The 288,358-nt window shown below is 39.8% G+C and overlaps 1 long non-coding RNA gene and 1 pseudogene across 1 annotated transcript; one reads left to right on the top strand and one right to left on the bottom strand.

Annotated features, from left to right (window-relative positions):
* Positions 1-48,460: 48,460 nt before the first annotated feature.
* Positions 48,461-50,849, top strand: LOC109272645 (uncharacterized). Its single transcript, XR_002082543.2, has 2 exons — positions 48,461-48,635; positions 50,340-50,849. It is a non-coding gene; the product is annotated as an uncharacterized LOC109272645 (long non-coding RNA).
* A 78,363-nt stretch (positions 50,850-129,212) lies between these two features.
* Positions 129,213-272,078, bottom strand: LOC128773530 (ragulator complex protein LAMTOR5-like; annotated as a pseudogene).
* Between the last annotated feature and the right edge of the window lie 16,280 nt (positions 272,079-288,358).

Raw genomic sequence — 288,358 nt, 5'->3', positions numbered from 1 at the left:
TGCAGTAGAACAGATAAATCGAATGGATAGATACATTTTTAATATTTAGACAATGGAACACTATGGAAGAATGTCAATGAATGAATGTGGGATGAGACTCAAAAACTTTATGTTTATCTGGGTTGGGGGAGGGGATGGAATTCACAGAATTCTTGGAATATAACTCCATTTCTATCAAGGTTACGCGTGGCAAAGCCATGGAGTACAATATATTGTTAGAGATGTGTGTGAATATGTTAATACTATTTTTAAAAAGGCAAAGGAAGGATTTTCAAGGGAAATGATATGCAAAAATCACAACAGATATTTCCTCTGAGAACTAGCATTGATGAAAGAGTGTACTGAGGCTTTCAAATCATTTTTCTATTTCTTAAGCTTATTCATGGATAAGTGGGTGTTAATTTTAGTTTTCTTTAAAACTTTCATACATATGAACTGTTCTCTAGAATATATATATCACAGCAATTAAAATATGCAAATGTGCTATCTTTTTTCAGCTTAGGTATACGTAACTTTAGTTTCTTCCATGTTTTTTGATTTACTTATTTCCTTCACTTTTTTGAGTCAAATAACATGTTTGTATTCTTTCTAGAAAATTTCCATTTTTAGGAGATTTTAAAATGTATACTCTATATAGCTTATTTTTAGCAGTTACTTGACATTAAATTATACTTTCTTTGAATACAGCTTTGCATATTATCTTCAGACATTAGTATGTACTAATAGAATCCTCATGATTATTTTCATAATAATCATTTATGGTAGCTTCTGTTTTCTTTCAGAACTTGGAATTGTTTTCAGCCTTCCAAGGTTTTTATTTGGTTTGAGTCATTGACCTTTTGCTTCTCGTTCACAGATTTATTGCAAGATGTTCAGAGAATTTACAAATAGTCCTTTGTTGCTACATACAATGTGCCTTTTCTCAAAAATATTTTCCATTGTAAAATATAAAACAAATGCAGAAAAGCACACAAAACCAATGTGATTATGATGTGACTTCCCTTTTACCTGTCACCTACATCAGGAGCTAAACTTTCCCCATGACCCTTTCATCGGATACATCCCATTCTTCAACACATATAACCGTTGTCTATAAAAAAAGAATCTCATTTCTCCTGTAGAGTTTCTCATGGTGTGGATTTTGTGGATTGTTATCTCTCTAACATCTCTCTATCATCTCTATCTCTCTCTGTCATGTATATCTATCTATCTATCTATCGATCGATCGATCTATCATATATCTATCTATATCTATGTATCATCTATATTTATCAATCTATCTCTATCATCTATATCTATCTTTCTTTATCATCTATATCTATCTATCTATCATCTATCATCTATATCATCTATCAATCTATCATCTATCTATATCTATCATATCTATCTATCTATTGTCTATCTACCTATTTACCAATCTATCTATCTATCTATCTATCTACCTACCTATCTATATGTGTTTCTGACAAAAAAATTATTTATGGCTATGTGCATTCTTTGTTAAGAGACAGATAACTTTCACACCCACTGAACTATTTTTGAAAAAATATCGACAACAAAAGTTGGTGAGGATTTGGGCACCCTGAAGTCTAACACATCATTGGCAGAGATGTAAAAGAGCACAATTCCTTTGAGAAAAGTTCTGGCAGCTTCTAATAAAATTAAACATACATTTCCCTGGGGTCCAGCCATGCCACTCTTAAGGTGTTTACCCAAGACTGAAAAGAAAACATATGTTCACAAAAGGACTTGTGCAGGAATATTTACAGAAGCTTTATTTAATAGCCCAAACCTGGAAATATCCCGGATGACCATTAATGGGAGAAAGAATAAACAAACTTTGCAACATTTATACAAATGAATGCTCTTCAGCAATTACTGAATTGATCTGACCATACACACAAGACTAGGGTAGAGTCTGAAAACACTGTGCTCAGAGCAAGGAATCTCATAAAGCAGTCATTCTGTGTGATTCTGTTTACATGAACTTCTTTTATGTTTTCCTATTTCTGTTTCCAAATGCTTTTTGTGTCTGTTTTGGGTTTCTTTTTCTATTTTATTTAGGGATTTGAAACTTGACTCATTCTATTTTCTGATAGTCTTTGCTTTCAATATAAAACAACATAAAATCATCATGATTAAACCATGATCAATTAGCTGTCTTCAAAAATGAAAAGTTTAAGGTATTTTTGTTATCTATTATCACCACAATATTATCAGAGTTTTCTTATCTTTTTTTTAAGTTTATTTATTTATTTTGAGAGAGAGAGAAAGCACAAGTCAGGGAGGGGCAGAGAGAGAGAAAGAGAGAGAGAGAGAGAGAGAGAGAGACATAAGCAGGCTCTGCACTGATACATGGAGCCTGATGTGGGGGCTGGGGATCCATGAACTGTGATATCATGACCTGGGCCAAAATCAAGAGTCAGATGCTTAACCTACTGAGCCACCCAGATGCCCCATCATAGTTTTCTTTTATTTTTTTAAGGCAATCTTTTTTTTAAGTGTATTTATTTGTTTTGAGAGAGAGAGAGAGAGAGAGGGAGAATGAGAGAGAGGGAAACAGAGCACTATCGGGGGGGAGAGGCGGGGGGGGGGGGGAGAGAGAATCACAAGCAGGCCCCACACTGTCAAAACAGAGCCTGATGAGGGGCTCAAACCCACAAACCATGAGATCATGACCTGAGCTGAAGTTAAGAGTCCAACGCTTAGCCGACTGAGCCACCCAGGTGCCCCATAGTTTGCTTTAAATATCTTTCTTTTGGGGCACCTGCATGCCTCAGTCAGTTAAGCGTCAGACTTCGGCTCAGATCATGATCTCCCACTTCATGGGTTTGAGCCCCGCTTCAGGCTCTGTGCTGACAGCTGGGAGACTGGAGCCTGAAGCCTGTTTCAGATTCTGTCTCCCTCTCTCTCTGCCCCTCCCCCACTTGCACTGTGTCTCTCTCTCAAAAATAAACATTAAGGGGCACCTGGGTGGCTCAGTCGGTTAAGCGGCCGGCTTCAGCTCAGGTCATGATCTCGCGGTCCGTGAGTTCGAGCCCTGCATCGGGCTCTGTGCTGACAGCTCAGAGCCTGGAGCCTGTTTCAGATTCTGTGTCTCCCTCTCTCTGACCCTCCCCCATTCATGCTCTGTCTCTCTCTGTCTCAAAAATAAATAAATGTTAAAAAAATAAAATAAAAATAAACATTAAAAAATTTTTAAATCTTTTCTTTTAATAAATATTTTAATATTTCAGTGCATTTTAAACCTTGGGAACAATAACTGAGGCAATCTGTCTTTCATGATTTATTTTGTTACATGTCTTATAATTCCATTTTTTAAATTTGTATTTCTTTATCTCTGACTAAAATAATTATTTGGAAGGTCTTTTTTTCAGGAAGGATATTAATATAATGCTTTCTGAGAACTTACACATTAGAAATACATTTCAATTGCATTTGCAAATAGTATCCAAATACTCAAAGACCCCCTGGGTATTGCTTTTAACATGTGAAAATATAAGATATGTCAGTCTCTCTCTCTCTCTCTCTCTCTCTCTCTCTCTCTCTCCCTCCCTCTCTTCCTCCCTAACTCTGTCTCCCTCTCCCTCTTTTCTTTTATTGCTGGCTTTTTTTTTCTTTGATCAGATCACTGGTAGTTTTTTTTTTTTTTAACTTATCCTAAAATTTCAGAAATGTCTTCAGGACATGTCTAGGTATTGTTGGCTTCTGAAAAACATTGCTTCCTTCTTGAAGGAAATTAGAATATGTCAGAAAATCAGAGACAAGTTCAGAAATAAAAACAGAGAATTCAGAGCCATTAAATTAAGGATGATGTTCAATTCGTGGAATTTAATGGGATCCAAGAGAGGAAAGAAGAGGTTTAGGAGGAAGACCAAAAAACCTACAATTCTGCAAGTAGGGTAGAAATGGGGCAGAAAGCAATGAGGACCCAGATGATGAGGAAGGAGAACGACAGAAGTGGTTGTCACAGAAGCCGTGAGTCACAAAAGAAAGAAAAAAATCCACTCCTTAGAGGGTGGCTCTAGTGTGAAGTTGTATTTAGGGAAAGAGCATCACATCGCTAAGAGAGTAACTGTTTAAAAAACAAAACAAAACAAGGAAACACTGACCCTGTATGCATTTTAGGGGTATTTGCCATTTTATATTTTGTTTTATTGTTACATATGTCCAATTTGTTAATAGTATGTTCAATACATACAAGTACATACAGAATAACGAAATAAGCAGCACTTTCTCCATCCCCTGTTTACATTTATGAAATTCTCTTGCAGTCACTTGTATATTTTTCCGGTATCTAACTCACCTAACGCTATGGATATTTCCAAAGAGATACTGCTGAGCTTCTTTATTGTAGCTATAATATCTGTTTAATTAACTCAGTCTCCCTTCTCTATTAATTTACATTCTTTTTTCTTATTTCAGCAATGTAAGACTGTATGTTTTCTTCTAATTTTTTTCTTTATGGCATCCCCTGAGTTTTAATTATTTGCTGTTGCTTCTGTAAATATTCTCTATAGACCTGAAAAAATAATGTGTACTGTTTAATAGTTGGGTCCAGGATTCAATATATGTCCATACATCAGGTTTGGTCAGGCAGGTGTAGTTTTTGTAGCTTTTTCATACTTTTTGAAGCTATGTGTTTAGAGACATACAGTTTTCAACTTCTTTTGTGTCCTTGAAAAGTTGAAAATTTTTATTGTAGTGTGCTGGTACAGTTTGTCTTAATGGTTTTTGCCCGAAGGTCAACTTCATTTGGTATATTGCCACCAAATTGTTTGGTTGATAGTATATTAACCAATATATATATACATGTATATAATATGTGTATAATCCTTACTTATATATAATATGTGTATAATATTTATTATTATACCTTTTCTCACTATTACTCTTATGTTTTTGTCTATCTTGTGTTAACTGTATATACTTGGATTTTTTTAAATTACAGTTAAACAATCATTGTCTTTTAAGCAGATAAATTGACATATATTGTGATTACTGATATACATGGATTTGTTTCTCAGTCACCTTCTATTATTTTAATTTCCCTTGTTTTACATTTTAAAACATTTATATTTACATTTTGGTTGTTCCTTCCTTTCATCACACTGGATTATCTTATTTTTGTTGCGATTATAACACTTTTGCTTCTAATGCTTTAGAAGTTAACATCTTTCTATTCACTTTGGTTTTATCCTTGAAAAAAATTTTTAAAGTTTATTTGTTTATTTTGAGAGAGACGGAGAGAGCGCAAGTTGGGGAGGAGCAGACAGAGAGAGAGAGAGAGAGAGAGAGAGAGAATCCCAAGCAGGCTCCACACTCAGCACAGAGCCTGACCTGAGGCTCAATGTCACAACCATGAGATCATGACCTGAGCTGAAGTCAAGAGTCAGATGCTTAACCAACTGAGCCACCCAGGCACCGTATCCTTGAAATTTTAACAGGCATGTAGAATCAACTCTAAAATCAATCCTCCTTCTGTGCTCGTAAAGTCACTGGAGTTCCATAATTCTGACGACTCCCTTCTCAGAGCATAAGTTGCTATTCAGTGTTTTAGTCCATAATGTTTTTCATACAAATTATACATTATTACTGTTGTTGTATGCAGACAGTTTTACTCAGAGGTGGATTTGCCTGTAGGTTTAGCAGTATCTTTTTCCCCTCCTCCCTTCTGCCCCTCAGAGCTTTCTTCTTAGGTGGAATTCTTTGTTTGTAAAGGATATCCTTTGGAAGTGATAGTCTATGTTAGTAAATCCTTTCAGTTTTTATTTTAGAATTTTTTTTTTAATTTTACCCTCATTCTTCAAAGATTATTTCACAGAGTATAAATTCTGAATTGATGCTATTTTTTGTTATCTGAAGATATTATTTATGTGTCATCTGGCTCCCATTGTAGCTGTGGAAAAATCAGCTGTTGATTTACAATCTTGCTTTGTCGGTAGTTTTCTATGCATTCTGACTGTTCTTGTGGTTTTCTTTTAGTGCTTGGTGTTCTGCACTTTAACTATAATGGTCTAATGATTTATATCTGTCATGACATCTGGAAGATTCTCAGTCATTCTCTCTTCTTATATCCCTTCTCTAAATCTCTCCATTTTTTTCCCTTCTGGGACTCTGGTTAAACATATAAAACTTTTCTTGCCTTGCATGCTCTTAACTTTTGCCATAGTTTTCCATTGCTTTGACGTTCTGGGCATTGGTAAGACGTTTATATCTCTCAGTTCTCCCAACTCTTTCTTCATCTTTCAGATTTGCTGTTAACCCATACATTTGTTGTTTTTTTTTTTTTAATTTCAACTAAAATGAAATCTATTATTCATTAGAGAAGTATTCTTTTATTTTTTTAAATATATGAACAATTTTCTTATTCCTCCTTAATGTTTTCAAGTTGCCCTTTTATTTCTTCAAGCATATGCAATACATTTATTTCATAGTCTACATTTGATACTTTCAATATCTAAAATATTGTGGACTTCATACTGCTGTTTGCTGCTTCTGCTGTTTTTCCCTCATTTTCCCTCGTTTTCCCATGTTTTGTGATGTTCAGTATGATTCCATGCTTGCTAAAACTTGATCTCTGGGAATTCTGCGAAAACTACTTTAGGATTTACATTTCTTAGTTTGAACATCTGGACACTCTACTATACCAAAACCACTTTAAAAGATTTTCTGGGACTGAATTTCTTTATATTACACAGATAGTGAATTTGAACCCTAGATCCATGTAAAGGCTAGTTGTAGATCATACATTTCAAGATGAACAAATTTTCTTTTGCAGATAGAGTAAAAACATACAGCGAATGTCTTTGACTACTGCTTTATGTAAAATGGGATGCATTATTCTTCAGGTTAGCTTATCACTGAAGATACTACCATTGCAGATTCTAGATAACGCAGGCATCTCTCCTCCAATATGTTGCCTTCCAGGGGACTAAGGCCAGTCTCCCATCTTCCTCAGGACTCTCAACTGAATGCCCTTTAGATAGCTTCCTGCCTCCATGCCCTCTGGGATGAATATTCTCCTTTGTATCACAGCTATGTGTTTAAAGCGTTATTTTAAATGTATCTTTCAGAGTTTTAGACATTTTGTAGCAGGAGGGATTTAAATATATATGGTCTACTATGTTTTTGGAAATGAGGGTCAATCCATTCATACTAGAACCAAAGTAGGGCATTAGGTTTTGAAACGAATCTACTGTTTACTATACTTAGAAGTGACCAAGTGACTACATGCTGTCAATTAAAAACTAAAGACAGAGGCAAACTACCTGACATCTTCTCAAGAGCTAGATTTTTGCCTCTTGGTTGTTTGCTCTTTTGGTGAGCTCCTAGGATGAGAGCACATTCTTGTGAGAATTCGATTTGCTACAGTTACATTTTGATGTAATGTTGGAGAAAAACAAAGCTCAATTAGAGAGGCTCTTCAACTTGAGAAAGGAAACACAGTAGGGGAAGGACACTGGGGTTTTGGAAAACTAACAAAGTCATACAGAACTCCAGGTACTTTTTAAGGAAGAGAAATTACAAGAGACTAAGGGACACATGAAAAGGACATGGTGCGAAAAGATGGCAATTGCATATTTCCAAATTTAATGGATGCTGACTGCTCAAATACCTGTATTAAGAATTTTTTAAATGCTCTCTCTCATTAATACCTAAATTTACTTGTGTGTATCAGATAATTATTTAAAACTGTCAAATTCTGCGTCTTTATTGTTTGAATCACAAAATTGATTGGACACATTTTTGTTTTCATGAGCTGTGTAATTTTGATTTGTTGGTTTTTAGAAGAAAATATCCAGGCCGCTGCTTTGGGATTATGTTGACCCTACTTTCAATTCGTATACTGGATTGAATTTCAAAAAGGGAAATTGGTAATTTTACAAAGATAATACAGTTCTCATCTGTGATAGGCTATGTCTACATATTCAATTAAAAAACTAAGAACAATTATCTAATAATTTTAGGTAAACATGAGGCCCCCAAACTCTGAAAATCTAATTTTTTACCATTCATATTCCATTATAAATATATGCACCAAAGGCAGACGTGGTTGTTTCCACCCCCCCCCCCCCCACACACACACTTCTGTTATTCAGTCAGACCTGAACTTTCAGTCAGATTCAATTGCTTCCCACTCAACTCCTGCAGATTGTAAATCCTCCCTGTTGAGTTGCATAGCAACTGACACTCAACCTCACCTGCAAAAGGTTAGTCCAACATCTTTCATTTTTCCTATTTTTTTTTTGACTCTAGAAATAAGCAAGCCAGCTGGTAGCATTCTAAACAGAGCTGCTCAGATCTGCGTTTTAAGTACAACACTATTGTTTTCCCAATTGTTGCAAGTGAAGGGCAATGATAGAAAAAAAAGAAACCTGGACGTATACCTGCCTGTAGCTGGCCATTTGAGAATAACATCTCTCTTCCCCTTTCTTGACCTTCGTTTTCTCTTTTGTATAACGAAGTAGTTAAATGAAGTGGTCATTGGATTGTTTCTAGGTCTGACGTTCTGGCAATCACACAAAGAAAAATATTTGTAAGTGCACTGATCTAGGTGACCTTAAATACATCTTTACGGCTGCCCCATTATGCAGTTCTTGGTTTCAGTAGTCAGTCTATTCAAAATAAATGGTGTCTCTTGGAGGACTTCCTAGGAGCTGTTTACATGGATTAAAATGGGCAACTCAGCTTCTCTCTATGTTCGAGTTAAATACTCATAGAAATGCAAGGCAAGATTCTGGTGTCTGTGCTTTCTTCATGGGGGATCTAATGTTCAGAGTGATTGAATCCATTACTCAGGGTTTTATGCTAAGTGGTAGCCTTAGAATTTGAATGTTAGGCAGCCAGACTCCATAAGCAGTGCCTCTGTAATCAGGCTTTAAGGTTATCTTTCATTAGACTGTGTCTGATGATAGATACATAGATAGATAGATAGATAGATAGATAGATAGATAGATAGATAGATGAAAGAAAGAAAGAAAGAAAGGAAGAAAGAAAGAAAGAAAGAAAAAAAGGAAGGAAACAGAGAGGAGGCCATAAGAGACTCTTGAATATGGAGAAGAAACTGAGGGTTGATGGGAGGTGGGGGAAAGAGGAGGGAGTAAATGGGTGATGGGCATTAAGGAGGGCACTTGTTGGGATGAGCACTGGGTATTATATGTAAGCGATGAATCACAGGAATCTATCCCCAAATCCAAGAGCATACTGTATACACTGTATGTTAGCTAACTTGACAATAAATTATATATATAATTTAAAAATTTTTTAAAAGACAGTATTTTTCAGGACTCAATTGCTAATGGCAGAAAGATAGAAACTCATTTCAATCAAGCTTAAAAAGTACAAAAGAATTAATTAATTAGCAAATTTAGTCGAACTGAATAAAAAGCCCAGACATACGTTATATCAAGCTTGGGGTCAAAATTTTCTCTCTCCACCTCTGAACTGTGCCCTCTGTTGTATTAGCTTTGTTTTGAGACAAACACACCCCATCTGGTAATGCAATGACAGCTAAATTCCAATCCCCACTGTCTTAGAAACCCCAGTGGAAAGGCAAATGCTCTTTCCCAAGAGCTCCTGTTGAAGTCATAATTTGGAAGCTCTTTGGTGCCAGCCTGGGTCATCTGCCTAGGGTCCCCGTGCCCAGTGGATTGAATACTCTGTCCCCAGGTCTGAGAGACCCACTCAGTGCTGAGCTATATGAAGGAAATGTCAGTCTCACTGAATCACAAGGATGGAAACAATGTCAGACATGGGCTCTGAGAAGAAAATCATGGTGCCAGAAGTGAGGATGGGTAGATAATGGGTGAACAAAATACAATGTTTACCCTGTACCCATGTTTTCACTTACTGAAATTGAACTGTCATTGCCAGACCCAGGAATGAATGCAGTAAGAGAGGAAATTCTGTGTTTTGGAGTATTGTATTCTCTATGTAATATTTTTCAGTTAAGCCAACTTTCATTATATTGAGACACCTGTCTGTTGCGAGGTTGTAGCTCTGGTTGACAGAAGAAAAATATTATTTTATATGTATCTTCTCTTCTTTTGCCCTTTATGCTGTAGCTTTGACATTGTCTAGAAACGGAGCTGGACAAAAGGAGACAATATTATTGGTAGGTAGTAATTTGGAAGGAAACCCACCAATTCTTCCAATAGTATTTCCTTTAAAATATCCTCAATCTGACTTTTAATGTCTCACACAACAATCTCAGGAACTTGGTATTCTCCTGTGACAGAGAGTGTTATTTTACCTCATAGACATGAGCAGAATGGTGACTTTGAGCATTCTATTATTTCCAGAGATTATTAATATGTCATATTTCCCATGATATGAAGTTTTTAGAAATATCCAGTGTTCTCTCAGATGAGTTTTCAAGACAATCTCTTGAATGCTTCCACAAGAGAAAAAAAAAAGATCAAATGATCGGTTGATAATTTGAAAAGACAGTTCTATTCAATGAACCAAGCTTACTGGAAAACATGCTGACTCTACAGATTTGTTTTTAAATGGGAATGGTACATTCTCAAGAGCAGAATCTGTGCCTTTTATTTCTCTTGCGGCTCCCTTAGCAAACAACAGGTGCATGCTTTGTGTTCGTTGCAAGAAGAACCTCAACAAATTAGGCTTCAACATGAGCCAGTGACACTGCAAACATTTCCGATTTGCTAATGTATTTGTCGCATGCATGAAATGATATAAAACTGATGTTGAAAGAAGGAAGTACACACTGCATTACCAGTATGGAAGATACAACTATCCCATTAGACCCTTCCTGTTCTATGAATTGGGTATAAATTCCTTAGTATTTCCTTTCCTTATAGTTCTTCTTGAGGAAAGCTCCTGGGGCCCTTTCACCATGATCTCCATTGGAACAGCATTTGCTTTGTTTCTAACTCTCCTTCTTAGCCTGCAACATGATGCCTCCTCACACACATTACTTAATAAAAATTGGTCGAATGAATTAATGAGTGTGAATGTATCTTTATTTTGAATTTCATAACTTGATTAGTCTTGTAGACTTGAGAAACAACTTATGGGATAGAGAAAGTCTCTACATTTTCTGTGAGTCGAAATTCTTTTGACAGGAGCTTGAATGCATAGGCACCTCTTGAAAGAAAAACACATAATTTTCTGTTTGAAGCCTGTTGACTTGGTTTTTTAAATAAAAGGAATCGAGTAAAAGAAGCCTCAACTCCTTCCTAGTAGTGAAACATATTTTCCATTGAGTAATAGCAGGTAACATTTAATTTATGAATCATAATGAGTATCCCTGTCTCAGAAACTAATTGAATTTGACCCCGGTACAGATTTGTAATATGAAATGAACAAGAGGCCATAAGAAAATGCAAAATAGAGCTTAACACGATGACCGTATCACATTAATATTTTCAGGCCATGGAGACTCCAGCTCTCCTAAATGATCTATGCAACAGCATAATTATAGCACTATCGCGGCAAATGGAAGTTTGATGTGTACAAAATAATGCCTGATTAAGTGTCATCAGAAGGGCACCAGTGGATCAGCAGCCTAAATAATGTCATGTTGAAGATTAAAACAATGACGGATTAGTTGTTCATTGTGTCATTAAAGAAAAAAAACCCCACCGCAACAATGATACCTAGCATGGTCAATTGCCATTTCAATTACAAATGTCCATTCTTCCCTTGTTATACACGGAGAATAAACAGGTAGGGTTTTTTTTAAATTGATTTTCCTTGGCATCTGGATAGGGATTGTCAGTCAGAGCGTAATTTAAGATCTAAATCATCCTGACCAGATCTTAGTGGGTTTAGAGTAAATTATGGTGGCTGGCACATCAACTCCTCTCAGTATACACACACACTCCCCGGAAAGTGCCTTCATATGAGCAGGATTTGTTTAAACGCTATGGGATTTGCTTTGTGCTGGGCAATCACCCAGCTGTTCTAAAGACGGGAAAGACTTGGCTTCCTTTGAAGGCTGTAGCTCCTTCATACATAATCCTTCAAAGATAATCATAGAGCAAACGGAGACTATGGCCTCCTCTTTATCAAGTAAGAGAGACGTGTCACGACGTCCCGATTCTATGTCCATGGTGTTTACATGAGCAGACACTGACCAGTTCCAGTTGGTCCTTCTTGTGCCTCAGACTAGCCATCTGCCCTGTTGCACACTTCCAAGTTCTCATGCCATTGATGTTTGAGAAGTTGAGTGTGATCTTCAACCCAATCAGGTCACTAGCTCCCTTGGCCTAGTAACTGTTTCGGGGTTTTGCTCATTTTTCTCTCTGTCTGGATCTCTGCTCCAATAATTCCTTGTATCATTCAGAACTCTTCATTATCAATGATAGGTTATTCTAACTAATATCCTCGAATATATCATTTAAATACCTACTGCACCTTTTAAAATATCCCAGCTCAACCTCGGTGTTAAACAGTTTCCTAATCAGAGCAAAGAACTGTAACCAACTGAAGGCTTTATCCTTGTACCTCCTTACGACAGACACGATGGAAGCCCCATTTACCATTATTTTATTTGGACACATTTTGTGTTCTCTAAACTTTTGCCTACCTCAAGTTTGCAAAGACTGTCTCCTATATTTTCATGTAGAACCTTTCCAGTGTTAGGCTTTACATTTTGAATTAATTTTTGTGGATGATGTGAGGAAAAGGTCAATGTTCAGTGTTTTCCTTATGGAATATCTAGGTGATCCAGCTCGTTTGTTTAAAAAGAATTTTTCTCCCTCAATTACATTGGTTTGGCATCTTTGTCAAAATCAAGTAATCATATATATGTGAATCCGTGTCTGACCTCTCTTTTCCATTCCGCCGATATATAATTCTATCTTTTCATGGTGCCAGATGATTTTAATTACTGTAGCTTTTATAATAAGTCATTAAATTAGGTGGCCAAATCTTCCTACTTCCTCTTTTTAAAAATCACTTCGGTTATTCTAAGTCCTTTCATAGAAATTGTGGAACCTTCCCAGCACTATACAATGCTCCAGATTCATCTTGTATATTTTCCCCATTCCTAGAATCAACTATTTCTGTGAGGATCCCTGGTTTCTTTTACTAGCTAATGGTATTAGAAACCAAGATCTGTATGCTGATATGCTCAATGCTACTGGGATGTCAATTCGCTTAACCAGTAGAGCAAGGACATACTTGTGTGTGTATTAACAATGTATACACACAGATCTATTAAAAATTTTATAGATAACCTTCTCTATCTATATTAAACTAAACATGAGTTCATACTGCTATCCCCTATTCTGATCTATTAAGCCCCATGGATCATTCTAGTCTTTTACTCTTGTTTATTGGTAACCTCTTATTCCAACAGTGGGAAATCTGGTTCCCACCACCCACTATCTATTTCTTTATTGTTCAATTACAATAACCATGTATAGTAAAATCACAATTGTTAATCCAAACACCACAGTAAACCACAGTGCTTACATATAGTTTCTTTGCCTTAAAGACTTTGCTTATTTGCGTTGGGTCAGCACTTTTTTCTCCCGTCCTCTTCAGTGAATTCTTTCATACATTTGTAATACAATTAAATTATTTTGTCACTTTCAGCATTCCATCTGGGGATCCTCTGACCTCCTAAATGATGTTTAAATTTGCATACATTAAGATTTACTCTTCATGCTGTAAAACTCTGTGGGTTTTAACAAGTGCATAGTATCTTATATTCACAGCTACAACGTCGTATCATACAGAATAGTTTCATTGCCACAAATAATTCCTTGTGCTTAGCTTATTCAACCCCTCCCTACCTCCAGCTGGACCTCTGGCAACCCAATAATCTTATATTCACTATAGTTTTGCCTTTTCCAGAATGTTGTAAAGTGGGATCAGACAGTACATACCTTTTCAGACTAACTTCTTTCACTTAACAATGTGCATTTCTGATTCATCCATGTATTTTTGTGGTAATTTTCTCTTGCTGCTTATGGATTTTCTACTTATCTCTATTGATTTCAAATGATCTTTTTTGAGTATGATACATCTAGATGACTTTTTTTTCCTGCTTATGCTACTGAGATTTTCTTTACCTTCCTGAACCTATAGAGTAATATTTTTCACTAAATTTCACCAAATTCACTAAATAATGGGACTTTCCCACCATTATTTCTTCAAATAATTTTTCTGCCCTTTTTTGGTCTCTTTTTGGACTCCAATCATATGAATGTTGGGATGTGTAATATTGTCCTACATGTCTCTGAGGCTCTGTTTATTTTTCTTCAATATGTTTTATCTGACATTTTGTTGTAAAATTTCTATTGTTTTATATTCCAGTCCCTGATTTTTTTTTCTGCTTTGTCAAATGTGCTCTGGCACTCATCTAGTAAGCTTTCCATTTTTATTATTTGCAAGTCTTACTTTTTTTGTTTTTTTCTTTTTGATAGTTTCCTCCTCTCTGGCACAATTCCCCATTTATTCACTTATTATTGGCATATCTCCCATTGATTATTTAAACATACTTTCCTTTAATCACTTGAGTACATTTATAATATATGTATTGAAGTATTCATCTACTCAATCCCAAATGTGTTCCAACTCAGTGTCTGTTTCTATTGTCTTCTTGTTTCCAGAGCACAGGTAAGACTTTCTGTTTTCTTTTAAAATGTCTTTCTATTAAAATGTCTTAATAATTTTCGGTTTAAAACTGCACATCATTGCTGATGCCTTGTAGCAACTCTGGATTCAATTTCTTCCTCCAAATGTTGTTCATGTTTTTATTTTGCACGCACATAATTTGCCTGGGCTCCAGCTGTAAAATCTGTCTCCCTCACTCAGAGCAGCCACAGATACCTATGCTGAAGTTTTATTTGTTTGTTCGGTCTCCATCTCCCCAATTACCATCCTTTTGATAGTGTAATTAGCAGTCAGCCAATGATTTATCTGCTGCCCAGATTTTATGTGGAACTCATTTCGATGTGCCATTGATTTAAAGTTACTCAGGCTTATAAAAAAACGAAATCTTGCCATTTGCAATGATGTGGTTGGAGCTAGAGAGTAGTATTATGCTAAGTGAAATGCATGATTTCAGGCATATGTGGAATTTAAGAAACAAAACAGATGAACGTAGGGGGAGAAAGAAAAAAAGAGGGGCAAACCAGAAAACAGACTCTTAACTATAGAGAACAAACTGAGGGCTTCTGGAGGGAGGTGGGCAGGGGGAAGGGTTAAGCGGGTGATAGATACGAAGGAGGGTGCCTCTTGTGGTGAGCACTGGGTGTTGTAGATAGGGGATGAATCACTAAATTCTACACCTAAAACTAGTATTGCACTGTATGTTAACTCACTGGAAGTTAAATGAAAACTTGAAAAAATAGATAAATAAAGTTTCTCTGGGCTTTCTATTTTTTCTAGATTCATCCTCTCCCCTGCACACAGTTGAAAAGTCAGCTAGAAATGTGCCAAGAATATATCCTCTCAGCTCTTCCAAAGGCCTTCTATTCTCATTATCTTCCATTTAAATTCCTAACTGTTTTGCCACCTGCCCAAACTGAGGCTACCACCTCTGGCTAATCAGACTTTGGGTTTTTTATCGCTTGAGCTGGGAGAGATGGACATGCCTCCAAGCAAGAAGTTTTAGAAATTCGCCATCCTTATTTGAAACAGTAGAGTTGCCCATGAGTAAACACTTCTCAAGTTGGTGCCTGTGTTTGGTCATTTTCAGTTGTTTTAAAAATAATTTTGTACGGTTTTATGCTTGTTTACTATGGAGGGGAATTGTCTGAACGTCTCATGCTGCTATACCAATAACAGAAATGAATGCTTGAAAACAAAAAAGTAATACCTTCACATGATTGAAAATGCAGTGAACGTATGTTGCGATGAAAACTCCCCTCTTCAAATCTGTCTCTTCCAGCTACCCTGGAAGGGAATCAATAAATGTCAGTAAATTATTATGCATCCTTTGAGAGATATCTTATGTATATATTAGCAGGTGTAGACATATATTAATTTTCTTTTTTTCATAAATTTTTTTGCATACTTATTTTGTTAGAATATTTTACATCCACATATAAAGATACTTCTTAATTTTATGCCTGTCCACTGTTTCACTGAATATCTGTATATTAAATTTTGTAGATTCAATACTTACAAACACTGAGATTTTTTTAAACCTTTTGCTATTCTAAACATACTACAATTAATAAAATAATAGGGAGCTATGTTGGACATACAGTCCTGTGTAATAACTTACCCCGGATTTCCCAAGTGAAAACAGCTTCTGTAAGTCAGCAATTCAGGAGCATTTGGCTTGCATGGTTCTGGTTCAGAATCTGTAGAGCTAGCAGTCAGGGGGCTGAAGTCAACTGAAGGTTTGACCAAGGTTGGAGAATCTGCTTCCAAGATGGCTCATTGACATAGCCATAACCGTAGTCAGTTTCACACTAGATGTTGGGAGGGAGGGGGTCTCATTTCCATACTAAATCAATCTTTTCTTAGGGTTGCTTTAGTGTCTTTGTGACATGGCAGCTGTCTTCCTCCAAAGTGTGAGATCCAGGAGAGAGAGTAAAGTGGGAACCACAATGTCTTTTATGATCTAAGCTGGGAAGTTACGCTTCATCATTTCTAATCAGGTGCTATAGGTTAAGTGGGTCAACCTCATTCAGTGTGGGAGGGGACTACACCGGGTCATAAATACCACAAGGTGATAATCATCATTAGAAACCATGTTGGAAGCTAGCTAAAATAATATTTATATATATTTTTCTATATCTCCATCTCTTCATCTATTGCTATGTGTATTTCATATCTATCCATCTCTGTAAAATATTTCATTCATATATAAGGATAAATTCCTTGATATAGAATGGCTACATCAAATGGTATATGCATTCGTAATTTTGTTGGACATTGTCAAAAAGCTCTCCATGGGATCTGATTCATAATGAGTAGTCTTGCTTAAATTTCTAGTCACTTAACTTTATTGGATTGTTTCACACTAATGCAGTTTGTCAAGCATATACTTCCTATTGAAGTATTGAGGTTTCTAAATTTGTGACTGTTAGATTTAAAGGCAAAAACTTACATTATGAAGCAAAGTGTAAATATCAGCAGCTTTGTGAGCAATATAAAGCCTCTAAATAAATAATGGTTTGCATTTTGATCAAAGGAAAATTTAATCCATTTTCATCGGTACATTCCCCTAGACTGGTCTTCTAAGGCTGCAGTTCCCAAAGTTTGCAGAACACGTGTCCTCAGAGAGTTTCCATAAGTAGAAGACAGAAAACATGTGTAGGAAGTGCAGACATTCACAAAGCACATCAGTAAACTCTGTGATGTCTTTCAGAAATGAAATCTACTTCATTCAGTATTCCTCAAACTGAGTTGACCGTGAGACCTTTTATTTTATAACATAACACTGCAACAATCTGACATAATATTGGGCATGGGTTCCAGCGGCACATGCAGTGTGGAGTTTTTTTGCCAAGGCATTCATTTCTTTTTCTTTTCCTTTTTTTATTGCAATGTAATTCACATACTCTAGAATTCATGGGTCTTTGTATAATCACAAAGCTGTGCAATCGTAACTGATCCAGAATATTTTCATCACCCCCCAAAGAAACTCCATACCTATTAGCAACCACAGTCTACCCCTGACTACCCCTTACCCCCACCAGCCTCTGGAAACCACTAATCTACTTTGTATCTCTATGATTTTGCCTTTTCTGGATAAGTCATATACATGGAATTATATACTATGTGGCCTGTAGAGTCTGGCTTCTTTTGTTTTTCATGTTTTTAAGGTTCATTCATGTATAAGTACTTAATTCCTTTATGGGGCTGAATAATATTCTGTTTTATGAATATTATCACTTTTGTTGATTCCCTCATCAGTTAACAGACATAGTATTATTTCTACTTTTTGTCTAATATGAATAATGTTACTATGATATAATTGTGTGACAGTTTATTTGTGTGAGTATGGACATATATTTTCAATTCACTTGGATATATACCTAGGAGTGGGATCGCCCGGTCATGTGGTAATTCAATATTTAAACCTTTTGAGAAGTGATACTAATTTCTATACCTTGCTGTATTAACACCACCAACTGTTTTCAAGTCCATGGGAGTATGGAAACCATTGCAACACTAGGGAAGTTTATATAGAGCAAGCAAGTTGCCATTCTTTTTGCCCACAGTTTACTTCTTTTAGTTTACCCAATAACCGTTCAAGAAATGGAACTGAAGAGAGAAAAACTAAAAACTGAGCATCATGTGTTTTACATATCGCATACACTGATAAATACAGGGGAATTAATAATTGCCCTCCAGTTTTCAGATAAATTTCTGTGAATGAGGAATTCAGTGACTTATTTTCTCTCAGTTATAGATAGTGAGTGCCTTCTCTTTGTGACATTCTTTGGATGTAGCAACTCAATTGTATTCTATTATTTTTGAGAATGGTGGCAATCTGCTCTTGTTGGAAAGAAAACCGATTGTTCTTGCAATAAGAAAAAGCAAAGAACATTGAATTTGGTATTGTTCTTTTGACTTTCTGTGTTTTTCTTGTTGGGTATGTGTTAAAGAAAACTGTTACTCTATTTGGAAAGCTTTGCTATTTTGCATCAAGCCTACTGATACTTCATCACACAAATCAGAATTGTGTATAAAACAGTGATTTTCTACGACTTTTGGCACCAGGTTTGTGTTGAAAAACTTCATCTTCATTTTGACTCAGAGCTTTTGTGCTTTTTGGTGGTTGTTCCTTCACATATGTGGTTTAGGTACAAAATGTTTGCAGATGTTCCAAGCTTGATTTATTAAAATGGTTTCAGCACAAATCCCTTATGCAATTAAATGCCTATTCATGTGTTCTTTTCACAATGAAATGTTGTTAACAAATAGCTTTAATATAATAGCATAACAGTTAAGGGAAAACTTGGGAGCAAGTGCTTAATAGATACGAGCTTGTGTAATTTTACCAAAAAAAATAGCACTTATGTTTTCAGTTTGACTTAAAAGTAGTGTATGCACTTGATGGGGAATTTGAAAAGGACACAAAGGTACAAGGAATACATAGGACTTTTGATTCCAACACCCCAAAATAAGCACTCTTAATGGTTTATTATTTGTTTTTCCAAAGTTGTTTATATTGCTATTAATCTTGAAGTTCAGGAATTTCACCCTGAGTTGTGTCTTTCTCTATGAACTTTTCTCAGGTATCTTTTTTTTTTTTTTCTTGAAGGAGAGAGAGAGACAGAGCATGAGCAGGGGAGGAGCAGAGAGAGAGGGAGATACAGAATCATAGCAGGTTCCACGCTCTAAGCTGTCAGCACAGAGCCCGAAGTGGGGCTCAAACTCACGAACCACGAGATCATGATCTGTGCTGAAGTCAGATGCTTAACTGACTGAGCCACCCAGGCACCCCCCCTCAGATACCTTTTTCTTAGTACCTTCCTACCACACTCAGAAAAAAAATCTGTAGGACCAGTAGGAGTGTGTTTCCCTACTTGTTTTGCTTTACATAAATAATTTGAGTTAAAATGTTGACATTCATTTATTTAAATTTGTATTTCATCTTTGAATTTTAAGAGACAATTTTAATATTTTAAAACAAATAACTTTTAAAACATGGAAAAATTAATTGCATTTTATTTTTATCATTTACTTCATGTACTTTGCATAACCATTTTTTTAATGTTTTAGCTCATTGTTATCAATAGGGCACAAATGTGAAAATCTTGATGATAATATAATTTGTGATTTTGCTGAAATGAAAACTGGAAAATTATATTACATGTTATAAATTTAAAGCATTTTATGAATGATCTGTTTCATTTCTTATCAACAGAGACATCTGTAATAGTTACATTTAGTACCTTTTGATAGTTGGCCAACCTTCAGTCATATAAAAGTCTTACATTTACATATTTTTTTATTTTTTTAATTTTTTTATTTTTTTAAATTTAATTTAATTTTATTTTTTTTTCAGTATATGAAATTTATTGTCAAAATGGTTTCCATACAACACCCAGTGCTCATCCCAAAAGGTGCCCTCCTCAATATCCATCACCCACCTTCCCCTCCCTCCCACCCCCCATCAACCCTCAGTTTGTTCTCAGTTTTTAAGAGTCTCTCATGCTTTGGCTCTCTCCCACTCTAACCTCTTTTTTTTTTTCCTTCCCCTCCCCCATGGGTTTCTTTTTTTTTTTTTTTTTTTTTCTTTTTTAATATATGAAATTTACTGTCAAATTGGTTTCCATACAACACCCAGTGCTCATCCCAAAAGGTGCCCTCCTCAATACCCATCACCCACCCTGCCCTCCCTCCCACCCCCCATCAACCCTCAGTTTGTTCTCAGTTTTTAACAGTCTCTTATGCTTTGGCTCTCTCCCACTCTAACCTCTTTTTTTTTTTTTTTTTTTTTTTTCCTTCCCCTCCCCCATGGGTTTCTGTCAAGTTTCTCAGGATCCACATAAGAGTGAAAACATATGGTATCTGTCTTTCTCTGTATGGCTTATTTCACTTAGCATCACACTCTCCAGTTCCATCCACGTTGCTACAAATGGCCATATTTCGTTCTTTCTCATTGCCCTGTAGTACTCCATTGTGTATATAAACCACAATTTCTTTATCCATTCATCAGTTGATGGACATTAGGCTCTTTCCATAATTTGGCTATTACTGAGAGTGCTGCTACAAACATTGGGGTCCAAGTGCCCCTATGCATCAGTACTCCTGTATCCCTTGCGTAAATTCCTAGCAGTGCTATTGCTGGGTCATAGGGTAGGTCTATTTTTAATTTTCTGAGGAACCTCCACACTGTTTTCCAGAGTGCCCCACCAATTTGCATTCCACCAACAGTGCAAGAGGGTTCCCGTTTCTCCACATCCTCTCCAGCATCTATAGTCTCCTGATTTGTTCATTTTGGCAACTCTGACTGGCGTGAGGTGATATCTGAGTGTGGTTTTGATTTGTATTTCCCTGATAAGGAGCGACGTTGAGCATCTTTTCATGTGCCTGTTGGCCATCCGGATGTCTTCTTTAGAGAAGTGTCTATTCATGTTTTCTGCCCCATTTCTTCACTGGGTTATTTGTTTTTCGGGTGTGGAGTTTGGTGAGCTCTTTATAGATTTTGGATACTAGCCCTTTGTCCGATGTGTCATTTGCAAATATCTTTTCCCATTCCGTTGGTTGCCTTTTAGTTTTGTTGGTTGTTTCCTTTGCTGTGCAGAAGCTTTTTATCTTCATAAGGTCCCAGTAATTCACTTTTGCTTTTAATTCCCTTGCCTTTGGGGATGTGCCGAGTAAGAGATTGCTACGGCTGAGGTCAGAGAGGTCTTTTCCTGCTTTCTCCTCTAAGGTTTTGATGGTTTCCTGTCTCACATTCAGGTCCTTTATCCATTTTGAGTTTATTTTTGTGAATGGTGTGAGAAAGTGGTCTAGTTTCAACCTTCTGCATGTTGCTGTCCAGTTCTCCCAGCACCATTTGTTAAAGAGACTGTCTTTTTTCCATTGGATGTTCTTTCCTGCTTTGTCAAAGATGAGTTGGCCATACGTTTGTGGGTCTAGTTCTGGGGTTTCTATTCTATTGCATTGGTCTATGTGTCTGTTTTTGTGCCAACATTTACATATTTTTAAGAATTGTCATCATGACCATATACTTGCCAAAACATGAAGATAGGATATATGTTATGGAGTAAGTGATGTCTTTGTGTGTGTGTATGTGTGTGTGTGTGCGTGTGTGTGTGTGTGTGTGTGTGTGTATGGTGGTGGAGGGGGGGTGAACCCGTGATTCTGTTTGGTGTTCTTTTACTCCTTTTCCAAAATAGAAATGGTGCGTGGTGCCCAAAGTACTTGCGTATCAGTAATTCTCATTCACTGTTCCAAACATGGCTACAGCTTTGCATCTCTTTGTGTATTTTACTAAACGTGTGGGGAGACACATGAGGACTGTGACAAAATCCTCCACTTGGACACTGCCATCTTCAGCTGGAGAAGTCTTTCCTAATTCAGTTTTCATTATCCCCACACTCATGACATTATATTTCGTTGGTTCAGCTGTTTCTTTATTCTGTGTTACCCGCGCCTTCTCTGGTCTGAGCTGGAAAGATTGCACCATAAGTGACTAGTTATAGATTCGGCTTTAAATGAACACAAACAATTAGCTATCGTAATGACAATTATGCTGAAAGTGCACTTCCATTATGTTCTCATCTGTCTAATGGCAGTTTTCAAAATCTAAATATGTTTAAGGGGCATTTACATAGCATGTTCGATTAATTTTATTTTAATAGCAATTATCATAATTTAAACAAATCTATGAATCTGTGCTAGATGACTTTCTGAGAGGTTATCGAAGGTTCTTTACACGCAAATTTAAAGCGTGTTTCATGCTATTGGGGTCAATGTTTTATCTTTTTGACGTAGTGTCTGCATATGACAGTCCTAGGACACTTGTCGTTTCTGTGTATCCAATCCAGACTCCTCCATTTTTAACTGATGTGCCTTTCAAATTTGCAACTGTAGTCTCTGTTCATTAATCGACCAATGAACTGATACCTTCAATCATAGTTTTGCACATTAATAATTTTATTTTATAAAATCATTTATTTGTTCAGTGAATACTTGTGGCAAACTGCTGTGCCGGGTGTCAGGGATGCTATATGGCTTCTGCCTTCATTGTACTTCAAATCTGATGATGGAAATTAGCAATACACAACAAGATACCGTCATCCAATGAAAACACGTCTTTTTTTCTTAATGTTTATTTATTTTTGAGAGAGAGAGAGAGAGTGCACGCAGGGGAGGTGCAGAGACAGAGGGAGACACAGAATCCGAAGCAGGCTCCGGGCTCCGAGCTGCCAGCACAGAGCCCGACGCGGGGCTCGAACTAACAGACTGCGAGATTGTGACCTGAGCTGAACTCAGCCACTTAACCAACTGAGCCACCCAGGCACTTGTTTTTTGTGTGTATGTGTGTATTTATTTATTTGAGGTGGGTGAGGAGCAGGTGTGGGGGGAGGGGCAGAGAGGGAGAGAGAGAATCCCAAGGAGGTTCCAGGCTGACAGCGTAGAGTCCAATGTGGGGCTCAGTCTCAACAAGCATGAGATCATGACCTGAGTGGAAACTAAGGGTCAGAGGCTTAACTGACACAGCCACCCAGATACCCCAAAACAGGTCTTAAGTGAATACAGTGAAACCTTGGATTGTGAGTAACTTGTTCTGTGACTGTTCTGCGGGATGAGCAAACATTTCTGATAAATTTTAACTTGATAAATAAGCAGTGTTTTGCAATACGCGTCGTGTGTGATGCTGAAGGTCACATGATCACAACTGAGCCAATGGTTCTCCCTCTCTCTCTCTGTCTCATGCGCGCACGCTCTCTCTCACTGTGGGATTGTAGGTAATTATCTCTCATGCTCAGATGCTCAGACTCAGGCCACGGTGTTTGGCAGAAATCAGTGATTTTTCAGAACATTGGAAGGTGCCCACAACTGGCACTATTGTATTTTTTGTCACTTCCAAGCACCTGTGGACAGTCCTTTGCTTTTCCAGACAAGAGTGAACCTAGGAATGCTTTGCTTCATTCTAGGTGAGGCTGCCTGTGGATCTAGACCCTTTCCTCTGCTGCCTTATTGCCAGAAATGCTCAAAAGAAAGCAAAATCAAGTGTCATTGGGGAGGTTCCTTGTTAAAGTTGCATGAAAAGGAAAAGACTTCATTGAGCCAGTAGGTAGAAGCGATACCGTTAGTGATCGTGAAAGTCGTCCTACACAACAACCCTCCTTTTTCTTGTCTCCCTTACACCAGCCACAAAGATTACAAGGGTAAATTCAGGTTAATTTGTTCATTTTTCCTCATAATTCGAATTCTCTTTATCATTTTATATTATATGACAGTATTGTAATCATTGTTACATGAATATTTTTGGGTTGTGAAACAAATCATCTGAGTTTCTGTTATTTATTATGGGGAAATTCACTTTGATATACAAGTGATTTGGATTAGAAGCATGTTTCCGGAACGAATTATGCTCGCACACCAAGGTTTTACTGTACTCAGAAAGCTCTTATTCTAGAACTTGGAAGTCAATATACGTTTTTTAGAAAAATAAATATCCAAGTGGATGTCTGACTGATGGGTGAAAGTTAGTCAAGTAAGGAGCACGGAGGAGGTGGCAAGGGAGGAAGGACGGGAGCTATGAGCAGAGGGCAGGGGCTGACTGCAAGATATGCGAGTTAGGTGGGAGTTGTGATGGAACTGACCTGGGACAGGGTCTTCATTCCAGCTTTCTACACGAGGATGGAAGTTGAATGGATTCCAGAACTATTCACGAATCAGAATATGTAGGATTTTAAAAATTGATTTAATTGAGGAGAGAGAAAAGTACAGTGTTTTCCAAGCCTGTCTGATTAGAAGAATCAATCGAAATGACTATTCAACCCAGATTCTCAGCCAACTCCGGGTTTCCTGCATCCGCATTTCAGGGTAGGGATCTGGGAATCCGTGTGTAACACCCAGCACAGGTGATGCTGAGGATCAGAAAAGCTTGGCAAAGCGGGAATAGAGGATGATGGCCCCAGTTTTCACTTGAGCAACTGAGTAATGCTATTCACTAGTTCAGTGATGCCACGTGGAGTCGCTATTATAAAGGAGGTAGCACAGATAAAATGATTTAATAGATTTTTGTATGCACGGGGTTTCAGAGGCCCACGGGACTTCAGAAGAGAGCTGACTCACAGGCAGCTGGATAGGACGTGCCGAACTCAGGGGAGTGGTCAGATTCGAAGGTGCAGCCTTGGGAAGCCAGCAGGTCATAAAGGGTGGCTATAGCTGTGAATGTAGCTGAGGCTGTCCATGGAGAGCACGCAGAGTGAGAATGGAAGACGCCTACAGCCATGTAAGTAAAGTGTAGGAAAAAGGAAACTCCTGCAAACAGACTGGGGGAAAAATAAGATTGGTGAACCAAGTAAGCTAGTTACAGAGAACCTAATGGAGGCTCAGGTTACCATCGATGGTGACAAGTATCCAGAACAGACAGGAAGGAGAGTAACGTATTCAGCAGTTAAGAAGATGTTGATGCCAGGAATTGAGTTCTGGGTAGTATAGCTACTTTGACATGGGTTAAGGAGCTTTCTGAAGAGTATTATAAACTAACCAGCTGTCTGCTCAAGACAATCAGAAGCTAACTTGGATTATTTATATTTTCCATGGGATCCAATTCTCATCATTACCTAATATTAAAGCTTTATGATTCGGGTCAGGAACAAAAGGAATTTCTTGGGGTTTTTTTTGTTTGTTTGTTTGTGTCATTTATCTAATCTAATCTAAAATATCTTCAAGTAATAAAAGCTTTGTCTGGCATGTTGATTACATTTCCATTTGGTGTTACAGTGACAGAGGGTCCTTTGCTGTGTTGCCCACCATGTTGCTCCCCAGCCACTGACTGTTAGTATTTAAGGAAAGGGGTTTACAATCTGTTCCTTGGCAAAAATCTCAAGAAGTTAAAATCTTCTAACAGAAGGTTAAAATCTACTAACAGAAATTGAATAACGCTAGTGAGTCACTAAATAAACTACCTCACCCTTCAGTCTCTCTGATGACTCAAAATGGTTGGGCAAACATCAGTCGGGTGCCTTTCAGTGTCTAAACAACCAGTTTTAAATAATCAATTTTTGCCATTTCTCACATCCTAGGAATGGTCTAGGAAGATCCCTTTGCTCATAAGTCAGATTCCAGGTAGACTTTTTTTTTTAAGTTTATGTATTTATTTTTGCGGGGGGTGGAGAGAGAGAGAGAGAGAGAGAGAGAGAGAGAATCCCAAGCAGGCTCCAAACTAATAGTGTGGAGCCTGACATGGGGCTCAAACCCACGACCCGTGAGATCATGCCCTGAGTTGAAATCTAGAGCAGATGCTCAACCGACTGAGCCACCCAGGAGCCCCTCCAGGTAGACTTTTAATTGTGTCTTTATATCTCCATTTCTAGTGTCCAAGTTTAGTTGTAGAGCCAAGACTTAAAACAAGTTCTGTCTAAATTCAGAGCCTGGACTCTTCTACATGACATTTCCTCTTCCTCCCTACTTTCTTCCTCCTTTTCTCCCTCCCTCCTCCTTTCCTCCTTAATCACTCTCTGTCTTCATTCTTTCTTTCCACAGACCTGGGTCTGAAGACACACAGTACATTTTATGAGTAGAACCTCTATAGAAATTGTCACACCTCTGATCGTTGTGTAACACAATTAAATGGATTCTAGACATGGGAGCTTTTGTTCCAACATTCACAAAGGAAGAAGGGCAAATGGAGAAAGAGAAGGGAAACAGCCATTGCCTAAATTAGACTCTCACCCAAGAGAAATGCACACATCTTTGAAATTTCAAGGGAAAGCCACTACCAATGAAAAACCCTCCTACACAATAAACTGGTAGAAGAGATTGATGAAATTAGGCACCCACGATTCATCGCCCTTAGCGATTTAGGTCCCAGCTTTGCATTCACTGAGAAACACTTCTCTAGTTGAGGATGTGCTGAGTCAGCTGGCACTTGCCCACACAGCATGCTGAGAACGATCCATGAAAAATGAACTGTCTGGACGTCCCATTAGTAATGTGGAGAACAAGCCTGGTAGAAGAAAGAAGAAGCAAACCATCTCCTAAAGTCATTTTGTTGCCAGTTGAAATACACACTTCCACAGCGCTGAATGGAGAAAAGCTTTGGCTTAAAGAGGACAATGGGTGGGGACGCAGACAGCAGCATCCGAGGATCTGAGGACGGGGTTACTCCAGGGGCCCAGGAAGGCTACACACGATCTCACCGATGCCCTATTCAAGAGAAGTGGGAGTTTCACAGACAGCAGAGCGAAGACTGGAAGCTGTTCAGGACGACATTTGTCAGCCTGTAAGACACACATGTGTACGATGGAAAGGGCTCTCTTTGGAAAAAGTAATATTAAAATCCTTTTTATCATATAGGTTGTAGAATTATTTAAAACTACTTTATATGTGCTGGAATGTGATAAGAAATCATAAGCCAAAGATTGGTAATGACATGCTGCCACCCTTGGAAAAATCTGTAGTGACAGAGCAAAAAAGAAAGAGTTGGTACGACTGATACCGATGAAAGTAGGAATACATTTGTGTTCTAAACTGTTAAAATTGTGGTGTGAGATACAGTTCTCCGTTTTATCAGCTGTATTGCCTGTAGCTTCTCATCTTTGTCAGGAGACCGCCGTGAGGATATTACAGTCTTATACATATTGTTTAGTCTCGTGTTCTACCAAGAGGACTGGATCAGAAATCCTTATTGGATGTTATGGGCTTTAGGCTTCCATTGGTAATTTAAACACCGGGTATTTGTGTGTGTGCATGTGTGTGCATTTTATTGTACATATACAGTACACACACATGCACACACAGTCCCACACTTGAGTTTTTAAGTGTGATGGATTCATACAACTCTCATTTTCCCATTGGGTCTCTTAATTGATGTCAGATATTATCTAATCTTTAATGATTCTACGTGGGACATCTATCTCCAAGCTACGTAATCTTCATCATTACTTTAGTAATAATAATAACAGCAGAAATCGCTCTAAAGCTTATTAAGAGTCAAGAACTGTGCAGTGCATTTTATATTCATTCTATCACTTAAATACTCAATGCATTTCTTATGTGTTACACTGTGCATATTCTCACCATATTCACAGAGGAGAAAAACAGTAAAGGCTGTCAATAGATAAGCTATAAATAGATAATCAATATTTATAGCTTATAAAACCTTTAAAGTTCCACCTGCAATACACATAGTCATCCGTTTTGCTGATAAATATCAACTTTTAAACAAAGCATAAAACAGGAACTTAATTTTCACACAGGTTTGAATATTAATTTATGAGCACCTTCAAATAACGGCAACAGCCTATCCGAGCCTCTCCTATCTCTGCAAAGAAGCTGTGCTTAAATTGCAAATCATTTTTATCAACCCATTAAAACAGACCCTCCATTAAGCAACGCTTGGCCTGCTTTCATTCAGTTGGTCCATGTACTTGAACATTAAAGAATTATAGAAATAAACCTATCTGTATGACTTCATAAAGTTTCTCAATATAATGGGAGGAAAGGGACTATTTTTAAAGTTAAGGTTGAAGGTTAGGCTAAAAGTAGAACGGGAGTCTTCTTATTACAAAGAGAATTTGTTGGGGGAAAATACTTTGATGGACATGTTGGTTATGAAAATGAGCCCTACTCTGAGGAAAAAGTTATATTAAAATTTAGGAAAAGATGGGGTGCCTGGGTGGTTCAGTGGGTTAAGAGTCTGGCTCTTGATTTCAGCTCAGGTCATAATGTCAGGGTTGCTCAGCAGGGAGCGTGCTTACGATTCTTTCTGTCCCTCTTCCTCTCTCTCCCTCCCTTCCTCTATAAATTAACTAACTAAATATATATATATATATATATATATATATATATATATATATATGGCATTTAAAAATTAAAAAATAAAATTTAGGAGAAGACATTTAGACAAAAAGAATGTAGTTATCTATTGCCGTTTGCCTCAGTAGAACCATCCCTCATTTTTCTGACAGTATCCCCAAATTTTGTGGTCCTCCTTAATTATTCATTTCTGTGATCTTGTTGGTACCTCCCTGGGGTTGAAGTGGTGACCCTGGCCTAAGCCATGGCCAGCATGGTTGTTTGAGTTGGCCACGACCAGTCCAATAAGAATAAACTTTAGGACTCTTAGAGGGCTACAGGAGAAGGCATTCTCCCTTTCCCACTGCACTTGAACATAACACTGTAGGGCTTGATGCCGCTGTCCTCACATGGAACCTAAAAGTGGAGTGAGCACAGAGGAACCGGGACCAAGCCATGGAGAAGGAGGCCTAGTCCTGGTCGCTGCTTGAAACTTCGTGCTCAGTTCTGTTTGAAACCAGCTGTGCTCTGGGACTTGGTGATGCGATACAGTCTGTTCCCGTTTTGTTTTTTGCTTTTGGGGGTTTTTTTGCTTGTTTTGGGCATTTTGTCACTTGCAAATGATAACTCTGTGCATTAAAGTAGATGGGATTTTGCATCTTTGTCTTAGTGGATGGGGGGGGGCGCAGAATTTGGAGGCTTAAAAATGTTGGGAAGAGAAAAATGAAAAAGGAGAACAGTCTCAGTAGGAAGAGAAGGGTCAAGTGACATAGCTCGGGGTGGTAACTAGAAAAATGGAAGATGTCTGATGGCCTAAGAAGAGTATGGACAAACACATCCTTGTAATATATCATGTGCTCTGGGCTCTCTCCCCTCACTACTCCAAATCTTCAATGAAATCTGATGACACCTAACAGCTTTAGATTTACCCAAAATGGCATATATATATATATATATATATATATATATATATGACTTATAAATGCACAGTCCAGGAAGTAAACTGGCACTGAAGCAATTGAGAATTCAGTGGAGTCAGGCATTCATCCTGAAAAGCATATAGAAGACACACAAAGCACGCAGGACATGTTGGGTCTTGTGTGAACCTCCAGTCCTATTTAAGAGGAGGAAAGCTGAAGCCATGTTGTTCGAAAACAGACTATATCGATATTGCAGAAAAAGCTTGTAATTTCACTTTTTCAATATAAAAGTGAGCTTAAACAGTTATTTGATTTCATCAAGGAAGAAAAAAGAAGTTAAATATATTTTTTAAACATTTAAGTAACTTTTTTAGACTCTGTCAACTATTGCTATGATATTGAGTAACAAACAGCATTTTTTAAAGGGAAAAGACTATGTTAACTGTATGTTAACTAATTTGACTTAAAATAAAAGTAAAATAAAATAAAATAAAATAAAATAAAATAAAATAAAATAAAATGGATCAGTTCATTCTGAGTTCAGAATTGGGTGGGTTTAAAGGCATCTGAAGTGTCATCAATTTTTTACATAGTTAGGAATCTAAAGAATGGACCCAGGCAAGCATATGCCCTAGAAGCCACTGGAGACTCTCATCTCAGGGCAATAGAGAATACTGTGGAGTCCTGGCAATCAATTGAACCCATCTAAACTCCATTTTCTCAAACTATCAGATTGGGATTATAATAGTACCTTCAGAATATTAGAAGAAATGAGACACATCACGCTTAACATGCTGTACCATGCAGGGCACATAGAGAACACATTTTCGTGATTGTACTTACAGCTTTCTGTTACTATTATTCCTCCCTTTCTGCACTTAATTTAGGTATAAGTTTAGAAGTTGGGGATTTTGAAAATCTGGATTCCATCTCAAGTTGTATTATTAGCTTAGCCATGTGACTTTTGGTCTTTCGGCCCGCAATCTCCTTGCCTCTACAATGAGGCCTACTAGACAGTCTCTCCTATGTGCCTTTTGGGTCTGAAATATCCAGGGTGTTTCACAATGTCTGTATGTGTCTGGGCTCATGCTTCGTTATGTCTCTGTTAATGTATAGTCCCTACTCTATAAATATATAGAATAAAGACAATCAAATTGATAACTACCTAGTGTATTTTCCTCCCGAGCGTGTTCTGTGTAGGCAGTGAACTTCGTTCCACATATTTTACACAGATATGGGAGAAGCTAACATCTTCCAACCAATACTGTGGAAGAAGCACAGCCTTGATTCCGAGGCCCCAGTTGCCACGAAACTGAAATGCCTGTTTCTGTGTTTAGTAGCTATTTATCTGTGTTCTGCATATACGCTCCCACTTTCCCTCTTGCCTCCTCTAATAATTAAAAAAATGCTTTAGGCATGTGAAGGGGACAGAAAGAAAGAGGAAGGTAGCAGGAAAGACTGGAAATGCCAGGTTTGTGTTAAATTAACGTTTGAAGAAAGCCTTCTCCTTCGGAACCCCATCAATTGTGCATCTTCCTCCCCCAGCCCCACCTCCACCAATCCCCAGGCTTTAAGTGGGATGAAGGGTTAAACCTTTTACTGGTGAAGAAGTATTTATGAGTATTTACGTGCGTTTAGTGAAGAGAGAAAATATTTTATTAGCAGACTGCTGCGAGGGAAAATTGATCTGTCTGCTTTATGTGAGAAAGTAAATGTGTCCCTTTAACCTAAAATTGGTGCATCAAACTCTACAAACTCCAATTATCTTGACAAAAATGATTTAACCAACCACAGAACAACAGGGAGACCAAGAAAGAGGACTCTAGAGGAAGAAAAAGATACTGCCAGACCTAAGCCTTAGGCACCTCTCCATGAGAAACTTCCGAAGTGGAACTGGCTATCACCCCAGAGGGTGGAATACTCTGGGAGATTTGTGTGCAAGAGAATGCTGTGTTTCACATTTAATAATAATATGTGGTCTTGCAGTTTCTGCTGAGCAAAGTCCTAGTTTTGTTTTCAGTTAGGTCATTTCAGTTTGCTTGCAAAGATGAAATGAGATCCCACATTTAACAACAAACAAACATAAACTCTTCTACCGTCCCCATATTTCCTCAACGGTGTCTGGGAACCCCATCAATCGTTACTGAATGAGACAAAAACCAATACTATAAATCTGTGAAAAAGTTTACTAGAATGTGGCTTAAAAGCCAATTTATACTCTTCCTTCTTTTGATATGGTCCCCCACCTATTTGAGAAGTAGCACTGGTCTCAACAGTATTTACTTAACCATAGACCAGGCATGACTTTGTCCTTCCTTCTTTGAGGAGATGGGAACCCGATCTGCTGGGGTTGCAGACCAACCTGAAATCTGGCCTGAGGATATGGCAACGGTTTGAAAGTTTGAATTCGTTTTCAGCAGGAAAACTCAGAAAATTCCATGCATATGGCCTGATTTTTTGACTTATCATAAAGAAACAGGTCCCCCAATACTGGGAGGTGCATTATGGCAAGGCAAGAGAGTATTGCACTGAGTAGAGATTGCCTTCTATATACAGGCCATGGAGTTACAGGTCTCCATACCAGATTCATAGTACTAATTTGTTTTATCTACCTGGGCTCTATAGACGCTGAATTTGCCCTCGTTGATCTACTGGATTACGCCAAGTGGAGGCATCATTTGTTTGAATCCATTTTGATAAACTCCTTAGCTAATTCCATGAAACAGACAAGCCTGATGGTGGAGGCTGCATGTGGACTTTTAGAGTCTGGATGAAATTTCAACAGGAATACAATTTTAGTATTAAATCTGTCTCTATCGGAAAAGACTGGACTTGGGCATACACCATTCCTCCCCACCCCACCCCCCCACGCACAAACACACACACACCTGTCTGCTAACAAACGACAGAATGCTAAATCAACAGAACAGCAAAGTCTTGGTGACTCTGCTATAAACAGTTTCCATGCATTGTCTCCATGGTGATGCCTGCTTTTATGGAGTGTGCTTTGTAAATTAATATACCTAAGAGGAAGAAGAAAAGCATACCCACTAACAGAAAGATTAAAAGGATTTTGTTGGGTTTTATTTTCCAACAGATCCCGCTCTTTGGTAACATTGCTCTAAACCTTGGTGTCTCCTTTAAAAGAAAGCAACCAAGTTCATCTCTCCGCCTTGGGACTTTACAATTACATCTGCTTATCGCAGCTACCAGTGCCACTGAGACTTTCATCATATTTTTACCTGTGTTAAAATTACCTATGATTTCAACAGAGCCGTATTGGGAGCTTTTGATTGTTAATGTTCGTTAGTTCAGAAAATTACCTTTCTTTTCTCATTTTTGAGTGGAAAGTCCAATAAATGAATTGCATGATAACATCAGGAAGTGTACTTTGACTCCTTACTTGTAGCAGGTGATAGTTTTGAAGTTCCGAGATGATAAGATTGTTTCATGTGACTCCTAAATACACTTCATATTGAGCTTATGTATGTATGTTGATCTGTCGCTTTGTTTGATTTCATGACAATGGGACCGTTTTTCAAAAATTGCTCTCCAGTTACCCGTACATCAGGAGCTTCTCTCTTTCCTTTCTCCAAGCAATCAACATTTAGTCCTTCTCGTCATTTTCCTCAGGTTCCATGGTTTTTAGAGCTCACTGTTTATAAGATGTTTGGAGCTGGGTTTCTCAAAAAGACAATATATGTTACTCAATACATTCCCCCAACATGAACAAGACCTAAAATACGGATAGTTTCATTATGGTTATATCTCCAGAGTTCGTGTTTTAAAAATATTCGTCAAAGAGTTTTACATAAGCACGTGCCAAAGGAAAAAAAGGAAGATAAGTACAACAATTATTGTTTTGCATGAGAATAAATTCATGTTAAAATGTCTGTGCCCTTCATAGAATAGTTCCAGTTGGAAAGCTACTCTTTTTTAGCGTTTTAAAACTCCATAGACTACCCCTTGCTCTCAGACGCCTGTGGGTATATTTATAATAACGGGAGAAGGGAAAGTATTCTTTGAAAAGCGGACTTTCTTCTCCTGGAGCTTGAGTTTTGTTAAGCAATGCCAGCAGCCTCTCCTACAATGATGATTTGCACTTAAGCCATTAGCTTTATAGACTCCCCCAAACACCTCTGAGACAGAAGCCCCAGTTTCCCATGCAGTGTTGTGCTGACATTCTTATGCAAAATGCTTATTAAAAGCATTGTCATGCATTTCCAAGGGACCTTAAAAAATAATAAATCTGAACCATCTTGCTACTATTTTCATGAATAAATGCCAGTGTCTGACCTTATCTTTTGGCTCTGCCTGGCAGTAACTTCCCTGTACCTCTGCACTATGGGTATTGTCAGAGAAAAAGGCTGCAAGGTTTTATTATTTAGAGAATTATTCCATCTTCCTCAGACCTTTTCTAGGATGAATAATTCTACATGGGGATAAATAGAGACTGATAGAAAATGGGTCACTTCATCATGCAGGGTTTTTTTTTTCCCAAGAAAGGCCAGAAAACAAATTGGGGACACTGTAAACCCTGAACTCGACATAAGTCAGTAAGAGGATGTTATAAAAGGGAGGTCAACCTCGGGTATAAATGATTGCCTGAAATAGAAGTGAGAATATCATTATGGTAAGAGCATTGCCCATAGCCTTTAGAAGTTCTGCCGTTTCTTTATAGTGTGGATCTGTAAAGTTTGCCTGGTTTTTGTGGCCACTCTAAATATGAACCTATTGTTCATGATAGTTAAAGTTTTCAAGTCTGTGAATGATTTGTGTACTAGAAGTAATAAATCAAGTCCCGCCACAGTTGCTAATGCCGTCTGCCTCATGTGCATTCAGTGAAGAAATGAATGCATTCATAAATGACTGTGGACCGTCTCTTCCAGGTAGGTTTGATTGTTAAATAGCCTCCATCTTTATGAAAACAGAGACCCCCCGCTCATTCCTGCTACTGATTGATTCTAACTCTTCTTCAAAACACTGTCACTATTGTCTACAAGTCTTCACTTTACACACATCAACCATTTGATCTTGTGTATACCGAGGATTTAAAATGTATAAATTTGAATCAGGTCTGCATTAACTCTCAGGTGCTATTCATCTTTACCACAAACTAAGCATTCTTTTTTTTTCAACGTTTTTTATTTATTTTTGGGACAGAGAGAGACAGAGCATGAACGGGGGAGGGACAGAGAGAGAGGGAGACACAGAATCGGAAACAGGCTCCAGGCTCCGAGCCATCAGCCCAGAGCCTGACGCGGGGCTCGAACTCACAGACCGCGAGATCGTGACCTGGTGAAGTCGGACGCTTAACCGACTGCGCCACCCAGGTGCCCCCACAAACTAAGCATTCTTAACCAGGACGATGGAGAATTGTTTCCGTCTCTTGTTTTTGCCTGCTCTGTATCCTTCCTTTATGCACACTCCTCACTTACTCCATATGGTCCTGGTGAAACCCATGGGAGTTACTCAGTGACCACAGGCTAGGCAATCATACGACCACGTCTTTTGGGGCAAGTAACACAACCAGACCAATCTGTCTTTATCCAGAATATTAAAAACCAGAATTTCAGAGATAAATCTCTGTGTTCTTGTATCATGTGTCAGAAGCATGTGTGCTTGGGGTTACTGTGGCCATCTTTCCAGACTAATGGAGAAAGCTTCCTATAAGGAGAGAGTAGAACCAAAATATCCAAAGAAGCAAAGAATCACAGCTAAAAGAGAATGAGAGGGGAGAAATATATATAATTTTGAGGTATTGGAGGTGGTCGTGCTTGAGGTGGACACCCCAGTTATGTGATTTACTAAGTTCGAATTTTTGCTGAAACAAGTTTGAGGTTAGTTTCTGTCACCTGTAGCCAAGAGAGGGTGGACGCTGAATACATTGTACGTGACTTAGAGTCTGAGGGTTATATTTAGCTCAATTTCAAGCCCATCTGTTGCACTTAGAGTGAAAATTTTTGTCGGCTTTTCTCCTCCCCTAATGATCCTGTTGTGGTTACCTTATGAGCTGATGGTCACAGTGACAGTTGTATCTTTGGGTCTGTTTTCTAATCCAAATTACCATCAACTAGAGAACAACCTTCCTTCCACCTGGCCTTTCATACCACTGGTCCCTCCCTGGTAGAGGCTAAGGACTGTCTGTTCTTTGGTCTGATGAAATTCACCCCCACTCCTTTACATCCAAAGCAGAAAGATGTTATGTAGGGCTTCTGTCGTTCACCTTTCAAAATTCACTCAGGGTGTAAGTTATTTTGCATCAACTATGTGAAGTTTCTACAATTGTCTTTGTCTCACTAAAGTAAGTCTCAATATATATAACTAACATATATGCATTTTACACACATACACACACACACACACACACATACACATACATAGGTATATTTTATATATTATGTCTATTTTTAAAATACAATTATTTCAACCACAAATGTACAACTTCAACAGAGTAGGGTCCTTAGATTGAGGTGCCTAGAATTTGGGATAAATGATGAGCTTATGGATACAATGGTTCAAGTGTTGTTTCCCAAAGGCTAATCTTTAAAATGGTTGCATTTGCATGGTTTTGAAAAACTAGCTGAAATACACATCCCAGGAACTGTCTGCTAAGTGTGGTCCTTAGGTAGATTTGGATTGGATTCTGAATCCATAGATTTTTTTTTAAACTTTCTTCGTTCTTTGAAGTGCTTCCTTCCAAGATTTGGAAACATTACTTTTGAGGTAAGGAAAGCCGATAGTACTTAGGTCAGATCATTGAGTCCTTTGGGGGGGGGGGGGGAGTATAATAAATATAATAAATAAGAATTTAAAATGGAGAAGAAACAAGTTAGGGTTGATTAGTAATTGGTAGGTGAATTCACTATGCTAAGATCACATCTTTCATCTGCGAGAGCTCCCAGTATGGGCAGTGGTTTGGCTTAGTCACAGAGGCAACCTGAGGTGACGTGACATGGTGCAATGCTGGGTCTCGAGTTAGGGACTGGTTTAGCTCCAGTCAAGCATGTGATTCTGAGTAAGCCACTTAACTTCTCTGAACCTCAATTTCTCATCTGTAAAGCCGCGTGATGATAATAACTTTTTCATAGTATTTTTATGGGAACGCGAATAAATCATGCAAGGAAATGTGCTTTGAAAACTGCCAGTAAGTTATAGAAGTTCAAGTTCTGACTACTAAGAAGTAGCTGGTTATAAGGACCACTTGATGTTAAAGAAGATTGAAGTGAAGTCAGGGAACAGGCACCTTACTTTCTCTTTAGAACAATGTTGCTGTTGTTCCTATTTATTTGGGGTCATGGATCTCTTGGAGAATACGATTGCAGACACAGATCCTCTTTCTGAACATTGCCCAAGTATATTAAAAAAAATGGAAAAGTTTCAGAGTTTTCAAAGACTGTTGGTGCTTATGATGGCTTAGTTTAGGAACACTGTCTTCTCTTTTAATGTGCTGCTTTCTTGATTTGTTTCCCTGAATCACTTGACTGTGAGCTTCCTGAGTTCATGGACACAGACAGCTGTGCTCTCTGCTTCAGGAGTAGCACTGATAACAGTGTCTTGTCCATTGAAATAGGAGCTCCATAAGCCAAGTTAACACATCCCCTGGTGACTAGACCACCTCCTGGAGGGCGGCTACAGGCAGATACACACACAACTGCTAAGAAGCATCGGTAAGATGTGTGCCCAAAGTGAAGCATGCTGCCCCCTGGAAACATTAAGGGGAAATGGTTGGGGGGGGGGGGTGACCTTCGAGCAGGGTCTTGAGAATGCATTTCAAATGTAGGAGTCAGAGAGTAAATTTGAGAGTTACGGAATGGCTCGAGAGAAGTATAGAAAAGATTCATAATATGTCAGAAGTTAAAAAACAGCTACTTTTAACTAGGGTTGGCTCACGCCCATGCTTTGTTGAACTTCCGCGCCATGTTTTTAAAATGAAAAATTTTACTTAAAAATAGGAAGCTCTGCCTTTTCTTGAGGAGCGAGATGTGGTGACCAAGGCTGACCCCATTGATGAGGGAGAACAGTAGCTGAGCCCTTGGATGAGGTCTGTGATATGCCAGCCCCCTGCCACGTTGTCACTCATTTGTGGGATAGCTTGGTCTACCCAGTCACTGAGTTCTGTACCCGGGTTCAGGGTCCTACAGCCCACCGGACCTTGGATGCCTGCACCTTTATGACAGGGACATCTACGAAAAGACTCCTGTGGTAGAAAAATCAGCAGGTAGAGTCTTTGTGTGTTGGAAGCTTGCCATTGAAGACCAATAGTGCTGAAGTAGGTGAATTTAGAACGGATATATTTTTAAAAAGATCACATGATGGAAAAACACTTCTGTGTAATTAGTACGAATGATTAGGAATTCAATGGTGGTGGGGGAGGCGGACATGATCGTTGTAGGTGAACACTAGAAAGGGGGTGCTGCAAATTATGTTCAGGTGGTTGCATTGAGAACATTGTTGTTTTCTTGTTTTAGGAATTTTATTTGGTTCTTTTAAAGTTTATTTATTTTGAAAGAGAGAGAGAGAGAGAGACCAGAGTAGGGGCAAAGAAAGAGAGAGAAATAGATTCCTAGACAGGCTCCACGTTGTCAGCATGGGGCTCAACGCGGGGCTCAAACTCAAGAACCATGAGATCATGACCTGAGCCGAAACCAAGAGATGATGCTTAACTGACTGAGCCACCCAGGCGCCCCATGTTTTAGGAATTTTAATCCTTCAATTCAATAATTGTGTTCATCTCTCATGGACTCACAATTTCTGATACATCAATCACATTAATTGTCTTCATCATCATCAAAAAAAAAAAAAAAAAAAAGTTCTGGTGAGGCTCATCGCCCAGCCCCAAGCAAGAGAGAAGACAAGACACAGGAGAAAGATTGAAAACCTGAGCAGCCAGGGCTAGCGGAAGAGAAAGTAATTTGCTTTGACCCAGGCGATAAATCCCCCGGGCAGTAATGACCATCTCTTGACACAGGTAGTGACGTTGATAAAGTGCCCTGTCCCAGGCTGTTTCCCCCTTTCCCCCGAACCACAAAGCTCTCCTGATTGTTCGTGTCACTATTTATGAACAAGTGTCAGAGAGCAGAGATAAAGGGATGATAAAGGGACAATGGCCTCTTTAAGTTAATGTGAGCCCGATTGAAATCATCACAGATGCCACTCTGCAGACCAAGCGAGGGCACTCTTTTCTGTTTATGTTATTTTTTTTTTTTTTTTTACCTGTGGAAGTGTTCCCAGAACTTGATATTCAGACAATTGCCAAGTTCTCATTGGAACAAAGGAAAATAAGAGAAGATCAAAAGGTTTATGCAGCTCCCACGGGTGATTCAGCTGCGTGGGAGTGGTCACAGGGCCATGATTCATTTTCCTCATTTGGAAACTTTAGGGCAAAGTTTTAAAACATGAAGTGAAGCAGGGTTTTTGGGTTTTTTTTTCCCCTCCCATCCTGATTTATTATAAGTCTTCTTTACGGAAGTTGTTGGATGCCCTATCTCTGATTTTTGACCCTGTTGCATTTTGCTTTTGTCACTTAAAATTAACATGACATTTCATAAAATACTTTTTAACCTACATTTTAAGTTGCTGTGAATTATTTAATATGTACAAGAGTTTATTTTGCTTTATTTGATTTTACTTTTTTACAGCTGGCTAGTTAAAAATGTTTTTTTCCTCTCACATTTTTAAATTGTTATATTTTATTTTATTTTATTTTTTGCCAGTTCTTTTTTTTTTAAATCCAAGTTAGTTAACATATAGTGTAATAATGATTGTGGGGATAGAATTTAGTGATTCATCACTTACATACAACATCCAGGACTCATTCCAACAAGTGTCCTCCTTAATGCCCAACAACCATTTAGCCCATTCCCCACCTGCCTCCCCTCCAGCAACCCTCAGTTTGTTCTCTGTATTTAAGAGTCTCTTATGGTTTGCCTCCCTCTCTGTTTTTATCTTGTTTTTGCTTCTTTTCCTCTATGTTCATCTGTTTTTTTCTTAAATTCCACATATGAGTGAAATCATATGATATTTGCCTTAAATTGTTATACTTTAAATAATTATGTAAATATAATAGCTATACAAGTACCTACAGAATATCCTCAAATGTGCGTCTTGGCCTGCAAAGCTTAAAACATTTCCTTCCTAGCTCTTTAAGAAAGTTTGCTGACCCATGCTCCAGGCCGTTAATCACATTGTAAGAATTTTCTTTTTTTGTAAAATATCTAGTCTCAATTGATTGTTTCTATTTGTTTTCTGTTATAAACACCACAGTATAAACACTTTGGAACAGTCCTTTGGTGCGCAAGTTTCCTCGTAAGTATAGGTCAGAATGTAAGTTGTGTGCATCCTCAGTTTTGTCACACAGTCACCATATTGTTTTCCAAAATGCTCGTCCCGATTTATGGCCCCACTGGCACTACCATGATCCCAGGTAAAAGGAGGCATTGGTCTGTTTTCTCCACTTCCCTTTTCAAATGTTGCCTTACATAGCTCCCTGTTTGGGTGTAGAGCAGAAACATCAAGATAAATAAAATCTCCAATAACTGTCCTAAGATATTTGCACAAAACTTTTAAAAGTAAGTCTCAGGGTGCCTGGGTGGCTCAGTCGGTTAAGCATCTGACTCTTGGTTTTGGCTCAGATCATGATCTCATGGTTTGTGACTTCAAGCCCTCATTTGGGCTCCGTGCTGACAGTGCAGACAGAGCCTGCTTGGGATTCTGTCTCTCTCCACCCCTCCCTCAGTCATGGTCTCTCTTGTCTCTCGAAGTAAATAAATAAACTTTAAAAATTTATTTTAAAAAAAGTAAGTCTGCTAATAAGCTATCATAACACTTGATAGATGCTGCTTTATTAAGCTATAATAATAATCTATTAATTTATCTTGATAATTTTATTCAAAATTGTACAAATATTTTGAATTTTATGTTCGTGATATATATATATATATATATATATTCATAATATCCAAATGTTAATATCTTTGTTGGTGTATGTATTTAAAAAAATCAAAGAGATATTTTCTAATTGTTGCCAATGTATATGAAATTTCAAGCTACAAAATGAGGTTTCAACAGAAATAGGAATAATAACAGCAGTCTGTGCCGAATGAAATGTGATTTTTGTGTGTCTCAGAATGTTCAAGGAGACAAGAAAGTCTGACAATCGGGTTGCAACCTCTAAAGGTTGTTTGTTCTGTGAGTTGATTTCCAGGACCATATTCTCACTCTCAGAGAAATTGTACTTCATCATGGAAATGTGAGCCCATCCATCTTGGGGAACAGTGCTTATGTAGATAGCTCTATTTAGAAATACTATTATAAAGCTAACCCAGGAAGTTCAATTTCCCTCCCCAACCAGCGTATCTCTGGAATTATTTTCCTTGCAGATCAATGGAACAGAGAATTGAATTGGCTTCTCTTTGTCGGCATTCATACCTCAGGTACCCCCAAGTGCTTTGTGTAATGAAAAACAGCAATGTTGATGCCTTTAATAAAACATTGACAATAATGCTTTCTTTTTCCCTGGCATTACTGCAGAAATGGAACTGATTTGGAGTCAAACAGCATGAGAAAAGACACATTCTCTTAAGTTAATATATCTGAAAATCATACGTAATTTTAGATGTGTCAAAGTTCTGAATCAGTGAACTTCCTGTTATCCAGAGTGATTCAGAAAGTGAAACATCCTTGTTTCTTTTCAGTTATGTATCTATCTCCACCGCATATACTATGAATAATTGAGGATAGGGACTATTGCCCTTGTCTCTATATTAATTGGCACATAGATGCCTAATAAATTTTTACTGAAAAAATACATGGATAACTGCAATAAAGTGGTCTCCTAAATTCCGTGAAATAACGATGATATCAACAATTATTTACAACACGTTACCAACTTCCTAAAATGTGCTAGATACCATATCAATACAGAAAGGAGTAGTCTCCAATATTTATATCAAAACAAGAGCAAACATGATCCTATTAGTCATTAACAATGTGGATTTCAAAGTATGTCAGTGTCTTCTAGCCATTGCTCTGAACATTATTTTATTTACACACACACACACAGACATACACACACACACACACACACACACACACACACACACACACACACACACACATTTGGTGCCAGTACTGGCTTTGTAATTTTATAATTTAACTCACTGAAAATATAACTGCCTACCTACTACATCCCCTCACTCTGTAACCATTGTTGAAAATAGCAAATAAGGAATGTTCAGTCCCTAAATCTAAAAAATGTACAAAAATGTTGACAAGGAAGGTGAGTCTTGACTGCTTGAAACAATCCCCCCCCAAATATTACTAAATTAAATCTGTTGCTGCACTAGATGATATAGGCTCAAGTGGTAAGGGATGAACCAAGGAAAAGACAGAGCAGTGAGCATCTGGGTCATCAGGGGAGGACAAGAGGACACCTGACAAGACACTGAAGAATTGAGAGACCACAAAGTACGGAGGTTTCATGGCATCCATCCTGACCTGTGCAGTCTTACACCTAGCTAGAATCATTAATGACAGTGGAACCAGGAAGTTGCTGTAGGAAGAGGTGAACCAGTCGTTTATTCCTTCTGGTTGGTTGGATGGTGGAAGATGATTATGTGTCTTGCTCTCTCCTGATTGCTGCTCTTGTACGAGCCAGGGTGCTGACGGTAAAAGCAGGACTGAAGGAAGCAACCTGGCCTCTGAATGTACCATGTACGTCAAACTCCTTTCCAAACCCCAATACTGGTGTGTCACTTCTAAAACCGTAGTAGGCAGAACTGCATTAGCACTATACCCCATCACCACAGGGTACACTTCCTTCACGTTATGTCCCTCCCCTCCCCTTCCTGCCCATTTGCTCCCATTCTCTTCCCTTCTTGCAAGCCAAAAACCCCGATATCAAATATTTGAATATTTGAATGCAAAGATAGACAGAACCTGACTAGAGAGACTCTAGAACTCTAGATAGACCTGTATGTTGTTAGTTGAGCTCTGATGCATACACTTTGTGGCATCACAGGTAATTTATTTAATTTCCCTGAACCTCACCTTCATCAACTGTAAAATGAAATTGGGAATACCTATATTGCAGAAGTACTTTGAATTTGAAATGACCTAGCACATATGATACCCAATTTATTGCCTGGCCCTATATTAATTGCTCAGAATATTTGACTCTTATTAGTACAACTTTCTTTTTTTTAGGACAGAAACAGGGCAAAATACTTTTCTTAGGAGCTCCCATGTGTCAGACGGTCCATACACAATAATATCTTCATTTTCTGAACCAATAGTTAAGCCTGTGGTCAGGCAACTATTTCCCTTATGAATGAAATACCTACAGCTCAGGGAGGTTAAGTGACTTACCTAAAGTCACAGAGCCAGTGACATTGCTGGGATTTAAACTTGGATATGTCTGGGGCACCTGAGTGGCTCAGTCGGTTAAGTGTCTGACTTCCGCTCAGGTCACGATCTCACGGTCCGTGAGTTCGAGCCCCGCGTCGGGCTCTGGGCTGATGGCCCAGAGCCTGGAGCCTGCTTCCGATTCTGTGTCTCCCTCTCTCTCTGCTCCTCCCCCGTTCATGCTCTGTCTCTCTCTGTCTCAAAAATAAATAAACGTTAAAAAAATTTTTTTAAAAATAAACCTGGATGTGTCTGGCTCTGAAAACATGCTGTCGTAAAGTATACCGTGCTGCCTTCATGATATGGAAAGTTGGATACAGGTTCCAACTGGTCAAATGTTTTGCCTGCAGTCACTCAGTTAGTTAGCAGCAGGGTCTAAATTGGAACACCAATGATCATCAAGTAACAGTTGACGAACACTATCATCAGCCAACAGGATTATAGATTAGTCAGTTCAACAGCTAGTTGGATTGTAGTTAGCTTGTTCTTTGGCTCAGAGGATTGACAGATGAGGGGCCATCCAAATACTCATCCACAACATGAGTCTGTTGGTTGTGTTTTGGATTATCCTGTGGAATTTCATTTTGAAGGCACCAGAGTTAATATTTGGCAGGGACTAGAGCTATTAAGATGAATAATTGCTTGAATGGCTCTACTTGGGTGAGAAATGTCTAACTGTCCACTATAGTAACATGTTCAGCTTGGGACGTGTTCAGCTATGGGAGAAACGAGGAGTTCTCTTTTCTAAACTTGAGGGATACTCCATGTCCCTTACTGGATGATGGTGTCTCTGCTGAGTGGCAAGATTCCCCCTTTGAGAGCTACAGTCAGCCAAGATGCTCAAGTCTAGTTCCTCTTCCTGTTCTTCCCGTCGCCTCCTGGCCACCTCCTTCCTCCTTTCTCCCTCTCGCCACCTCTGCACCCTTCTCTCTCTCCTCTTCTCTTCTATCCCCTTTCCTTCTCCTCCTTCCTTTTTCCTTCCCTTTCTTCTTTCACCAGCTCTTCTGTATGCTCTTCCTCTACTGTCTCCTCCCCTCCTTCTTCTTCCTTCTTTCCTTCTCTATTTTCCCTCCCCACTTCTTTCCTTCCTCGCTGCCTTCCCTCCTCCCTAACCCATATATTTCACTTCTCATTCATTTTTGATTGGAAGGCCTATTCAGATAATTGCAGATGTGCATGCGACCGTAAGAAATAAGGTAAGGAGACCTCAGGACACTTTGTTTAGTTTCCTCAATAGTAATGTTTTGCAAAAATATACTATTATATCACAACCAGGATACTGACATCGATACAATCCATCAGCCTTATTTAGATATCCTTGGTTTTACTTACCCATCAGTGTTTGTGTGTGAATGTATCTGCTTGTATTTAGTTCCATATAGTTTTATCCCCTATGTAGTTTTGTGTATTCACTGTAGTCAAGATACCGAGCAGATCCAACCCCATGAAGATCCTTCATGTTTTCCTTTTATAAACAAAACCATCTTGCTGTGGCCCCAATCCCCGACTTCTGGCAACCACTAATGTGCTCTCCAATACTAAAATTGGGTCATTTCCAAAAATACTCTGTAACATAAATGATTCAGCCGCCATGAAATTACAAATAGTAAGGACCATGATAAGAGGGACATCAGATATTTGAGCTTCCAGACAAGATCCAGGAAATCTGGAGTAGCCAAAGGTGAGGGCAGCATGGACAGGATGAGACTTAGGAAAGCATTCAAGGCAGCGCATTTGATGGGCCAGAGAAGCTGGTGTGCTGTCAGGTGGGAAATGGTTAAACAGGGTGGACTTCTCCTGTCCAGGGGACCATTGATGGTGGTCTGTAGGACCTGGCATGGAGCTGGACAATGGGAGAGTCTATTTTTAACAAGGATGCCTATAGGAGATTGAATATACTAGTAAAAAAATGAGTTGAATTGTCCTCCATTCTCTGAGTGAAAAGAAAGCAACTCTTGAAGGCAATTAGGTAAGAGCAGTAGCTATAGAGCCTAACAAATGCACTAAGGTCACCTTACTGGGTTCACAGTTACTCTGGCATTTTGCAGTGTGTGTTGGAAGAAAGCGAACCTTTCATAGACTTCAACTGAAAAAATTGAAGCTAAAGTGAACTCTGAGGAATGGAAGTAATAGGGGTCTAAGAAGCAGCAGCATATAATCATATATTCTCCCAAAAAAGAAATCAACCAGTCCCGGGGCAGGTGGCATGGAGGGACATGTCAGGCGAGGTCCACAGAGTCGGCTTTCAGAAGAGACTAGACCAGATCTGACCCCGTGACGGCAGAGAACATTTTCTTAGCCCAGATTCTCAGGAGAACACAGAAATCGACACCAGACACTCCCAAACATTATGTACAATTGTGCATGCTCAGCCTTCAAGCCATTTACAGATAAACAGTGTAGCTGAACATATTGAAGCCTCATTGCCGAGTGGAGGCCCATTCATTCTAAACATTTTTCCTTCCCCCGCCCCTGCTCCCATGAAGTCAGGAGTTAATGAGCCACTCCAAGTATTGTTCATCGATTTAACTGCTTCCCCACGGCCAAGGACCGTTTCTTATGTGTTTCCCATTTACCCTCAAGGTCCAGGATAATTTATTTATTCCACAAATATTTATTAAACACCTAACTCCATGCCAGGCAGTGAGGATACCATCAAGGCACAGAGCAAAAGAGACCTCATCCTCTCTTTTGTCAGAACTTAGAGTCTGGTGGGAATAATTCATTTAATCAACCAACAAGTATTTGGTGGCCATCTACCATGAACCAAACTCTGGTCTAGATGCTAGAGGTAGAGCCAACCATAACAAAAGGAAGGGAAAGTAACCAAGCTGATCATTAAGGATGTGGGCAGATGGGTGATACCTGGACTAGAAATGCACAGGGAGATAACTAGCAAGCATGGTGTCATAGAGCATGGCTGAATGTCCATGGAGACCGGAAGTCAAGCCTCCCAGAAGCAATGACGTGTGAGCTGACATCTGCCTGGCAGCAGTGAATCAGCCATGAAAATCCTGGGCATGGAGAATTCCAGGCTGATTAAGACTTCAACAAATAATTGGGGCACCTGGGTGGCTCAGTTGGTTAAGTGTCCAACTTCGGCTCAGGTCATGATCTCACAGTTCGTGGGTTCGAGCCCCGAGTCGGGCTCTGCGCTGACAGCTCAGAGCCTGGAGCCTGCTTCTGATTCTGCGTCTCCATCTCTCTCTGCCCCTCCCCCACTCATGCCCCCTCTCTCTCTGTCTCTGTCTCTGTCTCTTTCTCTCAAAAATAAATGAAAATTTATTTTAAAAAACTTCCACAAATAATTAAATATAATTATTTAATCACCATTATTCTAAGCACCGTAACGATTTTTATAACCTGCATTTCTCCCTCTTTGAATTCATATTACTGTCATCTTATCTCCCTCTAGTTCTAAGGTTCTGAAACCGCACAAATGAAAAAACTCTACCAGATTTCCCTCTCCACAGAAACTGTTTCTTATGTGGCTGGCAACTTTTGATAGCTCTCCCTCCTAATTCAGGGTAGTTATTGACAGCATTTTGGGGCTACGGCTTGACTTTTACCTCTGGCTTGGGGCAAGAGATACTGCTTTTTGCAAAGCTGGTTTTAAATTTCTCTAGATTCAAGATACCAAGAAGCAGTGGAATAACAAACAACAGAAAAAATATTCAGCAATTGACATTCAATCATTGTTTCAAAAAAAAATTAAAAGCTATGCTAAATGGATCATAACATGCTCAAATACATGAAAAAATTGCTTCAAAACACAGCTGGGGAAAGATGTTTGTTTTTATTAAAAGTTGCTCAGAGGCATCATCATAACGACAGATTCTTTAAACATCCACAAACACAAAGGCCTGAAAAATAACTCTTCATTGATTTTTTTTAACCTGCTGTATTTCATATATTCTGAAGCTATTGGTAGTCTTTTAACAAGGCTTCCTCATATCTGTGGGATTTTATGAATGATCATTTTCTGCTGACTCAATGTGGGAAAATCCCTTCTGCTGAGACAATCCCTAATGGCCACTTTTTAAGTCTCCTTACTGGTTTTATTACCCAAGGGGACTTCCGACTTCTCCAGTCTAAGCACAGCGGATCTGAACAACAAAAATACCTATTCTTGGGGCGCCTGGGTGGCTCAGTCGGTTGAGCATCCTTCGGTTCAGGTCATGATCTCACAGTTCATGAGTTTGAGCCCCGCGTCGGGCTCTGTGCTAACAGCTCGGAGCCTGGAGCCTTCTTCGGATTCTGTGTCTCGCTCCCTCTCTGCCCTCTCCTGCTGGTTCTCTCTCTCTCTCTCTCTCTCTCTCTCTCTCTCTCTCTCTCTCAGAAGTAAACATTAAAAACAGTTTAAAAAATGCCTATTGTTGGATTTTCCTGCTATAGTCAATATGGATTTTTAGATCTTAGAGTTCAAAGAGATTTTCTGGTTCATGTCATGAGAACTGGATCACGTAGACACAATATCAGTAGATTGTTGCTTCATGAGGAACAGAACTCTACCATCTGGTGTTTTGCTTGTGTTCATCATGGGTCCATCCAAAAACCCCCGTGTAGAATTCAGAGCTTCTAGTCTCTATGCTTAGGCGTGGATTGAAATGATCACAATGGGACTTAGATCAGGGTTTCTGGATACAGTATCTGAGACAGATTCTGATTCATTGAGGGGGTGCGCTCAGGAGAAAACTACAAGGATATGAAGGAAGCAGAATAGGGCAGAAGGAAAAGGGGAAATAAGATGTGGTTTTGGATGCTGTCTTTCCCCAGTCTGACCCCACAGGGAACTCCGGAAGCATACACAGTTCCACAAAGCATCCCAGCTTGAGGCAAGAGGACTGGGCTTTTATGCCACTTAACACCAGCCATTGGCAGTGGGCCGTCCCAGAGGGAAGGAGGTGACCTGTCAGGTTATTTCCAGGTGAATTGGTTCCTATCAGGCCCAGGGAAGATCTCTTGAGAAGGGTGGAGCGACGGGCTGTGAGCACTCAACCGTCCTAGTAACTAGGAGATGGGAGCACCAGTCTCGTAAAGGGGATCCAAGCAGGGAATCAACAATGTCTTTTATACAACCGTAACACCTTGCCTTTGTTGTTCTTGTTTTGTTTTTCCTGGCATCAGCCATCCTGGGCCGTGAGGCCAGCCATGTTTCCAAAGCCGTTTTCCCTTCAGAGTGAACAGTTACCAATTTGTAACTGATTCGTTTTAATTCGCTGCTAAACTAGCTCAGTCTGAACTTGCAACATCAAGAATCTCCCAACAAAAGGCATAATTACTGAGGTTGGCAATGTCATTGATGACTTACTGTCTGTGGGGTTACCGGTCATGATTCCCTGAAGTGGCACATTGTGTTTGTCAGCTAAGAGAACATTTAAAACAGCAAGGCAGAGTTTCCCGTTAGGGAACCAAACATTGTTTTAAAGTCTCATGCTTCAATTGAGTTCCTCCCTGCCAGCCCTTGGGGGAAATGCACGTGCTCCGAAAAGTACTTAGAAAGCAAACCAATGGCAAGAACTCTGAATGGTGTACAATTAGGTGTAATGCTTAGACCCAAACTTTCAATTCAACTGTGAAAGGCCAATTTAAGGATGCCTCACTTGGCATCGAAATTAGAAAGTCACTCAATCTTCCAATCTTCTTGAGATAAGTAGGGCAGCCACTGTTGATAAACTGCGGAACTCAAAGAATACGGATTATAAAACAACAGACTCAACTGTTGCCATGGCTACCATTTAATGCCTGTTTCTGTACAATTTAGACACTGTCCTAAGAAGATGATATATCTCACTTAATAAGAAAGAACCCCTGTGAAGCATATATCATTATTCTTGTTTTATAGATGAGTCGGCTGAGCGCAAAGCATTCCTATTACGCGCACGTTGCTGTATGTATAGTGGACAGTTCTGCTCCCCTGCAGCTAACTCTGAAATGAAGGTAAGATCCCAGCTGTGAAAAATGAGGCAATGAAGACTTAACAGCATTTTAAACCAACAAGGAATAAAAAGAATTTTGATCTAATAAAACCACGGACAAAAATTTATTTTTAAAAAAATTATGAGCTCCCGCAATACAGGTATGTGATTAAGTCGTGTAGGTTTAAGAAGACTTCCCTGAGATAAAGAGCAGGAGAAAATATTCTAGGCAGGGGGAGTAGGTGCAAATACTCTGTGGCCAAAGAGAGCATGCTCCACATGGCTGGCTGGAGTGAGGGCTGACCTGGAGGGAGTCACAGCAGAAAGGTAGGCAGGCTCCAGACCAGGCAGGACGTGTTGCCCTATTAAGGGGATTTTCCTTATCATTATGAGCCACTGAAGCGGTGGGAGAAGCATGAATTTCCTGTAACGTGAAACTAAGGGCAGGGGTGCATACTTGCCTGACATTCGTTTGGTTTTTAAAAGAGCCTTCCGGTTGTAGAACGAATAGTGCATTCGAAGGAGGAAAACGTGAAAATACCAATCAACACTTATCGCAGGGGGAACCTGGGTGGCTTAGTCAGCTGAGCGTCTGACTTTAGCTTAGGTCATGATTTCATTGCTTGTGAGTTGGAGCCCTGCCCCAGGCTGTCTGCTTTCAGCACAGAGCCCACTTCAGTCCCTGTTTTCCTCTCCCTCTCTGCCTCTCCCCAGCGTGTGCTTTCTCTCTGTCTCAAAAATAAATAAAAACATCAAACAAATTTCTTAAAAAATGTTCCAGAAATATCTTGCCAACAAATTGACAGGAATTGGTATGGATTGAATGGGGGGAGGTACCACAAAGGAGATGCTAAAATGTATTCCTGGCTGCTGACATACAGCTATGAGAAGAGTTGTGTCATTTACTGAGGATAGAAACATTGCATGCTTCTCAAACCCCAGTCAAGTTTGTTGAGAAGACCATGGGTTTAACCCTGGATGTGTTGAATTTGAGGTGCTTTTGGGAAAAACAAACAAACAAACAGGAGAGGACAAGCAGATAAATAACAAATCCAGAGTAGAACTGTAGGGGTGCCTGGGTGGCTCAGCCAGGTAAGCGTCTGACTCTCGATTTGGGCTCAGGTCATGATCTCACGGTTCATGAGATTGAGCCCCGGTGGGCTCCGTGATGATGGTGTGGAGCCTGCTTGGAATTCTCTCTCTCTCCCTCTCCCTCTGCCTCTCCCTTGCTAATGTCCTCTCTCAGTGTCTGTCTCTTTCTCTCTCTTTCAGAATAAATAAATAAAGTTAAAAAAATAGAACTCTAGACTAGAGATGGTTATTTTATCATGAGGATGGATGACATTTCCCTACAAGTATTATAAAGTGAAAGAAAAAGACACAGAAACTGGCCTGACTGCTCCGATATGTAATGCGTGGGTAGATAAGCCTTAGCAGATCATAAAATTTGTGGAATGGAAAATTCATTAATGAGTGGAATACATGATAAACTGAGTTTGTAGTTGGGGCAGGATCAGCATCTGGCAAAATTATCACACACAGGCTGTTTCTCTTTAACTTCTCTCTTGGAAAAGATCACCAAAGTGAGAGAGCACAAGAATTTGTTTTATTCCAAAAGCAAAGGAATTATGTTTAAGAGCAAACAAAATTGTTTGCCTTCTTTTTGTTCTCTTTTAAAACTTCTTTTTTCCCCCATGCTCGTGCTGAAACACAAATTCTCATCAAGCCTCAGTACCAGCCCGTCAACCTCACATCGGAGGACACTCTGTGTCTTATGATGACCAACCTCTGACCAATCGCTGCCCAAGAAGCCCAGGACACAGCTGAAGAGCGTAATTGAAAACTCTAACTACAGGATGGCTCTGGGGTTAACTATTAAAACGGAAGAACTAAGGAGTGAGCTTACTAAATTCTCTTTGAGAGCAGGCAAGCAAGCATCTGGACAAACATGTCACCTGAAATACACAGCAGCCTGAGGCTGCCTGAAAAAGAGAAGAAATCCAAGAACAAAACTACCAAGAGCATCTCTGGCTTAACTTAGTGATTGTGATTAATCCATCACCAGAAACCTTTTCCAGGTATGAGCTGTCTTTCTGCGGCTGTCCTTGAGTAACCTTGCCTCTGTCTCACCCTATCAGCTGAGACACATCAGCTTCTGGAGATTCCTTTCCTGCTCGTTTACTTTTTTCATTGCAAATAAATAAAGTGGCAAAGTTGCAATTCACTGAAAATAATACTTGGCAGATTAAATCTATTGCACATTTGCTTTCTTCCAGATAAGCTTGAGAATATGGTGCTTTTTTATTATTTTATTTTTTTGAATAAACATGACTAAAAGCTGGAATTTTCTCAGCAGAGGCTAAAGCGTATGGATGGAAATCCTAGGTCAGGGGAGGAAAACCAGTCTTGTCTGGTTGGCCAGCCAGTTCAGCCATATTCCACCTTATGGGATGGCTTCCACGATGTGTACTCATGTCCATTTGTCCCTCTGGATGACTCTTTAGTCTTTATTATTAACCCTGCTGTGTCCCTCAGGAGGCTAATTGGTATGGAAATTATCACCAAGCTCCCTTGCCTCCTGACTTGGGAGTTGAGTCCACTAACGGAAAGTGACTAGCAGATCAGAAAGAGAGAAGGGAGTAAGTTTGAATTATTTATTCCATTTCTCTGGTCATCGGGTTCCTGTGGGCTGATGTATTGTTCTGTCACAGGTAAGCATCCCTCCCCCCATGGCCATCTTTGTCTCCAGGGATGGGAATTGGCTTCCTCCTATCACCCCTTCAAGCCTCTATAATGATAATGGAGCCCTGTTACCAATCCCATAGTGCTCCACCGTCCCCTGTGGTTTCCCTACACTCAGCCTACATCTTTGTATGAAGTCCCTTTATAAAATTGCATTCTCCGTGAGTCCCTATCCCACATGGGGTAACATATACTGCAGACGCATCACTCTGTACCCCAAACCAGGGACTGAAAATAAGAAGCTATAGAGACAAAGAAAAACGCATTGGAAGGATGCTTATGGACAGCAGCTAACTCAAGTTATAGTCACTGGTAAAGGTATCTTCCCAATTCACAATGTTCTTCCTTCCAGAGCACTGGCCCCCCGTTGACTGGGATGTATTTTAGGCAGATATGTCTAATTTTTCTCTCTTTAAAAATATGTTTGTTTACTTATTTGAGAGAGAGAGACAGAGACAGTGCAAGCAGGGAAGGGGCAGAGAGAGAGGAGGATAAAGAATCCATTGAGCCTGATGTGGGACTTGATCCCATGATCGTGGCATCATGACCTGAGCCAAAATCAAGAGCCAGACACTAAACCAAGTGAGCCACCAAGGTGCCTGCAGCAGGTATACCTATATAGTACCCCCCCATATGTAGACTACCTCCCCAGTCTACCTCTCGTATCCAAACTTATAAGAGGACCAAGGGCAGTCAAATGACCCAGTAAGGGTGAGTTGCATCCTTTTCATGAAAACTTGGAATGTGGCCAGCCAATGAACTGTGAGATTAATCACAAGAACAATGGGAGAATGAAGTAAAGGAACAGAAGGCAGAGATCTGGATCCCTGGAGAGTGGTTCCAGATTGCAATACCTTCCCAAAACTTGGCCCCATCTCTCCCTTGAACAGTTATCACTGTATCTTTAAAATAAAACCCTCCATTTTTATTTGTGAGCTAGAGTGATTTCTGTTATCTGCAACTAAAAGAGTCCTAAATGATCCATTAAACAACAAATGATGCTTTTTATCCAGCAATAATGTGGCGGGTACCTATGGCTCTATTCCAGCACAGTCCAGTAGAACTTTCTGTAATGGTAGGATGTTCTATAAACTCTGCACTGCTCAATGCACTAGCCACTGACCACATGTGGATATTGAGCATTTGAAGTGTAGGCAGTGTGATTAAGGAAATGATTTCTTAATTTTAATTTTAATTGAATTGAATTGAAATAGCCATATGTGGCTAAAAGTCATCATAGTAGATAGCCCAGCTCTAGACTTCTGGCTTTTTCCTGTTTGATGCTTTTGTTTCTTCTCTATTAGTTGGTTTGGGGCCTTCTGGGTATCTGCTAAAGGTACTCAGTTAAGCTGGCACATCATTGTAAATAATCATCTATAATTAGATGGTTACTCCTATTCTTTCAGTTTTTAGCATTTTCTCCAGATAGCTATACGTGAGAAACTAAGAAACTTGACACTTGGTCCTTTATGATCAGATTACTGCTTAATTGTCCAGCCCAACTCTTGTCATTCTTCAGTCCTAACCATTGAGTCCTGTCATACTAAACTTAGCGCTAAGTTTCCATAGTTTTTGTGCTCTGTCACACTTTCATGTGTTTGTGTAAGTGGTACCCTCACTATATGTGTTTTATTTATTTATTCTTTCTTTTATTCACCCACCCATTTATCCATTCATCCATTCACCCGGACCATCCAAAAAATATTTGTTAAACAAGACAGATTCGGTATCAGAAAGACAGCTACAAATGGCATATTTGTATGTGGAATGGATTTTTTTTTTAATCGGTGTTGTGAACTTGTGTAACCAGATGACCCACAAAAAGAGGAGATTTTAGCAAAAGACGGTTTGTGTGCAACACACATCAAATTGCCCGGGATGCATTACAGCAGAGTGGTTGGGAGTATAAATAATATTTTGCTTCATTCAATGTTTTTTAATTAACTCTGTAAAATACTAGAAAGAGTATCTGTTGAGTAAGTGTGCAGTAAATTTTAGACAGCGATGGCATTTGCTCTAAGTTTTTCCACTATTGCACTCCCGATTCTGTCACCAAAACTTGCTCGTCCTGTACTGTCTTCCCCATTCGGTAAATGGTGGCTCTATCTTTTGCAGACTGAGTATTTTCTGGGGCGCAAACCCTGAGATGGAAATTACTGTGTGGGAAGTTTAATCAGAGAGTGCTCTCAAAAATCAATGAGTGTGGGGAAAGGGAAGGAAGTGAGATGGGCAAAGGGAGAAGCTGGGGTAAGACACAGCCTCAGCTGAGCTCTCCAGAATGCTGAAGTTGGAATAGATTTCCTGAGTCATCTTTAGAAGGATCCGGTGAGTCAGGCTCTTATCTCCCAACCCCCATATCAGCCAGCTGTTGGATGCACACTGCCGGCAATGGGGAGTGACCTTCAGCAAGGGAATTCTGGTCAGCTGAAATCGATTTCCAGCGACGCCTGGGAGTTGAGGGCTCCCTGCTTGGTGACATATCCTGCAACTGGGGAGATCAGTCAGCCAACCCAACGGAGGGATCTCTGTGGTCTATCAGAGCATCTAAGATGACATCGTTTCAGTTCAGACTAAAAAAAGTTATCTTTCATTTCTCTCTTTACGTTTTATCCCAGTTCTACCTCAAAATACGACCTCTACTGCTGCGATGATTCACACCACTGTCGCCTCTAATTTGCATTATTTAAGTAACATTCTTACTGGTCATCCTGTTTTTGCCTTTACTCCTAGTTTATACTCAATACAATAGACAGTGTGATCATTTTCAAACATGTGTCGGGGGCGCCTGGCTGGCTCAGTCAGTTAAGCGTCAGATTCTTGATTTCAGCTCAGGGCATGACCTCACAGTTTGCAAGTTTGAGTCCTGCATCTGGCTCCACTCTGACGGTGCAGAGCTTGCTTGGGATTCTCCCTCTCTTCCTCTCTCCCTGTCCCTCCCTTGCTCATGCTCTCTTTCTCTCTCAAAAATAAATACGCTTAAAAAAAACCCCATAAAACGTATGTCAAGTCACTGCTCTAAACTCCAAGGGTTCCCCATCTCAGAGTTTTCTATAGGGTCATCTGTCTGTCCACTGCATTTCTAACATGATTTCTTTTTTTTTTTTAATTTTTTAATGATTTATTTATTTTTGAGAGAGAGAGAGAGAGTGAGAGAGAGAGAGAGAGAGAGAGAGAGTGGGAGTGGGGGGAGGGGCAGAGAGAGAGGGAGACACAGAATCCAAATCAGACTCCAGGCTCTGAGCTGTCAGCACAGAGCCTGATATGGGGCACGAATTTATGCACCAAGAAATCATGACCTGAGCCGAAGTTGGATGCTTTACCAACTGGGCCACCCAGGTGCACCCTGACATGATTTCTTACCACTTACTCCTATGACCACTCAGCTTCAGCTTTGTTCTACGTCAAACACCCCAGGCATCCTCCTGAGATTTTGAATGTTACTCTTTGCTCAGCCTAGAAAACATAGTCCCCATTTCCCCTTGTGGCCTCCTCCCATTCTTCCCGGTCTCTACCCTTATGTCACCTTATCAGCAAGGCCTTCTCAAACTACCTCCGATAAAACAGGGGTCCCCAATCCCTTGACATTTCTTATCATTTCACCTATTTTATTTTGCTCCAAGTCCTTTTCATCCTCTCACATATTATCTATTTGTTTTCTTGTCTGTCTCACTGTCAAAATGGAAGCTCCACGAAGCAGGGCCCTTCTTTCATTGTTCTATGTCGGCCTGGTGTCGGAACAGTGTGGCAGGCAGCAGGTTCCTGGCTACTTGTCGACTAAAGCTTTCACATTTTGGCCAAATTTAGTCGGATAAAAAGACGTCTTCTGTACCTTGCAACGCTGAGGAATAAAAAAAGACAAGTTTGGAATGGGGCGTACTTATTGGTTACAGTACAGGCAGAGTTCTAGAGCCTGCTTCCATCACCAAGATTACCATCCCCCGTTGGTCAATCAAAACTAACCTAGTTACTGCGGTGAAGGGGCTTGGCAGATGGAATTAATGCTCCGGACCTTCATGGAAATGCCCTGGGTCCTCCAGGTGGGCCCTGTATAATCACTTGAGTCTTTAAAGGCAGAGAATGTTCTCTGGCTGGAATCAGACCGGGTGAGTGAGGGGACTACAAGAGGTTCAAAGTGTAAAAAGGGTTCAACCCGTCGCTGCTCGGTCTGAAGTTGCAGCAAGGAATTCACAAGCCAAGAAGTGCAGGCAGTCTCTAGAAGCTGAGAATAACCCAACAAGGACTCGAGGACCTCAGTCCTACGATGGCATGCAAATGAATTCTGCCAACAGCCTCAAAGCAGAGTAGCCAGTCGGCTTTGCTGGTGGACTCGGGAACGGTGAGCGAATGAGTATTGTTTTAAACTACAAACTTTGTGGTAATTTGTTACAGCAGCATAGAAAATGAATACTTAAAAAAAAATACATGCTTTGTTCTCAGATAAACACTATCTTAGTAAGCAATCTGCATATAAAGAAAAGGAATAACAAACTAAGCTTCCGGCTTCTAGTTATTCTACTTTTTACTCAATAACTAAAGACCAGTAATGGGAATCATCATCGAAGTGAACTGTGGTTTTACTAATAGAATCATGATTCTGTACTGCTAATCCAATTAGTATATATTTTGCTTGTCAGAGCCTAAGAGGGGGGCTATCGTTTTATTCAACAAGGATCCTGGGAAGGTTCCTTGTGTGTGTTAGTGAGCTTCTCTGTGTTAGTTTGTGCCCCAGGCAGTTAATTCAAGAGAATAATCCCATAAGGCAAACAGTACCCACAGTTTCAATTACAAATACCAGCACTTTTGACTTGGAAACAATAAAGACTCTCACCAACTAGTCTGTTGAATCATGATTATTCTGGCAGTTAAGAGCCTTTACAGTTATTTACATGGATTTTAGCGAATCCATTAACTAGTTCTCTTTTCTCATTCTCCTGCAACCTCCAGGAATTGCTCTAAAGATGTGACTGTAGGTGCAAAAGGCTTTTTGCAAAAGTTACAGGGTTTAAACTAGTGTTAAGTAACGAATATTATTGATGACCTTGTTCAGTTGAGTTTCTGCTCCTTGTGGTTGAGTTATTTCTGAAGTTTAATGATCTCCAGAGCAATTCCTTCTCTAGTCTTAAGGTCTCCTTTGGGATGCCTGCATGGCTCAGTTGGTAAAGTGTTTGACTCTTGATTACCTCCCAGGTCATGATCTCACGGTTCATGAGTTAGAGCCCCACATCCGGCTCTGCACTGGCAGCGCAAAGCCTGCTTGGGATTCTCTCTTCCTCTGTCTCTGCCCCTCCAACTCTCTCTCTCTCTCTCTCTCTCTCTCTCTCTCTCTCTCTCCTAATAAATAAATATTTAAAGATTTTCCTTTGGCAAATTTTGTGACCTTCCTTGAACTTTCTAGTTTTCAGTGGTACAAAGTGGTTAGCATAAGGCCATTCACTGTAGCATAAGTTCTAACAACATGAGTGGAAATAGTCCAAATGCCCATTAATAGGGACTTGTTCAGTAACTTAAGGTATATCTACAAAATTGAGTACTACATAGCTGTAAAAAAACAAAAGATATCCTGCTATTTCTAGGTACCCAAATGATTGAGAGAAGATTCTCTTAATAGAGTGTTTTGACTAATGAATGAATACAGAATTATGCCACTAGAATATCATTTTATAACACCTAATGAATTAAAGGATCTAGACAAGAATTATCAAGCAGTAGCCAGGTATTTTGTGCTCCCAACTGTGAATTAATTTTGCATTCACCACTCTCCAATTGTATTTGAATCTAATAAATCTTTCAGATCTAAATACCAAATTTCCAGGAAATCCTGGGGATATGTGGACTTTAGAAACACCATCAGTGACATAATCATTTAAATTCAGACTCTGAGGAGCTCTACAAAAAATCATTATATTAAATATTTTAAGTGGAAAGAGGGGAGAGAGTGAGACTATATGGACCAACAGACCTCTGGTTCTGCCAGGAGTGAATAGCCCTATTTCCTCCCAAGATCCCCTCCTTACAGATAATAAGGCACAGTTCAAACCTAACAAGCATCAGAGAGGTGAAGGCAAGAAGATGGATGGCCTAGAGGTGAGTTCTCAGGATTTCCTTCTCTCATTTGTACAGACAGGATGCTGCAGAAATCTCCAACCTGGAACTTCCAACAGGAATAGACAAGGGGGTGGGGGAAGCGTTCAAGGAAAGCCTATCTCCACCTAGCCAGAAGTCTGAGGGGAAAAATTGGCCTAATGAAAGAAAAATGTTCTGGCAATAACAGCCCTACTCAAGCTGAACACCAGTGATAAAACCCTTCTCCCCTACCCCACCTCCTCAGTTTTAGCCTGGTCTTCTGGTTTATTGGCTGCCCCACAGAAACAGAGTTTAAGACCTAATTCCACCTCGCATAGTGTTGACTGGTCAACAGGGAAGTCTAACTTCCATCTTTGTTCTAAGGGAAAAATACGGGCTCCAATTTTACAGGTGGTATCGGAAGGCTGAACTGAGGTGGTCTTCCATTTTCCATGTTGAGGAAGCAGGCAACTGTGATCAGATCAGATTCTCCTGCTGGGGTAGAGTCCATGAGATCCACTTGAACTTCCGTCCCCTTCCTTGGGTGATGCCTCGATAACCATGACAGGGCAGTATTGTTTGGGCCGAGTGGTGAGGTGATCTTCCTGGAGGAGCAAATTCAGCAGCGAGCGGAGCCTCTACCCTCACCTGTAGCAACTAAACTTAAAGAAGCAGTGTGAGGTCAGGCTAGGGACCATTCAGCTTTACCCCTCCCTCGGGTCAGCTGGACACCAGTAGGGAGGAGCTGAGTCTGCACCCTGACCTGGCATCAGTGAAGCAGAATTAGGTGGTACGAGATGGGGCAGGGTAGTGGGTAACCTGCTTTCTCTTTCTCCATGTCAGTTGGTCCCAGGGGAAGCTAAGCCTCTACCTGACTCTGCATCAGTGAGGCGGAATGAGGTGGAGGGAGGCTGGGCTGCCTGGCTTTCACCTCTCTCCCTCCCCTACACTGGTATCAGCAGGATCTAATGAGAAGCTCCTCATACAGTCCCACATGAAGACAATTAAACACGTGGGAGGTATCCACTAAGCTGAAGGGCTGGGGGTGCTAAACTTTTGCCTCCCCATCTTCAGTGAGTCTGGGATCCAGTGTTCCACTTCTGTTAGAGTGTTACTGGCAAGGTCCAGCGGGAAGCTGAACACACACATTAGTGTATCCCTTGTGCCATACCTCAGTGGAGGGACTGTCTGCTGACAGTAGAATAGCAAATAGGATTCAGAATCTCCTCAAAAAATTTGTGGATGCAATTAAAAATCACTCATACCAAGAAAATAGTATAAAATTAAGTCACCTGGTGCCAATACTGGTATGAGTCAGATATTGACTATTTTTAACAAATGAATAGAAATAGGCCAAATATCCAGTACAAGAAACCTCTGGGTGATGATCATTTTATTAGAACATGCTACCGACCATTTAAAGAAGTATCCATATGACTTCTGTACGATCTCTTTCAAATAGAAGAGGAGGGAACATTTTCAACTCATTTTATGAGGCTAGCCTTGCCCTGATAGCAAAAACAAAACAAATCCTCAAAATATTGGCGACAAGAATTAAGCAATATGTAAAAAGAATTCTATACTGTACAAAATTGGATTTATTCCATATGTGGAATCTGGCTCAACATCTGAAAAGCAGTCAAGCTGGCATTTTAAAATTAGGAGTTAAATTTCATTAATAGTCCTATAGCAATTTAAATGATCTATATCCTATTAGGAGGGATATCCTAGTTTGTGCTTTATGATGAATTGGTCCATTTCACCTAAATCCTAAAATCTTACTACACTAATTCCCTTATCTTTACCATAGTTACAGAAGCTGTTGTGATAGCACTTGTTTCATGTTTGCTATTGGTAATTTGTGTCCCTTGACTTTGTATCTTTGTCAGGTTTGTCAAAGACCCCCCTTTTATTTTTCCTGAAGAACCAACTTTTTGCTCTCTTGACTTTGTTTTTCTGTTTTTAAGTTCACTTCTCTTTCTTGCAATTGTTCTGGATTTTGGTCTTGTTTTTCTAGTTTCTTGAATTAGAAACTTAGATTATTAACTTGAGGCTCCTCTTTACTAAGGGAAACATGTAGTACTATGATTTTCCCTCTCAGCACTGTGTTAGCTGCATCCCACATATCTTGATACATTTAATTTTCTTTTCTATATTGTTTTCGAGAGTTCCTGTCAGATCCATAGGTTGTTGATCTAATGGTTAGGTAAGGGGTGTCATATTTGGGATCATTAACACAAATGCACATTAAACAAATATTCTTTCCGTGCTGGTGAATTCACTTCAAGTATAGCTTGAAACTATTGGTAAACAATGAAATGACAGAAGTCAACTACTGCTCAGTGGAAATAAACTCCACACCAACAAGAAAGTGAAATATTCAGTATGTTGTGTAAATGTAGTTTTTAATTATTCATAATACATTATAGCCATTGCCTAAGTCCATCAAATACCCTATGAGGAGACTGACATATTGCAATAATGACATTGTATTACAAAAAAATTTTGAAAAAATATAAAGCAGCAAGTAAAATAAAGAAACATCATTTGATCTACCAAAGTTATAGCTAAACCCTAAGCCTATAATTCTTATTTATGACCTCCTCTAGCTAACCAACAAATTTAACACTAGTTATTTTTTTACTTATCTCTAACTAGAACTGGGTGGGTTTCATGAGGGGGAAAAACAGTTAAACCAATTAAATGATGTTAACATTTCTTAAATTCTGGTTTGATCTTAATTTTTTTCATCTGATTTGTACTCAGGTAAATAGTTTCTAAATATTGCATGTAGTAAAACAAACAAACAAACTTTTAAAAAGTAGGAAGTTAAAATGTTAATAAAAATAGAATCACATTTTAAAAGTTATTTTCCTTTCAGGTAATACCTTGATCATCATGGTATCTGGGATTTTCTGTTTTGATAGAAACACAATTTTCATAGATAGTGTTAATATAAAGAATGAGATGTAACACCTAAAAGTTGTATTTTTACCTGTTTATACTTTTGGCTTTTAATTTGTTATACTGAAGACAGTAAAGAAAAAAAAAAGTTCTTTAAAAACAACAATCAGGGGCTCCCGGGTGGCTCAGTCGGTTCAGCGTCCGACTTCGGCTCAGGTCATGATCTTGCGGTTCATGAGTTTGAGCCCTGCGTCGGGCTCTGTGTTGACAGCTCGGAGCCGGGAGCCTGCTTCGGATTCTGTGTCTCCCTCTCTCTCTGGCCCTGTCTCCCTCCCTCCCTGTCTCTCTCTCTCTGTGTCTCTCACTCTCTCAAAAAAAAAAAAAAAAACAAATAAACATTAAAAAATTAAAAAAAAACCAACAAATTTCTTTACCTAATATAGTGTTAAGATGCAACTGGCAGTGAGTTTAATACAAAGCTGTCTGCTCGTAAGATACTCTAATACATGAGAAATGAGACTCTACAATAATTCTAGTAAATTAAAGCACTTGCAGACTCTAGGACATTGTGTTATAGCTTAGTTTAATTTTACTTCAAAGGACCATTAGGGGTAGTGTAGAAAGCTCATCTTTATGAGTTGTTTTATGAATAAGACATAAATAGATGAGCAAAAGTCTAAGCTTTAAGTGGTGTGTGAACGTATTTAAATAAAAGCAAGAGAAATCTTAGTTTACTTTGGTTTGGTTTGTTGATCTCCTGTGTCATCTGAATGTACAAGATTTCTTAGAGTTATAACAAGCCTAAAATCTAAATGTGTGAGGTATTTTTATCCCACACTGATGCCACAAGCTTCTAAAATAAAACAAATTTATGCATTAGTCTTTGAAAATGAAAACCTACATTCCAATGTCCCATACAATTTTAACATGAGTATATTTTAAAGGAAATCACATTAGTAGAATCCATTTCCTGGCTGGGAAAGAGGATGCTGAAGTAATTACAATACAGCTCAAGTGCCCAAAGATATGGAATACTAGAGAAAGAAGGTGATAGAAATGGAAAAATGGGATAGAAGAGACTGGCTTGTCAGAATCCTCCTAGGACAAGGTAAATTCAAACTATGGTTATTTCCTGATTATTGGAGACAAGCATCCAATTTATATACTACACGGGCCAGGCCGAGGGTGTGGAGGGCCGCTGGTACATTGCTTTGGGTGAAACTCCACTCACGAGCCTTTTTATATAGCAAAATCACATTAATATGAAAGCAAAAAAGCTCAGAAGAAGAAAAGACAAAGGTCCATAGTCTTGGAGAGAAGAATGAATGAGGTGGAAAATTAGAGGCACATGCTAAGTTAAAGGCAGATGTGGTTGGCAGGGAAAAGAGCTGGCCACCTCCTGTTTAAATGTAATCCCTCGGGGCGCCTGGGTGGCTCGGTCGGTTAAGGGTCCGACTTCGGCTCAGGTCACGATCTCGCGGTCCGTGGGTTCGAGCCCCGCGTCAGGCTCTGTGCTGACAGCTCAGAGCCTGGAGCCTGTTTCGGATTCTGTGTCTCCCTCTCTCTGTGACCCTCCCCCGTTCATGCTCTGTCTCTCTCTGTCTCAAAAATAAATAAATGTTAAAAAAAAAAAATTAAAAAAAAAAAATGTAATCCCTGTAAGCCACTGGTCCATTCTATAACCATCACAAAGATTCACGTGCATTCTTTCCAGTCTTCCCCTATATCAGCTGAACACTTACGTAATTTTTCAGGCTAGATGTTGGTTTTCTTCTACAAGATCTATGTATTCATCTGATGCATTAAACACATACTGTGCCATCTATCCTATGCAGTATGGATATAGCAATGAAGACAAATATTGGTGGCTTTTATCTGCTGGGGGAGAAAGCTAATAAAACCGAAGCAAATTGTATAGCGTATTCTGTATAGCAGAGTAAATAGTGAGGAGAAAAATCAGGAAAGGTGGGTTGGAAATTTGGGGAGTGAGGAGAGGACTAGGGCTGATATCAATGACCAGTAAGCTTTGAAGAGCTGGAGGATGAGTGGGAGGGGCTATGCAGATATCCATGCATGGACTTGCTGCAGAGCATATATGGAATGTTCCAGAACAACAAGGGAGCCATCCTGTGGCTGGCACACAGCTCCAGGGAAGGGATGACAAGTAGTGTGATACGCAGTTATGAAAATGCCAGGGGCCTTCCTTGGGCTTTTTGTTTCTTTTTTTTTTGTTTTTGTTTTTCTCTTTGCACGATCCATGAAGCCTTTGGATGGTTTCAAGCACAGGGCTGACATGATGGGATCTAGGTGTTGGCTCTGGCCGCCATGCTGAGAGGCCCCGGATGGCGGAAGCACAGATACCAGTTCTGCCATTTTCGACAAACTTCCATCACCTCCTTGCGCCTCTGTTTCCTCATCCACAAACTAAGGATAGTAGGACCTACTTCAGACGGTTGGTGTGTGAAATAAATGAAATATTATATGTAAAGTACATAGAACCATGCCTGGCCTATATTATATGGTCACCTATTTGTCACTATTATCATCATGGTGATGGTATGGACAAAATGTGATACAAGCTTGGAGATAAGTGGTAAGATTCTGGATACACACTTGAAGGTTGAGCAAGCAGGACCATTTACCATTTTTCTGTAGCTTGCAATTATGAGTAAGTGTCATCAGTCTTACTAGCCTGATACTTGAAGTCACTTTGCATTACCCAAAGTATGTCTATTTCTGGAGTCATTAGCCTGGGCTTTAATGGCGTCTTCTGTGGGCCAGAACTGGGGAACTGTTCATGTTCACTTAGTGGCAAATGAGGAAAGCATCTTGTTTTGGTCTGGCTCTGTCCCTTCTCCACCCATAGGTGTAGAAATATAATATGTAATATATAACAGTTAAAATCTTTTGGGTGTCTCTTATGTCTCATAGGCTGTGCTCTGCATTCTCCATATTCATATAAGGAAGGTGAGTCCAGAAGAGTCTAGAATCTTGCCCATATACACAGGTAGGGAATAGTAGAGTTGGGTTTGAAACCAAGCTTGCTGACTGCCTAGCCCACGCAGCAGACCCCACTCCGCCTGGACCACCTGCCCCGATTCTGGGGTTTCTGTCTCTCATTCTTCCTTCCCAACTGTCCTTTCCAGAAGAGATGAGAGCGTACAGAAACACTGGTAACACTTAAACCAGTTTTCTCAACTTCAGGGATGCTTTTAGTGCTTCAGCAAGGAGCAGTGGCCACCTAGATAAAGTGGGCAGGGATAAAACTAATAGTGGACTGAGGTCTCCGAATTATCTGTGGATTTTAGCTTCCTGGGACCTCCACTCAACAGAGTGTTCTTTCCAGGGGCCAGTAGTAAAGGGATTGCATAAAGCTTTATAATTCCCTCTTTAAAAACAACTGATTTGTTTCTTGGACTTCACAGCCTGTCACCTCTCCCAGGAATCAAACCCCTTAAGATGAGGATTGGAAATGAGAACTGGAAACATGTGAAAGCCCAGACACAACCCTAATCCACTTGAAAAAAAAAAAAAAAGTGACAACTTTCTTTCTTTTGGATTAAATTTCTGGTGTATATTTTTTTATGGAGATAAGTCTTATTACTGATGTTTGGAGGCAGGGTTGCAGGAGGTTTTAAATATCTTCAGGAGAGGGGAACACTTTTTTTCTATCAGGGTCACTTGAAATGATTTACTAAATGATTTAGCTCAGCTCCTTTTAGAAAGAAACAAAAGATTTGCAATCCTTTGGCTGTTCTCACTGATAATACTCACCGCACCAGACAACAACATGTATTTCGTTCATCTAAGTGAAGAGCAATTCTCTTGCCTTGAATGTCAGGGTGACCACTGAGATTTGAATTAATGTTAAAAACAAAGTCTGATATTCTGAGTTAACCATTTCTGAGAAATACACATGAGAGTGACTGATACTGTTTAACTGTATGAGTTATTTTGTATGCGTGGATGGGTGGACAGGTGGCCGGGTAGATAGATGCTACTTTTAATTATAGAACGGAAGAATCATTTTGGTTACTTTTTTCTTTTTCTGGAATGTTTTGTTATTGCATAAACTTTAGCAAATACAGACATGTACAAAGATGAAAATATCACCTTTAAAAAGACCTCTGCCTTTTTTCCCCGTTGGTTACCAGTGTCCAAACCCACATTTCAAAGGAAGAATGAAGACTTTGGTGGAGAGGAAGGCCCTCCCCGCTTCAGAAGTCTAAAGGGAACAAATACATATATGTTTTTTCTCCTCCCCAGATGCTAAGCTGTGGGCATGTGAGTTAGGCCCGTGCACATGGAGGCTCCCTGTTGGGATTCTGAATTTTGAGCCCGTGATGCAAAAGTGGCAGGACCTTTGGATTTCATTCAGGGCCGTGCTGTTTCAGGAGGTGACAGCCAATGTGAGGCCAGTGGCTGTGGTGTCCTTCTGCGGTGGTGACAGTGGGGCCCAGGAGCAGCATGCTGACAGGGCTCTTTGTGCAACTTGGCCTTGGCTGCTTACTGACTCCAGCACCTTTCAAGCCCTGTTCCCTGGCTTCCTGTCTCTCTTGTGAGCCGGCCAGTAGCCCACATGCACCTGCCTTCTACTTAAGTAGCCGGGAGATGGTTCCTGTAGCCTACAACTCAGAACCTAATGGATAAAGCATCTGTAGATATTTACTTTAAAACTATTTTTTGGTGGTCAAAACAACCCATGCTAAATTGTAGAGAAGAAGAAAATATCTAAGCAAAAAAGTACCCCCCCCAAAAAAGTCCAGCTATAATCTCACCACCCAGAAACAACAGATTTTAGTATGTTGGTGTAGATCCTTCCCATACTATTTTTCACATACAAAAATAAGATTACATTAGGTCTGCTAGCCTACTGCCTGCTCTTTGCTCAATGGTTTATAATCAAAAACCTTATCCAGCAGCACTGCTCTTACAAAAGGAGCAGAAGGGAAGTGGGATTTATTGGGAAACCCTGATTTTAACTCCAGTTCAATATCTCTTTTTCTTTTTTCTTTATTGAAATATCATCAGCAGACAAAAATTGTGTATCACCATGTATTCATGTACGTGGACGTGTACATACAATTATATCTCGGTGGTTCTCCACTGGGAGGGATTTCATACTCAGGGGAGTATTGACCATGTCTGGAGCCATTTGGGGCTGTTACAACTGGTGGGGATGCTACTGACATCAGCGGGGAGAGATTGGGGATGCTGCCAAAGTCTAGAATGCACAGGCCAGCCTCCACAAGACAGCGCAAGAATTGGTAAGTGTGTACACCTAAATTTGCTACCTGATTCTTTATTGTAGGATACTTAGTTGGTTTCCAGATTGCAGTGTTATGATTAGTGCTGTTTGTGAATACCCTTGTGTATGCACATGCACGTCTTGGCACACATTCCTAATTATTCCCTTTAGGTAAACATCGAAACTAGAACTGCCAAGACAATAGATATAATGATTTTTAGAGCTCTTTATAAACACACCAAGATTACCTTTTTGAAGAGTCATCCCACTTAATCCTCTGAGAATCCGCTGGGTATCCTTCACCACAACTAGTGTGAATACGGGCACCTGGGTGGCGCCATCGGTTGAGCATCTGACTCTTGGTTTTGGCTCAGGTCATGATCTCCTGGACTGTGAGTTCGAGCTCCACGTTGGGCTCAGTGCTGCTGGTGCGTTGCCTGCTTGGGATTCTCTCCCTCTTTCTCTCTGCCCGTCCCCTGCTATCGCTCTCAAAATAAATAAAAAATAAGCTTAAAAACACTAGCGTGGCTAATTTTTAAAAATATTTGCTGGGCAAAAATAGAATGTAATTTTATACGTGTTTCTTTCGTTACTGGCGCAAAACTAAAATAATAGTTAAAATTGGCTTCCTCCACTTTAATTATAGTGCTCTCTCATTATAATGATGTTGACTGTTGATTTCAGATAGTTTTCTTTTTTCTTAATGTTTAAGAAAATGTTTAACTCCATTTAAGAAAATGGAAGTTGGTGTTGACCATTTGTCAAATGATCTTGTTGTGAATGAATTAATCTCTCATTATTTGAATCAATGTCAAAGCTATGTGACCTTGAGCAAGCTACTAAATCTCTCAAGGACTGTGTGAGGTTCTGCACAGATGAAAAGATCAGGGAAAAGTGGAGATTGAATTTAGAGTTAATTTTCTCAGTTCGGATACCTGGGAGGATTTGGAAGGAGCCAAGCAGCGGGCAGTCAGACTGAATTTGCTTCCGCAGTAAAGCATTTTTCTTCTTATCTGTTTCGGCAGCCTGGGGTCTGTCTTAGAAGCAGCCCCAATCTAACCATACCTGCTGAAGGTAAGAAGAGAAAAAGCGATATTGGCACAGCCATCATGGTGGCCGCTGCTACCTGGTGCACACGGCAGAGGAGTGGGTGCAATCCAGATGTTCCCTCCCAATGCCAGGTGACCACCCACCCTCTTTTCCTCTTTAAAATCCCAGATGCTTTTTTCTTTACTCCCCCAAATGGAATGCATGTGTTCATATCCAGGACAAATGGAGACTCTTTTCAGTCCCAGTTTTGTATGTACTTCTTCAAAGCCAGTATTCCCAGTTTCTGTTAAGTGAGTAGCCCTTTGCCTTGTATATAGCGCTGTTACCAATTTTTCGGTTTTCCATTGGGCATTTCAATGGGATCTGAGAGAAGAGGTGGATGTTCGTGTTCAGATACTACTCCCGAGTCTCATTACTTGGCTGAGTTCATGCCTTTGCTGGCTTCTGTTTTCTTGTTTTAGGATTACTGTGGATTTATCTTCATGTTTATTTCAAACATCTTACTGAACTCTAAGATATTTAAAAGGATTATTTTGGTTATTTCATTCTTGACTTTCTAGAAACCACCTCTCAAAGTACTAAGGTTCATGTTTTCTCTTCCTGATTGGCTTTATTGTTTGATTAAGTTTTATTTATTGAGAGAAAGAGAGAGAGAGCATGCACGCACGCACGTACAAGCCTGGGAGGGGCAGTGAGAACGAGAGACAGAATTCCCAGCAGTCTCCACGCCATCGGCACAGAACATGATGTGAGGCTGGAACTCACAAACCCTGATGTGGGGCTCAAACTGAGATCTTGACCTGAGCCGAGATCAAGAGCCAACGCTTAACTGACTATGCCACCCAGGCACCCCCTGATTGGCTTTAATTGGCTATATATAGTTAAGTTTCTTTTTCTAATTATTTATCTTTAAGAAGGAGAGATCTGTAACAAAATTGTATCTAACACCTAAGTATTTCAATGGCTATTGGGTCTACCCACTAACATTTGAACAATGTCACTTTTTTTTTTTTTTTTTTTTTTTTTTTTTTTTTTTTTTACCAATGCATTCTTGGAAATAAGACTCTGGTAATTCTATCCAAACAGCAAATTGTCCAAGTAGCACATAATATTTTTTTATGAAAAGGGAGCAGAACACGTGGGTCACTACAAAGGATGGTTTTGTCCTCCGTGTGCATTTCTTGACAACACACCCGGGCTCTCAAAACATGGGAAAATGGTTTCTGTGCCTAGTAGTTTGGCCAAGTCTAGAATCCTGTTCACTTAATATTTTAATTGTGGGCTAATCTTTTCCTATGCCCACTATAAACCAGTAGAGTGTGTTAACAAACAATCTCTATCACATGTTTTATATCCCAAGTGTTTTCATTTCTTGAGATATATTTTATGGCATACAAACTTTTCGATTTTTGTAGCAGAATGATGACAAGAATGAAAGATAACAGGTATTGAACACACAATGGTTCAGTTAACTATTACCATGTAACTAAACACGTCAACATTTATTGGATTAGATACCAAATTGGATTAAAGATAGAAGTCTGTGGGTTGGTTAAGAATTTCTACAAATTAGGGTTACCCATGGCTGATTTGGGGCTGGCTGGCTCATACATGTGCTTGTATAGCCTTTTCAAGGTAAGCTAACTGCAGGCAAATGGAAGTCTTGGCTGGGACCCATCTCCTCATCTCTCTTCTGTGTGGTCTCTCATTATCTACCAGGATAGATTGGGCTTATTTTCATGGTGGAGGCATGGTTCCAAGAGAAAATAAAAGTATCCCGGACCTCTTGAGACCTTGGCTTGGAACTAGTAAACCATTACTCCTGCCACATTCTGTTGGACAAAGCAAGTCAAAAGGCCAGGCCAGGCCAGGCCAGATTCACAGAAGGGAGAAATCACCTCCACCCCTTGATGGAAGGAGCTACAAAGCCATATGGGGAAAGATGATGAACTGAGGCCATTTATGCAATCATTTTATCATAGCTTACCTATGTGTCAGTCTCTGTTTTAAATACTGCATATATGTTTCATTTAATTACCACAATATATAAGGTCAACATAATATTAGTGTTTCTATCTGAAGGCAAATAGCATGTAGGTGTGGTTGGGAAAGCAAGGGAATAGTACTCAGGCATTTGAAGAAACAGTCTTTGTAGAGAATAGAAAGGGAGCTTTCTCTTTTATTTCCATCCTGTGTATTTCTAAACCAGAGAGAAGAGAAAGGGAGAGTGAAAGCAGCTTTTATGATGGTAAGTTTTCTCTTTATCAGATGGTTAAGTATGTGTTAGAAAACTAATGATGCAATAGATTGGTTGGAATTATGAGTTTTTATTTCCAAATTTGTATCAATATTTCAGTATAATTTTGGAACAGGCTTACGTGAGGACTGTTTATCAGATTCTGTTTAGAATCCTAGAAATTTCTTTGAAATAGACCTTAGTCTTGGCTAACCCTCTATTCCAGAATGCTTCACTGAGTCCAGCTCACTTTCTGGTGAGTCTAAGTAACTTGTGGCCAGACAGCTCTTGCTGGGATTGTTAAGGAGTGCCTTTTTTTTTTTTTTAGGTTTATTTTTTGAGAGAAAGCTTGTGTACGGGGTGGGGGAGGGGCAAAGAGAGAGGGAGAGCGAGAATCCCAAGCAGGCTCCCCACTGTCAGCACAGAGCCTGACACAGGGCTAGATCCCATGAACCAGGAGATCATGACCTGAGCTGAAATCAAGAGTTGGGACGCTTAACCAACTGAGCCACCCAGGTGCCCCTAATGAATGCTTTCCTAAGTTGAGGCAAAAATCTGCTTTAATTTTATTCATTGGTCACCTCTGTGAATATCCTATGTGGTTAAACATTGCCCCATCATTTTCTATTCCCTTGTTTTAGTTTTTTTTCCCCCACAGTACTTTATATTTCCTTATTTGATTGTACTCATTTTGGTTTATTTGTATATTCTTCCTACCAGAATGTGGACTCCATGAAATCAGGAACTTGATTTTGTTCATTGTGTATAAAGTTTCTAGAATAAGGCCTAACACATAGTAGGCATTCAAGAAACCTTGCTGACCAAATGAATGCCCTTTTTGAGTACTTCTTATTCTATCTCACCGTTCAATGTGTGTGAGTTCCACAAATGTGAGAATTCTGACTTCTGTGCATTTACCAACATTTCTGAAAGAATGTTGAATAAGTTAGTTATATAAGAAACAATATGGAAGGCATAGAAGCTTCTACCACTGAGATATTAGGCAAAATCAACATTATATGGGTCATCACTCAAAGTTATGAATCTCTTCCTTTAAGCTATATTCTCCTGTAACCAAAATAGCATCTAGATCAGATAAAACATGGTTAAAGATAGTAATACTATATGTAGAAAGAAGGAATGTATCCATGAAAAGGAGTAGTAGGCAACCATGAGATTAACAGAATGAGAACATGCACAGAAGGAAATCCAGAGATACCCATCCCTGGGAGAGGATGGGAGCATCTTTGTGTCTAAAAAGCTGTGTCTCTATTAGGGAGGTATATGAACCATCGGACTCTGTGAGCCATTAAACATGCAAATGGATATTTATCAACTCCACTTAATCCGGTACTACAAAACTAAATAACCCTCTGATAATTTTGCTTTTGTCACAGCTGGCCTACAGGGAAGGAATGTGCAGTCAAGCTGATGCTAGTATCCTGTTTACTTGATAATTTTATTTCTCATTTGAATTCAGTGGTTGCCATTTTGGCAAAGCCCATCAGTCTCTTTGAGTTTTATTAGTATGATTCAGTCTTCCCGAGTCCAATCAGATCCAGGACAATGACGTGACCGTGTATTTGAGCTTGGAGGGCTGAGAGACAGGTCCTGGACTGGGTTGAATTCATCAGTCTGGACAGCCAAGTAGCCTATCCTAGTCAGAGATACTAATACTTATGTTGGGTGTGCAATATTTTGAATGTCTAGATTATTCAAATCAGGAATCACTTTATACACATTCCCAAAGTAAACCTTTGGGGTAGTTCCATCGAGGAGTCTGACTTTTTTCCCCCCAAACAAACACATGTAAAAAAAAAAAAAAACAGTGATTGAAAAACTCAGCACAGAGTATGTGCCTTAGTCCCAGGATATCTCCCAAATTTACTTCCAAAAAATATCTGATGTATTCATAAGAGGAGTCATAAATATTTCTCTCTAATTTTTCTGTGTTTCTATTTATGGAATATTTCTTGGGATTTCAAAGTGCTATTACCCAATTAGTGAACTAATTAGTGAACTTAATGCATACTTATTACCTGTTGTGAAATCTGACTCCCAAACCCTTCATGTGCGGTACAAACATCCTTTTGTTTCTTCCTTTTTTTTTCTTACTTTTCTTTCCCTTGTATCAAGTGACACAAAAGAGTTGTGATCTGCTGCTCTGGGGAAATGAACACGTTACTTGATGCAATGCACAAGCTTAAACTTTAATGGATTCTTCAAGAAAGACCAGTCTGCAGCCAGAATTCTTTTATCCTGTAATGGTGACAGGGAAAGAGGAACCAGGAATTTTCAACAGTGAAGAATAAGAAATATGGGAACTTTTTCAAAGGGTAAGATGATGTACAAGTTCCAAAAATACTCCATTTGCATTTAAGATATGCCCTTCTAGTCTACAAAGAATACAATTTTTTGTTAGATTTTAGATAATTACACTGACATACTGGTGCTTTTAAAAGTCACCAGCCATCTATTATTTAGAAGAAAATAGAGTAGATTTAGGTGTAAAAACATGCTAGAGTGTATTCAACACAGTGAGAAATATTAGTCATTTTTTTCCTTAGGCTTTGGGTTGAATAATAACAGCACACTGGGCTATTTTTATAGCTTATTTAAAAATTAGTATTTCTAGTGCTGAAGTAAAGAGTTTTTTCACCACTAATTCTAGTCTGCCCTTATTCCACAACTAATTCCAGTACAGTTAACTTATATTTTCTTTCATCTGTACACATGTCTGTGTAAGCTAAGCCAATAAATAAATAAGCAAATAATGCATAATCAGATATTTATGTGCTTAGTATGGCTAGAAGATGTGGATGAAAAAGCAAAAAAAAAAAATGAAGTTTATAGTCTGAGCATTGCATTTGAGAAATTTGTAATTCACTTGTTCCTAGCAAAGCTTGGGCTTTGGGTTCCATAGGAAGGATTTGAGGAAGATGAGACTGGGCTCTGCCATTTATTGGTAGGTGGCTTGATCTTGCACTGGTGATAGTGCCAGTCTGAAGACTGGTTTTTCCTCTGTGAAGTGGGGTTTCCATATTTGTTGAGGCTAAATTAATATTTAGGAATCTGGCTCCGTTTCTGGCGTATATAACCACTCAGAAATATGAGTAATGACCTGTTATCTACCCATCTTTCCATCCATTAATAGACATATACCAGGACAATGTTTTTAGGTACTGGGGATGCAGAGATGAATTGCCCCCTGCCCTCAGTGGATCTACAACAAAATGAGGGAATCCAATAACATTGTCCGTAGGGTAAATTTTCACTCAAGTGCACAGTCATACTCAACTTTTACTCTGTTTCATATGTCATACGTCTGTCATAGAGTGATTAGAAAAATAGGAGAATGATTAAAATAGAAGCTAACAATGGCTGATTGCATATTGTGTGGCAAAGGTTTGCAATACCTGATCTCAAATATTATCTTAAATAACAACGCACGACAAATCACTGTGAAGTGCGTGTAAAACCCCTGTTTTACAAACTGGGAAATGGAGGCTTATCGATCAGAAAAATAAATGGCTGCGTCTGGAGCATTAACACAGTTGTCTTTGACAGGAATGCTGTGAAACTTATAATTGTGTGGCAATCATTAAATTTTAGAGAATTCTGATGGAAGCATGGATACATGTGCAACGGACATGGTTCCATCATCTTTTGGTGATGGATCTTGATAAGGCACTATGCCAACCCACTCTCCATGGTACCACTAGGTAGCTATGACATTATGTTCCTCGCCCAGTCCCCTCCTTCTGCTAAGTACCCTTTTTCAGGCCCCAACCACATGGTTCCCATGTGTAGTAGTAGAGCATCTTCTACTAATTCCCAGATACTATTTGGTGTTCATTCACTATGCCCACGCAGTAACTTGTATGTGGATGGTCATAGCAGAATTATTCAGAACAACATCGCAAGTACCTATCCACTGATGCATGCATAAATAAATGTAGTATCGTCGTGCAATTGATCACTATCAATAAAAAGGAATGGTACGTGCTGCAACATACATGAACATAAGAATACTAGGTTAAGTGAAAAAAGACCATATAAGGTATGATTCCATTTATGTGATGGCCACACTATAGGCAAAGCTATAGAGACCGATAGTAGAATAGTAGTTCCCTAGGGCTAATGGCAATTGGAAGATGGAAGACGGGGCGTTAACTGCTAGCAGGGGCAAAGTTTCTTTTTTGGGTAATGCAAATGTTATAAAATTAGAGTATGGTGGTCGTTCTACAACCCTGAAAATATACTAAAAACCTTTAAATTGTACACTTGAAATAAGGTGAGATTTGTAGTATGTAAATTATATCTCAGTAAAGCTGGGGTTTTTTGTTTTTTTTTTAAAGAGTGAGAAATACTTTTAACCCTAGTTTAGAAATTAAGAAATGAGAGGGGCACCTGGGTGGCTCAGTTGGCTGAGCGACCAACTTCAGCTCAGGGCATGATCTCACAGCTTGTGAGTTCAAGCCCCGCATCGGGCTCTGTGCTGACAGCTCGGAGCCTGGAGCCTGCTTCGGATTCTGTGTCTCCCTCTTTCTCTCTCCTCCCCCACTTATGCTCTGTCTCTCTCTTCTCAAAAATAAATAAAAAATTAAAAAAAATTTTTTTTTAAAGAAATGAGAGCCCCAAGTGATACCTCTAGGAAGCAATAGATTCAGACTTGATCCAGATTGCCTGCTTCACTTCAGTGCCTGTGTTTCATTTGGGGTTTTTTGTTAGCCACAGAATCCAGCTGACTAATTTAACCTTACCTTCCTACAAAAGGAGACACATAAAAGTGTTTGTTAGAAAGCTACTCGATAGTTTACAGGATTGAAATGCTGAAAAAGACCTCATGAGAGAGAAGAATCAGTAAAATCAGGAGACCTTAGTCACGAGATCACAGGGCTGATTTCTTTTCAGTGCTGTCACAAACTGCCTCTCGTCCCAGAAATATAGGAATGTCCTGTGGGCCTTGTTGGTCTACCCTTATGATAAGGGAATATAGACCCAAATACTGGCAACTCCTTGGATCCACATGGAATAATGGATGGGGTCTTTACCAAGGGAAAGAATATTAAAGGACTCCTCCATTGTGCTCAGCCTTTAATAAATCCCCACTTGCTTTGTGCTGCTTTCGTTCTTTGAGCCCTAGGATAGCCATGTGTGTAAAAATAATAATAATTTTTCAAATCAACTGATGGACTGAAATTGTTGAGATTTGCTAGTGTTTGTGTAACTCAGACCTATCAGAACTATTATGTTGAAGGTAATAGTATTTGTGTATTGATGTTTACCTTGGGTGGGGACCATGTTAATCCATGTTGAAAGCTTCCTAATTTGCATACTCTTAGGATAAGATTCCTGAATTCAGGAAGTAAAGAGTGTCTACAATCCCCAGTTTTCCACTATCACGTGCAACTGAACGTGTAAACACCAGTGATGGCATTCTGTAAAAATCACCTTGGCAGATTGAAGCAAGTGAAGCTAGTCCAGAACAGAAAGAGCCGGAAAGATTCTGTAGCAGTCACATCCTGAAACTGCAGGGCTCAGAAAAGCAGAGGCACATCAAAATTAAATAAATCCTTTAAGAAGTCTGGTCTCACCACTCTGTTTTTTCAGTGCTAAGGCCTGACAGTCTTTAAATAAAATGAAATAGTGGGTGAGATCTTGCTGCTTTCAGAATTCAGAGATTTAAACCTGGAAATAGGGGCACCTGGGTGGCTTAGTTGGTTAAGCATCTGTCTTCAGCTCAGGTCATGATCTCAGGGCTTGAGAGTTCGAGTTCGAGCCCCATGTTGAGTCAGGAGCCTGCTTCAGGTTCTCTCTCTCTCTCTCTCTCTCTCTCTCTCTCTCTCTCTGCCCCTCCCCTGCTCATGCTCTGTCTCTGTATTTCTCTCAAAAATAAACATTAAAAATATTTTTAAAAATTAATCCTGGAAATAATTGCTATATTTTGGTGACCTTAAGTCACATTTGAAATCATCTCCTATGTCACATTGGCATCTCAAAAGGTCTATACAAGTCAGAGTGTATGCTACGGGCACTGCTGATAAAAACAAATTTGATTTAAATATATTTATCCTCTAATTGAATTAGTTCATAAATACTTACTTGACTTTGTTCCTTTTTTTAAATTTTTATTTATTTTTGATAGAGAGCGCAAGTCAGGGAGGAGCAGGGGTTTGCAGAGGATGTGAAGCAGGCTCTGTAATGACAGCAGAGAGCCCAAAGCAGGGCTTGAACTCCTAAACCATGAGATCATGACCTGGACCGAAGTTGGACGCTTAACCAACTGAGCCACCCAGGCGTCCCGCTCCATTTTTCAAATGTACTTAACATGTTCCCCTTTCTTCTCTCTCCAGCGTCTTTTTCCATTCTTTTATTTACTCATTTAACAAATATTTATGTATGAGACCCTATTCTGGGCCTCAGAATAGGGAGGAGCCTTTCAATAATCTCTGTACGGATGAATTTTTAGTTGGAAGGAGAAAGACCATCAGATGAGCAAATGCACACATTTATAGATACATAATTATAACAAAAAAGTATAGTTTGTTGTGAAAGTGTAATCCGGGCTACCTGATCGAGGCTGCATATCCAGGAAGGCTGTTGGAGGAAGAGGCTCTTTTGCTGAGATCTGAAGTATGAAGAGTAGTTAAGTAGGCAAGTGTGATGCTTGCCCCCATGGGCAGAGATGGAAGGGCATTGCAAACAGAGGGAACAGCATGTACTAAGAGGCTGATGCCAAAGAGAGCAAGCTTTGGGGAAAAAAAAGAATAGACGAAGATGAATTTGGGAAGGGAGGCCAGGAGAGAGGTCATGAGAGCACTAACATGCCCTGGAATATTTTAAACAGGGAAGGGGAAAGATCAAAGTGGTACTTTTAAAAGCGCTAACTACTTGATGAAGAATACTTTGAAAGAACTCAGGAGCAAATGCAAAGCAGTTTGGTGGCAATGGTAGTAGGCTCGGTGACAGATGACAGGGATTTGGGTTCCAATTTGACTCCACTCTAAAACCCTTCCTTCAATTTGCTTGATTGTGTAGAACTTCATTTTTCTTATCTGTAAAATGGGAATAAAAATAATACTTCTCCAATAAAGTGTCTCTGAAGGTGGACGTGTAAGTTATGGAAAGTGTTTACCATGATGAATAGTGTAAGTGTTTTATCACTCTGAAGTATTACTTTTTTTTTATCTCTAGTAATATTCTTTGTTCTGAAGTCTGCTTTGATATCAATACAGTGATTTCTTTCCTTTTGATCAGTGTATATGTAGTGTATCTTTTTCCTTTTTTTTCTTTCTTTCTTTCTCTCTCTCTCTCTCTCTCTCTCTCTCCCTTTCTTTCTTGTTTTTCTTCTCTCTTTCCGTTTGTGTATGTCTTGGTGTTTAGAATGAGTTTCCTGTCAATTTCTGTTTGGCTTTCTCCCGCTCAGTACCTGTGGGCAGAAAATTGCCTCCAGGTAAAAAGTCAAGACAATCACAGAGTGTACCTCCTCTGTTTTTTTCTCCCCTGAATCACAGTCCTCCACTGCCTGTTATCCAGTAGCATGAAACAGTAGTTTCCTGAATTTTTTCCAGTTTTCTAGCAGAAGGTTAAGTCCTGTCCTTGTTACCCCATTGAATCTGGGAATGGAAGTAATGTGGCAGAGATTTGAATGATGATTTATCTTCTCTTTTAACTCATTATAACCAGTATTTTTTTTACTTCAAATTTCTACAATGTCTTGAGTACCTATTAATAGCTAACAATGTAACTCAAGTTATCTTCTAAGTAAGCTTCTGATCCCATCTAGTACCGTCCATTTGATATTGACATGACATTCTCTAAATGGCTTCAGATTTCTGAAACTTCTAAACGTCATAAAACAAAATGGTTATTCTGGTGGAAAAAAATATCCCATAAAAACCTTAAAGTAGAATATTAACTGAGGATTTAAAAAGTCAATGTGTGGGCCCCAAATACATAAAATTGATATCGGAGGAAGCATCAAAATCTGCTTGGAAGACATTAAGTTATTTACAAAGCACTTTATTAACCTCACTTGCTACTTGATGCTTAATAACCCAGTCCCTCAAATATTCTATATCACTAAAATTAATGTCAGTGGAAAATAGTTACTGAGTAGTATGCAGTCTTTCCCTGTTTCTATTTTATTCTATTTCTGTAACTCCTTGAGAGAAGCTCAAAATCCTTGGTTGGAGCAAGGCTAGAGAGAGCAGTTTAAGCAGCAGTCTTGTGAAATAGCCAGCACCCCCGACTTGTTCACGTTGGCAATCCAGAGATGGAGACCTACCGTCTGCCAGTTGAGGTTCCCCAGACAGAACGGGCACACCACTGTGAGTTGTAAAACCCACATTTACCTATGTTCTGACTAGAGGAGCCACGGCTGGCTCTCAGGAATCCGTTGAGCAGACACCCTCAGTAGAATTTCTTTTCCATCTAAATCCATCCTCTTGTAATTGCATCTTTATTCAATGGGACGAACTCTTCGCCAAACTCGTTCTGGTCCTCTCCTCCACATGGAACCGACTATCTCACGTGTCGTTTTGTCCTTGATGAGTGTGTATTTCATAGTGATGTAGTTTTTCCCATTTTGGCATCTTGAACCTAAAGAGACTCTGTGACCAGAGCAGATAGAAACCGCAAATGGTGGAGGCTTTGGTTTCTCCTGGCCAAGCTCTGCCTGTGCTCTTGACAGGGTCGCTCTGGTCTTCACAAACATGGAGACGTCATCAGACATCCTTCCTTCCTAACTCACTGCTTTGAAATAAATGTGAAAAGTCTTCAGGTTTGGCTTGATGGCCAGAGAAATTCAACAAAGCATCGTGTGTTTGTTTTCTGTAGTTGCCGTAACAAAGTCCCACAAATGGGAAGGTTTAAAACAACGAAATCTGTTTTGTCGTAGTTCTGGAGGACAGAGGTCGGAACTCAAGGTGCTGGCAGGATCATGCTCTCTGAAGGCTCTAGGTGGGGATGCTTCCTTGCCCCTTCCAGCTGTTGGTGGTCGTGGCAATATGTTATGTGTCTCTGTTTGCAGCTGGACAACTGCACTTTCTGCTTGTTACCGGGCGTTGTTTTCTATGTATCTGTCTTGATGTTGCTCTCCTGCTTCCTATAGGGACACAAGTCTGATTGGATTAAGGATTCACTCTACTCCTGTGTTGGCCTCATCTTAACTGAGTCTGTACTGACCCTGTTTCCAAATAAGGTAACAGTCTGAGGTCCCGGGGGTTAGGAGCTCAAGATACCTTTTTTTTTTTGGCAATGCTGTTCAACGTGTATCACATGTAAAATCTTCCAAACTCTGATATGTGTGCTCCTGTCATCATCTTTCTGTAACGTTTCTTTTCCCCCCAAATGCAAATGTTAATTATCATCCTATATACATAAGCATGCATCTACCTGTAAGCCACTATTTTTCTCATGCTAACCTATTCAGTTTCACTTATTCCAAACAGGTTCAGTGTGGGTTATGAGATGGACAACCTCAAGGAATTCTGTCTTTTCAAAGAGCTGTTTTCATTCATAACTGGCTAAAGCTCTGTAGTTCTTTTTCTTCTTTTCTCCTCTTCTGTTCTCTCAAATCTCTCATTAGGAGCTCAATTCTGATTTTCTGCCATTGTCCATGTTCAGGCACTTCCCTTATTTCCCTCTAACAATTTTCCAGTGAGACTGTACCTTTTAAATGTGTGCCTGTCCAACACTTTTGAGGCAGATAAAGCTAGAATTTGTGTGATCGTGATAAGACAAGGTCTTTCCCAAGTCTCTTTTGCAACATCTTATCTAGGCAAGAAATTATCCTGCCTGGGGTTATTATTCACCTTGTACTTTAACACAGATCCTTTCTTTATCCTATACTGAATATCTTATTTCTACTCCCTTAAAGCCAAGACTTATGTCCACAATGGCCATCTGGATGTTAGTCTGTAGTAGAAGTAAAACAGGACAATGTGAGCATATAAACATTTCTTTTTGTGAAGCGTCTTAGCTTCGGCCTTTTGCTTTGTGTTTTTGTGGGCATTTTGTTTTGTTCTGTCAGTGAATAATTTGTGGCCATAGGAAATCGAGTCCCGAATTCGAACAGGATAAGCCAGAACTGAAGCTTTTACAACAAGGCAATTTCTCTTGGAGGGGATATCTCAAGCTGGACTTCAAACTTCACCTCTAACACTGCATGGGGAACATTAGCAAAGTGTGACAGGGGAGAGGAAATAACTGATGGTGTTCCCTTCTTCTTTGGTTGTTGCTTTTTGACCGCCCCACTGACTAGTGTCTGTCTCCTCCTTGGAGTTCTCCGCTTCTCTCCTTCTATTCGGGAGCCCAAACCCCTCTTTCTTGAGAGTTTTATGACCTAGGTCAAATATCCCACGCAGCCCCCGCTGTCAACCATGTTGCTCTCCAACCATGTTCCCCTTGCATGTTTCATTGGTTTCCTTCGCTTCTCCCTCAGAATACAAGCCAACAGAGAGCGGGGACTTTGTGCGGCCCATGGACCGCTGTACTGTCTCAGCGCTGAGCTCAATGTGTGTACTTAATGGGTTCTCAAACGTATGTTCCTTGAAAGGTCAAATGTGCTGCCCCCTCCCCACTCCCCATCTCAATGAGGAATGAGGCAGTTCGCACCCATGTGTGAGCAGCAGAGTACAATGAAAACTTTCCCAGTAAGACCTGGAATACAGTTCTTCCTCACTTTGCTTTACGTCCATCTTAGAATATGAAAAAGGCAGTGGAAAAGGAGCGACAGACCTCTGCCCAGTGAGGCCAGTGGGCCTAGGATGCAGAACTTAAAGAGGTTCTTACTCCTGGGGCTGCCTGAGTGGTGATTCTGCCACTGAGTGACCCTGATAGTGAGGACCTCCTTAGATTGTGTGCCCTGACACCCCACGTACTTACACCTGTGTCTTTACCAAGTGTTCTTTGGGAGCTGAAAATATCTTCCTACATAGTGTCGGGGTGCTTTTTCTTGCTTTAGAAGTAGGATTGCCTGATAAAAAAAAAAAAACAAACAGCCCAGTTGCATTTGACTTTCAAATAAACAACAAATATTGTTTTTAGTATGAATAGGTCCTGAATATTGCATGGGACATGGTTCTGCTAAAATAATTTTTGTGTGTTTTTCTGAAACTCAAATTGAACTATGCATCCTGTATTTTTATTTGCTAAATCTGACCACACCTACCTGGAGGTAATAATCTTTCTGGGGGTAATAATCTTATGACAGTCATGTTATGGCGGATTTCACCTCAACAATAATTTCATGGAGGGGAGGTCTCATCTGTCCTATGAAGTAACGTCCAAATAATGAAATTATGCCAGATTGGTAGTCTCAGAACTCACAGCTACCTGTTATCATCTTTCCAGCCCTCTCATGTTTCTGTGCAATGAGAACAGATCAGGTAAACATTACCACTCAAGTGTTCATAAAATATTGAGCATTTAATTTGAGTTTCTCAAAGCAGCTAAGCCTGCTTTAACTGTTTGAAAATGTTGTATATTTACTGGTAACACATTGGCAAGGGGTCTGTGCTGTATAGCCCGGGAGAGCAATGAGCAGCCCCTTCCTCCACTACATTCTTTCCAAGGAGGTTAAATCTACACCACATATGCAGCTTGTTAATAAAGCCCCCTTTAACACAGATTGCATTTCAGTCCCTGGAAAGAGAACAAGTGCCTTTTTGGCTTGAAAGAGAGGATTTCAGTTGGAAAAAGATACTTTGTTCATTTTCTTCTTAGACTCTCACCTTACTGAACCTTCCTCAGAGCAAAAAATGAGCATGTAAAGGGGGAGGAATCCAATTCAGCAACATCAGATAGGAGGATACATCCAGGGTAATTGAATATCCACAAGAAGAATTATCTATGATAGGAGAGGAGAAGGAATGTATCAAAAGACAATGTGTTAACCAAATCTAAATAACAGAACCAGTAATCTAGTATCTTGTAGTTAAGAATGAAACCACTGGTTCTCCTCCTAGGATGAACAAAGTAACACATTTATAAGGAAGATAGAAATGTCCTAGATATATAATCATCTGTAGGATCACCTATCTGAATATTACAGAGATGGCTGTACTATCAAGTAGGGGCTTACACTAGTTTAGTGGTTTCAAACCTTGCCGAAATATCAGACCCAACTGATATATTGAAGTCAACTCTCCTGGGCTTTAGCTCTGGAAGTCTGTATTTCAAGTCTTCCTAAGGAATTCAGATAGGACACACTTGGGGATACAGCCACACTTATGTATTCACTGATTCAACAAATAACAGAATGCTTATTAGGTACCAAAGGTATTCTAGGTTTTCTTTTTCCCGCCAGGTTCCAGCTCTCATAAACTTACCTTCTATCGGGGAGAGAAAAAACAAACAGGCAAAATAAAAACTAAATAAGCAATATGTCAAATAGTGATAGATACTATAAAGGAAAATAAAAGGAAACAGTAAGAAAGGAGAGCGTGTGCCTGGTGGAGACAGGTGGATGCTATCTTAAATGTAGTGATAGTGAAAAGCTCAGAAATGAGACCATAACAAGCGCAATTCACACACAGAACATTCTGTACCCTCTAAAGCAGGAAAGAATTGGAGGAAGTTTCATGGAGGAGCAGGCAGGCCAGTGTGGCTGGAAAGGCAGTGAGCAAGGAAGGGGAGGGTCGAAAAGGATGTCTAAGAGGCAACAATGGATCAGATACCCAGGACCATTCAGACTGTCATAGCAAGACTGGACCTTACTCTTCGGATGACAGAAAGCCGTTGAAGCATTCAGGGCAGGGAAGTTAGATGATCAGATTTTATTCTAAAGCCTTCCTATGGTTGTGGAAAGTAGGGTACCAGTTACATGCGGACTCAAGACCTATTTTTCAAGGTCAGGAGTCAGTAGAATTTACTGATTAATTGGGTGTGGATTGTAAGAGAAAGGCAAGATCCCCAAATGACTTTAAATCTTTGGCATGATAATTTGATCGATGGAAATACCAGTTATTAGGATGGAGAACACTCTGGAAGAAGAGAGTGTGGGTGTTGAGATCTAGAGTTACTTTTGGAAATAATCAGTTTGAAGTGCCTCTTAGACACCCAAGGGAAGCTCTGAACTAGGCAGTTGAATCACTGAGAGTCTGTTTTGAGGGAAGACTTCAAGACTGGAGATCCAAATTTGGGGAACATCAACATACAGATAGTATTTCATCCATGAGATTAGTTGAGTCACTAAGATCAAGTCTTGCAGTGGCAAAAAGAGCCAAAATTACTGTAACAGCTTCTCAAGAGATACTATTTGCATTTGGGGTTGAATAATACCTTGCCATGTAAAACAGATGTAAGGATTCTAGGATGTTTCCCATCCCTGGATCCACCCACTAAATTCCAATGCCACCTTCCAATCATTATGACAGTAAATAGAGCCCCCACATATTTACAAACTACTCCACAGGTGAATCCTTGTAGAAAACCCTTGACTATGTGGTTATTGAAATCACTAACTGCCTTCAGATATCTACTCCATCATAAGATTTTACTTTAGGGGTTCTGAGTTTCAATTACACTTGGATTAGAAACGTAAAGGGTTATGGTATTAGAGGACATGACAAATTGTTTGCCAACAGTCTCTTAGAGCCAAGAAAATAGAGCAAGCTCAACAAATCGGTAAATCTACTCTTAGCATTTTGCCACTTAACCAGAATTAACTGATTAACTGATTCTCATAATGTCCTTTGTAAAGCATTCCAAGCCTAATGGATGCTGGGTTAATACACTAATTCTGGTAATCTAGCACACTTCTCAGCACCTCGTTCCCACCCTGGAATTATATGCTCTGGTGTTTTTGCTCCCAAATTTGTTTATGTAAATTGTCCACAATGTTGTAAATGCACTTTTTAATTTGAGATTACACACAAACAAAATAGATGATATATCGTGCACTGTTTCAAAATCACAATATTGTGGAGTACTAGTTACATGAAATTATATCCATTCATTCTTTCCGGGGGTGGTGATAAAATATATCTTCACATGAATTGCATCATCCAGTATGTGTTCTTTTGTGGAAGACTAATTTCACTCAAGGTGATGTTTTTGAGATTTATGGGTGAAGTGTTAAGATCCATTCAGTGTGTCAGTAGTTTATTACTTCTTATTGCTGAGTAGTACTTCATTGCGTGTATCAACCACAATTTCTTTATCCATTCTATTGTTGGACATCTAAGTGGTTTCCAGTTTGGGGCTATTATAAATAAACCTGCTGGTGCTGAAGGAAGATGGCGGCTTAGGAGGACGCTGGGCTCACCGTGTCCTGCTGATCACTTAGATTCCACCCTCATCGGCCTAAATAACCCAGAAAACCACCGGAAGACTAGCAGAAGGGACTCTCTGGAGCCAAGTGTAGACAAGAGGCCCACAGAAGAGGGTAGGAAGGGCGGAGAGGCAGTATGCACTACACGGACTGGCAGGAGGGAGCCAGGGCCATGGAGGGGCAGCCAGCCCACCCGGCAAGGCAGAGCCCCCAAGTCTGGCTTGCGAAAGCGGAGGGGCCAGACTCCATGAGTTCTGACAGCCAGCAGGACTTAACATCTGGAATGTTAAAAGTCAACAGCTCTGCTCTCGGAGAGTGGGGAGGACAAAAGGACACTGAGTCCTCCCTCTAAAAAGACTGCGGGGATACTTGCTGGAGCCACAGTTTGAAAAATGCCTGGGGCCTATGAGAGGGGGAGTTGTTGAATCCCAGAAGGACAGAGCTCGACAGAGAAACAAAGGCGCTGGCAAGCACCATTTCCCTCTCCCATCCCTCAGCCGAAATTCCAAAGGGAACCAGTTCCCGCCACCGAACTTGCTTGCACCAGGCAAATGCCCAACGCTGTGCTTCTGTGGATCCAGCCCTCCGACGGGCCGGCCTCCCTCCCAGTGCTGCAGGGCCCCTCCCGCAGGGGACCACCGACAGCAAAGCTAGCTAAGCCTACCCCTTCTACCCCTGTGTACCTTGCGGATCCGCCCCATCTATTATGCCCTTGGCCAGATCCCATCTAAGCAGCACCACAAGCCTGGCGGTGTGCGAGCAGCCCAGACAGGGGCCAACCACTCCACAGTGAGTCCTGCCCCTGGGAGAGGGGAAGATAAGGGACACACCAGTCTGACTGTGTCCCCAGAGGTGGGCTGCGGGCAGATATCTGGTCTGACTGCAACCCCGCCCACCAACACAAGTTTCTCCGGACAGAACAGGGGAAGTGCTGTGCAGTTTGGAGCTACCGCAGGGCTAGAAAACTAACCAAAATGACAAAACTGAAGAATTCTCCTCAAAAGAAACTCCAGGAAGTAGCGACAGCTAACAAATTGATCAAAACCAATTTAAGCAATATAATGGAACAAGAATTTAGAATAATAGTCATAAAATTAATTGCTGGGTTTGCAAAAAGCATAGAGGACAGCAGAGAATCTATTGCTACAGAGATCAAGGAACTAAAAAATAGTCATGATGAATTTAAAAATGCTATAAATGAGGTACAAAATAAAATGGAGGCGGCCATAGCATGGGTTGAAGAGTCAGAGGAGAGAATAGGTGAATTAGAAGATAAAATTATGGAAAAAGATGAAGCTGAGAAAAAGAGAGATTAAAAAGTCCAGGAGTATGAGGGGAGAATTAGAGAACTAAGTGATGCAATCAAATGGAACAATATCTGTGTCATAGGAATTCCAGAAGAAGAGAGAAAGGGGCTGAAGGTGTACTTGAACAAATCATAGCTCAGAACTTCCCTGATCTGGGGAAGGAAACAGGCATTGAAACCTAAGAGGCACAGAGAACTCCCTTCAGACGGAACTTGAATCGATCTTCGTACGACACATCATAATGAAACTGGCAAAATGCAAGGATAAAGAGAGAATCCTGAAAGCAACTAGGGATAAATGGGCCCTAACATACAAAGGTAGACACATAAGGGTAGTAGAAGACCTATCTACTGAAAGTTGGCAGGCCAAAAAGGAATGGCAGGAAATCTTCAATGTGATGAACAGAAAAAAGATGCAGCCAAGAATCCTTTATCCAGCCAGTCTGTCATTCAGAATAGAAGGAGAGATAAAGGTTTTCCCAAACAAACAAAAACTGCAGGAATTCATCACCACTAAACCAGCCCTACAAGAGATCGTAAGGGGGACTCTGTGAGTGAAATGTTGCAAGGACCACAAAGTACCAGAGACATCACTACAAGCATGAAACCTACAGATATCACAATGACTCTAAACCCATATCTTTCAATAATAACACTGAATGTAAATGGACTAAATGCTCCAACCAAAAGACATAGGGTATCAGAATGGATTAAAAAAACAAGACCCATCTATTTGCTGTCTACAAGAGACTCATTTTAGACCTGAGGACACCTTCAGACTGAAAGTGAGGGGATGGAGAATTATCTATCATGCTACTGGAACTCAAAAGAAAGCTGGACTACCATACTTATATCAGACAAACTAGACTTTAAATTAAAGGCTGTAACAAGAGATGAAGAAGGGCATTGTATAATAATTACAGGGTCTATCCATCAGGAAGAGCTAACAATTATAAATGTCTATGCACTGAATACAGAAGCTCCCAAATATATAAAACAATTAATCACAAACATAAGCAACCTTATTGATAAGAATGTGATAATTGCAGGAGACTTTAATACTCCACTTACAACAATGGATAGAACATCTAGACAGAGCATAAATAAAGAAACAAGGGCCTTGAATGATATGTTGGATCAGATGGACTTGACAGATATATTTAGACTCTGCATCCCAAAGCAATAGAATATAGTTTCTTCTCGAGTGCACATGGAACATTCTCCAAGATAGATCACATACTGGGTCACAAAACAGCCCTTCATAAGTATAAAAGAATTGAGATCATACCATGCACACTTTCAGATCACAATGCTATGAAACTTGAAATCAACCACCGGAAAAAGTCTGGAAAACCTCCAAAAGCATGGAGGTTAAAGAACACCCTACTAAAGAATGAATGGGTCAACCAGGCAGTTAGAGAAGAAGTTAAAAAATATATGGAAACAAATGAAAATGAAAATACAGCAATCCAAGTGCTTTGGGATGCAGCGAAGGCAGTCATGAGAGGAAAATACATTGCAATCCAGGCCTATCTCAAGAAACAAGAAAAATCCCAAATACAAAATCTAACAGCATACCTAAAGGAAATAGAAGCAGAACAACAAGGACACCCCAAACCCAGGAGAAGAAGAGAAATAATAAAGATCAGAGAAGAAATAAACAATATAGAATCTAAAAAAACTGTAGAGCAGATCAACAAAACCAAGAGTTGGTTTTTTGAAAAAATAAACAAAATTGATAAACCTCTAGCCAGGCTTCTCAAAAAGAAAAGGGAGATTACCCAAGTAGATAAAATCATGAATTAAAATGGAATTATTACAACCAATCCCTCAGAAATATAAGCAAATATCAGGGGATACTATGAAAAATTATATTCCAACAAACTGGACAATCTGGAAGAAATGGACAAATTCCTAAGCACCCACACCCTTCCAAAACTCAAACATGAAGAAATAGAAAACTTGAACAGACCCATAACCAGTGAAGAAATTGAATCAGTTATCAAAAATCTCCCAACAAGTAAGAGTCCAGGACCAGATGTCTTCCCTGGGGAATTCTACCAGACATTTAAAGCAGAGATAATACCTATCCTTCTCAAGCTGCTCCAAAAAATAGGAAGGGAAGGAACACTTCCAGACTTATTCTATGAAGCCGGCATTACTTTGATTCCCAAACCAGACAGAGACCCAGCAAAAAAAGAGAACTATAGGCCAGTATCCCTGATGAATATGGATGCAAAAATCCTCAACAAGATACTAGCAAATTGAATTAAATAGCATATAAAAAGAATAATTCACCATGACCAATTGGGATTCATTCCTGGGCTTCAGGGCTGGTTCAATATTCACAAATCAATCAATGTGATACATCACATTAATAAAAGGAAAGATAAGAACCACATGATCCTGCCAATCGGTGTAGAAAAAGCATTTGACAAAATTCAGCATCCATTCTTAATAAAGACCCTTGAGAAAGTTGGGATAGAAGGAACATACTTAAACATCATAAAAGCCATTTATGAAAAGCTGACAGCTAATATCATCCTCAATGGATAAAAACTGAGAGCTTTCCCCCTGAGATCAGGAACACGACAGGGATGTCCACTCTCACCGCTGTTGTTTAACATCGTGTTGGAAGTACTAGCATCAGCAATCAGACAACAAAAGGAAATCAAAGGCATCAAAATTGGCAAAGATGAAGTCAAGCTTTCACTTTTTGCAGGTGACATGATATTATACATGGAAAACTTGAAAGACTCCACCAAAAGTCTGCTAGAACTGATACATGAATTCAGCAAAGTCGCAGGATACAAAATTAATGTACAGAAATCAGTTGCATTCTTATACACAAATAATGAAGCAACAGAAAGACAAAGAAACTGATCCCATTCACAATTGCACCAAGAATCATAAAATACCTAGGAATAAACCTAACCAAAGATGTAAAAGATCTGTATGCTGAAAACTATAGAAAGCTTATGAAGGAAATTGAAGAAGATACAAAGAAATGGAAAAACATTCTATGCTCATGGATTGGAAGAATAAATATTGTTAAAATGTCAATACTACCCAAGACAATCTACACATTCAGTGCAATCCCAATCAAAATTGCACCAGCATTCTTCTCGAAGCTAGAATAAGCAATCCTAAAATTTGTGTGGAACCACAAAAGACCCCAGATAGCCAAAGTAATATTGAAGAAGAAGACCAAAGCAGGAGGCATCACAATCTCAGACCTTAGCCTCTACTACAAAGCTGTCATCATCAAGACAGCATGGTATTGGCACAAAAACAGACACATAGACCAATGGAATAGAATAGAGATTCCAGAATTGGACCCACAAAAGTACAGCCAACTAATCTTTGACAAAGCAGGAAAGAATATCCAATGGAAAAAAGACAGTCTCTTTAACAAATGGTGCTGGGAGAACTGGACAGCAACATGCAGAAGAATGAAACTAGACCACTTTCTTACACCATTCACAAAAATAAACTCAAAATGGATGAAGGACCTGAGTGTGAGACAGGAAACCATCAAAACCCTAGAGGAGAAAGCAGGAAAAAACCTCTCTGAACTCAGCCACAGCAATTTCTTACTTGACACATCCCCAAAGGCAAGGGAATTAAAAACAAAAATGAACTATTGGGACCTCATGAAGACAAAAAGCTTCTGCATTGCAAAGGAAACATTCAACAAAACTAAAAGGCAATGGACGGAATGGGAAAAGCTATTTGCAAATGACATATCAGACAAAGGGCTAGTATCCAAAATCTATAAAGAACTCGCCAAACTCCACACCCGAAAAACAAATAATCTGGTGAAGAAATGGGCAGAAGACATAAATAGGCACTTCCCTTAAGAAGACATTCCAGATGGCCAACAGGCACATGAAAAGATGCTCAACATCACTCCCCATCAGGGAAATACAAATCAAAACCACACTGAGATATCACCTCATGCCGGTCAGGGTGACTAAAATGAACAAATCAGGAGGCTATAGATGTTGGAGAGGATGTGGAGAAATGGGAACCCTCTGGCACTGTTGGTGGAATGCAAACTGGTGCAGCCACTCTGGAAAACAGTGTGGAGCTTCCTCAAAAAATTAAAACTAGATCTACCCTATGACCCAGCAATAGCACTGCTAGGAATTGACCCAAGGGATACAGGAGTGCTGATGCATAGGGACACTTGGACCCCAGTGTTTATAGCAGGACTTCCACAATAGCCAAAGTATGGAAAGAGCCTAAATGTCCATCAGTTGATGAATGGATAAAGAAGTTGTGGTTTATATATACAATGGAATACTACTTGGCAATGAGAAAGAATGAAATATGGCCTTTTGTAGCAACATGGATAGAACTGGACAGTATTATGCTGAGTGAAATAAGTCATACAGAGAAAGACAGATAGCATATGTTTTCACTCTTATGTGCATCCTGAGAAACTTAACAGAAGACCATGGGGGAGAGGAAGGGGAAAAAAAAAAGTTACAGAGAGGGAAGAAGGCAAACCATAAAGAGACTCTTAAAAACTGAGAATAAGCTGAGGTTTGATGAGGAATGGGAGGGAGGGGAAAGTGGGTGATGGGCAGTGAGGAGGGCACCTGTTGGGATGAGCACTGGGTGTTGTATGGAAACCAATTTGACAATAAATTTCACATTATAAATAAACAAACCTGCTGTAGGCCCTTCTTCACATTTCTCTGTGAACATATATTTTCATTTCTCTTTGGAAAATGCCCAGTTGACTTTTTGACCCATAGGGTAGGTATATATTTACTTTATAAGAAACTACCAGAGTCTCTCCCAAAATGATTGTATTATGTTGCATATCCATCTAAAATGTGGGAAAGTTCTGACTGTTCCACGGCCTTACCCATACTTGATGTTATCAGTATTTTCAATTTTAGCCATTTCATTGGATGTGCAGTGGTCTTTCATTGTGGGTTTTATTTGCATTTTCCCAGTAAGTGCTGATGTTGAATACGTTTTCAAATGCTCATTGGTCATTCATATACCTTTTTTTATGAAACGTCTATTAAAAAAGTTTTCCCACAGAAATCTCTTCAGCTATTTAAATACTGAGCTGCTATAATAAACTCACCTTGCAATAGTTCCTCATCAGCCAATATTGAAGGAAGTTTGTATCTGCAATACCCAGTAGTCTAGGTGAAAGTTCTATGGTATGTGTTTAATAATAATTCTATATAATTTCATATATACTTTTTTCTCTATTGACTAAATTAAGCGGGTTTTAAGTAAACATTAATTAGTTTCCTTCTAGAGAATAATATTGATATTAGTCAATACTTGTAATTTGTATCGTGAAAAATATAGAAACCCAAAATCACTAATAATAACATGCTATGTAAGTACACTAGGCTGTTAAAATGTTTCCTTTTTCTGCTATTACTGATTTTAAAAATTTGAATTTTGTTTGAGACAACATCTAGCATAGTTTGTTCTGATAAAATACTTTAAGTCTGATTTGGTTTGTTTCATTCACCAAATTAAAAATATAAATGACCAGTGATGGTGAAAATTTCATGTGAAGGTCATTTTATACTAAACACATAGCTGGGTATGTTCCTGAGTGAGTTATATATTGTTTTAAGTTCATTGTGTGTGTGTGTGTGTGTGTGTGTGTGTGTGTGTGAGAGAGAGAGAGAGAGAGAGAGAGAGAGAGAGAGAGAGGCAGGGGGTGTGGGGAGGTTGAGGGGAGGGGCAGAGAGAAGGAGAAAGAGAATCCCAAGCAGGCTCCACACCATCAGTGCAGAGCCAAATGGGGGGCTCAAACCCACAAACTATGTGATCATGACCTGAGCCCCAGTTGGACGCTTAACTGACTGAGCCACGCAGGTGCCCCAACATTGTACTTTTAATTACAGGGAAAAGAGACTGAAAAAGAATGTCAAGAATCGATCTGTCTCTACTGTATAGTCAGATCACTAAATGGCCTTCTGCTTCAAAGGACCTAAGGTAATACATAAAATACATACTCAGATAAGAAACCAGAACCCAGTTTGCTTACACTCATAGAACAAATAAACATAGTCTCTGAATTTCGATTTTCAGTGGTCATCAGAGAGTTTTACTTCTGTAAATAAATTTTTTAACCTGAAGGTAACCTTAACATAATTCAAAGGAATAAAGGACAAAACAAGGTATTCAACTTAAACTTTGGTCAGCAACCATTTATCCACAAGCCTTTCCAGACAATGAAATAGTAACTTGTAAAATGCTGTGGTTTCAGCATTGGATTCATATATTTTTAAAAAAGCATTTTCATAATCCTCCTGGACGGTCTGTTCTCACAGTGAACCTCCCGTCAGCTGCCTCAGGCACACAGTTTGAACAAAATGACTCACTACAACTCCAAACAGTTCTCCACTCTACATAATAACACCATTTTGCAACTGGCATTTACTATAGTAAATATAACTTAGAACAGTTAACTTGTCAGTGTTGAGAGAAGGCCTTGCCTGGCAGTCAAAGAGAGTAGGCTCCTTACAGTGTGAGATTGGAAATCTTTTATGAGACTTTTTAATCAATATTCTAACATGTACTAAAAGGGGCTTATGCTGAAGCAAAATAGGTTATTGGTGGTGGTGGTTTGGTGTGTTTCCATGTGTTTTGTTGCAGTTTTTGGTAGAGGGTAGAGTGGACCTTGATTTTTCCAAAAATGTAATGAGATAGTTATAGAACAGAGGAGTTTTATAGTCTAGAGATAATAAACTATTACAATGAACTTAGGACACTTTAATGTCATTTTTTTCTATGTGTATTTAAGTGACGATATTTGGCCATCTGTTCATCTATGGGTTTATGAGAAATTCCATTGTTTAGGTTTCTTTCTCATTATTCTGTGCATACTCTGCTCTTCTGACATTGCTAACTGGTTGGTCAGCCTGTAGGTCACACAGGGACAAATGCCATTATTATGTAGGGTGGGGTCAACTAACTATGATCCTCAGGCCAATCTGGCCTCTGAGCCACTTGTTTTTGTAAATAAATTTTCATTGGAATGTAGCCCTACCCATCTGTTCTCTCATTGTGGCTTCTTTTGTGCTATAAGAGCAGAGTTGAACAGTTGAAAGAGAGCCCCTCTGACCCACAAACTCTAAAAGATTTACTTTCAAGCCCTTTGCAGAAAAACGTTTATTGACTTTTGCTATAGGGTGATAACATTTCTCCCTTTAGGTGGATTATATTCCAGTAGTGCCTTCCAATGAAGATGTCCATGAAACCAACGTCAGGAAGGGGAGATCTATGTGAAAATGAATACATTTTATCTATTGGGAGAGGGGCCAATTACTTTAGACACTTCTAGGCTTCCCCACCGCCCTACCTCCCAATTTGCATTAATAAAAACTGCGAGTTCCCTACATGCACAGTCTTAGTTGGGAATATGACTGTTGAGAAATAAATACCCAACCTGTCTTATAGTTCAATTTGACCAAAGGATATAAGCACACATCATGGATGCAACTTCTGCTAAGTTGGGTGTATGCCTTTCTCTTTTCCTTGTATTTTTTTCTACTGGTTGGAACATGGACATTTTGGTGAATCTAGTAACCACTTGGATCTTGATGACAAGGAACACACCATCATGAAGATGAGGTCAAAATCTGTGAGCTTCTTGGATATTTAGCAAGCAGAGATTGCCATAGCAGCTCTGCATGATTGATTCCAGACTTTTTTTTAATATAACAGGCTAAAGCCATGTGGATTTAAGCCATTTCTCATTTGGATTTTTAATTCCATGCTGCCATTCCCAATACTTGCATCAATTAAAAAAAAAAAAACAAAACAAAACTAGTGCCTAGAAGAGAGTTCTTACTACGTGTAGTGGACACGTATCCAATGTATACTTGGGCCTTCCCTTTATGATACTTGTTGTCTCTTTCGTCTTTATCTACATACAGACAGCAGTAGCTTTTACAATTATAAACAAGAGATTTCCCCTTGCTTGCCAGAGTTGATTGGACCAAAAGGCCCTAATGGGGCCAAACCATCACTTGTCTGCGAATTGTTTCTACTGGGGATCTGGGAAGCCTCTGATGACCATATTTTATGGTACGTGGGTTTGGGGGTTTCATAAAAAGTCTTTATGAAAACACAGAATGAAAAAAGATGTAACTGGCAGAGTGTGAGTGAAAAATTCACGAGAACTTGGAATCCCTGATTGCCATCCATTCATCCCCTTTCTTTGTTATGGTAACATGAGACAAGCCCATCTCCAATGGGTGAAATTGTTCATTTGCCAAGTCAGAATTGAGATGTAACTCTCTGTATTGTTTTCTTAGGCCTAAAATTCTGTTTTCAGGCCCCTTCCTGCCAGGTTGTAGAAACTTAATTTCAAACGATGCAAGGTTTCTCAATTCTTTTTCTCACTTCTTGGAGTTTTCTGTAGCGCAAGGAGTTGGAGACTGCTTCATCAGCCAACATCTTCTCCCCACATTGAAATAGGACTAAGCAGCACCATTCTTTTTTTTTAATTTATTTTGAGAGAGATAGAGACAGCACAAGTGGGGAAGGGGCAGAGAGAGAGAGAGGGAGAGAGAGAGAATCCCAAGCAGGCTCTGCACTGCCTGCACAGAGCCCAACGTGCAGCCCCAACCCACGAAACTGTGAGATGATGATCTGAGCTGAAACCAAGAGTCGGTCGCTTAACCAACTGAGACACCCAGGTGCCCCTAAGCAGCACCATTCTTAAATTTAAGGGTTGGTGATATCAGTTGCCCCAGAGCCCCTTTGTAGCAAATTGTATATCCATCATCACTGAGTTGACCAAACCTATCATTTTTTAATCCTAGGATAATCAGCACTATATATGTTCTAAAACATTACTTCGTAAATTCTGATGGGCATGTGAATCATCTTGGAATCTTGTGAAAGTATAGAATCTCATTCAGTAATTATAGGGTGGGGCTGAATTCCTGTATTTCTAACAAGCTCCCAGGTCACCCTCATTTTGTTTGTGGCCCCATTGGAACAGCAATGTTATAACCCAGGTATAAACATAAAATTTCCTTTTGTTCTCTGCCTTGTTATATACCTCTTTCTTTGGGCTTCTTAATTAACACTTCTCAGTTCATCTATATAAACCATGCAATTTTTTCAAATTCTAACTTTTGGACTTATTTTTGCTTACAAGTTGAAAGCATCTATAAGTAGTGCATTTTTAAATCTTATTTGCCATGCTTTATGATGTCTTTTGGCAGACAGAACATTGCCCTTAGTCCAGATGAATATCTTCAAGTATACACCCTCCCATACTTGAAATATGTCCTTGAGTCAAATTTTCTTCGAGTCCTTTTTCTGCTTATCAGAAGTAACCTCTGCCCCGTTTACTCCCACAGCCTTGTGAGGTTAGAAAGGGGAATCATAGGTGCACGAATGTGCATTCCAAAAAAACAAAAAACAAAAAACACGCCACTGAATAATTCTTGGTGATGCTTTTCGGCACTTGGCGGATACCATTCCCAGTCATTTTCATCGTTCCTTTGACCCCAGAGTGTTGGAAATCTCAGGAAAATGCCTGAGCTACATCTTCCTTTGTGACTTCAGTCACCGCTGATATCTTATTTAAATAAGCCCCGGTTTGTGTAGACAGCCCAATAAATAGTTTATTTATTCTGAATCCTTCCTCTGGGAATTTTCTTTTGAACTGCAGCATCACATCATTTCAAAGGGAGCAAGGAAAACATCAGCTGCTGAAAGGCACTGCGTTTTTTATGTACAGCTTAAAAACATTGCATCTGGTGTGTATAGAAACACATCTGTCCGTGCAACTGTCAAAGTTGGGTCATGCCCTTTCCATGCAGAAATAGCTTCACTTACGTAGCATCCATGTGGCACCTCCTGGTATTCCCAGGGCTTGGGAAACACAGCCGCGGATGCTCTTTCTTTTACAGGATCTGCCTTTTGATGATAAAGATTCTGTATTAAAGTAAAGCAAATGTAGGTTTGTATAGCCTTGTTTCCAAGTCAGCTAATGCTACTCGTGTCTGATAAGCCACACTTGCAAAGCCAGGCCAAGCAGATAAATAAAGCAACAGCAAACCTGCAGATACACTCTCTTCTGCCTGCCACATTAGAAAGTAGCGCGGCTAAAGCCCTTCTGAGAGGTGTGGTTCCATTTTAAAGGTGTCGCTTTCTCAGCGCTGTTAGAAGACAGAGATGAGAAAATGTCATCTGATCCAGAAACTAGAGTAATAGCTACATTTTTTGATCAAGAATGAAGAGAGAGAAGGGCCTCTGGGGTGGGGTTCAGTAACACAGAGAATAGTCTTTTTCAGCACTAAATGCCCTACAGCTGCAGCCGGCAATGCCTTGGGCAAGGCGAGCCATCTGGCATTCTGCTGCTGCTGCCTCTTTGCAGGAAGCCACTGCATCCATCCTTCCTAATCCAGGAAGTCACAAACTCGCCAGGACTCACAAAAGATCCTTTAGAGGTGTTCATCAGTGTCTTTAATTATGTGCTAACACCCCTGCCATTGATCTTTTCTTGTTCTCAAAATATGATCTATGCAGGTAGATTTAGATTTCACACTAGCCATTGTTATAGGAGTTCCATGCATTCTTAATTTGCTCATTCACTTATTCAAAGAATATCCATTGAGAGCCAATATTCCTGTATTTGTTGATAGTGATACTACAGATGCCAAATATATGGAGATAAAACAGGTTACCTGCCTAAAGCAGAGGGTGTGTGTGTGTGTGTGTGTGTGTGTGTGTGGTGGGAGGGTTGCATTCCCCGGGATATATACGAATACATATATATCCCGGGCAATGCAACCCTCCCTCCAGGGTGGTCTTTTCAGGCAGAGCTGACCACTTCTTTTCTCTGGACCAGACATAAGGTTGTGAGTGTTCCATTTGAAGCCCAGCCTGCAACTGGTATCTCAAATTCTGTAGGCGTGTGGGCTCTTTGAAGCCTCTGCCCATATATCTTAAAGATATTTTCAATCCTTTCTCTACCTGATGATCCAATATGTACCGTGGGACCCCTGCAGTGCAGAACCATTTGTGCAAGAAACCCCAGGGATCTTTAAAAAAATTTTTTAATGTTTATTTTAATTTTGAGAGACAGCATGAGTGAGGGAGGGGTAGAGAGAGAGAGAGAGAGAGGGAGACACAGAATCCAAAGCAGGCTGCAGGCTCTGAGCTGTCAGCATAGAGCCCAACGTGGAGCTTGAACCCACAGACTGCGAGATCATGACCTGAGCTGAAGTCAGACGCCCAACTGATTGAGCCACCCAGGCGCCCCGAAACCCCAGGGATCTTTAAAAGACCAATGCCAGGTGTGCATCCAGACTATTCCCATCCCTACTCCTTTGTCCATGGCAGACATTGGTAATAGTTTAGTGTTTACCTTCTCACTGACCTTTAGCCCTGCCTTTGACCCAGTATACTGGTGCAGATGGCCAAATAAATTAGTACTGACCCAAGAGATCAAATCGATTTGTTATCCTTGTTTGGAAGGTGCTAGGTCTACTCCTACTCCTTGGATGGGCCCATTGACTTGCATCTGTAGCTAAGTATTCATGATGCCCATAGATGCAAAGCCCCATAAGATCACTCAGGCCTTAGCAGCAGCAGCACCTATTGACATCGTTTTTGGATCAATCCAGTCTCTGTAAACTCCATCCATAGCCTCAACCTTCAGAATCCCCTAGTCTTTTTAAACAATGGTCTTACACGAACACCTGGGAATCTCCAGCCTTCATCACTTAAAATGTGCTAGCTGATCAAACAAATATCACCAAATTAGTTCCATTATTATTCATATGTTAACTGTGATAATACAGGTTAATAAGATGTGTTGGGGGGGTGGTATCTACTCCATAGGATCATTGAGACCCAGGCCCTTCAACCAAAAAGCATTATTTTCCAGGGTCTCTAGGTCATCTACCAGACCCCCCCCCCCCATTAAGCCAGTGATGAAAGATAATGAATTTGGGGAATCACACATATTATTGCTTAAGCTTGAGGCCCGGAAGTGGCTGTATCATGTCTGTCATGTTCCATGCACTTAACTGCAAGAGACACTAAGAAGTAGTATCTAATAATTAGACTAGACTGGTTACACTAGGTGATGAATAGATACATATGTTCTTTTTTAAACAAAATATATTTATTTGAGAGAGAGAGTGCAAGTGGAGGAGGGACAGAGAATCCCAAGCAGGTTCTGAACTGGCAACACAGAGCCTGACGTGGGGCTTGAACTCATGAACCATGAGATTGTGACCTGAGCCGAAACCAAGAGTTGGACACTTCACCGACTGAGCCACCCAGGGGCCCCAGATCCACAGGTTCTTGACATAAGTTTCCCATTTGCAGAAATTCTAATGCATTTGGGTCAATGCAAAAACGGCTTGAGTAATTCTCTAGGGTATATTGCTTCCATGGAGAGGCCTAGAATCCAGGATGCTTTCATCCTGTCTGCTTTATGGATTCCATGATTACTCCCAAAGGGAAAGAGAACGTCAAGATACACACCAGGTTTGAATGCCTCAAACTGAGAAGCAAAACACATCAAGAATTTTGGCTATAGTCCTGTGACTCCGCCTAACTGCACAAGGGCTTGGGAGGAAGTCTTCCCAGGTACTCAGAAGGATATGAGACCAGGCATGGTGGTCCCTACCCATCTCTGCCACCTGTGGTCCAAATGTGTCTGTTGGAGGAGATAGAAGTAGAATGTGGTAAATGCACAGCATTGCCCCAGGTATTCCTCTTCCCCTCTTAGAATGTCCTAGATGACCTTGGGTGCTCTGTCATTCAATAAATTGAATAAGGATGAAGTGCTGGTTGAAAATGAATTAGAATGTAATTTCTTTCAGAAACTGATATCGTGTGATTTTTCAAAAAGTAGCTTTATTTTTAAGCACCTCCTGGTTTCAGACGTTGCAGTTTGAAGGTATGAATCAGAGAGGAATTTCTTGGTCAAAAATGAGAGGTCTATCTTAACAGTCATAAGCCAACAAAGGGATTTTATTGGCTCACATAGCTGAACAATGTTGGCATGACTGGATCCAGGTGCGTAAATGATATCATCAAGACTTACCGTCTTCCAGCCTGTTTTCCGTTTGCAGGCTTCATTCTCAAATAGGCTGGTCTCAAGTTGTGGCAAGACAGCTGCCAGCGGCTCCAGGCAGCACCCAGGGGAAAGAGAATATGCCAGTCCCATTGATTGTAGTGAAAGCGGGGAGAGGTATTCACCGGATTGCAGTGGGGTAGTTGCTCATTCATTTAACCAGTTCAAAGGCATGATGGGGTTGGCTAGGTTTGACATCAGGGTTTATGCCATCCCAATTTAAACTGCAAAATAAGGATGGGAGATGAGTAGTTTCCCAAAGGAAAACCTGATTGTTGTTACCAGAAAGTAGAACCAAAATTGCCCACACGGTTTCCTACCATGCGATACAGACAGAAGATCGTTTGCTGCCTAATTAGGGCCTCATGGTGACTTGACCTAAAAGAGTCACTGTGGCCCAGAGTCTGTGAGATTTGCATATCTAAAAATCTCATTTGTTATTGTAGCAGGAGGCGTTTGGTCTCTGGGATAATAGCTTATGCCCACCCAACTCATAGGGACTGATAACGGAAACCAGAACTCTCGCTTATTAATTGTTCATACGAAATACAACTTCTTAGTTGACTAGAAAATTTGAGCCACGCTGACCAGCTCCTTGTATAAAACCTCATGGAAGATGAATTAAAACCAAATAGAGTAGTAGTTCAACATGAAATCTTATTCAGGGGAATTAATTATATAAGGACATGCTGTGGCTCATAACTATTATTACTCAATATTTGCATCCCTTTTTTAAAGTTTTTATTTAAATTCTAGTTAGTTAACACATAGTGTAATGTTGGTTTCAGGAGTACAATTTAGTTGGTTTCAGGAGTACAGGAGTACTGTACAGGAGTACAGTGACTTACATATAACACTCAGTGCTCATCACAACAAGCACCCTCCTTAATGCCCATCACCCATTTAGCTCATCCCCTTCCCGCCTCCCCTCCAGCAGCCCTCAGTTAGTTCTCTACAGTCAAGAGTCTCTTATGTTTGCCTCCCTCTCTCCTTTTGCCTTCCCATATGTTCATCTATTTTGTTTCTTGAATTACACATAGGAATGAAATATAACATGATATTTGTTTTTCTCTAACTTATTTCACTTGGCATAATACTCTCCAGCTCCATTCATGTCATTGCAAATGGCAAAATTTCATAATTTTTGATGGTTGAGTAATATGCCAGTGTATGTATATACATATATATACTACATCTGCTTTATCCATTAATCAGTCGATGGGCATTTGGGCTCTCTCCATACTGTGGCTATTGTTGATAGTGCTACTATAAACATTGGGGTGCACGTGCCCCCTTTGAATCAGTAATTTTGTATCCTTTGGATAAATACCTAGTAGCACAATTGCTGGGTCATAGTGTATTTCTAGCCTTATTAGTTCTAACAATCTTTTGGTGAAGTCTTTTGGGTTTTCTATACAGAGTGTCATGTCATCTGCCAATAGTGAAAGTTTGACTTCTTCCTTGCCAATTTGGATATTTTTATTTATTTTTGTTATCTGATTGCTAAGACTAGGACTTCCAGTATGTTATGTTAAATAACAATGGTGAGAGTGGACATCCCTGTCTTGTTCCTGACCTTAGGGGGAAAGCTCTCAGTTTTTCCCAATTGAGGATGATATTAGCTGTAGGTCTCTCTTATATGGCCTTTATGATGTTGAGAAATGTTCCCTCTAGCCCTACTTTGTTGAGAGTTTTTACCAAGAATGGATGCCATATATTGTCAAATGCTTTTTCTGTGTCTGTTGAGAGGATCATAGTATTCTTATCCTTTCTTTCATTTTTGTGGTATACCATGTTGATCGATTTGCAAATATTGAGCCACCCTTGTAGCCCAGGAATAAATCACACTTGATCATAGTGAATAATTCTTTTAATGTACTGTTGGATTTGATTTGCTAGTACATATCAGGTTGAGAATTTTTGCATCCATGTTTGTCAGGGGTAATAATCTGTAATTCTCCTTTTTAGTGGAATCTTTGCTTTTGGAATCGAGGTAATGCTGGCCTCATAGAAGGAGTTTAGAAGTTTTCCTTTCATTTCTGGTTTTTGAATAGTGTGAGAATAATACGTGTTAAGTATTCTTTAAATTTTGGGTAGAATTTTCCTGGCTTCCCAGGGACTTTTGTTTGTGGAGATTTTTGATAACTGATTCAATTTATTTGCTGGTTATGGGTCTGCTCAAATTTTCTATTTCTTCTTGTTTCAGTTTTGATAGTTTATATATTTCTAGGAATGTTTTTAACGTTTATTTATTATTGAGAGACAGAGAAACACAGAGCATGAGCAGGGGAGGGGTAGAGAGAGGGGAGACACAGAATTTGAAGTAGGCTCCAGGCTCTGAGCTGTCAGCACAGAGCCCGACATGGGGCTCAAACTCACAAACTGTGAGATCACGACCTGAGCCACCCAGGTGCCCCTATTTCTAGGAATTTATACATTTCTTCCAGATTGCCCCATTTGTTGGCATATAATTTATCATAATATTCTCTTACAATTCTTTGTATTTCTGTGGTGTTGGCTGTGATCTCTCCTCTGTTGTTTGTGATTTTATTTATTTGGGTCCTTTGTCTTTCCTTTTTGATAAGTCTGGCTAGAAGTTTATCAATTTTATTTTTTCAAGGAACCGGCTCCTAATTCCATTGATATGTTCCTCTGTTGTTTTGTTTGTTTCTTTGTTTCTAAATCACTTATTTCTACTCTAATCTTTATTATTTCCCTTCTTCTGCTGGCTTTAGGCTTTATTTGCTGCTCCTTTTCTAGCTCCTTTAGGTGTAAGGTTAGGTTATGTATTTGGAACTTTTCATGCTTCTTGAGATAAGCCTATATCCTATGTATTTCCCTCTTACGACAACTTTTGCTGAATCCCAAAGATCTTAGGCGGTGATGTTTTCATTTTCATTTGCTTCCATGTATTGTTTTCATTTCTTCTTTAATTTTCTGGCTATCTCATCTATTCTTAAAATCTTTTTCTTTTAATGTTTATTTTTATTTTTGAGAAAGAGAGATAGGGTGCTAGCAGGGCAGAGAGAGAGGGAGACACAGAATCTGAAGCAGGCTCCAGGCTCTGAGCTATAAGCATAGAGCCCAATGTGGGGTTCCAACCCATGAACCACAAGATAATGACCTGATCCCAAGTCAGATGCTCAACCAACTGAGCTAGCACACTCTCCCCCCCACCCCACCGCATTCCATTCTTTAGTAGGATGTTTAACCTCCATGTATTTGAGGTTTTTCCAAATTTTTCTTGTGATTGACTTCAAGTTTCATAGCATTGTGGTCTGAAAATATGCATGGTATGATTCCTATGCTTTTGCACTTGTTGAGGCCTGATTTGTGACCCAGTATGTAATCTATTCAGGAGAATGTTCCATGTACATTTGAAAAGAATGTGTATTCTGCTTTAGGATGGAATGTTATAAATACATCTGTTAATTCCATCTGGTCCAGTGTGTCCCTCAAAGCCATTGTTTCCTTTTTGATTTGCTGCTTAGATGATCTATCCATTGCTATAAATGAGGTGTTAAAGTCCTTTACTATTATTGTATTATTATCAATGAGTTATTTCATGTTTGTTATTAATTTATTTATATATTTGTATTCTTCCAAGTTGGGGGCATAAATATTTACAATTGTTAAATCTTCTTGTTTGAATGACATCTTTATTATGATATAGTGCCCTTCTTCATCTCTTGTTATAGTCTTTGGTTTAAAATCTAGTTTGTCAGCATAAGAGACTCTTAAAAACTGAGAACAAACTGAGGGTTGATGGGGGGTGGGAGGGCGGGGAGGGTGGGTGATGGGTATTGAGGAGGGCACCTTTTGGGATGAGCACTGGATGTTGTATGGAAACCAATTTGACAATAAACTTCATATATTGAAAAATAAAATAAAATAAAATAAAATAAAATAAAATAAAATCTAGTTTGTCTTATATAAGTATGGCTACTCCAGCTTTTTTTTTTATATCCATTAGCATAATAAATGGTTTTCCATTCCCTCATTTTCAATCTGTGGGTGTGTTTAAGTCTAAAATGAGTCTCTTGTAGGCAGCATATAGATGGATCTTGTTTTTGTTTTTGTTTTTGTTTTATCTACTCTGATACCCTCTGTATTTTTATTGGATCATTTAGTCCATTTACATTCAGAGGGTATTGATAGGTATCTATAAATGCCATTATGTTACCTGTAAAGTCCATGTTTCTGGAGATTTTCTCTGTTCCTTTCTAGTCTTTTTTGCTTTTGGTTTTTCGGTTCCATTCAGAGTCTCCTTTAATATTTCTTGCAGGGCTGGTTTAGTGGTCATGGACTCCTTTAGCTTTTGCTATCTAGGAAACTCTTTATCTCTCCCATTCTGAGTGAGAGCCTTGCTGGATAAAGTGTTCTTGGGTGCATGTTTTTCCCATTTAGCACATTGAATATGTCATGCCACTCCCTTCTGGCCTGCAAGTTTCTGTGGAGAGACTGTCTAACCTGATTTGTCTTCCCTTGTATACTAGGGATTTCTTTCCCCTTGCTGCTTTCAGGATTCTTGCCTTATGTCTGTATTTTTTCAAATTTTGCTACATTATGTCTCAGTGTTGGCTTGCTTTTGTTGACTTTGAAGTTCTCTGTGACTCCTGGGTTTGGATGTCTGTTTCTTTCCCCAAATTAGGGAAGTTTTCAGCTATAATTTGCTCAAATAAACCTTCTGCCCTGTTTCCCTCTCTTCTTCTGGGACTCCTACGATACAAATGTTATTATGCTTTATAGAGTCACTAAGTTCCCTTTATGATCCAGTATTTTTCTTTCCCTCTTCTTTCCAGCTTCATTATTTTCCATAATTTTATCTTCTATGTCATATTATTCATTCCTCTACTTCTTCCATCCTTGTGGTCATTACATTCAGTCAGTTACAACATTTTTTATTTCAGCCTGGCTAGTTTTTAGGTCTTTTATCTCTGGAAAGGGACTCCCTGGTGTCTGCTATGCTTTTCTCAAGCCCAGCTCGTATCTTTATGATTGTTGTTTTAAATTCTGGTCCGAGCATATTACCTACATCTGTTTTGATTAGATCCCTGGCCACGACCTCTTCTTGTTCTTTCTTTTGTCATGAATTCCTCCATCTTGGCACTTTGTCTAGGTCTCTGTCTTCTGTGTGTTAGGGAAGCCCATTATGTTTCCTGCTGCTGAGAATGATGGCTATATTAAGAAGAGGTCCTATACTATCCAGGGCCTGGTGCTTCAGGAAGTGTTTCTGGTGTATACTGTATGCACTCTGCTATTTTGTTTTGGCTGCTCTTTCCCTCAGGTCAGTCCTCTGCAGAGTTTCTTCTTGCCTGCAGTAGGGAATGTTTGGACCTTTCCCACTGTGTAGTGAGTTTTAACTAGGTGTTTTTTGGTCTGCTTGTTAAAAGAGGCTAGATCCTATTTCTCCTAGAGCTGAAACTTTGTAGCCCTCTATGGTCAGTAGATTTGGTGTATGTGGGGAGTTTGTGCTGGTCTTCTGAGGGAGGGGCCCACTACTCTGACTCTCAGGCATACTTGCCCTAGTTCAGAAGCACCTGCAGACTGCAGGGGGACAGGGCATGGTGTAAGTAGCCCAAGCCTCCACCGTGGGTGCTGTGCTGCTCACTGAAGTCTCCCCATACTGATGGGCAGGGCAAAAATGGCATCAGTCGGCTGTCTCATCCCCAGAGAGGGGAGTTCATGACCACTGCTGCTCAGGAAGCCCTCACAGAAGAGCAAACAACCTCCCCTCATTTGTTCCAGGCTTCCCTCAGATCTCTGCCTTCACCCTGTGTATGTCTGAGTCATTTGCCCACCCAGTGGTACAGTGCTCCTATGCTTTATCTCAGGCAGGCTAGCTGGGTTTCAAAAGTCCAAATTCTAGGGGCTGGCATGGCATGGACACATACTGATCCTCTGGGGGAGGGTCTCACCACACCGTGGCAGGTGCCAGTTTGTCCCAGAGGGGCAATTGCATGAACGCACAGGGGCTTGAAGTTTACGGTAAAGCATAGCAAAAAGCCAGTGTCCAGGTTAGTTGCCCTCAGTGGGAAGCTCTGCTCAAATGCTAAGAAACAGGGCTTCTCAGTGGTGTCCACCACCTCTTTGTCCCTGGAGAGGCAAGGACAGATAGAGACGGACAGATACTGACAGTGTATCTCCCAGATACACTCCAAGAATGGGAACTGTCTCTCCCAGTGTGACCCAAGGGATCCTCAGAGCACCCTGTCTGCTCCAGAGCCTTCTCCACGGGAGCACCTCTGTGCCCACCAGGCTCTACCTGGCAATGGCACAGACTTCTAAAATTTCAGACTCGGAGTTCCACTACTTATAAAAGTTTGCAGTACTCGACCCCTTTTGTTTGCCCCATCAATGGTGTTGGGAAAGTGTTTTTTTGTGTGTAATGCCCTGTGCTCTGTTTGTTCTCACTCTCTCTCTCTCTCTTTCTCTCTCTCTCTCTTCCTCTCCATCTCACTCCCTCTTTCTCTCCTCTCTCCCTGATCAGGGCTCTTTCCCTTCTGTATCACCAGGGATTCTTTTCTCCCTCAAATCACATCTCTGCAGCTCCTACCTTCCACAAAGCAGCCTCTAGCTTTTTTTTTTTCTTTTCATTTCTCCCTCTAGCTGTGCAATTTGTTCTCTCTGTTCTCAGATTGATATTTCAATAAATGCATTCCAATAGTAGTGGTATACCTGCTTAGAAGGCTGTCATTCAATAGGCTCATGTACACCCTCCTCTCCATACCCACAGTGCATTCTGGGTGACTATTGCTAAATGTTGCCCTCTGATATTCTGATTCCTGTCACTGTATTTTCATAGGGATCATTTCCTTACATTGACATCTTATTTACCAGAATTGTCTTCATTTGCTTTTCGATTAGGTAACAGACCATTAATGATTACTGGATCTTGATCTAATTGATCTAATTAGAATATCAGAAATCTCAGCCTGTGTATTGCTTATTACAAGTGTTTAAATAGACACTTATTAGAACATTCCAGGGGCACCTGGGTGGCTCAGTCAGTTGAGCATCTGACTTCGGCTCAGGTCTTGATCTCACGGTTTATGGGTTCGAGCCCGAGTCCAGCTCTGTGCTGACAGCTCAGAGCCTGGAACCTGATTCAGATTCTGTGTCTCTCCCCCTCTCTGCCCCTCCCATCCTCATGTTCCATCTCTCAATAATAAATAAACGTTAAAAATTAAAAAAAATAACATCCCAAATAATTGCCAAGCATTATTATAAGTTAAGCTATTTAAAGTCAATATGATAAGCGGGAAATATTTCCAGGTTTCCATATTATCAGAATCTTACCCTTCTTCTTGGAGTTTTATACAACACATTGGTGAAAATTTTCAATTAATATTTTTCTCTTTTTTATATTAAAACAAGTTAAGAATGAATTTATAAAACATTATCATGTTCTGTGAGACCTTATTTTGATATAATTTCAGACTTACATAAAACCACAAGAATAGTGCAAGCAATTTTCCCTTCTCCTTCAGCCAGATTCATCAATTATTTATATTTTTCCTCATTAGCTCTATATTTCCTCTTTACAAGGAAACTTGAAGACATTGTGCCCTTTTCCCTAGGTTCTACAGTGTATGTCCTAAAAACAAAGACATTTCTTATAGAGCAATGAGCAAAATCAGGAAATTTAACATTGAAATAATGCTCTTAAGAAATCAATAGTTTGTTTAATTTCTTTTTAAATTGCCCCAATGATGTTACTTTTAAACTATGTTTTCTTTCATTCAGATTATATACAATACCATGCATTGGATTTAGTTATTTTTGGACTTCTTTATCACTGTATATTTTCATTGTGTTTCTCTGTCACTTCTGACCTTGACATTTTTTCAGAATATCAACTAGTTATTTTGTAGAATATTCCTCAATTTGAATTATTCTTTTTATTGCATGATTAAATTCAGATTATGTACTTTTTGTGCATTGTCTTTTGTCCTTTTCACTGTATCTTCTTAGGATGCCCATGATGTTGGTTTTCCCAATTTTGGTGGCAACATTGATCCCTACCTTAACATTGGTTAGGGTGGTACCAAGGTTGAGATAGTGCCCACCAGGTTTCTCCACTGTGAGGTTATTTTTCTTTTGTTTTCAGTTTGTCGTTAATAAGTAATTTGGGGAGAGGATTTTCTTTGTTTTTTTGGAATGTTTATTTATTTTTGAGAGAGACAGAGCATGAGTGGGGGAGGGGCAGAGAGAGGGAGACACAGAATCCAAAGCAGGCTCCAGGCTCTGAGCTGTTAGCACAGAGCCCGATGCAGGCTTGAACTCACGAGCCGTAGGATCATGACCTGAGCAGAAGTCGGACGCTCAACTGACTGAGCCACCCAGGCGCCCCGAGAGGATTTTCTGAGATTACATGTACAGCTTGTTTCCAATATCTGCTCTCTTCCAGTAACTTGTATCAAATAAACGCATATATCCTTAGCCCATTTGACCTCTGAATGAACAGAAACAAATGGGTTGATTGAATTGTCGTAGAACCTACTGGATTTGGGGTTAGAACCCAGTTTTTGCTTTCTTGTTTCAAGTTCTTTATATGATATTTCCCTCATTTCCTTTTTTTTTTGTGCAAAATCTTGGTAACAGTTTTTTAAACACATAGTATCTCATATTTGGAGCAACTTTGGAGGAACAGGTAAATCTGGGAAGGAGGCTGACTCTGTCATTTGTGGGTTGTGTCATCTTTGGAAAGTTGTTTAAAGTTTCTGGATCTCAACTTCTTTCTCTATTAAAGGGGTATAATGTTACTCAAATTTCAAGGTTTCTTTGAGATTACGCATTTCATTTCTCATGCACTAACATAGTATCTATAAGATAGTAAGTTGTCAATAAATGCAGATTCTTTCCCCTCCTTATCCCTTCAGGTTTTTTCCCTTGTTTTTGTTGGTTTATTTGTTTGTTTGTTTTCAAATGAGGCTAGTATTTGCCAGGATCTGTCTACACACTAGGGATACAGCCATGAGAAAACCCAGTATATGCTGAAATGAAAAGACAGAGAACATTCACTGGAAGACTGGTGTTTTGAGACTTATAGGTATCTGGGAGAAGACAGTCCCAGGTAGGGGAACAACCATACGGAGGGCCTGAAATTGTCATGTGACTGAAATGTTTGAGGAAAAATAAGGAAGTCAGTATGGCTGGAGCCGAGTAAGTGGGCTGAGAATGGGAAGGAGAAGTTCAAAGAAAGAGTCAGGGGCCAGATTATATAGACCAATGCCAGCGCTGGAGACTTAATCCTTAGGGAGATGACAGACATTGTGGACTTTGAGGCAGAGGAAGGACGTGTTCTTTCCTCTGTTTTAAGTGAATCACTCTTACATGTTGAATTATGTCACCAAAAAGATATGTTCAAGTCCTAGTCCCCAGTATTTGGAAATATGGTCTTTGCAGATGCAATCAAGTTAAGATGAGGTCATACTAGATTAGAGTGGGCCCTAATCTAATATGACCAGTGTCCTTGTGAGAAGAGGGAAATCTGAAAGCGGAGAAGAAATTCACGTAAAGAATGAGGCAGGGGTTGGAATGATGCATCTAGGGGCCAAGGACCATCCAGGATTGCTGGTTACCACTAGATTCTTTCTTGGAGCCCTCAGAGGGACCACAATCTTGCCAAAACTTTGATTTTGGAGTTCAAGCCTACAGAACTGTGAGAGACTAAATTTCTGCTGTTTTATGCCACCCAGTTCGTGGTAATTTGTTATTCTGGCCCTAGGAAATGAACATAGTTGCTTCAGATGTTATGTGAGGACTATAGAGCACACGTGGAAGCAGGAGGCTATCCTGTCATCTGCATGAAAGACGGTGGGGACCTGGACAAAGGCAGCAGTGATGGGGATGTAGCTGCTGTTAATAATTATGTGAGGACAACAGGCAGAACCTAAGGTGTAAGTTTAGTGTACTGACCAAGTGAATGTAAAAATATGAAAGAGCGGGGGCGCCTGGGTGGCTTGGTGAGTTAAGCGTCCAAGTTAATTTCGGCTCAGGTCATGATCTCACGGTTGTGGGATTGAGTCTTGGGCTCCACACTGGGCATGGAGCCTGCTGAAAATCGTCTCTCCCGCTCTCTCTGGCCATCCCCTGCTCACACTCTCTCTTTCTCTCAAAAACAAAGCAAAACAAAACAGAACAAAAAGTAAATAAACCAAAAAAAAAAAAAACAAACCCCTATGAATAAGGGAAATCAACAATGCCTCTAGGAGTTTGGCCTAAGGTACTGGATGAATAGAGTTACGCCCTTGTGAGGTGAGGAGGACCATAGGAGGAGCAGGTGTGGAGGAAACATCCTCAATTCAGTTGAGGTCTGTTAAAATTTGACCTGTTAAGCACACAAAGGGAGATTCAAGTGGGCAGTCGGATGAAAGAAGCTAGCATCCAAAGGGAAGAGTTTGGTCTAGATATGTAAATTTGTGTTGTCACTTGGTAAAGACATTTAAAGCCATGGGGCTGTGTGAGATCAAATGAGAACAGACAAGGGGATGAATGAGTCCCACTATATTGTCCTAATAATTACTAAATTGCCCAGCAGTGGTAGGTGCTTGTGCTTATATTTGTTCAAGGATGAGAACCTAAAAATTGTTCTGATACATTGAATCACATGTTTGAAATGGTGAGAAATTGGTTTATTTAAATCAGTAATGCTCAGTGTTAGGGGGCTGAGGAATTATTCCAGATAAATGCTAAACACTGGATTGTTGTGGTTCAATCCCACAGATCCTGCTCCCCCCGCAACTCTGAGAAAGGCCCAGAATCCGAACTTTGAGACGAACACGGTAAGAATTTGTGCTGGAGGGATTCACAGGCCACATGTTTAGAGACAATCCTCTGACAGGTCTCTCTGGTTAACTTTTCTCTTGTAGTATTCACAGCCAATTTGTGCATTTCCTGTGTTCAAATTTTTGTGTTATCTGATTTTTTAAAATTGTGCCACAGCTGTCTGAATCCCATCCACGACCTCAGATGACAAATGCATGTGGAGATGACGTCGGTGTTTCTGAGTCTGTAAATCATGTCTCGAACAGGAAAGCTGTTGGGGAATAGATGAGCCATGTTGTGTTGGGTGGAAAAGAGTCAGGAGGATGAGGCCCACCCACTGCCTGTGCTTAGTATCAGACACCCCTTGTGTCCCCTCCGCACAGCCTGGAATGTGGCTTAGAATGGCCCAGCCTGGAGGGGCGCCTGGGTGGCTCAGTCCTTTGAGTGTCCGACTTCGGTTCAGGTCATGATCTCGCGGTTTGTGAGTTCGAGCCCCGCATCCGGCTCTGTGCTGACAGCTCCGGAGCCTGGAGCCTGCTTCCGATTCTGTCTCCTCCTCTCTCTGCCCCTCCCCTGCTCATGCTCTCTCTGCCTCTCAATAATAAATAAACGTAAAAAAAAAAAAAAAAAAAAAGGATGGCCCAGCCTGGAAACACAGGAGCCCACATCTCTTACTTCTGATTTCCTTCTTCCATCTGCTTCTTGTGCCACTTTGAGAGGTGTTGGCTCTGTTTTACCTACAGCTCTCCTAATTCTAGATTGATCCCTAATCAGGAAGGCAGCATGACTTCCCCCAAGCTCTGCCTATCCCTAATTGACTCTTTTTATGTTAATATAAATACCTATGAAAAATATATTAGAAATGTCTTACACTAACAGCAGAGTATCTACAACATCAATTACTTTAAAATGCTCTTAATGCTTTCAATTAGTTAATTACAGTGTGTGCATGATTGGAGGAATGGTAGAGGTGAAAATACCTTTTAAACAAGGTGGAGGTACCAGAGAAAATGGGAGCATATCTGATGAGAGTTTAGAATTGTGCTCTGCTCTTGCAAAAATAATTGTAGAACTAGCATTTTTTTTTCAAAAAGAAGGACAATTTAAAAAGGGGAGAGTGAAAACAAGTTAAGGAGAACAAACCTCTTTTAACTAAAATATTTTTGGGTAAAAAAATACTTAAATAGTTTTTATGAAAAAATATCTACAAGTATTTTTATTTTTATAACATTTTGGTATGTTTTATCCAAAACTGCTAGCAGTTATACTTAATGCTTGACCAGAGATTCTTTTTTTTTTTAATTTGTTTATGACTTTATTAAGGTCTGACAAATTAAAATGATTGATTCTTAAGGTAGAAAACATGATTTCGTATACATATACATGGTGACGTGATTACCACAGTCAAGTTAATTAATACACCCATCACCTCATGTGGTTGATTATTTATTTATTTATTGGATGGTAAGAACACTTAATATCTATCTTAGCAAATTTCAAGTGCACAATACAGTTTTATTAATTATGGTCATCATGCCGTGTCTGCTGAAGAGTCTCAGGTTTGGAAGTCCCCAAAGAGAGAAAACACTGCCTTGGTGACTCTCATTTTGTCTTAATTACACATGAAGTCATAAGCCGTAACTCATTCACTCATTCATTCGTTATTCCAATGAGCATGTACTATGCTGCAGGTACTAATCAAAAGATAGGTGTTTGAAAAACTACATATGGCCCCTGCCTTCCTAAGATCACATTAGAGTTTTTTGGGATCTTCACATTTCAAGCATTTCAGAAAGGCAAGGGTTGGAAAAGTGGACTGGGAAATCCGTGGGGAACAACCGATATCCACTACACCAGATCTTCTCAGACTTTTGAATTCTCTTAGAGCATTTTGTAAGAGGTATATATACTCGTCAGGGTTCTACAGAGAATCAGAACCAGTCTGTTACATATATAGACTGATTATAAAGAATTGGCTCATGTGCTTATGGAGGCTGAGAATTCCCACGATCCATTCTTTGCAAGCTGGAGGCCCAGGAAGGCTAATGCTATAGTTCCAGTCCAAACCTGATGGTCTGCAAATGAGAGCAGCCAATGCTATAAATCTTAGTCTGAATCTGAAGGTCTGAGAACCCAAAGAGCCAATGTCCAAGGACAGAAGAAGATGGAGGTCCCAATGCAAATAGAGAGCAAATTTGTCCTTCCTCCACCTTTTTGTTCTATTGGCCCTCATTGAACTAACTGGACGATGTCCACCCATGTTGGTGAGTCTGTTTTCTTTAGTCAGTCTACCAATGCTAATCTCTTTCTGATACACACTCTCTCTCTATCCCTCCCTCCCTCTCTCTCTCTCTTTCTCTCTCTCTCTCTCTCTCTTCTCTCTCTCTCTCTCTCTCTCTCTCTCTCTCTCTCTCTCTTAGACACACACACACAGACACACACACACACACACACACACACACACACACACACAGAAGGAAAGAAATAATGTTTTCCCACCTATCTGGGCATTCCTTAGACTAATGAAGTTGGCACATAAAATGAAGTATCACAAATGCTGAATAAATATATTTTTTCATATATGTATTTGCTATCCACATATCATCTTTGGTGAAGTGTCTGTTCAAGTCTGTTGCCCATTTTCTAACTGGGCTGTTTGTTTTATTACTGTTTAGAGAATTCTTTACATATGCTAGGATGTGTGATTTGCAAATATTTTTCCCATTCTGTGCCCTTCCTTTTTTGTTGTAACAAAGTCTTTTGCATAAAACGTTTTAATTGTGAAGAGGTCCAATTTGTTAGTTTTCCCTTTTAAGGATCATGACATTGGTGTCAAGTCTAAGAACTCTGCTTAGTCCTTGGTCATGAAGACTATCTTCTGTTTTTCCCCACAAGTTTGATAATTCTCTTCATATTTAGATCTATAGTCTATTCAAGTTCATATTTTTTAGGTGTGAGCGTCAGTTCCAGGTTCTTTTTTCGTTTTGCCTATAAATGTCTAGGTGTTCAAGCACGACTTTTTGAAATGACTCTGCTTTCTCTGTTGAATCACTTTTGCACCTATGTCAAAACCTATACTTTATGTGGGACTATTTCTGAGCTCTCTATTCTGTTTCATCAATCCATGTGTCTAATTTCTTGATATTACCACGTTGTCTTGATTACTATAGCTATACTATCAGTCTTAAATTGCAGGTAGTATGAGTCCTCCAACTTTATTCTTTCTCAAAAATAATTGTGCAGTTCTAATTCCTTTGCCTTTCCATATAAATTTTAGAATCAACTTATCTATAGCTACAAGGAATCCTCCTAGGATTTTGGCAGTAATTATGTTAAAGCTATAGATCAATTTGGGGGAGAATTGATATCTTTACTATGTTGAGTCTTCCATTTTGTCAACATGGAATGTCTCTATTCAGGTCTTCATTGATTTCTTTCATTAGCATTTTGTGGTTTTCAGCACACAGATCCTATACATATTTGTTAGATTTATATCTAATATTCTTTTATGCTTTTAGGAGTGATTGCAAATGGTAACAAAAAATATTTTAGTGCCAAATATTGAGTATACATATCTTTGAAAACTATATGGATTTCTTCTTACTTTTCCCATTTTGCAGATAAATGCCATACAAGCACGAGTGTTTAGAATTTATTGTTCTAAACACACACTCCAAATATGCAGGATTGAGTCTCTTTCACTGACTTACAATAGGGTCTGATATGTAGTAGGCGTTATCACTTTGTTAAAACATTTTCAAATGTTTTAATTATTTTTCAATTGATGTGGATGTGACTGTGAATCACACATAATACCCACAAATCCACATGCATATGATGGTTCAATTTATTTACAGAGTGGGACATGCCTCAGCAAGGCTTATCCAAATATCCGGGAAAACAAATATGGGCTGAAATTCTTTAACACTTTTAAGCTCTGTGAGGGCCTAAAATACAGGTTTCTTGTTCACTGATTGTGTCTACGGTACTCCAGAAGACAGAACAAGAAGCTCAATGGATATTTTTGAATAATTAAAGAGATGTATAACTAAGGGAAGGAATAATTAAGATAATGAAAAAAATATGACCTCTGACTGCTAAACATGGTTTATATCCTTCCAAACCTTCCCTGTACCTAGAGATATGGTTTCTATTTTTCAAACTTGGATCATTCTATGTTCAGTATTTTTTAAATTAAACTGATGAGTACATGTATTTCCTAAGTTATTAAAAATTCTTTTAATATATTAATGGGTGGGCGATATCCATTGATAGGATCTTTCTAGATCATGTTCTGATATGAATGTTCTACCATTTAAAAAATCTTTTTATCATTCAATGCCTATCTTATATTCTAATTTTTCACATGTGTGATTAGCAGCTACATACATAAAATGCAGATATATTTATGAATTTGATTATTTCCTTAGGGTACATTGGCAGAAGAACCCGACCCTATATGCACACATAATTTAAGACACATGATACATGTGCAAAATGTCTTTTTTAAAAAAGAGTATTCTTTAACTCTTTGGGGTCTTTTGTGGTTCCATACAAATTTTGGAATTGTTTATTCTAGTTCTGGGAAAAGTGCTGTTGGTATTAAGGGGTGCACTTGTCGTGATGAGCACTAGGTAATGTATGGAAGTGTTGAATCCCTATATTGTACACATGAAACTAATACAATACAGTAAAAAAATATGTAAAGTTATGCTTACACACACACACACACACACACACACACACACACACGCAAGAAAACCCTCAGAGTTTTCTAATTAATTCTTGCTAAGCAATATTGGGTACTCTTTACACAAAACTTTAGCTAATACTGAGGATAATTTTATTTTGTCTGTTTGATAGTTGAAAATAAATTTTATTGTTTTCATTTTTATTTCACTGGTAACTTGGAAGGCTAAATATTTTCTTCTAAGTTTACTTGCCATAAATATATGCTATTGTTTTTATGGTTTGTATGTCACCTTAATTCCGCTTCCTCATGCTTGTCTCTAAGAGCAGTATCTGCAAATTGGCAATTGCATGGATTTTCCTTCCCCCCCTCTTCTCCTATTGAATCTTAAGATGAGGGATGTGGTTGCACATATCCCTTAGAAAACTTTCTGGAGTTGATGTGGCGATGCACCTGCCATAGATATAGAAAGGTGATGGCAAGTTGGCTGAGCCATTGGTTGAGGGGAAGGGGAAGAGTAGACAGGGCAGGGAGTGAATGTGCAAAATTATATTTAGAATAGCAAATGCTAAGGAACTGTAATAAATTTGTATTTCTGTCTCATGGTCTGTGTCCTAAGGAGTAGGTAGAGATAAGTAGATGTGATATCTTATTTTACGTTTAAAAAATATTTAAATCTAAAAAAAGTATTTGGATCTAACATTTCTGGCTTAACAATATAAATATATTGGGGTGCCTGGGTGGCTCAGTTCATTAAGCATCCAACTCTTGATTTCAGCTCAGGTCATGATCTCATGGTTTATGGGTTTGAGCCCCACACTGGGCTTTTATGTATGTATATGTGTGTGTGTGTGTATATATATATATATACACACACACACACATATATATATATAGTGTGTGTGTGTATCTCTATATATAGATATAGATATATTGATATATAAAAGAGCCATCTTATACAGATTTAGGACTGGCTATTCATTTTGGAAACTCATTTAACTTCCTCTTATTAGTTTTGGATTTTCTATAAACATGTATATATATATATATAACTTTTTCTATAAACATGTATATATATAACTTTTAGATGCAATCAAGGTTAAAACTGATACCAAAATACTAGGAAATTTCCCTTAAGATGGGGAGAAACTATTAACTTAGGAAATGATGGGGTTTGCTTTCAATAAATAAAATTCAGAAACCTTAAAAACCAAATAATCTTTTGGATGAGTCCTACAGAAAATACCTATTAATATAGTACATAAAAATAAATACAAGTGTGTGTGTGATATTTATATCATTTATTTATTCATTCATCCATTGAGATATGAACTATTTAAGAACCATACTAGCCTTGCATCGAAAGAGCAATTTTCAGGAGGCATTTATATCCTAGAAATGGGAACAGAATTATAATTCTAGAAATAAAAGAAAATGAACAGAATACAAAACCTATGTCAGGGTGAGGCCAAAGCCTTTATTCTAGGGAAGTCCTAAAGCACTTAAATGCCATGGTGAGCCTATGATAGTTATCAATTTCTACATTATTATTCCTTCCCCAACCACTTTTCTTTCTTCTGTATATTTTCCACCTTCCTCATTCACTTATTTCAACTCTTCTCTCTTCCTTGGATCTCTGTATGTCTACCCTTCTTCATAATGTAGGCCTCAGCCACCCAGACCTACCTGGCGCCACTGATGCTCCTAAAAGTTGCCACTTCTAGCAACTTTAAGACTGGGTTTACCAATTTGACAATGATACCATTAATACCATTAAAATTCCAAATGTGGAGACATTCACAGCTGAAAATATAACATCAAGAATAAAAAAGGCAACATAGTTTCTGTGGTAGAAAAGAATATTGAACTGGAGCATTAGAAATGTTCTTTGTAAACCAAGATAGTTATTTTTTTTATTAGTGAACGTTGCTTGCATGAATGTAATGTTTCCTGCTACTTCAGATCCTAAATGCTCTTGGAGAGGTAAGAGGAAATGAGGTGATGGAGATGATGTTTGCAATATTAAAGTGTCTGATGAAGAGAGAGAACCAAAATTATGTAAACAGGCCAGAGATAATGATAGGAGGTGAGATTTCTTGGATAAAGAAGTCAGGTTTACATTAAAAGCAAGTTATGTAAAGGACGGGAAAACTATGTAACATCTCAATCATCTAAACATCTCTTTAGTTAGCTGATGTTTACTGAATGCCTCCAATGAATAAGTGAATTACAGTATTATAATGGAATTGAATAATAATTGAATTGAGGTTGAAAACTGAATAATTTTTCATTCCTATACATGACTTTTTTTCTATGCATACTATGTTGTTCTATTATGATCTGGCTGTCTTTCCTAGAATAAAAACCTGGACACCCCTGTGAGTAGTAGATGATACCTTCCTTGCAGAGAAGGAACAATTCCCGCTATCAGTCTCCTAGGGAGGGTAAGTCAGGTCCTCAGAGTAGACAGTATAACTTGAAATGCAAGCCCCATTTTTTCCCTGTGGTTTTTGTTCTCATAGGTCTATACTTTGAGAAGTATTCCCAAGTGATAGCAAGAAATGTCCTTAGGTGGGGACATTGTCAGGGAGGCAGGATCCTGTGACTACAAGCTTAAAGGAGATAAACTGTTAGAGCAGAAATCAATAAAATTGAACACAGGAAATCAATGGAGAAATCAATGAAACCAAAGCAGGTTCTTTGAAAAGATCAATAAAATTGATAAGCCTCTAGCCAGGCTGGCTATGATAAAGAGAGAGAACATAAATTATTAACATCAGAAATGAAAGAAGGGATATCAGTATAGATCCCATGGACATTAAAAGGAACATAAAGGAATATTATGAACAATACTTTACCCACAAATTTGATGACCTAGATGAAATGGACCAATTCCTTAAAAGACACAATCTGCCAAAACTCACATAAGAAGATATAAATAATCTGAATAGACCTATATCTGTTTAAAATTAAATCAACTATTAATAACCTTACAGAATAGGAGTTACCAGACCCAGATGGTTCACTGGTGAACTCCACCAAACATCTAAGGAAGAAATTATACCAAATCTCTATCATCTCTTTCAGAGGATAGAAGCAGAGGGAATACTTCCTGACTCATTCTATGAAGCCAGCATTACCCTAATACCAAAATGAGGAGGCTATTATAAGAAAACTGCAGACCAGTATCTCTCATGAACATAGATGCAAAAATCCCCAACAAAATCTTTTTCTTTAGTTTTTTTAATGTTTTTATTTATTTTTGAGACAGAGACAGCACGAGCAGGGGAGAGGCAGAGAGAGAGAGGGAGACAGAACCTGAAGCAGGCTCCAGGCTCTGAGCTCTCAGCACAGAGTCTGACTCAGGGCTCAAACTCACGGACTGTGAGATCATGACCTGAGCTGAAGTCAGAGGCTTAACCGACTGAGCCACCCAGGCGCCCCAACAAAATCTTAACCAGTTGAATCCACAGTGTTTTTAAAAAAGTATATATCATGATATCATGATTAGGTAGGATTTATTCCAGGTATGCATATATCATGATTAGGTAGGATTTATTCCAGATATGCAAGGCTGAATTATATTCAGAATCAGTTGATTTGATCCATCACATCAATAGAGTAAAAAAGGAAAAAGCACCTGATCATGTCGATAGAGGCAGAACAAAAGCATTTGATAAAATCTAATACCCATTCAGGATAAAAACTTTCAGTAAATTAGGAATAAAGAGAACCTTTTTCAACTTGATTAGGAATCTCTGCAAAAAAAAAAAAAAAACCCTATAGCTGTAATCATATTTAATGGTGAGAAACTAGAAGCATCCACTAAAATCAGGAACAAGGGATGGATGTCCCCTGTTACCTCTCCTATTCAACAGTGTACTGGAAGTCTTAGCTAATGCAATAGGATAAGAAAAGAAAATTAAAAGTGTGCTGTTTGAGGAGGAAGAAATAAAACCATATTTGTTCATAGATTACACAATCATCTGTATAGAAAATCAGAAAGAATCAACAACAAAAACTCCTGGAACTAATAAGCAATCATATCAAGTCGCAGGATTTGGAGTTAATACATGAAGGTCAATTACTTCACTATATACCAGCAATGAACTAGTGGAATTTAAATTTAAAAACATAAGACCATTTATACTACCCACCCCCAAAATGAAATACTTAGATAGTAATCCAACAAAATATGTACAAGATCTACATGAGGAGGGGCTATATGAGGGTGGCTCAATCAGTTAAATGTCCGACTCTTGATTTCAGGTCAGGTCATGATCTGATGGTTTGTGGGTTCAAGTTCCCCATTGGGCTCTGCGCTGACAACGTGGATCCTGCTTGGGATTCTCTCTCCCCCTCTCTTTCTGCCCCACCCCTGAACTTGCTCACTCTCTCTCTCAAAAACAAATAAACATTGTTTAAAAGATCTATATGAAGAGAACTACAAAACTCTGATGAAAGAAATCAAAGAGCTAAATTAAATGGAGAAATATTCCATGTTGATGGATAGGAATATTCAATATTGCCAAGTTGTCTGTTCATACCAACTTGCTCTGTAGATTTAATGCAATCCTAATCAAAATCTAAGCAAGTTATTTTATAGATGTCAATAAACTGATTCTAAAATTTATATGGAGAGTCAAAAAACCTAGCATAGCCAACACAATGTTGAAGGAGAAAAACAAAGTTGGAGGACTGATGGCCCCCAAATTCAACACATACCTGAAAGCTACAGTAATCAAGACAAATGATATTAGCAAAATGATAGACCAGTAGATCAATGAGACAAAATAGAGAACCCAGAGATTGATCTATTTAAATACAGTCAATTGATCTTTGACAAAGGAGAAAAGATAGTGCAATGCAGCAGAGATCGTTTTTTGGATAAACAGTGCTAGAATAACTGGATATCCACATGTAAAAAAAAATCAATAGACAGACCTTACACTACTCACAAAAATTAAATCAGAATTGATTACAGATCTAAACATAAAATGCAAAACTATAAAACTCATAGAAGATAAACATAAGAGAAAATGTAGATGGCCTTGGGTATTGCAGTGACTTTTTATATATATTGCCAAAGGCACAGTTCATAAAGTAAATAATTGAAGAGGTGGTGTACTTTATTAAAATTAAAAGCTTCAGTTCTGCAAAAAACAATACCAGGGGAATAAAAAAGACATAAATTAGGAGAGAATATTTGCAAAAGACTTATCAGGTAAAGAGCTCTTATCCAAAATATACAAGGAATTCTTAAGACTTAACAATAAAGAAAACAATCCAGTTTTAAAATGGGCCAAACCCCATAATAGACACCTCATCAAAGAATATGTAGAGATGGCAAGTCAACATATGAGAAAATGCTCCGTATCATATATCATTAGGAAAATACTACATACCTAATTTAATGGTCAAAATCCCAAATACTGACAGCTCCAAATGCTGGCAAGGATGTGTCACAGTAAGATCTCTTATTCATTGCTGGGGGGATGTAAAATGGCATAGCTACTTTAGAAGAGATGGGTGTTTTTGTTTTATAAAACTAAACATATCTTACCATATGATCAGCAATCATGCTCCTAGATATTTAGCCAAAGGAGCTGAAAACTTTTATCTATACAAAAAGTGGATGTTTATAACAACTTTACTCATAATTGCCAAAATTTGGAAGCAACCATATTGTTCTTCAGTAAGTGAATAGTCTATAGTGTATCTAGCCAATGGAAGATTACTGAACACTAAAAGGAAATGAGCTATCAAGCCGAAACAACATGGAAGAAACTTTAATGGATATTACCAAGTAAAAGAAGCCAATTTTAAACATCTATATACTATATTATTCCATCTATATAACATTCTGGAAAAGGCAAAACTGTGGAGACAATGGTCATCATAGGTCACTTGTTGTCACAAAAAGGTCAGTGGTCACCAGTGATTAGGGAATGAGAGAAGGATGAGTAGGGTGACCAGAGAGGATTTTTAGGGCAGTGAAACTATCTGTATGATGCTTTGGTGAAGGGTATGTGTCATTAGACATTTGTTCAAACCCATAGAATGGATAACACAAGGAGTGAACTCTAATGTAAACTATGGACTTTGGGCGATAATGATATGTCAATGTAGTTTCATCAGTTGTAACAAATACCCATTTTGATGGGTGATGTTGACAATTGGAGAAGCTATGCATGTGTAATAATAGAAGCTTTCACAGTGGTTTGATGATATGGCCCAGCCTCATATTGAAGCTAAAGAGATTCATATGGTTCTAAATTTGGACTGGAATAGTGCCACCATGAGCCAGCATAGGGTGGTATATCCACAAAGAGATGATGAAATGTCAGAAACAAAAGTTGGGGGGAATAAGGCAAGACTCAGCTACCCCTCTCCACAATGTCATTTTCTTTCCTTGTCAACTAGCATATTTCTGGACAACATTTAATTTTGAGGCCCTTTTTCATTAAACCATTCATTCCCTTACCTCATATTCAGCATGTATCTATTGAGTAAGTAATACATGTGTGACATTAATACATTCAACAAGTATCAATTGATCATCATTATGTGTTAGATACAACAAGGACCAGGACTATTTCCCACCCTCAAGGTATATTTTATTTTAGTATAGTTGTGTACATATCCATAAATATAAGTGAATGTCCAAATATATCACAACTACAAGTAAAGTGATACAGATGTTCATTAAAGAATTATGTTTTTTCAATGACCGTAGGCGTCTAGAAAGAATTAAAGAGAAAGGCTGACTTTTGATTGGGTCTTCAAAGATGAATAAACAAGTTAGGAATCAGGAGACAGAGAATCTTTTAGTAAGGGGAAAAGACAGTAAGTCATGCAGAAACAGAAGGGCAGAGGAGTACAGAAAAGAATATTAATTGAGATTGATTGGGGTTAAATTACAGGATAGAGCCATGGTGACTGTGAATCTTAAGAAAACAAGGAAAAACATTAACAGTGAAGACTGGGATAAAGGCTAAAATGGTCTTAATGAGATTTCTGTTGCATCTCTTATGGCTAAAAAGGATACGTGAAAATAATCATTTTGGATGTACAGCAAACCTAGAGAAAGCATTATCACAAAAGATCATTTCTGAAATTGAGACTATTAAGTATAAAGAAGATAATCCCCACTTATGAAGAAGTGGCAGAAAAATAGGTACAATTGGACCAAGGTAGGAATATTTATTTTCATACTTACATTTTACATTAAGAGTTCTTGAAATGTGACGTATAAAGAAAGGAATAGAATCAGATTGAAATAGAAAATTGGCTATGCAGTAGCAATGCAAAGGGAAGAATGGATTTTACTGTAAATAATGTAATTTCAAATTTTTAAGGAACCTATATGAATCTTACATTGCTGCCCCTACCCACCCCATCATTAGAGTATCGTTTCATAAAAGAAGAAGAACAAGAAGGAGGAGGAGGAGGAGGAGGAGGAGGAGGGGGAATAATAGTTTGGGAGAGTAATTGAGTTAATATCAAAGGGAAGTGCTTTCAGCTGGTAAGAAAAGCACTCTACAACACCAACCTATTATTACTAATGATCGTAATCATAATGACAAAGAACTACACTGGTAGAGAGTCTGCACCTTGTCTTTGAAAGGGAGTAGAAAAGAAAGAGTCTGTGTGTTAACATTGCCTATGGCACTATAGGATATGCAGCCAAATGCAGGTAGGGAAGCAATTTTTCCCAGTAACTGGAATTTACTTCTTGGATCTTTAGACACAGAGGGTCATCAGATAACTGTTAACCAAAAAGTAGTGAGAGGAATCCAAGTGCCCATTGAATGTAAAGTCTTAGCATTGTGCTGGGACACAAGTGTCAGTATTAGACATGCTGTTATAATAATGGACCTTATTTGGCACGCACCTATGCCACCCACCTGTTGGCTGTTTGCAGGATTAGAGCGATAGTGGGCGGATTTCCTTCCTGTTCAAAGCAAGAGCAGTTTGTCGTTCCTCATTTAGGATTTAATGTGTGTTTTAGGGAAATTGCTCCAGTAGAAAATGATAAGAAAGAGGAGAGAGAGCATCTCCTGTTAATACTCATGTTTGAAGAATTCTAGGATGAACCTTGCTTCACATCGGGGTTAGAAAAATAATACAGACTAAGTTTTTTGTGAGGATATGTTTATTTTGTTGATACAGTTGGAGTCTGGCACAAAGATGCTTGATTAGTAGTTTCCTTTTTATCACCTCTCCTTAATTCTATTTGTATCATGAACCAGATAAAGCTCAGATATAGGTCCTGGAGAATGTTGTTATCAGATCTGGTGGATTCTGATTTCTTAATATCTACTTGACCAGCCACTCTAAGTGCTTATTATTTCTGTATTCCTCTCTGCTCATTAGACTGTGTACTCATTGAAAGCAGGGATGTATTCATCTTAGTATTCATGAACGTGGAACATCCACCGTGGAGGAGATAAAGGCAAATATTTAAAGAATAGCAAGAGAGATTAAGGGTGCTATTGTAGCCCCAGCCCATGTCTATGATCAGGTCTACCATGTCCAGTCACCTGGGATGACAACAAAAGTGATGGGAATCCTTGGGAATGCAAGAGAAAATCTCATGGCTCTCAATGAAACCACACGGTAGCTACCAAGTGAGTAAGTGTGTGTGTTACCAGGGGGTAAGAGGCTTCCTATCAGCACCATAAGGTGGCCAGAAGATTACAAACGTCCAAATGTTACTTGACTGATTGGTATCGATCTCATGGCCAGAAACAACCAAAAAAAACCACCGATGATTCTTGAGTTTGTGAATTTTGAATAAGATATAAATCTGTTTCAGGACAGGGCATCTCCATCAGTCTGCCATTGGAGACAATTAAGGATCTGGTCCACAGATTTCTAAGAGACCTAGATATTCTTTATACTAACTCATCATCCACCAGGACTGAAAGCAGGATACAAATTGATGAAAAGTGGTAGGACTACAACCCCCTGATCCATAACTGTTGATTGGCATTCTGGTACCAAACCCTTGAAATTTTTCTTCCATCTCCATAAACAGCACCTATACACTTAGCAGAGTAATGTTTGTATCTTCCCAGAGATAATTATCATGAAGTATTTCTTCCATGGAAACTTTTTTGGCAAAAGTTTTGACTTGACAGCACTTCACCATAAGTTGTAATTTCTCCTGGATTTGCTGTGCCTGTTGGTGCCTCTTCTGGAGGGCTCTTCCCTCTGCAGTGGTGGTGGCTGAGGTGAAAGTGTCTGAAGCCCCACTGCTGCTGACAATACAAACTTTTACCTCACAAGGAGAAGCTCATGCTCTTGAACCCGCCAAACTCTGAGATACCCCTAGCTAAGGAGGAAGGCTTTTTATATCTTCCTTATCCTAGAGGGCCAGGGACGTCCCTTCTGTCCTTCAGCTTCTTTTTGTATACTATTTAGCTCCCTTAAACATTCAACAAACATGTCTTGAGTTTCTACGAAGTACTATAACCCTTGCCTCCAACCTTTTAAGGAAGAATAACTTGTCTCCCAGATATTCTACACATAAGAGTATACCTTCTCCACCCTCCTTCATCTAGCCTGAGGATTGGGTTCTATTTTGTGGGAAAAGAGGGAAAAAAAACAAAGACAAAAGAAAAGAATATATGAACAAATAAATCATCAGTTATTTTCCATTCTTATTATGATCTTTCATGGACTGGATAATTATCCATCCATCTGTATTTTCAATAAAAATTTTATTGAGTGTATAGTATGAGCACACACTGCCCAAAGGGATGGAGATACAGAAACATTTTAATGGAAGAAAGAGATATTAACATGTAAATAATAAATAGACTGATCAGGGCTAATCTGCCTCCTGGGAAAGGAATTTGCCCCTATTTTATCTCTAAAAGGAGAGTCCTGCTAAACCCTTTAATCATTTGCTTGATTCCTTGTAGAGAATACTTTTTTTCCCCCTAAGCAAAAGACTTGACTAGAATAAAAATAGATACACTAGCCTTAGTATCATTTGTATTTAGGTGTGGCCAAGTGACTAAGTTTTGATGGTCAGGGTATCAGTCAAAATGATCAGGCGTTCTTTCAAAGGGAGAAAGTATTCTCTTCTTATGTTCTGGAATGTGGACATAGAGGTGCATCATTTTGGATTATGGGCATGACCGTAAGACCCTAAGATAGAAGGAGCCTGGTTCTCTGACAGGGAGACCATATCATCTTTTTCTGTATCATCATATGTGAGAGAAACAGTCTCTTGCTTAAGCTACTGGTATTTTGAATTTCCAATATGCAGTTGAACACACCCCAACTAACTTACAAACTCTTGTCCTGCATGACTACTTCACGACACTCTTTTCAGTGTTCGTGAAATCATGAACTATTCAAGGTGGAGAAGATCTTACAATCACTAGTTTATGGTTTTCAGCGAATGGACCCAGAAGTATATTGTCTCCAAAGCTGAGCATTGTCTCCAAAGTTGATTATGTAGAACCCATTTTCTCTCAATCTCTATTTCCACCTACGTTTTGATTTATTTAACTTCATGCCAACTCTACCCGCGTGAGTTATCCATCTGTTTATGCCACTCCTCTTCTTCACATGAGTAACTTGTGTGTATCTGAAATAATTGTGATCACCAAAATCACCCCGAAACATACTGAAGAGCAGCCTAGATATGTTGACCAGGAAAAGAGTAAGTTTGCTAAATCTAAAAATTCGGAAATACAAAATTTATCCTTGATTCTTCTCCCTCATGCTCAACATCAAATCCATCAGCAAGACCTTTGGTTATACCCTTAAATATATTCTGAATCAACCTTCTTTTCTGCATCTGCACCACCCATTCTTGTTCAAGCCACCATCATATCCACTATGGATGACTGCAGGGGTGTCTTCAGTGATCCACCTGCTTTCCTGCTCTGTCCTTCTATAGTCCTTTCCCACAAAGTTGTAAGACTAATTGTACGGTAATTTAAATTTGTGCAACTTTCCTGCATAAAATGTTTCATTGGTTTTTCATTTCCTTATACTCATTACACAACTCGAGCCTTTTGTCATGACCCATAAAGCTCGTAAGATCTGGCTTCTCCCTAGCTCTCCACCTTATTCCGTACCAGTTTTTTAATTATAAAATAAACAGAAAAATTGAAGAATAGTACAAAAGAACACCCACATACTACTTATTTTTTAGATCATTCCGTTCCAACCACACTGGGCACTTTACTTGAGTTTTTCGTGTTCCTAACCATCTTACAGACTTTGAATTTGCTCTGATTGTCTCCGATTGTAAATCTTTCCCTTAGGTCATTGCATGGCTGCCTCCTTATCTTTCAGACCTCAGCTCTTCTAAGAGACACCTTCATTGACACCGTCTAAAGTGCCCTTTCAACTCTAGTCACTATCATGAATCCGGATTTACTTTTCTTCTAATGATTACCATGATAATTTACATGTTGTCTGTCTGTACTAACTGGAATGTGTTACCTTTGGGGGTGAAGTCATACCCATCTTGTTCCTATCTATAATCTTCAGTATCTAGAGGAGAGACTCCCACCACCACAGAATAAGGGGTCAATAAATGTGTGTTGGCTTTTTTTAAAATGAAATAATTAATAAAAGAACAGTAACCTGAGATAGATGGGCACTCCCAGATCCTTAACCTTGAGACAACTTCTTCTGTGTCACTGGCTGGCTAATACACAACAACAAGCAATGAAGCTAATCAAACAAAACAAGCAAAAACCAATTGAAAGTGTTTTAGCTAACTACTGCAGATAAACGCACACCCCCAAAAAAATCATCAAACACCAAAGATCGATAGCCACTGATTTTATTTAATTTAATTAATATTTGCTTTTCCTGTTGCCAGACCCAAGCTTTTCCTGGACTGAGGGGCATCTTCAACTCTTTATGCCACCACTAGCTTTTCTCAGATGATCCATTTAGCTGTTTCTTCCATCCAGAGTAACTCTCTCCCACCACAGGCTTCTAGTAGACTTATCTGTGACACACAGAGGAATGATTACAGCCCTTCGTCTTCCAACAGTAAGATTAACCGTGTTCTCACAAGGGGCCCCAGCGCTTCCAAGATGGTATCTTTTTTCGTTTCCAGAGGTGTGAATGCAATCTCAGGCACACAGAAGTGGTGCCAATAAAGTCTATTCTTGTCAGCTTCACAAACAGCCTCATTACTTGGTAACTGCAAACATGAGTTTGGAGTTGCTGCTCCTGCCAGGCTGAAGTCTATGGATGCTGAGGTCGAGTGATTGAAAATTCCAGATTACAGGCAGAAGGGGACGAAGAGTTGTTTATAGCCCTTGCTCATCTGCTAAAAGCCTCTGGCCAGAAACAGTTCTCCGTTTGAAGGAAAGTAAATGTCTTCCACAGCTGAAAATAAGTGTTTTTTGAGAGAAGTCTAGGCAGGACTTGTGGCAGGGAGCATGGCTTGCAGGCCTGGCGAAGGCACAGGGAGTGATAACTAGCAATCGTTCCTCAAACCAGGGAGGTCCTGGGCAGAAATCAGGCAAGGCTGGGAGCATTAAGATTTAGCTTTTCTCTAAATGTGAAATGGCATTCGTTATGCCACTGCAGAAACAGACCTGTCTTGGTTGAATTTGGCTATAATTGATAATCGTATCATATTTGATGTAAGGACTCTGTTCTCCCTGACTCGTTGAAAGGCTGAACCACACACCATTGGAACCAGCAGTGCCAAGATTCTGATCCAATATCCAGGGACATAGAGACCTTAGCAATCTCTTTATCTCGGATTGTCTTCAATACCAGACTGTTCCTCTATTACAGCTTCAAGTAAGAATTAAAAGCAGGAATACATTTCCTCTATTCTCTGTTTCTCCCAACATTCAACATCTACACACATATTCATTCAATTGTTAGAAATTATGAATTGAACTCTTTCTGTGCACCAGACACATCTTAGGTATCAGTTATGCACACTGTCTAGAGCAATTCGATGGCATGGCCCCTGCCTCAAATTTCCACTGGAAAACATACATTAAGTAAATAACCATGATGTAGTGTGATGCGTCCAATAAGACAGGTAGATATCAAGGATCAGGAAGCTCAATCACTGGAGGGATTTGTCACCTTCAGTTTGGGAGAGGACTTCTTGATGTTGGAAACCACAGAAGTTAAAGAGAATGAGATTTCCAGGTCTTGCCGGGAAATAGAAGAATTAGACAAGGAATTTGTTTTCAAAACAAATAGAAATATCCTCAGAGATTAATGGCTGTAGATGAAGTTGTGGGCAGACCCTTGGAAGAATGTAATGAAATTTATAGACTTTCTCCCTCAAGAGTATAATGCCCATAAACGAATACACAAATTCTTTAATGCAGTTTCAGAGAGATCTCCCAGAAGTCCCTATAATGGGGGCAGGTTAATAATCTAGGAAAACTTTAGTCTAAACTCCTTTCATTCGTTTTTACCTTTATTTTTTATTTTTTTGTTTATTTTTGAGAGAGACAGAGACAGAGCGTGAGTGAGGGTGGGGTAGAGAGAGAGAGAGAGAGAGAGGGAGACACAGAATCTGAAGCAGGCTCCAGGCTCTGAGCTGTCAGCACAGAGCCCAACCTGCGGCTTGAACCCATGAACCGTCAGATCATGACCTGAGCTGAGGTAGGACACTTAACCAACTGAGCCACCAGGTGCCCCTTGTTTTTACCTTTAAAGCAATGTTTCTCAAAGTAAGGGCTTGGGTCAATTGCATTAGAAACACCTGAGATGTTTGCTTAAAATGCAGATTCCTAGGGCTCTATCTGTGATCTATATAAAAAAAAAGTCACTCTAATGTGGAGTCCAGGTCTCTGCTTTTTAAGAACTACATGTGTGTGATTCTGTGCAGTGAAATCTTAAGAGCTCCTGGGAGATTCTGGTATATACACCCAAAACCCCAGGGCATTTCCTGTTTATTTGGACTCGCTTTGACCCCTCCCTCTTAAATGAGAGGTGTTTCAGGGCTGTATCCGCTGAGAGGCATAAAGGACTTCTCTCACAGAAACTTCCGGAGTTAGAACACACCCCTCCTATGTATTCCATAGAGTAAAGTCAAGATTTTGACAGCAAGCTCTGTTCATACCCACTTTGTTCCCATCGGTTTGTCTTCTCTGCCCAAGGAGCTTGCAAATTCTCGGACTTGGTAGGTCCTAGCTTCTCATCTCGTATCCCTCAGATCGCTGGGCACGTGTGTGTGCCTCAGAAGTATTTATTGGTTATGGAACCAATGTTCTTTCTTCTTCTTCCTTTCACACAGCTGGCCAGCCTCCCTGTCATTACATCAGAATCCAAAGGTTTTGTTGTCTTTCGCATTTTGTTTTAGGCTGTTCCCACGCTCCTGTGTCTACATCATCCAGGCTATTTTATCGAAAAATGTTTTGTTAGATTTATCCTCAGCTTTGCCTCTTCCTGCCCAGCCCTTTCATAGAAAGTCCTTTGTGTCGAGCAGACAGTCTCTAATCTGCACATCTTCCTCTGAGCTCCAACAGGGCTTCCAGGTGAGCATCCTGACCCCAGCCTGGAACATCTGCTCAAGTGGTCCAGAGCAGCGGGCAGTGATTGTGTATACAGCGCTCTTGTCTGATGGGCCCTGGGTCCAGCACGCTCAGGGAGGAAGCCATGAGCACAAATGTTTGCCTTGCCGGCTGGAAGTCCTGAAAGCAGCTGCCTGCTGATTGATGATAACTTGCATAATGACATTGAGTGTTCACATGCTGCCAGGCATGAGTGAGACCCTGCGAGCTCCCCTGTGCAAGCCCTTGCCGGTTGGCCAAATCCTTATCTTCCAGCATGCAGGCAACCGAAACAGCAAGAGCCAGAAGGGATCAGATCCAAAGATGCCCATTACAACCCCAATGGTTTTAACACATGAAGGGGGTAAGGGGGGGGAAGACTTGATGTCTTCCACTTGCAAATTTACAAAGAAAACTACACACAAGGGGCTCAAAGCAGACATGACACCTGTGTATTGGAATATCAGGATAGGATACATTAGTATTTTTATGTTTTATGGATAAAAATGGAGTCTCCTATAGAGCTCATAGAACTGGCTTCTAGAAACATTTCTTTAAAAAATTCCTCTTCTAGTGAGGCCAGATTCTAAGCCAGCCACAATACTTAATGTTTATCGCCTTCCTATAGAATTCTCTTCACTGCTGTGAAAAAATGGAGTCTTTGAAATTAAGATGGCCTGTCAAAGTGGTTAAAAATGCCATTGTATAATGGAAGATTAGCAATATGCAATAACTTGCATTAATATTTCTCAAATCACTCTATTTCACCCATTTTCGTTGCCACTGATTTAGTTGAAGCCCTCACCACTTCTGTTATTGACTCTAGTGGATCCTAAATGATTGGCTTGCCTGCTGTCTTACCCTACGCATGCCCTCCGCCACATGACAGAGAGATTTCCCAAAGTCACAGGCAGTCAGGTTATTCTCAGTAACTCTCTCTAATTGCCTTTGGAGGGTAGTGTCCAAACTCTCTGTTGTAGATGAGAGGCTCTGTCGTGACTCCCCACTTCTCTCCAAATGCAGATAAACCTACTCAGCGAAGGGATCTATGAACTTCAACATGGCCAGGCTTCTACTTCTTCATGTACAGACAACACGTCATGCTCTATCCCTAAATTTCTGTCCGCCCTAATTGGCCTGCCTTTCCTATTGGTCGGCCATGGCACTTACCATGTTGAGTTCTGCAGAATGTTAGTCTTGAAAGATGTTATCTGGGCCTGTTAAAAAAGACTTGGCCAAAGAAACTTGAGAAACTGATGGAGATTATTAAAGCACACTACCATACTAGAGTCTCTGAGATATCCTATTATAAAAAAGAAAGTGATTTTGCTGGTTTAACCAGTCATTTCCCAAACATAGCTGAACTCGGAATACATTTTTTGGAAATACCTCTCAGTGTGTTTCATGGGTCCACAGTCTAGACAATTTACTTATTTTTTTTTTCCTCCAACCAGATTTATTGAACACAACAAAACTCTGTGTACAAAATGACCTAGATCTGCTCCTTCAAAAACATGATCCTTTCTTACTAATATTTTGATAAGTCAGTCCATTGAGTGTCAAAATGCAGCCTACTCTATAATTAATAGCAAAGTGTCCAATGCACACTAAATAATTGGCCTAACCACTGGAACTTTAATAGTTCTGCAAGATAATTAGCATCGGTAGGCTTGAGCCCCTGTGACAGGCTGCTGGAGAACTCATGTCGAGGCCATTTTGCGCACTGCCACTGTGATGCCATCGTGTTTCTGGATCATGATGTTCCCATTATCTGATTCTAGATACACCATAGGGATATCAGTGGGGTCTGAGGTTAGCTGAGCCGCTGGATGGGCTGGAACTGACATCACCCCAGCATGTCCTCTGACTGGGTCCCCTGGCCAGATTAAGTTCTTGTGAATCTGTGTATAAGACTCCAACGATGGATAGATTCTACACTGTGTCCTCCAAGTGCTGCTTCAAGGTCTCCTCGATCCCACTTGCTGTCTGCCCAGCCCCAGATCCCGCAACACATCACATCCTTTTCCACCCCAGGCCCAGATATAGATATATAGATATAAATAAATAGATGGATAGATAGATAGATAGAGGCACCTGAGTGGCTCAGTCAGTTAAGTGTCTGACTTCGGCTTAGGTCATGATCTCACAATTTGTGGGTCCAAGCCCCGCGTCAGGCTCCGTGCTGACAGCTCAGAGCCCGGAGCCTACTTCAAATTCTGTGTCTCCCTCTCTCTCTCTGCCCCTCCCCTGCACGCACTCACTCTCTCTCTCTCTCTCTCTCAAAAATAAATAATAAAATGAAAAAAAAATGTATATATATTGTGTAATGTATTATGCAAATGTATAAAATTCGGTAAGTTCTTTTGTTTTACTTACGGCATACGTTCACCTCCCTTAGCAAAGTGTTCTATGACGTCGGCCAAGTTACTGATCATTTTCAAATTAGTCAAGATTCCTTAGGTTATAATTTACAGAAACCAAATTCAGATTAGTTTAAGCAAATGAAGATTATAGCTCGAATAATTGGCAAGCACAGTGGTAATGATAGTCTTCATCGTAACTCGGTGGTTCTCAATAGAGGGTGATTTTGCCCTTCCTCATCCCACTCCCCAGGAGAAATTTGGCAAAGTCTGAAGGCATCCTTGTCCCAACTGCAGGAAAGTGGGTGCTTCTGGCATCTAGTGCCAGGTAGAGGTCAGCACAAGAGGCTGAGACTCTTCCCCCAATGAGGAAATATTTAGCCCAAAATGTCAGTGGTGCCAAAATTGAGAAACTCTGAGTATAATTAGGTCCAGACACTCCAAGTCATTAGGAATTCTTTAGTATTCTCCCCTCATGTCTTCGATCAAAGCTGGGTTTTCTCTTTGTCTGAATAGCAGGAAATATGGCTGCTGTCTACATCACGTTCACTTACGTCCAATTCTATGACCTGATTAGAAGAAAAGTCTTCCTTACCAGTTTCAATCGGAAAAGTACCAGAGAATTCATTGGATTGGTCCAAGTTCGATTGATCTTGTGATCATTACAAAATCACTCCTGTAGATGTTACAATGTTCCCAGCATGGGCCATGTCCCCATCTTCAAGGTGAGGGGTGGCAAAACTCTGTTAGTCAGACAAAAGCAACATTTATCACACTTTCTTGGAATTCACTTGCTTATTTTAAAATAGAAACAATAATTTATCTCATAAACTGTCGTGAGGCTTCTTTTTAATGCATGTAAAAAGTCTGACCGAATATTTGAAATATGGGAGATGTTTAATGGCAGATAATATGATTGATAGATATACTTTTTAAATACTTTTATTGTGGCAAGAACACTTAACATGAGATCTACCCTCTTGACATATTTCTAAGTACACAATACAGTATTATTTACCATTGGCACAATGTTGAGTAGTAGATCTCGAGAATTTATTCATCTCACATGACTGAGATTTGATGCCCTTTGAACAACAGCTCCCTTTTTCCCTCTCCTTCATCCCTGGTAACCACCATTCTGCTGTTTCTATAAGCTCGCCTATTTTAAAGACCTCGCATAAGTAACTTATACAGTATTTGTTATTCTGTGTCTGCCTATTTTACTTAGCACAGCGTCTTCCAGGTTTATCCTAATTGTCAGAATTTCCTTTGTTTTAAGCCTGAATAATTACTTACGTATATACTGTAGTTTCTTTCTTTATCTGCCAACGAGCATTTAGGTTGTTTCTGTACCTCGGCTAGCGTGAACAATGCTTGCAATGAACATCAGAGTGCATATGTTTCCTCTAAATGCTGATTTCAGAGTTTTTTGGATATATGCTCAGAAGCAGGATTGCTGGCTCATGTGGTCTATTTTTAATTTTGTGTGGAACCTCCAGACAGTTTTCCAGAGTGGCTGCACCAGTTGGCATTCCTACCCACCGTGCATGAGGGTTCCAGTTTCTCCCACATCCTCACCAACAGGTTTTGTGTTTTATTTGGTTTTGTTTTGCTTTGAAAATAGCCATTCTAACATGTGAGATGATAGCTCTTTGTGGTTTTGATATGGGTTTCTCCAGAGATTAGTTATACTGAGGACCTTTGCATATACCTCTTGGCCATTTGTATTTCTTCTTTGGAGAAATATCCATTGCCCAGTTTTTAATGGTGATTGGATTTTTTTTTTCTCTTGAGTTGTAGGAGTTTCCTTATATATTTTGGATGTTAATCAGATGTATGGTTGGCAACTATTTTCTCTCAGGCTATAGGTTGCCTTTCACTCTGTTGATGGTTTTCTTTGCTGCCCAGAAGCTTTTTAATGTTGTCACACTTGTCTAATTTTGCTTTTGTTGCTTGTGGTTTTGGTGTCCTATTGATTGGTAGATATTTAATGATTATGCAGATTAAAAGGCAGGTAAGAAAGCAATATAGTCCATCTTTGATATGAAAAAAAAAATCAGTATCCTATGCAGTCCAGAAATCAGAAAATACATTATTTCTATTTCAGTTTTGATTTTTATTTTCAAATATCAGCAATTGGGCATTTACATTTGCTCGCTTATGGAAATATACCACAGGCTGATAAACTCTATCTTGCAGTTGTAGTCTTAGGAGTCCACTTAAAGTTGTGAAATAGACACAGTTTGAAATGTTTGGTGTTAAGGCAGCTTTTAAATCCTCAGACCAATTAAGCCTAATTATTGAGTGAATAGTAATACTTTTCTTCAACAGTGTGAAGGTTGAATTAAAATTCATTTTCAAATTAGAAGGTAACACCTACTAACTGTCAATCAGTCAAGTGTTTATTTGAGGATCGCATTAGAAAAAAAAGAGATTAAAAATACTAAGTCAGGTCTTTCTTTTATTATGAGCATTATACTTAGATAATGAAAAAATCTTACATTTTTTTACCAGTACCATAGCAAGCCTAAGACAGACCTTTCTGAAACTCATAACCACGGTCCAGTGAAGGTTTCAAGCATATGTGAATTGGAGGTAACATATGGGCTTAGAATCCCAGAAACATCCCATCAATTGTTGGGTGACTAATATCAAATCTCACTATTCTTCCTAGCTATATTAAAAATACATAGTATTTATTTTGTTTGACATGAGCTTTTGTGAGGAGCTACAAAACATAAATAGATAAGCACCTGGGTATAGAGATTTGTAGAGAGGAAGAAAACCTTATAATGGCAGTCAACAAAGAAAACCATCTTATTGGGTATAAAAACCACTGAGTAAGTACACACAGAGAACAATATATGAATAATATTCCAAGCTTCTGTGCTACAGAAATACTGAGCTCAAATTTTGCTCACTGGGGGATAGATGAGGATGGAGAGGTGCCATGCAGTGTGGCCAATATTAACCACATTTTCTGATGATCACTAAATAGGGAACAGGCTCAATTTTATACTCAATTATATTTTTAATAAAGGCAGGCAACAAATTATAAAGAATAATACAACAGTACTTATAGGTTCTACCATCCCACCTCATTACTCACATGGATAGAATCACCTTGGGTTGTCCTCTCCAACTATACCATCTCCCTGCCCTTGCTCTTGACTCAACATAGTGTTTCCAAGACTTATTCATCTTAATATATGTAGCTTTAATTCAAACAATCTATGACTTCTTTTATAGAAAAGAGAGTCATTAATATCTCTGTACCAACTGTCTGTATACCAGTCTGTGCTAAGCCATTTTGCTTTTGTCTAATTTATATAAATTGCAATAAGCTTGAAAAATTGATATTATCTTTCACATTTTCCTTTCTTGCACATTTAGAAAAAATGAGTCTTACAGCATATAAACAACTTTCTAAGTTCATAGGACATAATTCCAAGCAACATATCAAGTGTTAATGTTCAAGAAGATACTCAGTTTTGGAGGATATATATGGGCTGTTCTTTTCGTTACAAAATGGACTATACAAATATTTCTATTTTTCTAGGAAACAGAAGAAATAGTTGAATATTAGGAATTTCCATTTCAAACACTGAAGTTTTCAGGTTTAAAGAATCAGAAAGACTCTATTGTTATATGTTGCATATAAGAATTCCATCATAGCAGTCTTATACACAAAGTGAAGTAGAAAATAGAGCATATTACTTGACTATTCCACTCTACAAAATATTCAAATTGGCTGTCTACATGTGAGTTTGTGAATCCTGTGTATTCAAGCCCATAATGAAGGGGTATCATTTACCATTTAAAATCTGCTTTATTTAACACAAAAGAACATAATATGGCAACTGCTCCCACCCCCTAATATAGCCCATTAATACATTTTGATGGTGACTTCCTATGTCCATAATAGTCACTTTTTAACAATTCACATGTCTAGATTGTGTATGATAAAATGTTTTAAAATGAATAATGACCACGGTGACAGCAAAATAAATAAAAATGATTAAATTCCTCCAAGTGTAAATGTAAGAGATTGTAGCAAACTTGTTTTGGGTTGTGTTTTTTTATTCTTACCCTCCCCCCCCTTCCTTCCAAAAAGTAATTTTCGGGCTGAGATTTGGGTACATATGTCTACCACGCCACGTATTAATAAATGGTTCACTTTTGGTATCCTATCTGTGTTCATAACATGTGGGTGCAGTTCACATCCAGCTGCTTAATTTTCACTATGTCCTCTGTAAATTATCCATCCCCTTTCTAGGTCAAACAAAAAATATTTTCAAAGTGTATATGAAATAAGCTTTCTTCATAAAAAAAAGAAAAATTTAAAACATTGATTTTTACATTCAGGTCAATACTTGCTCTTTTTCTGAAGGAAATTTTTAAAAAGTCACAGCAATAAGGAGAAAGCGGTCTGGAGCTAGTTTTCCTGCAATGAAACTATATTTAGCCCCCATAATCTTCAAACAGCACCCCCACTATCAGGATCATAATCTGGGGTGCTAACTGCAAATCAAATGATGGGCATTAAGATAAGTGGAGTTCTTCTTACATCCCTGTGCTCAGTCACCTTCCCAATTTATTCTTTGGTGCCTGACATTCTATTATTTAATATTCTGACTTTCAGTCAAAGAAGAGGTTCTAACTGGCAGCCTCTGGACCTCAAATCTTGGCGGAAGTAGCAAAGGGGAGCAGAGTTCTTAGCAAAGTGACGAAGCATATTAAGGCTTCTACACAGGGAGACTAAATTAAAAGTGTATTTGTTTTCGCTAGAAGTATATTGTCTCAAAGTAGAGCCACGTGTCTAAACCTTGGCACTATTGACATTTTGGACCAGATCCTTTTTTGTCTTGGGAGGCTACCCTGTACCTGAGAGGACATCAGCAGCATCCCTGGCCTGTACCCACTGGCTATCAGTAGCAACCCTAGCTGCCCCCTGGTAAGTTGTGACCACAAAAAATCTTTCCGGCCCTTGCCAAATGTCCGCTGCAAGACACATCACTCTTGGAGGGCAGACCACCCTGAGAATCGCTGACGTAGTCTTCACAAGAAACATGGACTAGAAAGACTTCCTCACTAGAACAATAGCGTCTGGTGGGCAAGGGGTTTGTCTGTTTTGTCTAGACCATATCCCCGGCCCTTAGAACAGTGTCTGCTACGTAGCAAGAAGTCAGGAAATATTTGGGAAAGACATGAATAATTGAAACATTCGACCCAAATGATGCTCCGTTCATGAAAGAGAATACTATCCAGCTGTTTCAAAGTGAGGGTGTCAATGTTTATTAATATGGTTGGGTGCTCGTGAAATATTAAGTGAAAAAAAAGCCAATTACAAAGGTAGGCCTAATTTATTCCCATTCTACACTATGCAAAAATATATATCTTGAGGTATATACAAAAATTGTGGCTATACTAGGTGGCAGGATTGCAGACTATTTGTGTTTTCTTCTTATGCTTAATTATACTTTATTACGTGCAATACGTTTATAATACAAAGTTCGGTTGTTAGTTTACAGACGACATAATAAAGAGCAGAGTAGGCCAAACACTCCGCAGAAAGTCCTTTCCTAACTCTAAATTGTGCATAATGAGGTTTCTGAAAACTAAACACACGAGGTGCCTGGCCTGAGAGGAATTAACTGTTCTCTGAACAAGCTGCTCTAGATACTGCCTGTTTCTAAAAATCGCTATCTCTGTGCCCAGAATTGTCTTGGGTACTGTGGAGACCCAGGAAAAAGTTCAGAATCTAATTGGGGGAAGGAAATAAGACCTAGACACAGGATACGATCAAAACAAAATGAAACAATATATAGCAATACGTTAAATTGTGTGCTATGAACCCTGCTTCAGGATTTCATGGAGGAGAAATGGGACTTCATTTGAATTATCAAGGATGAGTAGACTCAGCTAAAAAACAAGGAGGGGCATTCTGGTGAGGGGCGAAGTGACAAATACACTGAATGAGGGCACAAGGAGAAAAGGTGAGTACAGGTAGAAGGCATCAAAGATGCCGATCTCCCTGGAACAGAGAGGTGTAACGACCACCTGCCAACAGAGATTCAACTGGCATCTTGGGAGGGACAATCCTCTGTTAAGGAGAAACGTTCCAGGCATTACTAGAGCTTTGTGTACCTGTGAACCCTAGCGCCAATGGCAGAAACACCCATTCTCAGCAAAGACAATTGTACACAGGCCATAGATGCCCTTCGAGACGTTGGCCCAGCAATTTTTGCCCATTTATTCTGTTTCTTCGTGACCGTGACTACCACCCAGTCATTATAACAAGGAGATGTGGACATCTTCTAATGTGCTCTCTAGAGGGTGATACCACCCCAGTCGAGAATTGCCAAGGGTCGATGACCTATGTTAGGAGGTTTTAGGCCGGTTGTGTGCTCCCTCCACTTGCTACCCAATTTCATGTGATTTCTATGCAAGTTGCAAGCCTCATTGTGGGGGAAGAGACCCTTCAGTCAAATCCACGGGATTGGAATTTAGGCTGCCTTTCATGCTGTGCATACAATTTTAGGCAAATTATTCTATCCAATTCTCTATTTTCTCATATATAAGACAGGGATCAAATGAATGAGCATGTTATGGGTTGCACACTGCATTGCCCAAAAAAAGATATGTTGAAGTCTTAATCCTCTAACGAGGTGACTTCTGAGCCAAGACCTGGTGAGGAAGAACCATCAATGCTAAGATCAGGAAGCAAGGTGTACCAGGCTTGGGTGGGGGCAGCTAGTGCTAAGAGGGAAAGAGCTTGGGACTCAGGAGGACAGATACAAGTCCATTGTGACTTTTGTCCAGGGAGCACATGTAGACTAGCATGTAACTAATTGAGAATTAGTGATATTATGAAAGACTTGGGGCAGGGCTCATTTGACACAGGTTGGATTAAATGTGTCATGTAATGAAAGGCATTTGGATGGTCTTCAGGTGAAGGAAAGGAAAATAAGAGAGCCTAAGGGGGGGGGGGGTAAAAAATGAAAATTCCAAGGAGAGGACTCGTTTCTAGGGATATTTAACCTTACAAATTGTTATAAATAATTTTTCAAACAATTCAGTTGCCTGCACGGATCTAACATACATCATTGGTGGAGGTTGTAAAACACAGCAGCTAAAAGCAAAGGATGCAGAATCGGGGGACCAGATATTAACCTCATGTCTGTCATGTAAAAGAGCGTGGCCTTGGGCAAGTTCCTCATATTTAAGCTTCAGTTTCCCAGTCTCTAAAATGAGGCTTTCCTGAGATACCTCATAGCCTCAAACCCAATAAACACTTGAAATGTTAGTGATTTTTATCAACCCTCGCTATGGACATCAACCTATAGAATCTATCACAGAGGGTTTTGCACATGGTACTTGCAAATCTAGATTGTTTGGGGGTGATTGGGACCACATCTGTCATTCATCACCGTTTTTTCCAGTCTGGGCCATAGGAGGCCATCAATTTTGCACTCAGTAGACCATCAATAAATACTTCTTAAACTAATGAAAGAAGCTGGTATTCATAATTGATGAATTACTCAGCTGAACCATTTACCTGCTGATTTCCAGGGATCGGTAGCCCATACATGCTATGTCCTTTCATATTTATTCTCAATTAGATGATGATCTTCAAAAGGCCCTCTGAATTAAACCATTATTGTTTGCATCAAATTTGAACATTCTGTGAATGAGAAGCTTCAGGGTAAAAGGGGAGCTGTAGTCTGTCATGTATAGGTTTTGTATCTCTCTGAGTGAGACAATATATTTTTGATAGAAGGCATCTACTTCTATAGAGCCATGGCTGGGTTGTGTAAAGTATCCATGCATATTTCATATTCTCTATAATCTGAGGCTTAGAAATGAAAAATGAAGGTTGTGCTGTCAAACTCAGAATTTGGCTAGACGTTTTGACACAAAAGCTGTCGACAAAGAGAATTAATGTACCCAGAGTGAAGTAGACATAGCAGCAGTTCAAAGGTACCTTCAGAAAGAACGTCCATAACTCAACAATGTCTTACACGTAGTAGGTAGCCATTAAAAGAACTTCCGTGTCAAAGGTAACAAACAATAATATTACATAGTATTGAAACAAGTGTGTCTTGAGAATAAGGTAATTCAGACTATTCATTTTCCAAGCTATGTTTCTTTGAGCCAGATACTTACTCTGTAGACAATCTCAGGGTTCATGTCTCCACCAAGACTTGTCTTGTGGGACTGTTGTTAGTATTGCATTAGAGAATGTGGAGCACATACATAGTAGGTACTCCATGCGCTTTTGGTTCTATTATTGTCATGGTTATTTTTATTATTAAATGTTCACCAATTTAATCATAAACATTATATTTCACTCAGAAGAGTGGGTAACAGATTTCTGATTCAACCATAACAGAATAATGTGTCTCATCCCCCTTTCCCCACCAAACAGAACAATAAAACTGGATAAAATATGTGAGGGCTTCAATTCAATTCAGCCATTGACATAGAATCATCAAAAGCATTGAACAGGGGCGCCTGGGTGGCGCAGTCGGTTAAGCATCCGACTTCAGCCAGGTCACGATCTCGCGGTCCGTGAGTTCGAGCCCCGCGTTGGGCTCTGGGTTGATGGCTCGGAGCCTGGAGCCTGTTTCCGATTCTGTGTCTCCCTCTCTCTCTGACCCTCCCCCGTTCATGCTCTGTCTCTCTCTGTCCCAAAAATAAATTAAAAACGTTGAAAAAAAAAATTAAAAAAAAAAAAAAAGCATTGAGCAAAATCAGAGACTTCCTCAATCTGTTAAATTTCCTGAGGGGGATATATGAAAAATACACAAGCACCATTGTAAAGATCTCTCTCAAAGATCTATCATGAAAGACAGAACAAGTTTTCCGTAATATTGAGAACACCCCAATTTTATTCATCTTGCTACTGGAGGTACCAGTAAGTGTGATAATGCCTAAGTAAATAAATACATATGCAAATACGTGAAAAAAAAAGTAATAAAAGAAAGGAACGCTATAAACATTAAAAATAAGTAAAATTGGGGCACCTGGGTGGCTCAGTTGGTTAAGTGTCTGACTTCAGCTCAAGTCATGATCTCACCGTTTATGGGTTCAAGCCCCACATCGGGCTCTGTGCTGACAGCTCACAGCCTGGAACCTGCTTCAGATTCTGTGTCTTCCTCTCTCTCTTCCCCTCCCTCACTCCTGCTCTGTCTCTCAAAAATAAATAAAACATTAAAAGAAATTTTTAAATTATCTTTATTTACGGATGACATAATTGTTTATGTAGGGGCACCGGACTGGCTCAGTCAGAAGAGGATGTGACTCTTGATCTCAGGGTTGTGAATGCTAGGCTCATGTTGGGTATAGAGATTACTTTAAAATAAATAGTAATTTTTTATGTATATATTTCTAAGGCTACTGAATCTAATAAGGGGATTTAACAAGATTGCAAGATCCAGTGTTAATATATGAAAAGAAAACGTATTTCTATATACTTGCCCAAAATTGGAATTTATTTTTAAATACTAATTACAATAGCATCAATATAATAAAATAGTGATAAATTTTATGAAAGATGTGCAAGAATCCTCTACTGAAAACTACAAAGTATTGCTAAGAATAAAATTAATATCTAAGTAAATAGACATATCTGTATGTTAAGACCCTGTATTGTTAACTGTCAACTTTATCTAGAGAATAAATGCAATCCTAATCATAATCTCAGTATTTTTATGGTGGTTGTTAATTTGACAGATTCTAAAATTTAAAAAAAAAAATTGATGTTTATTTATTTTTGAGAGAGAGACAGAATGCGAGAGGATTAGGGGCAGAAGAGAGGGAGACACAGAATCTGAAGCAGACTCCAGGCTCTGAGCTGTCAGCACAGAGCCCCACATGGGGCTCGAACCTCACGAGCTGTGATATCATGACCTGAGCTGAAGTCGGGTGCTCAACCGATTGAGCCACCCAGGCGCCCCATCAGATTCTAAAATTTATATAGAAATGCTTAAGGTCTAGACCTTAACCTAGACTGAGACCAAAAAGAAAAAATTATAAACATAGCAAAGATTGGGGCCTGGATGGCTCAGTTAAGCAATCGACTCTCGGTTTTGGCTTAGGTCATGATCTCATGGTTGCGTGATTGAATCCTGCATCCGGCTCCACATTAAGTGTGGAGCCTGCTTGGGATTCTCTCTCTCCCTTTCTGTCTCTGTCCCTACCCTGCCCGTGTTCTCTCTCACGCATGTGTGCGCTCTCTCTCAAAATAAACTTAAAAAAATAGCAAAGACTTTCCCTTACCTGATTTTAAGACTTGCCATAATTCTACAGTAATTAACTTAGCATGGCATTGGTACAAAAATAGATAAATGAATCAAGAGATCTGAATAGAGAAACCAGAAATAGATATGTGTGTATGGTTAATCGATTATTTTAGCAAAACTACCAAAACATTTCAATGCAGAAAAGAGCATCTGTTCAATGAATGATGCTGTGACAATTGGAGATATAGATGGAACAAAAGATCAACCTTGATGCTTTCTTCACTTCCTATGCAAAATTTAAGTCAAGATAAACATAGACTTAATATATGAGCTAAAACTCATATATATATATATATATATATATATATATATATATATATATGAGCTAATATATATATATATAAACTCATATACATAAACTGTATATATATAACTTTATATATATAACTTTATAAGTTATATATAAATTATAAGATATATATAACTTTATATATATATAAAGTTATATATATATATATATGAGCTAAAACTGTAACACTTTTAAAATAAAGCATAATAAATATCTTTATGACCTTGGTTTAGGCAAAAATTTCTTAGGACACAGAAACACTAAGCCTCCAGGCAAAAATCTGATAAATTTGACTTCTGTTCATTAGACATTATTAAGAAAATTAACACACATGCCATGGCTAGGAGAACATATGCAAAACAAATGAAGAAATCCTACAACAATAATAAAGAAGGAAAAAAGCCAATAATAAATACAATATCAGGTATTTCACAAAGGAAGACAAGAACAATGGTCAATATATACATGAAAAAAATGCTCATGGCACTGGGTGTTGTATGGAAACCAATTTGACAGTAAATTTCATACATTAAAAAATAAAAAATAAAAAATAAAAAAAAATGCTCATGTCATTAGTCATCAGGGAAAAATGCAAACTAAAGCTACAATGAGACACCACTGTATATGCACTTGATAGACTGACACACCAATCTAACCACTAGATGTTGGCAAGGGTCCAAAGCAACTGAAACTCTCATACATTTTTGGAAGGAGTGTAAAAATGTACAACCGTCTTGAGAACAGTTGGCACTTTCTTATAAATAAACCGTACACCAATTCTGTGACCTTGCAACTCCACGCTTAGGTATTTACCTGAGTAAATAATTTCACCTAGTGAATATTCAAGAATGTTCATAGCAATTTTGCTTATATCCCCAGATTGGAAATACTCCATACATCCATCATCAGAAGAATGGAATTATTTTTAAGTGTCATATCCATGCTACTTAGCAATAAAAGGAGCAAAGTAATATACGTTACAACATGAATATACCCCCCACCACCACCACCACCAAATAGAGTATTGAATGAGAAATGCCAGATCCAAGTGAATACATGCTGGATAATCCCAGTATATAAAGTACTAGAATAGTTAAATATTAGTCCACTTTTGTAAAAATAGAACAATGGCTGCTTCTGGATTAGTGGTCAAGAATGGACTGGAAAGGCACAAGGGAATCCTTCAGGATGACAAAAATGTTCTGTATCTCTATAGAGATATGCATTACATGTATATGCATTTATCAACTCTTACTGAATTTGTGGTACTGTGAGTTATGGTCTTTGTCCTAGTTCTGACACAGAGCTCCTCAAACCTTTGGAATATCCTGAGCGGTTGGGAGCAAAGTGTCTTTTGTTGTGTTAATGATAGCTTTGGATTGCACCTAAGGATGGAGGCTGGTTGCTAGAGAAGCCACTTTCAGCCTCCCTTTTCGTCACTTTTCAGTACCACCTCAGAGCCTCTGTGGAGAAGAGGGGGGGTAAAAGTTCAATCAATCACCAAAGACCAGTGACTTAATCAATCATGCCTATGCAATGAAGCCTCCCTCTAAACCCAAAAGGACCAGAGTCAGAGGGTTTCTGTGTTGGTAAACACTTGGAGATTTGGGGACAGTGGCAGGCATGGAGACAGTATGGCAGCACTGTGCCCTTTCCCCTTACTTTGCCTTATGTTTCTCCTCCATCTGGCTTTTCTGGGCTATTTGCTTTTATTATAAACTGGTAATAGAGTGAGTAAAATGTTTCTCTGAGTTCCATGAGCTGCTACTCTAGCAAAGTAATCATACCCAAGGGGAGGGTCATCAGGACATCTGATCTATGTAGCTGGTTGGCCAGAAACACAGGTGATAACCTGGACTTGAAGTGATGTCTGGTGTCTTAAGAGAAGTGGGGGGGGGGGGGGGGGGGCGGTCAGTGTTATAGGACTGATGCTACCTCTGGTAGACAGTGTTTGAATTGAATTGAATTGTAGGACACCCAGCTGGTGATAGAATTGAATTGTAGGGCACCCAGCCAGCCGCATACTATAAAGACATTAACATGGCCCATGAAAAGCCCACTTGAAGAGGAATGGAGACCCCTGGCCATAGCCAGCATTAGCGGGAGTCTGCCTCCCCATGTCAACTTGTTGGAAGTGGGTTCAAAATCTCAGAATTACACACTGAAGATGTGTGTATTTCACTCTGTAAATTTGCATCTAAAAATGGATAGAAAAGTATTATACTTAAGACATTATTATTTAATTCCAAATAAGACATTTTATAGACCATCCTGAAATTCAGTACTGTTGTCCACAGAGAGGATGAGAGTTATGTTTACATTTTGTGGTTACTCCTGGATTTCAGATGTCTTTAGAATTCATGTATTCTGTTGAAAGGCCACACTTCACACCCAAGATTAGTTATTATTCCCATTTGTCTTTGGTATGAAAATAGAGGGCAACCTGCTGTGGGTATTCATTCCATTTATCCTATATTACTATGTTCTCTAGGAGAAGCTAAAAGTAAATATTGCTAGAATGATAGACTTAATAGAAATGTTAATAGACATAATGAAATATTTGAAATAAACATTTACTCAGAATTATTATATACGTGAGAGTTATTTTGCCTAAATGAATTTTCACGATAATATAAAGTTCGCCCTTAAATGTGCCAAAATATGTTTTTTATTAACCTTTATTTAGAATAATCACACTAAGTGCCAGGCGATAACCTCTACTGCTTCATTTCCCAGTAACCTGTGGATTTACAGTATTAGCCACACTCTCTTCTGCCATCACTTTGCAAATGAGGAAGCTGGGGCCCTTGACCACTAGGCTGTACAGAGACTGAGTTTATGATTTAGACTGGTTCTCAGTACCTGCTTATACATCTAAGTGACTAGTACTCCAAGATAAATCAAATTTAGGAGTGTTTTATAGACATAGATTGCTGTTTTCCAAGGCCTGTGGGCATGGAATGAAGGAGAGATGTGTTCTTGACTTCTTGAAAAACAAAGGATTGGCAAAGGTGATGTTTTTCTTTATAAAGTTAAGCAATTCAGAGAATTGGCAAAGGTGATGTTTTTCTTTATAAAGTTAAGCAATTCCAAGTGTATAGGTTTCTTGGGTTCAAATTACGACCCTAAGCAACTCTTTATGGCATTCCCAAGAGGATGCATTGCGGTTTTTTTTTTTCCAGATGATGACAGGAAAAATCTTCTTTTGAAATACCAGAAAAGGCAGAGTTAATAAAATATCAGGAGCACTAAAATTTATTAATTAATTAGGGAAGAAAGAAAAGAAAAACAGCAATTCACAGACATTACCTCATTTATCCTGTGTTGGAACTCAGTTCAGACAATTGTGGCTCAGTGGGTGAAAATACCTGCAAAAAATCACTCATATACTAAGAGGTGAAATCAGGATTTGAACTTACATCATTTTGACCCCATGTCCTGTGTTTGTATATTCGCCATTTAAAATATTTTAATAGGAGCGCCTGGGTGGCTCAGTTGGTTAAGCATCTAACTTTGTCTCAGGTCATGATCTCTCAGTTCATGAGTTCGAGCCCCCAAGTTGGGCTCTGTGCTGAAAGCTCGGAACCTGGAGCCTGCTTCAGATTCTGTGTCTCCCTCTCTCTCTGCCCCTCCCCTGCTTGCTCTCTCTCTCTCTCTCTCTCTCTCTCTCTCTCTCAAAAATAAATAAACATTAAAAAATATTTTATCAAACTCACTTGATTGCCATTCTCTCATAAGCTTAAGAATTACTTGATATTAACCTCTTTACCTTTTATTCTTCCTGACACAATATTATTTTTAAACATGGAAGGGAGAATAAAATGCACACCAAAGAGCCAAAGTTATTAAGTCTAGTTAACCCTATGATTTTTGTCCTCCACAGCTTTGTATTCTTCAGAAGACAGCTCAATGAGTTGAAAAATTCCTACCGATAAAATAGAAGCTGTTAATAATGGCATTTAACATTAAGCTTTAGCTTTTCACATTTGAGTTGTTGGACATCAAGATTCCAGTCTAGTCCCTAATCTCCCTCTCTCTGCTTTCCCTGGGTGACCTCACTCAGGTCCATAGGCCATGTTGTTATATACATGCCACTTGATTTCAAATCCTACCCCCCCCCCCATTTGTCTTCTTGGTGCTCCAGTTCCTTGACTCTAACCATTTCTTCGTTCAGAAATGTTACTAGTGTCTAGAATTCAACAAGTCCAGAAATGAACTCAGTCACCTCTCTGCAAAACATACGTTATAAATTTGGTAAAGAAAGAATTCGAAGACAGTGAAAGAGGGAGAGAGATAAGGGGGGAAAGGGGAGGGAAGGGAAGGGAGAAGGGAGGGAGGAAGGAAAGACCAATTTCACATTCCATGTTTCTCTTTTCATTGAAGAACACCATCAGCCATCCTGTGGCCAGCATTTGACGATTTCTCATTCCATGTAGCCAATTAATCACCAATACCTACTGACCACATTCTATATGTTTCTCCAATATTTATCCTTTTCCCCACGGCCTTTGCCACTAATATACAGTCTCTGGCATCTATCTTCAGGAATCAGTCCACCAGCTTTCTAAAGAGGTTTCTATTTTTTCTTGTCCACTTGTCCAAACCTAGCTCCATGCTGTAAAGCAAGTGAATATTCAAAAATGAAAATCTGGGGTGCCTGGGTGGCTCAGTCGGTTAAGTGTCTGACTCTTGATTTTGGCTCAGGTTGTGAACTCATGGTTCATCAGATTGGGCCCAGCATCAGAGTCTGTGCTAATGGTGCGGAGTCTGCTTGGAATCCTCTCTCTCCCTACCTCTCTGCCCCTCCCCAGCTCGTGCATGCTCGCGCATGCTCTCTCTCTCTCTCTCTCTCTCTCTCTCTCTCTCTCAAAAATAAATACATAAACATTAAAAGAAAATGAAAATCTGAACATGCCATTCCCTTGTTCCTGGTATGGCATGGGGTTTATGGCAGGGACTATGGAGACAGACTACTTGGGTGTGATCCTGGCTGTCATGACCTTGAGGAAGTTAGTTAACCTCTCCATGCATCAATTTTCTTTTCTGTAAAATGGGGGTAATGATAATCATACCTACCTCATATAGCTGTTATGAGATTGAATAAGTTAATACTTGAAAAGCATACTATTTAAGAACTATATAGATGTTAATTCTTTATTATTATTATTATTATTATTATTATTATTATTATTATTACTTAAAACCCTCAATAAAGCCCAAACTCTATTACAGGCCTTACCAGGTTCTTTGTGGTCTGACCACCATGTACCTCGCTAATCTAATTCTCTTACCTCTGGCTGTTCCTTTATTTCTGGAACATGCTTTTCTTACCATCTACCTCCTCTTCTTGGTAGAAGTCTCAGTATAGATATTCTTTCCTCCTAGTAACTGTTCTTGAACCCCTAGTCTGGGTCAGATGCCCAGTGATACTGTGACACTGCATATTCTACAGAACATGCAACTGATCATTTACATGCCTGTTGTTACCACTAAATGGGTAAATACCATGAGGATGGGCATCCCGCCTTCCTTGTATTCGTTTGCATAATATCTGTTACAAAGTAAGTTGTTAATAAATATTTATTGAATTTGGTAAATGAATGGACTTTGTGTATTTTCTGACTGCACAGATGTTCACACCCAAATATGCTCCGTACTATGTCTGGTTTCTAGTGGAAAATATAAAGAAAATAAACAGATCCCTTAATAGTCAAGTTGGTAGGTTGTGAAGGTGGGACACCTTCTCCCTACCCCCAACAACTTGCTTTTGGTTCCAGATTTCTGGACTCATGGTGAGAAACTAGCCAAAGTCATAATCTTGATTAGATTTTCTCTCATTCACACTGGAGAATCATTCTGACTGTTGATTTCCCCAAAGTTAATAAAATCACTGTATCTCATAACCATTTTGTTGTAGATTATCACAGTCTCAAGACTCAGAGATTACTGAGAAATTATAATTTGAAGAGCCATGATTTATCAGTTATATCAGTTTTACTTAAATAAACAAGAGAAACATGTAAGATTCCCCTTAAATTAATTTACAATTCCAAAGAAATTTCCACAGATATGTGTGAGGAACAGTCATAATCATTTAATTATGCTTCCGGTATATTAAAACCACTGTTAATGTTTGCTTGAATCATTTTCTCTTCTTGAATTGCCAGTGGTGATACAAACCCAATACCACATTATATGTGAAAGTACGGGGAGAATTTTTCTTCAGTGGTCCCAGTGGTAGTGAATTAAACTGCTAAAAAGTATAATCAGTACTTCTGAGTTATAGCAACATTTTCTGAGCTAATTTTCAAGATATGAAGTTACTGCAATTTTTTTTTGCTGAAACAAAGGAAAATAAAAAGAATAGAATTGGATATGAACTGTTATAAAATATGATCTGATCAAGAATAGGAAAATTTTGGGGCGCCTGGGTGGCGCAGTCGGTTAAGCGTCCGGCTTCAGCCAGGTCACGATCTCGCGGTCCGTGAGTTCGAGCCCCGCGTCGGGCTCTGGGCTGATGGCTCGGAGCCTGGAGCCTGTTTCCGATTCTGTGTCTCCCTCTCTCTCTGCCCCTCCCCCGTTCATGCTCTGTCTCTCTCTGTCCCAAAAATAAATTAAAAAAAAAAAAAAAAAAAGTTGAAAAAAAAAAAAAAAAGAATAGGAAAATTTTAAATGCAAAAAAGATTCCCCCACAGTCTCCACACTGTCTGCAAAGATAAGTAGTGAGAGAAGATTCCATAAATTTTTCTAAACACATCTCCCAGTTTTCTGTCAATTGAATGGACAAATTAAAAAAAAAAAAAAAAAGACCTGGAATAACAAACCATCTTTTTCCTTTCTTCCGTACTGTCCCTGAGGCCACTTTAATCCTGTATGTGTTAAGAATAGCCCCCCAAATGAGTAAGAATTTTCCAAGGAGGAATCTTATTTCAGTTTTCTTCATTCAATGCCTATCTCCATATCATCCTGATTCTCATCTTACAAAATTATTTTATGTCTTTCTTAATAACAGCACATTGGTGATTTTGATAACCAACCTGCCTACCTACGTTCCTTCCTTCCTTCCTTCCATCCATCCATCCATCCATCTATCCATCTTTGGCACAGCCTGGTACTATGCTACCAATTTGTTTATGACCCTTAATTTCCCCTCAGTGAATCACGGTTCACACCAGGGGAGCCTAAGTGTGGTGATGTTTCTCTCCATCTGTTGTTTGTCATGTTAAATTTAGATATCTCTGGCAGTGCCCAGATCTGATAATGATAGGTGAGGGCGTGTTATATATGTGCTAACAGAAAGGTATTTTATAATTCCTGCCTGCAATGAGTAATTTTCTTCCCACTTCAGTTGTTCTTGCTTGCAATAAACCTTAACTACAAAATGCTCAGCTGGAATTACTAACAAAATAACCTTTTCAAGTGATGTCTTTTTTCTTTTCTGGTATCATTTGAAGCATGATGCCCAGTGAGACAGAACTTTGCTCTTTTTTCTTTTCTTCTCTTTTCTTCCTTTCTCCTTCCTTTCTCCCTCCCTCCCTCCCTCCCTCCCTCCCTTCCTCCCTCCCTGCCTTCCTTCCTTCTTTCCTTCCTTCCTTCCCTCCTTCCCTCCCTCCCTCCCTCCCTCCTTTCCTTTCTTTCCTCTTTCTTTCTATCTACCTACCTCCCTACCTACCTATCTCTCTATCAAAGAACTTACACTTAAAAAGTCCTTGCTTATTTCCATTTCTAGAGATAATGCCATCCATTTATCTTGGTGTAAAATTTCTTTTTTCCCACCTTATAGTTTAAGGAGAAAGTAGACAAATTGTATATGGAGCCCAGGGAAAGGATAATGATCCAGATTTTCTTCCCTTGAGTTTCCATGTTATTAAACATGTCAGAAGGAAGTATGACTAGGACCCACTGGCAGGAGACAAAACACAAATCCCTAAAGGGTTCTAGCCATAATGAACTAGACTGAATGTCCCAGAAAAGACACCAACCTATAAGTTTTCCTGTCGGGACATACAACAGGTGAGTTATACTTGTTCTCTTCCCATCCCAGTTACTCAGGCACATTGAGTGTGGTTGGGAGAAGACCGATGTGTCATCTGTTTTATATCTGAAACTAGATGGCTGGCCTGCCTGATGGGGAACAATGACACACAGAGGCAGTAGCAGCAGCAGTGGAGAATGGAATCTCACCTCCCTTCTGTGACCACCATTAGCACACCAAAGCTGCTGGGTCCTAAGAGAGAGTCCTTGAGAAAGAGTGGAATTACCTAGATCAGTGAGAGGATGGCTCAAAAGGCATTTAATCTGAGTACAGATCTTCCTTGACTTAAGTTGGGGATACCTACCTCTCGGTTAACCATTTGTAAGTTGAAAATATTTTAAACATTTATTTTTTAATTTTTTGATGTTTTTAAAGTTTATTTTGAGAGAGAGAGTGAGAGAGAGTGGGGGGAGGGGCAGAGAGAGAGGGAGGGAGAGAGAGAATCCCAAGCAGGCTCCATGCTGGCAGTGCAGAGCCCGACGTGGGGCTCAATCTCATGATGTGTGAGATCATGACCTGAGCCGATACCAAGAGTCGGACGCTTAACCGACTGAGCCACTCAGGTGCCCCAAGTTGAAAATACTTTAAGTGGAAAATGCATTTAATACACCTACCGACCATCATAGCTTCACCTCACCCGTCTCACCCCTGCTCAGAACACTTCCATTAGCCTACAGTTAGGCAAACTCATCTAACATAAAACCTATGTGGTAATAAAGTGTGGAATATCTCATGTAAAGTACTCAATACTCTACTGAAAGCGAGGCAGAACGTCTCGATGGGTAGGATTGTTGTCAGTGTATTTGTTGTTGACCCCCATGATCACTTGGCTGACTGGGAACTACCCCTTCCGGCATCACCAGAGAGGGTTAGACCACATATCACTAGCCTGGGGAAAGAATCCAATTCCACATTCCAAGTACTGTTTCTCCCGAATGAATATTGCTTTTGCCCCATTGTAAAGGTTGAAAAATCAGAAGTTGTACCATTTTAAGTGAGAGACCATCTGTCTATAAGTAAACTGGGCCCCTGTTGTGTAACTCAAGCTGGAGAACTGATACTATCTGGTGATAGAATTTATAAGGCCTTTCATTATTTTATCCTAATTGACTGATCTCAGTACTATTGAGTGACCTTTGTACTATTTTTAAAGCCAGGAAAGAAACAACATAGAACTTATGCTAAAGGAGATTTATGCCTTACCTCAAGTTGGTTTATATATTTGAATTTCTTGAAGAATTTCCGGTGCGGAAGTTCGGCCTCGGGGTACCTGCGGTGGCTTTGTGTGGGCCCGTGTGGCCAGGCTGAGCTAGGCCCTCTCAGAATCCCCTTCCCTGGAGGTGTGTGGTCAGGGGGATTCTGGTGTGAGCTTTGGGGGGGGGGGGGGGCGGGGGGTGAAGCCCCAGCGCTTTTGTGGCTTAGGCCCGTTGTCGCTCATCTGCCGGTTCGCCTCATTTGCCTGAGGCGACGTCCAGGTCAGCTAATGATCCCCTTTTGCTGGTTCCACTTTCGGCTTCTCCCACTCCCGGGCCGGGTGTGTGTTCAGCTCTGTGATGAAGGGTCCGGCGTGTAGGACGCTCGGCTCATTATGAGCGGAGGAGACAAGATCCGAGGGAGCCATCTGCCCCTTCTTGTGTGTTCAGCGTATCCTCACTTCCCCACACTGTGTATCAGTCTCCCCTGCCAACCCCAACCTCCTGTCCAGCAGATTTGAGCTCCAACATCAGAGACGGAGACAGCAGCCTTAGAGAGACTACATATCCAGCTTCCGCAATTACCAGGCGGCCCTATGCACATATCCCGTCTAGGGTTCCTGCTTCTCTGACTGAATGCTGACTGATACGCTGTCACCCGGCACCAAGAAGACTGAAGTGCCACCTGCCTGCCTTGTCCTTTCCCGGGCACTCCTGCCAAGACCACCTTGCAGTGAGTCTTTTAAAGGTGTATACACTTATGCAACTGTTTCCCTCACTCTTCCAATTTGAAGAGACCATTTTCACCAAGGGAAGGCTCATTCTCCTGGCAAAAGTGATCCCACTTCTCCCCCTCCACCCCCTTGTTAAGGTACCGTCTGCCTCCATCTTTTCCCACCTTTGTGACATAAAAAGGATCAGTACGAAAGGTTAGAATCTGAAGTTCTAAAAAGCTAGAGCGTCTGTCTCTCAGAAGATTGGATGTGGGGCTTTTATCACATTATTTTTAGATGGCTGCCTCTGTAATAAATCCCTAATGCACATGCAAGGGCCACTCGATTTGGGTTTTTTTGGTTGTACGCGGTTTTAAGCCTCAAAGACACCGGCGCGTGGAAATCAACATGCACCGTGACTGTTCGACATCATCTCCATCAGGAACTTGGCATGAAAAGAGAGACAATATCTAAAAAGATAAGAATGAAAATAGAACTTGATTGATCTGTTAAAAGATTATCAGCACACATATTAAGGCTTTTCTGGGTTAGACTCATCTCTCCTTTTACTTTGTAAAATTACTCTTAATCATTAAATTCCTCCAGAGGGACAAAAGCCATAGCCATCTTTCAAACACATGTAGGAAATTAACTCATAAGGAAAAGGTAAAAATCATTTGTTAAGGAACTTAATTCCTAGTAAAGTTCTCATTAATGGTAAATCTATTGAGGGGCAGTAACAATTTATTATAAGATAAACAGAGCAACGTATTGATGCTGGGAACCCGAGTACAAACAAATGTTCTCATTATAGCTTTTGACAGGGTGATTTCAACAAAAGTTGCAATTAAATGCACAAAGTGTCGTATTATAAAATATGCTTTGTGCATTTAATATATGTAAATATATATTTTACATATATAATTTAATATACGAACAAAACTATTGTTTAGTTCTTTGTAAAGTTTAGAAATACAGTTTTGAAAATAGTAATTTCCCAAGTATAATGGAAATTAGAAGCACATGTGAAGTTGGGCAGAGAAGTGCATTTGTGATGTAAAGTGAGTCAAGGCCCTCGGGAAACAACAGGAGTGCGAATCACTCATTTTACAGATGAGGAAACTGACAATCAAGGACACAGAGACCTGTAGCGGTCACTGCGGGTCAGGGGTCCAGGGTCTCCCGACTTCCGATCCAAATGCTGACTCCACACCCCAGCTCCTTGGTGAGCATCGGCTGGGTCTCTAGGTGGGGGTGAGACCAAGGAGATGTGGTCTAGCTCCGAGATCACAGCACAGCCCCAATTGCAAATAAAGCACATCTTCCCCCTCTTACAAAACAAAATCCACACACTAAGAATATCTCTGTTGTTGGTGTGAAGGGAGTGATTTCACATGTCACAAAATGACGCAAAGTCAGGCAGGCGTTGCTGGTGCCTGCTACCTGCGGGCTCTGGCACTCCTCCAAGTCCAAATCCAGCTGCATATCTAATTTTTAAGCTCATACAACCACCTTCCACCAACAAGAGTCATACTTACTCTTTTGATTTTTTTTTAAGTTAAAATAGGAGTGCAAGGGGGAGAATAAAGCAGATGAGCAAATCGCGGGGCGAGCTTGTCACCACGCTCAGTTGTAGGCTGGGAGTCACTATTTCACTCTTACAGTTGTCAGAAAGCGTTGCATGGCAAGAGCAGTGAGACTCGGGGCCCTGGCCTCTGTGGAGCTGCCATTTTAAAAGTTGCTTCAGCAGTTTATATAGTTCTTTTCACAGTCACTGGACACCTACTAATCTGGTTCTCCTGCTTGCTAGCTGTGTGTCCTTGGACCTGTTGACGTCCTTGTGCCTCAGTTTCCTAATCTTTAACATTAGAGCTTAATAGCGTCTACCTCATAGAGTTACGTTAAGGATTAAGTAGGGGGAGGACGTTAAGGGATTTCTTTCTTAATATCACTGGCAATAGCCAGCTGTGATTATCATTAGTATATGCTAATATCATTAGCTATGATGGTCATTAGTATATGCTAATCATGTTCATATTTAGTCCTCAAAAATTCTCTGCAAGGTAGGTGTGAATCAAAGAAGAAACCGAAGTCCAAAACTTTTAAATAAACAGCCCGTAGCCACACATGTGATGAATGTCAGAGGCTGTTCAGCATCATGATTAAAAGCTTAGACTTTGGTAACTAAAAGGTAACTAGAATCCAATCCCGCTGCTCTTTATTGGCCGTGCGACTTTGGGCAAGTGTTCAGCCCCTCCCTGCCTCAGTCACCTCATAGGACTGTTAGGAGATTATAAAATGGGGCTCATACAATTGTTAGGAGAAGTAAATGTAATGAGTGAATACTAGCAAGCTCCTTGGAACAGAGTCTGGAACACAGGGAGGGCTGTCTAAGCGTTGCCTGTCATTGTTACTGAACCCAGGTCTGACTCCTGACTTCATCCTGTTTCTGTGTTAATAATTCAATCCTGAGGACCTGCCCAGTCCTAAGAATCACCTAAGGGTGCCTATTAAAGCATGGACCCTCAGGTCCTTGCTTTAGATATTTTGATTCAGCAAGTCTAGAGATCACAGGAGCATATAGTTTTATGATCCTGAGGTTCCGCTCTCCAGCCAGTCAAGTATTTTTATGATGCAGCCAGTATAGGAGACTCTAGACCAGATGTCAAACTTAGGTGCTTGTGTGGAATAATCTATAGATTTCTGCTACGTCTACATGCTTAAGCCTCACCCGTGGAGGGTATAATATAAATGAATGACACCTGCCATTTTTTTTAGATTCAGTGATCCCCATTGGTTTTGCCAGTTGGGAACATGTCACTATACCTACCCAGTAACATTCAGTACATGTTAACCTTCAGTCTGACTCACAGGAGCTGGGGCCTCAGAATCATGGCCAATATTCAGAAAATAACGTCAAGGTTAATCCAAATACAGTCAGCATTTGATCATGGAGATCAATGGGAAGGTGGTATCAGAACCAAACACTCCACCCGTAGACTGATTGGCCTAGGTTAGAATTCTGGGAATATCCCTCACACAGTGGGCAAGGTTGAGTAAGACCCTTGACCTTTCTGCCATCTCTTTCTGTTCTGCCCCCTCTCCATAAAGACTATGAAGACTGAAAGGGTATGATACCTAAAGACCTATAGATATGGGAGGGGTGGTTAGAATGTTCCATCTACAAGGTTGCTACCCTCAGTGGTGCGCTCTCCAAATACCAGCTCTGGTGCCAAGTTCATCCCTATGACAGTCAGCTTAAGACCCTTTCACCCTATGGTTGTGAACCAATACCCCACAACCCAGCCTTGGAAATTAGGTAATAACCAAGACTATCTTATGATGGTTTCAAAATAGTCAGTGACAGAAACCCATTTCAAGTAAGCTGAACACTCACTCACTCAACTCACTCATGTAATCAGAACATCCAGGGGTTGGATCCAGGAATTCAGGGCATGCTGTCATGTCTGTCTTGCATGCATTTCCCGTTATCCAGAGTGCCTTCGTGATGTCTTCAACATAGTAAGTTCTCAATGAATAATTATTGAGTGACGGTTTAATCTACTATACATGTCTTCTGACATATTTTGTAAAGAGCATGAATATTTTAAATTCTGGATAAGATGTCTATCTAGTTTTTTTATGCTTTAGAAAATTACTTTTCTTTCTTTTGTTAAAATATGTTCTGTTGAGCCCTGGGAATTTATTCTTCATTGTAGAAGTACCGAACCAAATAAAAAATACATTCTCAGCCTTTCCGATCAGATATTTTAGACATCCTGGCCTCATTTTAGAGTGAGAACATTGAAGTTTTCAGAACTTTAAAGTTACAATATTTTTGTACGTCTGACCTTTAAGGTAACTGAAAGATGAGAAACACTTTCTTTGTATCCTTTCTCCTCCAAGGTTGTGGATCATTCATATGGGATAAATTGAGAAAAACAAAGGGCAGTATTTGCCCTAAAATTTGTCTTAAAGTACCTAAAATTTTGAGTTAATAATTGACTAAACTTATAACCACTAGCAAGGATTTCCTTAAGTTAAACTCAGCCTCTTCATTCCAAGCCTACCTTCTTTCATTTATCTCTTCATTCATTCGTTCATTCAACAAATATGCACTTGAGCATGAGATTAAGGTACTGGGAGTATCGAGTTGAATGAAACAAATGAGGAAAGGGAACATCAGATCTCAAGTATGCTGGGGCAGACCTGATTAATTCAGCCAATATTTATTGAGACTCTCCTGATCGTCAGCATTATGCTAGGCTCTGGAGACATAGCTGTAAACAAGAAAGACAGAAGCAATATCCTTATAGTGCTTAAAGGATAATGAGACAGAAACAAGCTGAATAAACTGGTAAATAACCATAATCAATCAATAATTTCTATCGAGTCATACATGGGGTAATGTGATAGAAAGTAGTTGGTGGTTATTTTCAGTAGATGGAGTAGTTAGAGACTTCTGAAAAGTCACATGTGGTCTGAGAATGGAAGGAACTGAAACATAGGGACAAGCCAGCCCTTGTGAAAAGATGGGAAGACTGTTCCAGGGTCTGCAAAGATCCCGTTACATGTATGGTGGTACAGAAAGACCCCGTTACATGCATGGTGTGACATGAATGGTGGCACCCTGAGGGTGGATAAAATGGTAAAACAAGATGGGGAGCAGGAGATGGGCTAAGTAAGGTAGTAAATGTGAAGATATGGTAACATGTGTGCTGTTTACTTAGATTAGAACCATGATAGTAATGGCTGACTAGAATACATCCCAAAGCCTTGTTGTATAAGGGATCGGAGCAACAGGAGAGAACAGATGCATGAAATTGTAGAAGATACAGAAAGAATTTCAAACGGACAGCTAAGTTGAGAGTAGAGTGTCCAGAACTCCTATATACATCCTTTGAAGAAAAAGAATACAACACAGGATCAGGCATAGCACCCAGCAGTTGTCAGCTCTGTCCTCTCCTCCAGTCTGGGACAGGCTCCTAATCCTCTCTTGATACTCATTTTCAAAATTTACAGATTTCTTCCACAGCTGGTGGTGCTGACCCTGATCACTTAATTAAGATGGAATTTACCTAGTACAGTTGCATCTACAAAAGTACCTCCTCCCCTCATTCACAAAATAATAGTTTATGAAGAAATAATTTGAGACTAAGTAAAACTTCTCAGTGTTACTATAAGTTTTACTTGGCTATTTTTTCACTCTACTCCAATACCCTCTTCAGATGAACCACTACTGCCCTCCAGACTGACTGAAGAGAGAAAGAAAAAGGAAGAAAGAAAGAAAGAAAGAAAGAAAGAAAGAAAGAAAGAAAGAAAGAAAGAAAGGGAGACATGAAGTTGTCATTTAATGAATGGATTTATTGATCCCACAATGAGATGATTTCTACTGAACTCATTTTATTTCAGGATGATTCCGTTTACAAACCATATCCAGCCTCTCTTAATCTAAAATTGTTAGTCAACGACAGTGTCTCCTTCTTGGGTCTTTTGGACATCAACATCACTAAGGTAGCCAATGGCTACACGTATCTTCTTTTTAGAAACGACCATGCCAAGCACCTTTTTTTTTTTTTTTTTTTTAGTTCAAAGCACAGTGGAGAAGATTGAAGTTTTTTTTTTTGTTTTTTTTTTTTTTAATTTTTTTTTAATTTTTTAATATATGAATTTTACTGCCAAGCACCTTATTTGGGCAAAGCTCAGGTACCGGGAAGGGGTTATAAAAATGTATGTCACAGTTTTTCAACCAAAAATGAAGGACTGCCCTCTGGCAGAAAGGGTAAGTCAATGACTATATCTCAGAAAAGACTGTCATAAATGTCAAAAGTATAAACTGTATCAAAAGTATGAAGGAGGGGAAATTGATATCTAACGGAAACATCAGCAGTGTTCTCACCAGTTTGTATTCTACCTCAATCTTACTTGGAGAACAAATAAATACCTAAGAAAAGATAAAACTGTTAGATATAATAGAATTTTCAGAAGACCTTAAACTAAACACATTGAACAACACCAAAATAAAATCGATGATGGAAATGTCAATTTCCTCAACAGCCTACTCTATTTTGTTTTCTGATGCCAGATACAAATTCACTATAAATTCTATCACAGGGATTTTAAAAGCACGTGTTTGAGACATTGACAATTGTTCAGTAGTGGATTTTAAAAGACTACCGGTTTGCAGAAACGCCCAAGAGAGGAAATGTATGATTTGTGCTGAAGTGTGCCTCAGTGACTAATTTGCCAGACTTCTTTTATCACCAAAGGCAAACTTCTGACCCCAAATCCCCGTTATTAATGTGTCCTATCTACTTGTCTGTCCCATTACTTTATTTTTATTTTTGTACGAAGAATCCACCTACTCAGTCGGTCACTTATTCCACAAATACCAATAATTTCCTTCTATTTGCAAAGGCAAACAGATGATTATGAGATTCGTATATTTATTCCCAAATCTTCACTGAATACTTACTATATAACAGGAATTATTCTTCGTGCTGTGGACGACACAGGGAACAAACCAAACAAAGTTTTGTTCTCATGCAATCTATGGGAGATTGGCAATACATTAATGAGTACTTTCTAGAGTATGCTAGATGTACGAAGACAATGAAACAACGAAAACTCTGTCACATCAGAGTGTTGAGGAGTGCTACTTTCAATCTGACGGTCAAGGAAAAGGCATCCCTGAAGAAGTGTGACTGGATCTAAATGATGAGAAAAACCTCCATCTGAAAAGATTTTGAGAACAGTATTTGCAGCAGCGATAGACCATTCCTTTTTGAAGAGAGTACAATGCAAACTGAAAATTCCACTAATAAGATGATAAGTGCTTTGAGGGAAGTATTTACAGTGAGTTTAGGCTCATGGAAAGTAGTACATTAATGGAGGCTGGGAGGAGGAGTCAATGGGAATTGGAGAAGGCATCACAGAAGGGGAATATTTCAGAAGACTTGATGATATATCAGAGCTTCTTACGCAGGTACAAAGGAGAAAGATGTGTAGTTGAATCATCATGGGCAAAGGCTGAGGCCACACAGTATGTTCAGGCAATGGATAGTGATGGATACACTTAGAGCTTATCGTGTAAATGCCGGCGTCAATGGAGACGAGCATGGAAATGTAGGCAAAAGGAGACTTGTGTTTTTTAAGTTCTGCATTGAGAACTTAACACTCAATTGAACTAGAATTTGCTGGCTCAGACATTTTTTTAAAAAAGCAAATGATCCTTACAAACCACCTAGATATATATGTTTCTCACAGTGTCTTAAAATCTTTAAGAGAGCCTCAAAGGTTTATGCTAAGGGATATGGGGAGGGCTAAATAAAAAGACATTGAGTCTTCAGGCTCCTGATTGTTTTTATGTTTGGGGAATTCTGTTTTACAATGTTTTTTGTTTGTTTTGGGTTTTTTTTTTTTTGAACAGTGAATTGCACTCTTAAAAATAAAAACCAGGGGCACCTGGGTGGCTCAGTCGGTTGAGCGACTGACTTTGGCTCAGGTTGTAATCTCACAGTTCGTGAGTTCGAGCCCCATGCCGGCCTCTGTGCTGACAGCTCAGAGCCTGGAGCCTGCTTCGGATTCTGTCTCCCTCTCTCTCTGCCCCTCCCCTGCTCATGCTCTGTCTCTCTCTGTCTCAGAAATAAATAAACATAAAAAGAATTTTTAAAAAAATAATAAAATAAAAACCAGGCAAAATTACACAAATCTAAGTTTTCCTTCTGGCTGTGGCAGAAAGGCTCTGTCAGATCATTCTCCCCCTTCCCACCCTACTGCCTTGTCTTCATCCCCATAGAGCGCAATTATAATGCCGGGGGAAAGAATCCTTTGAAAACCCTGGGCAGTGACCAAGAGAGTCTCGACTTTATCATAGATGATTAAAGATTGGGGCCACTAAATATTCCATTGGAGAAATATTTTCCCCCTTTTCCCTTTGGTCCTACTTTGGCTTTAAGTAGGAACCTCCCCCTTTTAGAAGTAGCGGGATCCTCAGTACCTGATCTGTTTCCTAAATCTACACTCATTGGATTGGTGCCATTTGGATCTGAGCATGGCTGATTCAGCGCGTTTTTCGTTCTTCCCCGGACATGGCTGTGGGGTGGTGTTTTTGCTTCCATATTGTAAGGACCCTTGGGTGAAGGATCAGATCTGTGTGTGCCCACTGAGGGCAAAGAAAGTGATTCTGGGTATCTGGAAAAGTATCTGCTTTGCTCTTGAGGCACGAACTTCTTGGAATGGACCACAGATTCAGCTCAGGAAGCGTTACAGAGCTTGACCATAGCAGCACATTGAAATGAAACTCTTCAGACTAAAGTCCATTCATGTAAAAGCCTAATAAAAAGGCTAAAGTTTTGATTTCCATCTGCCTGACTCTTCTCTTTACTTTTGAGCTTATTCAGAACTCAGAGGAGAAGAGAAGGGTCATGGTTCACTGCCTCTCAGATCTCAACACACAATGCAAATTAATAAACAATTGATGCCATACCTCTGGGAGGAGAAATCTCCTGAGAGGGGCATTCCTCCTTCCCTGCCTTGCATTCCACAGTCCTGCTCTAGACCCAGAGAAAATGGGTTCTCTCACAGGATTGATCTCAGCAATTGTTACTGAGTCTCTTCAGTTGGCCAAGGCTTGAGCTGTGTGAGTGAACTAAAGTGGAATCATCCACTTTGGCTTACAACGAGACCATTCTTGACTTCCCTTTTATACATCAGCCTCAACTCTGGCCCCATTTTCCCCCACTCACTTTCTCGCTATCACATTATCCTATTGGCTTCCCTACACTTGTCACGATGAATATCTGAGTTGCCTTGTTTATGTCATTGTATTTTAATCCATTAGATTAGGTGTGGAGGTCTCAAATGTTAGCTGTAGAAGGCCTTACAACACTGCCTGTTCTGGTTGCCACTATATCCTTCCATACTAGGCTATGGTAGTTTCTCAGTAAATGTGTTTACTATTGAAAGATTACACATTAATGGTAGAGTATCACTTTATAAGAGAGTCATTGGTTAAGGTATGCTCCAATTTACTCCTTGGAGCATCAGGAAAGGCTTGCAACTAGGCTTGAATGGGCTCTGGACTGGGGGATGGCAGAGAGGGAGGCATTCTGGGTTATAACAGCCTAAGTACAAATATGGCATGTAGAACCTTCAAGGTGTATTTTGATTCAGTGAATGCTAGGATAATGACTAACCTTTGTATCTTACCGACTTGTACATATTTTCAGTGGTATGAATCTTGCTAGTCCTTTCCAGTCATACAAAGAAATTTTAAAATACAGTCAAATTCTCTCCTTGGGTTCATACAGAGAAAACTCACTGTGCCAAAGGTTTATTTTTTTTTTCCTTTTTTGTATAAGAAGCTTTGTGTCTGACACTGAAGTGAGTCTATCCCAGCTGTAAGATTGTGGGTCAAGTTTGAGCAACAGTTCACTGAACAATAATTTCCTTCAATTGAATCTTGCTTTTGCTGGAAAATTCTCCCCACACCGACAGTACTGAGCGCCCCAGAGTAAGTGTTATCTGTCTTGTGCTTTCCACGTCAAGTCTGTTGTCACCACTAAAAATCATTCATGAAGCACCTAATCATTTAGATATGGCCGTGGCTTTATCTTTGGACAAAACGACATAAATGGATGTCCTTCTTTCTGTCACCTGTGAACAAGTTCTCTCATGGTGTCTTTTTAACATTTTATCATCTGTGATTCATTTTTAAGCTTGACTTCCCCATGAGATAACATGCCTTTGATGAGTGTCTTACTCTCCTTATATCCCTGGTGCCTGGCACCCAGAAGGGTTCTGAATAGTTGCTGAACTAACAGGTTTTATAAACGATACGTGAATAAATAGAAGGCTATGCAAATCACCATAAATACTGAACAAAGTGTATTGTGTATATATCTGCATGATTTCTCAAGACTAAGTAAGAAATTTTTAATGTCCATCATAAAGATGTCTATTAAAACTCTTATTTAGGTTTCCCATTTAAAACTGCTCTATGTTAGAATTAGAGGAATATAGGATTAGAGTTGGAAAATTTGCAGGTTGGGGAATAGGGAAGGAATGTGACCACAGATTCCCTGGTTCCATTGGATTTTCACTGCCTGGTACCAAATGCAAATTCAGTAACTATAAAAGTATTTTAATTTATTTTCATATATTGGTTTAATTTCTTAGAATTCTTACACAATTGATATTTCCCCCTGATAATATGTATTATGATAAGTGATTCAGTGATCAAATAATGCCAAACATTTTTTTAAACTATTAAGCACCAACTAAGCGATATACTATTCTGACAGCGGGTGATACCACAAGAATAAGGTAGATATACGCTTATCGCTAAGTAGCCTAATGTAGTTAAGTCTTAAGACACTGAATAAGTAATAATTAGTGTGGTACTTATACAAAGAAGTTTGCAATTAGCAGACATTGGAAATGGGAGATCAGACCTGAATTTCTCTTCTGTATTGAGTCATTGTGAACTTAAATTCTATTTTTGATTTTCAAAAAGTGTATGGAGCTTATATTATTGTTATTGATTTAATATAGCCCAACCAGAACCGTTCTGTCTGAGGCCCAGACAATCTCTGTGATGACTGCCCGAGGGCACAGATATTTCTCTAGGGACATAGAGCAGAAGTTTTCTGGCAGGTCTCTCAACGGGCTACCTGAGGCTCTCCACACTTTCCCCCTTCCTCTTTTCCCAAGAATATGCGAAGCCAAGCCAAAGTGTTCTCTGAGGTCAGAAGGCAATATTAGGTTCTTTAGCCCTGGATAAGAAATGATCAACGTCTCTCAGATGATGAAGACTGTGTTTTGAAGATTTCAGATTTCAAGCAACAAAAACTATCTGAGCCAGGTGAAGCTGAAAGGTGTCTCTTCTAGGTGGCTCTAGAGATGTATGAAGGAACCAAGGGTGTAAGACAACTGGGAGTCAAGGAGATGATAGAGTCAGGAAGTCGCCCCAAAGATAATCTTTAATTTCCTCATTTCTGACCCTTTTCTCCTATTGACTTCACGAATTTTTGTTTCCCTCACCCACTCCACAGGTTGGGTATAGGATTGATACCCCATATTTTTTCTGAGACAGTCTCTCTCTCTCTCTATCTCTCTGTCTCTCTATTTCTCTGTCTCTCTCACTAGTTGTTCTTCCCTCCTTCCCCAGTACTCGATCCCCGATCTATCATTGGGGCACATGGCAGACTGAAGTGTCTACCTACCTCCACCTCTGCTGCGGCAACCTATGGCATGTGGCTAAGTTCTGACAGATGGGACATAAGAAGAAGGAACAAGTGCCATTTGCAGGAAGTCTTCCAAAAGGGAATTACATGGAATAGAGTCTTCACCTGTCTTCACTCCACCTTGTCGCAGGCTTGACTGGAACTGAAGCAACTATAGGGTAACAAGGACCATGGAGAAAGACAGTCAAATGTAAAAAGAACCATGGGCTAAGATAGTAAATGAACAAGAGAGTAGTAGCCTAGGGCCCTGAAACCATGCAGCATTTAACAACCTTACAGTGCCAATTCTCGGGTAATGATGTGATACGTAAATTCCATTTTTAAGGGATAGGGTTTTTTTTTTCTGTATTAATTTCTTCATTTAATCCGAACAGATAGATACACCTTCACTTCCCCTATTTCTCTATTTCTCTCTTATATTTTTCCTACCCTCTCACTATTTTCAAGTTCCTTGGGAAAGTCCCTTGTCTCTGCTGTTATTGACTTGTCACGAAGCTCCTTCATATTAAAATGAAATGGCTGTCCCTCCAGCCCTCACTTTGTGAGAGAATCAGTTAGGAGGTCTTTGTGAAACGGGGGCGGGCTTTCCAAAGATTCCAGCGGAGTGCAAATGAGGGAGGGGAGGCTGAGCATTCAGAGAGGAGACTTGGAGTCGTTCACTGCACCTCAGGGAACATTCCTAGAAGCCTGAGAAGGATATTCTGCCAGGACAGATAAACCCATGCACAGGGTATTGCGCTTAGAGAACTCATCACCCCATGAAGTCAAAGTACTTCTAAATGTCAACGGGTTCTGGTGAATATTTCTGATGTGGTCAACAGGACATTTTAAGGGCTATCTGTGTGCAACCTTCATCTTGAAGTTGAGGGCAAGCGATGGAGACAGGCACTCCCACGGTGTATCTTTTACAGTTGCCACAAAGGACAGATTCCTGGGATCAGAGGGCCAAGAATTTAGCCAATAAAGACACTTAAATCCTTATCACAACTTTTATTATTATTTATTTTATTATATTTAGTTCTATTTTTATTTTTTATATATATATACACATGTGTGTGCATATATATGTATATGTATATATATGTGTATGTATATATGTATATATGTACATATGTATATATGTGTACATATATGTATATATACATACACATATATATACATATACATATATATATAATTTATTGTCAAGTTAGCTAACATACAGTGTATACAGTGTACTCTTCATTTTCGAGGTAGATTCCCATGATACGTTGCTTACCTACACAATGTTTATTATTTTTATCACACTTCTAAAAACAAAGAAAACGGCTGCTTGTTTTGTAGTGCTCATATTCTTCAAAAGCATGACACTGTAACCTGAGTACCTCTCCCAGGTAGATCAGGTTAGACTGCGAGCCCAGCTGTTGCTGCCGCGAGAATCAGGGACGGTCTTAGCCCTGCCATGTTTGGTGGGGCCAGAAGGGGGCGAAACCACTAGCGTGTTTGTCCTGTCATTCAACCACAGCCCCCGCCGGTTCCCTTCGTCAGCCACCTTCTATATTATTCTACTGGAGATAGTTTCTTTGGTTCACCGATAATCGGGATACTGGCCCTCTTTGCTGGTCTGTAAATTTGGCAGTTGCTACATTTATGGCTGTGTCGGTCTGACACAATATTTGAGCCATGAGAACTGCTGCAGGAGCAGATTTGTTGAGGTAAGGCAAACATTTAGAATATCATACATGATCTGGGATGGGGAAAATATGTATTTTCACACTGCCCACGTCTGCATTACTGCTCCAACATATCAGTTATCGGGGACAAGTTGATATGCATGAAAGAAAGAAGTATCTCAGAGCCATTCTTATATGAAGCCTGCCTCAGAGAAAGAAGCATGTGGACCTCAGAAAGTGGTGGCCTTGAGTTTAATCCCGCCTCTGTTACTTAATACGCTACTCACTAGTTACTAGGTTACTTACATGTAAGAATCTCATTGACTGATCTCTATGTGTGTGATATAATTTTGGGCTCTTATCTTCTCTCATATTTTTAGTTGATAATTTATTGGTCAATATTCAGAAAAACAGGTCAACATAGTTGCTAAGGTCAGTGGGCTTGGAAATCAGACTGACTTCATTTAAACCCAGTTCCACCACTCTCGGCTCATGGTCATTGGCAAGATTCTTAAATTCTTTAAACCACAGTGTCTTTTGTGCAATACAGTGATAGCAACTCTAGTACCTGTCTCATAAATCTGCTGGGAGAATTAACCGAAATCGTGCCAGTTAACTGCTCTGTGAATGCAAACTATCCTTGTTACCCATTACAGACTATAATTGTGGCATCTCTCTTGATTGGGCAGTATTCTGGGAAATCCTGCAAAAAAACGTATTCACCAGCTCACATGAATAAAACCCTGCTAAACCTGATAGAAGCCTGGGGAGTGTGACTGACACAAGCCTTTCAGTGGTCTGCCTTTTCCAGCCAGCCACGGCCTCTACAAATTAGGTTGAAGTATAAATAAATAATATGTAAAATAGACACAAACTTGTAAGGGGAACATTACATTATTACAAGGCAAAAACCATCTCAGTTCTTCATCTTCTGGTAAAGTATATTCCTATGGCTCACTTGTCTTTGCTAAGGCATTGTGGACTCCTGACTGATCGGATACAAGTTAAAGACAGACCGCCATGCACATAAATATTCTATTGTCTACAGTGGATGCATTTGTGTGTTTTCTGTTACACTTTTATTTCCATTGAATTTCTATTCCGGAGGGAAAAAAAGCAGTCACTAAAGAGGTCCAAAACATTCCCTTATCATTTTCTTTCAATTTGCTATAAGTATTCACCCATATATTCACTTGTCTATCCATTTCCCTCGTAAACATTGCTTAAGGAATTCATCATTGGTACTGTGCCACATGGGGGATACAGCAACGGGTAATGTAACTGGTCTTCGTTCTCCTGTAGCTCAGTGTTTAGTGAGATTTGCAGATGAGTTCATCAACCTTATGTAATGGGATAAATATTTAATGATGACAGGCAAAGGATTCTCCCAAGAGCACAGAAGAGGGTCTCCTCCCTCTACCTAGGGGAACAGGGGAAAACAACACAGGGTGAAGACTAAGTCCTGAATTGCAAAGGATGCAGTACAGACAGAGGACAATCCAGTCAAGGAGTCCAAGAGAGACAGCTAGTTCTGGACTTCGGCTTCTCCTTTGCTTTTTCCCTGTGTGACAAAAAACCCAAATTCTTCTTCCCTCAGCACCTTATTTTTCTCGTCTCTACCATAGAGACCACTAATATGCAGAATCTCAACTCAGAATCACCCACGTGGAGCTGCTAAAAAAGTAGCTGTCCAAACCCTGTCTCAGACATACTATTTATCCATTCATTAATTCAGCATATTTTTATTGAGCACCTGTTTACTAAGCACTTCATATGTACCAGATACTCTGCTAGGAGCTGGGGGAGTAAAAATTAAATGTTATTGAGAGGATACTAGTGGAGACAAACATAACAAGTCATCATTATAAGAAAAATAAAATAAATATTTCAAAGGAGCACTTATAATAGTGGTCTTTAACTTACTGAAATCAGGCGATTAGGCAAATTCCTAGAGTAAGGAAAAGATGAACTAAGATGTTAAAGATGAGGCAAAAGAGGAGCCAATTAACTAAATAAAAGGGAAGGGCCATGCCTGGAAAAGAAATGATGTGTCACAACCAGGCTCTCAGTAGGTGGGGCCAACAGAAAAAGATTTAAAACTCTGCAGGTGATTTGGATGTTCACTCAGGGTTGAGAAGCTCTTCCTAATCCCCGATCCTCGTGTTTCATAGGGCTGTTTGGGGAGCAAATAAAAAGAGGCTTGTAAAAGTCCTTTGAAAAGTAAAAAATGCTTTACACAGGCAGAGTGGTGTATACAATAGCCCCCAATGATCATCAAATAAGAATTGTACTCAGGATATTAAAATGGATGAGCCCTTGATATGACCATAAATTTAGGAGACTACTCATATTTCACATGAAGATCGGCATTTTATGTCACTTTAGCCATAGTGATGTGACTCTTACACTATTTATCTACAGCTTCTACATTTTCCATCGAAGAGGTTTTGTACCTCAGTGTGAGCACAATGGTGCATAAGGGTTGATGGTGAGGAGAAAAGGGAGTGTGCCAGATAAGCAAAAAAAGCTGGGAATTAAGGGTGAAGCTCTGGCTACTTGCCAAAAGAAATTGGAGCTTGCGGTCATGGATCGGACGTCTAGAGAAAACAAATACATCATATTGTCCTATACGTTCTGTCTCAGACCTGAAGGTCATACTACTGTGTGAAATAGGTGAGCATTTCTTGCCAATTAAAACAAGGAAGTCCGAAAAAGTTAGCATGCAGCAGCTTAATAAAGCTATGATTTTGGGGTGCCTGGGGGACTTAGTTGGTTAAGCGTCTGACTCTTGGTTTCAGCTCAGGTCATGATCTCATGGTTCGGTGGGTTCAAGCCCTGTGTTGGGCTCTCTGCTGGCAGCGTGGAGCCTGCTTGGGATTCTCTGTCTTCTTCTCTCTCTGCCCCTCCCCTGAGTACATGGACTCTCTGTCTGTCTCTCAAAAAATAAATAAATAAACTTTAAAAATAAAGCTATGGTTTCCACCATGATATTTAGACCTCTAGCTTTAAATACTCAACCAAACCAACTAGTCTCTGAGGTAACTTCAACCCTAACCGTTAATTATGACACCAAACCATGTAGCTGAGTCTTTTCAGGGTGGTTTAATATAATAAAGGGATATGCAACATCCTGAGAAGCTCAAGTGAGGTATCACGAGAGAAATGCCAACATTAGATCGAGAAGGAGATTCACAGTCACCTGCCATTTCTGGGGGTGTGGGACATTCTTTACCTGACAGAAATCAGACAAGTTATGGAGGTAAAGAACCAAAGTAGATGGTCCCTGGTATAATTCATATGAGCACAGAAGTGTACTATAATGGGAATTGGAGTCCCAGACTACAATATAAGTGCATCTTGATTTGTGACTGTGGTGAGTAACTTAACCTATTCAGTGCCTACGCTTTCTCATGTTACATGGGGTAATAGAATTATGATGAGGATATGAGACATTGAAGTTAAAATGCTTGGCACCTTCACCAAATTCCAAATAATTGATGCAGATGCTCTCTTCCTCTACCAAGGAGGTGGAACATAACTCCCTACCTTTAACTGGGAACTGCCTATAGTGACTTCTATGCAAAGAATACAGTACCAGAAAGCAGGGAAATGAAGAGTAACTTAACAGTGCAGAACACTGACAAACACTGCCTAAGCCATATATGATCAAGGTCAGCATCAACAGCAATAAATCATGTAGATTGTACATAGTCTTGATTGGCTAGGATAAGAATGACACTTCACTCCTTTGGTCTTCCTAAAAACCTGTAACCTGAGTCTAATGATGAGAAGAACATTAAATATGCTTAGAGCAAATGAAAAAATAGAAAGCCTCAATACAGAAATAGAAAATCTCAACAAACATAGCTCAGTTGAGCCCAATAGCAGAAAGGAAAGGACAGATGAAAGAGTCAGAAGCCTGGAAAATATGACAAGAGAAATCTCACAGTCTGAACAACAGGGAAAAATTTAACTGAAAAAAAAATGAAGAGAGCCTCATGGAGCTGCAGGACTATAACCAAAGACCTAACACTTGTTCCATGGGAGTCATGGAAGGAGAGGGGAAAGAAAGGAGGGCTGAAAAGTACTAAAATAATGGTCAAGGTTACCCCCAGTTTGGCTAAAGACTTAACTTCCAGATTCAATAAGTTGAGCCAACCCCAAGAACAGAAATCCATGCCAATGTACCACACAAATCTTCTGAAAAGTAGAGGCAAGAAAATTTGTATGAGAGACAGAGAGAGAGAGAGAGAGAAATAACACCTTACCTAGAAGGAGAAACTATACACATGACAGCAGATTTTTCATTATACAGCATGGATGTCAGAAGGAAGTCACACAACATTTTTCTATTACTGAAAGTGAAGAACTGTCAATGCAGAATTTTATATCCAGCAAAAGTATTCTTTAGAAATGAAGGGGAAATCAAGACATCCACAGATGAAGAAAAATGAAGAGAATTTGTCACCAGCAGATCTACTTTAAAAGAATGGCTAAAGGAATTTCTCCAAACAGAAAGAAAATGACCAAAGAAAGAATCTTAGCACACCAGGAAGAAAAAAAATCAATAAACAAAAATATACATAAATGCAGTAGACTTTCCTTTTCCTTTCAGCTTTCTAAATTATGTTTCATGATGAAAGCTAAAATAACAGTCTGATGTGGTTCTAAATGTATATAGAGAAACTGTTTTAGATAACTATCTTATAAATGGGGGAGGAGAAAATGTTATAAAGGTAGTTAAGTGTAAATATAGATAGCTAGAAGATATAATTTAATTGAACTGATAAAATGATGACACCTATATATTGTGTTAAGTATATATTATGTGATACCTAAAGACATTACTAAAATTCTATACAAAAAGATATACTGAAAAACACTATTGATAAATAAAAATGAAATTCTAACACATGTTCAACTAAGCCACAGGAAGTCAGCAAAAAGAAAACAGAGGAACAAAAAAGAGAACAAACATAAAACAAAAACTAAAATGACAGACGTAAGTTTTAACAACGCTATAATTAAATTAAAGGCAAATGGTCTAAATATAACAAAAGAAAGACATTGACAGAGTGGATTAAAGAACATGAACCAATTACATGCTGCCTACAAAAAGAGTCATTTCAAGTAAGAAGATATAAGCAGGTCGAATATAAACAAACGGAACACGATATATTGTGCAAACATTCATCACAAGGAAATAGGAGAGCCTATATTAATATTAAATCAATGTCAGAGCAAAGAAAATTACCAGAGATAGGAAAGGACATTATATAATAATACAGGATCAATCCACAAAGAAGTCATAGAGATCGTAAATGTGCATGCAATCAGACTGCAGAGCCAAAAAGTATGTGAAGCAAAAAGAAGGTATAACTAAAAGGAAAAGAAGGAAAACCCATAATTATGGCTGGAGGCTTCATCATCCCTCCTTGAACAACTGATAAAACTACTAGACAGAAAACCAGCAAGGATATAGAAGAACTCGACTACACCACCAACCAACAGGATCTACTTGACATTTATAGGACACTTCACCTAAAACCAGCAGAATACACATTCTTTTCAATTGCCCATGGAACATATGCCAAGATAGACCGTATCATGGGCCACAACACAAATCTTAACAAATTTAACAGAACTGAAATCATATAGTTTATTGACTACCATGGAATCAAACTAGAAATCAATAACAGGTAACAGGGAAATGTCCAAATACTTGGAAACTAAATAACACACTACTAAATAATCCATTGATCACTACAGACCCTCTGGACAGTCCTGATGACGTTAAAGAATAATAAATGAATTCTGTAAAGAACCCCACATGTAAATTAAACTTACATGAAATGGATCAATTCCTTGAAAAATACAACTTAGTACAACTCACTTTATATGAAATAATTTGAATCCTCTTATAACTATTAAGAAATTAAATTCATAATTTAAAAGCTTTCCCAAAAAGACATCTTCAAGCCAGAATAATTCAATGAAAATTCTACCAAATGTTAAAAGAATTAACACCAATTCTAGACGGTTTCTTCCAGAATATAGAAGTGGGAAAACTTTCCATTATATTTTATGAAGCTTATACTCCTTTCTTTTAAAAAAAAAAAAAAAAAAAAGAATTATAACTACAGACCCATATTCTTCATGAATAGAAACACAAATGTCCTTAACAAAATATTTGCAAGTAGTATTCAGCAATACATAAAGAGAATTATAAACTATGACCAAGTGAGGTTTGTTTCAGAGATGCAAAGCTGATTCAATGTTTGAAAATCAATTAGTGTAATTCACAATGTTGGCAGAATAAAAAAGAAGAACCTTGTGATTATATCAGTTGATAAAAAAACATCTGACAGAATTCAAAAGCCACTCATGATAAAAGCTCTCACAAAAATAGGAATAAAGACTTCCTCAACTCAATAAACAGCATCTTTAAAAAACCAATAGTGAAGATATATTTAATGGTGAAAGACTGAATGCTTTCCCCTTTAAGACTGGGAACAAAACAATGATGTCTGCTCTAATGGTACTAATTCAATATAGTGCTGGAAGTTATAGCTGGTCAAAAACACAAGAAAAGGAAATAAAAAGAATACATATCAAAAGAAAGAAGTAATTACAGTCCATATTTTCAGATAACATGGTTGTCTGTATGGAAAACCACAAGATGTCTACAAAAAAAAAAGGCTTCTATAATATATAAGTAAGTTCAGCAAGGTCACAAGATAAATATACAAAGAATCTATTGTATTTCTTTGTACTAGTAATGAGCATGTGTACACAGAAATTAAAAACACAATGCCATTTATAATTGTTCAAAAAGAGAAAACTTAGGTGTACATCTAACTAAACATGCATAGGACTTGTATACTGAAAAACACAATATGCTAATGAGGGAAATCAAAGATTAAAACAGTTCTACTGTTTGCGTGTATTGGGAGATTCAACATAGTAAAGATGTTAATGCTTTCCAAATTCGTACACTGTTTTAACGCAGTTCCTATCAAAATCCCAGCAAGATTTTTTGTAGATATACACAAAATTATTCTAAAATTTTGATGGAAAGTCAAATAAATTAGAATAGGTAAAACAGTCTTGAAAAAGAAGATAAGACAAATGAGTTTACCTAATTTCAAGAGTTATATAGCTACAGTAATCAAGACTGTATGGTATTGGCAGAGAGATAGACACATAGGTCAATGGAACAGAATAGACTCCAGTAATAGACTCACTTACATGTGCTCAAATGATGTTGAACAAAGGTGCAAAACCAATTCAGTAGAGAAAAGATCGCCTTTTCAATAAACATTACTGGAGTTTTTTTTAATAGCCACAGGCAAGAAAGAAAAAAAGAAACTTGATCTATGTCGCATACCTTATATAAAAACTAACTCAAAATAGATCATGGTTGAAAATGTATAACTTGAAACTATAAAACTTAGGGGGAAAAAGAAAATCTTAAAGGTCTGGAGCTAGCAGAAAGTTGTTAGACTTTACACTGAGCACGCAACCCATAAAAGGGAAAATCAATACACTGGACCTCATCTAAATTCAAAAATTTTATTCTTGAAAAGAATCTTTTAAAAGGATGAGAAGCAAGCAACAGATGGGAAGAAAATATTTGCAAGCTACATATCTGATGAAAGCTGAAGAATATATAATTAATGTTCAAATCTCAACATTAAAAAAATCTATTTAGGCACATCTGGGTGGCTCCAGTCAGTTAAGCGTCCGACTCTTGGTTTCGGCTCAGGTCATGATTTCATGGTTCATGAGTTCCAACCCCATGTCTGGCTCTGTACTGACAGTGCAAATCCTGCCTGGGATTCTCTCTCTCCCTCTCCCTCTCTCTCTGCCCCTCCCCTGCTCGTTCTCTCTCTCTCTCAAAATAAACTTAAAAAAAACTATTTAGAAAGTGGGAAAAAGACATAGAGACATTTTGCCGAAGAGGATGTACAAATAGCAAAGAAACACATAAAAATATGTTTAACATTATTAGCCATCAAGAATGTAAAAATTAAAACCACAATATGATGTCACCCACACACATGTTACGATGGCTAAAATAAAAAATAGTGACAAAACCAAATGCGGGCAAGGATGCAGAAAAATCAGATCACTCATTTATTCCTGGAAGGATGTCTCTTGAGTAACTAAACATGGGACTGCCAGACGACACAGCAGTTGCACCACTGAGCATTTATCCCAGAGAAGAGAAAATCTGTGTTCACAAAGAAACTTGTGTGTGAATGTTTATAGCAGCTTTATTTATGACAGCCCCAAACGGAACATAACCCAGATGTCTTTTAATGGGTGAATGGTTAGCTAAACGGTGTAAGCCTATGGAAAACTACTCAGCAATAAAAAGGAATGAGCTATTGGTGTATGCATCACCTACATGAATTTCCAGAAAACACGCCAAGTGAAAAATGCCAATCCTAGAAAGGTATACGTTAGACGATCTCAATGATACAACCTTCTTGAGATGAATGACAAAAAGTACAGAAATAGATAGCAGACTAGTAGTTGCCAGGAATTCCAGAAGGTTACGGTTGTGGGAAGGAAGAGTGTGTGGCTATGAAAAGGCAACAGGAGTGAAACCAGTCGCGATGGAAGTGTGCTGTATCTTCACCGTATCAATGTCAGTATCCTGGTTGTGATGCTGTCCTCTAGTTGTATGAGATGTTACCATGGGCGAAAGTGGGCAGAGAGTACAGGAGATGCCTTCATATTATTTCTTCCAACTGTGTACAAATCTAACATGAGGGCAAATAAAAAGGTAAATTTGAAAACGATTATACTACCTTGAATCCTGATACATCATTTGTGCATTAAATTAATTGAAATCCCCTAGTTTATTGACCCTAGTGACCCTAGTTTAGGCGTTGCGGGGGGCCCAGCAGTATGCCTGCAGTCTGATACAAAATTATAAGAGCAGATTATGGAAGACCTGTTGCATTGACTTGGTAGCAAAATGTTGGTAGAGCTGAGGGCATTCTGGTCTCTTCCTCAGGCCTGCTGCAACCATCAGTCAGCCCCATTGGCAGAGGGACTCCCATGCACTGTGAGACTTAGGTGTTTGCGGATGACTCTTGGTCAGCCCCAAGATACAGATACAGAGGATGTGAACCTATAGAATTATAACCCCCAGTTAACTTATTAAGGATATGGGAACTTTAGCTTCGTTTTGTTGAGAAATCGCATAAAGTGATTGAGTGATTAACAACGGAGACCTGTCAGAGCCCAAGAGTGACTGATTCAGACCCTGGCGGGGCTATTGCCCCGCTTTGCGACTTGGAGGCTGATACTTACCCTCTCTGTCCCTTTCTTTCCCCATTTGTAGCATAAGAATGAAAATAAATGTTACCTACAAAAGTCGGGTTGAGCGATGAATTAATGAATATTTGTAAAGCCCAACAGTGTTTGTAAAATGTACTCACTCTCTCAATTTCTCGTGTAGTTTCTTCTGACTCTAGTTAATGAAATGAAAAAAAAAATTCACTCCCATTTTTATAACTCTTAGTCTGAATTACATGCTTTACAGAATTATAACACTTACAGAATTATATGCCTAACTGCAAATGAGACCAAAGAATTTCAGTACTTTTATAAGAAAAAAATGAAGTTAAAATACTACTGTACCTCCTTTAAAACACGATTTAAATGCTTCCATGTGTCAAAATGTTGTTCTTCATTTAAACATTTAGCAATTCGGTTTTGTTTTTCTAGTTTCAATCCACACATTTCAAGATGAAACCCTGCAGGCTATATTTTATTATAATTATTTTGTCAGTGTCAAGAATGCAGAAGCCTGGATTTGATCTATCTGTTGAGCATAATCTGACTGATTTCCAGGACCCCCACTCTGCACTACTTTCTGGACCAGTAACTCCCTGGGGCATATCAATCAAAATATCAGCTATGTTGTATTTAAGCAGGGAAATGGGATAACGATATAAAAAATAATAATACAATTACTCATAGCTCTAGATATGACATTAGTCCTGGTGATTTGCTGAACAGCACAGTTGATAACCAGAAAATTTGGACCCCCTCACTATCAACTGAGAACACTATCATTTCTCAGAGTGACAGCAGAATGGACGCTTAAAGATAATAAATTCATTAATCTTACCCTCATAACATTTCAAAGGAATAATGAGATGTGAATAAGGGACTCGAAAAGATAAAAAGAACTCACCACCAGATGTCTCCACTTTGCAAGGCAGTTAATAAAACAAAACCACACACACAAAAAGGAGATTCAAAGGAGGGTTGATTTAGGGCAGTGCTCTTGTCGGGGGGGATGGGGGGGGATTTTGCATCCCCAGGTAACATTTGGCAACGCTGGAGATGTTTTTGATCGTTACAGCTAGAAGGAGGGACATCACTGGCATCTACTAGGTAGAAGCCTGGGTGCTGTTGAACATCCTCCCTGCACAGAGCAACTCTCCTCGACAAAGAATCATCTATCGTAAAATGTCCATAGTGCCAAGGTTGAGAAAACCCTTAAAAGGACTTCTGCTTTGCTCGACTGGCATTATACTTTTCTCGTCCTCCGTTACACTTTTTTTCCACGCAATTTCCACGCAAAGCAAAAAGGCAGTAAACGGTGATAAGAAAAATGGATGTGAAACTAACCAATGCTTCCTTCCAGCTGTCCGCAAATATCTCTATTGCAGGCCCTATACCATAATACCTTTGCAGTGTAATTTCCTTTTGCCTTAACCGTCCCCCTCATGACATGATATCTTGCTGAGGGCCTGGCCAAGATCATTTCGTTCTCTGTGTGCCTAGCGCTTAGAGTGTGTGGCATGTCGTACACGTTCAAAAGTTTGCCCTATGAATGATTTCGCGAGTTCGTCGCAACAGAGGATAGGCTCTAAAAGGAGCCTGAGGAAAATCGGCAGTTAAGGAAGGTATGCTTCAGAATCAATCAGTCCTAGGTTTTCATGGAAGACTGTGGCATTAGCAAGCGGGCAAGATATGGTGGGAACAGGTGGTGTAGGCTGTTAAGAAGAAAATTGAAATGTTAACAAAGCTTTGAAGGTATCAGACAAGACATTCTACGTGATCGAGAAGTTATTGGAGTAGAAAGGCATTGGGCCAACTTTCTCCGTCTGAAATGCCTAGGCATTCCTCCTTGAAAACACACTTGGCAATCCAGCCATTTAAGATTTTAATCTAAATAAAGAACTTCAGATAGAGGATTGGCAAAAGGATTCACTGGTGGCAAGCAGTGACAGTGATGTGTGTACACGTCTACATTAACCATGCACACAGAAGTGTGTGTGCTAACTCAGATATAAACACCAAATTAATGACCAACAACTATAGACATTATGCTTCGAGTGTGTATATGGTAAACCTGAAAGAGTAAAAATACTATAATGAATGAGTAACAAACCCGAGGTGGCAGAGGGTATTAAAAAGAAGTGTTAGAGTCCTTATTTATACGACTGACTAGATCAAAACTGTAAAGCTCCAGCTTAAAAAAAAAAAAGACTCCTGATCCCCATTGTTATTAATAAATTTTTTCTAAATTTTACAGATAATAGAGGATCTATTATTTTGGGGTAGAATCACATATTTGCATTTTACTACTTTTGTATATGTAAAGTTTATTTCTTCAGTTACATTTAACAAAATATTTAATATCTTGTATTTTTAAGCCATCCGTAATATCACATTTCTCTAGAGCATTGCCCTTTCCTCTTCCATCGATCTCTGCATCCATCCATTCATCCATCTATCCATGCAGGTTTGTGGGAAGATGGCTGGAAAGATGTTTATGCAAATCACTTATGCTATTTCTGCATAAGTGAGTTGGATTTGGAGCTGATTTAAATTTTTTTTTTTTTTAACGTTTATTTATTTTTGAGACTGAGAGAGACAGAGCATGGACGGGGGAGGGTCAGAGAGAGAGGGAAACACAGAATCGGAAGCAGGCTCCAGGCTCTGGGCCATCATCAGCCCAGAGCCCGACGCGGGGCTCGAACTCACGGACCGTGAGATCGTGACCTGAGCTGAAGTCGGACGCTTCACCGACTGAGCCACCCAGGCGCCCCTGGAGCTGATTTTAAATTTCGCCTTTTTCGCTTTTCTTCATTAATCATATCTTTGTAATAAGCATCATTATTTTAGGAAAAACAGTTTTTCCTCTAGTTTTACTGAAATGAGGTAGACATGCATTATATCATTATGCTGCACTTAATACAGTGCTGTGTGTTCAAGCTTTACTTTTTCAATGCAGTAAAATTGTTTTCTTCTTTAGCGTACAATTCTATGAAAGTTAACACACACGTAGATCTATGTAACCACCATCGCGATCAAGGTAAACACCAGCTCCATAACCCCCGAAACTTCCCCACATTATCCACGGGGGCAACGTCCTTCCCCTGGGTCTCTGAAGCCCTTTCAGCGACTCTTCTCCTTATCACTATCGTCGTGGCTTTTTTGCAAATGTCTTATCAATGGAATCACAGTGTTTATCAGAGGATAGACCCAATAGGATATGTGTATAGATATATATAAAGACAAAGAGAAAGAGACAGAGAAGAGGAGTGAGAGAGAGAGGGAAAGAATTGGCTCACATGATCAGAGAGGCTGAGAGTCTGAGAAATCTCAAGAGCTGCACGTAGCAAGCTGGAGGTTAGGAGTCAGTGATGTGGTTCCCACTGGAAGGCAGGAAGAGACCGACATCCCAGATCCAATCAGCCAGCCGTGAGGGGTTCCCTGTTACCAGCAGAAGGGGCTCTGTTTTTGTTCTCTTCAGATCTTTAACTGATTGGGAAGGGCCACCTACATTGGGAAGGGCCGTGTGCTTTCTGAACATTGGGACCTTATTCCTATCCTCCAGCTAGATTATGACGCGGGAGGGGCAGTTGCCTGAAGCCCTCTTTTGGAGACTGAGGCCAGCTTTTTGGGCTTTGGGTTACAACGTTTCAAGTCCTAGATATACCAGAAGGAAAAAATACATATATGTATTATATATTTTATATTATAAATAACTATATTATATTATAAGCAATTATCACACTCGATTATTATATTAATTATAGGATTAGTCATATATATAATAATCATATACTTAATGTAATTAATATAGTAATTGATTATAATATAATACAATTGTACGTAAATATATATATATTCCCAATGGTACTTGAAACTTTTCAAGGTTCTTCTAAAAACACTGTTCTGTGTATTCTATCCAGGTTTTACAGCTGCATCCAGTGGGATAGACATGATCAAGTGTCCTTGCACCATCTTACCTAGAACTGGAACCCTGTCACTTCTTAAAAAGATTTTGAGCACATATAGGACAAGACAGTAGCGGTGGTTAATTATGAGTAGCAGTGGTATGAGTGGTATTTCTTCCTTACACTCTTTTGTATAGTTTATTTTTAAAAAGTTAAATTTTCCAAGGGGGGAAACTTTTCAGTAGATCATTCTACAGTCTGTGTGTAGAAAGACAGGAAGTACTTCTGTGATTCATCTAAAAGACAACCTTAAGGGGCACCTGGGTGGCTCAGTTGGCTGAACGTCTGACTTCAGCTTAGGTCATGATCTAATGGTTCACAAGATCAAGCCCTGTGTTGGGCTCTGTGCTGACAGCTCAGAGCCTAGAGCCTGCTTCACATTCTGTGCCTCCTCTCTCTCTGCCCCTCCCTGCTTGTGCTCTGTCTCTCAAAAATTAATAAACATTAAAAAAAATTTAAATAAATAAAAGACAAATACAGAAAACACTGAGGAAACACTGAACATAGACCTTCTACATTCCCGTTTATCTCCTCTTTGACTAAATCCCAGACAGGCAGCTCTGGTGATATCAGCCTGCGCAACCAATGTTTTCCATAATTGTGCTCCCTCTTTAACTCTTGGGCTAAGAAAAACTATAATTGACCCTTGAACAATGATGGGTTTGAACTATGCAGAGCAATATATATAGTATTGTAAGTGTATTTTGTCTTATAATTTTCTTAACATGTTCTTTTCTTTAGTTTACTGTAACAATAAAGTAAATAATACATTTTACATTACAAAATGTGTGTTAATCGACAGTTATCAGTAAGGCTTCCAGTCCATGGCAGGCCAGGAGTCGTTAGATGTTAGGGGAATCGGAAGTTATGTGAGAATTTTCAACTGTTCAGAGATTGGTGCTCCTAACCCCCAGAGTGTCCAAGAGTCAACTGAAGAGTCAGAGGTTTTGGGGAGAAAACATTTTACTTTTCCCTTTAAGATTCTTCTTGCTGGTCTGAGGCTTAAATTGACATGAGACAGATTAACAGGAGAAAAACAAATCCATATAAACATGAGATTCCAAAGACAGGCAAAATAAGGTATATAAGTCATCTTGAGCTAAGGGGGTGGGAGTGGGGGCTCAGAACTTCAAAGAGAAGGAAAACAATTCATAGGAAGATGAAAAAGAGTAAATGTTTGGTAAACGCACTGCCATACAGAAGCAATGGAACATAGAGAGGAATTTTAATGAGCAGACTTTACCGAATTCCTCCTTATCATGCCTAGCTCATAGTATACTACAATTATCTGCAGTGAGAGCTCTCTTCCTGAAGTAGGTCCTCTATCTAGGCAATTCTAGGGCAGGGTCAAAGTTTCTTCCTGAGACTTTGGGCCTTGATGATTTTCAACGCAAAATAATCTGCCTGTCAAAGTAGCACATCTTGGGGCAACTTGTTCTGAACCCCTACAAAGGAACCTGACTTAGAGCCAAAGCCAAGGGAAACCATAAAAGTAAATACACTTTCTTAAACTTCATCTGTCACAAAGGAAGAAAACAAAGCTTGCAAACTTTGGAGTGATTGAGAGGCACCAGACTTTATGCTGAGCTCAGTCATTTCTCTCCACTATTAAATATTGTCATGTATCACTGTGCTCTCTCTCCTGCCTCTAAATGAACTTCCTTCACTCCCTTTAGATTCATTTATTATGCAGTGAGATGTTATTTAAAAAAAAAAATTCTCTGGAAGAAATGACTAATATACTTGCACAGACCAGCTTTTGTGCTAACTGGGTTTATTTGTCTGCGTCAGTGCAAACTTACTAAGACTCCCTCACGAAGAGGCAAAAATCTACAGGCAGGACGCTTACTCACAAAATTACTGCATGTTACAAACTTGAACTCCATAGACTGTCTAAGGCAAAGACTTTAGCAACTAACTTGGAGACAGAACTACTGAAAACTTTCGTTCTTGAGGACATCAATTTAGATTGACTATAAAATAATACTGAAGGAACTTATCAAGTTTATTGAGAATAAAAAGAAAAGAATCAAGTTGCCTCTTTTCGGTAAATAACTATAGTATCGGAGTTAAATGGATACTTGCAGAATTCTTTTCACCGAAAGAGATGTGACCTTGTTACTTTTAGACTTAAAGTCCTTTGCAGGGTGCCGATGTAAACTTGTTCTCAATGCTCTCCTGTAGACCAGGAGGGTCCCTTCCTAACAGGGCCATTGCTGGTACAGGGTGAGGTGAGGGAACTGAGGACAATGGAAGGAGCTTCTCATAAAGTTATCTTTTGTTCAATGTAATGTATTTGTGAAGTGCAGAATAATGCCTGCTGGAGATCCTCTTCCTAATCCCCAGAACCTGTGATTATGTCACTTTACATGGCAAAAAGGACTTGGCAGAAGTGAAAGATATTGAGACTGAGAGTTGATCCTAAATGATCCAGGTGTGCCCAGTGTAATCACTCGAATCTTTGAGAATGAAGAACCCCCCTCAGTTTTGAAGTGAAAGCACTCAACCGATCATTGCTGGCTTAAAAGACAGAGAGAGGGATTATGATCTGATGCATGTGAGCAGCCTCTAGGAGCTGGAAAAGGCCAGGAAAGAGATTTCCCCTAGAGCTTTCTGAAAGGAGTGTTGCCCCACCAGCAGCTTGACCTTAGCCTGGTAAGATCCATTTCGGACCTCTGAACTATAGAACTGTAAAGTTGTTCTACCAAGTTTGTGGTGATGTTTTATGGCAGCACAGAAAGTGAGTACAATATTTTTATTACTTTTTGTGAGATCCTATCTTTTGGCTTTTGGGTATTTAAAACATTCTTTTATTTTGAACGAAATAATAGAATGGTAGTGTGTATTTTTTTTCAGAGGGTTTACTCTCTTCCTGGCCAAAATAAAATATAATTAACCTTTGTTAGTTCTCTCCATTCCCTCTGTTCCCTACCACTTCCTCTCTTCTGTCCTTCGTTCCTCATTTAAACTGTGTCATGAAGTTGAATCGTTGGCATACAAAGTCCACGTGTGACCATATGCATGTTCTGTACCCGGCCTTTTCAATCCCGTCCATGTCTGCAGTTGCCCACCTCCCCATCCCTGTTCTCCTTTGTCTTCTAGAACAGTGGATCCTAGTCTTCCTAGGAATCACAATTCCTCAGGGGTACTGACCATATGTACATCACCTCCCACCATGTGCCTACTGAATAAGCATCTCCGAGGGAGGGGTCTGATAGTCTGCATTGTTGGCAAGGAATACAGTCGTTGGTGAATTTGAGAAACACTATTCTAGCAGCACCAGCCTGTTGATATTCCTTGCACTTATTACTCCGTGCCCAACCCCCACCTTCCACCCGCTCAGTCCCCTAATCCAATGCCCATCTGCCTACAATTCCCTCTCCCCACTCTGGTCCCTGCCCCAACTTCACCTGGGCAAAAGCCCCTCCTCTTACTTTCATTGCTATCACTGGATTCCAATCCTCACTTTCCATCAAAGAGCTCCCTAGCTGACCTGCACTCCTCAAATCCTACGGAGCATTTGCATCAATTACTATGACGGCACTTACCTTATCAATCTGTAGTCATCTGTCTGCCTTCATCAGAGAGATTCGGTCCTTGAACATGGGGATTGTTCCTCATTCATGTTGCTTCCCCAAGGCTCAGCACAGTGCTGGAGAGGCATTCGATGCTACATAAATGCCTCTAAAATGAATGTGTGGAAGAAGGAATGCATGAATGAATGAAATAGAGGCATCACGTCATGAGGTAATTCTCTGCTTTCTCTCTTTTAATTTTCTTTAACGTTTATTTACTTTTGAGACAGAGAGAGACAGAGCACGAACGGGGGAAGGTCAGAAAGAGAGAGGGAGACACAGAATCCGAAGCAGGCTCCAGGCTCTGAGCTGTCAGCACAGAGCCCGACGCGGGGCTCGAACTCACGAGCCGTGAGATCATGACCTGAGCTGAAGTCGGACGCTTAACCGACTGAGCCACCCAGGCGCCCCTCTGCTTTCTCTCTTTTAAACGTCATGCTCATCTTCAGTTAATTGCCAAGGGGACCCACACTAGAATATGCATCACAGATGTCTGGGTGAGCCTCACTCTGGTCCAAGTCTCTGCCTCCTCTGTGGTCTCCCTGTAGTTTCTCCAATATGATAAGTGCACGGGCTTTTGCACTCACTATTCCCTCCGCCTGAGATAATCGTTACATATCCTGGTGTATGCATCTTGGCTCAGTCCCTCCCAGAAAGGCTTTGTCTGACCGACCTACCTAAAATATGGCTCCTATCAAACTGTTAATTTACCCTGCTTTATTCTTTCTTTTATGGCAGTACTTACATAAAATGTCTATTGTATATTTGTGTTTAACCTGTCTCGACCCTTAGAATATAATTTCCATAAACAGAAATTTTGTTTGTTTTATCTACTGCTGTATCTCCAGTACCTAGAATATAGTTCACCATATACAGTGGGTAGTTAATACATGTGTGCTGAATGTTGCACATGACTGTGGCAGAATACATATCCTATGATAACTAAGCAGGCTAGCACAAGGCACAATGCAGCCATGGACTCACTGAGGACACATCGGGTACCTTAAAGCAACATTTTAAATGCACCTCAATCTACGCCTGCAATTGCTAACAATCAAGGATTGGATGCATGGTTTGTTTCTCAGCTGCATATGGTTATTACCTAGGAAAGCACGTGAGGGTTTTCCTGGGGCTGTTTTTTCCCTTATGAAAATGGCCCCCTGACTTCCCGTCTGCTGCAGCCCGGAGGAACACGGCTGGGTTTGCGTGGGCGATGATGTTCCTGGACTTAGGTCCAGTTTAGCTTTTCCTGTTCCTCTGGCGATGCTGCTGAGGTCCAATTAAACACCAAATAAGCTAAGGGTTAGAAGTGTGCCCAGAGACAGTGCCAGCCCCAGAAACCTTGCTTACTTTTGCAAGAGAGCCACATGCTCTGTTTGTGGTTTCCTCCTGAACACCGTCTTTGTTTTGAATTCCTGGAGTGGATTGAGCTGCCCAACTATCGGATTTGATCCTAGGAGTTTTGATTTTTGATTTTTTTAGCTGCATGGTAACTGGAGTATCGGGCCCAGAACGTTGTTAGCTTCCGGCCGTTGTTGCCAGTATCATTATCTTCCTAGGTAGGAGTCTCTTGCTTCATTTTACTGATGCCCTGAGGGAACTCTGATCGGTTTCCTTTCCTTACCTTGCAGCGTTTTCCTTTTTTCCACCTTCTGGACTATAAATGTAGCAACTGCAGTCTTATCTCTTCAACTATGACTTCAAATCTTTGCCTTCTTCAGTTTTCCTTCCTGTCTTTGATGGCTCAAGTGATTTCCTAATTGCAAGAGTAAAAACTATACTCCAGGGACCAGTGTCCAAGGATGTACAGTTTCCCGTTTTGAGTTATATCTGTGTCACTTCTGTCACTGACTCTCTACATCTCCATGGCCCAGATGCCATAATAGTCATACCAGGGTGCCATGGGCATCTCGTTCACTCGCTGGGCATGAACAGCTCTTGGACAGTGCATTTGATAACTTTTCAGAGAATCAGCCTTGCCTTTGAAATTACATTTTAAAAGCTCTTAGATGTCTGGGTCCACATTTCTTTGCCGGAAGGGGGATAAAAGGGAAGAAGGGATATGTTGGATGTATCAAAGGGCAACACTTCTTTCTTCCCTGGTCCATCATTCCCATCTCCAAGGGCACTGTCCACAGGGACACAGTACGGGCATAGGCTTTGAACTTCAAGGTAAGAAAGAGAGGAAGAGGGAAGGAAGCATGATCCTATGTGAGATGTTGGTTATCATAGGGTGCTAGTTAGGTGAGTCTAGGCTATCAGAAAATTCCAAAGTCAGTAGGGGCTAATCTAAGGTAACCAACTTGTTCTAGTTTTTCTGGGACTTTCTTGGTTTTAACACTGAAAATCAAAGTCTGGGACAAATGGGACAGTTGGTCCCTACAAGATTACTCAAACACCACTTTGAGTGTCTACTATTTGCCAGTGTGTTTCTTACGGGGACTCCAGGTTTGGTCAGCCAGCCCTTTAGCCTGTCTTCATCTGCATTTTCTTCCGTTTCCATAAAACCTTGAAGGCTGCCCCTTTGTTAACAATTTCACATTCACGTCTGGCCTTCGTTGTCCTGAATGCTTGACCCTGCTAATTTGATTTTAGTCTCTGACATGACCTTGGTCTTCCATAGATCCAAAATGAAAATGCTGTTCGGAGTGGCAATGAAAATTGAGTGTGGGCAAATCCCAGGGAAGACAATAACTCACAGTGGAAGAGAAGTATAGAACACAGGGCAGCAAGGTAGGGCTGTGCCCTCCCACAGCACACAGAATATGCCCATGGATTTGTTAAAATGTCAAAAGCAGGTGTTTCTTTTTTCTTCAGTCTGAGCTTCAAGCTAACATGGGCATTCAGCGTAATCCCTCCCAGGTGCTAAAACAGTATGTGGTTCAGGATTTCAGAGGTAATTATTGCTGAATGCAATGTATGGCCAGTGCACCTGCCAGGTAGATGTTATGAAAGAATGTGCCGAGGGGTGCACCGAAAGAATTTGGGGGACAATTTCTCCATCCTACCTTTTATAAGGCCTATTAAGGCCATCAAAAACTAGCCATGGAGCTAAACAGATTCACAGTGTGGTTAACAACACAAAAGATGTAGCAGGGACCAAAAATCCTAACAAGATCAAGCAGAGGTTCTAGGTCAGAGAAAATGCCAGCACTACCCTGAGAAATTCAAGCTTCGTGGCAGCAGTCCAGTCCTGCAACTGACGCACAGTGAGTTATCTTGTAGGAAAGTTGAATACACAGACATTTAGATTTGGATATTTAGATCCTGGCTTAGGCACCCAAGGGAAATACTTAGTCTGCTTGTCTCAAATGAAAGGGAGAGAGAGTGGTTCAATATGGTCATTTATTCCTTGAAAGGTGAGTGTTTCCTGGCATTGGACAATGTCCTTGAAACAGAATAGAGGACAATCACAGAACCAACCAACCAACCAACCAACCAACCAAAAACAAAACAAAAAAAAAAAAAAAACCATTCAGTTTCCCTGCCCTGATGGAGCTCAAGATCCGGTGGGAGAGTCAAAAATTAATCAAAGAATGACCCAGGTTAATAAAAAATCACCACTGTGGTAGCTCCATGAAGGAGAGGTACCAGGTTTTCTGAAAGCTTGGAAGAGGGGGATTTGAACCAGTTGGGTGGCTTCTCTGAGACACTGAAAACTGGGCTGAGATAAAAAATGCGCTGGCTTGTTTGGTGCTTAATTTGTGCTGGGCACTGCTAACAGCTTTATCACCTTGTGTTGATTTTCACGCATCAAAGTTTGGAAGTGGGCATTATCCCTCACTGATCTAGGAAGAGAATCCCACCATTCTCTATCAGCTTAGGAAGAAGCTTCCATCATTATCGATAACCTAAGGAAGAACATTCCATTAAGATCCCCTAGAATGGAGGCTCCCTGGGCTTCCGTTTTGTACCTCTGTCCCTACCGTCTGGAGCTATTGCAAAAGTCCGAGTCCTGCACAGGATACCAGCTCACATGCTCGCAGGGTGAGTTGATGTATTCCCATTATGCAGATTAGAAAATTTGGCCCAGGGGGTTGGGTAGAGTGTGTGGAGCCATATGGCTAGTGGGAAGCAGAGCCTCTATGAGACGCCAAGCTCCGTGTCTCCAGGCAAAGGAGGAAGTGGGAATACGTTGGGATCAGGGGGAACAGCAAGTGTCAAGGCACATTGGTGCAGAGCTCAAGGGTCTGCTTCCCCTCTCGTACACCCTGGACCAGAAGGACCTGCAGATCCTCCTGTGGGTCACGCTGTGTTCCCCAGAAGCAGGATCCAGGCAGTGTCTTATGCCTTCACAGGCAGGAGAAACGTGTATCACTGATGGTGGAGGGGGGATGCGGTGCTTTGAAACGCGGTCCCTCAAGATCACCTGTCTTGCTGCTAACGCTACAAATAAGTATGTCCAGATTCCCGTCTCGAGGATGAGATCCCTGTCTCAGGCTTGCTTGCCTGCTGACAGCTCCTCTCGGAAAAGCTTGCAAGCACCTTTTGAAAGGCACACGACGCGGAAAAGCTCCCATCTAGCACAAACACAAAAGCTTGAAACCTTGAGGCTTCGCCCACACGGATTAAATAAAATGCTTTCAGTGACTTTGCGGCTACTTATAAAAAACAATTTACATAAACGGATGTGCTGTTCAAGGAGGGTGGAGAGGGTGGCTCGAATGTTTTTAAAACTTGCTTTTTCCCTTTAGTTTAATAGCTCCAGAGGCCTCAAAGAAGCAACTCTTTTTCATAAAACGGGCTTGTAAATTTATTGAGACAGACTCCAGTTGGCCCTATTTCAGGCAGCTCTCTGGGGCCTCCCACATACAGCGCCTGAGTCCTGGGGCCTCGGATTGCAAGTTGCTAGAGGAGCCCATCCTCCACGACTCAGGCTTCCTGGGCCTGAGATGCCTCCGCTCACTCCAGCGTATTTAACTGCTGCAAGTATCCGAGGTTTGCCAAAGGTCTAGGCAAGAACTTACAGGTTTTACCCTGCCCGACTCTCATGAAAATGGATCCCAGAACAGAGATGCCAGCATCTCACAGCAATAATACACACACACGCACACACACACACAAATGCATACACAGACACACACACAGACAACTATTAGGCTCATCGTTGTTGCCCATATGGAAAAGATGCTGAAAATGTACAACTGTTGTTTAATTGATGGTTGTGTATATTCGTTTTCTCTAGCTTGATTTTCTTGTATTTTTGGAAGAGATGATATGGGCGTTTGGTCGATATTCCAAACAGATTACATGTCTTTTTTTCAAACTTGGACCAGTTCTCCTTTCCTCCCTCCCATGTCACCCAGTCAGAAATATGTGTTCTAAGCGCAGGCATCTACTTCCCATCCCCTGCCATGTGCTTTTTTATACATTGAGAGCAGCGTGTGGACATAATTATGCATGTTGGCTTTTATTTAATACTCTATCTTTGAGGTAGTCGACCTCAGTAGTGATGATGATGGTGATGTGACAGCAAACAGACATGTGTGTGGTACGTGTTCTCATCCCAACACTGTTCTGAGTTCTTTCTGCGTGATCCTTCCCACATCCTACGGGACATGTGCTAGCATCACCCAGCTGGGGAGAGAGGGAAACGGAGGTATGGAGCAGTTCAGTGACTTGCCCAAAGTCTCACAGTGGGAATTGGAATGTGATCCGAACTAGACTCCACGCCCCAAACCACAGTGCCGCATTACCTCTCAGGACGAAATCACTGCCTCTCATTTATTCGTTTTGAGAGCCGCATACCATTTCTTTGAATGAATGAATCATGTTAATGTAGCCTGCCCACTGTTAATGATGTCTTGGGTTTTCTTCCTGCATTTTGCTACTGCAAGCAGTGTTTCAAACTTCTGATATTTCACTACCTATCTTTGTACTGGTGCTTTGTGTATACGTGCTTTGTGCACGTGTTTGTAATATCAAGTAATCAAGTCATAATAGTAGATTTGCTGGGGTTCGAACACTGACGCTCATTTTCTTCTTGCTGTGAGGAGACATGGAGAGGGGCTTATGGACATGGGACCTCTGAAGCGTCCCTGCTCTCGCAGCCAACTCAAAATGGTCCCTTCAAAGTGCAAATGCTCAATAAACATTAAAGAAAGACTTCAATCACAAAAGCTGCCATGTTTGGGACAATTACAATGTAGAACATATTTTGATTCATTGGATCTGATTAAATTGATATGAACCAATCAAACATCATCCTCATACTGTCGCCCAGGAAGTGGGAGCCCCTGATTTGAAGTCACCAAAGACAGGAAGCGTCACAGTCCTCTCTGAACTTCAGCTCTTTGGAATCCAAACCTATATACTATGTGCTCTTGGTCTTACATCAGCAGGTTCGACCCAGAGCTTGGCCCCACTTTGTTTCCACTTGAATAGGATTAATGCCAACTTGCAGGAGAAGATATCAGATAAAATAAGCAGTGAACATAAAACGACACCTAACATGCAGGGTGCTTGTTACATGGGCCACGTTTGAGATGAACACTTGGCATTTCCTTACCTCCCGTACCATTGACGGTCACCCCAGGAGTCTCTTTGTATCGCTGGTGCCATTTTGCAGGTTAGAAAAACCCAACAGAAGCTAAGCACAATCTGGTAACTTGCCCGATGTCATGAGAATGGGTCAGTGATCACGGAAGACTCAAATTCAGATGTGGCTATCTCCAAGGACCAAAGCCTCCAATGCTGCTTCTCTACTGAATGTTGAAATACATACGATGCTGATACCCTTTTAAGACCTTGAATGTGTTGTGTGTGGGTTGTGCTATATCCTGAGTGCACGTCTGTTTCCTGGGGTTTCCTGTACTTTATTTTCAGAAATCTTCACTACAGCTCTTGAAGAATCTGTCTCAGCTTCTATTATAACGAGACCTATCATATAGCAAATATTCACTTATTTAATAAATAACTGCGTATTTTTAAAATGACAAACTCACCAGAATTGGCCTTTACTTAATAATCACAAACACCAAGCTTATGAATATTTCATGCTCACTCATTTCTGCGGAGAGTGTAAGCATCCTGCATTTCTATAGCTCCAGATTATGCAGGGAACAATGGAAAACATATGTTTTGTGTGTTTTCTTTAACAATTTGATGATGGAAGAACACCTGGAAGTGTTGGAGATAATGTAAGAAACGGTCGCCTTTTGTTATTCGAGTGCTCGAAATAAAAATCTCAAATGGCAAGTTGTAATCCAAACCACAGTAATTATAGAAGACTGTATAAAAAGGTATGCATTTTAAATTCATAAATCTAAATGAGTCTATCTGCAAGTTAGTAAACTTTATTCAATTTTTTACGGCAACTACCCCATCAACACCATCACCCAAAATACTGTACCACTCAGATATTAGAAGGTTTCAGTTTGGGGCTCGACGGATTCTTTGTTCTTCCCTGTTTTCCTTATTTTATTTTTTTTAATGTTTATTTATTTGTGTGAGAGAGAGAGACAGAATGTGAGCAGGGAAGGGGCAGAGAGAAAGGGAGGCACAGAATCTGAAGCAGGCTCCAGGCCCTGAGCTGTCAACACAGAGCCCAACACGGGGCTCGAACTCACGAACTGCGAGACCATGACCTGAGCTGAAGTTGGACGCTTAACCGATGGAGCCACCCAGGCGCAGCTCCCCAGTCTTCTTAAAATCATTACATATTAGAGTGTTCTAAGTGATCTGAAGGAGAAGCACACAGTTCACTAAGAGTGCAAAACAGGGAATTCAGATGCAAGATGTGGACACAGGAAAGGCTTCCTCCAAGAAGGAGCATTTAAACCTAAAAGATGGGATCCTTAGGAGTTTACCTGGCAGAAGGGCAGCATGTGCAGGAGGTTACGGGGATTGGAAGAGCCCATGGAAGAAGCAGGGAACTTTCTGGAATCTGGAGAAAGCCAGTGTGGCGTAGCAGAGTGACTGGGAGAAGCAGCAGCAGTGTGGCTTTGGCAGGGACCCCATCGTGTAGGGCCAAGAAATCCATGATAACAAAAAGTTGGGACATGTGCCCAAGATGGCCTCAAGCCACTGAAGGGTGTGGCACCAGAGAGAGACATGATTGGAGTCACGCTCATTCTGGCTGCTGAGTGCTGAGTGGGAAATGGAGGGAGAGAGACAGAGAGAATTTAGGACATAAATGCAGTGGTCTAGATAGAGATGATGCTGGAGGCGTGGATCGGGAGTGAGGAAGTGAGCTGGAGAGAGATGACCTGAGAGGCACCATGGCAGTGACACACACAGACGAGAGTGATGGATGGGATGTCGGCACGAAAAAGAGCAGAGTGTCAAGAGCAACATTGAGATGAATGAGTTGGCCAACTGGGGAGATGGTGGGTTCCATTCTGGAGTCTCGAAATTCTCTATTTTATTTCCTGGGAATTCGTAGCAAGATGAAAAAAGCGTATATGTACAAGGACCACTTCCTAACTGTGCTTCACGATGTCAAGACGTTTGTTCACATCCTCACAGCGAGGACCCCTTTTTTTCTGTGGGGTTCACCACTCTATTCTCAGAGCCTGCCCTGACGCAGGGGCAAAGAGCAGGTGCCCACTAATGTGTTTGTTACAGCACATGAGCGGTGTTCCCGCCCGGACCGTAAGAACCTTGTGGTGGGAGCCTGTCCTTTCTCTGTCCTTCCTTTTCCCCATCATTCTTGCCTAACTTTTACCTACATTTCTCATTTATGAGCTATTTTAAGGAGTTAGGCAAGTTGATACTAAAGTTCACCTGGAAAAACAAACATATAAGAATAGCAAGGGAAAAATAATTGAAAAGAAAAACTCTGAGGGGGGTCTAGCCCCAGCAGACATTAAAACATCCAGTATAAAGCCTCTATAATTAAACCAGTGTGAAACAGGGACATGTATAGACTAACACACCAGTGAAATAGAAGGTAAGGCCTAGAAATAGTTCCAAGTACTTAAGGCAATTTAGTGCATAATGAAGGTGACATCTCAAAGCACTGGGGTAGAGAAGAACTTTTTAATAAATGGTGTTGGGACAACTGGGTAGCCATTTGGAAAAAAGATAAAATTGGATCCATATTTCACACTGTGTATGAGAACACACTCCAAGCAGATTAGGGTTCTAAATGTAAACACATGAAACGATGCCAGTACCAGAGGAAAACGCGGGTGAACTCTACTTCGTGCGTAGTGCACAGAAAGCCTTCTAATGATGGCTTCAGATCCGAAAGTAATGCGAGGAAAGACGGATACGTTTCATTACAATAAAAAAAGAAGTCACGGTGCAATGAAGTTATGTTCACTCAGCAACATAAACGAAGTCAAAAGACAACTAAAAGCTGGGGTGCCTGCGTGGCTTAGCCGATTGAGCGTCCGACTCTGAGTTTTTGCTCAGGTCATGATCTCACAGTTCTCCTGGGATCGAGGCCCGCATTGTGTGCTGAACTAAGAGCATGGAGCCTGCTTCAGATTCTCTCTCTCTCTCTCTCTCTCTCTCTCCCCCTGCCCCTGCCCCTGCCCCTGCCCATGCATGCCCACACATGTATGTGCACCCTCTCCATCTCTCTCTCTAGATATAAACATAAAAAAAATTTTTTAATGACAAATGAAAACTGAGAGAAAATATGTACAACATATGCCACAATCAGTCAACCAATGCCCCCGGTAGATTGGGGCACAAGAGCCCAACAGCAGATTTTTTAAAATGGGGAAAGCGGGGGCACCTGGGTGGCTCCGTCGGTTAAGTGTCCAACTCTCGATTTTGGCTTGGGTCATGATTTTACAGTTCATGGGCTCAGCCCCGTGGAGGTTTGCGCTGATAGCATGGAGCCTGCTTGGGATTCTCTGTCTCCTTCTTTCTCTACCCCTCCCCCAGTCATGCATATACTCCCTCTCTCTCTCTCTCCTTCTGTTTTTCTCTTTCTCAAAATGAAAAAATGAAAACTTTTTTTTTTAATTGGGAAAGACAGGAACAATTCACAAAAGGAAATGTAAAAATGGCCCTTCGATACATAGAGAACCAATCATTCCTCATTGGAGAAATGAAAATTAAAAATTAAAACAGGGACACAGAATCACCTATCGGACTGGCAGAAAATAGACATTGTGATGCCTGGTTCTGTTGATGAGGCTGTGGCAAGACAAGCACTCTTTCTCATGTTGCTGTGGAAGGATGCTGAAAGGGATAGGCCCTCAGGAGGGGAGTCTGGCCAAATCTAACCAAACTGCTCTTGCCTTTTGTCATGCAGTTCCATATCTATGAATCTACCCTGAGGACACGTTCCTGATGGTATGAGAATACATATGCATAAGGTCATCCACGGCAGCCATATGCATAAGGTCATCCTCGGCAGCCATATGCATAAGGTCGTCCACAGCAGCATCGTTAGTAATTGCAAAGCTTGGGAGAAAACCTAAATGCCAATCCACAGGACAGGAGTGGCAGAGAGGTTGGTGCATCCACAAAATGGTGCTGTGCAGCTGGCAGAATGAGGATGAGGTCCAGAAATTGATTTGGAGTGATTTCTAGAGCAGCTGCTATGTGAAAATAGCTCAGTGCGGAAAAGTAGCTAGAGCATATTCTCCTTCATGTAAGGCAAAGGGGCTACAGAAAAGATACATGTATCTACTCATGTGTGCAAAAGAAATGCAGGATACATAAATGAGAAACAAAATAGATCAGTGACCTCCATGGGGTGGGTGGGGAAAGGGTGGAAAACAGTGGAGAATTGGAACAGAGTACAGGGAAAGGAAGGGGAGACTTCTGAGTAAACAGTATTGTAGCACTTTGAGTCTTAGAAACAAAGTAATGGGGGGGAAAACACAGAAAATAAACATATATGCAAAATATGTGTATATATGAAATAAAGCAGGATGGGAGGGGAACCCAATGTGGGATATAAACAATAAAAAATGAACCTAATCGTATCACAAATGAATAATAGAACTTCCCTGAAAGGGGAGAGGAAGAAGTAACCTCAGTAAATTTGGAAGATTGACTAGATACTCTAAGGCTTAAGGCATATGAGAATCCTTTAAAAATAATGGGCTTGGGGTGCCTGGGTGGCTCAGTGGGTTCAGTGTCTGACTTTGGCTCATGTTACGATCTCAAAGTTTGGGAGATCTAGCCCCACATCAGGCTCTGTGGTGACAGCATGGAGCCCACGTGGGAGCCTCTGTCCTGCTGTCTCTCTGCCCCTCCCCTGCTCGTGCACCTGCTCTCTCTCTCTCTCAAAAATTAACATTTAAAAAAAATAATAAACAAAAATACCAGGCTTTCGTTTGTAAATCTGTTTCTCATAGAGGAATGGGGAAGCAATTCCAAAATGATTTCACGTGTAAATGAGCATTAAATAAATAAGTAAATGTGTTATAGTATCAAAAATTAGTATAAAAGTTGCTGGGCATACAGAGAAACGGAAAAAGAAATTTTAGAAAATTTAGAAAAGATTCTAAAGCCATTATTGTCACAAGCTTAGGGGCAAAACTTAGCCATTTTACCAGACACTGCAGTGAGGAGAAAATTTGCAAATTATAGGAAAGTAACCTCCACACAGACAACAAATAAACAGAAAAGAACAAAGTCAAGTACCCCTTGTAACTAACCTTGAAGAGATCAACTCTTTGATGGATTAAGCAGCCTGCCTAGAGTATGTGTCTGTCTGGCAATGATTAACTACTGGTTTGAAAATGAATTTATGTGAAGTTTAAGATGCCCATTTGTAAGAGCAACATATATTAAAACTTTGATGGAAAAACACTTTATATGAAAGTCAAATAAGGAAAACCTTTGCTTCTCTTCAATGAAGTCAGTGAGGATCATGCCAGATCATTAGAACACTTGCCTTGTTTCAAAATCATTTGAACGGTTTAAAAATTACTTTGTAAACACCAAATGTGAGAAAATATTGTCTACAATTCAATTTCCCTACTATTCAACTGACTACACAGTGTCTGGGCAATGTTCATCTCTTTGTTTTATGCATGTAAAATATTATATAGTTATGATAATAGCTATCATAAATAAGTTTGTATTCTGCATTCTCTTACTGTATCACAAACATTCTTTGGCTGCTACACTGTCTTCATTGTTACCTTTTTTATGAGAACTGAATAGTCCATATCAATATTACATGAGTGTTCATTTTTGTGTTTTTTTCATAATTTTGCTTTTTTAAAATTTTCTTAATGTTTATTTCTGAGAGAGAGAGAGAGAGAGAGAGAGAGAGAGAGAGAGAGAGTGTGTGTGTGTGTGTGTGTGTGTGTGTGTGTGTGTGAGCGAGAGGGGGAGGGGCAGAGAGAGAGGGAGACACAGAATCAGAAGCAGGCTCCAGGCTCTGAGCTGTCAGCACAGAGCCGGGTGCGGGGTCCAAACTCATGAACCGTGAGATCATGACCTGAGCCGAAGTCGGACGCTCAACCAATGGAGCCACCCAGACACCCCTAATTTCTTTACTAAACTATTATTGAAGTGTTTACATTGTTTTTGAAGGGAAAAGATTTAAAATTTATTGTTTTATTACAGACTAGTTTGAAAATAATATCAAGACAAGAAGGGAATTACCCACAGATGTCATTCTGAAAACATCAATTTTTTATTTATGTACATCTTCGATTTCACATCATAAAAAAACCAGTATGAATAGAATGTTATATTCTATACTTTCCATTAACATTATGCCCCACATATGCTGTTTTTCTTCAGTGATTTTTTTGGTAGCTTCTCTATGCTTTCTGTAGCTCATGTTATTCTGTGTTGTTTTCTCTAGGTAATTTACCATTCTCTGAAATCAGTCCCTCTGTCTCCTCCCATCAGAAGTGTAAGTATCATGAGGGCAAGGATGGCCTCATGGCCTGTCCTGCCCCATTCAGTCTGTTCATGGCCTGGAGTGGTGCTAGACATCAATAATTATGGACAAATGATTGAGATTCAGGCTAGTCGTGGTTGAGCCACATTTTGAATCCTGGGGCTCTGACCCCAGAACTGTCCGTGTGGTGGCAACAGCGAGTATATAAAGAGCTATAACTTCTTACTATTGCAAGGGACTCATGGTAAACCTTTCCAGCTCCTCCAGAAACAGGGATGGATTGATTCCCAAGATCCAGGAATAAACTAAGAGCAACCTAGGGATGTTTAGTTGTTCTCAACTGTAAATATTCTGACATCCTATTTTAATGCACTGTTTTATAATATTTTAGTGTAGTAAAAGGGATGTGAACTTTGAAGGCATTTTGGCACATGACATAATCTTAATTCTACTAATTACCACCTGCATGAGGTACTTGGTCTCCTCTGCCTGGGTTTCTTCTTCTGCAAAAGGGGAGAAAATAATAACGCCGTTTTAGATAGTTGTGGTGAGGACTAAGAAAGTAAATCGATATAGAAATCAACTATGCATCAACATGTATATATAATATTTGATGTGGTTCTTTGTAAGTAGGAAACATTCCATAAATATTAGCTGCCATCATCCACATCATGGCCATTGTTTTGTAAGCCCCGGGTAACTTTTCCCTTACAGAATTAAAATTCCAGAGTTTAAAAGTATTCTGTTAAACAAATAGGACACATTCAAGGCTATACCTTGAATATCCCTCTTCTTTATTTGCATTGCAATGTGCTCTCTTGACTGGTGTAGAAAAGGAAGAATGGCCAACTTTTGCTGGAAATGGTGTATAAGCGTGAGTTTGAACACGCAAATCCATCATTCATGTGAATGTCATTCATCATGTGTGTTCAGGGTGGAGAGAAATGTTAAGTGCCGCTGCTTTTGACTATAAAAATCCCAGGGGTCAAATTATGTAAATTCTCATGGAACTCAGGAGAGCGTCCTGCCATCCAGTGGACATAATAAATGCTGTTGATGTTATAAAGAAGATACTTCAGTTTCTGATAAAATGGCTTCTTTCTTCAGGCGATTGCTTTAGGACCAAAGACTTTGCTTGAAGGTGAAGGGGATTTATTTTTTTACCTAGATTCATAAATTGAGTGAAAACAGTCCTTTCTGAGGCAAAGAAGGACTCTCCCACACGTAGGGGCACTCAGAGGCTCTAGCACATTCTGTCTCAGATGCGGCACCTGCTGGAAATCTACAGTAAGAGACACAACTTACTATACTGACTCTCCTCGTATCTTCTCAAAACAAACAAACTTTTTTCTTCCAAATACTTGTTAAATGATGATGAGCTGTAAAATATGAACACATATTAGGAACACGTGATCATGGTCAGGAAGATACTCCATTTTGTATGGCTGTAATCCCAGGCCATCGATCAACAATGTCACCCACGGTAGCTTCGTTATGGATAAAGTAGTCAATATCAGCTACGCTATACTACACTAATATCTTCCATAATCTCAGCAAATTAACCATAGGAGTTTTTTCCCTATTCATGCAAATTCCATGGCACTCTTGTTGCCCTTCAAAGCCACTTTCTTAAAATGCTTAGACATCCAGAACTTTCCTATTTTTAACCTCAACGTCTCATTATTCCCCCACTGGGATCACCCCTAGCAGGAAAGAGAGCCGTAGAACTCATATCCATTCTGTTTTGCTTTGATTTGCTTAAGACCACAGGCCAAAACTAGTCAGAGCACCCCTCCTAACCACAAGGAAAATAGAAAAGGTTCAAGGGTCACATAGATACTCAGTGAGCAATAGAATGTAAAGATACAATTATATCCTGAGAAATAGTCATACTATAAGATAGGCTACAGGAAAATGCAGAAGGTTAGGGGCATCCGGTTAACTATAACACTATTGATATATGTCCTGTTAAATTCCCCACTTGGAAATTCTCAATACACATTAGCCCATTTTCTCAGTTGTGAGAAACCATTCTACAAATAAGCGTGATTATCTTGGTTTAATCTGGTTGTTTTTATTTTTATTTTTTGTAAAGTTGATAGAATAATTCCCTTCCAGAACACCCATGAACCTCATATTCCATTAACTCACATTAGAGAAATATTGCATTAGGACATCTTGAAATACTAAAGAGAAAAACATAATGGACACTTAATAGATATTTATTGGCGGAACATTAAATAAATGAATGAGAAGTCACTTTTCACATCCACGGACACCTGTTTGATCAGAATTGGAGGGACCAAAATCCCATACAACACCTGCATTAATGTTGAAAAATGAAAATCCTAGGTCCAACAGCTAGCTTTTGCTTGCAAGATGCTATCTACCAATTTTGGTGGGATTTTGTTGTTGTTGTTGTTGTTTCGCCTATGCTGACTTGAGTGGTTTTTTGATGTCATTAGCTACATCTCATCTGCTTACGATTTCACAGTGGAATTCATCAGGGTGCAACGCTCAGCTTATACAACTCATCCCACACTTCCTTCCGCACAGGAATTTAGGAATGGAAACCAAATATGGCATTATGATAGAGAGAATCAAAATTACATGTTGTATAAGCCATGCTTTAGATGGTGTTCCATGCTAAAAATCTCAAAAACTCATTGTAGGGAGACTCAGCAAAAGGCACAGTGCTACTTGTACGTTCCGTAAAAAAATCCGACTCAGTGAGGCCTTGAGCAATAATCAGGCTTCGTAGCAATAGCTTACGGTTTGCCTTGGGTCCAGAGAGTGGCTAATTGTTGGCAGAGAACCACAGAAACCGGGAGGAGAAAACAATACGGAAGCAATATTATTTGCCATCTAATTCTCTGTAATCCTGAAGGGTGGTTATGCTGAATGATAACACACAGAGGAAAGATTAAATATAATAACATAATGTTCATGCTCTGCACCAGAAGTTATTACTTTTGGCACCATAGAGGCAGATGGTTGGCACTGGCCATTGCCAGGAGGTGTTGAGTGCGCAAGAGGTACTGAGGAATTGAGTCATCTGTGGGGAAAATGACAGTAATGAACTGCTTGTAATGCTGTGAAAATTCAATGAATTTGATTAAACGCAGATTGCAAAACTGTTTCCTGGACGACCATTGGACACAGTCATTGATGCTGAAATGTGCTCTCTCCAATGACAAGTCGGACAGGGAAACCACTGTTTGTGAGGCCAGTTTGTTGAGCTTCTTGATGAAAGGGGTGGCCAAGGAGATGAGCAGAGCCCTGCCCTCCCAGCCTCCTGCAGCCCCCGGGTCCGCAGGCACCAGGTTGTCTGACTGCTGGGGAACTTTCTAGAAGAGGCACAGTTAGCCTAATAACACATCATCTTGGCCCCCAGGGAGCAAACTTACGGAAACTTTTTGTTAGATCTTTATTTCATATCTTCCACGACCACACTACCTGTATTGGAGTAAGGTGCATACGGTACAGTTTATGGCATGTGATTTGGACAGATGGCAACAACAGAGTGGTGACAGAGCAGTTTCATGTGGGGTCTACAAGCTCATGTCAAGAGTACAGGGAGAAGCGAGAACGGGGATCGTAGGTAAGGGTGGCACGCCACCGAGTGTGGCCCCAGGACCCACAAAAGCATGCCGCCCCTTCCTTACTTTTCGTGATGTGATAAATGCAGAAACAGAGAGTAAGATGGGGCACCTGGGTGGCTCGGTTGGTTCAGCATCCGACTTTGGCTCAGGTCATGATCTCGTGGTTCATGAGTTCGAGCCCCGCATTGGGCTCTATGCTGACAGCTCGGAGCCTGGACCCTGCTTCAGATTCTGTCTGTCTGTCTGTCTGTCTCCATCTGTCCCTCCCTCGCTCACACTTTGTCTCTCTCAAAAATAAACATTAAAAAATTAAAAAAAAAAACAGAGTAAGCACTTAGCAATGTTTAACAATTCAACAATTCCATCAGTTCTGATACTAAACAGGTGGATTTTGCAGGGTTTGCACCTATTAGAATTTTATTTTTCTGGTGATTCATTTTATAAAAGTTCTGTAATGGGTTGGAAGTTCTACTGCAGATAGTTTGAGAATCAATGAACTGGGGTTGCAGAGGCAGACGTAGTCTGCATTTCCTACAACATACATGGCTTTAAGCAAATGACTGACCTATCTACATTTTGGTTTGTTCAGTATTTGATACTTACTAGATTATGTCATTATTAAATAATTGGATTCGCCAAGAACCACTCGCATGAACAACGGAAAAATTACTAAAATATTTAGATAATCCACACCTACTCATTTGAACAATGCACAAGTCAAACGATCAATTAAGTTCAATGGTTTGGAAGAATGAGTGGATCTAATAGCACACACACTTGCTTCACTCAACTGTTCGGTTCCTGCAACAAATATTTTTGCGCATCTGCCTTGTTCCAGACATGGTTCTAATTGCTGAGGGTGTGCAAGTGAATAAAAATTGCAAAGATTCCTGCACATGGGGAGTTTGTTCTGGAAGGGGCTATGGTTGGCACAGAATAGCTGTACTTAATCAGTAAACTGTACAATCTACTTGGGATTAAAAATTGCTATGGGAAAATAAAGGAAGCATTGCAGGGCAAGGAAATAGGGAAATTTGTAAGGAGATCGCATTTCAACAAAGACACAAAGGAGGTGAAGTTCGCCATGTGGATACGTGGAGGAGGGGCATTCTGAGTAGAGGTAACAGCCAGTGCAAATGTCCTGTGTTGGCATATATCTAGTGTATTTGAGAAGCAGCATGGAGGCCAGAGTGGATGAAGGAGAGAGAACAAGGGAAACGTGGATAGATGAGGACAAAGAGGTAATTCAAGTCTAAACGGACCATGTGAAAACTTGGTTTTCCACTCCAAGATAGGAAGCATTGAAAGTTTGGAAAGAGAACTGACATGGCTTTCCTTCCATGTTAAAGGATGATAAGGCTATTTCAGCAATGCAGGTAAAGGAGATGGTGGGATGCCAGCAAGACGGTAGCAGTAGAGGTGAGAAATGGTCAGATTCCTGGTATATTTGAAAGGCAGAATCAATAGAATTTCCTGATATTGGGTATAAGGTATGAGATTGTGAGAGGGAAAGATAAATCAAGGAAATTTCAAAGTTCTTTGCCTGCGCAACCGGAAAATCTGGGATGCTGCAGGCTGTGGGTAGAAGAGATTATATGGCATTGGGGGTGCATGATGAGTTTTGTTTGGGACACGTTAAGTCATACTTGTCTGTTATGGGCAGCTAAGTGTCTTTAAATGTCAAATATGCAATTAGAGTCCAGAGCTTGTGGAAGACATTAAGTGTGGATGTTGCTGGGAATAAATCACTTTGAAGCTAGAAAACTGGATGAGGTTACCAAACAAGAGAGTGCAGACAGAGACAAGGGCTACTGACTGATCAGATCAGAGACCCTGGGGCACGAAGAAGTTATGGAGAAGAAGAGGGACAATGAAGGAGAGTTAGCAGGAGTGACCAATGGGACAGGAGGACCATCGATAGAGGGTAGGACTTGGGAAACCAAGTGGAGAAAGTGTTTCAGGAAGAACTCATCGAGGGTGTGAAATGCTGCTGGTAGCCACGTAAGGCAAGGACAGAAACCTCTGGATGCAGAAATGTGAAGTTCCTTCATAACCACGTAAAGATGCAATGGTTTGTAGAATGATAAAACAAGAGTCATATGGAAGGAATTTTGAAGGGAAGGACCAGAGGTGAATCGGACACAGAATAGAAACAAGTCTCGTAAGGAGTTTCTAGCACGAGGGAGCAGACCCATGAAGCAATATTCGGTAGCAGAAGTGGGGTCAAGAGAGAGATTTTATGTGACTTTTCAAGGGTGCTTCTTTTGGGGAAGACCTCAAGCAATTAATAGCACAGGTCATAAAGTGTGAGGACCCTGAGGTGTACCGAAATGAGCAAATTTTGGAGACGAAGTTAGAAGCCATCAGAAGTGAACGCAGTCACAACAGAGAACACCTCCAAGGCAAGAGCAGGAGGCACTGTAAGAAACGCTTGTTTGATTTCAAGGGCTACGCTTTTTAAATGCTGTGAGTGGTACTTACCAGGCAAATGGCACAGGCATTTGTTTGCAAACGCAAACTCCTTTGTAATCATCATGGAGCAATTTGTACAATCACACATTTCTTCAAACAAGTAATTAATACTGATACTTAAATACTAAATTGATAGGCTTTCTTGCTCTCTTGCTTGCAAGCTATTCACATTCTAGCTGTGATTAAGAATCAGCAGAGACAGTCCCTTAAGGTAATAGGTGCAAGAAATTTTCTGTAGTCTCCACTGTCTCCAGTTTTACATTGATGTGTATTAAGTAAAAGTAGAAGGAAAAGCAACAATGCCCTTTGTCTTCTTGTTTTTTGTCTTTCAAACTTTTTTCCCTAACAAAGGGGAAGCAAAATATATCATATATGTATGTGTGTATGTGTGTATATATTTATATTAAATACACATACACACACCTCTTTGGCATATATATATATATATATATATATATATATATATACATATATATATATATATATATAATATGTTGTATTTTATAACATTTCTTTTACTGGTATTTTGTAAATTTGTGTTCAGATTCCATTCTTCCTTCTTGTGATCGCCTTCCTTCAGAGTCATGGAGAAAGCATATCTTCTTACCTACTTTGGCCTGGAAGGGACATATATCCTTCCATTTGTGAAAATAAGTCATGACATAGGGAGACCTGGAGAATGCAGCCCATCTTTATTTCAGTCTCCCCTTCCAACATAACTCTGTACTATGCAAGGAAACCATGGCACTTTGGTGGCCAACCAGCTGTCTGCTACAGGGAATGGGCATTTCAAGGTCAAAGGCAATCGTGCTCTTTGCCCAAGGGATATTTGAAAGAATTTAGAGTTCTATATAGAGAAAGGCAAAGGAAAGATATACGAGAATGTTCTAATATGACTTAATCTTTGATAAATTAGAGCCCTCTGGATATCAACATAAGAATGTTTGGGTTTTGTTTGTTTGTTTGTTTTGTTTTATAGGAATTAGCTGCTTTGGAAATCTGAAAATGGACTATGAATCTTGTCATAGCCTATACCTCACAACTAGCATCAATTACATATTTGGACCACGTGGCATTTATTGCTTTCTTATTTACAAGATCACATTAGTAACCAGTGGCAATGATAAAGAACAGTCAACATCGATGCCATCCAAAAGAATAATAACAAGAAAAAATAATTCCCTGGGACAGCAACTAAAATCAAACTTGGATTGAAGTCTAGGAAAATGATCATTTTTCATCATAATTGTAATCACATAAAATATTAAATATTTTCTTCATTTTGACATTTTAATCACACCCTATATTCTTCATGTAGAGATACTTCTTCGAATTCTTTTGTGATTTCTTTAGTTTTTATAAATACACATATAAAGTATATTTGTGCATCCACACATCTGTATATAAAACCCAATATTAGGCTTGTGTTTTTCATTTTCGGGTGGGTTGGTGAGTTTTTCCCTTATTTAATAGTGTGACATTTGGGGGTACCTGGGTAGCTCAGTCAGTTTAGTGGCCAACTCTTGACTTTAGCTCAAATCATGATCTTGTAGTAACGGGATTGAGCCCTGGTTGGGCTCCCTGCTGAGCTTGGAGCCTACTTAGGATTTTCTCTCTCTCTCTCCCTCCCTCTCTCTCTCTCTCTCTCTCTCTCTCTCTCTCAAAATAAGTAAATATATATTCCACATACAGAGATGGAGAAAAAAATAGATTAAGAGTCTGCTCTCTGGTTGTCCCCAATATTCTGACATTCTGAGGTCAGTATTGATCTTTTGCATTCCTTTCAGTGAACTGTGCATTCCTTCTAGTGAGTCCTGTCCAATATCACCAAAATGTGTACTGTTTGTATCGCTGAAGGGAACAAGCCCTCTGGTTAGACTCCTGGGTTGAATCCTGACTTCGTTTCTGACTCAGTCTGTGGGCTTAAAATGCTTAATGTTTCTGTGCCTCAGTGTGTTCGCCTGTACAATGGGGCCATGTGATTACCTACATAGCTCTGTCATGTAACTGAATTAAGTCTTCCGAAAGCAACTTTCCTAGCATAACTAATAAAGGTTAGATAATATTGTATTTGCTGTTTCTGCTCCCATTTAATTACATACCCCTGTTCTCATATCACTTTCTACATCTGTTTTTCTCTTCTTGCCCATGCAGCCCCACACAGACTATTATCATAACTGTTGTAGCTGAAGTGTTGAAGTAAATTGAGGAAGGCAACAGCACCGTGCGAAACAGTATGCGTATCAGTTTACCTTTAAATGAGAGGTATCCTCATGCTGAGGTTTCCTGGCCATCTCTTCTGTGAGGCATTTTTTTTTTATGTTTATTCATTTCTGAGAGACAGAGCATGGGGGGGGGGAGGGGCAGAGAGAGAGGGAGGCACAGAATCCCAAGCAGGCTCCAAGCTGTCAGCACAGAGCCTGATGCGGGACTTGAACTCATGAACTGTGAGATCATGCCCTGAGCCGAGGTCGGACGCTTAACCCACCGAGCCACTAGGCGCCCCTTGGCCATGAGGCATTTGTAAAAGCTGTAACCATCTCACCCAGGACCTGCCCCACTACTGATAACCATCTTCTCAAATCTGTGCTAGTCTCTATCTTCTGGGCCTAGAGACATGGCAACATGAAGCAGAGGGAGGCTAAATAAATTGTCTCAGTTTTAAAAAATTAGTCAATGAAATAGAAATTGGCAATTAGCATCAGAACTGCAATCAATTCTGGAATATAAAAATGGAATCCTCCATGCATACAAAAGTATATTGTAAATGATAATAGTTACACCCACTGATCTTGAAAATAGTTTGCCACGATTTAAAATATCCATCAACAGTTTAAAAGTCCCTTCCCTATTCCTCCAACTAAGTGGAACCAAAATTGTTCTCTCCCACTGAAAGATTTGAATATGATATAAAACAGAGGTAGCACATGATTGCCCGGACCTTCTGTCTACAACTGGGTTTTGTTTGTATGTGTGCGTTCTGCAAGTGGTTAAGCGTTAGCCACTGTTACCAACATGGGTTTTCTCATTTGTTTGTTTTAATACCTGCCAGGATCTGTGGCCATTTGAATGTGTACCTTAGTAGACACCAAAGGCACATTTCTATTGTCTTTACTAGATTTTATATATCCGCGGAACTTAGGACAACTGACTTTTCCAAATTCAAACTTAGACAATTAACTTTTTTCAAAAATACTAAAAACTCATCTTAACACTTTTTATTGGTGATATGTTGTCAATGATGTTTTATTCCCCTATGTTTCCAGTGTCAAAAATACTGTCATTTTTCATTTATAAGTGTGGGACGCAAAGGACATGCCCCAGGAAAAGGAACGTGAAATCCTTTTGTTTTGTGGCCCACTTCCTAAATATATGCAACGTTTATTTGTCAATCATACCTCAGTAAAGCTGAGGAAAAAGGGACTCGGGGCTTTCAGCAACCCCAGTTGCTTATATACCCCTATTCGTGTCAAAGGCATATTTTCATAAACACTCACTCGCTGTAAATTTTGGAGGAGCGGGATATTAACTAGTTTTATTTTTTTCTAATCACTGGCTCATTTAACATGAAAAAGTAAATGACATCCTAGCTTATTTCACTTATTTTTTTATATTGCTTCTTTACTAAAACCGTAAAAGAAAAAGGCCTTAGGTACCATAATGTGGAAGCGCGAATGGTTAGCTGAATGCAAATGCTCAGTTAATCACTCAGGAACACCATTTTGGGGTCTACATGACCTTCTTTACAGTGGCAATAAAGACTGGGGGATGTTTTGGCATTAATTTTTCACATAAAGTGTTAACGAGATGCACGATTGATGACTATTCTTTCACTTCTGGATTTTAAAAGATGGGCTGGGCCATAGTTCTATTTACCCTAAGAAGGATTCCTTAAGTAGTAGGATCCTAAAGATGTCCTAATAGCCGTTTTCACAGTTCTGATAGATATTTGTTTCCCAGGTGGCTAAGAGAACAACCAAACAACAAGTCAATAGCTGAACTGTCATCATTTGTCAGTGCACGGGGCTCTACAGTTTACAAAGCACCTGTACATCTGTGATCTCAGGTTGAGCTCCTAGACAGACAGATTCTGAGACTGAGACAGGCAGGAAGGAGACTGAGTGCAGCGCCTTCTGGGGAAGGAAGAGGGAGGAGCAGGACTGGGGAGAGGGGGAGAGTTGTGTGATGCAGTGGTCCTTCCGGGATGTCCTGAGTTGGGGTGAGGTTGGTGGGCTTTTATGGCTCCCTGTTGACCAATCAATGCAGTAGGGGTCACCCCAAAAAGGGAGCTTGACATGGGGACTGGCAGATCATTTCAGCCGGGGCGCTCCTGACAGCCCGTGAACATTTGAGTGTTTGCCTCTCCCCTTCCCAATGTTTTTTACCCAGATCCCTTGGGAAGATGACTGGAGGAATCATTACCATGTGATGGGGTAGGGTCCCTCCTCCCAGCCACCTAGTCTCTCCTTCACTCCAAGATTTCTGGTCTGAACCCTGGCTTTGCTGCCGAAACTAGGGCAAGACCGTAACATGTTATTGAGGCCCCTTTCTCTAGCCTCCGAATCCTCTGTGCTGAATTTCTTTTGATTTTACAGGTGTAGCCGTATACTTGGTGGGTATCCATCAATTTGGCCCCGAGGATAAGTTCTGTTAATCATCTCCACAATTCTCTGGGTCTGGCCCTCTGGTTGTGATGCCAACCTTGCCACTCATTGCAGTGCTCATGTTCACCAGACTTCTGCTGGTTAAGCTCTGCCACCAGCTTCTGTAGTTTCCAGGTTCCATTATCCGTGTTGTTATTAACCCAGCTGAGTAGTGGCATCTCCTACGATTAGCCCTGAAGACAGCCACCACTAGGCATCTTCATGATGCACTGTTTCTCTCAGCTGCAGGTTTCCTATAGCTTTGGTAAAGGGCTGATCTTTCGGGCCCCCTTGGTACTTGGTTATCTGGTGGGTTTTCCCAAACTAACAAAACATACCTGCTGCTCCTTCCCAAGCCTTTTATTCCCCTCTTCTCCTACTTGCCCTGGCATGTGGCATTCCTACCTCACTTGCCATCAGCCACTCTCCCACTTCCAGGAACCTATTCATCTGTGCAGAACAAATTTAGCAGCTTAAAAAAGAAGGTATCCATTGGCCCACCCCATTTGATCAACTCCTTGAGAGTCACTTTAACAACAAGGCTGCTGGGTGTGACCATCGCCCCCTTCTCCAAGTTGCGTGAACTCCGCCACCCCCATGGCCTGTCCCATCTGGAAAAACCTGCATGCCTACCAAGCAGAGATAGGCTGGGAGCAGACCCGTGTGGATAAAAGCAGACTCTATCCAAAGTTCAGCAGATTTTTCAAGAGCAAACACTTCTCAAGTGCCCGGGTGGCTCAGTTGGTTAGGCATCTGACTTTGGCTCAGGCCATGATCTCACAGTTTGCGAGTTGAGTCCCACATCTGTGAGCTTGAGCCCTGCTTCGGGTGGCTTGCACTTGCTTTGGGTAAACACGAGCCCAGCTTCAGGTGAGCCCCACTTCTCTCTCCTGCCCTCTCTTTCCCCCCACCCCTCTACCCCTCATGGAATTCTCCCTCTCTCTCTGCCGCTCGCTCACTTGCAACCTCCCCTCTCAAAAAAAAAAAAAAAAAAAAAAAAAATCAAACAAACGCTTCTCAGATTGTTGTATAGAACCGGTCAATTTCCAGAGTGTTTAAGTGGTTGTGTTTCTTTGTCCATTTGTGTCGCTGTTCTTTGGGGAGAGGTTTTGCCTGTCTTCTTGCTTAGCTGTGATTCAGCTTTTGGAAACTTCTTTCGGAATCTGTGAGTTATCCCATATTCTCCCCAAAATTAAGTTAGAGCTACTTTTAGTTGCCATAAAGCAAAGAGCCCTAATAAATAAAACTAGATTTGGGGGCTTATTTTGTGAGTCAGCATTTCAGAAATGCGCTTTGCTTTGTTCATTTTATAATGTTACAAAGTACTTTACATGAAGGAATTGTGCTTTCTTTTAAAATGCGTTTTCCTTTTCCTGTGAAGGTAAATTCTTGACTAAAAAAATCTGGAAAATCGTAGAGGAAACTCCACAGTGAAATTAAGCAATTGCTTCGTAAAAGAAGCAACATTCACCTACATCTTCAGTGTTCATTGTTCACCTACATTGTTGACTTGTGGTTCTATTTCTGTCCGCAAAAGCTTGCAAAGTGACTCCATTGAGTTTGGTTAAAGACTCTTAGCTTAGCAGTGGAAACCAGACACCAATACCAGGCCAAACGTAGTATTGGGAGACCTATTTGAAAGGCTAATTTAGGAGAATTCTTAACTCTGGAAGCAAGGATATAGTTGGAAACTTCTCTGTAACTATGTTACTTTTAATGAGAAGGGAGGAGAAGTCTTTCTGAAAAGCAGTTGAGAACGATGGGGCACCCATTTCCCCAAACCACTGGAAGCAGGGTTCTGAGATTGATTTGAGACTCTACAAAGGCTCATGCTGTGATGCGGGCAGCTGTCTCCTAGCAGAATGCAGGCCACTTGTGTATCCCTTCAGACCTGTAACTAGCTATCAGCCCTGTTGCTAACAGCTAGGAGGCAGGCCGGACTTGGACTGGGCTTCAATGGCAATGACCTTCCTGCAGAATTACATCTCCATTTACCAGGGCATTCAAAAGGCAAATGCGAAGGATCTAAAATAATTTTACTTGAGCTTCTTCTTTTCCTTTAGCAAATTAAGCACAATTATGTGGCTAGACATAACGGGAAACATTCTTTCTTGAATTGTATCAGAGCTCTGATGCCCTTGAAGGTCAACCAGAAGTTCCTTTGCTTTGCTAGGAAGGTCAACATGTGTAGAAGAATCATTTTTTAATGGTTATGATGAAAAAAAGTAAGTGGTTCTGCTCTGAAGCTAAACAAGATTCTTCCTCAGAATAATAATCACCAAGAGGTCAGAATATTTCCTGGCTGCCCTTTAATGATCCATACAAGAGGACTCTTCAAAGAAACCCCTCTCAGCAACTGCGGTTTCAGTTGGTTTCCTAGTCTTGAGCAAAGTGGGTAGATGTAGTCCTCATGCCCCAACACGCTTCCAGTTTTAGAAGGAAAACTAGTGCTCGCTTGGGCAGCACATATACTAGAAGGAAAACTAGCCTTTGTTGGCACATTCCTAAAGTCGAATTTAATAAATACTTGGGTTTGCGGATAGAGCAAATTGTAATGGTAGTAAACAAACATCTTATTCTTATCTTTCCTTTTTTAAATTTTTTTTAAAGATTTTAAGTAATCTCAACACCCGATACGGGGCTCGAACCCACAACCCTGAGACTGAGAGGTGCATGCCCCACTGACCGAGCCAGCCAAGTGCCCCTATTCTTATCGTTCTTCTCTTTTCTCCCAGATATACTCCCCCCTCTATATTTCTAATAACTGTGGATCAAATTTTGCCCCCAGCCTACCCAGCCATACTTACAAATGAGCGAATGTTTCCTGTGACTATTGTTGGAAAGGAGAGGAGCTTCCTCTTAAAAACTGGTGCTGAAGGGCACGGTTTATTTTGATGGGTATAGACAGAAGTGTGTGTGCATGCGCTTGTGTGGGTGACAGGAGATGGTTAAGTTCTAGTCAGTAGATAAGGCACACGTCTTGTGCAATCCCAATTGGCCTTAAAAATTTATCTGCAGAAATCCAGCACAGCCACGTTTTCCTTCAGTGTTGGAACACTTGCTATTTCTTTGGGTGAACATCAGATGAAGCAGGTGACTTGTGTTTAGGGACCAAACAAACAACAAGCAACCCGACTTCACACATTAGAATCATCGGCGCACAAGGAGAGGGACATAAGATTGAGACCCGAGTAGGGAGAGCAAGATTCATGCCTTCCATTTCCTGCTCGTCCCAAGGCTGCCAGGAGCAAACAGCCAGCACTGTTAAAGTTAGCCCTTCGTCTCATTTTAATTATTATTTTAAAATTAGCTGCTAGGCGCATATAGATGGATTGTACTGGCTTCAATGTGTGTGCTGTACCTACATGATATATTTATACTAAGCACATATGTACTTTGGAACAGTGATGATATGTTATTTTCCAAATTCTCCTATTTTCCCCCGTGTGCTGTGTCAAAAACAAACAAACAAACAAAAACAAAAACAAAAAAACAAAAAACTGACTGGCTGAGATGTCTCCAGAATCTTCCTCTACTAATCATGCAACTCTAAAGTTTTCCTCTATTAAACCAAGTTCAGGGACACCTGGGTGGCTCAGTCGGTTGAGCGTCCAACTTCGGCTCAGGTCATGAACTCGCGGTTCACGGGTTCAAGCCCCACATCTGGCTCCATGCTGACAGCTCAGAGCCTGGAGCCTGCTTCAGAGTCTGTGTCTCCTTCTCTCTCTGTCCCTCCCCTGCTTGCTCTCTCTCTCTCTCTCTCTCTCTCTTTCTCTCAAAAATAAACATTGAAAAAGAAAACAAGTTTGATAACGGAATGCTGTCAAGAGTCCTGCCATCAGTTAGATACGCCTTCCCTGTCCCTTACGTTATCCTGATTATTTGAATGGTTTGACTTCCACAAGATTTGTGATTGCATATTTTAAAAAGGGAGGTCGCAGGGCGCCTGGGTGGCTCAGTCGGTTGAGCTTCTGACTTTAGCTCAGGTCATGCTCTCGCGGTTCATGAGTTCGAGCCCCGCATCGGGCTCTGTGCTGACAGCTCAGAGCCTGGAGCCTGCTTCAGATTCTGTGTCCCCCTCTCTCTCCACCCCATCCCGGCTTGTGCTGTGTCTCTCTCTGTCTTTCAAAACTGAATAAACATAAAAAAAAAAATTTAAAAATAAAAAAATAAAAATAAGAAAGGGAGGTGGGGAAAACACTAGGAAAAAGTTAGGAACACTTTCAGATGCCAGTGAAAAGCCCTGATAGACTCCCTCAAGTAATCAACCACATTTGTTTGGAGCACAATTGATCTTGTCAGGGCTAAACACCCATTTGCCGTTGATATCCTCAACAAGGAAGAATAATTAGAAAATTCCTTAATTAGTGTTCCATTTAATCTTCCATTGTCAAGGTAAATACTTTGATTAAAATAAGTAGTACACAGGAGTAACTACACACCTATTTTGAATTTCCATAAACTTATTAAATGATCCTCCCCATTCGCCATCTCGGCCAATACTGCCCTTCCCGAGACTCACAATAATGGGGAAGGATTTTAAGCGAAGCGAATGAAGGCTTGGTTTTCACCAAGATCCAAATCCTGAGGAGCATCAGCCTTTCTTTTCTGCTGGAGAGACACATGAGTCCGTAAGCTGTTTTCAAGCTGTCCACGTTTCCAAGGTCAGCCTGCAGTGATTGTGATGCTTTTGCTAATGAGTCACACAGTTTAACCTACTCAAGGGTCACCGAGGCCCATTCCTGGGCCCACTCTCAGGTTTTACTTCTGTGATTGGTGGATGGTAGAATTCAGGTATTTGAAGCGTTATCAGTCTCCCCAGGGGTTCTAAAGCTGAAGTCCTACTTTCTCTGTCCCTCCTGTGACCTCCCATGTACCTTATGACTACTCTAATTACTGTTGGTACAGTTTGAGCAAGCCATCATTAGGACTCAGCTGTCTCTGCTAGGAAGCTCTCTAACTGGGGAAGTCTCCCTAATGTTATCTTTTACTTGCTTTCCTCCTTTGTTTTAACCCTTATTCATTCATTCATTTATGAAACAAGTATTTTTTTGAGCACTTACTTTGTGCAAAAAAGTTTTAGGTGCTTGAGATGTTGTAGTGAAAACAAACACAATTTATACCACCGAGGAGCCTGTATTCTCATGAAGGGAGACAGAGGAGGGAGAATTACTCAAGTATTTAGAATTCTAGTACTGATGAACACCATAGAGAAAATTAAAGCTGGGGCAGGGGGAAGGTATGGGAGGTGGGTTCTATTTTAAACTGGTCAACATGAAAGCTCAGGCTCATAAGCTGGAGTTTGAATGAGCCAGCCTTGTGGTTAGTTGGGAATTCTCTTGTCTGTTATACCTCACCCTCTGCCCGCGAATGAGGCCAACACAGAAGAAAGCAGAGAAAGAAAGAAACTGGTTCAGGCAACCTTGCTGCCGACCCTCAATCCAGCCATATCTCTATTTTTTGGTAAGACATTAAGTAAAATAAACTATGAAATTCACTCTGTTCTCTAGTAAGGCCAAACAATAAATTCTGTTTTAGATTAAGTAAGGAATACACTGTGTTTGCCCTTGTGCCACCAAAGATTCCAATATGTACTCCAATAACCTTTATTTTTTTAAAAAAGAAAATCTATCGTGTTTTCTCACTACATGGGAATATTATAGAAAATTTGGAAAATACAGAAAGGCAAAGACTAAAAAAATAAATCTTAGGACATCATTTTAAGGGTTTTGCTGAGTATCTGTTGTGGCTTAACTACTGAACAAAAACTCTACTCTTGTGTATTTAAATTGTTTAGGGGGGCCCAACTTCACCTCAGGTCATGATCTCATGGTCCATGAGTTCGAACCCTGCTGTGCTGACAGCTCAGAGCTGGAGCCTACTTTGGATTCTGTGTCTCCCTCTCTCTGCCCCTCCCCTGCTCATGCTCTGTCTCTCTGTCTCTCTCTCAAAAATAAATAAACATAAATAAATAAATAAATAAATTAATTAATTAATTAATATTGTTTATCCTTGTTATTCGTAACGATTCCCAACAAAATTTTAAGAAGCATCTTTGAGGTGAATTCTTTCCCATCCATAATTATTTCCATAGGATATATTTCCAGAAGTGGAATCGAAGGCTCCAAGGGTGTGCACGTGTTTGTGGCCTTTGAAATGAAAGTGCCCATTTGCCCTCCGAATTGTATGAGTTTTCATCACCATGGCAAGTAGATGAACGTGCTTACTTCTTTACATATTCACTAACACCCAAAGCAGAAAAAGAAAGTTTTAATTTCTTTTCTTATCCAATCATTATTATATACGGTATATGTATATTTTATTCTTGGTGAGATTCCATTTTTACCATATTAAGAATTTAACATATTTCTCCTTCTGAGAATTGCCAGCTCCTTGATTCTAACACCTTTAAAAGATTTAGGTGTCTATCGTTTTCTTATTGATTTTTACTAATGCTTTACATATTAAATGTATTCCTTCATATGCCATTAAATTTTCCCATTTTAATAATATGAACTATATAAAGCTTTTCTCTTAGCTATGCACCATGCAAGCAATTTACCTAACAAAAGATGAAATTGCAGATAGAGGGATAAATGTGTTTGAGATCACACAGGTACGCAATAGAGCTGGCATTTAAAGTCAGGTCTGCTTGAATCCAGACCTATGTTTAAATATGATGCTAAGTTACTGATGATTTTTATTTCCTCTCTATCCCATAGTTCAGGGGTCAGCAAAATGCCATGCATGGGGAAAATCTGGCCTGCTACCTATTTTGTAAATAAAGTTTTATTGGAACACAACCGCATTCATTACTTTCATGCACAAGGGCATACTTGAGTGGTGACAGAGACCATATGGCCTGCAGAGCCTTCAAATATTTACTGTCTGGTCCTTTATAGGAAAAGTTTATTGACCCTTGCAGTAGGTTCCCATTACCTAGAAACTATATTGACATTGCATTTCCTGGATCTATCCATTATCTCCCCATATCTTACTTTTCCCTCAACATTTCTATGTAGTATTAAATAAACTACTGTCATGCTTTTGTGTTAATGTACACTATTCAAGAATGTAATTCATTGCCTCTACTGGTATTTTAATTAAAAAATATTGTATTCTATTTTCAAATATCCTATTATCAGTCCCTCTTGTTTCTTAGCATCTTGTATTGTTGGAATGACACAGCATCTTCTTGGATTTCAGTAAGAATAATATTTAACTTGTAGAGGTATCTGGATGTCTCAGTTGGTTAGGTGTCCAACTTGATTTCAGCTCAGGTCCTGATCTCATGGTTTAAGATTCATGAGTTTGAGGCCCCGTCAGCTTTCAGCACAGAGCCTGCTTGGGATTCTCTCTCTCTGCCCCTTCCCATGCTTCTCTCTCTCTCTCTCTCTCTCTCTCTCTCTCTCTCTCTCTAAGAAAAAGAAAAAAAGGAGGAATATTTAGCTTTTAAAGAAGTTATTTGGAATAAAAGCTGTTTCACTCATGGGGGGGGCGCGTTTTGGTCTTTTAATCAGGTGTTTATGTGGATTTGTCATTTCTGGAAGCCACTGTGGACCTCTCTCAACAAATGTGAATGCCCACTTAAAAACCCAGAAAGTCTTTTCTTCCAGTGCCCTCTCAGTTTGCCCTTGCATGTAGTAGAGTTCAGTGTATTGTCCACATGCTCTGTCAAGCTCTGCCCCTGAATACTGTCAGTAGGAAAACGGACTGTGTATGTGTGCATGCATGTGTTTGCACACACACACATGATTGGGGGTGGGTCGAAACGTCTATTCTCCAAATGCTTCTGCCCCTTACCTTCTCTGATATGGGTGAAATTCCTCTGGGTTTTCACTGCCGTGTAAATTCAATGTGTTTCAGAACAGGAATAGATATTTCCTTTCATTTGAACATAATGGAATATATTCTGGAAAATAGTCTTTGGTATTTATAGAATGAGGTTGGGCCCTTCCTAATAGCCAAGGCAGGTAAAACTCTGTTCTCTTTTTTCCCTTCTTTGTGTTTAATAGGAATAAATGTGTAAGATCATTTCAGTGTAAAGAATGCATTACACAAAAACTGATCGTTCTTAATAATCTGTAGTATTTTATAGGAAGCTCAATAGAACTTATTAGTAAGACTCATCTGCTACATTAGCTAAAGGAACAAATAGGCTGCAAAACTGGAACATGGTATGCAAATCAATAATAATAAAGGAGCCATCATATTGTGTGCTGCTCAGATGATACTGAAAAAATTCATTCCCAACCTGCCAACACATTTTGAAGGGGATGTTGACAAGCCCCTCTACATCAAAAAAAAAAAGAAGAGAGAAAGAAAGAAAGAGAAAGAAAGAAAGAAAGAAAGAAAGAAAACAAAAGAAAAAGAAAATGGCGACCATGATAGAGAATAGTCTAGAAATGATGTCACCTTGTTTAAGATTGTCTTTCAAATTTTGCCTTGACTTCCAGATGGAAGAGGGAACAATATTATGAGAGGCTCTACTCAGCAGGAAAAAATACATATTAAGAATGAAAAGTTATAGGGAATCATTATTTGATTTAAAGGAAGAAATAGCTTCTAATTTAGAAGATATTAGTCACCTTCTGAAAAAATGTTAGATCATTGTATTCAAAAGCTTAATTTTGAGATTAAAATAACTGCGTGACCTGGAGCAAATTGCTAAACTCCTCTGAGCCACGAGTTCTCAATTCTCAAAGTGATTTTCATCGCAATGATTGGTTTCTCAGGTAAATTTAAAGTTGAGCTAAGATTCTATTCTATATTCATAACACAGCATTGTTATCAAAATAGAACAGTATTATAATGAGATGTTCTTAGAACAGCACTCATCCTCAATAAATGCAGCTATGTTGCCCTTGATGTGATGTGGTGAGTGCCCCATCCCCCAGGTATATTAAGGTAGTAGTATCCGGACGTTCTTGGAAACGTTTGTATGAGATTGCAGTGTTGAATTGGAGGTTGGAATAGATTGTTTGGTCAAGTCAGTTTTGATCATCACATATGAACTTACTCTGCTTTGCATATCCTTCTGATTTATTTATTTATGCCAACCAATATTTATTGACTGCCCTTACTTATGAAGATCACGTTAGGTGTTACAATTCCAGCTGACAAAGAAGGTAAGATAAATTCTTGATCCCATAGAGCTTATATTCCAATGGGAGAAGGGGATAAGAAGTAAAGCTTAAAGATCAAGAAAACATTAAATAATGGCAAAAACTCTACTTCCTTTTAAAGGAGGATAAAGTAGCAGGGAGTGACTGAAAAGGTATCTCTGAAAAGGTGGCATTTGCCAAGAGTGACAAGCAGGGACCCCCTTCGTGAGAAACACAGGAAAGAGCCTTCCTCCTGGATTGGGTGTTTGTTCCCATTATTTTCTATACATGGAATGCTTTATTGCACTACAGAAGAGCTGGTACAAAGATCCTAAGATAGAAATAATCTTGGAGTATTCCAGAAATAGAATGAAGGTCAGCGTGACTGGAGCACAGAGGGAGACGAGGTGTGATACCCGTCAGTATCCATTTCTCCTTTTGTTCTGGGCACACAGAGAGCATGCATTGCTTGGTTCCCTTGCACTTAGAGACATCTGACTTTTCTGTCCATTGAAATGCAAAGATCAATGGTGCATGTTTTTCCCCAAGGAAGCGGTAGAAAGCTATTTGTGGTTCTCCAGTCTCTCTTTCTCTGTAAGAGTGAATGTGGGAGGTCTGTGCTCAAATGGCTCATTCATCAAATGGAAAACGATGGATGTCTGGGTATCGCCCATCTCAGGAAGAAACTATAGGAACAAGGAATAAGCTTCTCTTATGTTAAGCCACTGAAATGGTGGAGTTGTTTGTTAAAGCATTACAACCTAACATTGTAACGATGAATTTCCTGATGAATTCAGGGAATGACTAACAGTAGAGGGTATGGTAGCAGGGCCAGATACTGTGGGTTTGTAGGCGGGGATAGAGTGGGCATTTGTGAACAAACGTAACGAGCAGCCCCTGGGTAGCAGATACGTCATGTGATCTGTCAGCTACTGATTCACAACATTGCCATCACTCTAGAATTCTTATACCCAGATTTCTCAAAATTGACATCATCTTCTGAGGTTCTACCTCCCCAGCCTATAGAAGCTACATTATGAAATGAGAAGGTCAACTAAATATATTTTATGGAGTTGAGGGCAAACGAAAAAGAAATAAAACCACAAATAGGTGTAATACGTTTTCTAAGAATATCTAGATACTCTTTACCTTCTTAACCATTTTCTCTCGGCGAAAACCCTTTTTACTTTGTTTTTGTTTTGTTTTCAGGCTTTTTGCTAAGCAGTCTGCCAAAAGTACTTATCAAATGAAGAATTAATTTATAAATATTTGTTGTAATTTTGTTTTTCTGTTTTTGCATTTCCTTTTAAAGAAAGAAAGATTGCCAGGTTCCAAGTTTAATTAAATGCACACCTGTCTAAGGAGTGCTAAAACCGAGTCATCTTCAACAACACTTGTAAGGGAAATAAGCCAGGCACCGTATTCCTTTTTTGCCAACAGTCAAATCAATTTTGTGCCATGTGTAGACATCCCTGACTGCATGGCCACGTGTTTAGTATTAGTTTTAAAACGTCTTTGTTATGATGATATTGACTAACCTTAGTAAGTTAGATTTAGTTAGATTTAGCACTGATATATACAAGGCAGAATCATAAGCCCCGTGTATGTACGATATCGTTCAGTCTTCGCAAGGGCACCTAAGGTAGATTTTATGGCTATGTCATTTTATAGGCGAGGAAACTGAAGCTCGGGAAAAGTTAATACGTAGTTTAAGTTCACACAACGAGTAAGTGGTGGAGCTGATATTGAATCAAGGCAATATGACCAAGGATCCTACATTTTTCATTGTTAGGAAAATTGTGTGATCACATAAGAAAGCTAGTGAGGAAGGCATTTACTTGAAGTAAAGAAGGCAACATACTTACAGAGTGACGGCCCTGTGATTTGAGGCAGATACATGATGACATTTTCTCTATCCTGAGATGGAAAGTCAGCTTTGGCACTGGAGACAGATGTGTCATGTGAAATAGGTTATTTAATCTCTTCGAATCTCAACACTCTTATCTGCAAAATGGGGCTGATAATACCTACCATAGAGATTCATGGTAAAGATGAAAGGAGATGGTGTGTACACAGGGCAAGGAGTAGGCATTCAATAAGTAACAGTTATTTTACCCAATCAGCTCTTCATTTCCTCCCATCCCTCAGTGAGATATTAGGGATTGCTGGTACCGATCTATAAATGATCTTATAATCTGTGAATGAAAGATACTGGATACATGTAATGTCTATAGTCCCTTCTAGAATCAAGAAAGATTAAAAAAAAAAAAACTCTTTTGATTTCTTGTGAAGGAAAATGCCATGTGTGCTAAAGGTGATTGATAGCAGTTCCTCTATGTTTGTGTCTCTCCCCACATGCCCGTACTCAGTGGCTTTTGTACATGCCATATGTCTAAGTTTCACGTAGGACCATTCTTTGATGGAAAGTACATCTAGCTTTCTTAAGTACAAATAACAAGTTGATAAGTGGGTGATTGATAGTTAAATGATAGATATTTGTATATGTGTAAATTTACATGTATCTGTAGTTATAGATACAGATATACATGTAAACACATATACATATAGTATAGATATAGTGATGTATATAGTATCTGTATGTGTAGAGATATAGTGACATAGTGTTGTGTATAGATACAGATGAGATACACAGATATACATATACATATGCATGTGAACATGGACCTGAACATGACATGGACACGGATGTGGAGATAAAAAGCTATCAAAGGCCAGGAGGTCGTGTGAGTGCAAACACAGCCGGGTTTTGCTTAGGAAGGAATGTTCTTTGGAAATAAGTTCTTGAGCCAAGGCAGACGTCTCATTATGCTGATTTTGACGAAAAGGAAGAATGGTGTGTGAGGACCCTCCAAAATCTTTTTTGGCTTCCCGGGGAGTGGGCAGGCGCCTGCATGTCCCCGCCCACTCTCCAATGAAGGAGGGACAAGTTCCCCCAAGAAAAAACCAGGTCGCCATTAGGAAGACAAGCAGATACTTGGCTGCCTAAAAACAAATGTTCATTGTGTCTTTGCTTTAGTGTCTTTCCAAATAATCTTCCAAACTAGGCAAGACGATCATTACTGTCTACATAGTAATGGTAGTTCCTTGAGATTAAGCAGCCTTTCCAAGTTCATTGTGTCTTTGCTTTAGTGTCTTTCCAAATAATCTTCCAAACTAAGCAAGACGATCATTACTGTCTACATAGTAATGGTAGTTCCTTGAGATTAAGCAGCCTTTCCAAGTTCACAGAGCTGGTAAGTAAAAGAGCAAAGCTACAGGCGACATCCTTGCCTTCTTTTCCAGTAGCTTCCTGACTACATCCCTCTAAAAGGATACTAATTTATTATTTGGTTTCTCTCAACTACAAATCACCTTATTTTTCCTTTTTCCCCTAAATCATTTCAGTGGGCAGCAAGCTACAGAGAAAGTCTGTGTATCACTGTCAAATTGCCTTTTGGACAATATCACCCTGCCATGTTTCTGTCTAAATGAATCTGCAACATTGACAGGAGAAAAAATATATAGAGTAAAAGTCCTCATTGTTCATTCAGGGATAGTCTGGGCTGGAGGTGGCGTCACCAGTGCATACTGGCTGTAATTAGGAGATCCTGGCCCCCTCTCTGTGTTCCCGGGCACTTGTGTCATCACTTAAAAAGGGCAATTTTGCTTTTCTTTGTCTCGGCTCTAATTCCACTCCTGCGGCTCATAGCCATGACAGACCCTGAACACAATTTTATATATTATGTGTGGACGCTGTCTGTGACATGTTGACCTTGCCTAGGTTATGGGAGCCAGAAGCTCTTTCTTCTAAGCATAGGGAAACAAGCCGTGCTGGTGTGTACTAACATGGAAGGAAGGACCTCAGAAGGTGTTTGCAGGATTTCCTGAAAATCAGGGGGATTTAGCTACAGTTGAGATGTTTCACATTCTTTTTGTAACTGATTTGAATCTGCCCTGTAAAATATTGATCCAAGAAAAATCTATCTCATAACACCTACTCACACAGCTCTTTGGTGAATAGGGAGGAACATCTCCTCTCTTCCCTGGCTCAGATCCAGGGTTTACCAGGAATACAGGGGATGGGGGTGGACTATGGTGTATGCTAATCATTATGGTTATCATCGATCCATCTGTCAAATGATACTGAAATAGTATCTGACAAGAAGGCTAGCACTTACTTCCATGAGTTTTTGAGATATGCCAAGTCTCAGAAACTGTTCAGATGGGTGTGTGTTTCTACCTGACAAAATTCTATCAGGATCCCAGTGGTAAGATAAAGGAAAGGGCAGAAATGCACAGTTTCTTTTTTTAAGTTTATTTATTTTTATTTGGAGAGAGACAGAGACAGACAGAGAATCCCAAGCAGGTTCCATGCTGTCAGCGTGGAGCCCCTGAGATGGTGACCTGAGCTGAAACCAAAAGTCAAATGCTTAACCGACTGAGCCACTCAGAACCCCTAAAAATGCATAGTTTCTGAAAATATTTTAGGAGTCATTTTATGAGAATCAGCCATAGTCAGAACCTTCTAAGCACAAGTCTTGACTTGAGGGATAAAGATGGGAATTTATCTTAAATATGGAGGATGGCAAAGTAAAGATTTCTTGTCTACAGAGAAAAATAAAAAATGGAGAGTCCACAGCCAGAGTGAATTTGGATAGATTTAACCAGGTATTTGGCTTTGGACCCTTGTAAGACTGCCGGCCTCAATACTGACTCTTCCCCTGCAAACTCACCTCATCCCACTGTGTAGGTGAAGATCTGAAACATATTTAACAAAGTTCTTAGAACTGGGAGGTGGGCAACTGAAGTCACCAGTCATCCTAATGGACTGCTGTTTGGCCTCTGTGACAGCTTTATTGTAGTTGGTTGATTTCATTTCTCATGCTTATAATGTAAGATTCACTCTACGGACATGGTTTTGTGTGGGTTTTAACAAATGTGTAGAATCACGTATCCACCACTACAGTCATGATCCAGAAAATTTCCATCACCCAAAAATTTCCTTTGTGTTTCTCTTTTGTAGTCAATCCTCCCCTCCACCATCAAGCCATACGATCACTAATCTGTTTCTCATCCTATGGTTTTTCCTTTATAAGTGGAATCATTTTTAAGTCCCCCTTTTTTCATGCTGCCTAATGCATTAGACATTCATCCATGCTGTCCCAGTGTGTTAATAGTTAGTTCTTTATTATTATTAAATTTGTTTATTTCTTTTGTGAGAGAGAGGAAGCATGAGCAGGGGAGGGGCAGAAAGAGAGGGAGAGAGAGGATCCCAATCAGGCTTGAGCTGTCAGCACTGAGTCCGATGCGGGATTCAAAGTCACAAACTGTGAGATCATGACCTGAGCTGAAACCGAGAGTTGAACCCTTACCCAACTGAGCCACCCAGGCGCCCTAACTCTTTTTTGTTGCCGAGCATTCCTCCACTTCTATGAAGTGACCACAGTTTTCTATCCATTCTCCAGTTGAAGGACAGTTTCTCGTTTTTAGAAATTATGGATAAAACCGCCATAAAATTTCTGTATAGGTTTTGGTGTGACCATGATTTTTCATATCACTTCAATAAATACCTAGGATGGGAACTGTTGGGTCAGATGGTAAGTGAATGTTTAATGTTATAAGAAACTGCTAAAATGTTTTTCAACACGGATGTGTCTGACCCGTATTGTAGTTCTGCCAGCAATGAATACACATTCCAGTGGCTTCATCTTGGAAATGTCAGGTTGGTTCTTTTTCCTTTTTCCTTTTTTCCATTGTATTATGTGTGGAAGAGCATCTGACTGAGGACGTAACGTGTGTTTCTCTGATCACTAGTGATCATGAACCGTGTTTCATGTGCTTCTTTTCCATCCTTATATCTTCTTGAATGAAACGTCTGTTAAGTATTTTGCCCATTTTCTAACTGAATTCTTTGTTTTCTTGCTGTTAGCTTTTGAGATTTCTTTACACATTCTTCCAAGAAGTCCTTGATTAGATGGAGTTTTGCAAATATTTTCTCATCATTGTATCATTGTGGCTTGCCTTTTAATTCCCCTAACTTTGTCTTTTGAAGAGCAAAATGTCTCTATTTTGGTGAAGTCCAATTTATCTATTTTTTTTTAAATTTATGGGTCATGCTTTGGTGTCATATCTAAGAAATCTTTGCCTAACTCAAGGTCACAGAGAAGTTCTCTTGTGTGTGTGTTTTTTCTTTTTTTCCTAGAAGTATTAGGGTTTTGGGCTTTTAGGTCTATGATCCATTTTGAGTTGATTTTTGTATAGGGTGCAAAATATGGGTTGGGTTCTTCTTTTTTTTTTTTTAGTATATGTTAGCATAATTTGTTGAAAAGACTATCCTGTCTCCATTCAATTGCTTTTGCATGTTTTCGAAAATCAATCAACCCTAAGGTGTAGGTCTGTTGCTGGACTTTCTAATCTGTTCTATTGATCTATCTGCCTCTCCTCTCTTCAGGACCATACCCTTTACCCTTATCACTTGGCACCTTTCTGCGTGGATATTTTACTTCATTGGAAAGTCAAATGCCACTTTTCATTAAAAATCCATTTCTTTCACCATTTTACTGCATGTATTTTTAAGACTATTCTACTTTCCTTTCCCCTGTTTCCTTAATTTTTGCCTTCAAAATTCATAGGCCATCTAATATTAAAAACCAAGATACTCTATATTTCCATTTATATGACATTCTGGAAAAGGCAAAACTATAGAGACGATAAATAGATTAGTGATTGGCAGAGGTGGAAAGGAGGTCTGATGGAACAGGTGAAGAACAGTGGATTTGGGGAGGTGGAGGGAGGTGAACCTGTTCTATATGATGCTGCAATGGTAGATACTAGCAGTAACTAGCAGTATGTGTTTGTAAAGATCCCTTAGAACTTTATAGCATGGATTGAACTTGAATGTATGCTAATCGAAAATGAAGCATTTAAGAGATTGAGGGATCCTAGGATGGAATACAGACCATGACCAAAGAATCTAACTGTATTACAAATATATGAAGTAAACTCACTGAAAGGGATGGGAGGGAGAGGTACTGATCTCCATACCTGGAAATGAGCAAGCGTAAGACTAAAGGCAAAGGGATTTTGCATAAGCACTGTAGTTGATAAAGGTGTTTCCCACAGGGGTGGCAGTTAATAATTCCGAAACCACTGTGCACGGACACTGGAATTGAATAATTAAGTAAATGGATGGCAGATGGGGGGACCAGATATCACACCGTTGTGGTGGAAAGTTACAGACAAGCAAGGAAAAGGCTGTGGTAAAGATTAGAGTTGGAGTCATTAGCAGGAACTCTTTTTTAGCTTAATGTAGATACGGATACATATATTTAGAAATTTTTATAGATATACGTGTATACACAGATTAGTATATGTACATATATTAGAATCAGCAATGCACTTGCAGCAATGAGCACATCTAGAGCCCAGAGTTTGGTTTCTAATTACATTCTTCAATAAAAGGAACTATATCTTCTTTAAAAAAAATGGTTTATTCTAGGGCTGGGCAGGAAATGTGCAAAATGAGCTAGAGGAGTCTTGTGCCAGAAAGTAAGGAAGTACTCACAAAAACAAAAACAAAACAAAACACAAAACCACATTGATGGGAGTATGTCAAGGGAACATAGGATCCAACTGAAAGAGCTTCCAATGGCCAAAGCTGAAATATAAGCAACAAAATATTGGACATAACCTAAAACATAAATCACTAGTTATGATATGTACTGGTATAAATAAATTATTGCATAAATAAACAAATTGGGGAGAACAGGCAAATCTTCTGTGCAGAAAAAATTCCAATAATTTATTTGCCCTTAAAGAGATGAAGCTTGGGGTGCCTGGGTGGCTCGATCGGTTAAGCGTCCGACTTCAGCTCAGGTCACGATCTCGTGGCTGACTAGTTCGAACCCCACATCAGGGTCTGGGCTGACGGCTCAGAGCCTGGAGCCTGTTTCAGATTCTGTGTCTCCCTCTCTCTGCCCCTTCCCTACTCACACTCTGTCTTTCTGTCTCAAAAATAAATACAACATTTTTTAAAAAATCTAAAAAGAGATGTAGCTTAGTTACCCATGCCTGAAGTGTGGGCTGCACATCGCAACTTCTTTCCAAACAGAATGCTATGGAAAGGAGGAAAAAAGAATAACTTTGCTACGTGGAAACCTGACAGTACTTCAGCCAGGTGATCCGGGTCAACAACAGAGATAAACCGTGTTCATACGGCACACTCTTCATATAATGTGATAGGAATGCCATGGTACCTCTGTTGGTCTTCCTATCAGGAAACCATAACCCTGGTCTAATTGTGAGAAAGCCATTAGATGAATCCCAGTTGAGGGATATTCTAAGAAAGTTCTGACAAGTACACCTTGAAACTGCCAAGGTCATCAAAAACAAGGAAAATCTTAGAAACTGTCACAGCCCAGAGGACCCCAAAGAGACATGACAACTAAGTGTCACGGAACATTCATATGGGATCCTTGGATGGGATCTTGGAACAACAACAACAAAAGATATTAATTAAAAACTAAGGAAATCTGAATAATGTATATGGACTTTAGTTAATAACACTTTATCAATATTGGTTCTTTGTGAAGAAGGTACTATACTAATATAAGACATAAGAAATGGGTGAGGGCTATATGGACACTATCCTACTTGTGCAACTTTTCTATAAATCTAAATCTCTTCTAAAACCCCAAATTCTTTTAAGTAAAAAAAAGTCACAAGCTTTTCTGCCTCAACCTTAAACATGATATTCTAAAGAGGCTTTGTCTCATTTTCCTTCACCAATCTAAAATTCCTACAATTATTTTTAAGCAGGATTACGGGGCTTGGTCTCAGCTCAAGGACAATAATGCCACATCTTCCATGGCCTTGGGCAAAGGAGTGGCTGGTCTGCCATTGTTGGTGCAGAAGAGGGTAGACACACTTTCAGATGGCCACACTTTCTTTGTGATTCGTCCTCTTAAGAGGTGGAGGCCCCCAGTTTTTAATCTGTACTATTCTGCCAAATTCTGTGGCATGAATGACATTCTGGGACTGTTGAGAACAGGATCCAATAGCTTTCAAACCTGCTGGAATCCCTTGAAACAGACAATCTTGGGATATTATCTTGGGGAACTGAAGTGCCTTGCAGTGAGAAGCCCAATCCTCATGGAAAGCACAGGTATAAATTCTCTGTTGGAAGTCTCAGCTGAGCTCCCAGCCAGTAGCCAGCGATTCCAGACATTTGTGCGAGCCATATGGGACATCTGTCGTAATCGAGAGAGGTGGCTCTTCGAGATGATGCCTGGCCTGATCATCATCTAATGGCAAGTGCATGAAACAATCAGAGTGGGAACTGGGCAGCTGAGCCCAGTCAATTCATAGACCATGCAGGGTACCAATAAATGGTCATTGTAAAGCACTGATTTTAGGATGGTTTATTTTGTAGCAATACATATCTTGAACGCTCTGTTAAATGTTGTAGCTTAAAACTCAATTTTCTAGGAGCATTTCCTGTACAAACAAACAACTACACAAAAGCAAACATTTACTATGTGCCTCTGATTAGCAAGGCATGGTCCAGCATCTGAAATTTCAAGCCTCAGCGATATCACATGGCAAGATAAAAAAGCATTTCAAGTTGTCATTGTGACATATCTTGAAGGAAACACCAGCCATACGATTTATGTCTTCCTTTAAAAGCTTCCTTACTGCTTAAAGACAACCTACTGCTTATTCTCAGTTGTTTCAGAAGTTTGACTAGTTAGAGTTTATCAGGAACCTCTGAGGAGATAAACATATCTGATAAACCCCTGAATCCAGGTAAATTGAGAGATCCTCAACATTATCCTCCCCAAATAGCAATACTCTAGATTAGTTTATATTTAATAGATTACTAAGATTAGACCTCTGAAGCAACATGGCATTTCCAAAATCTCTTTTATAGAAAAAGTTTGTTATCAATATGCCAAGACTCCATAATGTTTTAAAGTCTTGAGTAAAAGTTAAAGCCTCCTCAATTGATCATCAATACCTCTGTGGATTTATTATTATTAGGATATTACGAAATGCAGTTGAAGCAAAGAACTGTTTGTTGCTTGCTTAGAATGATTTTATTGACATCTTTTCTTCCTGTTATATTACTTTTGGTTCTCTCTTTTTTTTTTAATAGGAGAGAAATAAATGGCTGACCCTTGAAAAACACAGGTTTGAACCATGGAGGTCCGCTTATGTGTGGATTTTTCTAATAGGACAGTACTGTAAATGTATTTTCTCTTCCTCGTGATTTACTTAGTAATGTTTTCTCTAGCTTACTTTATTATAAGAATGCAGTATATAATGCATATGCAAAATATATGTTAATCAACTATTTATGTTATCAGTAAGGCTTCTGGTCAACAGCGGGCTGTTAAGAGTTAAGTCTTGGGGGAGTCCAAAGTTATGTGTGGATTTTCAACTTCCCCTGTGTTGTTCAAGGATCAACTGTAATCATGTGCAATCTATACCAGTAATAGAAGAGAAGAGGTAGGATGATGTACGGACATAAGCCAGCAAGGTGACAGGTGCCTTAACCCTGTCCCAGGTAAACTGGGAGCTAAACATGGAGGGAAACAGTATGGTACAGCAGTGAAAAGTTCTTGTCATCGAAGGAAAAGTACAGTCTCACCACTCACCAAATTTGCCACCTAAGGGTTTCAAACTATTAGAGAATCATTTTAAAAATATTCATAAAACACTTGCCTCAGAGACTTGGGAGAGTTGAAATATGATTAAGATTTGAAAATGTTTAGCAGAGTCTGGCATGTATGAAGCAGTGGTAAACATTGGCTTCTCGCTTTAGTAATAAATTGAGAACAAAATTATCTTGAATGTCTCCATCAGATGCTGTGTCTGGGCTTCTCCTTCTATTTCTTTCTCTGAGTAGAAGACACCAGTGGTCCCAGATATAATTCCAGCTCAATAAAGAGAATATTCCTTCTGACCCCTCTGCTTTTGGAAACCAAAATTGTTGTCAGAACGGTGACTTGGGGGAACAGTTGTAGGGCTTTGTGATGCTGGGAAAGTTATTTAACCTGTCTGTGCCTCAGTTTTTTCATCTGTAAAATAGGGATGATACAGTACCCACTATATATGGCAAATATGAAAAGCAAATAAGATAATAAAGTGCCTAAAACAGTGCCTGTCACAAAAAAAACATTCACTTTGTTATTGTTATGTTTTAACAATTATGATCAGTGTAAAAAATTATCATGAGGCATATACTTAGTACCCTGGTATCCTGGTTTCCTTGTCATTAGTCTTTTCCCTAACTAGTCTGTCTTTCTTTCTTTCTTTCTTTCTTTCTTTCTTTCTTTCTTTCTTTCTTTTTCTTTCTTTCTTTCTTTCTTTCTTTCCTTTCTTTCTTTCTTTCTTTCTTTCTTTCTTTCTTTCTTTCTTTCTTTCTTTCTTTCTTTCTTTCTTTCTTATGCCTGAGTGACATAAGATACAAGCAATATTATTATGGTTATTAGAAATATTAGAAAGGATATTGCTTTACCTATAAAGTTTTTTAAAGCCACATGGAGTGTTGGGTGAAACATTGAGAATCTGGCTAATAGACCTCAAGCACAGCTGAGATGTTAAGTGCCTCGTTTAAGAGATCAAGAAGAATATCCCTGAAAGGGAGGAGGAGAGAGGTCAGAAAGGTCAAGAGGAGGGGATAACAGAGAATTGACAGGTGTGTGAGATTGCAGGATGGGAACTAGTGTGGAGTGGATAAGAAGTTTCTAAGAATATGCGTGTTCCTGTGTAAGGCATTTACTTTATTGAAAGCTTCTCCTCTTTCTACCAGCTCCACTCCTATGATGAGAAAGTCTATGTTGGATCTGTAGGGACTTTCCTGTGAAGACATTAATACCCCCTGTCTGGGGTGATGGATTGTGGGCAGAACATGGCTCCTGCATAGAGAAAGGAATTCAGAAGGAGGGAATCATTCTACTTCACTCCTTACCCAATGCAGAATTGCGGAGAAAATGTTGGGTGTTTCAAATGTTGAGTGTTTCACAAGGCATGGGATGAAAGGCTCACATTGTCTTAAACATACATTATTTATTCAGTTTAATTTTTCATTAATACTTCACATTTACCATGCACTGTCCCAGGTAGATAACGTTGCCCTCATGGATCTTTCATGTTAGGCGGAAGAAACAGAATATACATACCTGTGACAAATGGAATAATTTCACCAAGGGCTATGAAGAGTATTAAGGGGGGTGTTTGGCTAGGGAGGGTCTTGGCAAGGAGTTGGATAGGGAAGCCACTTAAGAAAGGGTTTTGGGTGGAGATATGAATGATGAGAATTAGCCATGGGATAATTTGGGGGTAAAAGCTGTCCAGCACTGTGATAAGGATGGGGTTGAGGAGAAAAAGGGTGAGTGCACTGGATTGAATGGATTTGGGGAACGGTAGTGCAAGGTGAGTTGAAAGATGTGAAGAGATATCCATGAAGAGTTGGTTTCATTTTGAAAGCATTGGGAAGCCTTCATGGGGTTTAGACAGGAATGATGCAATCTCATTACTGGGAGTATTATTTTCCAATAGACGATGCCCATCTTATCTATATCTCATTTGTCCATCACCACAAACATGGACTATAAGCTTTTCATACCGCATCTTACGAGAACACAACCAATGCTCAGAGAAGACATTTGCTTTTTCTAAGGTCATTTGGGTAAAAGGAAACAATGAGGATTTCACAGCAGTGCAAGCGAGAATTGGCTGCTTCTCAACTGGAGCTCTGTGTTTAATAATTGATGGAAGGGAAAGGGACGGTTCTAAAGTCGCTGCTAAAAGACACAATGTGGTACCATGATTTTTTTCAATTCTCTTTGCAAAGTAAGCTAAAATTCGTCTTTCAAAGGAAACACTAGTATAATGCTGTTCCTTATTTTTCTTCCAAGTCTTTTACCCACGTCTTTGCTGAGTCTGCATCCGCACCATCCATGCCAACTCGTAAAGCTTAGCTGATGATCTGCAATCTGGGGGAAAGATCAGGAGAGATTAGAGCTGAAGGAATGTAGGTCACAGAGGGAAGGGGCGATCCCCACAGTGGGTTTCAGACAGTCTGGCTCAACAATGCCAGAGTGTATAAAAAGGATTTTGTGATGTTTAGACTTTTATGAAATGAAATAATGTGCCTTGATGCAACATTTACTAGTTTCCAGAATAGTCCAAGTCAACACTTTTAAAGTTAGCATCCATATGACTGATTAATATTTTTGGTTAATGTCAATTTCATTCCTGTGATAATGTATAGTATATGTGTTTAAGACATTTCATTAAATTTTGTGCTGCTTAATGGAAGTCTTAATGTAATGCCCTGAATCATATATGAACTCTGAAAACAAACCTTTACTTCATCTATTCATAAAGCATTGTTGGTCTTTCTTATAACTCAGGATTTGGTAATTTATTCCAAAGCTTACATTGAAAGCAAACACAATAAAAACTCTTTAAAACCCTGGTAGCATTAAAACACTAAGGATATTTTGATTTAAAAAAAAATCAATGAACCAAATAGAATAGAGGAGATCTAAATTGAATAAGGAAAGGATTGCACTCCCTCTTGTCCTCACCCCTGCAACTCATTCATTCAACTTTCGGTGAACAAATATTTGTTAAGCTTCTTCTAGGCACCAAACAATATGGTAGCTGGTGTGTAGGCAATGGTGAGAAAAACACCATTGACTCTACGGGGACAAAGGACAATATATAGACAATACACAGAGATTTATAAATAAATGAATATATGACTACAAGTTACATTGAGTGCCAGAACACAGTAATAAAAAAACAGCAATACCAGAACAAGGGGATGGCAGACCCTGTGTATTGCCATCCAATTTCCCCTTTTTCCCTTAGCAATCAAACTGCTGTTTTTGTAGTTGTTGTTTTTTCAGGGAGTGAGGGCTTTATGCTCTGCTCATAAGAACTACGTTTCCCAGAATCCTTTTCCACTAGAGCAGCCCAGTAAGAGAGAGATCTGACCAGATGAAAAGAGACATGGCTTCCAAAGAGGACTGTCTGCTCAATACCGCGAGTCTTTTAGTCCGGAATTTGGACAACATTCTGAGGTGGAAAGTGGTCATCTTGTGACCTTGAGGCAAGAAGCACAAGACTGTGTGTAAAGACAAAGGGAGCTTGGGTTCCTACCTATGGGTTTCCCAATATAGGAGAGAAAAACAACACCACATTTATGGGGAAATGTATATTTGCTCATAGGCAAATGTAAGTCCTAATTAAGCATGGGAAGTGTTGAGGACTTACTTGCTTAGGAAAAGAGGTGGACCCTCTGGAATAGAATTAAGTATAGAAGTGTCAGTTGGCTCAATGGTTGGTTCTGTCTATACAAACACATGCTTAAGAAAAACTGAAATTTTAGAAAACACATACAATCTCTACACTTTCAAATATTTAATAAAAAGATACTCTATGTGGCCAACACCCATATTCATACAATAAGTTTAGCCACTTACTTACATCTCTTGACATGCAGACCTATACATTTAGTGAGCTGAATGGAAATACGCATTCCTTAGGTTTACTTTTGACTAAATTAACAGTTCTCAACTTTGGTTTGCAATATTATCTAGGGAGCTTTTGAAGTAGTGCCCAGCCCCTCACCCCAGACCAAACGAACCTTCGAAACTCTGAGTTCATAGTTCTGGGTGCCCTAAGAGGAGCCAGGACGTTGGCCTATTTAGAAAGCCCCCAGCTGATTCTACTATACGGCCAGTGTTGAAAATCACTGGAATATTACTCAGCTATAAAAAGGACGAAATCTTGCCATTTGCAACAACATGGATGGAGCTAAAGAGTATGACATTAAGTGAAATAAGTCAGAGAAAGACAAATACCATACGACTTCCCTCGTATGTGGATACTAAGAAACAAAACAAATCAACAAAGGAAGAAAAGGCAAACCAAAACATAGACTCTTAACTGTAGGGAAAAACCAGTGGTTTCCAGAGGGGAGGTGGGTTGGGGGGAAGGGTGAAATATGTGATAGAGATTAAAGAGTATCCTTATCTTGATGAGCGCTGAGTAATGTACAGAATTATGAGTCACCATATTATACACCTGAAACTAATATAACACTATGTTAACTATATTGGAATTAAAATGACAAACAAAAAAGAAACGAAAAGACAAAGAAAATCACTGAGAGAGAAGTGAACTCTAGTCTGGCCGTCCACATGCCTGAATCGCCTGAGCAGGAAGGACAGTCAGGCAGAACAAGAGTGACAAAGAACCTCCTCTTTTTTGTCAGAAGAAGATCTCAGTTCAGGTTCTAGCTTCACTAGCAAATAGTAGAGTGATCTGGAGAAAATCATCGGGTCTTTCCAACTTTACATTTCTTCACTGATGACTTCATAAATAATGGCTGCCATGCACTTACCAATAAAATACTAGCATCGTGCAATCTAGTTAAGATCTGCATCAGGACAGTTAAGTTTCTGCATCCAACATAATTCCAGGAAGATGACCGACTTTCTGTGACCTGGAAGATATTTGGGGGAGGTCTCACTGAAAATGCAGACAATGGGAGATGCCAAAATGTGCTTTATGTGCCCCACAGAGACACTCGAAGACAGCAACAACCAGCACACCTGAAACTGAATCCAGAAAGAAACCTTTGTGAATGCATTTGGAGGAAGCACGTCAGATTCATTAAGGTGCTGTTAAAAACAAATAAAAACAAAATTCAAAGGCAGCAATTTCAAATATGAGCCTCCCAATAAAAACTCTCTAGGGCAGGCCCACCCAGTTGTAGGCTCCGATTTGCAAGCTGTGGCTCCGTGCAGGACAAGCCTGTGTAGCTGCTCCGCGGTGGGTCACAGCAGGAATGTTATTGACTAGACCATGGGTAATGGTTTTTCAGAGCAACCCCAGGGAAGCAAGCTTCTTCATTATGATAATAGTATTCTAGTCTTTGAGTTAAAGCAAACACTTAAGGCCATCTACCCTGACCTGTTTATTTCAGAGATTTAAAATCCATAGCGCATAGGTTAAGGGTCTTGGTTAACCCATTCTAAATGGTTGGTGGCAGGCAATCACAAACCCCTAGGCTTCTGATGTCAATTCTAGGGCCCTTAATATTTCTCTTAGAACTGTGCTTTCCAGTACAACAGCGCTATGCACATACTGGCTTTTGAGTTCTTGAAATGTGGAGAGTTTGAGTGGAGATGTGCTGCCTCAGTCCCTTTGGACTGCTAGAACAAAGTACCATAAGACTAGGTGGCTTATAAACAGCAGAAATTTATTTCTCACAGTTCTGGAGGTTGGGAAGTCTGAGGTCAAGGTACCAGTATGTCTGGCTCTAGTGAAAGCCTTTTTCTGGATTTCAGACTACTGGTTGCTCACTATGACAGAGAGAGAGTGAGAAAGCCCTGGTGTGTGTGTGGGGGGAGGGGGTCACTTTTATAAGGACACTGATCCCATTCATGAGTGCTGCACTCTCATGACCTAATCACCTTCCAAAGGCCCCACTCCTTCATACCATTACACTGGGGGTTAGGATTTCAACATATGAATTGGGGAGGGGGGGCAGACATAAACATTCAGTCCATTGTGTGTGCTCTAAGTGTAACATATACACTGGATTTTAAAGACTTAGTATGAAAAAATAAAGCACAATATTAATTCTTAAGCTTACAGGTTGAAATGATAATATTGAGAAATCTTTGGTTAAATAAAATAGATTATTAAATTAATTTTTTAATTAGTTTTTTAATTGTGGCTCTTAGAAAAATCTAAAATTACATATGGTGGGCAGGGGGAGGGGCATCTGGCTGGATCAGTCAGTGGAGCATGGGACTCTGGATCTCAGGGTTGTGAGTTCAAGCCCCACATTGGATACAGAGCCCACTTTAAATAATTAATTAATTAATTAATTGAAAATAAATACATAAAATTACTCATGTGGCTCACTTTATATTTCTGTCAGACAGCTCTGTCTCAGATCCCCTGCACCAGGGTGAGTTAAAGGAGTCAGGAGGCACAATTAAAAAGATCGATGGTCGTTTAAAAGTTACAAGGACATGGTCAGAAATAAAGGAAGAAAGGCTTCATGGAATACAGGGGGTTCAGATCTATGTTGTCGGGTATGAAATTCTAGATGTGTTTTTCAAAGGACTCATCTAGAAACATGGAAACATCATTCAATGAAAGAAAATGGGAGGGTATCATTCAGTGTTTTCAGAGGCAAAACTTATTGACATTTAGGGGCCCCCAGTTATTCTCCTTTCATTGGGTCTTTCTCATTGAAGAGGGGGAAAAGTTGCATCTAGATCATGACCCTTGAGCCGCATGCTTCTTCAGATCATTGACAAACAGATTCTAACATGGCTCGTGGAGAAAATTTAATACAAATAAGTTATTTTTACCTGAAAACACACCTAACAGAAGTAGATTTTCTCTTTTTAATTTATTTTCTTAAATTATTGTACAATAAATTGATTTTTCTATGTTTGTAATACACACTTTTGTAGCAAACAGCAGTAGATTCCATAAATACCCTACTATAAATTAAACCATTGTTCAACAGAGGGGTTAGAATTGGGTATCTATCTATCTGGTGTTCTTTCTTCTTTGCTTTCTCTCTCTCTCTTTCTCTCTGGAGATTTATTTCCATCAGGTTTAAGATGGAAATGGAAACTTGTACCATTATTAATTTTTGTATCACAATAAATATGCTTCATTGCCGGCAAAAGCTTTAATTTCTTTGTGGAAATATGTTCCTTCCTGGTTAATTCCACCTCTTCCTCATTTTTAAACTGCAGAAGATTTGCTTCAAAACCCAAAGTTCAGGTATATTTCATTCTTTATTGAGCAGGTAACAAAAGAAAATACATTCATATTATTCAGAAAGTAATCATGGAGATACTTTATAGCTCATTTATATCAATATCAAACTAATTCAATGACAAGTCAAACATGGTACCCTTTAATCATGGAAAACTGTAGGTATTTCAGCTGAATAAATTAAGGGCAATTAACTAAAAAATGAGCTACACACATGAAGCTCATTATTTTTAGGTTGAAGGATCCTTTTAATTTACTAGAATTGTTTTCTTTGATATGCCAGATGCCTGTTTTGCCCAACAAAAATCAAAACACCTCAAAGCATAAAAGTATGCACCCCATGTGTTATATAAACTTGACTTGATAATTAACATTAACCATGTCCTTTGCATCCATTATCTTGATGAAAAATAAATACTCCTTGTCTAAAGGAAACATGCAAATTTAGAACTCTAAAAACACCTTAAATAATAAAATAAACACAAATTGAATTCAATTGTACAATTCATGCTGGAAAATCAGCTGCAATTAGGAAGACAGAGGTTGGACATTGGCCACAAATTTCCATTAAAAGGCACAGACAAACCACATGCTGGTTGACTTCTCTAAATGTGGATGAGACAAAGAGGATGTGTTTTGTATAAATGCCTGTTTTGAGCCCAGATGTTTGTGAACACATGTCATTTACCGGAAACTTTTAACAAAGTATGCAAATATTTAGTAACACTGCCTTAGTGTTCTAATGGTTCTTCCAATAATGTTAAATGTTGGTTCTTAAGGAGCCCATGTTAAAGGAAATTTAGTCAAGTATGACTTATTTTTCCTGGTGGATGCTGATGAATGGTGTCAATACCATAGATATTCAAAAACAGTGGATGAATTTAAAAGTAAGTTGAGTTCTACAACTTACTCCATGAAGAATACCATGCTCTCTGCTGTTTGTTGATTCAGTATGTCTAGACATTAGACTTTTTGTATGTTCATATCAAAAGGCTTGCATTTCCTGAAAATGTGGCAACTATTGTAAGGGCAAAAACCTCAAAAAAGTATTGGGTGATTGATGTGAATTTGCCAAGGATTATGATTTTCAAAAAATATTCTTTGAGCCTCTTTTACCATTCTAGGTGTTCAGGATATAGGAGTGATTAAAATAAAGACCTTGTGCATATTCTATCCAGAAGGTACAGCAGATAAAGTTATAAATAAACATAATACTGATGTTATAATGAAGGTTCTGTAAAGTAAATAATGGAATAGATGGTGTGAGGCAGGGATAACTTCAGCCACATGGTTCAGCCTCTCTCAGGAGGTAATATTGTTTTTCTTTAACTGTTTATTTTGAAAACACATCAAGCCTACAGAAATGTTGCAAAAATAGTATAATTAACTCTGTATTTCCTTCACGTTGCTGAACCAGTTGCTAACACATTGCCATATTTGCTATATATATCTCTTTATGTTGTTCTGACCCAATTAAGAATTGCAGGCACCTTAACCCTCCACTTTTAAATACTTCAGTGTGTCTCTACTAAGAACAATGTCATTATAGAGACCACCATAACAACATCCTATTGAGGATACTTAACACAAAAAAATAGAATCTAAAATAGAGTGCATATTTGCAATTTTCCAACTGGCCCCAAACTATCTTTTCTTTCTTTGTTTTTTTGAATGTTTATTTATTTATTTTGTGAGAGAGAGTGAGAGAGCGAGCACGCAAGCTGGAAAGGGGCAGAGAGAGATAGAATCCCCAGCAGGCTCCACACTGTCAGCACAGAGCCCCATGCAGGGCTTGATCCCACAAACCATAAGAGCATGACCTAAGCTGAAATCAAGAGTCAGATGCTTAACCAACTGAGCCACCCAGGCACCACCCCCCCCAAACTGTCTTTTCTAATATCAGGAAGTGACATTGACCAATAGCTAAATGATGGGCCAGATACAGCCACACAAAAGGGGTTTCCAGGATTAAAGATGGAAGGAACAGAAAATCCGAAGACACTTATATAATATTTGTGTATAAAATTTCTTTTAAAAATGACATGTATAGTCAATACTCTAGGGATTATAATATTAATACATAAAATCTAGTTTTAAATATGCTAATTGCATGGTTACATTTTATGTCAAATTCTATGTAATAAGCCATCTTTGCAAAATTGATAGTCATATTGTTTCTACTTGGCTTTCTTCTATTTTACCCATGCACTCTTCACCTGATCCTCGATATAGTCAATTGAAGTAATCTGCCATGTAGCTCCATGAGTGAGATTTAGGGAAATCATTGCCTGCAGAATTTCAAATATGGATATGAGGCATTTGGAAGCAATTTCTGATAAGAGAGTACTATAAATTGCCACCCCAAGGTACATCTTGCACATTACCCAACCAAATGTTTTTCTTTAAACAAGATTCAGAGGGAGGAGGGATGTATTAGCCACAAAACTTAATGGACTAAGGTGCCATTACTTACTAAATAGAACCGTTTATATGAAAAATGAACATTTAATGTATACATGTAGATAATGTAATCCATTTCATCTTATCCACATACACAGAAGATTCCGATTATAATGGATCTGGTGGTCCCTTTTTGCTCATTTCATTTGCTTGAGTACTGTGTCTGGATTAATAAAAAGAGTCTATTTCCCCAAATGAACATACAGAAAAGCAAACTGGCCCTCTCCCAAGGACAGCGGTATCCCTCCAGGACGTTCAGAGGGACCGAAGGTCACTTGGCTCTCACTGGGACCATGGAAAAGTTTGTAACATCTTTCATGTCCAGCAGGGGAGCAGCCTGGAATGTCTGCTTCTTTCTAACCTTTGAAAATCATAAAATAGATCCAAAGCATCATAGACCATCTGGTACTTACAACGCAATATCTACAGATAAGTCTGAGCAAAGGGCAGACATATTACCCCCAGTGGGAGAGAGTTTCGGTTAAATCTCATCTACTTTACTTGTCTGATCATTGCCACAGACATCATAAAAACCTCTTCCTTCTATACAGTCCCCTTGCTTCACTCTTGGATTAATTGCTAGTCTTAATGTCTAGATTTTATATTTTTGAAAAGTGCCAAAATATAAGCAGGAGGGATGGGAACCCTAAACAAGAAAATGTCACACACACATTTCTACGTCTTATTATTGACATTTATTGCGACTATATAAAAACCAAAACACGGCCTGAAACACCAGGTAAGGCTAGAATGATGAAACAAATTACCTAATAAATATTAACTATATCAGCCACATTAAAAAGGACTGTAGGCCATACATACCCATGCCAAAGGAGGGCCATGATGTATGGTGGAGGAAAGAACAAGATAAAAGAGAGCTGAGAAAGCTGATTGCAGAATTATACTTAAGGATGGCCCCTTTTTTCAAAGGCAGTCAAGCACCGTGTATGCATATATGTGCCACTAGATGTTTACCTGTGTGTATGTGTGCATGTGCGTGTCTGTGTACCTGTACCTGTGTGTACACATGTATGTGCGTGTGTGGGTGTGTATGTGTGTGTGTGATGGGAGAGGTGTGCCTTTTCACATTTATACTAATTTTATTTTTATTTATATTGAGCCTGAATATTGTCACTAAAAAATAATTACAAGAATTTAATCAAAAAGTGGTAGAGATAAGTGTCAGTTTAGCAAATATCCAATTTAGCCCGATATTCTTTTTTTTTAATATATGAAGTTTATTGTCAAATTGGTTTCCATACAACACCCAGTGCTCATCCCAACAGGTGCCCTCCTCAATACCCATCACCCACCCCCCTTCCCTCCCACCCCCCAGCCCGATATTCTTTAAACATATCCCATATTAAACAGGCAGTGAAAATTGAATGCAGCCCAAGTTCCCTAAATCCTGAAGAAGGCAAGTTAGGCAATTATTTGTTTAACTTAAATAAAACCAAACAATGCAATGGCACCTACTTTCCTTTTAAACATTTGGACAGTTCAGCACAGAGAATCTTGGATGATTTCAATGGTTAATTTTCATGTCACAAACCATTTAAAACTAGGTGATAATCATTGACATACTAGTTTGGAGTTATTCAGAGCTATGTTTTCATCAATTTCCATTTATGGGTGGTAATTTGAGAAAATTTTCAAAATGTCTCATGAAGTAGGTTTTCATAGAACTAATTTTTTTATGTTTGTTTATTTTGGAGAGAGAGAGAGAGAGAGAGAGAGAGAGAGAACGAGTTGGGGAGGGGCAGAGAGAGAGGGAGAAAGACAATCCCAAGCAGGCCCTGCATTGTCCGTGGAGAGCCTTACGTGGGGCTTGAACTCACTAACCATGAGATCATGACCTGAGCTGAAGCTGGATGCTTAACCCACTGAGTCACCCAGGTACCCCTTCATGGAACTAATTTTAAGGTGAAAGCTGGAGTGTGCTTTATCGTTGGGTGGTTAGAGCATAGAGTAAAGTGATATAAAGACATTGACTGGTTTATAACCATAACATTCAGTTTTTGCCTTTTTTCTATGTAACCATGCAAGGTTAAATACGACTTTTTCTGATGCCCTCCTGCTGTTTTATAAAGCTTACAACAGGGCAAGAGAAGTCCAATTCTCTGCCCCCATAAGTAAGGGCTTGCCCAGGACTGTGACCTCGGGGGTCCTGCTAGCAATGGCGTCTTGCCCGCCCAGCAGCTCCATTAAATAGACTAAAGGGCCAATCTGGGGGCTATTTGTGGGGAAGAAGTAGTTCTGTGGTGTATGCCATAACTGTATCTCACAGTGGGGAAATACATAGGTGTTTCTTTCTTGTTTTAAGCCAAGCAAAAGGGCGATTTTTTAAAGAACCATTTGAGAGCTAGACCTGTGTCCTCCTTGAGTTTGGGGAGCATAGGAATCAGCCCCCGGTGCTTGATGGTGGAAAGAGGGGAGGGCTGCATGGAAAACTGACTGTACCTTAACTACGTATAGAGCAAGGATGTGCACTGCTCAAGGACTGGACGTGGGTGCAGCTGAAGGGAGCTGTCCTACAATTGTCTCAAAAGAGAGTCACCCAAGAGGGACCCATAGATCTTGTGACACCCACAGAGAGGTGGACACCTGGAGGTCCAGTAGCTGAGATAGAAGGCATTGTTCTTTTCAAGGGAACATAGTTGGAGATTCCCAGCAGGACCTCTCTTAGGAACCCGAGAATGTTCCCCATGAGAGAAGGAGCCAAAAATGGGTCCTCCACTCTGCTGGGAAGGTCCAAAGTCAGACAACAACTGTTCCACTGAGGTAAAAGCTTTCTGTTCCCTACTGCTTCCTTTTCCCCCGTGCACTGAACCCTATAGCCATTGTACGTAGCAGCTGGTGAGGAGGAAGGGACGGCAACAAGGAAGACAGAAGAAGCCAATGCATAGGTCAGGGGAGAGAGAAACAAGCAATACAATGGCTGAAAGACGGGTGGTTTTTGTGCAGCGTGAATGGATCTTTATAACTATCAGAATGTTCTTCTAAATGGAAGATCATGAAAAACTATGTGCCTCGCTCAAGACTGCACCCTGGGTAAAAAAAAAAAAAAAAAAAAAAAAAAAAAAAAAAAAAAAAAAAAAAAAAAAAGGAGCTTTGCAGAGAGGTAGTTTGAAAGAGCAGGAGAAAGAATAAAATTATTTTCTGTTCACATCCTGCCAAGTTCAACTGGTTCAATCCATAGGTTATATATTACTGCTTTAAATAAGTTCCTGAATGCTGATTTGAAATTCTTTATTCTACCTCATACATTTATAAAAACCACTCTGAGGAAAATCTTCCGTTCCTTAAAGTATTGTGGAATCTCTCAGAAAGATGTCTTCCGTAGTCCTTTGGGGAACAATAGCTTAGTGTCATTCAGAGAGCCTCTTCTACAAGGGAAAGTCATGTTAGGAAAGGGGCTTTGTCAGCAGAGATTCAGGGCGCTATTAAACCCCTAATTCCTGTCACTGTGAAGAGGAATTATGTGTGAACATCAAAAGGAAAATGAGCTCTGCCTTGCATGCCGTCATTTGCTATTAAGAGATTCTGGACTTTAATCAGAACCGTGGCACCGATGCATTCAAACCATTCAGAAAGAGGAGTCTTGGTTTGGGCCATTCAAGAAAGAGTTGGAAATGGTACTTGCTTTGTTTGAAAGAAGCCCACAAAAGAGCCCCCGATGAGCAAACATTTCATCTTGCATGTTAGTACAGGTATTTATGGCTTTGCACATTTCCCTGAGAGTAAGTCACGTCTATGCCCATGCCAGAGTTTGCAAACTCACAGCCCAGGGGCCCCTGTGTATTGCCAGCCAGGTGTTTATTTTTTTTTAAACCCGTATTGTTGTTTTGTTGATTACTAGTAGCTTTATGGGGAAATAATTGACACTCGATACCAGACATATTTAAAGGGTGTAATTTTATAGAATCCTGTGTACATTTATACCCGTAAAAACATCATCACAATCAAGATCGCGGACCTAACCATTATCTCTAAATGCTTTCCTGTGTCCCACGTATTAACTCCCTCCTGCCCCTCTCCTCCTGCCACCTCTATACAACCTCACTCTGCTTTCTGTTGCTATAGGTTACAATATAGATTGAACATTTACCTTCACCCAAAATGCTTGTGTTGTAACCTAAGCGCCCATGTAATGATATTAGCAGGTGGGGCCTTTGGGAGGTCTCCCCTGATTAGATCATCGGGGTGAAGCCCACATGAATGGAATGAGTGTGCCTTCCTGAAAGAGATCCCAGAGAGACCTTCCATCGTGTGAAGACAGAGTGAGAGAAAAAAAAATTGTCTGTGAACTAGGAAGCAGACTCTCACCAGACACCAGATCTTGGTCTTGACCCTTCCAGCCTCCAGAACTGTGAGGAGTAAATTTCTATTCTTTATAAGCTTCCCAGTCTATGGTATTTCTGATATAGCGGCCCGGATGCACTTAAACAGATTAGTTTGCATTTTCTGGATCTTTATAAAAAATTCGTATGGCATATATCCTTTTGGTGGGTGCATACATAGGTTTTTTAAGAAATTACCAAACTATGTTTATGAAGTGATTGTAATCTTTTAATTTCCAACCATTAGTTTATTAGCATTCTAATTCTTTCACATATTTTCCATCACCTAGTGTTCTCAGTCTTATAAATAAATTTAAGACATTTTAATGGGTTGTACTGGTATCACACTGGAGTGTCAATTTGCATTTCCCTAATGATTATTAACATGGAGTTTCTTTTGATGTGCTAATTTGCCATCTGTACATCTTCCGTCCAAATCTTGTCTGTTTTGGGTGATTCGTTTTCTTACTATTGAGTTTTGAGAGCTCTTTACATATTCTGGACACACGTACTTCACCAGATACGTGCTTTGCAAATATTTTCTTCCAATATTTTTATTCTTTTAACATTGTCTTTTGACGAGCGGAAGTTTTTAATTTGGATGAAGTCAAATTATCAGTTTTTTTTCTTTTATAGATTTTCTCCTGTGCTTCCTCTTTCTCAGGGATCATTGTCCTTCATAATGTGCATTCAGAGATTTGAAAAACATGATTTTAAGTATTGTGTCTGTTTTGGTCTTTGTTTTTCGAGGGGAACAGTAAATCCAGTCCCTGTTATTCCATTTTGGCAAGAACCAAGAGCCTGATATGTTACTTTAAATTTATTTTATGGCCAATATATAACAATCTAGAGACTTCAAATAATCACCTACATATTTGGATTCCCTTGAAATTACCTGGCCACACCGTGGTTACATTCCTGCATGGAACAATAGGCAGGAGTCCTGTGGCCTTTGGTTTGTAGATTTCACCAGTTACTCAATTCAAAAAATATTGATGACTGTGAGGTTACGGAGCTTCCATACGTACCCCAATATAACCATTTCTCTAGGTTATAAATTGGAAGGGCAGAGAGTTTTAGCCATTCAATGAATAGCCATCCCTTCCTATTAAATATAGAAAATGCACATCTGATTGAAACTATTATTTTTTTATAATTTTTTTAACGTTTATTTATTCTTCAGATAGAGACAGAGCGTGAACAGGGGAGGGGCAGAGAGAGAGGGAGACACAGAATCCAAAACAGGCTCCAGGCTCTGAGTTGTCAGCACAGAGCCCGACACGGGGCTCAAACCCATGAACTGTGAGATCATGACCTGAGCCGAAGTCGGACGCTCCACCAACTGAGCCACCCAGGCGCCCCTGAAACCATTATTTTATTTGCAAGGGAGAAATGGACATTTTTAGTGCCACTCCATCAGGCATTTTAACATACAACATTCAGTTAAATCAATGAATTCAAGTCCTAAAGCAACACTATGATTAATTCATTCAAATACATATTTATTAGCACTCAGTGCAGATGAGGCACCGACAACTGAGATTGGTGCAGAGTGTTCAGATATCATGCCTATCTCCTAGGACAGCCTGCTGGCCAGCCTTCTTGCAGGCTCCGTTCCTCCAGGTTTGGGGGCTGGCTAATTTATTACAAAAAATATAATTACTCTTATCAATGAGAAGTACCTGAGGGTGACCCAGGTTAGGCATAGCACACCTCGTTCTAATTTGGAAGTGTTGCAAGTATTATCTGGGTGCTTCAGAGACGGGTTCACACTCTCTCCTGTGGATATGTGGATAGAAATGCCTTCTCCGATTCTCTCCCTGGGAGGTGGTTTTGTAACTTCTCCCAGGTGCATCTTTCAGTCTGGTTACTGTGCATGACTGAAGAGAACCCAGGCGGCCCCACAAAGATCAGTCCCACCTGGACTTACAGCCTGGCCCCAGAGGAAGAAAAAGGATTCATGTTCCATGAAACAAACTTGAGAGGACCTCCACTTCCGAGATATGGACTCCTTGCCTCTGATGGCCAATGTTCTCTTCCCTGTCCTACCAGCCTGTTTTAGGGTCAGATTTGAAAAGGATTGCAAAGGCAGTGTCTGAAATTAAAAACAGTATCAAATGCAGGAGACGATCTGTCATCATAATGTCAATAATCAGGATAGATAACCTTACCGAGTGTTTATGGAATACAAAGCATTGCCCTGAGCACTTCACAATTAGGGGTTCAGTTAGCCCTCACAGTACCTTTGTGATGCCAGCTACTACTATTATCTTATTTTACAGGTGGAAAAACTAGACATGAACTATCTAAGGAACTTGTCCAAAGTCACTGGTCGACTGGAGGGTGACAGAAATGGAACTGTGCCCAGGCAGGAGACTCTGGGTCTGTGTTCTTAATACCAACACCCTGCTTCCCTCAATATGAGCTCTGCATTGTCCAAAATGAATATTAGAAAGCAATTTGTTTAATGGGAAAAAATCAAGTTAGGAGTTAAAGGGCTTTAGAATTCCATCTTAACAAAGTTTTTTTTTTTCCTTTTTTTTTTCCCTTACAGGAATTTTCATAATAAGAGGTTTTCTTGATAGAAAACAAAATTGCAGAACAAAAGTATCATATCAGATTTTAATTATCTGCTTAAATTTGTCTCCCAGTATACCATGATCACCTTTAGAAAAAAATGTGGGTTTTTTTTTTTTTGTATGTTTGTTTTTCTCTACTCAAAAACCAAAAGAATTAACAAAAGCTTATAATGGGTCCTCAGCAGGTACTTGATGAATAGATTTAAAAATGCATTTTTAAGTTGGTTTGGTGAAAAAGAAACATTTTGATATGGTATTTCCACTGAAGATAGATATAAGATTATAATCAACATCCATAAATTACCTGGAGGGTTTCTTCTGCCTTTGCTATTTAAATGAGATTATAACTAAAGAATTAAAGCAGAAAAAGTTATATTTTTAAAAGTATACAAGTAAGTCTTTGTAAAACCTATTTCTAGCTGATACGGGTATTTAAGTAATCATAGGCTCCACAGGTTAATTTAAAGGACAGAAAGCACTGTAAAAACTCAAAATCATTTTGGCAACAGCAATGGCATAACCAATTCAAATCATGCTTCACTTGAGGTCATAGGTCCCAAACCTAACTGTCAGGTTTCATATCAATCAACCACTCTAATACTAGTGATGTGAAACACGATCATGAAACACTGTAAGTGGATATTAGGAGGAAAACATGGAAAGGAAATATACATCATGGGAGACGTCTCCTGGGTAGGTCCAGACATATGCTTCTCCCACAGTTGAGCTTTATAGGTCACGCTCAGGATTGGTAAGCGGCGGAAATATGCCCAACTTAATTTTTTTTTCCCATCTAGATAAAGTGTGTCAGTTTTCATCCCGAAAGCATGCTGTTCTGTTTTGATTTTTGTAGCATGAAACTGTACCACTCACTAACCAAGCAAATGCCTCAGAAGCCAAACTTAGTAAAGCTAAGAGAAAACGCGTCTACAATATTTTGGGATCAATATTTCTCGGGATTCTTGGCAGGAAAAGAAATCCCAATTTCTGGGCTCCTTTATATGCAGAGTTGATGCTACTTAGCATGAAATCTGGCCAAAGCTGTAGTGCAACATCTGGCAGCTGTTCAAGAGCCATGTTGTTAAACCAGAGATAAAAATGAGAAAATCTGAGCAAAGGACGCAAACGTGAAAAAATACGTGAAGTCACAATAAACTAGAATTAGGCTTCGCGGGCTTTTTGGAACTGAATGGGTTCTTTGTACAGGCACAGAATTATACAGATCAAGGAGCTAATTTAACGTGAAAAAGATAGGTCTTCGCATTCATTGTTGGCCTTGTATGTGTTGGCCAACAGCCTGTTCCTCATCTCACCAGTCCATTTCCAATACAGGGGCAGCTCATTCTGGGCCTCAAAAATGGTAAGGACTGTGTTTTATCCTAAAGTAATGCGAAGCCATGGGTGGTGGTGCATGGATGTGACTCGATCAGTCTGGGGTCTTTAAAACATCCCCCTGACTGCATGCGTAAAGAGATTAATCTTGTAGAAAGGGCAGTGAGGAGCCCTAAGTAAGAGAATTCATGTACAAGGCCTGCCATATTTTTTGTTTGTAACCTTGACCCCAAACTCATCACACTTTTAAATATGTGAGCATTTATGTCTTTGCTTCTTTCACAAGACTGCGGTTCCATGAGAACAAGGAATGTGTCTAACTCAGCTGACACTGAAATCTATGTGCCTCGCTCAGAGAAGGAAATGAGTCAATAGCACCTCAATGAATGAATGGATGGATAAGTGGCTCTATGTGAAGTTCTAGAAAACACTCCTGCTGAGAAGCTCAATGCATTCCCCTCGGGTTGTAGATTTCTATCCATGTGAACATTTGATTAACGTCTAGATCCTGCACTTGACCAGAGCTCCATAAAGGCAGCCATTGTTTTCACTTCTCACCATCTAGTAGTCTCTGGTGCACAGCCCTTAAACATAAGCAGTTGTAGAGTCAGTTAACGTAGTGAGTCCCACTGTTAGGGCAGAGGACGTGCATAGAATCTTGTCAATGGCTATTCATGTGTTCCTTTCATCATGTGGGTTTCCTCCTCTGGCATGTAAGCTCCCTGAGGGTGGGATACGTGTGTCTTCACCCACCCCCTCCAGTGCCCAGTGGAATGCCTGTATCATAGCAAGTACTCAGTACTTAGCATTGACTGGATGACATAGTTCCCCCACTAGATGTAAGTAATGTGCCCAATTAATTTCATCCTCGGGAAGTTTTGAAAAGAACTCCAGTTCCATTGTCCATTTAATTTTTGTTGTATTTTATTTGTTTTGAAGAAAAAAAAATCTGAAGAATCTGGAGGCTTCAAAAAATGTTATTTCTTTTAAATCCATGCTTTGGAAAATCTCAAGAGGCTCTCCCTTCCCCTTGGTATTAAACAAGGCCAATGATATTACCAAGCTGGAGCTAAACTGGCATGAATTATTCAGAGCAGCAGGAAAAGCAGCTGCTCATCCTCTCCGTCCCTAATTGTGAAGGGTGGAGAATTGGAGGGCAGTGGTGACAACACCAGGGGGGAAAGAAAGATAAATTGGTGCCCTAAACCTCATAAGCTCTAACATCTGCAGCACCGCGTTTCATTTGCTGGCGCTGGCCACAGTGCCTGCCGTAGGGAACAAGGGCAGGAAACAGGAGGAAGCCTCTGATGCCCTGCATGGACAGAGAGAGATAGGACAGGAGAAGGGAAGGGAAAGGGAAGGAGGAGGTACGCAGGGGAGAGAGATGGGAAGGGGGAGAGAAAGACAGATGATTCCAACACTAAAAGGCAGGGGGCAGATTGTGGTTGAGGAAGAATACAGGGCTGAAAAAAAAACTATCTTCCCATCCAGAAAATAACTCAAGGGAAATATAAAATGTAGAAATGTGCATTAAAAACTAATTGCTGGGGCGCCTGGGTGGCCTAGTCAGTTGAGCGTCTGACTTCGGCTCAGGTCATGATCTCACAGTTCATGGGTTCAAGCCCCACGTCAGGCTCTGTGCTGTCAGCTCAGAGCCTCAAGCCTGCTTCAGATTCTGTCTCTGTCGCTTTCTGCTACTCTCCTGCTCTCAATCTCTCTCTCTCTCTCTCTCTCTCAAATACAAATGAACATTAAAAAAAAATTTTTAATGTAATTACAAATTAAAACATGTGATATCATCAAAATAAAAAGACCCTGCCTTTCAACTGAAGAGAGTCCCTGCCTTCTGGATAATTTTTACTTCTTTAACTCAGAGGCTATTTTGGAATATTTTTAATTTCTTGGGGTGCAGGATGAGGCACACAGAAAGCTAGTATGAGAGAGAGGAAAGGGTAGGGAGGTTGTGGTTATAAATATGGATACTGGAATCATAAAATCTTAGAATTTTAGAACTGGGGAGCACTTTAGAGTTCCTACCATATGGTCTTGGGTTGTAGAATTTGAGACCTGTCCAATTTTCTTCTCATTTGAAATGACTTTAAGATGATGGGGGGCTCCAAGCTGGCTTAGTCAGTGAAGCATCCAACTCTTGGTTTCTGCTTAGGTCATGATCCCAGGGTCATGAGATTGAGCCCCAAGTCGGGCTCTGTGCTGACAGCTTGGAGCCTGCTTGGGATTCTCCCTCTTCCTCTCTCTCTGCCCCTCCTCTGCTCATTCTCTCTCTCTCTCTCTCTCTCTCTCTCTCTCTGAAAAATAAATGAATAAACTCTCTCAAAAATAAATGAATAAAAAGATGATGGATGTATTGATGGGTGGAAAGCTATCTTGAATCTATAAAGTTTTATTTAAAATCACCCTGAAGACTTTCTGACCAAATCAGCTGCTCACTAATTTGACAATCAAGAGCTTGAGTCAGATGGGAAGTGAGCCCAACTTGCAATCTGATGCCTTTTTGTGAAAGTCAGGCAGACAGTCAGTGTCCAGACTGTCTGAGGTTAAGAAACTAAGTGAGGCCATCTAGCCTTTCATAAAAGAAAAAGCAGAATAAAAATAGGGACTGCAGAGCATGGATCTTATGACATTTTTTGAAGGAGATTTAAAAATCATAACTAAGAACACGGCCTTCTCGACAATCACACATACATGCCCACACACATACATGCACACACACATGCATATGTACCCATAGAGAATTGTTGGATTCTCCCCTTACTTAGAGCAGTGGTTCTCAGTAAGGAATGATTCTCCCACGCCACAAACCAGAGACATTTGACCAAGTCTGAAGACGCTCTGTTGTCACAACTGAGTGAGGGGAGGTGCTATTGACATCTAATGGGTAGAGGTCAGGGATGCTGTTGAACATCCTACAATGCACAGACAGGCCCCTTACACAAAATTATCTAGCCCACAATGTCAACAGCAGAGAAGTTGAGAGACAAACCAGGTGGAGGAATAATAGAGAAATTCTCTTCCTAAAAATAGCAAAAGCTGTCATTGTGCCAGGCCTTGTAACTAATTATTTATAACCTTTATTATTAATCCTCAAAATATCCCCAAAAGGTCATTGTTAGTGTTTGCTTAAGAGAAAAGGGAAGCTTGGAGAAATTCAGTACATTATCCAACGTTACTTGACTTTTAAGGAGGAAAGAGGGGGCAGCAGGTCAGCTTGGTTGAACTTGTACAGCTGGTCCCCAGATTACCCTTAAGAAAAGTACTGTCTTCATAAGGAAAATTACTTTGATAGAACAGATGAATATTAAAAGACCACAGGGAAACTTATGGGAGAGGGGAGTCAATAGAAAACATAATGAACTTGGGGCACCTGGGTGGCTCAATTGGTTAAGCTGCCAACTCGATTTCAGCTCCGATCATGATTTCACGGTCCGTGGGTTCGAGCCCTGCATCAGGCTCTGCACTTACAGTGCAGAGCCTGCTTGGGATTTTCTTTCTCCTTCTCTCTCTGCCCCTCCCCTTCTCACACACTCATGTACTCTCTCTCTCAAGAATAAATAAATAAATATAAAAAAAAACATAAAGAATTTGATTTGCACACAGGAAAATAAGTAATACTTTTCTAGTAAAAATGTATTATAATTGGATTCTTCCTACCTCTAGTTTGGCTGAAGCAATGATACAACATTGAAACTACTCTTGTATTTTCAAGCAATGTGCTGAAGCCAAACTTACAAAGGCAATAGACAGGACCCACTTTTGTGACCTTCAACTGGTCACCCCCCCCCCCCCCCCCGCCCCCAGCCATAAGGAAAGGTCTAGTGGCTGAGAGAGATGAATGGGGAGGAAAAACAGAGTTTGGAGAGAGCCAGAGGAGTGCTGTGAACCTTCGCACTCTAAATGGGGAGGCAATGAAATACTTTTGCTCACCCCAGTCTTAGTTGGGGTGGGAGATGCTTCAGGGTTTTTTTTGAGCTTATGGGACAAACAGTACAGATGTCGTGACTGTATCTGAGAAATCTACAGGTTGATGTCTGTGTACAGCTAGCCACTTGGCCTGATGGATAGGCCAAGGATGATGACCTTCAGTCCCCAAGGTCATTGCAATAAGAGATGCATGAATGTGTTATGGTCAACATGAGCACCATTCCAGAGAAAGAGAAGGACCTTGAGTTGTTTTCTGTCCCAACCAAAAGAGTGACCTGGATGGAAGAAGCATTCTCAGCAGAAATTTTGGATGCCCGAAGGTTGAGGGATACTTCCTGATATGGCCACATATATAGGTATGATGTACTTATATCCCCATTAGAGGAAGAGGCAGCCCCCACACCACCCAGAAGCACAGAGAAGAGAGGACAACGCTAGGTCTCCTTGATGAGATCTCAGAGAAGACCTCTCCTGCTTCTTCCTGTGCCCCGTGACCCCTGCTGCAGGATAAGGTCAGAAGAAAAGAAGTACAAGGCAGAGACACAAAGAAGCAGTGCAAGGACAGTTCTACCAAAATACTTAACAATGAGTTAAACCCCTCAGCCTGTGCGGTTAAAACCCTGTGCCTGCTCAGATAAGGACTAGCTATAAAGCACTGGTGTGGCTGCCCTGGGGGACTGTGGCTGAGCCCCCCTCCCCCTTCTCTGCAAACAGTCCCAAACTAACTTCAGTGGTGGGAGTAGATGCCTTAACTCTAAAAGAGTTTGCAGGATTTCTATTATTATTGTCATTATTATTACTTTGTATGGAATGCGTTAATTGCTGAACCCAGACTGTTGATTCATATGGAAGTGTACTGATTAGTCATTTAAAACAAACCATAAGAGACTCTTAAATACAGAGAACAAACTGAGGGTTGCTGGCCAGGTGTTGGGTGGGGAGAAGGGCTAAATGGGTGGGGAGCATTAAGGAAGGTACTTGTTGGGATGAGCACTGGGTGTTGTATGTAAGTGATGAATCACTAAATTCTATTCCTGAAATCATTATTACGCTATATGTTAACTAACTTGGATTTCAATTAAAAAACCATGTCATTATGAATAATTATTAGGTAATTAAACTTGCTAATTATTAGACCAGTGATTCTCAAACTTTATGTGCATGAGAGTAACCTGGTTAAAACAGATTTTTGGGTCTCATCCCCAGAGTTTCTGATTCATTAGGTCTGAGGCAGGGCATAATTTGCATTTCCAGCAATTCCCAGGTGATGTTATGATGCCAATCTAGGGCTCACTTATTCAAAACCACTTACTAGGTGATGATTTTACCTATGTTCTCCTGAAGTCCTATGGTTTCAAGAGATGAATAGCTTCTGCACCATTTCATACCTGTTCTTTCTCTTCTTGCCTTAAAAAAAAAATAGAAACCAACCACAATTATTTTTTTTTAAAAATACTATTCTTATTTTTGGAAGGAAATGCTTTGTCTGGAACAAGAAGGTAAGGGCTTGTGATTAGTTGCTAGATTGAACACCACGTTTTTTTTTTCTTCACAGGAAAGGGTGTATTCACTAGAATTTCTGCCAAAAAAAAAGTTATACCTCAATCTCCGTTTGTGAACTCACACAAAAAAACCGTTAAAATTCTCAGCGCTCTACCTGTTAAGACTGAGGAAGGAAAAAGTTCAGTTTCCCTTGGATGGGGGTTTTTCAGCTAATCTTTCTTAGCTCACTGTATAAACTTGTCTTAGAATAGAGTTGTAAAATGTTTTTCTTTAAGGGCCAGGTAGTAAGCATTTTAGACCTGCAGTCCACGCTGTTGTAGCAAAAAAGCAGACTTAGGCAATACGTAAATGAATGAGCATTGCTGTGTTCCAATAAAACTTTATTCACCAGCAAGGAATACGGCTGGGTTTAGTCTGTTGACTGTAGTTGTGCATCAGTATCTTGGAGTGAGAGACTCCCATCTGATGAACCTGATACCCAATCCAGGTATCCAAGCCTAAGTAGTCATGTGAGGAACTTTGAAAAATGCCCATGCCCAGGACTCATGCCCAGAGATTCTTGTTTAATTTGTCTGAGGGAAGGGTCACCTGGGTGGCTCAGTGGGTTATGCTTCTGACTTCAGCTCAGGTCATGACTTCGCCATCTGTGGGTTTGAGCCCCGTGTCGGGCTCTATGCTGACAGCTCAGAGCCTGGAACCTGCTTTGGATTCTGTGTCTCCCTCTCTCTCTGCCCCTCCCCTGCTCATGCTCTGTCTCTGTCTCTCTCAAAAAATAAATTAACATTAAATAAATTTTTTTAACTTAAAAAAATAACAGTTTGTCTGAGGGGTGACCTGAGTATTTGCCCATAGGCTTCCAAGAACTGGGAACCTAGGTTCTGGTTGTTCTCTCAGGATCAGGGGAGAGGTTCAAAAACTCACTCATTGACCAACCAAAGCCTTATCCATGCAGAGGTGCTCTATTTTAATACAAATTGACTTCCTCTTGATTGCTCTAGAGATTCATTCATTTTTGGTCCTGTCTCTCCCTCTGCAACACACTGCATAGAGATGCCCCTGGAAGAAGCAACTCAACGGAAATGACCAACTTTAACCAGAGTCTCTGCCGTCCTGACTGCCAACTTGGGGCTGATTTTTCAAACCTCTGTTCGGGTGCCCCGGGTATCTTAATGGATACAGCAAATCTCCCCTGATGAGAATCGCATAGGCTGTTAGCGCAGGACTTCTCAAAATTTAATGTGAACACAAATCACCAACAGATCATGCTAACATACAGGTCCTGATTCAGCAATTATGACCCCAGCCCACAATTTTGCATTTCAAACAAGCTTCAAAATGCTGCCGATGCAGCTGGTTTGCAGGCAATGCTTTGAACACTGGGGTCTTAGTGGACAACTCTCTGATTTGTTCTGGAGGATGACTGCTATAACCTTGGCATGCCCTCCCACCACCATGTACCACCAAATATATTTGGAAATGCCACAACCCTGTATTTAAGTCAGAGTATTATGAATATGGTGAGAGTCCACACGGAGTTGATTTTTTGTATTTTTCTTTCTTTCTGGAGTGGGGTAATGAACAAAGAAAGGCAAGATAATTTATTTATGTATACAAAGTGTTTCACAATGATTTGTAAACAGTCAACCATGATTAATGAGGTTATATTGGATAAAATGACTTTTTCCATATCTCATTGTGGTATGCTAGCCTGTATGTGTCTGTGCTTTTACTGAACGTCCATAATCAGTAGACATTTTTGCCAATAGTACAAGATGAGGGGGGTCTGCCTTTGCTTTCTATGGAGAAGGCTTGAGTCCTTAACAAGGCGATACATGCTTCTGTTCGTAAGTCTACAGCGGTGTTGTAGAAAGAAAATTGACTTTGTAGCTGTATAAGTTTTTTTTTAATACTGTGAAATAAATTACCACAAAATGAGTGGCTTAAAGTAACAATTATTTATCATCTCCCAGTTGTGGTGCCTAAGTAGTTCAGGTGCAGCTTGGCTGGGCTCTCTGATTCAGGATCTCCCCTCACTGCAATCCAGGTATCAGCCAGGGCTGCACCTCATCAGAGGCTTGACCAAGGAATGACCCAGTTCAGAGCTTCCTCAGGTGGTTGGCAGAATGCATTGCACTGTGGCTGTAGGGAAAAGGTCTCCTTTTTTTTTTTTCCTGGCAGTCCGCCAAGGACCACCCTGAAATCTGTAGTTCCTAGAGTCCATTCACAATTTCTTGCCAGGTTGGCTTCTTCACTTTGACTGCTCACTTAATCAAGCCAGCAAGGAGAATCTTTTGCTCCGTTCTCATGAGGTGGAGTCTTATATGATATATTCTAATCAAAGAAATAACATCCTGTTATTTTTGCCATGTAATTCAGTCTAATCCAAGGAATGATAGTTCATGACCTTGCCATAATGTGTTGGTTAGAAACAAGTCACAGTTTCATCTATATTCAACGGGAGAGAATTACACAAAAGTGTGGATTCTGGGCAAAAAGGATTTTTGGAGGACATCCTAGCATCTGTCAGTCAACTTGTTGGAAGACTTGGCTTTTGTATGTCTTGAACAAGCCAGAGATTCAACCACTTTGGGGGCATTTTGTACTTATTATAAATGGGCATAAACACAAAACCTAACTGATAGAGCTCTAAGAAACAAGATGAGGTAATATCTAGCATCATTGTAAAGTTTTACATAAAATGCTGGGGGTTTTTTTCTGTTATATCCCCTACAAGCTTCAGAGCTAAAGAAGCACTAAAATGTATAGGCTTATGGAAATAATAAAATGAAGCCATTACACCTTCTTATCGGAGCTGATAGATCAATGGCGGTATTTTAAGAATCATTTTCAGCGATAACATTTGGATTAATTCTTATGGGTATCAACCACATAAGGATTAAGTGGTGTGGGCTGTAGGACCTTCTAATATACCCAAGAATCTCCTTCAAGCCCACTCTTTCTCAGACAACAGCTATACATTCTGGGGAAATAGAGAAACAACCGATCAAGGACCCTGGAGAGTTAGCAAAAGCAGGCTGGAATGGGAGGGAAGTCAACATATGGGGAAAAGGAGTAGGGCTGAGCGAGTTCCTCATTTTTAAATGGCTTTTATCCCAGGGGCATGCTCAGTCTATGTTATGCAGTGTAGTTCAATCTATAACATAAAGCCTTTAGTTTTACTGGTGAGAATAGTTAGAGAGTAGGGTATGAGGTAATCTTAGCTGTTGAAAAGTGAAATGGTAGAAGTAACAGAAAAAACAAAGCCAGAAAGAGGATGCACCAAATTCTGTCTGTCAACTCTGCCCCAATCACTGATGGACTCTATTACCATTCACGCATGGAGCAAAGTCCAGAGGGCCACTGCAGCATAGAAGGACTGAACTGATATAAGCCATCTAAAGCAGGAGAGGCAGAATTTTGTAATTTGAGTTTAACCAAATTAACTACCTGTTTAAAAACAAACAAACAAACAAAAGCAAACAACAGCAACAACAAAACTACACTCTTCAGAGGAGCATAACAGAATCTAAAATTTCTATAGCATATTATTCACAATACAAAGCTGTAACTGCAATTGTTTATTATTCCACGATACAGGGGAATATAACTTACTCTCAAGAGAAAAGAAAATCAATGAAGATTAATCCTGAGTTGGCCCAGATAATGGAATTAGCAGACAGATATTTTAAATAGCTCTTATAACTAGGCTGAAAACATAAAGAAAAGTATGCTTGAAATAAATGACAAGATTAGAGCTCTTAGCAGATATGGGGAATTATTTCAAAATAAAACAAATAAGAATTCTAAGATTTTAGATATAATATTGGAAATTTGAAAATTTCACTATATGGGATTAGTCACATAAATGATGTAACAAAGAAAAGAGCCAGTGGAACTTTGATCAATAAAAATTATCCAATCTGAAAAATTAAGAGGGGGAAAAAAGTGAAAAAAAAATTAAGAGTCTCAGAAATCTGTAGGGCAATATCAAGAGATCTGATGTATGTGTAATTGGAATCTCAGAAGAAGAGAGACAATGGAGGAAAGGAAAGGAAAGGAAAGGAGAGGAGAGGAGAGGGGAGGGCGGCAGGGGAGGGGAGGAGAGGGGAGGGGAAGGAGAAGGGAATGGAAGGAAAGGGAAGGTCAAATATTTTTCAAATTTGGTGAGAAACATTAATTCATAAATGTAAGAACCTCAGCAAACACAAAGCAGGATTAATACAAAAAAAACCCAACAACAACAACAACCCACATCTGGGCACATTATGGTTAATCTGATGAAAATCAAAGAGAAAAAGAAAATCTTGAAAGTAGCCAGAGAAAAGTAATATACTGTATACAGAGTAACAATGACTTATCTATCCACTCATTTCTTATCAGAAACAATGGAGACCAGAAAATAGTACAAAACATCTTTAATATTCTGATCGTATGGTTGCATCAGACAACATGATTTACAGTTGTATCTCCACCACTTAATATCTGTGTAGCCTTGAATAAACTGTTTGATAGTCCATATCTCAACATGTTTCCCATTTAACTAGTAATATTAAAAGTTTTCTCTCATTGGGTTATTGAGAAGATTGCATGAGTTACTAATACATGTATAGTACTTAACATTTCATACGTTATACAAGCAAGATCAACGTTTGCTATTATTATCAAGTGTTAATATTTATGCTCAATTTAAATACTTCTACTTAACTTTAAATTTTCATAAATAATGCCATATGTATAAAGAAAAGAAACACATTTTTTAATCCAAAAAAATAAGAGTAATTAATTCAAATTACCAATAGCAGCAGGAGTTTGCTAAAGAAAGAATGATTTCCAAGGGGACAATTATTCAGACATCCTCTGCGGCAGGAGTTAAACAATTTCACAGCAAGGGAGACCCAGTTCTCTTGAGCAGTTCCTGGTTGACTCTAACAAAATTTCTCACTTTCTCACCTCAGGCTTCTGCCTGTACTTATTCCCCAGTGCAGGTAATTAGCAATCAAATTCTTAATTACTCAATTAGTCCAGCCCACGAGGCTATCCAAATAAATCAATTAATACACCTCTCACAGAAGAGCTCATGTTTACAACGTAACACGATATTGTCCTGGCAAATCAGGACTGAGCCATACCGACTCAGAGTTTGATCATCATGGCCCCAGTCCATTGTGGAATCTACACGGAGCTTGACAGAAGCAGACGTAGGACTCAAAACCTATAGTTCCCTCCGTACTTTTTCTCATATAAAAGGCATTCAGGGAAGTGGGAATCAAATGGATGAGTGGCCTGATCACCTGATCTTGGATACTGATTTTTAAATTTATCCTTAGTTTATAAAATGTTTAAGGTTATCCCTCATTTTATTTGACACATGTGTATCTTGAGCTTTATGTCATCAGCTTCTCAGGTAGACCCTTTGGGGTGTATATAGAAGCCTCTTACTGAGGGTAGGTCTTCAGGGTTCTCACAAAAAGAAAGAAGAGAGGGAAATTGGTAGCTATGTAAGGCAACAGATATGTTAATTAGCTTTATTGTAGTGATCATCTCATATGAAATCATCACTTTGTATACCTTAGACATATACAATTTTTATCGTCAATTATTACTCAATAAGGCTGAGGAAAAAATACGCCCCTTACTATGTAACTCTTTAAGCCTCAGTTTCTGCCAAGTGCATCCATGCTTGTTAAACTTCAATATGCAAAGGCACATCCCCGGGATCTTGGGAAAAGGCAGTTTCAAACTCCATAGAGGTGACATGGGCCCACACGTCCTGTAGGTCTCACTAACTTGTAGGTGATGCTGGTGCCATTAATTTAGGGGACGGACTCTGAGCACCAAGAGTGTAGAGTAAACATTATTATCGTGCTCACTTCATGGAATCATTGAAGTTGTTGGCTATGAGATCTTGGTATAGCAATGCAGGTAACAAACTTAGCAAGCACTAATCAAATTGCAGAGTTTATTGCAAGGCACATGCCTAGAAGGACCAGAGTCTTATGAGGAAAGAGGAGATCAAAGATAAACTAGGACGGAGATCTATAGGAGAGATTAATAATAGACAAGCCTCAGGAGAGTCAGGTTCTAGAACTGGATTTACTACTAATAAATTTTGAAAGCTTGATGACAGAATCACTTAACCCCTTTGGACAGCTCTTCCTTATCCATTAAAACAAATCATTGGTGCGCTGCCTTCAAAACTTTTGTCACAGGTGCTAAATTGCCTTTTATTTTTGATTGACTTTAAATCAAACCAGGTTTGAAATGTAGTCTTATACTCAGCAATGCTTTTTAGAAAGCCTAGGTGAGTACTAGTAGCTGTAGGTAAGTATTTTTCTAACAGATTAACATAAATGTATAACTAGTATAGTAAGAACAACTACTCCAGAGAGTCCCTAAGATATCATCTCATATTCCACCAACCATAGGCATTCTGTGGGAAATAATGGATTATTTTTGTAAGTTTATTTATTTTGAGAGAGAGAGAGAGAGAGTATGAGTGGGTGAGGGCAGAGAGAGAGGGAGAGAGAACCCCAAACAGGCTCTGTGCTGATACAGCACGGAGCCCGGCTCGGGGCTCGAACCCACGAACCATGAGATCGTGACCTGAGCTGAAATCAACACTTGGATACTTAACTGACTGACCCACCCAGGAACCCCAATAATGGATTATTTCACTCCCACAATTCTTTGAGGAATCAAGAATTATAGATTTATGCTCCCAGGTGATCTGGCTACCAGGTAGGAGGAGAGGGACTTTGCACAAGAGGTACCATGTAAGCTGAACCTTGAAGGATAAGTAGGCTTTAAGCTTAGATAATTGGCAACTAGAATTTGGGGGATGTGTTCGGAAGAGAGGGAGTTGCTGTGTAAGGAGAGAAAGAAGAGCGTTCAGGATACAGGCAGCACCAAGGATTAGATCAAAGCATGGAACTACCGATACACTAAACAGGCTTCCGTAGAGAAAAAGGGACCTCTGGCTTTATGATTGGAGAGATAGCTTGAATGGTAATATCAAGGTTAGAGAAAAACACACTGGAGTCCATAATGGGTTGTGTCATTATCAAACCCTTTTAGGATTCTGTTGAAAATTCTGGACGCTCTCCCAGGAAAAATACCTGCACAGAAAGCATGCACAAACACACACACACACACACACACACACACACACACACCACACGTACATGTATGTACATATACACTTACAATATTTTGCCCACGATATCAGGAAGTATTTATCTCTAAGGCCAATAAATGAAAAATCTAGAGATTTGGTAGACCAGATGTCTGACGGTAGCAGCTTTTGGAAAAGCACAACTTAAAAGATTTGAAATTCTACCCAGGGATGTCATGTCATGTGACTCCATCCAACTTACATAGCTGCTTTATGATGAGTGACAAAAAACACAACTCAAGCTGGCTTTAGCAAAAGAAAACATGAAACTAACATGTAAGAGTAGATTTAATTTCAGATGAAGCTCCAAATACTGTCACAAGAATTAGTTTTTCTCTAGACCCTGTTAGCCTCAAATTCAGGTTATACTCGGGAGCAAGATGCTACATAGAAGCTCCAAACCTGAATTCTCTCTGCTTCAGGCTATCTTGAGACAATAGTTCTGAATATTCTTGAAGGTCTATCCATCCTCTACTGGGTGCACGTTATTTCTGTGAAGGTGACTCTGCTCAGTCTCAAATGTGTCATGTTCCTCAGTCTTGGCTAATCTGAGACCAATTCCTCTGGCCACATAGATTGGCTTAGATGTGATTAGGGGACCTATAAGAGTTTTTGAGATAGCATGAGGATTTGCTGAAACTTCTCAGAGAGTCGACACTTTCTCTCTGGATGGGAACAGATGATGTAAAGGCTAGAGCTGCTACAGCCACCATGCAATCTTGAGGAAAGGTTATCTAACTGAGCTTGGAACCAACATGTAGGAGTGTTGGGGCTCCTGGGTGGCTCAGTCAGTTAAGCAACATGTAGGAGTATAAATGAGAAGAAGGAGACAAGGAAAGAGAGAGGGAATATGCTCGTGACATAATTTTAACCTCTGATCAAGTTGTGCCTGGAGCTTAATAGCTCTGATGATTCTAGTTATATAACCTATTTAATCTCCCTTTTGTTTCAAGCAGCTTGGATAAGACTTGTACATAAAAGATGTGTTCCTGGCACCCACTGACTGTCACAGACTGTCAAAAATATTCTCATGTTTACAAGTGTCCCAAAATAAAGTATTTCAAAAGCCGCCCCCCCCCCCAGCACCAAATTTTGTTGTAACACACGTGGTGAGATGTCTGTTTAAAGCTTGGAGGTGTCCCAAGGATCGGTCCCCTGTTTTGTAGTTAATACTGTTGTCCTAAAGCCGACCTTACTGAATGTATCAGAAAGTAAATGAGACCTTTAAGATCTGTATCTGTGATTCACTCAGACACTGTAATTGTGGACTCCCAGGTTTAATTTGGGAGCTAAAAATAACTTAGGGCTTTACTTTTTATAGGATGCTCATTTGAGAGCAATCTCTGATGCTTTTTTTTTTTTTAATTTAAAAAACTATTTGTTGAGGGGTGCTTGGGTGACTCAGTCGGTTAAGCGTCCGACTTCAGACTCAGGTCATGATCTTGCGGTTCATGAGTTTGAGCCCCAAATCGGACTCTGTGCTGACAGCTCAGATCCTGGACCCTGCTTCGGATTCTGAGTCTTCTTTCTCTGCTCCTCCCCCATTCACACTCTGTCTGTCTCTCTCTCTCTCTCTCTCTCTCTCTCAAAAATAAACACTAAAAACAAAAACAAGTATGATTCTCCTTATAAACAACAACAACAACATTTGTTGAGGGGTGCTTGGGTGGCTCAGTCGGTTAAGCGTCTGACTTCAGCTCGGGTCATGATCTCACAGCTCGTGGGTTTGAGCCCCGCAGTGGGCTCTGCGCTGACAGCTCGGAGCTTGGATCCTGCTTTGGATTCTGTGTCTCCCTCTCTCTGCCCCTCCCCCCTCATCAAAAATAAGTCAACATTAAGAAATGTTTTAAAAAGTATATTTTTTGAGTACACACAAATAAATTCCCCATGCTTCTATATTGGAATGAGCTGAAAAGCATCCAAATTCATGGACACTGAGACCATAAAATGAAATACAAATCAAGGAATGATTTAGACAGTGCATTAGCTCAGGAAGAGTTAGACCAGGTGAGTCATCGGGGTCTAAGAATGAATTTGCGGCCTGGAGTCCACAGGAAGTTCCTTAGGTGGTTAGGTTCTCAGTGGGATTTAGCCTGATTTCTTCACCGGGTGAGCGCTCGGCGGGTGGAGACAGCAAGATGATGGCACCAGGGTAAAAAACTAGCACCTCTCTGCCACCCCATCTTCCACTCCTTCCCTCAGTCCCTACTGCACAATTATTTCTTTTCCTCTGAGCCCTGGCACTTAGCAATTTTTCCTATCAATTCTAATCTTTTTCTTTCTGTAGAAAATTAGCTTTTTCTTTTTAGAAGAAGGAAACTTGTTTTTTTCCTTATTTGTCTTTACATGCCCCGACTTCTGTGTCTGAGAATGCGTGCCTTGTTTTCTTCAGCTGAGTCTGTTTCCTTGGGCCTGATGTGTTTCAAAAATGACCCATCTTCTGTTTGCTTTGGTCTGGCCTGAGATGGCTGTGATGTTGTCACTGAAATGGAAGGGAGGCACATTGAGACATGAAAAGCAGTCTATGCTGCGATCAGGATGCCTGGGAACCAGTCCCCGACTTTTCTGTGAACTGATGATGTGATTTCTTTCCCTCCGTGCTTCAGCCTTCTCTCACATACATGAGAAACTACCCAGATCAAGTGTCCCTGCCCCACAGAAATGTTGAATGAAAACTGAACACACTTGAGTGCATACCAGGCCCGTAACACCGGAGGAAGGTATAAACTGCCATTATTCACACACCTAGAGAAAATATAGGGGCTGCCAAAGGAGAAAAAGGTTCCGTTCAGCCACTTTCCTTGGGCCATTTTAATAAAACTCAAGGTGGGAACCAAGACTGCGCATCCTTGGAATGTTGGGCCGTTCTTTACATACTTTCTAAAATGGACTTTGTACCTAATTTCGGAGACCTTTTCCTGCTTACTAAATTCCATGCTTAAGTTCCCATGTGAATTTCATACAAACCCCAGAAGGCTCCAGTCAAACCCCATACCAACCAAAGTGGAAATTATGAGGCCGTGGAAGAGTCTGGAGAGGCACGTTCTGTGTCAGTGTGGCTTCTCTGCCTCCTCTTAATCATGCTGCCTTTCAGGGAGAGATGTCAGGAGAGATCGCTTCTCCCATAACGCATGGCGCCTTTTCTTATCAATACCACTCAATATCGCTGTCTCTGGGAAGCTCCCCGATTCACTCTCCTCGCAGAAGTGAGCATCTCCGTTTAATTTGATCCTGGGGACAGAGGTTGTGGATGGAGGCAATTTACGAGGAAAGGAGAAGGTTGAGGGCCACACGTAGATTTATTGGTGTGAAGAATAAAGCAAGTCCAGATGTGACTCGTTTTTGAGACGCGCCGTAAATACGCCTGATTTGTTTCATTTATAACAAAGGAAGATGCGAGCCTACACCAGAGTTCTTTTTCTGAAGTGTGTTACTCAACTTCCCTCTCCTCTTTCAGGGGAGACCTAAAGCTAGAGTTTAGGGGTGATTGATGGGAGTTTGAATATTGTGGTTCCTTCAATGCCCCGTTGGTTTTGTAAATTACTGCCTCTGCACAAGCTAATCATTTCTCACCCTGGCCTCCTACAAAGTTTTACGTGTCGGTAACTATTTCTTGCCTTTGCCATTTTTTAAGGCCAATATTTAACATAGAGGGATTGATGACGTTTGTAAATCCTTGTAGTGCTATTGCTTAAAATATTGAAAGCAACCCATGAAAAAAAAATCCTGCTTCTTTTAGTTACTGCTGCATTGGAGAGGACTATTAACCACGTGGGATGTCCGGGGCCTTCTGAAAAGCATCTTTATGTGTGTGTGAAGTGTGTGCGCGTGAAGTGTGTATATTGGTACACACACACGCAGATACAGCTTAGCTCCTTGACAGTCAGGGTAGGGTCTGTGGGCCAGGAATACTGGCCTCCCCTGGAAACTTGTTACAGAGTCTCAGGCCCTCAGGAGTCTCCAAAATGCAGAATCTTCATTTTAACAAGATTTCCACGTGATTTGTGTTCACATTAGAGTTGAGGAAGCACTGCCTTTGAAGTGTTATGACAATCATGTTGATAATAAAATGAGAGTCTTCAGGGTGAAGAACCCACCTTTCCCGTAATAAACTGGACTGTGTATGTTCAGCTCTGGATTTGGTCTCTATTGTGATGATATCACAGCAAAATGTGCCCATTGGGACATACATAGTGCACATTGTCACTCTTTCATTACTCTGTCATTCTTTTTTTTCTTTTAATTTTTTTTAACATTTATTTATTTTTGAGAGAGAGAGAGAGAGCATGAGCAGGGGAGGGGCAGAGAGAGAGAGGGAGACACAGAATCCGAAGCAGGTTCCAGGCTCTGCTCTGGCAGCACAGAGCCCGTTGCAGGGCTTGAACCCCGAGCTGTGAGATCATGACCTGAGCTGAAGTCGCATGCTTAACCGACTGAGCCACCCAGGGGCCCCCACTCTGTCATTTTTTTTAAGCCGACCGTGGGAACATATCTTATGAAGCATGACGTAGCTGTCTCCAATTAGCTGATGAAGAATGACATCTGTGCCAGTGGGGTCTGGACCATTCATGACAGCCACGTGCTCTGGCCCCACTCCTTAGGTGTCCTCACCAGCAAAGCCCCGGCTTATAAACTAGATGTGAACACTCTCCTCCAATGAGCGAATACTAGTTCCCCATCCACCAAGCATCACTCATTGTCCTTTTCTTCTGAGTCAAAGGAAACTGCTTAATTCCAACGCATTCAATTTCCGAAAACCGAGGGAAAAAAATAGATAGAAACGTGAAAACAGAACACTTTTTTACCAAGGCATCATTGTTGATTCAGGTGGGTGTGATGTTTCGGAAGTAAGCCCCTCCAAGGAAAATAAAGGCTGCATCCCTCTAAAGTGGGCAACAGTTTGAAACTCCCCATGTTCTATATTTTTTGAAAGAAACAAAAATGGAAGTTACTATATTTAAGTTGACATCCAATTTACCTGAGTCAACATCATTCCATTAAAATATCTTTGAAAAGATAGAAAAAGGGGGGCACCTGGGTGGCTGTTGGTTAAGCGTCCGACTTCCACTCAGGTCATGATCTTGCAGTTTGTGAGCTTGAGTCCTGCGTCGGGCTCTGTGTGGACAGCTGGGAGCCTGGAGCCTGCTTCCAATTCTGTGTCTCCCTCTCTCTCTGCCCCTCCCCCACTCATGCTCTGTCTCTCTCTTTCTCTCTCAAAAATAAATAGACTTAAAAAAACAAAACAAAACAAAAGATAGATAAAGAAGAAAACCTGCATTACAACCACAAATGGTCCTTCTCACCAGAAGAACCTATTGCCAGGCCCTGCGAGAAAATTCAGCCGCCATGACATGTATGGGGCAAGATCAGGGAATGAGGGGACTAGACTAGTCTGCCTTGCATTTAAGTTCTAGGGTCTGGCCTTCGTTTCATAAAACACAGAAGATGAGGCAATTTTCTGTCCCTGCTCACCTTCTCTGTCTGCTTAGAGTAGCCCCTCACAGGAGACAACAGAGCAGAAGGTGGGGGTGTGGTGGGGCAGAGGAGCCATTGCCCTAAGAGGAGAATAATCCCCCCAAAGGACTGCATTGATAACAAGAATCTCTGTAGTCACGGCTTGCTAGAGACAGTAGATGTTTTGGTTTTTTTCTTTTTTTTCTTTAGTTTCAAAAACCTCATTCATTTAATTAGATTTAAACACCGTGGGTAGAGGAAGACTTTACATTCAACGGGGATCATTTTCCCGGTCGCTATTTGTGAAACCTTCCTGCTTTCCTATTTTTCCCTCCCTTCTTCCCATAGAGTAGAGGCCAATAATTTAGCTGATGCATGGGGGGCTGGGTGGTCTCTGATTTGTGATTGACTGGAGCCCCCCTTCTCCACCAGAGAGCTAGAGGTGGAAGGCAGACGAGTGGGTGGACTGTATGGGTTGTATGATTGGCTCTCCTACAGTTAGAATCTTCAGCCTAGATATTTTCAGTAATAAAAGTCACGGTTGCTCTCCCAACTGCTGACTATTTTGTCTCATCCCATGGTTGGTTCAGAACTTGAACAGGAAGCAGTAGTGATGTGTTTGTGCCCCAAGGAGTACAGCAAGACATAGTAATAAACACTGAAAGTGAATAATTAGGTTAAAATAAATATATTAGGTTAAAATGAATATATTAGGTTAAATATATTTGGTTAATGTTATGGGTGCATTCATTCAAGGTGTATATCTGCAAAAGAGACTTGACTGAGGAACTCTCATTGAAGGATGTGAAGAAAGACATTTATATAAAATTCACAAAGAACCAAATAGTTATGCATTTTTCTCAGCGCGGTTATACATGCAGTTACTTTCCTGTGTGTACATATTACAAAGTAGTTATTTGTTAGATCTAAACATTTTTTATAATGTTTTTTACTTATTTTTGAGACAGAGACAGAGAGTGAGTGGGGGAGGGTCGGAAAGAAAGGGAGACAAAATCTGAAGCAGGCTCCAGGTTCTGAGCTGTCAACACAGAGCCTGACCCGAGACTCAAACTTACGAACCGCAAGATCATGACCTGAGCCAAAGCCGGACACTTAACCGACTGAGCCACCCAGGCGCCCCAAATCTAAACATTTTAAATACACCACAACATTTGTATATTTTATAGGGACTTTTTTTTTCAGTTTTAAATATACTGGAAGCCTGCAAAAATAAAGTGGTCTGGTCTCTCTTGATCTGTAAAAGAGCTTGATAGGACCCTTTTGACACAGCTAGAGAGCTAGGCCAAAGACCATTCCCAATTCAGAGAGGCCTCAGCTCACTCAGATAGGAGCAAAGAGGAAAACAGAGTGTTGTCTAGAAAAAAAAATCTACAAAAACTATAGATGGGGAAAATGGCCCTGAAATATCATAAAGACTATACCTCTGGAAATTATTTGTGCAGGAACTAGCAGAAATTTGCATGAATGTGTTTATTGTCCTCAATAAAATGCAAAAAGGACATTCTCTGAAACAGAAGCAGGAAGTCAAGCGGTAAAAAAGGCACAGAGCAGTTCATTTATATCAGAAGAGATAGATGAGATTAGGGAACAGTTTAAGGAAATTCAAAATGGAGAAGCAGAATTATAATCCACATTGCAGGCACTGAGGAAGAGTCCCCTCTGCAGCAAAACACATCTTTGACACAAAGGATAAATGTGAAAAGTTTCCTAGGAACATAGAAAAAGGAGTCGCTAACATGAAATCGATGTAGAGATACGGAATGAAGATTTAAGATATCTGTGCTCAGGGTTCCGAAGAAAAGACCAGAACAGAATGAACAGGAAGGGTGGGAAAATATAGCATCTACTTATAATGACAACAGCAATCTCTCAGATTGTAGCAAAATATAAAAACGAAAACTGAAAAAATGCACTGTGTTCTCAGGAACACCAGAGAGAAGGGAACTGCGACCAGGTACACTTGGCTGTAATTTTTAAATTACATGGAGGAAGTAAAATAGCACCCAAGGATCCTAGCGAAGAAACTATAAAGTTCCCTAATAAGGGAGGACAAAGCAGGCTGGCTTCTGAATTATCTACAACACTCCGAGTTATACAACAGAAGGCCAGCTGCACAGTTTAAAAAGGATATGGGGTCAATCCAAAAATTAATGGCCTACCACATTTGCTCATGGATGAAGGTAATTTTCAGGTAATCCAGGGCTCAGAAAGTATTGCATTCCTGGAGAAAAAAAAAATCATGAAATGTGAATATACACCTCATTTATTGAAGGATAAAGCAAAATTAAGAGCTTGAGAACAGGGAAATCTTTAGTATAAAAGTATTAGAGGCAAACACTTAAACCATGAGAAGAGTATATATGTAATAGTAAAAAACAGATAATAATCTGTGCTTTGAAAAAAGTGTGCAATAGAAAAACTAAGCATGCAATTCCCTCTCGGCTAAAAGAGTTGGTCTAAATTCAGGTTATCACAGCACTGTTGTTACTAATGACAGAAATAAAGGTTGAAGAACACGCACACATGTGTATACTTACACATGTATGTAAAAGTCTAACATGATGCCATTAATAGAATTTCATAAGCCTATTATACATAGTCAACATCAACAACTCAGACCACTCGAATTGCAGAAAAAGTGATAGAAAGAAGGCACAAAACTAATGACATGTTAGCCCAAACATATATGTTATAGTAATAAATGAAACGAAAGCTATAAGGAGAGAATTGATTCACTAAAACAGTCTGCCACAAGGTATTTACAAGACGTAAAGTAAATGATTTCAAGAGGTTCTAAATAAAAGGATAGGCCAAGAAACACCAGTTCACTGTAGAACTAAAGAGAGCTGAGGTTTCAATATTAATGTAGGATGAAGTAACATTCAAGTGGATAAACCACCATGGTCAACAGGATCATTTGTTTATTGACGAGAGGTAAGATCCTCAACACAAAAAGAGCAAACATGAAACTTTAAGAATTGATAGTAACGTTCATTGTTTTGGAAAGACAAAAAAAAAAAAAAAAAAAGAGACATGGCTCCCAAACTTAAAAATATATAGTTGAGAGGACAGGAAAATATTGAAGCAAATAATTATAATTCCAAATGCTTAACTCATCCATCCATCCATTCATTCAACAAATATTATTTCAGGTACTTTGTATGTGAGGCAATTTCAGCATTGAGAACACAGCGGTGCATGGGCAGGAACAGTCCCTGACTTATTCGAGACGCCAGTTGACGTTGTACAAAAGGCAAGGATAATACAGAACAATGGCCAGGCATGGGGAGGAAGCGAGGAAGGTTTTGGTGAGGAAAACGTGAAGCAAAATCACTTATTTCACATCAGGTTGGTGGAAACTGCTTTCAAGGGTGTGTCCTGCTATGTTCAAAGAAGCATATTCGAAAGTGGACACCAAATTTAAAACTAAACACACAAGAAGATGGCTGTTTACATTATTATTTAAGAATATGGCACAAGAATGGCTCCCTTCCAGATCCTGGGCCCAGAAATTTGTCCAGGCTTCCCTTGGTTCCCAGGGCAGGTTTGCAGAAAGAGTGAAGCTGTTCTGAGACTGGGCGTTCAAGGCTCTGTCGCTTGTGTCTGCATCTTTGGCCTCAGACGACACACAGGAAAGGATGCTTAACCATTCTCCATGCTCATCAAATGCGAACCTCCCTTCCTTTGGTGTCTGTGGTCCCTTCCTTTGGTCCTGGTGTCTGTGGTCCCTTCCTTTGGTCCTGGCTCCCCAGCCCCACTTCCTGAAAACATTGGACAGAAGAGAACATCCTTTTCTTGCATTAACTAAAATAAGTGATTTCAGAGTAACAAAGCGTGGACTTGGGCTTTAAGCACCTGGACCGTCTGAACAGAATTAGACGTGTGGTGACGCATTTTCTGTTGTGACACCTATCTTGCCGCGTGAGGTGACGACAAACAGCGTCTACGCTGAGACAGAGATCAGCTCTGTGCTTCGTTCGCTGTCCTGCTCTTACTCCTGATTTCCTCTACATGGACTCTTGCAGAATATGAACACGGTTCCTTTGTTGATTTCTCTTTGGGCCTTCCACAGGCATTTAACCATTTTCAGGTCATGAGGGAGCTTGATTACAGTCACTCATATCCAGGTGAGACTTCGGGAGAAATGGTTCACCGTGTTCCCGTGAAACAGGTGCTAAGGGGGAATGTGCTGTGCGTGCCGCCTGATCTGTGACATCACTGGTGGTCAAGAGATCGTAAATTGCACATCACTCTCTTCTTCCAAGCTGTGAAATGGTCTACTTTCCAAGTCTGGGTTTCATTTTATTTTATTTTAGGGAAGGGAATTTTGAAAAGAGTTCTCTTTGTTCCATTACAGTAATTTTCGGAGCTCTCTTCATCTCTTATTAAGTCGTTCCGTGCCTTCTCTCAGAGCACAGTGTGACTGAAGCATTAATTAGCCTTCAGAGATCCTCAGACATGCTTCTCTCAGCAAAGATCTGACATTTGGGGACTGTCAGTCACTGGGAGTTATACTGAATAAAAAATCCATATTAAACATTGCATTGAGGAGTTTATGCACACTGGGGGAGGGAAGTGGGGATTGGGAGGGTAGAAGGAAGTCAGATTAACTTACTTTATATATTAGACAACACGGGGTAAGTGACATTTGGAATTAATGAAGCATATAATCATAATTACATGGCTGGTTCATCATCCTACCTCCCAAATTGTGCCTGAAATCAGCTAATGGCATAACACATGTATGAAATCAGTTAATGGCATATAACACACGTACAATCAGGTGCCTACCTCGCTTGGAGTAAGTGTTGGATAGCTTACCCATCACTGTCGATAACAAGTTAGCCGTTGGCAGAAAACAAATCAGTCCCTGATCAACGAGGTTACAGCATTGTGATGGAGAAAAATGGCACATTGCCTTCTGTTCCTGACTCCGCAGTTTGAGGAAGGTGGGGTGACATGGAGGAAAGTTGATTTCATAGAAGCACAAAGTCCTCCCCATGGTCTTCCTCTGGCTAAAAGTAACATTCATTAATGCAAATGAAGGAGAAAGGAAGCTAGTATTTATTAAACAGCTACCATGTGCCAGCAACCATGCTAACCCCGATTGTATCAGAAGAAGCAGAGTATTCCACATAAAATAGATGCCCAAGGGACACTTGAGTGGCTCAGTCCAACTCTTGATTTCAGGTCAAGCCACGATCCCAGAGTCATGGGATCAAGCCCCATGTCAGGCTCCAAGCTGAGCATGGAGACTCCTTGAGATTCTCTCTCTGCCCCTGCCCTGCTCACGTGCGCGTTTGCTCTCTCTCTCTCCAAAAAAAAAAAAAAAAAAAAAAGATGCTCAATAAATATTCAAACAAATGAGTAAATGTATGATGTATGAGTTTAACATATATGTATGTACACATATCTATGTGTGTCCGTATGAAGTATAGAGTGGCTGTAAAAAGCATTAAATTTTGCCTTCAGTGGACTTACACTCATGACCAGGCATCCCATAATTAAATATACAGAAGTATAACAAATATATAAAAATAAATGAATGAATGGAACTATGATGAACTTTGTCACGACTTTTCCATTTCACTGCGGGTAAAATTCTTCTCACCATCCCATAACTCCTACTTCACTATAGTAATCCCCAAGGAAGAAGACCTTATCATTTCCCTGAAAAAAGCCACATCAGGGCAGGAGCTCCCCAGATGCAGATCCATATGGAATCGCCATGCATTGCAATATTTGGTCTAGATCCCTTATGATGATAGTGGTGTATTTTCTCTGCCTATGGAAGGGATGTTTGGCAAGAATGCTCATGGTGTACAAACAGCCAAGATGACCTACAGGATACCATCCAGGGCCTCATTCCTCTAACAGGAAACCCAGTAATGCGTGGCTGGCCCATTCTCATGTTATCCGTGAGAATGGACAGCAGTTCTCTACTCATATGCATTTACACCCTTGATTTATTACATCATTTTGGGTTCTGAATATCTCAGCATTCCACAGACTAGCTCTGTAAACACTATGTATATGGTGTGATGTCACAGAGAGAGCATGAACTAATCCTCTCCCCAGCTCTATATCCAATCCTAAGGATCCAGTCCTGGTATTTCCTCTTTCCCATAAAAAAAAAAAAAAAAAAAAGAATACTTGTGTATCACTATTCAGAGTTCTAGCAGGAACTAATGGCACACTCCATAGATTCAAAGCACCCATAGAGGGTTGTGAAGCCTGCAGGAATTAACAACAGTGAGTGAGGAGACAAAAATGGTGGCGGGGAGAGGGTTTCTAGAACCTAGCATGCATGGACATGATGGAAGAGGCACCAATGGGGAGGATTTGTACCCAGAGAAGAGCGAAATTCCCACCCAAACTGGCTAGACAGAGAGGGAGCAGAGGGGAATAAATACCCTAGCTTCTTTGTTCTTTGAGCATTTTATTTATTTATTTATCTATTGATTGATTGATTGATTGATTGATAGATATGTAATGTTTATTTATTTTTGAGAGAGACAGAGCATGAGCAGGGGAGGAGCAGAGACAGAAGGAGACACAGAATCTGAAACAGGCTCCAGGCTCCAAGCTGTCAGCACAGAGCCCGACGCGGGGCTCTAACTTACCAGCCATGAGATTATGACCTGAGCCAAAGTCGGACACTTAACCACCTGAGCCACCCCCGTGCCCCAGTTCTCTGAGCCTTTGCTGGGACTCCCCAGTCGGTTGATCACTGCTGGATCCAATGGCACAGAGGCTTGGGCAGAGAGTGGGCAGAGAAGAAAGTAAGCCTGGGGGAAGAGGCCAACAAAACATGAGTGGCACAGTTTTGTCTTCTCCCACCCCGGTTTCCCTCCAGTTCCTTCCCTCCCTCGTCTCATTTTTACAAACTTCTAGCAAGCATGCTACCGTCATTTGCTTGCCTCCACCTGCACGTTAACCCAGTGAATCCAGCATCTGTTTCCACCGCTGCTCGGAAGCTCCCGTCAGCACAGTCACAGCCCCCTTCTTGCTGCTCTACCCAGTTACAAGTGTGCAGTTCTCAAGTTAAAAATCTGCCTCCACCTTGTGCACTCTTCTCTTCCTCCTTCGTGGCTTTTTGCACTCACCATAAAAACCATATTAACAACAAAACAAGCCAGACTACAAACACCACCCAAGACCAAAACAGTGGCTCACCATACCATCCTGCATTCTATTTCAGATTTGTATTTGTTCATCTTCTACTTCTTACTGGATTTCCACCTGTTTCTCACTCCTACCAACCCTCTTCCCCTTCCCTTCCCACCTCATGCAACTAAGGCCAACATTAGCAGCCTGGTGTGTGTTTCTCTGGATCTTTCTCCATGACCCATAAAGGCTTTTGCAAAAATACATAATACACTCATCTAGGGCGATTTTAATGTGATGGGTCTTTTTATGCAAAAAATCATCACAAATATAACACGATATGGGGTTCTCTGCAACTGGTTTTTCTCCATTCCCAGTATAGAGAGTGAATTCTTCTTAGTTGATATATATGGTTAGAACTTGTGTTGTATTATATAATTGCATGATATTTTACTTTATGGCTGTCCAGATGATCCTCAGGGTTAATAATGCTGATCTGGCTGCTAGATAGGTGCCCCCCCCCCACTCCTTTAGTTCAATATGAGCTCTTCGTTAGTCAAAAGCAAAGAACCTTTAAAAGATCTACCAAATACCTTCTCTCCTGTGGTTTCTGACGTCTCTCTCCTCCAGTTTTCTTCCTTCCCCCACTTAATGCTAAATCTTCTTTCTCAGTTCCTCTCCTTTCTTTGCATTTATGTATCAATCAACTTTTTCTGTGATAACACCTCATCATGAACAACCCTAGAATTTTAGGGGCTTATGGTCACAGCATTTATCAGAAAAGACTGGTTTTACTTCTCTAATGCATCTCTGGTAGGTAGCTTTGCCTGGAGTCAAATTTTATCTATATTTTTGTGTGTTACTTTGTGTCATGCAAATTCTTCTTTATGTTTTAATTTGCCTGGAGCTTTTCTTAAAGTCCTTCTATGCAAACAACAACAAAAACTATCTGTACATATAAAGATATGTTGTTGTTGTTCCTGGAAACCAGCGTAAGGTTCTGTGATGAGGAACAAACAGGAAGCAAACTTTATCTTTCTTCAAACCATCATAAGGAGTTCAGAGATGGATGAGCCCCCTCTATCGTGGTCCTAGACTTTTCCATCTCCACAGTCAATTTTAATTCTTCAATAAATAAAAGCACCGTGTTTTGCTAACATTGAATTTTATCATATGAAAACTGACCTATATTATATCTCACTTGAGCCTGCAAAAGAACTAAAACAAATGAATTAGAGTGTATTGAGATAATACATAGACACAGGATTCAATTTATGTACTTTTGGTGAGATGTATTTAAATCTGCACCATGATGATGAATATGGTGGGCGATGCTCATTCATGGAAAAGTCAGGTTGCCCAAGTTTTAGGGGCAAAAAGAGGAGTTAGTAGGATTCCAGCTGTGGAGTGGGGGATTCCTATGGTAGAAAATATCAGGAGCTAGAGTGGTAGAAAAAATACAAGAAAATAGAAGGAAAACCAAGTCCTGGTACCAAGGAGAGTATATAAAATCCCAAGTCAATTGGCAGCCAGAATAGGGGGTTAAGGCAGAAGTTACAAAGGCAAGAATTGAGAACTCTGGGTAGAGGAAAGGCAGGTTGATTAGCAAAGGTCTAATCTTCCAGAAATGCCCTCATATGCCAGGGTGTCTCAGAGAACGATAAAGGTCCTGGCCATTTTCATCTTTTGAATATTGCAGTATTTTAAGCATTGTAATAAATTCCCAATCAGAAGTCTAAAAATTATGATGTAGTTTGATATTCACTTTTAAGTGACAAGTTTCCAAGTGATGGATTCCATGTTGGAGGATTATTTTTCCTTCCGTCTACTGCAATCAAATTTCTTCCCTCCAACGCCCAGTTCCCTAAGTTGTCCTTACAAAACAATAAACGCACCTGTTGAAATAGAAAGAGCTAAGTCACAGTCATGGCCCTTTCCCAGTCATTACACGTAGAGGTGGCCCAGGACAGTGTCACGAGGAAAAGCCCCCTGAAGGTGTAATCAACCCTATCTTAACAAAAGCTTTCCAATGCATGTAAGTGTGCCATTCACAAGACAGAACATTTCTGATTAAGGAAAAAACCGAAACAAAACAGTAATTTCTGGAGCACTGGGTTTGCCCAGTTTGGGGAATCAAGTTTAAAGTTTAATGCTGTATCTTCTTGCAGTTTTGTCCGTGTTGCTCTAACTGAGTACATAATCTCATTTTTATGCCCATGTTTGGGCCTCTAAGGTATGTGAAGCCTGGCCCAAGGCTGTATCTCGTCACCTCTGTCCATCCCAGGAAAGATCTTATAAATCCAAGCTGGTAACCCGTCTTTATTAGCATGATGAGTTTGGCTGACCTCAAGGGTTAGGATCACCACTATGAATCTATAGAGCCCTGAAAAAAAACCCAACAGATTTAATATTTCCGGTGCATTTCTGGTTCTATTGCCTTAGAGACATGTTTTATTTATGCTTTTGTTTGTTGGCCTCTTTCACTCTTTTGCATGCAAATTCTTCTTTATGTTTTAATTTGCCTGAACTTGTTTTCATGACCACAGCAAGTCTTAAAAGGGAGACTTTGACAAGTGCCTCTTCAAGTTGATGGTTAGAGACAGATAATCTGAATAACTTGTGTTAAGTGTATTAATTATCCGATGAGGCAGCCTAATCCATTTCTCCAGGAGGTGGCCAATGTTATCCCTTGTTTTCTGTTTGAAAGTCACAGCCAGAATCATTTTCAGGAGCTGCAAAGCACAGAACATTAGGGACACACCAATGTTAGCAGAGTGAATGGTAACGTATGATTTGCAGAATTTCTCTCTTGAAATTTTATTTAATATTTTGTATGTATTGTTTTGTAAGGACAGCTTAAGTAACTGGGCATTGGAGGGAAGAGATTGGACTGCAGTAGACAGGAGGAAAAATAATCCTCCAACATGGAATCCGTCTCTTGGAAACCCCACAATATATAATTTTTAGCATTTTTAAATTACTTTGAACGTATATGTACTTAAAGTGCTGTGTTTAAATTAGTTCCGATAATAACATACATTTCAACAGAGCTTTTGAAGGACACTTTTAAGTTCCTACAATAGCTACATGTAATTCAAATCCAGTGGTTCAAGAATGTGTTCCTAATCAACACAAATGATAGGAATCCTCACCACGCACACAACCTACCTGGGCCGTTCGGGGTACTTACCCCTTTTATCATGTACTATTCTTATTTATTTGCATCTTGTCTACCAGAATTTAATCTCCATAAGGACGTGTATTAAAAAGGATGCTTAAAGCTGTAAGTGACAGAAACCATTTTCTGCTGACTTAATTAAACAAGGACTATATTGACTCATGTAACTGGAAACCCAGGGATATACTATCTGGAAGAACTTGGGGGAAATTACTGCATGGGCTTCCCTATTCTCTGATGTAAACTGGGGATAATAACATAGGAATGTTTAAGAGAAAGAGATAAGAAAATGAATGTAAATTACATAGTCCAGATCTTTATATAAAAAAGAGAAAAGATCAGGCATACACTGCCCACTAAAATATTATCCCATCAGCATTAAAATTGTCATGTAAATCTAATTTTTTGAAGTTAATGCGTTGCTATGAAAACCTAATTGATCATTCACAGGATAAAATAATATAATTTAATATTCATTGATTTGGGTTCAAGTCTGTAATATAATTTTTAATTCCACATCTGTGTTTTTCACAAAATGAAATTGAAAAGCGTTATTCACGATAATTCCATACTTGATCTATTTTTTTATAAAAATATGCAATCCTTTAATGTTAGGAATGGGTTGATAACTCTGTCACTTGGTGTTAAGTTTTTAAAGGAGGGAGAAAAAGAACAATTTCCTTTCTATTTACCCCTGACTCCAGAGAATTTAAAGGTAATATTGTGGTAGCACTATCATTTGTAAGTATAATATCAAAAACGAATAAATATTAAATCACTTCCTTCCCTTTTCTTCTCCTTTATGTCTCTCTCTATTTCCCCAGAAGTGTCAATTCTGATATGTTTGCTATTACACCACCCCCAGGAAGGTAAAAGGGATTGGCATGCTGACCTAAGGAAACTACCTATTGACAATATTTTTGTTGTGATTTCAAGGGATAGAACAAGCCTATAAACAAGTCTAATTCTTCATAGTTGACTTCACAATAAATTTCTTCATGCACAGCATTTGTTTTTATACCTTCATAAAAATGAGATTGCAGAATGCCATTCCGCTTATGAGCTGGTGAAAAAAATTAGTCCTAGCCCAGTACTTTGGCATGTTCCTCCATCAAAACTAATTCTGGCAGTTATTAAATAAAGAAAGACTGTTGCAGAAATAGTCTGGACAACCCCAAACTTATCTCTTTGTAGGCTTTGGAAGAACCAAGGATGGAAGGGGGGAGAAAGCCCCAGGGTATTCTGGAAAAAGCTAAAATGTATGCTTCCTGGAAGAAGTAACACCTGCCAAGTGAGATATTCAAACAGGAGGCAATGAGCCAGGGCACTATCATGGCCCTTTTCCTGTCATTAACATGGAGGTGGCCCAGGTTTGTGTCACCAGAAAAAGTTCCCTGAAGGTGTGATCAATGCTATCTTAAGTAATCTTCCCAAACTTTGTCTAGCTTTGTCTATTTCCATACTTTTAAACATTCCTAAACATGCCTCTAACGATAGAGGCATGTGGAAATTAGCCCAAAGTCACGACACACCCTTTAAGCTTTACGTTTGATATTAACAAGTCACTTATATGTACATGTTAAATATATACATTTTTATTTGCCAACTGTGCTTCATTAAAGCTGGAAGAATGTAATTTACATATTGGCTTTTGCACAAAAGAAAAAATGTGCTTTTCTTAATGTAAAAGACAATGTGAAAATATTTACTTGAGTCTATTCCCATTTAACCACGTTCCACCAAACTTTTAAGTAAAAATTCATGCTGTGGCTAGATTTGTGTGAGTCTCATTTTGATATGTAGTTCACAGCACTACTCCATGAGTACCGAGAGAACAGGACCTATGATGCATTTCTTCCTTGCTGGATCCCCTGGGCTGAGGCAGTACCTGACACAGAGTAAATACTTCATCGGTGTTTGTTGAGTGAATGAAAGAATTAAGTCATTGATATGCCATGTTTATCCCTCGGCTTCGCATTTTCTCAGCTCATAACCCCCGAAGGATGTGCACTAGCACTTGAAAAGCCCTGCTCAATAGGACGCAAACTGAAGCCAAGATTCAGAATTCACAGACACAAATTAATAGAACAATTTTCTTTTCACTTCTGTGATTTTATTAGCTGAATTATGGGTGCGGCTCATTTCATGGATCAGATGACCGAGTCTTCTAGGTCTGTGGACTCAGTACTCAGCAATTATCCAGTTAATATGATTAATGGAGACAGTGAAAATGAGCATCCGCCTGGTCACGGGGGTCTCGTGTTTCTGAGACTAGGAAGCCGCATCAAAAATCTGTGGAAGAAATGTTCTTCTGAAGGAATTAAACTCGGGAGGATACCTTGTTCCTCTCCATTGCCTCCATATGTCTTCTGCCCTCATGTTCCGCCTCCTGCTCTGGGGGTCGATCAATATTTTTGCAGATCTTCATTTTTGGTCATATGGCAGATAATGCTGTCAGTCTGAATTACTTCTAATTTCTTGGCATTTGAAAGATGAGGCTAATGTTACTGGTAAAACCTGATGACCAAGTACTGACTAAACAGGCAGCATGATGACCCGTGATCAGAGCAGAAAGAAAAGAATCGCTGATTTAAAATATCCTTTTGCTTCAGAAATGCTCACTTTTACATGAAAGTTGCCTTAAAGAAATTCCACACCAAAATCAAATCAAATACATACAATACAGTGCAATACGCTGTATAATACAAAATACAAAATAAAATAAACTAACAGCTAAGGGAGCTTTTGCTTCCTTTCTCTGAGCACATCTTAGGTGCTAAGCGATTGATAACGTTAACCTTTTTACCCCTCACACCAACCTGGGGAGGGGAGTCATTTGATCTCTGTACTGAAGAGGGGACGGAAGGGTTGGAACAGTTAAGCCTCTTGCTCAACATAACAGGTAAACCTGTGCCAGGTAAAGCCTTCGCAGAACCAAGGTCTCAGTGTACACCTGGCTGGCTCTAAAGCTTGAGTATACTAATCGTATACTCATTGTGGCTCTGTGTAGCAAGTCAAATAAGACGAGATGGTCGAGACCTAGAGCCATCACCTGCATGGGAGACTCTGGCATAAAGAGAAGATGAACATTCTTATAAATGTGGTCAGGTGGAAATGGCCAATTTGAATCATGCGGAAACCAGATCCAATCATCTGAATAGTGATGATTCACAAAGTGAAGAACTACCTAGACATCTTGGCCGAGTCTTAATATCTCCAAATGCCACAGCTAGTCTCTCGCTGTACTAGAAAAACTTGTTATTGAAATAATATGGCATGAAAGTTTCAGCTGCAAGCCCCCATTCTAAATACCCACCAACATGACTGGTTTGTCAACTTGGGTGAAATTTCACTAGTAGGTTAAGACTCCTTTTCATTTTTTCAATGTTTATGTATTTATTTTTAGAAAGAGAAGGAGTGAGTGGTGGAGGAGCAGAGAGAGAGGGAGACAGAGAATCCCAAGCAGGCTCTGTGCTGTCAGCACAGAGCTCCATGCGGGGCTCGGACTCATGAGCTCTGAGCTCATGACCTGAGCCGAAATCAAGAGTCAAGACATTTAACCGACTGAGCCACCCAGGCACCCCTAGACTCCTTTTCAATTTAAATCTCTCTTCATAATGCAAAAATTTCCCATGAACGGTAAGGCATAATTCTTAAAATACTGTGTTCCCATTTTAAACCAAGCCTTTTGGGGGTGATGTCTATGTGCCAAGAATCCTCATTATTTATACAACCTCAAGTAAATTTTTATCATTTCTATTTGCATAAAGGTAAAGAGATTTCCTCCAGGACACACAGATAAGATGTGATAGAACTTGGATGTGAACCCAGGTCCTCAGCTTTTTCCATTATAAATTGTCATGCCATATAAGGGAATTTAGAAGCAAATACTCCCAATACAGCCTTAGAAAATGGGACACTGAATAGTAAACTGTGATAAGATTTATCAGTAAAAGATGGACACCCGACAAGGGTATGTGTTACGGCAAAGTCACAGGGGCAACATGAAGATCTTAAGGGCTAACATCAAATGAGAAGCCAACTCTAATTGTATCTCAGATTTGCACCCCCCAAATCCAACTATAAGGTTTGGTGACAGTGAGGTGATAATTGCACTACAGTTGACCCTTGAACAACACAGGTTTGAATTGTGCAGTCCACTTATATGTGGATTTTTTTTTTATAAATACAATACTCTAAATGTATTTTCTCTTCCTTATGATTTGTTTAATATCATTTTCCTTTCTGTAGCTTGCTTTATTGTAGGAGTATAGTTTAGAATACATATAACATGTTAATCCACTGTTTATGCTATCGGTAAGGCTTTCGGTCAACGATAGGCTATTGATAGTTAAGTTTTGGGGGAATCAAAGGTGTTATGTGGACTTCTGATTGGCGGGTGGGGCTCCGTGTCCCTGACCCCTGTGTTGTTCAAAGGCCAACTGCATATTGAACAAAATGTGTTATCGGCAAAGATATCTTCCATTTTGAGCAATTCAATTTCAAAAAGTTAGTGTTCCATTCAAGAGGGGAATGCATGGAAGACGTTGTCTAAGAAGAGTGAGAGAAGAGAGGATTACATAAAATAATTATGTAAAACATAATATTATGTGCCAGTGTGATTCAAAGAGCTGTGTGCTTGCGAGGTGGGTGAGGGGAAAGTGTGGTATGATCCACAGTGCAGTGACAGCTACGTACATGCGGGGGTTGAGAGCTGTGCAGGGGCTGGAAGGACAGTGGCCACCTGAGATACAGACATTGGGAAGAATGAGAAGGACTCACAGGAGATAGAGTGAGAATGGCCAGGTACTTCAGGACAAGTTCCAAGATTGCGTTCAGTCATCAAAGCACTGGTGTGAAGGTGTCGACAGAGGTCATGAATACATTGAGACTGGCCAGCTGGTCAGACCTTCAGAATGAGAACTAATCACAGTTCGGGACAATTTTAACAAAAACAATAGAAGAGGAAGTACCTTTCAAGTTATACACTGGAACTCCATTTCAGCGACTTTCCTTTGAATGTGGAGATGCTCCGACTTCAAGTAAACAATCTGTATTCTTGTTCGTGCAACCTTCCGAAGCCATCTACAGAGTGTTGAACGATGATGTTTTCCCCAAACATGATTAAGAGGCAATTTCCCTATGCGGTGGATGCCCGCTGAACTTTGTCACCTCCCCTCCTGTTCCCCGCTCCCTTCTCCTGACTTTTTACAAGCACAGACTTGAACATCTTCCGTTCTCTTCACCTCTCCAAAGGCCCTATTTTGTTTCTCAGCAGCTACTGTTTCTGAGGATATGAAGTTCCCTTTCAAAGCTGAACTTCAGGCTGCACTTTGACCACTATTACTGCCACTCTGAGCTCCTAGTCAGCATTTAAGGCAGCCTAACCAGAGGCCTACTTCCTCAGCCTATACTTTGGGAGGAAAAAGTAGAGTGTAGCAGGAAGGATTTGCCTTGGATCATATGTCACTGCTCACATGAAGCCAGAAGGTACTTTTTCTTTTCGTGGAATCCACATCAACACTTTCTTCTACTCTTTCCTTCCTTTGCTCTTATAAGGTCAAACCGCAGAGAGAAGCCAAAACATAAATAGTGACAAAAAGAAAGGTTATGATGGTTGGTCTTTATCTTATTCTTTTCCTCCTCTTGGTGATTTTCCCCCCTTTCTTTTTGAAAATTCCTCCTCTAAAATTTGCCCCAAAATTGAACTTGATGGATGGTAGCGTTACTGATTTATTATTCCCTGGCAAAAGAACATTTTTCCTTTCAGATGTGTGTCTTTAGAAGTCCTATTTTAATGTCCATAGGCACCCCACAGATAGATTGAGAAAGAGAATATCTCCAAATGCCCAGTTAGACAATTTTGTGTGATCAAAAGAGTTCAAAGGCAAATCAGGGTCCTCAGGAAAGGAAGAGGGGAAGTGATAAAGACCAAAGCTTGTTCTACTCAACCAAGTGGAGGGCAGAGGCTTTGAGGATAAGGGACAGGGAGGAAGAAACCAAGAAATGAAAAGATCAGCTCATGACTGTGCTAGAAAAACTAACATCTGGAAAGGAGGCGGCAATTTAGAGATTTCTGAATAAGACTGATGAAAACAATTATCCAGATCTCTCCCATCCCTCCACTGAAATGCATAAAGGCACATTAAAATGTGGGGAAGCCACTTTTAGAGCTGGAGGCTTTAGAAGGAGACCCCCAGCAGGTAAGGAATTTTGAGTTTTCCCAGTAAAATTATAGAAAGAACTAGAAAGGAGAAGGAAGACACAGCGGGCAAACTCCACCTACATTACTCCACCAACTCTAAGAAATATCTTTAGGATGAAAGCATAGAGGACTGTGGCACAAGCCTGTTAATATCGCCTAACTTGGAGAAAGAAGGGCTGGAGCCCAAATGAGGGCATGTTCTGTGAATTCCCCTTGAAATTACAACGGCAGAAAGTAGACAGGGTGTCTACATCCGGGTTACACCCAGTGCCACGGCTGTAGCAGGGGAAAAGAATGCAATCGATGCATTTTGGGGCTCCAGTTCCTCACCTCTCTCTGTTTTCACCCCCTTTGCCATGTAACATTGCAGCTTCCCTCCCACGCCCACCCCTTCACGGACAGAATAAATCACTCTGCTTCCCGACATGTGGAGCAGAGCCAACTCTCCTCAACTAGACTGCAGCGTCAGTCAGCCAATGCATAGGTTCAAAAGGTAAATAAATACTTTTTGTTGTATGCTATTGATATTTTGTAGTAGTTTGCCACACAGCAATAGGAGACCAATGCAATACACAGGGGTTTCTCTGTAAGCCAGCGAGAATCAGAACCAGAGACCTCAGTGGCCTAAACTTGTGACAGGGCAAAATATGTGACTGAAGAACTTGAGAACAAGTACTCTCAGCAAGTAAATGCATCAAAACCAGAGAATTCCGTCCCAGAGAAGATGAAGGGGGTTCAGAATGGATTTCCTTCCCTTTGCTCTGGACGGATGGAAGGCTGATTCACTAATTAATGCATATTTATGTCAACAGTATTTATGTGTTTATTTTCTCTGGACTAATTTCACTGACATGGCTCCCACAAATATGTTTTAATACACCTACCAGGTATCAACAGTGGTGAGTGCTTTGGAGAAAACACTGAGTAGCAAACAGAAATGGTCCTGGCCTTCAAAAAGGTTCATGCCCATCAACTCAAAAAGCATGCATTGTGTGTTGGGAGTGTTTTGCCAGTCACCATCCGTAGAGGACAATGGAGTAAATTTCATACAATTAGGATAGCAAGTAACATCGCACAAGAATTGTCTAGAGAAACAATATATTTTGCATTTGTGAAGGCAATAAGGAATTTTCAGTACAGCAAAAATCAGAAGGTCATACCACTCGTGTTTTCTTCCTTACCAAAAAAATCCCAAATTACTTGAATATCTACTGTAGCCAAACAAGAATAAGGAATGCGTGGAAAAATTTAAGATTAGCATTAAGGCCATTCAAGCCTAGAAGATTATCTAAATAATTGGATTGCTAAATATATAAAAATAAACACTGAAATTTTAATTTATTTCCAAAAATATAAAAATAAGAAATAGGAAAACAAGTATAGGATGTGACCCGTTATACGAAATTTTGCTGACCTTTACTGTACATTAATGAATTGTACAGCTCTTAGATTGGAATTGGAATTAGATAATGAATTGGAAGCTCTTAGATGAATGGATGATATTCTCAGAAAATACAAATTTCTGAAATTTATCCAAGGGAAAAACAAAAGGAAAGCAATGGGTGGTAAAGCAGTTGCATAAATGAATCCATCTCTGGAGGGCTTTGTGACTAATTTAGTCAAATTCCCAATGCTGTACAATCTGCTCTAGAGCACAGCAAAAGAACAAAGATATTTCTAATTAATTTTATGAAGCATAAGTTTGAAGTTGAAACTTAACAAAGCTATGTATGAGAAGACGCAAGATATCAATCTCACATGTTGATATTGACAAAAATATTAGTCAATTCAGCTCCATGACTGTATAAGAAACATACCATCAAGGAAGGTTGATTTCGAGAATTTACAAAGCCTCTATTTTATATTACTTAAACTAATTGATTGATTGAGTGAGTGAGTGATTGGTTGAAATGCCTAAAAAGATACATTAAGATGTGGGGAAACCATTTTTATAGCTGGAGACTTCAAAGATGCCATCAATGGGTGAGAAATTATGAAGAATTTCTGTCAGTAAAATTATGGAGAGAACCAGAATTCAAGAAGTAATGCTCACTAACTAGGAAAGACTAGAGGGACTGCTTTTACCACTTCAGCACGTTGTTAGGAAGAAAGTGGGATGGGGGGAGGGATGAAGGGAAAAATCATATAATTAAATCTACTGCTAAAGAAAAGGCATTTGGTAAAATTTAACATCATTATCGTTTTTAAATAGGCACGCTTTCTTAACAAGACAAACAATATCAGACTCAATGTGGGCATTATCACTAAAATTAGAAACAAATCAAGGAACCACTATTACACAAAACGGTTCTGGAAGTTCCAGCCAAGGCAGTAAGACAGGATACAAAGTGAGACTTCCTGATACATTGTACAGGTATTGCTATTAGTAATGGACTGTTTTCATCTCTGATCCAGGAGTCTCATATCTTCTGGTAGCTAACTGTCTTCCAAAGTGGACTGCATCATCTTGCATTCCCACCAGCAGTGAATGAGAGGTCCTATTTTTCCACATCCTCATCAGCATTCAGTATTATCCATGTGCTGGATTTGGCCATTCAAATAGTTGTGTTATGGTGTCTCATTGTTTTCATTTGCATATCTCTGGTTGACATATGTTAAAGAGCGTCCTGTCATATGCTTATTGACTGTCTATATATCTTCTTTGGTGATGTGTCTGTCAAAGTCTTTGGCCCATTTTTTAACCAAGTTGCTTTTCTTATTGTTGAGATTTTGTTCTTTTATCGTATATGTCTTTTGCAAACATTTTCTGCCAGTCTCTTCCTTGACTTTTTATTTTCTTCACAGTGTCTTTCTCAGGGCAGAAGTTTTTCATTGCAATGAAATCCAGCTTATAAATTCTTTCTTGGATCATGACTTTTGTGTTGTATCTAAAAAGTCATTACCAAACCCCAAATCGTCTATATTTTCTTCTACATTATCTTCTAAGAATTTTGTAATTTTGTGTTTTACATTTAGGTCTGTTAGTCACTTTGAGTTAATTTTTGTGATGGGTGTAATGTCTGTGTCTAGATTATTATTTTTTTTTGCATGTGGATGTCTGATTGTTTCCAATCTTACTATTTTTAAATAAAATTTAACAGAAAAATAATACATGGAAAATAAGTAACACATCCATGTAAATATCATCTAGATTTTATATATGTAAACATGTTACTCTAAGGGCATTCTCTCTCTCTCTCTCTCTCTCTCTCTCTCTCTCAATAAGCATTATATATACACTAATAGATCCATTTCTTCCTAATTTCCTCTTCACCTTCTCTCGCTGAAAGCAAGATTGTCTTCCCTTTTGTGCTTACCATTCCCATGCATTTTTTTTTACTTTTACTATATATGTGTATATCCACAAACAATATTCAATTTTGCGTTGTGTGTTTGCAAAATTTGCATAATAGTAACCCTGTAAAGTATCTTTTTTGCAATTTGCCTTCTGTTGCGCAACATTATGCTTTTGAGAGTTACCTAGGTTGATACATGTAGATCTAGTTCATTCATTTTATCTACAGAAAAGTATTCTATGAACAGACTACAACCTATTTCTCTACTTTCCAATCAAGGGACAGTTAGGTTGTTTCCACAAATACTAGTGTCATTTTCCAAATGGAGAAAATTAGACTCAGATACAGCATAGACATTAAAAGGTAGTAAGAAAATTTCTGCTTTGCACTTTGCAGGCAAAGAACGATATGGTCATTTGGATTGACGACAGTGGTTAACTACGTCTTTGAGATTTTTTCACAACAAACTAAATTTACCTCCTCGTTATTATCTCCCTTGGAAGTTAATAGAAGGTCAATTACACTATAACAGTGTAATTGATGAAGGTTGGCAGTATTTAACATTTTTCCCTTTGTTTTTTCGTATGCGAGATTGAGTTGTTTCCTTTGTGAGATTCAAAAATCCCACTGAAGCTAGTTTCTTTCCATTCTCCCCTGTGTCCTTGCACATGTAGGAAAAGGAAGACCATTTTTTCCAAACCCAACCTTGAGGTATTTATTAAGTAATGATAGGCAATTGTTGGAGTGTTCTGAGTATTTCACTTACCGTGAATATTATCAGTTAATATACAGCAATGGTTCTCAACTGGGGGGGGGGCAATTTCCCCCCATCCCGACCCCCAAGAACATTTGGCAATGTCTGGATGCATTTTTGTCTGTCATTACTGGGGTGGGGAGGAGGCTACTGGAATCCAGTGAGTAAAAGCCAAGGATCTACTATGTATCGTGCAGTGTGTAAGACAGTTTCCCTAACAGAGAACCATCCTCCCTCAAATGTCAATAATGCTGAGATTGAGAAATTCTGATTTAAAGATTCAGAAACTAAAATTATATGCTTCAGCTGCTGTCTTTATTCCAGAACTGCCGGATTAAGTCCTGACTTGGCACCGAATTTCATGGAGGAAATATATTGTCGTAAGGCAAATGGAATGTTCTTTCCGTTACCTTCCTACCCCTGCCTAGTTATTCTTCGCAGACCACTTTAAATCCCCTCTTACCTCCTTGTTACGTAACTTCAGCTTCCTTTGAAAGCTCCTTCAGCTCGAAGTCTATGTATGCTTTGGAGATGAAGCCTCCTCAGCTTTTTTCAGATGCACAAGTCAGCATACTTCACCGTTTTGAATTTATTTTTTCCCCCGAGGCTGTTCTCTCCAGCCACTGAACTAACCTCCAGGCAGCAGCTACACCTGGCTGATTTCATAGGAAGTGAACAGGAAAGACTTTGTGCTTTGCAGTGAGGATTCAGGGTGTCCTTTCCAGACCAGTTGACCAGTCTGGTCAAGTCTGACTTACTTGATTAACTCCGACCTTCCAGGAAGGTGGCACTAGAACTGATAGCATTAACTGTAAACCCAAAAACATGTCCAGAAACACCTGGTGATAAGAATTAGAAGCAGAGCATCATGAAAAGGCAAGAAGATTCTTGACCTGTGCTGGATTCTCCTACTAACTAGCTGTGTGACCTTGGGCAAGTCACTGCCAATGTAAGACGAATCACAAAGGAGACAATAGGAAGTACCCAAAGGCACTCAAAAAGGGGGGGGACGAAGAAGCTCACCTTTGATGTACTTCACAACCTGGTGTCCTAAAAAAAAAAGCTGTTTTCGGGGCGCCTGGGTGGCTCAGTCGGTTAAGCGTCCGACTTTGGCTCAGGTCATGATCTCACGGTCCTTGAGCCCCGCCTCGGGCTCTGGGCTGACGGCTCGGAGCCTGGAGCCTGCTTCGGATTCTGTGTCTCCCTCTCTCTCTGACCCTCCCCCGTTCATGCTCTGTCTCTCTCTGTCTCAAAAATAAATAAACATTAAAAAAAAAGCTGTTTTGATTTCAGTCTTCATATCAGTTTTACTTTAATTTTTAAATGGCACGATATTTTCAGTGTTTAGGATTTCTAAAGGTCTTAATCTAGCCTTGGCTGTGAAAGAGTCCAGATTTCTAGACTCCAGAGTTCTGTCTTCAACCATCTCAGCATGCATATAATTCTCGAGACTGGAGAATTTTGACCTATCCCTTCCTTAAAGAAACAATAGTACTAATTTTCAGTATCCATTAGGTACCAAGCACTGAGCTAGATCCTGGAATTTACAGAAATTACTAATACAACAAAGCACACACCTATCATCCAAAAATATTATCATACATCTCTTGAACCCCATTCTGGGTCACACAATACATGTATCAGTCAACCGAGAAGAATTTTTGCCTTCGAAGATGTCACAGTCTAGCAGTAGGGACAGATGGGTGAATATCCAGGAATAACACAATCTTAGAAAGAGGCATAGGGTATTGTGGAACTACAGAGCAGGAACAAATATAACCCCTTCAGTAAAAGAGCCTTCTGGAGGAGACGGCATCTGATTTCTGGAAAAAATAAACTATATCAAAGTTTAATGGAATTCCATACTTGCTTGTTTGCTTTGATCCTTTCACTGAATATTTATGGAGTGCCTGCTGTGTCATAGGCACTATGAAAAGTTTCAGGGATTCAGAGGACAGATAGACATAGTCTCTACCTTCACAAAACTTATCACATGCAAGGTCTTATTGGTTTTTACAATTCAAGGCTCTCTCTTAGATTTTTATGCATTTTCTATTCTGCATGTAGAAATAGTCCACATAAGTCTTTTCAGTGGCAATTGCCAGAATGGGAAGCCACACCTCCTGGTTTACCATTGAGCAATTTTCTACCGCATCATGTTGAATTCCAGACTGGCTTGGATGCTCCAAAGGAGTTCTGTTTTGAGGACTCCAACCATTCCTTGAGGATGGCTGGCATTCTGGCTTTCACCAAGTCTATCCTGCTGCCCTTTTATGTAACCATAAACTCCCAGAAAAGTGATTCTTTCGGGTTCTACAAGGGTGTATTCTCCTGTGAGCTACTCGTACAATGCGTGTGCTTTCTCAGTCACTGAGGGGATTTGTCAGGTGACATGGTTCTAATGACCTTTGGTCTTTAGTCTTCAGTAATTTAGAAATTATCAGACCATTCATTGCAGCAATTGTTTTCAACATTATATTTTCCTTAGTGATATTCTCTGATATTCTCCTTTGGTTTCATATCACTTTTTTTGTTTTCAGTTGGGTACTTTAGATCATTTTTCGTAGGCCCCTCAACACCCTCAACAACTGACAGTTGCTATTATTAAAATCGCTTCTCCTTTAATGCATGTGTCTATGCAAATGTTAGGAAGAAGTAACTAATTCCAAATAGAGCATCGGGGCAAAAATCAAAGACTTCTCAACCATAAGTACTTATTCATGACTTACCATGTGAAGTGCCAGGCACAGCATTGGGTGCTGAGATTACAGACGTGCTGGGGACACAGAGTGAAGAAGCCAAGGTTCTCATGCTCATAAGCTCACATTCTTTCTGGGAGCAAAGACTCTAACCAAGCAAACCACTGGATACATTAGATTATTTCAATGAAAAAATTGCCAAGTACAACTAATTAGTAGTATAATATGACAGATAGTGACTGAGGGACACATAGCACTGCCTTAGAGAAGGAGGGTAGGTCTCTGAAGAGATCATCTTAAGACAGAACCTGAACGGTGGTAATGCCCTCCTCTTGGAGAAGATGATTCCAGACAGAAGGAATGGCCACAGCCAGAGCCCTGAGGTGGCAGCAAGTCCCCAAACATTAGGGAAACAGAAAGAATAAGTCTGAAAGCAAGGATAGATCGAATGCAGAGATGGTTAGGAGTTGAGTTTTGAGGGGCAAGCAGGGGCATGGTTCTGACCCTATTAGATCAGGGCACAGGTTTTAGGGGCTGTTTCTTTTCTTTCCTTCCTTCTTTTGACTTTGTCTTCTTTTTCAGGCTAGATAATCCTTTTTTTTTTAACAACTCTTTTCCAAATGACCTATTTTCTATCCCTTTAACCATTTTTATTATTCTCCTTTATTCGTCATTTGGAGGACAAAATAGAGTACTTTAGAGCCTGGCAATTGTGAAATATATTGAAAGAATCTGTCCCCAGCCCTTACGCGTCAGAATTCCATTACAATGGCCTAAAATTAATTAGCTTTTTTTTCCAGCCTTATTGAGGTATAACAGACATACAGCACTATATAGTTTTAGGGTATACAGTCCAATCATTCAACTTACCCATATGGATCTTGTTCAATTTAATGATAGGGTTACATCCCAATAGACCCATCATAAGCTGAAAATACCATAAGTCAAAAACGCATTTAATACATCTAACTTACCAAACGTCATAGCTTAGTTTAGTCTACCTTAAATGTGCTCAGAACAATCCATTAGCCTACGGTTGGACAAAATCATCCAACACAAACCTATTTTAAAACCAAGTTTTGACTATCTGATGTAATTTATTGAATACTACATGGAAAGATGGAATGGCTGTATGGGGACAGAAAGGTGGTGAGTGTACCGGCTATTTACCATGGTGATCCTGTGGCTGACTGGGAGCTGCCATTGGCCAGCATCATGGGAGAGGATTGGACTCCACATCACTAGCCAGGAGATCCAAATTCAAAACTTGAAGTCTAATTTCTACTGAATGCATATGGCTTTCACATCATTATAAAGTCAAAAAATTAAGTTGAACCATCGCCTCTAACTTGAGACCATCTGTGTTGTGAAATGATCACTACAGTAATTTAGCTAACATCCATCATCCCATATAAAACAAGAAGGAGGAGGAGGAAGAAGAAGAAAATGGAAATAATCTTTTTCTTTGAGAACTCTTTGGTTCTACTCTAACAACTTTCCAGCTTGCAACAGCAGCGTTAACTACAGTCTCATCATCTTTGTGCAGTACATCCCTGGTACTTTTTTACCTTGCAACTAAGTCTGTACTTTTTGGCCACCATCATCTACTTCCTCCTCCCCACTCCCCTGCCTCTGGTGCCATAAATCTGATCTTTTTTTTTCCTATGACTTTTGTTTTTCCTTTTAAGCAGGGGAATGATGTGTTCTGACTTCGATTTATTTTTGTGTTTTGTTTGTTTATGATCCTGATGCTGGGTGCTAAAGAAACAAGGGACCGTTGAAAGGCAGGGCTGGAAACATATAGGCCACTAGTCATCACTGGGGATGAGAGGGTTGCCTCAACAAAGGAGTTGGAAGTAAAAATGCAGAGAAGCGGGCAGATCCAGGCCATATTTTGGAAGAAGAGATGATAGTGCTGAAGAGAAGAGACCTAAGGAAAGGAGCAGAATCAGGGATGAATCTAAGGTTTCTTACTTGACTACGTCATCATTAACTGACAAGTGGATGCTAAAAAGAAAACAGGTTTGGTCTGATCTTGAACATGCTAAGCTTGGTGCCTCATAAGTATCTTCATGCGTGTGCCATCAAAGGCAGTTAAATATAAAAGTCTGGGCTCTGGAGAGGACTCAGGACTTGAGACAGAATTTTTTTTTTAATTTTTTAACATTTATTTATTTTTGAGAAACAGTGAAAGACTAAGCATGAGCAGGGGAGGGGCAGAGAGAGAGGGAGACACAGAAACTGAAGTAGGCTCCAGGCTCTGAGCTGTGAACACAGAGCCCGATGCAAGGCTCGAACCCACGAACCACAAGATCATGACCTGAGCCGAAGTTGGACACTGAACCGACTGAACCACCCAGGCGCCCTTGAATAGAATTTCTAAACCAAGAAAAAATTAGGAAATGCATTAAAAAATGTAAATTTGGGATGCCTGGGTGGCTCAGGTCATGATCTCACGGCTCATGAGTTCAAGCCCTGCGTCTAGCTCTGTGCTGACAGCTCAGAGCCCGGAGCCTGCTTCGGATTCTGTGTCTCCCTCTCTCTCTGTCCCTCCCCTACTTGCACTCTTGTCTCTCTCTCTCTCAAAAATAAACATTAAAACACTAAAAAACATAAAAATGTAAACTCATGAGGCCCTTCCCAATAGCAACAACTGCCAGGCAGTGGGGCTGTTGTCAAGAAAGAAAAAAAAAAATCCTTTCCACCTGAGTCCGTTCCGTGCCACAAAAGCCAAAACTGGGGTCTGTTCTGTGCCGAGAGATTCTGACAATACAGAATTCCAACAATGCCTGCGCTTTCAGCAAGACTGCGTGTGTTTAACATTTGTTGTGAATGGAGCCCTAAAATTTTACCACCTTCCATAAACATTTATTGTTTTCCTGGGTTTCCGACTCCAAGCTGAAAGTACGAGTGCTCTATCATCTGTTCCTTGAAGTATGTCAATGCCAAAGACATAGACCATATTAAGCATGTGAGCCAAGGTATGTAGGTCCCGAGAGAGAAGAGGAAGGAAAGAAAAAAAAGAGAAAGAAAAAAAAAAGAGAAAGAGGAAGGAGCCATTGTTCCCTACAACTATTTTTATCCCTCAGCTAGTGGAGTTTTCACCAGCCTTATCACATTTTTCTATTCAGCTTCAACAAGCTTTGCAGACCACGTAGTTAATACAAATTCTAGCAACATATTTTGCTTCCCCTTTTATCATACAGCTCAAACCTTATTTCTTGTTCATTGTACTGCCGTCGGGATTTAGATTTTTATAACCATTTTCTCAAATGTTGGGCACTTTATAAATTTATGACTTTTATTGCGAATCAATAAATTTTATTCACCTATTATTCAGCAGGGGACATACCTTGCTGAATAAACTAGGCTATTACCGTTAACTTTTCAATCCAGGGAAAATTTTAAATTAAAAAAATTCCTAGTATATGTCAGGAATGAAGGGAAAGAGGATGGGGAGGTGGGATTCAGGAGTAAAGCAGAAAGAGTCATGCATACAACAAGATTTTGCTTCTTCAGCAATGTATCAAATTGTATGAATCAGCCGGGCTCTCTATTTCTTTCAAGTTATTGGAATGGTTTGGTTATTGGAATGGTGTTTTTCAACCGGGATGATTTTTCCTTCCTTGCCAGGAGATTCTTGGCAATGTCTGGAGACACTTTTGATTGTCACAACTGAGGAGGAGGAAGTTTTACTGGCATCTAGAAGGACGAGGCCAGGGGTGCGGCCAAACCTCCTGCAAGGCACAGGACAGCCCCCACCGCAGAGAATGATCCAGCCCAAATGTCAGTAGCACCAACGTGGAGAAACCTGGGTTCAAAACGTGGGACTTAATGATTTTGCCCCTGTTCCCCTTAGGTTGTATCCCTAAAAAGAGTCTAAACTTTTTTGTATATTTATGCTTTTTTTTCTCAAATTTTAAATAAATTATTAAAGATGTTTTGATATAGTTGCAAAATGGTTAATAATATTATCTAACTATTGGGGAACACGAATAACCTAGTAAGACTGATTCATCAAAATGCCAACGACTGGTCAAAGTTGACTTCACTAGACATAGCTTATAAACTGATTAGGGGACTCAACTTTAACCCTTCAAAATAGTCTTACGTGAGGCACATGAGGATGAATTTGTTGATGCAGTATGTATGTAACCTTGGTTTCTTCATAAACAAATGACTGGCTGATTGACCAGCAAAGAGTTTTGTTAGGTTAGCAAATGGAATTGCAAATCGTTAATTTATTTATTGCTTTCCCCTCGCAGATCTCTCCCATTTTTATTTAATTTGGCCAACCCCTTGCACATCACTTTAGGGCAATCGCCTACTACTTGTGCTTTAAATTATACATCACATTTTGTGTTTTATGTATTTTATCAATGCCTAGCTCTGATGCTAAGTTTAGAAAGTGAATGAATAGTTTGCCTGGAACAGATATTCGAGGATGAGGCTCTTCAAACTCTCTTAAATAACAGGAAGAATGTAAGTGACTGGAGGTATCGATGGACTAGATCAGTGTCACCGACATACTGGCTAAACAGTCCTGAGGTCTGCAGAGTATTTGCAAGAGGTCTTTGATACACGCACATCATACACAACCATTTAAGAGTCATGGCAAATGGATTATCACTAACACCTATTGAGCAACAGTTATGTCCTAAGATTTTTAAAGGCATCAAACGATTTAACCTGCAAAGCCTCCCTAGTAGGCTGACACTCTTTTCCTCCCATCATGAAGACGAGGAGCATGGGCATCGCTCAGTGAGGTGAATACCTTACGCTTGGTCACATAGCTGGTATGAAGCAGACCTATATCTTACTCAGCCTGAGTCCTTCACCAATCTGCTACACAGAGATGCTTTTGCGATTATTAAATGTACCAATTTGAAAAGCATCGCTAACCATAGACTACTCTTTCTGTCACTATGACCTCTCTCAACGTATTGAAAAATAAGACTCTATGCAAAGTTTTAACTCTATAAAGACTGAGCCCCAGGATAATAAATCTTCTCTGCTCACATTTATTTGTGCTTATCAATTATTAATGTGGCATGTGGTGTTATAAATGGTTGATGAGATCCTCAACTCATACAAGCACATTCAGTAACTTAATCATTGATCATCAAACAGCACACAGACTATTCTACCTTTTGTCTGTAGCTTCAAGTTTCTACTTCAATTAATACTGTTTCCAGACACATTACTGTACCTATTGAAAAATAAGTAATTGTTTTTTGCAGGGCTGTGTGATTTAATTGAACTAGGTTATGTGTCTTCCTTGCAGACTAATTAGGTTCTCAACTCCTCTTCTGTGTGAGGAGAATATTAGGGCTCCAAATAGAAAAAAAATCACCCACATGGTTAGTTGAGAAGTCTGGGGAAGGAACAAGGTGCACTGGTAGTTCTGGGAGGTGGAGCGTGGTGATAGAAAGGAATGTAATGGACATATTTTCCACTGTTGGAATTTCCCATAATACTTGTGCCATGTGGTCACTCAGCATATGTTTAAAAAGAACCAGTGTAATTCACTTCATTTCCTACCTAGCTTTCTATCTATCCTGAGACTGCTTTTAGCTTTTAATTATTCTCACATTGAGCAGAAACCTGACTCTTGAGGCTGTTTACTCTTTGACTAAAAGCTGGGTGGAAGCCACTTGATTAGACTGGAACTAAATAATTTATTAACTTCTTCCCTAGCCTTTGAGCTGACCCTGCTGGCCCCAAAGAACACAAAGACAAGTGTCCGCTTCTAAG

This window comes from Panthera pardus, unplaced genomic scaffold, assembly GCF_024362965.1.
Source record: "Panthera pardus isolate Hobbes unplaced genomic scaffold, ASM2436296v1 HiC_scaffold_25, whole genome shotgun sequence".
Taxonomy (NCBI): Eukaryota; Metazoa; Chordata; class Mammalia; order Carnivora; family Felidae; genus Panthera; species Panthera pardus.
The sequence above is the reverse complement of the archived record's forward strand: the minus strand, read 5'-3'. Positions and strand labels throughout refer to the sequence as shown.